Source organism: Ascidia mentula, chromosome 3 (genome assembly GCF_947561715.1).
Source record: "Ascidia mentula chromosome 3, kaAscMent1.1, whole genome shotgun sequence".
NCBI lineage: Eukaryota > Metazoa > Chordata > Ascidiacea > Phlebobranchia > Ascidiidae > Ascidia > Ascidia mentula.
Window position 1 is genome coordinate 781,462 of NC_138568.1, and position 276,095 is coordinate 1,057,556.

The 276,095-nt window shown below is 38.2% G+C and overlaps 33 protein-coding genes, 3 long non-coding RNA genes and 1 other non-coding gene across 49 annotated transcripts; 18 read left to right on the forward strand and 19 right to left on the reverse strand.

Moving 5' to 3' along the window:
* Nucleotides 1-735: 735 nt before the first annotated feature.
* LOC145894990 (uncharacterized) lies at nt 736-13,924 on the reverse strand. 4 transcript variants are annotated; one of them, XM_082983731.1, is made up of 16 exons: nt 13,775-13,924; nt 13,656-13,690; nt 13,294-13,359; nt 12,886-12,918; nt 12,667-12,738; nt 4,111-4,143; nt 3,702-3,773; nt 3,337-3,390; nt 3,065-3,097; nt 2,658-2,732; nt 2,314-2,367; nt 2,041-2,073; nt 1,705-1,758; nt 1,382-1,465; nt 1,120-1,206; nt 736-870 (listed from the first exon to the last, which is right to left on the reverse strand). In XM_082983731.1, exons 1-16 carry the CDS (start codon nt 13,825-13,827, stop codon nt 857-859), a joined length of 852 nt encoding a protein of 283 aa, XP_082839857.1. In that variant the 5' UTR covers nt 13,828-13,924; the 3' UTR covers nt 736-856. The 4 variants fall into 4 exon arrangements, with proteins under 4 accessions (XP_082839857.1, XP_082839856.1, XP_082839855.1 ...); XM_082983730.1 differs by lacking the exon at nt 4,111-4,143 and adding an exon at nt 12,475-12,548 and having other exon boundaries at nt 1,120-1,203; nt 3,702-3,807; XM_082983729.1 differs by lacking the exon at nt 4,111-4,143 and adding an exon at nt 12,475-12,548 and having other exon boundaries at nt 3,702-3,807.
* Nucleotides 13,925-15,423: 1,499 nt separating this feature from the next.
* LOC145894992 (uncharacterized) lies at nt 15,424-18,116 on the reverse strand. The gene is made up of 8 exons (XM_082983734.1): nt 18,031-18,116; nt 17,930-17,964; nt 17,758-17,802; nt 17,579-17,599; nt 17,183-17,260; nt 16,995-17,015; nt 16,088-16,162; nt 15,424-15,491 (listed from the first exon to the last, which is right to left on the reverse strand). The coding sequence occupies exons 1-8, from the start codon at nt 18,081-18,083 to the stop codon at nt 15,466-15,468; spliced, it is 354 nt and encodes a 117-aa protein (XP_082839860.1). The 5' UTR covers nt 18,084-18,116; the 3' UTR covers nt 15,424-15,465.
* Nucleotides 18,117-19,493: 1,377 nt separating this feature from the next.
* LOC145894621 (uncharacterized) lies at nt 19,494-21,899 on the reverse strand. The gene is made up of 8 exons (XM_082983244.1): nt 21,823-21,899; nt 21,245-21,334; nt 21,129-21,163; nt 20,768-20,839; nt 20,394-20,450; nt 20,230-20,253; nt 19,918-19,995; nt 19,494-19,558 (listed from the first exon to the last, which is right to left on the reverse strand). The coding sequence occupies exons 1-8, from the start codon at nt 21,897-21,899 to the stop codon at nt 19,494-19,496; spliced, it is 498 nt and encodes a 165-aa protein (XP_082839370.1).
* Nucleotides 21,900-61,921: 40,022 nt separating this feature from the next.
* LOC145894960 (wings apart-like protein homolog) lies at nt 61,922-72,015 on the reverse strand. The gene is made up of 17 exons (XM_082983684.1): nt 70,989-72,015; nt 70,809-70,910; nt 70,644-70,721; nt 70,279-70,431; nt 69,935-70,062; nt 69,405-69,525; nt 68,999-69,149; nt 68,582-68,745; nt 67,909-68,020; nt 67,426-67,603; nt 66,960-67,120; nt 66,583-66,698; nt 66,058-66,207; nt 65,695-65,801; nt 63,206-63,384; nt 62,754-62,941; nt 61,922-62,411 (listed from the first exon to the last, which is right to left on the reverse strand). Exons 1-17 carry the CDS (start codon nt 71,931-71,933, stop codon nt 62,334-62,336), a joined length of 3,111 nt encoding a protein of 1,036 aa, XP_082839810.1. The 5' UTR covers nt 71,934-72,015; the 3' UTR covers nt 61,922-62,333.
* A 1,576-nt stretch (nt 72,016-73,591) lies between these two features.
* On the forward strand, nt 73,592-76,996 carry LOC145894995 (uncharacterized). Its single transcript, XR_014401590.1, has 4 exons — nt 73,592-73,724; nt 74,403-74,437; nt 74,566-74,630; nt 76,522-76,996. It is a non-coding gene; the product is annotated as an uncharacterized LOC145894995 (long non-coding RNA).
* A 5,533-nt stretch (nt 76,997-82,529) lies between these two features.
* On the reverse strand, nt 82,530-85,436 carry LOC145894987 (D-aspartate oxidase-like). The gene is made up of 5 exons (XM_082983725.1): nt 85,198-85,436; nt 84,910-85,100; nt 84,506-84,719; nt 84,073-84,215; nt 82,530-83,385 (listed from the first exon to the last, which is right to left on the reverse strand). Exons 1-5 carry the CDS (start codon nt 85,392-85,394, stop codon nt 82,949-82,951), a joined length of 1,182 nt encoding a protein of 393 aa, XP_082839851.1. The 5' UTR covers nt 85,395-85,436; the 3' UTR covers nt 82,530-82,948.
* Nucleotides 85,437-86,037: 601 nt separating this feature from the next.
* On the reverse strand, nt 86,038-91,380 carry LOC145894969 (kelch-like protein 31). Its single transcript, XM_082983698.1, has 13 exons — nt 91,277-91,380; nt 90,725-90,886; nt 90,563-90,667; nt 90,169-90,421; nt 89,778-89,931; nt 89,121-89,213; nt 88,840-88,969; nt 88,253-88,410; nt 87,627-87,841; nt 87,376-87,483; nt 86,982-87,101; nt 86,627-86,837; nt 86,038-86,319 (listed from the first exon to the last, which is right to left on the reverse strand). Exons 1-13 carry the CDS (start codon nt 91,278-91,280, stop codon nt 86,134-86,136), a joined length of 1,899 nt encoding a protein of 632 aa, XP_082839824.1. The 5' UTR covers nt 91,281-91,380; the 3' UTR covers nt 86,038-86,133.
* LOC145896498 (small nucleolar RNA U3) lies at nt 89,409-89,610 on the reverse strand. The gene has a single exon (XR_014401942.1). It is a non-coding gene; the product is annotated as a small nucleolar RNA U3 (small nucleolar RNA).
* An 8,124-nt stretch (nt 91,381-99,504) lies between the features above and the next one.
* Nucleotides 99,505-102,002, reverse strand: LOC145894983 (protein FAM76A-like). Its single transcript, XM_082983721.1, has 8 exons — nt 101,836-102,002; nt 101,560-101,721; nt 101,251-101,397; nt 101,079-101,189; nt 100,662-101,026; nt 100,460-100,569; nt 100,283-100,401; nt 99,505-100,158 (listed from the first exon to the last, which is right to left on the reverse strand). The coding sequence occupies exons 1-8, from the start codon at nt 101,911-101,913 to the stop codon at nt 100,000-100,002; spliced, it is 1,251 nt and encodes a 416-aa protein (XP_082839847.1). The 5' UTR covers nt 101,914-102,002; the 3' UTR covers nt 99,505-99,999.
* A 321-nt stretch (nt 102,003-102,323) lies between these two features.
* On the reverse strand, nt 102,324-105,471 carry LOC145894981 (uncharacterized). The gene is made up of 11 exons (XM_082983718.1): nt 105,248-105,471; nt 104,928-105,049; nt 104,787-104,870; nt 104,481-104,593; nt 104,360-104,423; nt 104,005-104,093; nt 103,631-103,732; nt 102,989-103,424; nt 102,836-102,912; nt 102,625-102,687; nt 102,324-102,518 (listed from the first exon to the last, which is right to left on the reverse strand). The coding sequence occupies exons 1-11, from the start codon at nt 105,423-105,425 to the stop codon at nt 102,446-102,448; spliced, it is 1,401 nt and encodes a 466-aa protein (XP_082839844.1). The 5' UTR covers nt 105,426-105,471; the 3' UTR covers nt 102,324-102,445.
* Nucleotides 105,472-106,089: 618 nt separating this feature from the next.
* On the forward strand, nt 106,090-108,734 carry LOC145894982 (uncharacterized). 2 transcript variants are annotated; one of them, XM_082983719.1, is made up of 10 exons: nt 106,090-106,254; nt 106,486-106,607; nt 106,828-106,911; nt 106,981-107,090; nt 107,161-107,224; nt 107,465-107,562; nt 107,634-108,087; nt 108,153-108,229; nt 108,354-108,455; nt 108,596-108,734. In XM_082983719.1, the coding sequence occupies exons 1-10, from the start codon at nt 106,104-106,106 to the stop codon at nt 108,642-108,644; spliced, it is 1,311 nt and encodes a 436-aa protein (XP_082839845.1). In that variant the 5' UTR covers nt 106,090-106,103; the 3' UTR covers nt 108,645-108,734. The 2 variants fall into 2 exon arrangements, with proteins under 2 accessions (XP_082839845.1, XP_082839846.1); XM_082983720.1 differs by having other exon boundaries at nt 107,661-108,087.
* On the reverse strand, nt 108,567-110,345 carry LOC145894984 (short-chain specific acyl-CoA dehydrogenase, mitochondrial-like). Its single transcript, XM_082983722.1, has one exon. The coding sequence runs from the start codon at nt 110,336-110,338 to the stop codon at nt 109,097-109,099; it is 1,242 nt and encodes a 413-aa protein (XP_082839848.1). The 5' UTR covers nt 110,339-110,345; the 3' UTR covers nt 108,567-109,096.
* A 669-nt stretch (nt 110,346-111,014) lies between these two features.
* Nucleotides 111,015-114,717, forward strand: LOC145894970 (ATP-dependent RNA helicase DDX51-like). Its single transcript, XM_082983699.1, has 13 exons — nt 111,015-111,151; nt 111,345-111,693; nt 111,840-112,005; nt 112,083-112,222; nt 112,378-112,559; nt 112,653-112,754; nt 112,806-112,931; nt 113,190-113,211; nt 113,278-113,457; nt 113,697-113,844; nt 113,907-114,006; nt 114,153-114,318; nt 114,568-114,717. Exons 1-13 carry the CDS (start codon nt 111,129-111,131, stop codon nt 114,715-114,717), a joined length of 1,854 nt encoding a protein of 617 aa, XP_082839825.1. The 5' UTR covers nt 111,015-111,128.
* Nucleotides 114,718-115,726: 1,009 nt separating this feature from the next.
* On the forward strand, nt 115,727-120,076 carry LOC145894971 (CTP synthase 2-like). The gene is made up of 15 exons (XM_082983700.1): nt 115,727-115,885; nt 115,967-116,083; nt 116,312-116,416; nt 116,521-116,586; nt 116,653-116,753; nt 116,824-116,940; nt 117,086-117,250; nt 117,424-117,572; nt 117,631-117,763; nt 117,823-117,911; nt 118,157-118,314; nt 118,487-118,627; nt 118,979-119,131; nt 119,397-119,541; nt 119,774-120,076. Exons 1-15 carry the CDS (start codon nt 115,810-115,812, stop codon nt 119,856-119,858), a joined length of 1,800 nt encoding a protein of 599 aa, XP_082839826.1. The 5' UTR covers nt 115,727-115,809; the 3' UTR covers nt 119,859-120,076.
* A 353-nt stretch (nt 120,077-120,429) lies between these two features.
* Nucleotides 120,430-123,528, reverse strand: LOC145894988 (pyruvate dehydrogenase E1 component subunit alpha, mitochondrial-like). The gene is made up of 11 exons (XM_082983727.1): nt 123,393-123,528; nt 123,086-123,222; nt 122,877-122,970; nt 122,675-122,801; nt 122,515-122,606; nt 122,208-122,300; nt 121,852-121,925; nt 121,496-121,646; nt 121,242-121,309; nt 120,872-120,980; nt 120,430-120,705 (listed from the first exon to the last, which is right to left on the reverse strand). The coding sequence occupies exons 1-11, from the start codon at nt 123,447-123,449 to the stop codon at nt 120,535-120,537; spliced, it is 1,173 nt and encodes a 390-aa protein (XP_082839853.1). The 5' UTR covers nt 123,450-123,528; the 3' UTR covers nt 120,430-120,534.
* Nucleotides 123,514-124,297, reverse strand: LOC145894999 (small ribosomal subunit protein uS13). The gene has a single exon (XM_082983736.1). It carries the CDS (start codon nt 124,266-124,268, stop codon nt 123,810-123,812), a length of 459 nt encoding a protein of 152 aa, XP_082839862.1. The 5' UTR covers nt 124,269-124,297; the 3' UTR covers nt 123,514-123,809.
* A 313-nt stretch (nt 124,298-124,610) lies between these two features.
* Nucleotides 124,611-126,879, forward strand: LOC145894974 (ribosomal oxygenase 2-like). Of its 2 annotated transcripts, none has more exons than XM_082983705.1 (8): nt 124,611-125,014; nt 125,074-125,219; nt 125,337-125,529; nt 125,641-125,836; nt 125,894-126,045; nt 126,102-126,261; nt 126,341-126,564; nt 126,695-126,879. In XM_082983705.1, the coding sequence occupies exons 1-8, from the start codon at nt 124,655-124,657 to the stop codon at nt 126,866-126,868; spliced, it is 1,605 nt and encodes a 534-aa protein (XP_082839831.1). In that variant the 5' UTR covers nt 124,611-124,654; the 3' UTR covers nt 126,869-126,879. The 2 variants fall into 2 exon arrangements, with proteins under 2 accessions (XP_082839831.1, XP_082839830.1); XM_082983704.1 differs by having other exon boundaries at nt 124,611-124,984; nt 125,053-125,219.
* A 50-nt stretch (nt 126,880-126,929) lies between these two features.
* LOC145894991 (signal recognition particle 19 kDa protein-like) lies at nt 126,930-127,649 on the reverse strand. The gene has a single exon (XM_082983733.1). The coding sequence runs from the start codon at nt 127,519-127,521 to the stop codon at nt 127,093-127,095; it is 429 nt and encodes a 142-aa protein (XP_082839859.1). The 5' UTR covers nt 127,522-127,649; the 3' UTR covers nt 126,930-127,092.
* A 561-nt stretch (nt 127,650-128,210) lies between these two features.
* On the forward strand, nt 128,211-132,606 carry LOC145894966 (uncharacterized). The gene is made up of 11 exons (XM_082983693.1): nt 128,211-128,358; nt 128,477-128,647; nt 128,888-129,062; nt 129,251-129,361; nt 129,417-129,475; nt 129,655-130,516; nt 130,708-130,770; nt 130,879-130,926; nt 131,010-131,084; nt 131,146-131,337; nt 131,708-132,606. Exons 2-11 carry the CDS (start codon nt 128,480-128,482, stop codon nt 132,148-132,150), a joined length of 2,196 nt encoding a protein of 731 aa, XP_082839819.1. The 5' UTR covers nt 128,211-128,358; nt 128,477-128,479; the 3' UTR covers nt 132,151-132,606.
* On the forward strand, nt 132,605-137,576 carry LOC145894963 (uncharacterized). The gene is made up of 13 exons (XM_082983687.1): nt 132,605-132,682; nt 132,886-133,162; nt 133,465-133,560; nt 133,614-133,690; nt 133,795-134,059; nt 134,138-134,248; nt 134,304-134,362; nt 134,539-135,505; nt 135,696-135,758; nt 135,866-135,913; nt 135,988-136,068; nt 136,126-136,317; nt 136,682-137,576. Exons 2-13 carry the CDS (start codon nt 132,886-132,888, stop codon nt 137,122-137,124), a joined length of 2,679 nt encoding a protein of 892 aa, XP_082839813.1. The 5' UTR covers nt 132,605-132,682; the 3' UTR covers nt 137,125-137,576.
* LOC145894976 (uncharacterized) lies at nt 137,530-140,623 on the forward strand. Of its 2 annotated transcripts, none has more exons than XM_082983707.1 (9): nt 137,530-137,656; nt 137,860-138,027; nt 138,246-138,429; nt 138,752-138,847; nt 138,901-138,977; nt 139,082-139,340; nt 139,495-139,566; nt 139,627-139,818; nt 140,164-140,623. In XM_082983707.1, exons 2-9 carry the CDS (start codon nt 137,860-137,862, stop codon nt 140,613-140,615), a joined length of 1,500 nt encoding a protein of 499 aa, XP_082839833.1. In that variant the 5' UTR covers nt 137,530-137,656; the 3' UTR covers nt 140,616-140,623. The 2 variants fall into 2 exon arrangements, with proteins under 2 accessions (XP_082839833.1, XP_082839834.1); XM_082983708.1 differs by having other exon boundaries at nt 137,579-137,656; nt 137,914-138,027.
* A 498-nt stretch (nt 140,624-141,121) lies between these two features.
* LOC145894980 (interferon regulatory factor 4-like) lies at nt 141,122-144,301 on the forward strand. Of its 2 annotated transcripts, none has more exons than XM_082983716.1 (9): nt 141,122-141,261; nt 141,421-141,585; nt 141,824-142,007; nt 142,211-142,312; nt 142,365-142,432; nt 142,612-142,771; nt 142,931-143,002; nt 143,130-143,336; nt 143,436-144,301. In XM_082983716.1, the coding sequence occupies exons 2-9, from the start codon at nt 141,421-141,423 to the stop codon at nt 143,897-143,899; spliced, it is 1,422 nt and encodes a 473-aa protein (XP_082839842.1). In that variant the 5' UTR covers nt 141,122-141,261; the 3' UTR covers nt 143,900-144,301. The 2 variants fall into 2 exon arrangements, with proteins under 2 accessions (XP_082839842.1, XP_082839843.1); XM_082983717.1 differs by having other exon boundaries at nt 142,368-142,432.
* Nucleotides 144,302-144,444: 143 nt separating this feature from the next.
* On the reverse strand, nt 144,445-148,725 carry LOC145894973 (arylsulfatase G-like). Its single transcript, XM_082983703.1, has 9 exons — nt 148,587-148,725; nt 148,384-148,520; nt 147,949-148,136; nt 147,426-147,605; nt 146,941-147,139; nt 146,285-146,452; nt 145,679-145,958; nt 144,873-145,097; nt 144,445-144,711 (listed from the first exon to the last, which is right to left on the reverse strand). The coding sequence occupies exons 1-9, from the start codon at nt 148,662-148,664 to the stop codon at nt 144,544-144,546; spliced, it is 1,623 nt and encodes a 540-aa protein (XP_082839829.1). The 5' UTR covers nt 148,665-148,725; the 3' UTR covers nt 144,445-144,543.
* Nucleotides 148,695-152,937, reverse strand: LOC145894972 (arylsulfatase G-like). Its single transcript, XM_082983702.1, has 9 exons — nt 152,801-152,937; nt 152,305-152,441; nt 152,051-152,238; nt 151,684-151,863; nt 151,147-151,345; nt 150,676-150,843; nt 150,045-150,324; nt 149,586-149,810; nt 148,695-149,410 (listed from the first exon to the last, which is right to left on the reverse strand). Exons 1-9 carry the CDS (start codon nt 152,876-152,878, stop codon nt 149,240-149,242), a joined length of 1,626 nt encoding a protein of 541 aa, XP_082839828.1. The 5' UTR covers nt 152,879-152,937; the 3' UTR covers nt 148,695-149,239.
* A 1,143-nt stretch (nt 152,938-154,080) lies between these two features.
* On the reverse strand, nt 154,081-160,490 carry LOC145894964 (uncharacterized). Its single transcript, XM_082983689.1, has 15 exons — nt 160,243-160,490; nt 159,818-159,990; nt 159,590-159,700; nt 158,771-159,346; nt 158,279-158,468; nt 157,786-157,866; nt 157,472-157,618; nt 157,133-157,270; nt 156,915-156,978; nt 156,548-156,728; nt 156,221-156,377; nt 155,746-155,819; nt 155,470-155,663; nt 154,872-155,018; nt 154,081-154,548 (listed from the first exon to the last, which is right to left on the reverse strand). The coding sequence occupies exons 1-15, from the start codon at nt 160,451-160,453 to the stop codon at nt 154,350-154,352; spliced, it is 2,643 nt and encodes an 880-aa protein (XP_082839815.1). The 5' UTR covers nt 160,454-160,490; the 3' UTR covers nt 154,081-154,349.
* Nucleotides 160,491-163,399: 2,909 nt separating this feature from the next.
* Nucleotides 163,400-175,086, reverse strand: LOC145894967 (SH3 domain-containing kinase-binding protein 1-like). 3 transcript variants are annotated; one of them, XM_082983694.1, is made up of 18 exons: nt 174,939-175,086; nt 174,527-174,678; nt 174,249-174,281; nt 174,124-174,151; nt 173,064-173,164; nt 172,385-172,549; nt 171,553-171,666; nt 171,017-171,243; nt 170,107-170,173; nt 169,416-169,518; nt 169,203-169,276; nt 168,646-168,700; nt 168,194-168,306; nt 167,248-167,769; nt 166,499-166,603; nt 166,129-166,307; nt 165,587-165,650; nt 163,400-165,250 (listed from the first exon to the last, which is right to left on the reverse strand). In XM_082983694.1, exons 1-18 carry the CDS (start codon nt 174,949-174,951, stop codon nt 165,224-165,226), a joined length of 2,142 nt encoding a protein of 713 aa, XP_082839820.1. In that variant the 5' UTR covers nt 174,952-175,086; the 3' UTR covers nt 163,400-165,223. The 3 variants fall into 3 exon arrangements, with proteins under 3 accessions (XP_082839820.1, XP_082839821.1, XP_082839822.1); XM_082983695.1 differs by lacking the exon at nt 174,249-174,281; XM_082983696.1 differs by lacking the exon at nt 167,248-167,769.
* Nucleotides 175,087-175,839: 753 nt separating this feature from the next.
* Nucleotides 175,840-177,667, forward strand: LOC145894654 (TIP41-like protein). The gene is made up of 6 exons (XM_082983286.1): nt 175,840-176,137; nt 176,201-176,380; nt 176,441-176,540; nt 176,649-176,780; nt 176,835-176,993; nt 177,175-177,667. The coding sequence occupies exons 1-6, from the start codon at nt 176,025-176,027 to the stop codon at nt 177,385-177,387; spliced, it is 897 nt and encodes a 298-aa protein (XP_082839412.1). The 5' UTR covers nt 175,840-176,024; the 3' UTR covers nt 177,388-177,667.
* A 42,566-nt stretch (nt 177,668-220,233) lies between these two features.
* LOC145894629 (uncharacterized) lies at nt 220,234-220,980 on the forward strand. The gene has a single exon (XM_082983256.1). The coding sequence runs from the start codon at nt 220,234-220,236 to the stop codon at nt 220,978-220,980; it is 747 nt and encodes a 248-aa protein (XP_082839382.1).
* A 20,189-nt stretch (nt 220,981-241,169) lies between these two features.
* Nucleotides 241,170-244,821, forward strand: LOC145894192 (uncharacterized). Of its 2 annotated transcripts, XM_082982686.1 has the most exons (7): nt 241,170-241,354; nt 241,606-241,747; nt 242,241-242,298; nt 242,429-242,578; nt 242,728-242,886; nt 242,992-243,598; nt 244,376-244,821. In XM_082982686.1, exons 3-6 carry the CDS (start codon nt 242,265-242,267, stop codon nt 243,156-243,158), a joined length of 510 nt encoding a protein of 169 aa, XP_082838812.1. In that variant the 5' UTR covers nt 241,170-241,354; nt 241,606-241,747; nt 242,241-242,264; the 3' UTR covers nt 243,159-243,598; nt 244,376-244,821. The 2 variants fall into 2 exon arrangements, with proteins under 2 accessions (XP_082838812.1, XP_082838813.1); XM_082982687.1 differs by lacking the exons at nt 241,170-241,354; nt 241,606-241,747 and adding an exon at nt 241,816-242,168.
* A 568-nt stretch (nt 244,822-245,389) lies between these two features.
* LOC145894193 (uncharacterized) lies at nt 245,390-246,495 on the forward strand. Its single transcript, XR_014401546.1, has 2 exons — nt 245,390-245,911; nt 245,968-246,495. It is a non-coding gene; the product is annotated as an uncharacterized LOC145894193 (long non-coding RNA).
* Nucleotides 246,496-247,985: 1,490 nt separating this feature from the next.
* On the forward strand, nt 247,986-249,062 carry LOC145894899 (uncharacterized). The gene is made up of 4 exons (XM_082983568.1): nt 247,986-248,086; nt 248,156-248,217; nt 248,329-248,484; nt 248,678-249,062. Exons 2-4 carry the CDS (start codon nt 248,184-248,186, stop codon nt 248,842-248,844), a joined length of 357 nt encoding a protein of 118 aa, XP_082839694.1. The 5' UTR covers nt 247,986-248,086; nt 248,156-248,183; the 3' UTR covers nt 248,845-249,062.
* An 808-nt stretch (nt 249,063-249,870) lies between these two features.
* On the forward strand, nt 249,871-251,772 carry LOC145894900 (uncharacterized). 2 transcript variants are annotated; one of them, XR_014401581.1, is made up of 3 exons: nt 249,871-250,542; nt 250,873-251,435; nt 251,493-251,772. It is a non-coding gene; the product is annotated as an uncharacterized LOC145894900 (long non-coding RNA). Both variants share the same exon structure in this region.
* Nucleotides 251,773-252,032: 260 nt separating this feature from the next.
* LOC145894247 (uncharacterized) lies at nt 252,033-259,160 on the forward strand. 2 transcript variants are annotated; one of them, XM_082982774.1, is made up of 21 exons: nt 252,034-252,250; nt 252,432-252,627; nt 252,731-252,887; nt 253,030-253,115; nt 253,182-253,363; nt 253,627-253,737; nt 254,142-254,316; nt 254,447-254,568; nt 254,624-254,722; nt 254,781-254,905; nt 255,101-255,256; nt 255,450-255,650; nt 255,753-255,947; nt 256,224-256,340; nt 256,570-256,725; nt 256,897-257,006; nt 257,272-257,524; nt 257,722-257,860; nt 258,039-258,184; nt 258,465-258,635; nt 258,902-259,160. In XM_082982774.1, the coding sequence occupies exons 1-21, from the start codon at nt 252,178-252,180 to the stop codon at nt 259,019-259,021; spliced, it is 3,090 nt and encodes a 1,029-aa protein (XP_082838900.1). In that variant the 5' UTR covers nt 252,034-252,177; the 3' UTR covers nt 259,022-259,160. The 2 variants fall into 2 exon arrangements, with proteins under 2 accessions (XP_082838901.1, XP_082838900.1); XM_082982775.1 differs by lacking the exon at nt 255,101-255,256 and having other exon boundaries at nt 252,033-252,250.
* A 1,361-nt stretch (nt 259,161-260,521) lies between these two features.
* LOC145894633 (uncharacterized) lies at nt 260,522-261,511 on the reverse strand. Its single transcript, XM_082983265.1, has one exon. The coding sequence runs from the start codon at nt 261,509-261,511 to the stop codon at nt 260,522-260,524; it is 990 nt and encodes a 329-aa protein (XP_082839391.1).
* A 1,902-nt stretch (nt 261,512-263,413) lies between these two features.
* On the forward strand, nt 263,414-264,403 carry LOC145894636 (uncharacterized). Its single transcript, XM_082983267.1, has one exon. The coding sequence runs from the start codon at nt 263,414-263,416 to the stop codon at nt 264,401-264,403; it is 990 nt and encodes a 329-aa protein (XP_082839393.1).
* Nucleotides 264,404-265,559: 1,156 nt separating this feature from the next.
* Nucleotides 265,560-267,488, forward strand: LOC145895031 (uncharacterized). The gene is made up of 7 exons (XM_082983775.1): nt 265,560-265,705; nt 265,781-265,903; nt 266,234-266,426; nt 266,542-266,606; nt 266,732-266,849; nt 267,007-267,117; nt 267,276-267,488. The coding sequence occupies exons 1-7, from the start codon at nt 265,560-265,562 to the stop codon at nt 267,486-267,488; spliced, it is 969 nt and encodes a 322-aa protein (XP_082839901.1).
* A 2,365-nt stretch (nt 267,489-269,853) lies between these two features.
* On the reverse strand, nt 269,854-272,181 carry LOC145895101 (retinol dehydrogenase 12-like). Its single transcript, XM_082983853.1, has 6 exons — nt 271,951-272,181; nt 271,442-271,652; nt 271,034-271,158; nt 270,432-270,648; nt 270,135-270,258; nt 269,854-270,069 (listed from the first exon to the last, which is right to left on the reverse strand). Exons 1-6 carry the CDS (start codon nt 272,090-272,092, stop codon nt 269,881-269,883), a joined length of 1,008 nt encoding a protein of 335 aa, XP_082839979.1. The 5' UTR covers nt 272,093-272,181; the 3' UTR covers nt 269,854-269,880.
* Between the last annotated feature and the right edge of the window lie 3,914 nt (nt 272,182-276,095).

Below are 276,095 nucleotides of genomic sequence, written 5' to 3' on the forward strand. Positions count from 1 at the left end.
TTTCCAAACCAGCAGTTTGAAACTAAGTTTTAGACGAAATAAACTTGTCAGACGACATATGATCAACCACTGAGTGAGTTCCTCTTTAAAATGGAGGTAATTTACGATCATGCAGCAGGAATACAATTTGCCAACATGGGATTCCCCTTAGTTGAGATTGATGGTTGGTGCAACGTCAAAATGAATAATTTAACAGTGAAATTGTTCATATCCATAAACATCATATACAATCGACGTTCATATCCCAATGGCTTCCATCATTTTCACTAAATAGCGATATCTGCCTAACTACTTCCATCTGTTTTTAATTATTTCCAAACACTACATGAATTAATGGGCATTTTCCATAAACACCCAATGCAGGATGTTGATTGTAAAAACTAAATTACTCAAGTCTAAACGCTCTTTCAACAGCAACCAAACATGTTTATCATAACATGGGTGATTATAACACTGTTGCCTGATATAAATCTAATCTGCAGTGTGCGCTTTATTTAACAAAACTTACAATTAAGCGCTTTGTTTATAACCATGTTGTAGTTTTTCAATCCTTCCCATTAATGTGTGCAAAGGTTAAAACCAATTTTCTTTCACTACAGTTATGGTGGAGGATGTTTTGTGGTCAGTTGAATATTATCATGGTGAACCGTGGGCGAGACTCTAAGGCTTGGGGCCTTGCTGCAAGAAGGCAATATGCGATTTTAATATGGCTGGAAAACTGCTTTAAAATTACTTTTATTTTCATGCATAATATTTATTTCCAAATACACAGAGGGTAAACATATTTCCGCTTATACAAAAAAAATTGTCAGAATAGTTTCGCTTATATCGTTTCACTCAAGTAGAAAAGTGTTCCTTAATCTTCTAGATCTAAAAAAAATAACATTGTTCAGTGGCAAATAAAATCATTGGCAACGAAACGGAAATTATAATTATTTTGCAACTGTTGTAAGGTAACATACATACATCATCATCAACTGATTTTTATCCAAAATTAAACACAACAAACGCATTAAAAGGGTTGGGGCGGATGGAGTACAAATGTTGGCTGGAAGGTTGGTTTATTGTTTATTGCTGCTATGGTAAACAACTCCTTTAACAACAAGTATCAGAAATCACCTTCATCATTGACTTCGTAACGGCTAATCCAAGTTTTGTCATCCAGTAAGTTTTCATGTTCCAAGTCCGTATCCCGAGGGTCTACTTCTATACAAAATGTAAAAATGCACAAATCATTGTTTAAACAGCCACAAATGGCTCAATTACTTTCGGAAAAGTAATTCGTCACCGTATTTCCCAAAATATTTTTATTCCATTGCGTAATTAAATATGTCCACTTTAATCCTTTTGGATATAACAATGTATCATATGTGCATCTTACCTAGATCGCCCGCCCCGTCGCGACCAAAACTTTCCTCATCTAGTAAAGTTTCCTGATCAAAGATCGAATCTCCACTCTCCATTTCTATACAAGTTGTAAAATGCACAAATTATTGTTTAAACAGCAACAATTGCTTCATACCAGAGTAAATTTGATAATTAGGAATTTCCCCATAAGTTCATGCAAAAAATCTTGAAAAAATATTTCTGTTGAATCTGGATTTTCAATTCTAGAAATAATTTTAGCCTTTTTTCCTTTCGTTAACCACAAAGTGTACAAAAAAGGTATTTTAATGTCAATATTTATATATAGGACAATCTTACTACGAGCATCCCTCAGCACTGCTGCATATTCATTTGACACCTCCCCCAACTCATCTGTAACATTATAACGTGTTTAGCGCAAAGTACGGGCTGTGTTGCTTTGTCATTTCAGCATGGTATGGGACCTCTGGTTTATTTGTAACCACGGCCGTTTCTTGGCCAAATTCAGTACTTTATACGGGGTTGGCCGCGATGATAAAAAAAATAACATCCGTGAATTTTGCTTTCACAAATTGTGGTGACCTTGTTTTGGTACAAGTTTATACCAAGCCCCGACACAACACGTCACATTTATTACTTTACAGTATAACAATGTATCGTATGCACATCTTATACCTTCATCGCCAGTCGCGTCTCCACTCTCCATTTCTATACAAGTTGTAAAAATGCACAAATTATTGTTTAAACAGCAACAATTGCTCCATACCAGAGTAAATTTGATAATTTAGAATTTCCCCATAACTTCATGCAAAAAATCTTGAAAAAATATTTCCGTTGAATCTGGATTTTCAATTCTAGAAATAATTTTAGCCTTTTTTCCTTTCGTTAACCACAAAGTGTACAAAAAAGGTATTTTAATGTCAATATTTATATATTGGACAATCTTACTACGAGCATCCCTCAGCACTGCTGCATATTCATTTGACACCTCCCCCAACTCATCTGTAACATTATAACGTGTTTAGCGCAAAGTACGGGCTGTGTTGCTTTGTCATTTCAGCATGGTATGGGACCTCTGGTTTATTTGTAACCACGGCCGTTTCTTGGCCAAATTCCGTACTTTATACGGGGTTGGCCGCGATGATAAAAAAAATTACATCCGTGAATTTTGCTTTCACAAATTGTGGTGACCTTGTTTTGGTACAAGTTTATACCAAGCCCCGACCCTGATGTTGACTCATTAACTTTCACAAAATTTAAAAGGAACACTTTTTGCCACAAACTACACTAACCGTCAAAGTCATTTACTTTTTCTCCGTAAGAATCCCGGTTTTCAAGTTGGTCTTGTCGCCAAATCTGATCGAGCGCTGAAATATTAATTAAATTTTAAATAAATTGATTTTACCAATATAAATTCATCCCCATGCATTTCATTAGCGCTGTTTTTGTTGTTTCAGGTAAACAAAAAATCAAACCTTAATTTGCGATTAAAAACCTGTTCGTTAAGTTACTGTTTAGTATTCGTGTAAAAATGCGTTTGATTTGCCAAATATCGCTATAATATTTTCCCTGGCGGTTTATTAATTAAAATCAAAACTTTTACAACCACTGTGAAATTAACATTTTCGAAAATTAACAACACAACACGTCACATTTAGTACTTTACAATATAACAATGTATCGTATGCACATCTTATACCTTCATCGCCAGTCGCGTCTCCACACTCCATTTCTATACAAGTTGTAAAAATGCACAAATTATTGTTTAAACAGCAACAATTGCTCCATACCAGAGTAAATTTGATAATTTAGAATTTCCCCATAAGTTCATGCAAAAAATCTTGAAAAAATATTTCTGTTGAATCTGGATTTTCAATTCTAGAAATAATTTTAGCCTTTTTTCTTTCGTTAACCACAAAGTGTACAAAAAAGGTATTTTAATGTCAAAATTTATATATTGGACAATCTTACTACGAGCATCCTTCAGCACTGATAACAATTTCTTTTTCACCTCCCCCGACTCATCTGTAACATTATAACGTGTTTAGCGCAAAGTACGGGCTGTGTTGCTTTGTCATTCCAGCATGGTATGGGACCCTCTGGTTTATTTGTAACCACGGCCGTTTCTTGGCCAAATTCCGTACTTTATACGGGGTTGGCCGCGATCATAAAAAAAATTACATCCGTGAATTTTGCTTTCACAAATTGTGGTGACCTTGTTTTGGTACAAGTTTATACCAAGCCCCGACCCTGATGTTGACTCATTAACATCAACACGAAATTTTGCCGCACCAAAATCGGAAGAAACGCTTTTTGCCACAAACAACCCCACTAACCTCCAAATGCAAATCCTTCATCTCCGTCTGTTTCCCGTCTTTCAAGCTCGTCTTGCCCCCTCTGGTCGGGCGCTAAAATATTTAATTGAACTTTGAATAAATTGATCTTACCAATATAAATTCATCCCCATGCATTTCATTAGCGGCGCTCATTGTTGTAGTTTCAGGTAAACAAAAAATCAAACCTTAATTTGCGATTAAAAACCTGTTCGTTAAGTTACTGTTTAGTATTCGTGTAAAAATGCGTTTGATTTGCCAAATATCGCTATAATATTTTTCCTGGCGGTTTATTAATTAAAATCAAAACTTTTACAACCACTGTGAAATTAACATTTTCGAAAATTAACAACACAACACGTCACATTTAGTACTTTACAATATAACAATGTATCGTATGCACATCTTATACCTTCATCGCCAGTCGCGTCTCCACTCTCCATTTCTATACAAGTTGTAAAAAAGCACAAATTATTGTTTAAACAGCAACAATTGCTCCATACCAGAGTAAATTTGATAATTTAGAATTTCCCCATAACTTCATGCAAAAAATCTTGAAAAAATATTTCTGTTGAATCTGGATTTTCAATTCTAGAAATAATTTTAGCCCTTTTTCTTTCGTTAACCACAAAGTGTACAAAAAAGGTATTTTAATGTCAAAATTTATATATTGGACAATCTTACTACGAGCATCCCACAGCATTGATGGCAATTTCTTTTTCACCTCCCCCGACTCATCTGTAACATTATAACGTGTTTAGCGCAAAGTACGCCCTGTGTTGCTTTGTCATTTCAGCATGGTATGGGACCTCTGGTTTATTTGTAACCACGTCCGTTTCTTGGCCAAATTCCGTACTTTATACGGGGTTGGCCGCGATGATAAAAAATTAAATCCGTGAATTTTGCTTTCACAAATTGTGGTGACCTTGTTTTGGTACAAGTTTATACCAAGCCCCGACCTTGGTGTTGACTCATCAACGTCACCATCAAATTTTGCCACACCAAAATCGGAGGAAACGCTTTTGCCACAAACAACACCACTAAACACCAAATGCAATTCCTTCATCTCCGTATGTTTCCCGTTCATCAACTTCATGTGGCCACCGTGAATTGGCGTCATTCGGTGCTCGAATATTTAGTTAAATTTGACGAAAGCAAATATTTAAACTTATTTTTGTCCTCCTACATAACGAAAATTTTAAAATAGAAAACAATCGACCCGGAGGCAGACATTGTTGCGTTTTTCTTTTCAAATATCGCAATAATAGTTTTTTATGGTGGTTCAAACAATTAATATCAAATGTTTAACATCCATTGTGAATGTAGCATTTCCCCTTTTTGAAACGTAGTCGAACATTTGTGCACAGCGAAGTAGCAGAGTGTAAATTTGTGCACGAATCCTGTCTGATTATTTGCAAGCTTAACTCCCGAAAATCAAAACTTTTCCACCCATTGCGAATTTACATTTTCTATTTGAAACTCGACAGAGTGACGTCACATCAGGTATTTCTATAACTTACCGTCAAAATTCTTGAAACAAAGACACCAATTATTAAAACTGGAATTAATGTTCATTTAAAACTATACAGAACATTAATGCTACAAGAAATCTACCAATTAAAATCGCCCAGAAATCTGCTTAAAATTCATCAACGTTATTCCTAAACATTTTAACCAGTTGTGAAATCAACTATGTTCCCTTTAATACTTTAGAATATAACAATGTATCAGATGTGCATCCTACCTAGATCGCCCGTCTCATCTTTAAAAAAACAGAGGTAGTCAAGTTAGGAATGCTCTGTTATTACTCATTATCACTAACACTTCAATTCGATCTTACCAGACAAGACGTCCCCCAGTAGATCAATCTTCACAAATCTGCAAAAGGAAAACACTGCTTTGTACAAGGTTTGCCTAAATCGAGAATGCAAGTATATCAAAATGGATTGTTACGTCACTTACCGTCCTGTGACGCAATAGGCAAACAGCAGAACAACAACAATCGACTTATTCATGATCTCTCTTTTACTTTTAATCTGATTTTCTACACGTCTGAATACAACAATATGTTTAGGAGAAACTTAATTTGATACGAAGCTGAAAGTCGATGAACTGACGATGGAATCAACACCAAGTATAACAACTGTGAGTAGTTTCGTGCGTCTGTTTTTAAACGTGGCAAAGTGGATGTGGATGATTTAACACAAAACTATTTTCACTGGAAGTTTGTGATTGGTCGACAGGCAACAGTTCATCAAGTTTACAACCAACAGTTTATGGATTGGAATGTTGGAATGATGTGACAGCGTGATTTGCAACAGTTCGTCAAATTAGCGATGAAAGTGAAGTTGTTAATATGTGATGGCAATCACAACAGAAACCATCGTGTATGTTCGGATGAATCGATTAATCTCAAATACCGATGAAAAACCAATAAACAACACCGGATCGGTGAACCAAGCCACCCTGGTAGGCTGTCGATCGATACCGTATCTGTAGTAGCTGAGTAAAACTTTTAAGTCAATCTTTCAGACAGCTCTTTTGAAGATGTTTTTTCTCAAATATGTTTATTTTCAATGCAAAAAATTACTCAAATACTAAAAAACTTGGTTTCATTTTATCACGTTGATGACCAACAGTTTATGGATTGGATTGATGAGATAATGTGACAGCGTTGGTTGATTGGTGTTGAGTCGTTGGGATGTGATTGCAATTAATTACAGAGTTAAAACGTCGTTGCCCGGCAACCATCTTATGCGGCAACCTTGTGTGATATCAACTATGAAACTGTATGAGTAATATTGGTGTTTGTTTACATGTGACCTGTTTCCCACGTATGCCTTTGACCAGAGGCACTATATATACGAATTGTATTTGCTTGTGTTGTTTGTGGAGGACGTGAAAGTGAATCCACCATTCTGTGGTGATACCAGGTAGTAACATACGATGGTGGGTAGGAGCTTTCCACGACAAATTGGCATTGATTAATGCAACGGAATATAAAAAACAATAACCAATACTAGAAAATGTAAAAAAAAACTGACCAGTGCTACGAAATATAAAAAAAACGCAAAATAAAGTGCTTCCTTTCTTTAATCATCTGAATGGTATTCTAGCGTGCCCTAGGTACACTGTAATAAACGTTTGTTGCATGTTATGACGTTTGTTAAACGTTCAGCCATTTGCTACGTAACTATGGAAGTCAAAAATTACATATACGCATTAGTAAGGTATCCCTCTGGTTCTATAATTTTTAAAAGTTAAAACTAACAGAAAAAAATTATCTACACACAACCAATGCTTATTTACGAGATTTTTTATTGAATATTGTTATTACTTCTTAAAAAATCTTCGATAGACAGCGAATTTTCATCAAAAGAATCAAGCTCTTCCAATTCACTTTCCTCATTGCTCTCCGCTCTGTAACGTAGTAATATAAGTAAAGCATTGTCGTGTCAACTATCGGATTACAAAAGTTGTTCATTGTGGTTGGTTTAAAATCAGCATTACGTTGTTAGAATGCGGTCACTACCAAAGTTATTAATATTTCTTAAAATTGCCAGAAGATTGTAGCATATCGCTTACTCTTGTCCGTTGCAGTTATCCGTGAATACCATCCAGGACACAAGAAATATTATCACTAACTTGTTCATATTCTTGACTCTTTTCACACAGATTTCAAACCAATCCTGACCAACTAACTAACAGCGGTTTACTCACAACAATTGCTTATATTGCATACTACTTATTATCATTTACTTGCAGCTCTATGGAAGATTTTTGTGAATGACCAGATTCTAAAAATATCCCGAACCGTCTAAGGTTTTGCGTATCAATAATTTCAAATCAAATAATGCAAACCTTAACCGTAAAATAATTGTTTGGTTTCTGGATGTGGTTTGTTGAAGAAGTGACCAATATAGTGAACGATGACAGCGGGCAGGGCAGAATAGAGATAACCATATGCTGTTTTTCTGTCAAACACTGAAAATCCAACCAAGATGTTATTAGTACCGACATTTGCGCCTTCAAATTGGAGTTTATCAGGTTTATAGCGCAGATAAACCACGTACTAAACCTACTTGTGTTGCAAACTGAAATCGTGCGCTTTTCAACCTGTCACGTAATGCATTGGAACGAAAATACTGTTTCATACCTGAAGTTAATCACGTGATAAGAGTAACGAGAAAGTTTTTTGCCTGCTTAGTTCGATGAAAACATATGTCGGTGTAAAAACGACACGTTCTATTTTGTATCGGAAAGCTCGGAACTTGGTTATTTGAATTCAACCGCTTCGTCCCAAAGTTTCATTACTCAGCAAAATGCTATGTTTTGGTGTCAAAAACTGCATCTGTTGTGTTTTGATTATAATTCCTTACTTTTGGGGGCGTAGCTGGAGCCGAATCCTGTTTTTCAAACAAACCAAGCTTTCCCATCAGCACAAAACAAGCAAATGTTTTTTGAGACGTTCCAAACCCACAAAAACAGCGGATGTGTTAAAAATAAAGAACAATGTGTATATTTTCTGGCAATTTACAATAACTTTTTGTAACTGCTGCACCTCCCGCCGTATGTTTTTTTTGCCTCCAGCACGCGAACAGTGTTGTCGTGTCCCTTTTTTCCTTTTTTGCTTTTAAATGTTGTTTTGTGATTAACCTGTTAAACCCTGATTAAGTGTTGCTGTATGGCAGACACAAGTAAAATGTTTTTCGAAGTATTTTATTATATTTTCACATTGGCGTTAATCAATTTTCCACTTTCAATCCACAAGATTGCCGGGGAAGCTGTCTTCCATGTGCTTGTAATCTGCGGGCAAACGATCCCTAATAAAGTCCTGACAGAAAACCTCTACAGTTGCTGTTGCTTCACCGCCAACGGTTGTTCTCAAAACTTTACTTTTGTGAAATTAATTAAACATCTGTTGACGATTAAAACTGATTTAATGTAACTTCATCGTAAACTGACGTTACAAATATTGTATCTTACAATCAGCATCATCCATAGAATCTTGTTGATGCTTCCTTTCGTCCTCAGTATCAACACGCCTTTCCTCTCTGCAGAATAAAATTTTAGTGTAAATTAAACAAAGTTTCTTAATTTGCAATTCAGCAAACTATTTGAGTGTCTCAGTTCTACCAGATCAGTGTTGTGTGATGCATACCTGGGGTGGCAGCTGTCTGTAACGACCATCCAACACAACAGTATTATAATAAGTGGTTTGTTCATGTCGTGCGTTTCCTCAGATAGATTGCAAACTAAACTTAATGCCTACTAACTAAAAGTAGAACTATTACGTCACTCTTCATACGTAAGTCACGTGACATTGGTAAACAAGTAAAAATACCACAAAACCTTAAAGATTTTACGTTTCACAGATTGATTTTCTTTTTGGGAGGTTTTCCGTTTCGGCCTCTGTTTAAACACAGCAGGTAGTCACGTGATAACAGGATGCGTCATTTCCTGAAAACTTCTCTGGCTTCAGGGTTTTGTTAAAGGCGAGTGCGCAAAAGAACACCCAGAACCCGATATCTCTAATGCATTTCGTTATGAAATTCAAACTTTTAACCCATCATTTGGTTTTGTGTCGTCAAAATTTATAATCATGTTTTACCGTGATTGGAATTTGGTCATAAAGGCTCTGCGGATTCACTAACTTAAGAAAGTAAATGAATTCCATATTACCGAGGTCTAAAACAGATAATCGTCGGCCTGAGGTTCGGCATGTGAAGGATTGAAAACTGAAAATAGGAAGAGAATGTGTTGAAATGTGAGACTTCGCTACAAAACAATCCAAGAAGATGCATTAAGGGGTCCATGAAACGAAATACAATTATTCCGAAAATCCACGTATTTTCCTCTGTTCATAAGGTTTCGCTGTCCACGTTTCCACTTCATCAGGTCACAACGGCAGTCAAACCTGCACCTCGCATTGTTTGCAATTGCGAAACCGCCTTTGTGATGCAATAATACATAATGGCTACTCTACTATTGCAAGTCTTGGCATTGTAGTATATGTGCTTTCTGCTGCAAAAGGCTACCTTTGTACGTGCGTGCTAGTGTTTCGACCATCACCATGTTGATTAAAACCTAATTTCGACATTTGCAATATGTTTCTTGCAAAGGGGTCCACAGCTTTTCAAAGAATGTTTTAGGGGTTCGTGATCCAAAAAAGGTTAAGAAACACTGGTTTAAGCGAAGCGCATTTGTTGAAACTTCCGTTATGAAACATTTGTTTAGGATCAACTGGTAAAAAAACAGCATGGTACAAGTGATCACATTGTTGATGGTTTGAAAGGCTGTCGCGGATGGCTGATATTTCAAATGATCACGTGGTTGTCACGCATGGATTGTGTTTAGCAAGAGTCACGTGATCAAAAAGCCACGTCGCAAAAATTTAAATAGTTCAAACTTTTAACCATGCAGGGTCTCAAGGAAAATTTCACATATGTTAATTTCTTTAATGCGCCGTGTCAGTCTCTGGTCTATGCCAACAGTACTTGCTGGTGCACTGTTTTCATGAGAGACTGACTGTTAAACAACTTTATCCGCACGAGCTTTCGCGAGCTTGATCTCGCTTTATCCGGTGCTACAAAGACACGTGACATTGGTATTTGAACCTGAAGACACGAGGTTATCAAAACAGTACCCCAGCAGAAAGTACTGTAATTATATGTCGCATAGTTTGTGACAAAAGCGGGATTTTAAACCAGTATTTTGCCTTTAACTTTAACACGAATTCCGTGCCACTGCGATGCGTATTGTATGATTCTGTTGTATTTTAACAGGCTCAGACAATTTTGATTGATTTTTAGAATGACTAATGAATAGAAAAATCGGTTTGACCATCCTGAATGTGATGACAGTGAACATTAGGGTTATTGTTTAAGCGGACATGCTGTTGGCAATACACAAATTGTGTCAATTAATTTTAACATCAATAAAATTATAATAAAAACGATACTTAAACCTATCTAATACACTTAAATATTGTGGACACTCCATATTCTGAACATGTTAGAAACAGTTTCTTTTCGAAACAGAGGTAATTTACAACCATGCAACAGGAATGCAATCTACTAACTGGTCGTGATACGGATATAATCAACATGGGATTCCCCTTAGTTGAGATTGATGGTTGGTGCAACGTCAAAATGAATAGTTTAACAGTGAAATTATTCATATCCATAAACATCATATACAATCGACGTTCATATCCCAATGTCTTCTATCATTTTCACTAATTAGCGTTATCTGCCTGATTACTTTCATCTGTTTTTAATTATTTCCAAACACTACGTGAATTAAAGGGCATTTTCCATAAACACCCAATGCAGGATGTTGATTGTAAAAACTAAATTACTCAAGTCTAAACGCTCTTTCAACAGCAACCAAACATGTTTATCATAACATTAGTGTTTATAACACTTTTGCCTAATATTAATATTTTTTTATCACAGGTGTTTAAACAGCTATGGTACAGGGGTTGCAAAATGCCAATTGACCAGTTGGGGACGAATAGTTGCAAATGAATTGCGATGTCACAACAGAAAAAGAGCATTTGTTTGTTGCTGGTACATAAACAGTTTGTCCGGGACAAATTGATTTCATAATAATATTACACTGTGTTCGCTACAACCTTTGCCTAACTGCTGAATAATCTCTTGGCGGCAGTAGTTTGGGACGTGAGGCCTTACAGTAGCTGAAAGGGAATTTAATCTGCAGTGTGCGCTTTATTTTACAAAACTTTCAATTAAGCGCCCTGTTTATAACCATGTTGTGGCTTTTCAATGCTTCCTACTAATGTGTGCAAAGGTTAAAACCAATTTTCTTCCACTACAGTTATGGTGGAGGATGTTTGTGGTCAGTTGAATATTATCATGGTGAACCGTGGACGAGACGCTAAGGCTTGAGGCCTTGCTGCAAGAAGGTAATATGCGAGTATTAACGGATACCGATTTTGATATACCTGGAATTTAATTTAAAGGTTCACTGATTTGCATAAGATTTATTTCCAAATACACAGAGGTTTAATATATTTCCGCTTATAATATAGAATTTTGTAATATATTTATAACATAGAATTCAGCACAGTCCGTCCTTATCGCTTCACTCAATTAGAAAAGATGTTCCTTAATCTTCCAGATCTAAACAAATAACAGTGTTCAGTATCAAATAAAAGCAATTACAATCAAATGGGCATTGTATAGTTATTTTACAAATATGGTAAGATAACATACTACATTATCATCAAATGATTTTAATCTGATAAAATTCACAAAAGGAGACCACATCAGGTATTTGCAACTTACCATCAAAATGTGAAGAATCTCTCACTAGAAACAAAAAAAAAACAGCAAAAATTAAACAGAAAAAAGTAAAAACTGTTCGACACATTAAAAATATAAATAAAATCATGGGGTATTTAAAAGTCAAATTTTTTACAGGGGAAAATCTGACTACGAGCTTCTTCCTCACCCGAAAGATCTTTCTTTATAGGTATCCACTTATCTGTAACGTTATGAACTGTTTTTTTTAAAATCTTTGCCAAAAACAATATTTTTTTAAATTAAAAGGAACACTTTTGCCACTAATAACACCACTAACCGTCAAAGTCATTTATTTCATGTCCGAAAGTATCCCGTCTTTCAAGTTCGTCTCGCCTCCTCTGATCAGGCGCTGAAATATTTAATTGAATTTTACGGAAATTGTTTTTCCAATATTAATTTATTTTAATTTTTTTGAAACGACAACAAAACTCACCTTCTTCATGGACGACCCAACTTTCCTCATCTGGGAAGTTTTCCTGACCAAAGTTCGAATCCAAAATCAAACCAGATTCCATGTCCATTTCTAAACAAATCTTTAATTCACAATCGCTTCATTTATTTTTGGAAAAGTTTGTGAAAAACACATTTATTTTTTTCTAATAAAAAGAAACACTTTTGCCACCAATAACACCCGCACTAACCGTCAAAGTCATTTATTTCATGCCCGAAAGTATCCTGTCTTTCAAGTTCGTCTCGCAGCTTCGGATCGAGCGCTAATATATTTAATTAAATTTTGAAGTGATTGACATTACCAATATTATTTTATTCTATATTCTTAAAGATTTTTACCCATTGTGAAATTAGCTATGCCTCTTTTATTACTTTAGAATATAACAATGTATCGTATGCACATCTTATACCTTCATCGCCAGTCGCGTCTCCACTCTCCATTTCTATACAAGTTGTAAAAATGCACAAATTATTGTTTAAACAGCAACAATTGCTTCAAACCAGGGTAAATTTGATAATTAAGAATTTCCCCATAAGTTTATGCAAAAAATCTTGAAAAAATAATTCTGTTGAATCTGGGTTTTCAATTCTAGAAATAATTTTAGCATTTTTTTCTTTCATTAACCACAAAGTGTACAAAAAAGGTATTTTAAGATCAAACTTTCGAATCCCAAATCAAACCAGACTCTATGTCCATTTTTAAACAAATCTTTAATTCACAATCGCTTCATTTATTTTTGGAAAAGTTTGTGAAAAACACATTTATTTTTTCCATAATTAAAAGAAACACTTTTGCCACCAATAACACCAGCACTAACCGTCAAAGCCATTTATTTCATGTCCGTAAGTATCCTGTCTTTCAAGTTCGTCTTTCTGTTGGGCAGCTGAAATATTTAATTGAAATTTAAAGAGATTGATCTTACCAATATTATTTTATTCTTATTCCATTTTAACGTTTTAACGCATTGTAAAATTTGCCTCCTTTATTACTTTAGAATGTAACAATGTATCGTATGTAAACCTGAACTTGATCGCCCGTCGCGTCTTTAAAGACATCATCTGGGACGACGCAATTTTAAACAAAACAGAGGTATTAAATTAAGAATGCTATGTTATCCCAGCATAGAATAAAACCCCAAGCTTATTACACACTAACTTGAGAACAAAAAAGCGATCTTACCCAATGGGGCACCCCCTGGAGGACCAGTCACATATCTGCAACAGGAAAAGAAAATTTTATACAATATGCGCCTCAATCGAGATCGCAAGTAAATCGAAATGGATTGTTACGTCACTTACCGTCCTGTGACGCAATAGGCAAACAGCAGAACAACAGCAATCGACTTCTTCATGATCTCTCTTTTAGTTTTAATCTGATTTTCTACACGTCTGAATACAACAATATGTTTAGGAGAAACTTAATCTGATACGAAGCTGAAAGTCGATGAACTGACGATGGAGTCAACACCAAGTAAAACAACTGTGAGTAGTTTCGCGCGTCTGTTTTTAAACGTGGCAAAGTGGATGTGGATGATTTAACAGAAATTTTCACTGGAAGTTTGTGATTGGTCGACAGACAACAGTTCATCAAGTTGTGGGATGATGTGACAGCGTTAGTTGATTGATGTTAGGTCGTTGGGATGTGATTGAAATTAAACACAGAGTTTAAATGTCATGTGTGGTCGGATGTATCGGTTTAATCTCGAATGCGTTCCTTTTTTATTTCCACGTTTATTCTCCACGTCCAGGGTTCGAACGGAAAAACAATCGTTTTGTTGCGGAATTGTCACCTTATTTTGTAATTTTTAAGTAATGAAGAAAGACATACGGAAAATAAAACTGATGTATTTTATTACCTCTGATGTGCTGCAGAAGTTTCACCAAAAAATTTTGACAAATATATGACGTATTGTGAAAAATATGAGGAGCTTTTCTGTGTGTTGGACATTGATGGTGTGTTTGCATTGAAAAGTGTAAAAGTGGTGATTCTTGTGGGCACAACACTGTGATTGACTGGTGCTGATGGAATGTAGTGGGAAGTGATTAAATAATTAATGTTGAATCTTCTAAATGATTTGATACAAGAGGAAAAAGGTTAGGACACACACTGTACGAATTAGTTTCTGTTATGATTTATACCATTTAGATTTGTTTGGCGTTGTTATAATTGTGAATTTCCTGTAGAGTTTTGACGTGTGAAAGTGATGAGTGAATATCTGAATGTTGGCACAACACTGTGGAGCTGATGGAATGTTGTGGGAAGTGATTATTCTCGACCCATCCGCAGGTTGATGTATGACAATGTGTGTTGTGAGCGTTCATTGGTTCTTGTTTCAGTTGCTGAGGAAGTTTTGAAAAGCGATAAAAACGATTAGTTTTTGGCATGTTAATTTTAATCGAAAGCCAAATTTTTCCAAAGTACGCGGTAGGCGACCATTATATTTCAAACCAACTTCAAATGAAGTATTTTTTCAACATTTTATTGAAACTAACAACGTGGTTCCAGTTGAGTCTTACTTGTTTGTCAAAGTTTGAAAATGCTGCATGAAGCCAAGCTCAGTGACCGTTCAGTCAGTTTATTTTACGCAAAACAAATCGTCCACTCATAGTGAAGTAATTTTTTAGCATTTTTCCACACGAAAGGATTTTCATTGCGGGTTCGAGTCCCACCATCTGTTGCAACCCAAAGAATTGTTTTCTCTTCGAAACGTAAAAATCGAATAAAAAAGTTTAAAATTTGGTTCTGCTTGTCGTAAACCACAAAATGTGAATTATTTTTGGACTGTCATGACCCCGTACTTTAAGTTTCTGTATATTCATACAACTACGCTCTTCATTCGTGCATTGAAAAGTCTAATCCAGCTACAATCATCTTTTCTAACTGATAGAATCGACGATATTGTTTTCAAGCATATTTATTTGCGGCTAAATACAAGTAAAAATAGATCCGTTAATCAAGATAACATGATTCCACATAGAGATCGTATCAATCATTTGGGGAAATCGTCTCTTCGTTCTAGAATGGATTTTTTTTATTTTTTATGAGGTTTAGTTTTAAAAGCAACGCACGTATAGAGTTCTAAATTGATTTCGCAACTCCGTAAATATGGCATGTTTGGGTAAAAAAATACGTTATTATATCCGACATTTTTCTTTTTAAATGTAAGAAATCAAAACTTGCACAATATTATTGGGCAAAACCTTGTCAAATACTTACAGGACTATTAGGTTTACAGGCTTCGCAGCCTAGGCATTGCAGCCTAGCTGGATCAGCCACTCTCTCATGACAAATAGAAGCGAGATAGGAAATATCTTGTTCCATTGTGTACCTTGGCAACAATATACCGAAGAACTGTCGGTAGAGTGTTTGATCTTGTTGATTTTTCAGATCTCGCTCCGACTTGTCGGGAAAATGTTCCTGATCCAGCTATACTGCAATGCCTTGGCTGCGAACCTTTTGATCTCGATACGAAACCGTGGTGGCCAAGTAAGGGCATGCACAGTGGGGCGATTTATAGTGCGAAAGCATGCAACATTACCACGTTGTGTATGAGTATACATGCATACAAGACTCAAATATTTAATGTTTTTTGCAACAACATCGAAACTCACCTTCTTCATGGACGACCGAACTTTCCTCATCTGGGAAGTTTTTCTGATCAAAGTTCGAATCCCAAACCTCAATTTCTGTACAAATTGTAAAAATGCACGAAAGATTCTCAATTCAGAAACAATTTGAGCGACAAAAAGTTCAAGAACAAATTCCTAAAAAACCCGATTGTAAGGATGGAGTGTTCTCCCTATGAATCTGGAGTAACATATCAAATGTACATCTGACTTGCATCGCTCAGTAAGTGACAAATAACGTTTGCTTAAATAGTCCCGAATTTTTCTTTTCGGGATTCTTCTTTGTTTAAAATTTCTATCGTGATATTTTCACTTAAAAATCCGCCGCCTTAATTCTCTTAACCACAAAATACATGAGAACAACACACTTCCAACAACGTTACTTTTTGCCATCGGAAATTCCCTAAAGCAGGACCTCAAACACCCAGGAACTCCTGTGCTTTTTGTGCAGCCCGTAAACCATTGTGAAATATCACATAGTGTATAGTTTTAAAGTATGTGGCCAACCCGAAAACTTGCTACGTTTATTCCAAAACCAAGATGGCTACACAATAGATACAAGGTTTTAAGGTAGTACGCAGATATATATGTTTCTTTTAAGTTTCAACCGCTGCCCGACCTCCAAGATATCGACAGAACACATGATTCAATGACTTTGCTATATTTGCAGCCAATATGGAAGCACGAATGAATGTCAACAACTTGTCATTTCCATTGAGGCCGTTTTTAGATTAATTAAGACTGAATACGTGAGAGGAAATGTGTGTGTTCCTATTATGTATTATGTGTGTTGTCATTTACTATGCGACCCTCGAGATACTTTTAAAGTTTTCATTTGTCTTCAGGGGAAATTTGAGACCCCAACCCCCAAGTTACACTGCATAACACATACCTCCATCTCCCATCGAGTCAACTTAAAAAAAAACAATATGTAAAAACTGGAATTAGTTGCAATTGAAATTTGTTCAGCACATTACCACAACTGAAATAAGTTAGGTGTACTACAGTAACGAGCAAATCAATCTTATTCCACTTTGACACACGATGAACTAAATCACGTTACGAAACGTCATCACTTACGTCCAAGGCCAAATCCTTTATTCCCGGCAGTTTCCCAAGCGTCAAAATGATCACGTAACGAGTCCCTCAACCCCAGATCTAGAATGTTTAAATACATTTAATAAAAACTTTCTTCATGATTTTTCTCTAAATTCCATTCGTGATCACTCGTTGTTGCGGTTGGATTTTAGTAATAAATACAAATCATTCTTTAACGACGAAACAAATGTATTTGTTTGTTCAGTTATTTAACTCAGGAAATTTGATGCTTTTGTTCTTGGAAAACGTCTTTTTGTGATTTAGTATTAATTTTTTATGATGGTCAACATTTATAATTCGATTGCGAAAAACAACTTTTATTCCCTTAAAAAAACATTAATATGATTTTACAATCGTTTGTCTAACGCTGTGTCATACCTCGAAACCTCCTTTCTCTTCCTAGAAATGAATGAAGAGAACATTAAATCAAGAATATTCAATCAACATCATTGAGATATCATTAAGACATGAATAAAGATATGTAAAAAAAATAAACAATTTATAAACGAGAAAATAAAACTATGACGGATTTGCGAAACATCTTGCGTCAAGCATACCAAGAGGCTGTGGTTTCAAATCCAACTGTTGTGTTTCCCTTTCACCTGTAAGATTATCAGTTGTTTGTCACACACTGCATACTGTTTTTTTTTTTCTGTTGTAACACCACGTGGTGAAACCAAAGCTTATTAAACACTAAATCGTCACCTTTTTCACAATATGCAATCTTACCATTTGAGGTGCCCCGTCGATAGGCAGAAAGAACTCTGTAACATAGAGAGGCAGTTTTGTGCAAATTGTCATGGTCGCAAAACAAAAGAAAAATCAATTACCGTCCTGTGACGCAATAAACAAACAGCAGAACAACAAAAATCGACTTATTCATGATATCTCTTTTAGTTTTAATCTGATTTTCTACACGTCTGAATACAACAATATGTTTAGGAGAAACTTAATCTGATACGAAGCTGAAAGTCGATGAACTGACGATGGAGTCAACACCAAGTATAACAACTGTGAGTAGTTTCGTGCGTCTGTTTTTAAACGTGGCAAAGTGGATGTGGATGATTTAACACAAAACTATTTTCACTGGAAGTTTGTGATTGGTCGATAGACAACAGTTCATCAAGTTGTGGGATGATGCGACAGCGTTAGTTGATTGATGTTAGGTCGTTGGGATGTGATTGAAATTAAACACAAGAGTTTAAACGTAGGCTTATCATATGTTTTACAAACCAGGACCTTTCAAACAAGCAGCCAAGTTAATTCGGTATCAATGTAATAATTTTGTTTGTGAACTTCCTTCATCTAAACTAACAATGTACACAGACTTACGAGTTTTCATTTACCAAGTCCAGAAATCTGGTTGAACGAATCAAAGCTTACACAAAACCAAGACCAAGTGAAAATGTGGATCGTTTTGGTTACCAGTAAACAACGATATGATGTTCGCCACAGGATGTTGATTATAAAGCTAATCTACACATGCATAATAACATATACCTAACATGACAACTGCTTTATAAGCATGGATTATACTTGACTGTAATTGTGCGTCCTCTTTGATAGAGATCGACACTTTGTACATTCTTTCCACTGGTATATTCAAAATCAAGCAGAAATTATATTTCTTTAAAGTTTTGGAGTATGATGACGTCAGTTGAATAATATATTCATCAATAATATCGGGGTGTGGCTGATCCAGCGTGACTGTGATGTCAGTAACATTAGGGTTGTGGAATATGCCTTAATTTGGTGATAAATGAGTCTCTGTTAGTTTAAACAACTACTCTCTGCATTCCTGCTGTACTAATGAGTCCAATTCAGATGCATTCACCTCTTCTAATTAATCCAATCAACGAAACTGTTTTATTTATTTACGACACAATGCAAGATGTTTGTTGTTCCGTTTATCAATGTAACAAGATGCAACGTAGGTCTCCTCTCACTATTAATAACGGAATTGATCGTCTCGGTCTAGAAACAAATTGATATCGTTCTCGAGGTTTAATTATTTATGCAACAGACGTAAATAATTTTTATACTGATGTTACAACTTAGTTGACTATACATAGTACAACAAACTACATTATTATTAGTTTTCACCTAATTTAACCAAAAATCCTCTGTCAAGTTACAATTTTCGGTATTAATTTTTCCAAACAGAGCACAGATAACCTTGGAAAAATTATTCTGTAAAATCTCCGTTATTTATTCTAGAAATAAGACTTGGATATTTTTTCACTCGTCAAGAAAATGGTAAACACAAAGAACATTACAAACCTCCATCGGGAAATTATTCATCTCCAAATCTTTCACTTCCTTCAAGTTCTTCCAGCCACCAATGTCGTATATAGGGCGCTATCAAATTTAATTTCACAAAGATTGTAATTTCAAATTTTTCTGAATTTATTTATTTCGGAACACTGATTGTTGTGTTTGGATTCAGGTAAATTGCAAATAATTCTCAGGTGACGAGTTAAACCTATTTGTTTACACCATTACAGAATTCTTGACTTTTGCATATGTTCTTGTAAAGTTATTTGCAAAACGATTCCTTAAAGTAAAAATTTTAACCTCATCAAAATACCTGAGTCAAAATCCATTACCAAATTTTGGGAATCGCGGAGTTAGGGCAAAATGTTAAATATCTACAAGACTCCTATATTTAATTATTATTTTACTTACATATTCCTTGATCAACAAACATAAGAACTTACGTGCTTCGTCATGGGTGGGAATATTACCCCCAACTGTGAAGTCTTCCAAATCAAAATTCAAATCCCGAGTCTCCATGTCTATAATTGTAAAACAGCACAAGTAGTTGTTTAAACAGCCACAATCGCCTCATTTACTTTCAGAAAGTTTGGAGTAAATTGAATTAAAAGTTTTCTGATACAGAAAAAAATTTTGGCTTTAGAAATCTTGACTTTTGCCTTTGTTCTTTTGAAGTTATCGCACAACCTTACGGTTTATATTTGAAAAGTGCCTCAGTAACGTCAGAGTACGACTGTATCATATATACTACATACCTTCATCGGCAGACGAGGGTCTCGCTTGTAAAAAAAAGAAACAAAATTGAGATATAAAAGCCACGAGATACGAAGAACAAAAGTTTACAAACACAAAAGACACTCTTGGTATCACCAATAAATCCATGATTTATTTTAAGGTCAAACTTTTTACACAATCTTACCAGGGTATAATTCACTCTCATCAAACAGATTTTTCTTCAACAAGTACCCCAACTCATCTGTAACATTATAACGTGTTTAGCGTATGGTACGGACTGTGTTGCTTTGTCATTCTAGCATAGAATAGAACCAGTAGTTTATCAGTAACCACGGCTGCCAAATCGTGCTCTGTACTTCATATATGGGTATAGCCTAGGGAGGCGGAGATCCAAAATGCTCACATCTCTAAATTTTGCTTTTACAAAAATTGTGGTGGCCTTGTTTTGGTACAAGTTAATACCAGCCCCGACCCTAGTGTTGACTCATTAACATCAACATCAAATTTTGCCACACCAAAATCGGAACGAACACTTTTGCCACCAATAACACCACTAACCGTCAAGGTCATTTACTTTATCTCCGAAAGTATCAGGGCTTTCAAGTTCATCTCGCTGCTTCGGATCGACCACTGAAATATTTAATTAAATTTTGAGGAAATTGATCTTACCAATATTATTTTATTCCAAATCCTATAACATTTTAACGCATTGTCAAATTTGCCTCCTTCAGTACTTTAGAACATAATAATGTATCGCATGTAAACCTGAATTTGATCGCCCGCCGCGTCTTTAGAGATTATTTCTTCACCTGGGACGACGCGATTTTAAACAAAACATTAAGAATGCTCTGTTATCCCAGCATAGAATAAAACCCCAAGCTTATTACACACTAACTTGAGAACAAAAAAGCGACCTTACCAAAAAAAGAATCCTCTGGAGGTGCCGCCACATATCTGCAACAGGAAAGTATTTTGTACAAAGTGCGCCTAAATCGAGAACGCAAGTAAATCGAAATGGATTGTTACGTCACTTACCGTCCTGTGACGCAATAGGCAAACAGCAGAACAACAGCAATCGACTTCTTCATTATCTCTCTTTTACTTTTAATCTGATTTTCTACACGTCTGAATACAACAATATGTTTAGGAGAAACTTAATCTGATACGAAGCTGAAAGTCGATGAACTGACGATGGAATCAACACCAAGTATAACAACTGTGAGTAGTTTCGTGCGTCTGTTTTTAAACGTGGCAAAGTGGATGTGGATGATTTAACACAAAACTATTTTCACTGGAAGTTTGTGATTGGTCGACAGGCAACAGTTCATCAAGTTGTGGGGATGGTATGACAGCGTTAGTTGATTGATGTTGACTCGTTGGGATGTGATGGAAATTAAACACAGAGTTTAACCGTCATGTGTGGTCGGATGTATCTGTTTAATCTCGAATGCAGTCCTTTTTTTTATTTTCACGTTTATTCTCCACGTCCAGGGTTCGAACGGAAAAACAACTGTTTTGGTGCGAAATTGTAATTTGTTTTTGTAATTTTTAAGTAATGAAGAAAAACAAACGGGAAATAAAACTAATGTGAAAAAAACTATGTACTTTATTACCTCTTAAACCTCTGTGTGCTGTGGTACACGTAGAGATTTGCCGCAAAAGTTTCACCAAACAATGTTGACAAAGACATGACGTATTGTGAAAAATATAAGGAGCTTTTTTGTGTGTTGGACATTGAGGGTGTGCTTGCAGTGGAAATGTAAACGTGTAAATTCTTGTGGGCACAACACTGTGATTGACTGGTGCTGATGGAATGTTGTGGGAAATAAATGAAAAATTAATGTTGGATCTTCAAAATGATTTGATTTCAGAGAAAAGAGGCGCACACTGTACGAATTAGTTTCTGTTATGATTTACACCTTTTAGATTTGTTTGGCGTTGTTATTATTGTGAATTTCCTGTAGAGTTTTGACGTTTGAAAGTTATGAGTGAATATCAGAATGTTGGCACAACACTGTGGAGCTGATGGAATGTTGTGGGAAGTGATTGTTTTCGAACCATCCGCAGGTTGATGTATGACAATGTGTGTTGTGAGTCGTATTCATATGAAGCTATAAGGCATATTTTGATCTTTAAGTGTCCTTACCACCATGCAAATATAACCCTCAAACTAATAAAGTCCAACAAAACATAAACGAACCACGATCACTTCCAGTAGCAGTTATGACTTTTCGGCAGTTTTGGGGAAAACAATTTTTAATAGTTTTTTCTGTAACACTGCTTGTGCTCTTGGTATTGCCCTGATGAGACTTTCTTGCTGCTCTCTCACGTTTGGAAATGCTTTTCTCGAATCGTGAGTTTATGTTCGTTTGCATTGCAGAACAACACACTTCGTTACTGTATTGACGATTGTGCAAAATGAGTCTAAGATACGATCGACAAAAAGTTTAAAATACGATCATCACTAAAATGTTTGGAAACGATAATATTTTTAAGCAGATTTATTCCCTAACATGACATGACAGATCATGCTTGTAGTAAAGTAGTTTTTAGTTAATTTTTCACTGAACTTTTCTCTCCGTCGGGTTCTTTACCAACAAACAACAGGACCATCCCTGCGTCGTTCGTCGTCTCGGAGGACCAGCTTTCGCCCGTATTCCTCATCAGGAATAATTTCTCCGGTGCCCAAATCTAAATAAATGGCTTAAATTGTACAAACTAACATAAACACATCACAATTATAGCCTGTAGTTTTATTCGCAACACATTGTGCAAAATCTCCAGCAAAATTATTGTTCTAAATCAATTAAGTTACAAACACCGTACAAGCAACACAACCCAGAAATGTTTTATGCAAACACATGACAAGCCATGATCGCCCCATCGCGAAAACTTACTTAGTTAGCTATCTTTAGATCATAAGATTCACTGGCGTCAGATAGAGCAGCCCAGCTGGTTTAAAACTAAAAAAACAGGCTTGATCCATCTTGGCTGCGATGTCAGTATAAACACAAATGACTACACAACCCATTGTGAAGTTTAAAATGACCCCCGGGAAGGTAAGTGTAACAACATACCATGTATATACAACATGCCTTCATTATCACTTGAATCTCTTCCTTCAGGGAGCATGAAAGATAGAGGAATTTGTTCCTCTTCCCACTGGTATATATCCAACGAATCTTCCTTCCCATCTGTAATATCATTAGTTGCTCAACGCACTCAGTGAACCGTGTAACTCTCTTGTAGTGGGCATTTTACACAGTAACACGTCACACGTACCATCTAGTAACAAACCATGTGAAGCAAATAGTTTTTGATTTTCTGCCACCTGGTCGCCTTGCTTTTCATCCGATACCACAAATCTGCAACGTATTTAAGATATTTGTAAAAAGTAAATAAAACTTTTTGACTTCCTCATGTTTCATAAATTCAGACTGGTTCGGAACTTTTGAAGGTCAATGAATGTGACCCAATGAAGCAGAGCAACCGGGAACAAAAAGCTTCACTCACCGTCCTGTGACGTAACAAGCAACTAGAAAAACAAGAACAATCGACTTATTCATGATATTTCTGAAATGAAAATTACGTCACCACCAAACCACTGAGAATGTTTTGCGTCGCTTAAAACTCCTCAATGTAGATTCAGCAAACAGCTAGTTTCCACTTTTTACACTGGAAGTCTGTGGCTTGTTGACACCCAACAATTCGTCAAATCGAGAGTTTATGAATGGGATTAACGGTGGAATGTTTGGATGTGACAGCAATTAAACCAGCTTAAAAACGTGATATTGGGATGTGTAAGTTGAATCCGGAAAATAGGAACTCCACGTGTCTTCATATCAACGTCCCAAGTATCAACAATATTGCAAGTTTGCCAGATGAAACCTTGAGGTTGCAAACGAATCATATGGAAAATTCCATAAAACCGCACCTACTTTTTTCTTGCAAATCGGGGTCATTACATGCGTAATTTGTTATCCCGGCAGAAGCATTAAAAAATAGCGCAAAACAGAGTACACTTTAAAATTAACGGGATTGGTCAGTTTTGAACCAAAAATGTGTTTTGAGAAGCTGACCCCAGGAAGTTACAAGTACTCTAAAATTTAGGTAACCATGAGCAAATTTTACAAGAAATTATTAACAGCAAACAATTCAATAAACCAACTAAATTGGGCATGAGTGGTTTTCCCACTCACACATACAAAACCTGAATATCTATGTCTGCTGCTGATCAACAAAACAATTCGTTAAACTTTTGTTGATGTAGCACAGGAAGCTTTGACATGCGACAAGAAATTATTACTTTGGTTATAAAAACAACAAAACGGTTCCATGGAACCACAGAAAAATAAAACAGAGAACAGTAACACGACCGGAAGTGCGTCGTCACGCATGAGTGGCATAGGTTAAATTAGGGCCACAAATAATCGGCATCGAACCTCGTTAGCAAATATTTTTCAATCTGTGTTTGTCATCGAGAGATTCAGCTTTGTGTAAAGACTTGTTGACCAAACTGTGTGATTTGTTTAAATACACGTGATAATGTTTTCGTTATTTACCTTTGCTTATCTATCCGGCAGAGGGAGCTACCGGACGGTCAACTTCAACACCCTTACACTGGCCGAAAAATTCCCTTTTACAAAAACAAATTCAAACCAGGGTTTCTCAAAACACTTTTGGATCTGTTCTTCTGGCACAAAATAAACGTACATTTTATTACCGATGTTTCGTCTACTATTAGGCTAGGCTTCCTCAGGGTTAGGGCATAAAGTGTACGTTCAATTGTGCCAGAAGAACAGAATAATTTAATTAACAATGAAGCATACAATTTTACCCTTGGCTGGGGATTAGCCCACCACACAAGAAAATCACAAACTTAAAAAAAACACGACTGAAACAGAGCTATATACAAATTTGATACTCCTTGTAAGACGAAGCAAAATTTTGAAACGCCGTGTCAGTCCGAAGGCGTGTTTAGTGACATTTTGGCCTCCAGCACCAATCAAGGTTCCCGCTTTTCGGCGTGGAGAGGCAACTTTGCGTTGTTTTCCACTCTCGAACAGATTGTAGTTGTTTTTGGTTGATGTGGACGTATGTAAGGTTGAGGAGTTTCTTAGAAAAGTTTGGTTGATTTTTCGGTGTGTTTTGGAACATTGAAGTTAGTTTCATGGTTTCAACAGTTGAGACAATGTTTGTAGGAAAGTTTGCCGTTATTCATCCGGGGTTCATGGTCATGTCGCTCCCTGGCAGTTCCGCTGTCGATCGCCTTCGGCGTGAGATATGAGCGCTCGCCATAGTGTTTCGGCAAGAACCCTTGGTTGAAGGCGTCTCCGCGCTTAGTGGTTGTTTGTTTGCCAAATTTCGGTTAATTTGTTAAGTTTAGCTGTTGTTGTTTTGCTGTTGGCGTTGTCTCGCCGTTATTCATCCGGGGTTCATGGTCATGTCGCTCCCTGACAGTTCCGCTGTCGATCGCCTTCAGCGTGAGATATGAACGCTCGCCATAGCGATGTGGCAAGTTCCCTTGGTTGAAGGCGTCTCCGCGCTTAGTGGTTGTTTGTTTGTTAAATTCCGGTTAATTTGCTAAGTTTAGATGTTGTTGTTTCGCTGTTGGCGTTGTCTCGCCGTTATTCATCCTGGGTTCATGGTCATGTCGCTCCCTGACAGTTCCGCTGTCGATCGCCTTCAGCGTGAGATATGAACGCTCGCCATAGCGATGTGGCAAGTTCCCTTGGTTGAAGGCGTCTCCGCGCTTAGTGGTTGTTTGTTTGTTAAATTCCGGTTAATTTGCTAAGTTTAGATGTTGTTGTTTCGCTGTTGGCGTTGTCTCGCCGTTATTCATCCGGGGTTCATGGTCATGTCGCTCCCTGACAGTTCCGCTGTCGATCGCCTTCAGCGTGAGATATGAACGCTCGCCATAGTGATGTGGCAAGTTCCCTTGGATGAAGGCGTCTCCGCGCTTAGTGGTTGTTTGTTTGTTAAATTCCGGGTAATTTGTTAAGTTTAGCTGTTGTTGTTTCGCTGTTGGCGTTGTCTCGCCGTTATTCATCCTGGGTTCATGGTCATGTCGCTCCCTGGCAGTTCCGCTGTCGATCGCCTTCGGCGTGAGATATGAGCGCTCGCCATAGTGTTTCGGCAAGTACCTTTGGTTGAACGCGTCTCCGCGCTTAGTGGTTGTTTGTTTGTTAAATTCCGGGTAATTTGTTAAGTTTAGCTGTTGTTGTTTCGCTGTTGTCGTTGTCTCGCCGTTATTCATCCGGGGTTCATGGCCATGTCGCTCCCTGACAGTTCCGCTGTCGATCGCCTTCAGCGTGAGATATGAACGCTCGCCATAGTGATGTGGCAAGTTCCCTTGGTTGAACGCGTCTCCGCGCTTAGTGGTTGTTTGTTTGTTAAATTCCGGGTAATTTGTTAAGTTTAGCTGTTGTTGTTTCGCTGTTGTCGTTGTCTCGCCGTTATTCATCCGGGGTTCATGGCCATGTCGCTCCCTGACAGTTCCGCTGTCGATCGCCTTCAGCGTGAGATATGAACGCTCGCCATAGTGATGTGGCAAGTTCCCTTGGTTGAACGCGTCTCCGCGCTTAGTGGTTGTTTGTTTGTTAAATTCCGGGTAATTTGTTAAGTTTAGCTGTTGTTGTTTCGCTGTTGTCGTTGTCTCGCCGTTATTCATCCGGGGTTCATGGCCATGTCGCTCCCTGACAGTTCCGCTGTCGATCGCCTTCAGCGTGAGATATGAACGCTCGCCATAGTGATGTGGCAAGTTCCCTTGGTTGAACGCGTCTCCGCGCTTAGTGGTTGTTTGTTTGTTAAATTCCGGTTAATTTGTTTAGTTTAGCTGTTGTTGTTTCGCTGTTGGCGTTGTCTCGCCGTTATTCATCCGGGGTTCATGGTCATGTCGCTCCCTGACAGTTCCGCTGTCGATCGCCTTCAGCGTGAGATATGAACGCTCGCCATAGTGATGTGGCAAGTTCCCTTGGTTGAAGGCGTCTCCGCGCTTAGTGGTTGTTTGTTTGTCAAATTCCGGTTAATTTGTTAAGTTTAGCTGTTGTTGTTTCGCTGTTGGCGTTGTCTCGCCGTTATTCATCCGGGGTTCATGGTCATGTCGCTCCCTGGCAGTTCCGCTGTCGATCGCCTTAAGCGTGAGATATGAACGCTCGCCATAGTGATGTGGCAAGTTCCCTTGGTTGAAGGCGTCTCCGCGCTTAGTGGTTGTTTGTTTGTTAAATTCCGGGTAATTTGTTAAGTTTAGCTGTTGTTGTTTCGCTGTTGGCGTTGTCTCGCCGTTATTCATCCGGGGTTCATGGTCATGTCGCTCCCTGGCAGTTCCGCTGTCGATCGCCTTCGGCGTGAGATATGAGCGCTCGCCATAGTGTTTCGGCAAGTACCTTTGGTTGAAGGCGTCTCCGCGCTTAGTGTTTGTTTGTTTGTCAAATTCCGGTTAATTTGTTGAGTTTAGCTGGTGTTGTTTTGCTGTTGTCGTTGTCTCGCCGTTATTCATCCGGGGTTCATGGCCATGTCGCTCCCTGACAGTTCCGCTGTCGATCGCCTTCAGCGTGAGATATGAACTCTCGCCATAGTGATGTGGCAAGTTCCTTTGGTTGAACGCGTCTCCGCGCTTAGTGGTTGTTTGTTTGTTAAATTCCGGTTAATTTGTTAAGTTTAGCTGTTGTCGTTTCGCTGTTGGCGTTGTCTCGCCGTTATTCATCCGGGGTTCATGGTCATGTCGCTCCCTGGCAGTTCCGCTGTCGATCGCCTTAAGCGTGAGATATGAACGCTCGCCATAGTGTTTCGGCAAGTACCTTTGGTTGAAGGCGTCTCCGCGCTTAGTGGTTGTTTGTTTGTTAAATTCCGGTTAATTTGTTAAGTTTAGCTGTTGCTGTTTCGCTGTTGGCGTTGTCTCGCCGTTATTCATCCTGGGTTCATGGTCATGTCGCTCCCTGACAGTTCCGCTGTCGATCGCCTTCAGCGTGAGATATGAACGCTCGTCATAGTGATGTGGCAAGTTCCCTTGGTTGAACGCGTCTCCGCGCTTAGTGGTTGTTTGTTTGTTAAATTCCGGGTAATTTGTTAAGTTTAGCTGTTGTTGTTTTGCTGTTGGCGTTGTCTCGCCGTTATTCATCCGGGGTTCATGGTCATGTCGCTCCCTGACAGTTCCGCTGTCGATCGCCTTCAGCGTGAGATATGAACGCTCGTCATAGTGATGTGGCAAGTTCCCTTGGTTGAACGCGTCTCCGCGCTTAGTGGTTGTTTGTTTGTTAAATTCCGGGTAATTTGTTAAGTTTAGCTGTTGTTGTTTTGCTGTTGGCGTTGTCTCGCCGTTATTCATCCGGGGTTCATGGTCATGTCGCTCCCTGACAGTTCCGCTGTCGATCGCCTTCAGCGTGAGATATGAACGCTCGTCATAGTGATGTGGCAAGTTCCCTTGGTTGAACGCGTCTCCGCGCTTAGTGGTTGTTTGTTTGTTAAATTCCGGGTAATTTGTTAAGTTTAGCTGTTGTTGTTTCGCTGTTGGCGTTGTCTCGCCGTTATTCATCCGGGGTTCATGGTCATGTCGCTCCCTGACAGTTCCGCTGTCGATCGCCTTCAGCGCGAGATATGAACGCTCGCCATAGTGATGTGGCAAGTTCCCTTGATTGAAAGCGTCTCCGCGCTTAGTGGTTGTTTGTTTGTTAAATTCCGGTTAATTTGTTAAGTTTAGCTGTTGCTGTTTCGCTGTTGGCGTTGTCTCGCCGTTATTCATCCTGGGTTCATGGTCATGTCGCTCCCTGACAGTTCCGCTGTCGATCGCCTTCAGCGTGAGATATGAACTCTCGCCATAGTGATGTGGCAAGTTCCCTTGGTTGAAGGCGTCTCCGCGCTTAGTGGTTGTTTGTTTGTTAAATTCCGGGTAATTTGTTAAGTTTAGCTGTTGTTGTTTCGCTGTTGGCGTTGTCTCGCCGTTATTCATCCGGGGTTCATGGTCATGTCGCTCCCTGGCAGTTCCGCTGTCGATCGCCTTCGGCGTGAGATATGAGCGCTCGCCATAGTGTTTCGGCAAGTACCTTTGGTTGAAGGCGTCTCCGCGCTTAGTGTTTGTTTGTTTGTCAAATTCCGGTTAATGTGTTGAGTTTAGCTGGTGTTGTTTTGCTGTTGTCGTTGTCTCGCCGTTATTCATCCGGGGTTCATGGCCATGTCGCTCCCTGACAGTTCCGCTGTCGATCGCCTTCAGCGTGAGATATGAACTCTCGCCATAGCGATGTGGCAAGTTCCCTTGGTTGAACGCGTCTCCGCGCTTAGTGGTTGTTTGTTTGTTAAATTCCGGTTAATTTGTTAAGTTTAGCTGTTGTTGTTTCGCTGTTGGCGTTGTCTCGCCGTTATTCATCCGGGGTTCATGGTCATGTCGCTCCCTGGCAGTTCCGCTGTCGATCGCCTTAAGCGTGAGATATGAGCGCTCGCCATAGTGTTTCGGCAAGTACCTTTGGTTGAAGGCGTCTCCGCGCTTAGTGGTTGTTTGTTTGTTAAATTCCGGTTAATTTGTTAAGTTTAGCTGTTGTTGTTTCGCTGTTGGCGTTGTCTCGCCGTTATTCATCCGGGGTTCATGGTCATGTCGCTCCCTGACAGTTCCGCTGTCGATCGCCTTCAGCGTGAGATATGAACGCTCGCCATAGTGATGTGGCAAGTTCCCTTGGTTGAACGCGTCTCCGCGCTTAGTGGTTGTTTGTTTGTTAAATTCCGGTTAATTTGTTAAGTTTAGCTGTTGCTGTTTCGCTGTTGGCGTTGTCTCGCCGTTATTCATCCTGGGTTCATGGTCATGTCGCTCCCTGGCAGTTCCGCTGTCGATCGCCTTCGGCGTGAGATATGAGCGCTCGCCATAGTGTTTCGGCAAGTACCTTTGGTTGAACGCGTCTCCGCGCTTAGTGGTTGTTTGTTTGTTAAATTCCGGGTAATTTGTTAAGTTTAGCTGTTGTTGTTTCGCTGTTGTCGTTGTCTCGCCGTTATTCATCCGGGGTTCATGGCCATGTCGCTCCCGGACAGTTCCGCTGTCGATCGCCTTCAGCGTGAGATATGAACGCTCGCCATAGTGATATGGCAAGTTCCCTTGGTTGAACGCGTCTCCGCGCTTAGTGGTTGTTTGTTTGTTAAATTCCGGTTAATTTGTTTAGTTTAGCTGTTGTTGTTTCGCTGTTGGCGTTGTCTCGCCGTTATTCATCCGGGGTTCATGGTCATGTCGCTCCCTGACAGTTCCGCTGTCGATCGCCTTCAGCGTGAGATATGAACGCTCGCCATAGTGATGTGGCAAGTTCCCTTGGTTGAAGGCGTCTCCGCGCTTAGTGGTTGTTTGTTTGTCAAATTCCGGTTAATTTGTTAAGTTTAGCTGTTGTTGTTTCGCTGTTGGCGTTGTCTCGCCGTTATTCATCCGGGGTTCATGGTCATGTCGCTCCCTGGCAGTTCCGCTGTCGATCGCCTTAAGCGTGAGATATGAACGCTCGCCATAGTGATGTGGCAAGTTCCCTTGGATGAAGGCGTCTGCGCGCTTAGTGGTTGTTTGTTTGTTAAATTCCAGTTAATTTGTTTAGTTTAGCTGTTGTTGTTTCGCTGTTGGCGTTGTCTCGCCGTTATTCATCCGGGGATCATGGTCATGTCGCTCCCTGGCAGTTCCGCTGTCGATCGCCTTCAGCGTGAGATATGAACGCTCGTCATAGTGATGTGGCAAGTTCCCTTGGTTGAACGCGTCTCCGCGCTTAGTGGTTGTTTGTTTGTTAAATTCCGGTTAATTTGTTAAGTTTAGCTGTTGCTGTTTCGCTGTTGGCGTTGTCTCGCCGTTATTCATCCTGGGTTCATGGTCAGGTCGCTCCCTGACAGTTCCGCTGTCGATCGCCTTCAGCGTGAGATATGAACGCTCGCCATAGTGATGTGGCAAGTTCCCTTGGTTGAAGGCGTCTCCGCGCTTAGTGGTTGTTTGTTTGTTAAATTCCGGTTAATTTGTTAAGTTTAGCTGTTGTTGTTTCGCTGTTGGCGTTGTCTCGCCGTTATTCATCCGGGGTTCATGGTCATGTCGCTCCCTGGCAGTTCCGCTGTCGATCGCCTTCGGCGTGAGATATGAGCGCTCGCCATAGTGTTTCGGCAAGTACCTTTGGTTGAAGGCGTCTCCGCGCTTAGTGTTTGTTTGTTTGTCAAATTCCGGTTAATTTGTTGAGTTTAGCTGGTGTTGTTTTGCTGTTTTCGTTGTCTCGCCGTTATTCATCCGGGGTTCATGGCCATGTCGCTCCCTGACAGTTCCGCTGTCGATCGCCTTCAGCGTGAGATATGAACTCTCGCCATAGTGATGTGGCAAGTTCCCTTGGTTGAACGCGTCTCCGCGCTTAGTGGTTGTTTGTTTGTTAAATTCCGGTTAATTTGTTAAGTTTAGCTGTTGTCGTTTCGCTGTTGGCGTTGTCTCGCCGTTATTCATCCGGGGTTCATGGTCATGTCGCTCCCTGGCAGTTCCGCTGTCGATCGCCTTAAGCGTGAGATATGAACGCTCGCCATAGTGTTTCGGCAAGTACCTTTGGTTGAAGGCGTCTCCGCGCTTAGTGGTTGTTTGTTTGTTAAATTCCGGTTAATTTGTTAAGTTTAGCTGTTGCTGTTTCGCTGTTGGCGTTGTCTCGCCGTTATTCATCCTGGGTTCATGGTCATGTCGCTCCCTGACAGTTCCGCTGTCGATCGCCTTCAGCGTGAGATATGAACTCTCGTCATAGTGATGTGGCAAGTTCCCTTGGTTGAACGCGTCTCCGCGCTTAGTGGTTGTTTGTTTGTTAAATTCCGGGTAATTTGTTAAGTTTAGCTGTTGTTGTTTCGCTGTTGGCGTTGTCTCGCCGTTATTCATCCTGGGTTCATGGTCATGTCGCTCCCTGGCAGTTCCGCTGTCGATCGCCTTCAGCGTGAGATATGAACGCTCGCCATAGTGATATGGCAAGTTCCCTTGGTTGAACGCGTCTCCGCGCTTAGTGGTTGTTTGTTTGTTAAATTCCGGTTAATTTGTTTAGTTTAGCTGTTGTTGTTTCGCTGTTGGCGTTGTCTCGCCGTTATTCATCCGGGGTTCATGGTCATGTCGCTCCCTGACAGTTCCGCTGTCGATCGCCTTCAGCGTGAGATATGAACGCTCGCCATAGTGATGTGGCAAGTTCCCTTGGTTGAAGGCGTCTCCGCGCTTAGTGGTTGTTTGTTTGTCAAATTCCGGTTAATTTGTTAAGTTTAGCTGTTGTTGTTTCGCTGTTGGCGTTGTCTCGCCGTTATTCATCCGGGGTTCATGGTCATGTCGCTCCCTGGCAGTTCCGCTGTCGATCGCCTTAAGCGTGAGATATGAACGCTCGCCATAGTGATGTGGCAAGTTCCCTTGGATGAAGGCGTCTCCGCGCTTAGTGGTTGTTTGTTTGTTAAATTCCAGTTAATTTGTTAAGTTTAGCTGTTGTTGTTTCGCTGTTGGCGTTGTCTCGCCGTTATTCATCCGGGGTTCATGGTCATGTCGCTCCCTGGCAGTTCCGCTGTCGATCGCCTTAAGCGTGAGATATGAACGCTCGCCATAGTGATGTGGCAAGTTCCCTTGGATGAAGGCGTCTGCGCGCTTAGTGGTTGTTTGTTTGTTAAATTCCAGTTAATTTGTTTAGTTTAGCTGTTGTTGTTTCGCTGTTGGCGTTGTCTCGCCGTTATTCATCCGGGGATCATGGTCATGTCGCTCCCTGGCAGTTCCGCTGTCGATCGCCTTCAGCGTGAGATATGAACGCTCGTCATAGTGATGTGGCAAGTTCCCTTGGTTGAACGCGTCTCCGCGCTTAGTGGTTGTTTGTTTGTTAAATTCCGGTTAATTTGTTAAGTTTAGCTGTTGCTGTTTCGCTGTTGGCGTTGTCTCGCCGTTATTCATCCTGGGTTCATGGTCAGGTCGCTCCCTGACAGTTCCGCTGTCGATCGCCTTCAGCGTGAGATATGAACGCTCGCCATAGTGATGTGGCAAGTTCCCTTGGTTGAAGGCGTCTCCGCGCTTAGTGGTTGTTTGTTTGTTAAATTCCGGTTAATTTGTTAAGTTTAGCTGTTGTTGTTTCGCTGTTGGCGTTGTCTCGCCGTTATTCATCCGGGGTTCATGGTCATGTCGCTCCCTGGCAGTTCCGCTGTCGATCGCCTTCGGCGTGAGATATGAGCGCTCGCCATAGTGTTTCGGCAAGTACCTTTGGTTGAAGGCGTCTCCGCGCTTAGTGTTTGTTTGTTTGTCAAATTCCGGTTAATTTGTTGAGTTTAGCTGGTGTTGTTTTGCTGTTGTCGTTGTCTCGCCGTTATTCATCCGGGGTTCATGGCCATGTCGCTCCCTGACAGTTCCGCTGTCGATCGCCTTCAGCGTGAGATATGAACTCTCGCCATAGTGATGTGGCAAGTTCCCTTGGTTGAACGCGTCTCCGCGCTTAGTGGTTGTTTGTTTGTTAAATTCCGGTTAATTTGTTAAGTTTAGCTGTTGTCGTTTCGCTGTTGGCGTTGTCTCGCCGTTATTCATCCGGGGTTCATGGTCATGTCGCTCCCTGGCAGTTCCGCTGTCGATCGCCTTAAGCGTGAGATATGAACGCTCGCCATAGTGTTTCGGCAAGTACCTTTGGTTGAAGGCGTCTCCGCGCTTAGTGGTTGTTTGTTTGTTAAATTCCGGTTAATTTGTTAAGTTTAGCTGTTGCTGTTTCGCTGTTGGCGTTGTCTCGCCGTTATTCATCCTGGGTTCATGGTCATGTCGCTCCCTGACAGTTCCGCTGTCGATCGCCTTCAGCGTGAGATATGAACGCTCGTCATAGTGATGTGGCAAGTTCCCTTGGTTGAACGCGTCTCCGCGCTTAGTGGTTGTTTGTTTGTTAAATTCCGGTTAATTTGTTAAGTTTAGCTGTTGTTGTTTTGCTGTTGGCGTTGTCTCGCCGTTATTCATCCGGGGTTCATGGTCATGTCGCTCCCTGACAGTTCCGCTGTCGATCGCCTTCAGCGTGAGATATGAACGCTCGTCATAGTGATGTGGCAAGTTCCCTTGGTTGAACGCGTCTCCGCGCTTAGTGGTTGTTTGTTTGTTAAATTCCGGTTAATTTGTTAAGTTTAGCTGTTGTTGTTTTGCTGTTCGCGTTGTCTCGCCGTTATTCATCCGGGGTTCATGGTCATGTCGCTCCCTGACAGTTCCGCTGTCGATCGCCTTCAGCGTGAGATATGAACGCTCGCCATAGTGATGTGGCAAGTTCCCTTGGATGAAGGCGTCTCCGCGCTTAGTGGTTGTTTGTTTGTTAAATTCCGGGTAATTTGTTAAGTTTAGCTGTTGTTGTTTCGCTGTTGGCGTTGTCTCGCCGTTATTCATCCTGGGTTCATGGTCATGTCGCTCCCTGGCAGTTCCGCTGTCGATCGCCTTCGGCGTGAGATATGAGCGCTCGCCATAGTGTTTCGGCAAGTACCTTTGGTTGAACGCGTCTCCGCGCTTAGTGGTTGTTTGTTTGTTAAATTCCGGGTAATTTGTTAAGTTTAGCTGTTGTTGTTTCGCTGTTGTCGTTGTCTCGCCGTTATTCATCCGGGGTTCATGGCCATGTCGCTCCCTGACAGTTCCGCTGTCGATCGCCTTCAGCGTGAGATATGAACGCTCGCCATAGTGATGTGGCAAGTTCCCTTGGTTGAACGCGTCTCCGCGCTTAGTGGTTGTTTGTTTGTTAAATTCCGGTTAATTTGTTTAGTTTAGCTGTTGTTGTTTCGCTGTTGGCGTTGTCTCGCCGTTATTCATCCGGGGTTCATGGTCATGTCGCTCCCTGACAGTTCCGCTGTCGATCGCCTTCAGCGTGAGATATGAACGCTCGCCATAGTGATGTGGCAAGTTCCCTTGGTTGAAGGCGTCTCCGCGCTTAGTGGTTGTTTGTTTGTCAAATTCCGGTTAATTTGTTAAGTTTAGCTGTTGTTGTTTCGCTGTTGGCGTTGTCTCGCCGTTATTCATCCGGGGTTCATGGTCATGTCGCTCCCTGGCAGTTCCGCTGTCGATCGCCTTAAGCGTGAGATATGAACGCTCGCCATAGTGATGTGGCAAGTTCCCTTGGTTGAAGGCGTCTCCGCGCTTAGTGGTTGTTTGTTTGTTAAATTCCGGGTAATTTGTTAAGTTTAGCTGTTGTTGTTTCGCTGTTGGCGTTGTCTCGCCGTTATTCATCCGGGGTTCATGGTCATGTCGCTCCCTGGCAGTTCCGCTGTCGATCGCCTTCGGCGTGAGATATGAGCGCTCGCCATAGTGTTTCGGCAAGTACCTTTGGTTGAAGGCGTCTCCGCGCTTAGTGTTTGTTTGTTTGTCAAATTCCGGTTAATTTGTTGAGTTTAGCTGGTGTTGTTTTGCTGTTGTCGTTGTCTCGCCGTTATTCATCCGGGGTTCATGGCCATGTCGCTCCCTGACAGTTCCGCTGTCGATCGCCTTCAGCGTGAGATATGAACTCTCGCCATAGTGATGTGGCAAGTTCCTTTGGTTGAACGCGTCTCCGCGCTTAGTGGTTGTTTGTTTGTTAAATTCCGGTTAATTTGTTAAGTTTAGCTGTTGTCGTTTCGCTGTTGGCGTTGTCTCGCCGTTATTCATCCGGGGTTCATGGTCATGTCGCTCCCTGGCAGTTCCGCTGTCGATCGCCTTAAGCGTGAGATATGAACGCTCGCCATAGTGTTTCGGCAAGTACCTTTGGTTGAAGGCGTCTCCGCGCTTAGTGGTTGTTTGTTTGTTAAATTCCGGTTAATTTGTTAAGTTTAGCTGTTGCTGTTTCGCTGTTGGCGTTGTCTCGCCGTTATTCATCCTGGGTTCATGGTCATGTCGCTCCCTGACAGTTCCGCTGTCGATCGCCTTCAGCGTGAGATATGAACGCTCGTCATAGTGATGTGGCAAGTTCCCTTGGTTGAACGCGTCTCCGCGCTTAGTGGTTGTTTGTTTGTTAAATTCCGGGTAATTTGTTAAGTTTAGCTGTTGTTGTTTTGCTGTTGGCGTTGTCTCGCCGTTATTCATCCGGGGTTCATGGTCATGTCGCTCCCTGACAGTTCCGCTGTCGATCGCCTTCAGCGTGAGATATGAACGCTCGTCATAGTGATGTGGCAAGTTCCCTTGGTTGAACGCGTCTCCGCGCTTAGTGGTTGTTTGTTTGTTAAATTCCGGGTAATTTGTTAAGTTTAGCTGTTGTTGTTTTGCTGTTGGCGTTGTCTCGCCGTTATTCATCCGGGGTTCATGGTCATGTCGCTCCCTGACAGTTCCGCTGTCGATCGCCTTCAGCGTGAGATATGAACGCTCGTCATAGTGATGTGGCAAGTTCCCTTGGTTGAACGCGTCTCCGCGCTTAGTGGTTGTTTGTTTGTTAAATTCCGGGTAATTTGTTAAGTTTAGCTGTTGTTGTTTCGCTGTTGGCGTTGTCTCGCCGTTATTCATCCGGGGTTCATGGTCATGTCGCTCCCTGACAGTTCCGCTGTCGATCGCCTTCAGCGCGAGATATGAACGCTCGCCATAGTGATGTGGCAAGTTCCCTTGATTGAAGGCGTCTCCGCGCTTAGTGGTTGTTTGTTTGTTAAATTCCGGTTAATTTGTTAAGTTTAGCTGTTGCTGTTTCGCTGTTGGCGTTGTCTCGCCGTTATTCATCCTGGGTTCATGGTCATGTCGCTCCCTGACAGTTCCGCTGTCGATCGCCTTCAGCGTGAGATATGAACTCTCGCCATAGTGATGTGGCAAGTTCCCTTGGTTGAAGGCGTCTCCGCGCTTAGTGGTTGTTTGTTTGTTAAATTCCGGGTAATTTGTTAAGTTTAGCTGTTGTTGTTTCGCTGTTGGCGTTGTCTCGCCGTTATTCATCCGGGGTTCATGGTCATGTCGCTCCCTGGCAGTTCCGCTGTCGATCGCCTTCGGCGTGAGATATGAGCGCTCGCCATAGTGTTTCGGCAAGTACCTTTGGTTGAAGGCGTCTCCGCGCTTAGTGTTTGTTTGTTTGTCAAATTCCGGTTAATGTGTTGAGTTTAGCTGGTGTTGTTTTGCTGTTGTCGTTGTCTCGCCGTTATTCATCCGGGGTTCATGGCCATGTCGCTCCCTGACAGTTCCGCTGTCGATCGCCTTCAGCGTGAGATATGAACTCTCGCCATAGCGATGTGGCAAGTTCCCTTGGTTGAACGCGTCTCCGCGCTTAGTGGTTGTTTGTTTGTTAAATTCCGGTTAATTTGTTAAGTTTAGCTGTTGTTGTTTCGCTGTTGGCGTTGTCTCGCCGTTATTCATCCGGGGTTCATGGTCATGTCGCTCCCTGGCAGTTCCGCTGTCGATCGCCTTAAGCGTGAGATATGAACGCTCGCCATAGTGTTTCGGCAAGTACCTTTGGTTGAAGGCGTCTCCGCGCTTAGTGGTTGTTTGTTTGTTAAATTCCGGTTAATTTGTTAAGTTTAGCTGTTGTTGTTTCGCTGTTGGCGTTGTCTCGCCGTTATTCATCCGGGGTTCATGGTCATGTCGCTCCCTGACAGTTCCGCTGTCGATCGCCTTCAGCGTGAGATATGAACGCTCGCCATAGTGATGTGGCAAGTTCCCTTGGTTGAACGCGTCTCCGCGCTTAGTGGTTGTTTGTTTGTTAAATTCCGGTTAATTTGTTAAGTTTAGCTGTTGCTGTTTCGCTGTTGGCGTTGTCTCGCCGTTATTCATCCTGGGTTCATGGTCATGTCGCTCCCTGGCAGTTCCGCTGTCGATCGCCTTCGGCGTGAGATATGAGCGCTCGCCATAGTGTTTCGGCAAGTACCTTTGGTTGAACGCGTCTCCGCGCTTAGTGGTTGTTTGTTTGTTAAATTCCGGGTAATTTGTTAAGTTTAGCTGTTGTTGTTTCGCTGTTGTCGTTGTCTCGCCGTTATTCATCCGGGGTTCATGGCCATGTCGCTCCCGGACAGTTCCGCTGTCGATCGCCTTCAGCGTGAGATATGAACGCTCGCCATAGTGATATGGCAAGTTCCCTTGGTTGAACGCGTCTCCGCGCTTAGTGGTTGTTTGTTTGTTAAATTCCGGTTAATTTGTTTAGTTTAGCTGTTGTTGTTTCGCTGTTGGCGTTGTCTCGCCGTTATTCATCCGGGGTTCATGGTCATGTCGCTCCCTGACAGTTCCGCTGTCGATCGCCTTCAGCGTGAGATATGAACGCTCGCCATAGTGATGTGGCAAGTTCCCTTGGTTGAAGGCGTCTCCGCGCTTAGTGGTTGTTTGTTTGTCAAATTCCGGTTAATTTGTTAAGTTTAGCTGTTGTTGTTTCGCTGTTGGCGTTGTCTCGCCGTTATTCATCCGGGGTTCATGGTCATGTCGCTCCCTGGCAGTTCCGCTGTCGATCGCCTTAAGCGTGAGATATGAACGCTTGCCATAGTGATGTGGCAAGTTCCCTTGGATGAAGGCGTCTCCGCGCTTAGTGGTTGTTTGTTTGTTAAATTCCAGTTAATTTGTTAAGTTTAGCTGTTGTTGTTTCGCTGTTGGCGTTGTCTCGCCGTTATTCATCCGGGGTTCATGGTCATGTCGCTCCCTGGCAGTTCCGCTGTCGATCGCCTTAAGCGTGAGATATGAACGCTCGCCATAGTGATGTGGCAAGTTCCCTTGGATGAAGGCGTCTGCGCGCTTAGTGGTTGTTTGTTTGTTAAATTCCAGTTAATTTGTTTAGTTTAGCTGTTGTTGTTTCGCTGTTGGCGTTGTCTCGCCGTTATTCATCCGGGGATCATGGTCATGTCGCTCCCTGGCAGTTCCGCTGTCGATCGCCTTCAGCGTGAGATATGAACGCTCGTCATAGTGATGTGGCAAGTTCCCTTGGTTGAACGCGTCTCCGCGCTTAGTGGTTGTTTGTTTGTTAAATTCCGGTTAATTTGTTAAGTTTAGCTGTTGCTGTTTCGCTGTTGGCGTTGTCTCGCCGTTATTCATCCTGGGTTCATGGTCAGGTCGCTCCCTGACAGTTCCGCTGTCGATCGCCTTCAGCGTGAGATATGAACGCTCGCCATAGTGATGTGGCAAGTTCCCTTGGTTGAAGGCGTCTCCGCGCTTAGTGGTTGTTTGTTTGTCAAATTCCGGTTAATTTGTTAAGTTTAGCTGTTGTTGTTTCGCTGTTGGCGTTGTCTCGCCGTTATTCATCCGGGGTTCATGGTCATGTCGCTCCCTGGCAGTTCCGCTGTCGATCGCCTTAAGCGTGAGATATGAACGCTCGCCATAGTGATGTGGCAAGTTCCCTTGGTTGAAGGCGTCTCCGCGCTTAGTGGTTGTTTGTTTGTTAAATTCCGGGTAATTTGTTAAGTTTAGCTGTTGTTGTTTCGCTGTTGGCGTTGTCTCGCCGTTATTCATCCGGGGTTCATGGTCATGTCGCTCCCTGGCAGTTCCGCTGTCGATCGCCTTCGGCGTGAGATATGAGCGCTCGCCATAGTGTTTCGGCAAGTACCTTTGGTTGAAGGCGTCTCCGCGCTTAGTGTTTGTTTGTTTGTCAAATTCCGGTTAATTTGTTGAGTTTAGCTGGTGTTGTTTTGCTGTTGTCGTTGTCTCGCCGTTATTCATCCGGGGTTCATGGCCATGTCGCTCCCTGACAGTTCCGCTGTCGATCGCCTTCAGCGTGAGATATGAACTCTCGCCATAGTGATGTGGCAAGTTCCTTTGGTTGAACGCGTCTCCGCGCTTAGTGGTTGTTTGTTTGTTAAATTCCGGTTAATTTGTTAAGTTTAGCTGTTGTCGTTTCGCTGTTGGCGTTGTCTCGCCGTTATTCATCCGGGGTTCATGGTCATGTCGCTCCCTGGCAGTTCCGCTGTCGATCGCCTTAAGCGTGAGATATGAACGCTCGCCATAGTGTTTCGGCAAGTACCTTTGGTTGAAGGCGTCTCCGCGCTTAGTGGTTGTTTGTTTGTTAAATTCCGGTTAATTTGTTAAGTTTAGCTGTTGCTGTTTCGCTGTTGGCGTTGTCTCGCCGTTATTCATCCTGGGTTCATGGTCATGTCGCTCCCTGACAGTTCCGCTGTCGATCGCCTTCAGCGTGAGATATGAACGCTCGTCATAGTGATGTGGCAAGTTCCCTTGGTTGAACGCGTCTCCGCGCTTAGTGGTTGTTTGTTTGTTAAATTCCGGGTAATTTGTTAAGTTTAGCTGTTGTTGTTTTGCTGTTGGCGTTGTCTCGCCGTTATTCATCCGGGGTTCATGGTCATGTCGCTCCCTGACAGTTCCGCTGTCGATCGCCTTCAGCGTGAGATATGAACGCTCGTCATAGTGATGTGGCAAGTTCCCTTGGTTGAACGCGTCTCCGCGCTTAGTGGTTGTTTGTTTGTTAAATTCCGGGTAATTTGTTAAGTTTAGCTGTTGTTGTTTTGCTGTTGGCGTTGTCTCGCCGTTATTCATCCGGGGTTCATGGTCATGTCGCTCCCTGACAGTTCCGCTGTCGATCGCCTTCAGCGTGAGATATGAACGCTCGTCATAGTGATGTGGCAAGTTCCCTTGGTTGAACGCGTCTCCGCGCTTAGTGGTTGTTTGTTTGTTAAATTCCGGGTAATTTGTTAAGTTTAGCTGTTGTTGTTTCGCTGTTGGCGTTGTCTCGCCGTTATTCATCCGGGGTTCATGGTCATGTCGCTCCCTGACAGTTCCGCTGTCGATCGCCTTCAGCGCGAGATATGAACGCTCGCCATAGTGATGTGGCAAGTTCCCTTGATTGAAGGCGTCTCCGCGCTTAGTGGTTGTTTGTTTGTTAAATTCCGGTTAATTTGTTAAGTTTAGCTGTTGCTGTTTCGCTGTTGGCGTTGTCTCGCCGTTATTCATCCTGGGTTCATGGTCATGTCGCTCCCTGACAGTTCCGCTGTCGATCGCCTTCAGCGTGAGATATGAACTCTCGCCATAGTGATGTGGCAAGTTCCCTTGGTTGAAGGCGTCTCCGCGCTTAGTGGTTGTTTGTTTGTTAAATTCCGGGTAATTTGTTAAGTTTAGCTGTTGTTGTTTCGCTGTTGGCGTTGTCTCGCCGTTATTCATCCGGGGTTCATGGTCATGTCGCTCCCTGGCAGTTCCGCTGTCGATCGCCTTCGGCGTGAGATATGAGCGCTCGCCATAGTGTTTCGGCAAGTACCTTTGGTTGAAGGCGTCTCCGCGCTTAGTGTTTGTTTGTTTGTCAAATTCCGGTTAATGTGTTGAGTTTAGCTGGTGTTGTTTTGCTGTTGTCGTTGTCTCGCCGTTATTCATCCGGGGTTCATGGCCATGTCGCTCCCTGACAGTTCCGCTGTCGATCGCCTTCAGCGTGAGATATGAACTCTCGCCATAGCGATGTGGCAAGTTCCCTTGGTTGAACGCGTCTCCGCGCTTAGTGGTTGTTTGTTTGTTAAATTCCGGTTAATTTGTTAAGTTTAGCTGTTGTTGTTTCGCTGTTGGCGTTGTCTCGCCGTTATTCATCCGGGGTTCATGGTCATGTCGCTCCCTGGCAGTTCCGCTGTCGATCGCCTTAAGCGTGAGATATGAACGCTCGCCATAGTGTTTCGGCAAGTACCTTTGGTTGAAGGCGTCTCCGCGCTTAGTGGTTGTTTGTTTGTTAAATTCCGGTTAATTTGTTAAGTTTAGCTGTTGTTGTTTCGCTGTTGGCGTTGTCTCGCCGTTATTCATCCGGGGTTCATGGTCATGTCGCTCCCTGACAGTTCCGCTGTCGATCGCCTTCAGCGTGAGATATGAACGCTCGCCATAGTGATGTGGCAAGTTCCCTTGGTTGAACGCGTCTCCGCGCTTAGTGGTTGTTTGTTTGTTAAATTCCGGTTAATTTGTTAAGTTTAGCTGTTGCTGTTTCGCTGTTGGCGTTGTCTCGCCGTTATTCATCCTGGGTTCATGGTCATGTCGCTCCCTGGCAGTTCCGCTGTCGATCGCCTTCGGCGTGAGATATGAGCGCTCGCCATAGTGTTTCGGCAAGTACCTTTGGTTGAACGCGTCTCCGCGCTTAGTGGTTGTTTGTTTGTTAAATTCCGGGTAATTTGTTAAGTTTAGCTGTTGTTGTTTCGCTGTTGTCGTTGTCTCGCCGTTATTCATCCGGGGTTCATGGCCATGTCGCTCCCGGACAGTTCCGCTGTCGATCGCCTTCAGCGTGAGATATGAACGCTCGCCATAGTGATATGGCAAGTTCCCTTGGTTGAACGCGTCTCCGCGCTTAGTGGTTGTTTGTTTGTTAAATTCCGGTTAATTTGTTTAGTTTAGCTGTTGTTGTTTCGCTGTTGGCGTTGTCTCGCCGTTATTCATCCGGGGTTCATGGTCATGTCGCTCCCTGACAGTTCCGCTGTCGATCGCCTTCAGCGTGAGATATGAACGCTCGCCATAGTGATGTGGCAAGTTCCCTTGGTTGAAGGCGTCTCCGCGCTTAGTGGTTGTTTGTTTGTCAAATTCCGGTTAATTTGTTAAGTTTAGCTGTTGTTGTTTCGCTGTTGGCGTTGTCTCGCCGTTATTCATCCGGGGTTCATGGTCATGTCGCTCCCTGGCAGTTCCGCTGTCGATCGCCTTAAGCGTGAGATATGAACGCTTGCCATAGTGATGTGGCAAGTTCCCTTGGATGAAGGCGTCTCCGCGCTTAGTGGTTGTTTGTTTGTTAAATTCCAGTTAATTTGTTAAGTTTAGCTGTTGTTGTTTCGCTGTTGGCGTTGTCTCGCCGTTATTCATCCGGGGTTCATGGTCATGTCGCTCCCTGGCAGTTCCGCTGTCGATCGCCTTAAGCGTGAGATATGAACGCTCGCCATAGTGATGTGGCAAGTTCCCTTGGATGAAGGCGTCTGCGCGCTTAGTGGTTGTTTGTTTGTTAAATTCCAGTTAATTTGTTTAGTTTAGCTGTTGTTGTTTCGCTGTTGGCGTTGTCTCGCCGTTATTCATCCGGGGATCATGGTCATGTCGCTCCCTGGCAGTTCCGCTGTCGATCGCCTTCAGCGTGAGATATGAACGCTCGTCATAGTGATGTGGCAAGTTCCCTTGGTTGAACGCGTCTCCGCGCTTAGTGGTTGTTTGTTTGTTAAATTCCGGTTAATTTGTTAAGTTTAGCTGTTGCTGTTTCGCTGTTGGCGTTGTCTCGCCGTTATTCATCCTGGGTTCATGGTCAGGTCGCTCCCTGACAGTTCCGCTGTCGATCGCCTTCAGCGTGAGATATGAACGCTCGCCATAGTGATGTGGCAAGTTCCCTTGGTTGAAGGCGTCTCCGCGCTTAGTGGTTGTTTGTTTGTTAAATTCCGGTTAATTTGTTAAGTTTAGCTGTTGTTGTTTCGCTGTTGGCGTTGTCTCGCCGTTATTCATCCGGGGTTCATGGTCATGTCGCTCCCTGGCAGTTCCGCTGTCGATCGCCTTCGGCGTGAGATATGAGCGCTCGCCATAGTGTTTCGGCAAGTACCTTTGGTTGAAGGCGTCTCCGCGCTTAGTGTTTGTTTGTTTGTCAAATTCCGGTTAATTTGTTGAGTTTAGCTGGTGTTGTTTTGCTGTTTTCGTTGTCTCGCCGTTATTCATCCGGGGTTCATGGCCATGTCGCTCCCTGACAGTTCCGCTGTCGATCGCCTTCAGCGTGAGATATGAACTCTCGCCATAGTGATGTGGCAAGTTCCCTTGGTTGAACGCGTCTCCGCGCTTAGTGGTTGTTTGTTTGTTAAATTCCGGTTAATTTGTTAAGTTTAGCTGTTGTCGTTTCGCTGTTGGCGTTGTCTCGCCGTTATTCATCCGGGGTTCATGGTCATGTCGCTCCCTGGCAGTTCCGCTGTCGATCGCCTTAAGCGTGAGATATGAACGCTCGCCATAGTGTTTCGGCAAGTACCTTTGGTTGAAGGCGTCTCCGCGCTTAGTGGTTGTTTGTTTGTTAAATTCCGGTTAATTTGTTAAGTTTAGCTGTTGCTGTTTCGCTGTTGGCGTTGTCTCGCCGTTATTCATCCTGGGTTCATGGTCATGTCGCTCCCTGACAGTTCCGCTGTCGATCGCCTTCAGCGTGAGATATGAACTCTCGTCATAGTGATGTGGCAAGTTCCCTTGGTTGAACGCGTCTCCGCGCTTAGTGGTTGTTTGTTTGTTAAATTCCGGGTAATTTGTTAAGTTTAGCTGTTGTTGTTTCGCTGTTGGCGTTGTCTCGCCGTTATTCATCCTGGGTTCATGGTCATGTCGCTCCCTGGCAGTTCCGCTGTCGATCGCCTTCAGCGTGAGATATGAACGCTCGCCATAGTGATATGGCAAGTTCCCTTGGTTGAACGCGTCTCCGCGCTTAGTGGTTGTTTGTTTGTTAAATTCCGGTTAATTTGTTTAGTTTAGCTGTTGTTGTTTCGCTGTTGGCGTTGTCTCGCCGTTATTCATCCGGGGTTCATGGTCATGTCGCTCCCTGACAGTTCCGCTGTCGATCGCCTTCAGCGTGAGATATGAACGCTCGCCATAGTGATGTGGCAAGTTCCCTTGGTTGAAGGCGTCTCCGCGCTTAGTGGTTGTTTGTTTGTCAAATTCCGGTTAATTTGTTAAGTTTAGCTGTTGTTGTTTCGCTGTTGGCGTTGTCTCGCCGTTATTCATCCGGGGTTCATGGTCATGTCGCTCCCTGGCAGTTCCGCTGTCGATCGCCTTAAGCGTGAGATATGAACGCTCGCCATAGTGATGTGGCAAGTTCCCTTGGATGAAGGCGTCTCCGCGCTTAGTGGTTGTTTGTTTGTTAAATTCCAGTTAATTTGTTAAGTTTAGCTGTTGTTGTTTCGCTGTTGGCGTTGTCTCGCCGTTATTCATCCGGGGTTCATGGTCATGTCGCTCCCTGGCAGTTCCGCTGTCGATCGCCTTAAGCGTGAGATATGAACGCTCGCCATAGTGATGTGGCAAGTTCCCTTGGATGAAGGCGTCTGCGCGCTTAGTGGTTGTTTGTTTGTTAAATTCCAGTTAATTTGTTTAGTTTAGCTGTTGTTGTTTCGCTGTTGGCGTTGTCTCGCCGTTATTCATCCGGGGATCATGGTCATGTCGCTCCCTGGCAGTTCCGCTGTCGATCGCCTTCAGCGTGAGATATGAACGCTCGTCATAGTGATGTGGCAAGTTCCCTTGGTTGAACGCGTCTCCGCGCTTAGTGGTTGTTTGTTTGTTAAATTCCGGTTAATTTGTTTAGTTTAGCTGTTGTTGTTTCGCTGTTGGCGTTGTCTCGCCGTTATTCATCCGGGGATCATGGTCATGTCGCTCCCTGGCAGTTCCGCTGTCGATCGCCTTCAGCGTGAGATATGAACGCTCGTCATAGTGATGTGGCAAGTTCCCTTGGTTGAACGCGTCTCCGCGCTTAGTGGTTGTTTGTTTGTTAAATTCCGGTTAATTTGTTAAGTTTAGCTGTTGCTGTTTCGCTGTTGGCGTTGTCTCGCCGTTATTCATCCTGGGTTCATGGTCAGGTCGCTCCCTGACAGTTCCGCTGTCGATCGCCTTCAGCGTGAGATATGAACGCTCGCCATAGTGATGTGGCAAGTTCCCTTGGTTGAAGGCGTCTCCGCGCTTAGTGGTTGTTTGTTTGTTAAATTCCGGTTAATTTGTTAAGTTTAGCTGTTGTTGTTTCGCTGTTGGCGTTGTCTCGCCGTTATTCATCCGGGGTTCATGGTCATGTCGCTCCCTGGCAGTTCCGCTGTCGATCGCCTTCGGCGTGAGATATGAGCGCTCGCCATAGTGTTTCGGCAAGTACCTTTGGTTGAAGGCGTCTCCGCGCTTAGTGTTTGTTTGTTTGTCAAATTCCGGTTAATTTGTTGAGTTTAGCTGGTGTTGTTTTGCTGTTGTCGTTGTCTCGCCGTTATTCATCCGGGGTTCATGGCCATGTCGCTCCCTGACAGTTCCGCTGTCGATCGCCTTCAGCGTGAGATATGAACTCTCGCCATAGTGATGTGGCAAGTTCCCTTGGTTGAACGCGTCTCCGCGCTTAGTGGTTGTTTGTTTGTTAAATTCCGGTTAATTTGTTAAGTTTAGCTGTTGTCGTTTCGCTGTTGGCGTTGTCTCGCCGTTATTCATCCGGGGTTCATGGTCATGTCGCTCCCTGGCAGTTCCGCTGTCGATCGCCTTAAGCGTGAGATATGAACGCTCGCCATAGTGTTTCGGCAAGTACCTTTGGTTGAAGGCGTCTCCGCGCTTAGTGGTTGTTTGTTTGTTAAATTCCGGTTAATTTGTTAAGTTTAGCTGTTGCTGTTTCGCTGTTGGCGTTGTCTCGCCGTTATTCATCCTGGGTTCATGGTCATGTCGCTCCCTGACAGTTCCGCTGTCGATCGCCTTCAGCGTGAGATATGAACGCTCGTCATAGTGATGTGGCAAGTTCCCTTGGTTGAACGCGTCTCCGCGCTTAGTGGTTGTTTGTTTGTTAAATTCCGGTTAATTTGTTAAGTTTAGCTGTTGTTGTTTTGCTGTTGGCGTTGTCTCGCCGTTATTCATCCGGGGTTCATGGTCATGTCGCTCCCTGACAGTTCCGCTGTCGATCGCCTTCAGCGTGAGATATGAACGCTCGTCATAGTGATGTGGCAAGTTCCCTTGGTTGAACGCGTCTCCGCGCTTAGTGGTTGTTTGTTTGTTAAATTCCGGGTAATTTGTTAAGTTTAGCTGTTGTTGTTTCGCTGTTGGCGTTGTCTCGCCGTTATTCATCCGGGGTTCATGGTCATGTCGCTCCCTGACAGTTCCGCTGTCGATCGCCTTCAGCGTGAGATATGAACTCTCGCCATAGTGATGTGGCAAGTTCCCTTGGTTGAAGGCGTCTCCGCGCTTAGTGGTTGTTTGTTTGTTAAATTCCGGGTAATTTGTTAAGTTTAGCTGTTGTTGTTTCGCTGTTGGCGTTGTCTCGCCGTTATTCATCCGGGGTTCATGGTCATGTCGCTCCCTGGCAGTTCCGCTGTCGATCGCCTTCGGCGTGAGATATGAGCGCTCGCCATAGTGTTTCGGCAAGTACCTTTGGTTGAAGGCGTCTCCGCGCTTAGTGTTTGTTTGTTTGTCAAATTCCGGTTAATTTGTTGAGTTTAGCTGGTGTTGTTTTGCTGTTGTCGTTGTCTCGCCGTTATTCATCCGGGGTTCATGGCCATGTCGCTCCCTGACAGTTCCGCTGTCGATCGCCTTCAGCGTGAGATATGAACTCTCGCCATAGCGATGTGGCAAGTTCCCTTGGTTGAACGCGTCTCCGCGCTTAGTGGTTGTTTGTTTGTTAAATTCCGGTTAATTTGTTAAGTTTAGCTGTTGTTGTTTCGCTGTTGGCGTTGTCTCGCCGTTATTCATCCGGGGTTCATGGTCATGTCGCTCCCTGGCAGTTCCGCTGTCGATCGCCTTAAGCGTGAGATATGAACGCTCGCCATAGTGTTTCGGCAAGTACCTTTGGTTGAAGGCGTCTCCGCGCTTAGTGGTTGTTTGTTTGTTAAATTCCGGGTAATTTGTTAAGTTTAGCTGTTGTTGTTTCGCTGTTGGCGTTGTCTCGCCGTTATTCATCCGGGGTTCATGGTCATGTCGCTCCCTGACAGTTCCGCTGTCGATCGCCTTCAGCGTGAGATATGAACGCTCGCCATAGTGATGTGGCAAGTTCCCTTGGTTGAACGCGTCTCCGCGCTTAGTGGTTGTTTGTTTGTTAAATTCCGGTTAATTTGTTAAGTTTAGCTGTTGCTGTTTCGCTGTTGGCGTTGTCTCGCCGTTATTCATCCTGGGTTCATGGTCATGTCGCTCCCTGGCAGTTCCGCTGTCGATCGCCTTCGGCGTGAGATATGAGCGCTCGCCATAGTGTTTCGGCAAGTACCTTTGGTTGAAGGCGTCTCCGCGCTTAGTGTTTGTTTGTTTGTCAAATTCCGGTTAATTTGTTGAGTTTAGCTGGTGTTGTTTTGCTGTTGTCGTTGTCTCGCCGTTATTCATCCGGGGTTCATGGTCATGTCGCTCCCTGACAGTTCCGCTGTCGATCGCCTTCAGCGTGAGATATGAACGCTCGCCATAGTGATTTGGCAAGTTCCCTTGGTTGAACGCGTCTCCGCGCTTAGTGGTTGTTTGTTTGTTGAATTCCGGGTAATTTGTTAAGTTTAGCTGTTGTTGTTTCGCTGTTGGCGTTGTCTCGCCGTTATTCATCCGGGGTTCATGGTCATGTCGCTCCCTGGCAGTTCCGCTGTCGATCGCCTTCGGCGTGAGATATGAGCGCTCGCCATAGTGTTTCGGCAAGTACCTTTGGTTGAAGGCGTCTCCGCGCTTAGTGTTTGTTTGTTTGTCAAATTCCGGTTAATTTGTTGAGTTTAGCTGGTGTTGTTTTGCTGTTGTCGTTGTCTCGCCGTTATTCATCCGGGGTTCATGGCCATGTCGCTCCCTGACAGTTCCGCTGTCGATCGCCTTCAGCGTGAGATATGAACGCTCGCCATAGTGATGTGGCAAGTTCCCTTGGTTGAAGGCGTCTCCGCGCTTAGTGGTTGTTTGTTTGTTAAATTCCGGGTAATTTGTTAAGTTTAGCTGTTGCTGTTTCGCTGTTGGCGTTGTCTCGCCGTTATTCATCCTGGGTTCATGGTCATGTCGCTCCCTGACAGTTCCGCTGTCGATCGCCTTCGGCGTGAGATATGAACGCTCGCCATAGTGATGTGGCAAGTTCCTTTGGTTGAAGGCGTCTCCGCGCTTAGTGGTTGTTTGTTTGTTAAATTCCGGTTAATTTGTTAAGTTTAGCTGTTGCTGTTTCGCTGTTGGCGTTGTCTCGCCGTTATTCATCCGGGGTTCATGGTCAGGTCGCTCCCTGACAGTTCCGCTGTCGATCGCCTTCAGCGTGAGATATGAACGCTCGCCATAGTGATGTGGCAAGTTCCCTTGGTTGAAGGCGTCTCCGCGCTTAGTGGTTGTTTGTTTGTTAAATTCCGGGTAATTTTTTATGTTTAGCTGTTGTTGTTTCGCTGTTGGCGTTGTCTCGCCGTTATTCATCCGGGGTTCATGGTCATGTCGCTCCCTGGCAGTTCCGCTGTCGATCACTTTCGGCGTGAGATATGAGCGCTCGCCATAGTGTTTCGGCAAGTACCTTTGGTTGAAGGCGTCTCCGCGCTTAGTGGTTGTTTGTTTGTCAAATTCCGGGTAATTTGTTGAGTTTAGCTGGTGTTGTTTTGCTGTTGTCGTTGTCTCGCCGTTATTCATCCGGGGTTCATGGCCATGTCGCTCCCTGACAGTTCCGCTGTCGATCGCCTTCAGCGTGAGATATGAACGCTCGCCATAGTGATGTGGCAAGTTCCTTTGGTTGAAGGCGTCTCCGCGCTTAGTGGTTGTTTGTTTGTTAAATTCCGGTTAATTTGTTAAGTTTAGCTGTTGTTGTTTCGCTGTTGGCGTTGTCTCGCCGTTATTCATCCGGGGTTCATGGTCATGTCGCTCCCTGGCAGTTCCGCTGTCGATCGCCTTCGGCGTGAGATATGAACGCTCGCCATAGCTTCTCAAGTTTAGAAGATATTCATCTTTTCGTGGTAAGGACACTGAAACCTACTTTGATTTCTTAGCTCTTTTTGTGTCTTTGATGGCGACGTTGTGTTATTGAATTTTTAAAGGCAAATATTTATTTTTTCGATATTTAAGATTCATCCAATCACCACCAGAAGACGACATGATGAAGATTTGTAAAATAAAATATTTCGTTTTGTGTTGTTTGGGGGGAGGGAAGGGATGGGGTTAAAGGTCAACTCGTCGGAGGTGAAAGGTGTCAGATTGTAGTTTAGTTTAGAGATTGGAAAGGAAGTGATAGGTTTCGATTATCGCGGGATTAATAAGACATACTCATTATGCATTTATCTAATAGAGTACTTAACTAGAATATCCCCTAACTAACAATATATACCACCCTATCTATTTAGGCATCTATCTAATAGAGTACTTAACTGGAATAACCCCTAACTAACAATATATACCACCCTATCTATTTAGGCATCTATCTAATAGAGTACTTAACTGGAATAACCCCTAACTAACAATATATACCACCCTATCTATTTATGCATCTATCTAATAGAGTACTTAACTAGAATATCCCCTAACTAACAATATATACCACCCTATCTATTTATGCATCTATCTAATAGAGTACTTGACTAGAATATCCCCTAACTAACAATATATACCACCCTATCTATTTAGGCATCTATCTTATGGAGTACTTAACTGGAATAACCCCTAACTAACAATATATACCACCCTATCTATTTATGCATCTATCTAATAGAGTACTTAACTGGAATAACCCCTAACTAACAATATATACCACCCTATCTATTTAGGCATCTATCTAGTAGAGTACTTAACTGGAATAACCCCTAACTAACAATATATACCACCCTATCTATTTATGCATCTATCTAATAGAGTAGAGTACTTAACTAGAATAACCCCTAACTAACAATATATACCACCCTATCTATTTATGCATCTATCTAATAGAGTAGAGTACTTAACTAGAATAACCCCTAACTAACAATATATACCACCCTATCTATTTATGCATCTATCTAATAGAGTAGAGTACTTAACTAGAATAACCCCTAACTAACAATATATACCACCCTATCTATTTATGCAACTATCTAATAGAGTACTTAACTAGAATAACCCCTAACTAACAATATATACCACCCTATCTATTTATGCAACTATCTAATAGAGTACTTAACTAGAATAGCCCCTAACTAACAATATATACCACCATATCTATTTATGCAACTATCTAATAGAGTACTTAACTAGAATAACCCCTAACTAACAATATATACCACCCTATCTATTTATGCAACTATCTAATAGAGTACTTAACTAGAATAACCCCTAACTAACAATATATACCACCATATCTATTTGTGCATCTATCTAATAGAGTACTTAACTAGAATAGCCCCCAACTAACAATATATACCACCCTATCTATTTATGCAACTATCTAATAGAGTACTTAACTAGAATAACCCCTAACTAACAATATATACCACCCTATCTATTTATGCAACTATCTAATAGAGTACTTAACTAGAATAGCCCCTAACTAACAATATATACCACCCTATCTATTTATGCAACTATCTAATAGAGTACTTAACTAGAATAACCCCTAACTAACAATATATACCACCCTATCTATTTATGCAACTATCTAATAGAGTACTTAACTAGAATAGCCCCCAACTAACAATATATACCACCCTATCTATTTATGCAACTATCTAATAGAGTACTTAACTAGAATAACCCCTAACTAACAATATATACCACCCTATCTATTTATGCAACTATCTAATAGAGTACTTAACTAGAATAGCCCCTAACTAACAATATATACCACCCTATCTATTTATGCAACTATCTAATAGAGTACTTAACTAGAATAGCCCCCAACTAACAATATATACCACCCTATCTATTTATGCAACTATCTAATAGAGTACTTAACTAGAATAGCCCCTAACTAACAATATATACCACCCTATCTATTTATGCAACTATCTAATAGAGTACTTTACTGGAACAACCCCTAACTAACAATATATACCACCATATCTATTTATGCAACTATCTAATAGAGTACTTAACTAGAATAACCCCTAACTAACAATATATACCACCCTATCTATTTATGTATCTATCCAATAGAGTACTTAACTAGAATAGCCCCTAACTAACAATATATACCACCCTATCTATTTATGTATCTATCCAATAGATTACGTATCTAGAATAGCCCCTAACTAACAATATGTGCCACCATATCTATTTATGCATCTATCTAATAGAGTACTTAACTAGAATAGCCCCTAACTAACAATATATGCTACCAAAGGTAGCTATTGAAAGAGTACTTAACTAGAATAGCCCCTAACTAACAATATATGCTACCAAAGGTAGCTATTGAAAGAGTACTTAACTAGAATAGCCCCTAACTAACAATATATGCTACCAAAGGTAGCTATTGAAGGAGTACGTAACTAAAATGACCCTAACTAACAATATATGCTATCAAAGGTAGCTATTGAAAGAGTACGTAACTAAAATAGCCCCTAACTTACAATATATGCACACAAAGGTATCTATTTATAGAGTACGTTAACTAGAATAGCCCCTAACTAACAATATATGCTACCAAAATCTATCTATTTATAAAGTACGTAACTAAAATAGCCCCTAACTAACAATATGTGCTACCAAAGGTATCTATTTGTGTATCTATTTAATAGAGTACGTATCTAGAACAGCCCCCAACTAACAATATATACCACCAAAGGTATATATTTATGCATCTATCTAATTGAGTACGTAACTAAAATAACCCCTAACTAACAATATATCCTAATAAGAGTACTTCACTAGAATAGCCCCAAACTAACAATATATGCTACGAAAAGTATCTATTTATGCAACTATTTAATAGATTACGTAACTAGTATAGTACCCAACTAACACTGTATCCTACCATACGTATCTATTTACGTATCTGTCTAATAGATTACATAACTAGAATAGATCCTCTATTTGTGCAACTATCTAATAGAGTACATAACTAGAATAATTCTTCTATTTGTGCAACTATCTAATAGAGTACATAACTAGAATAGATCTTCTATTTGTGCAACTATCTAATAGAGTACATAACTAGAATAGATCCTCTATTTGTGCAACTATCTAATAGAGAACATAACTAGAATAGATCCTCTATTTGTGCAACTATCTAATAGAGAACATAACTAGAATAGATCCTCTATTTGTGCAACTATCTAATAGAGTACATAACTAGAATAGATATCCTATTTGTGCAACTATCTAATAGAGTACATAACTAGAATAATTCTTCTATTTGTGCAACTATCTAATAGAGTACATAACTAGAATAGATCCTCTATTTGTGCAACTATCTAATAGAGAACATAACTAGAATAGATCCTCTATTTGTGCAACTATCTAATAGAGTACATAACTAGAATAGATCCTCTATTTGTGCAACTATCTAATAGAGAACATAACTAGAATAGATCCTCTATTTGTGCAACTATCTAATAGAGTACATAACTAGAATAGATCTTCTATTTGTGCAACTATCTAATAGAGTACATAACTAGAATAGATCCTCTATTTGTGCAACTATCTAATAGAGTACATAACTAGAATAATTCTTCTATTTGTGCAACTATCTAATAGAGTACATAACTAGAATAGATATTCTATTTGTGCAACTATCTAATAGAGTACATAACTAGAATAGATATTCTATTTGTGCAACTATCTAATAGAGTACATAACTAGAATAGATATTCTATTTGTGCAACTATCTAATAGAGTACATAACTAGAATAATTCTTCTATTTGTGCAACTATCTAATAGAGTACATAACCAGAATAGATCTTCTATTTGTGCAACTATCTAATAGAGTACATAACCAGAATAGATCCTCTATTTGTGCAACTATCTAATAGAGTACATAACCAGAATAGATCCTCTATTTGTGCAACTATCTAATAGAGTACATAACTAGAATAGATCTTCTATTTGTGCAACTATCTAATAGAGTACATAACTAGAATAGATCTTCTATTTGTGCAACTATCTAATAGAGTACATAACCAGAATCGATCCTCTATTTGTGCAACTATCTGATAGAGTACATAACCAGAATAGATCCTCTATTTGTGCAACTATCTAATAGAGTACATAACTAGAATAGATCCTCTATTTGTGCAACTATCTAATAGAGTACATAACTAGAATAGATCTTCTATTTGTGCAACTATCTAATAGAGTACATAACCAGAATAGATCCTCTATTTGTGCAACTATCTGATAGAGTACATAACTAGAATAGATCCTCTATTTGTGCAACTATCTAATAGAGTACATAACTAGAATAGATCCTCTATTTGTGCAACTATCTAATAGAGTACATAACTAGAATAGATCTTCTATTTGTGCAACTATCTAATAGAGAACATAGAGTACATAACTAGAATAATTCTTCTATTTGTGCAACTATCTAATAAAGTACATAACTAGAATAGATTTGCTATTTTTGCAACTATTAAATAAAATACACAACTAGAATAATATTTATGCAACCTTATAATAGAGTGCATAATTAGAATGTATAACGTACAATATGTACTATCATACAAACCGATTTATGCAACTATTTTATGCCGTACTTGATTGGAATAGATCTAACTAGCGCAATATACTACGATACGAATCGTTGTATTTAACTATCTTATACAGTACACAACTACAAAAAAACTAACTAACATAACATCCTACCATACGAATCTATTTAAGCAACTATCCACTACAATCCACAACTAGAAAGTTCCAATCAACAAACATGCGAAAAGGATTCGTGCAACTGTGTAATGGGTATATTGAATAGTCAAATAAAATAGCTCTTACAATACATAACACCGCAAAACATATTTACCCAACCTTCTATTCTAGCATACCCCCAAATTTAAAGTTTTCTTATTGTACGAATTTATTGTGCATCCAACCAATATAATAGAATACCATTTTTTTTTCTTTTATCGGAAATGTCAACTGCCCTCGTTTCTTTCGGATGCGCTTTCATCAATGGTGTCAAACATATGTTGCGTCTATGTAAATAAAAATGTCAAAGAAAATATATGTGATTGGTTTAACTTTATTGAAATGCTTTATTTTCGAAACCATCGAGTTTGTCTTTGAATCGCCGTGTTTCAAAATTGAACTCTGAACCCAGTTTAGTTCATTTAAAAATCTTCAGCACCAACTGGAGTCAACGAGTTCATTGTTAAATCGACTTGTTTCAAAAATGAACCCATTGACCTCGGTTGAGTTCATTCAAATGTCTTCGGCAATATTTTGGGGGTTAACTAACACTTTTTCTGCCCTTTTTGCCAAATTCCACTACTCACACTAATGTCAAACTATAATTAAATTACAAAAAAGATTAGGTGCACACTGTACATCAGGATCGGATTTGCTTCCATTATCTGATGCACCATGTACATCAGAATTGCTCGCTTCAATCATCTGATGTACATCATGTTGATCGGGATCGGTTGGTTTCTTTATCTGGTGCTCCATGTACATCAGTACCGCTCGTTTCCATCATCTGGTGCACCATGTTGATCGGGATCGGTTGGCTTCGTCATCTGGTGCACCATGTTGATCAGGATCGGTTGGTTTCCATCGTCTGGTGCGTCGTGTTGATCGGGATCGGTTGGCTTCGTCATCTGGTGCACCATGTTGATCGGGATCTGTTGGCTTCGTCATCTGGTGCACCATGTTGATCGGGACCGGTTGGCTTTGTCATCTGGTGCACCATGTTGATCGGGATCTGTTGGTTTCTCTATCTGGTGCACCATGTTGATCGGGATCTTCGTCATCTGGTGCACCATGTTGATCGGGATCTGTTGGCTTCGTCATCTGGTGCACCATGTTGATCGGGATCTGTTGGCTTCGTCATCTGGTGCACCATGTTGATCGGGACCGGTTGGCTTTGTCATCTGGTGCACCATGTTGATCGGGATCTGTTGGTTTCTTTATCTGGTGCACCATGTTGATCGGGATCTTCGTCATCTGGTGCACCATGTTGATCGGGATCGGTTGGCTTCGTCATCTGGTGCTCCATGTACATCAATACCGCTCGTTTCCATCGTCTGGTGCGTCGTGTTGATCGGGATCGGTTGGCTTCGTCATCTGGTGCACCATGTTGATCGGGATCTGTTGGCTTCGTCATCTGGTGCACCATGTTGATCGGGATCGGTTGGCTTCGTCATCTGGTGCACCATGTTGATCGGGATCGGTTGGCTTCGTCATCTGGTGCACCATGTTGATCGGGATCGGTTGGCTTCGTCATCTGGTGCACCATGTTGATCGGGATCTGTTGGCTTCTTCATCTGGTGCACCATGTTGATCGGGATCTGTTGGCTTCGTCATCTGGTGCACCATGTTGATCGGGATCTGTTGGTTTCTCTATCTGGTGCACCATGTTGATCGGGATCGGTTGGCTTCGTCATCTGGTACACCATGTTGATCGGGATCGGTTGGCTTCGTTATCTGGTGCACCATGTTGATCGGGATCGGTTGGTTTCTCTATCTGGTGCACCATGTTGATCGGGATCGGTTGGTTTCTCTATCTGGTGCATCTAATCCTTCATCTAAAGTACTCAACCCTTTAGAGCCCAAGGGTATACTGAGCAATAACAAAAATAATGTTCAGCGTTTTGTTGCGTTAATGGGTCCAATAAACACATTTCATGAAAAAAATTTGAGATGTTTGACCGTTAACCCCCATTTTTTTGGAGCCAAAAATAACCTTAATTAGGTCCTTGTTGTTGCTACACAAGTTGTAACAGCTATATTTGAAAAGTTTTATAGGTCAATGATTATTTATACCTATAAACTTTGAAACAACCTACGCAAATAGCTAGCCTATATTACCATGCATAAAATAAAAACCTGACCCGAAATCGCAACAATAGATGATGCACGTATTATTTCTAGTATCATGTGATGCTGCTATGTAATAGTATTCATTGAAAAGCTTAAAAACATGATTCATAAAAATTCAACGTACCTGTCACAAATGCCCTGTGTCCGATGCAGGTTTATCACTAAATAAAAATAAATACATTTGAATAAAAAAAAAAAACTTAGTTGCAAAATTCTTGAAGTGCATGAAGGCCGACATTAAAGCGGTGTGTAATGTTACAAGCCTTTCTATGATTATTAGTTTGTTCTATTTTGACAATTCACGTGGAATCCAATATTTATTCAAGTTATAATGATGATAAGTAACTTTTGCGCCGACCAGCTTGACAATTATTATTTAGAGCCAAGACACGTGGAATGTTTTTCAATTTAACCTCACTACAAAAACTTTCAGGGTCAGATTAAAAGCATCGCTTGGGTGCAGCTTCCTGAAATGCGCGGACAGGCCTCAATACTACGCAGGGTGCAGCTTCCTGCAATGCGTGCGTAGACCTCAATACAACGCAGGGTGCAGCTTCCTGAAATGTGTGCGTGGACCTCAATACTACGCAGGGTGCAGCTTCCTGAAATGTGTGCGTGGACCCCCATATCGCAGCAAACAATGTTTGTGACAAAAAGCTAAAAATAAAAGCGGAAAATACATGGGTCGAATTGGAAGCAATTGAAAAATAAAATTAGACTGGCGAGTTTGCGTGGGCTGAACACATGAGCCTGAAAACTACACTGGATCGCCATATTGACTTGAAAGCGCTATTTTTGTGATCATGGGTTCCGGAATGTGTTGTGACGTTTTCGTGTTTTCGCTTTTTAAACCTGAAGCTTGGCAGGAGACAATTCGAAACTCGAAAAATCAATTGTTTAAAAAACAAAATATTTAACTATACCGCTATTTTTGTTGCCAGGCATACTAATTTATCAGAATTGCTCTTCTGGCACTTAGTTTCAAGTGCCAGAAGAGCAATTCTGATCAAACTATTTAATTTCACGCGTTTCCTGAAATGGGACCCTTTGGCCCCCACAAACCTCTTTAACAATTTCACTTCTTACGTGTGAATGCTTATCCGCTAAGCCGCAAGCGATAACCGTCTTAACGTGCCTACTCAACCGTGCAACTATGTACACCAGGTAAATGGTATTCCCCTATGTTTAACTGCGTGGGAATGTTTCGGTTCATTGCGAGACAACGAGGTCAGTTTATGAGATTTTGATAGTGGTTTCCATGCGGCTCCACCCATACTTTTGTATTTACACCGGTAAAAATTTGATCTTTACCTCGCAGAGGTTTTGAAATGGAGTCACGGGAAAATTCATTCGGCGATGATTAAACTTTTTAACATTTACGCATCCTTGCCTGAGTGACGTTTAACCTGAGAAGTGGGGAGAAAAGTTGTGGATACGAACATAAGTAACTTAATGGCCAAAGGTTAAACTAAATATCATATTAATACCTCTGAGGTTCAACCTCCAACACGCCCCCCTTGTGTAAATGCCACTTGTATCTGATACGTCACGGGAATCCAAAATCTCTTTTTTAGGTTATCAAAATAGAGCGCGGGAAAAAATGAAATATTTGGAATATGAAGTTGTTCGTTTGTTGTTGAGTTTTTCCTATGCTCTGTAAGCAGCTTTTCTTCGTGGCAGATATTAATTCTAAAAATGCAGAAAGAGTTTAAAGGCACCGAGCGACCAGAGAAGTTTCATTTGAGCATTTTCAAAATACACTCTAGGATTAACCTGCGAGTCTGAAGTCTGTTCAACAACCTCTAAAAATGAAAATAATGATTTTGGTGTTTCTGCTTCTGGTGTCGTCCACGATATCGGCAACAGCGCGTCGCTGCACAGGTGAAATTCATACGTTTTGTTGTTAAAAAATATACTCACTGTTTCTTTGTTGTTTCAGATCCGCGTTTAATGAAAAAGGTGAGTTTCATCAACAAGAACCAGAAAATAAAATCAAGTTAATCAATAACAGTTTGTGTCAACATATTCTCCCGATAGCTTTATTGATAACAAAGACTGAGTAACAGATTTGACAACTTCTGTGATTATATCTTAATCGGTTTTCAATTGATGTATTCCATCGGTATCGCTGAAAAAACGTGATACAAGTGCACTGCTTCCTAAACTGAACATGCTTTTACTGTATTCTAAATTTAAACTAAATTTTTTATCAAAAATCATGGACACTGCATAAACCACTACTTAAATGTTACTTCTAGACGACTTTAAATATGGACAGGAAATCATGCGAATTTGAAGTTGGCCAATGTTTAAGGTGAGTAAAAGTGGCAAAGAATCAGGAAAAAATGTGTATGTGGTTTAGTTGAATTACAAAGATTTAATAAATTCATTAAAGCTGGAAAAAGTACAGATTTTGGTCGAAAATGTTTAGAAAATCTGCTGGCAATTTTTTGTTCAACTTAGGAACACTACTAACGGATTTGGTCATAATTCTGAGAATAAAAAGAAACTGATGATGGGATAAGTTCTTGCCGAAACTTTTTTTCGTGTGAAACATGACAATGTTAACAACAGTATGGACCAGTCGTTTTACACTCAGAATTATTTAATTTGTTTTTGCAAAATCGTAGAAGTCAAAAAAGCAACACGTTGAGTAAAGCCATTAAGTAGAAACCAAAACGAAAGAAGCGTCCAAATCTTTGTTATGTTCGATTCTTGTTTATAAAAAAAACAGAGATCTTTGCGAAACTAACATCGCCATTATATTCCCAGCTGTCAACAGCTCCAAGGAAGAAGACTGAAATGCGAGCCGGCGCCTCATTGTAGCTAAACACAAACAAAGGAGCTTCACGGATGAACTATTTACACTGTTGATGCTTTGTTGTATCGTTGTCGTACATTTTGTTGCACATACATGTGTTTTTAACACATACATCTATTAGAAACAAATTTTCGTTGTGTTCATTGCTAAGGGGTATTTTGCCAGAAAATTAGTGTGATCGCGACCGTATGCATGTGGGTGCATATTGCATATCCTCCTTGCGTACAGATCTGAAGCCCATAGCAAAATACCTCTAAATTTAGTCGAAGTTATTAAACAAATGTTTCAACAATGCTATAAAAAATTGTGAAATTCAAAATCTCGATTAAAAGCAGTAACGAGTATGAAACGTTTGGTTTGAAGTAAAAAAAGTCGTCTTCTGATTCAGTAACTCCAGAAAAGCGTCCCAAAAGTGGAGAAAAAACAGATCACTTTACTTTCAACTGTGAAATTTGAAGCCGCAGGTTAACAAGTTCTCAGTTCGCCACAAAACCTTTACTCTGCCAACAAATTATCTTTGATTCAAGGGAGTTTGTAGAAACCGGTAAAGGGTCAGACCAGAAGCGTAAACAAAGGGCGTGGCAAATTTGGCTTGGCGTTGGTTTAAAAACGGCACGGGGACTAATTTTCACCCAAAGGAATGTTGGAAAAAGTGTCGCCGCTATTTGTTTTGAACACGTAATTCAACTTAAAACTTCTTTGCCGACATGTTTAGGAATTTAACCCTCAAAACGTCATACCAATGATAGAAAGCGTATACAGCAAACATGAGTTCTGCAGCACCTCCTGATTGGTCCATGCGACAAGGGTTTTTGATCTGAGGACCGCGACCCCCACGGAGCCCCTAGCTACTTTCCTGTGGTCGCAAATAGCTGAATTTTGCTTTTTCAAAAGAACTACAGACCGTTGAAAACATTAGGATTCGACAACGTAACACTGACGTGATGACTTTTACGAATAACCGATCAAATCCAGAGTAAATATGTAACAGATATTTAATATGAATTCCTGTTCATTGTGTGTAGAATGCTGTGGCATCACGTATGGGCGCGGATTAGATAGACTTGCTTTCATGAGCGATTGTCCGAAAACGATTGAAGCCACACCTTGTACCACACTTATCACTTTCTGCTCTGATTGTTCGCGATGTGAAACGAGCCGTTCTTCTTACCTCGCGAGCGAATTCCACGATTACATTCCCATAAATACTCCAAATGCACGGAGGCCGTTATTTGTTTTGGAAACTCACTCCCTTCGGAACAAATGACGCGACATCAACACGTGCGTTCACGTTTACCTCGGTTCTTTCCACAAAATATCAAATTCATTATTCACCGTAACTGATCTTTTGTTCGCTTCTTCAACGTCTCTCCTGGTGACGCACAGAATTATTTACATGGTGACCACAAAATAAACCAGTTGGTTTGCCGATTGTGAAATGCTCTATTAGAATCGAATAAAAAGGCAGATTGCGGTATTTGTAGTGGTTTATAAAATCTTGAGCGCGATTGCCTGTGTATCGCCGCAAAAATAATTATATCTGGTTGTGACGTGGACAAAGACCTGACAGGAAACAAAAATAGTTCCAAATCCTTCACAGCAACGCGACGCACGCCACAGAAACAAAGTTTACTTTGCTATTTTTTTTACCGCACTGTGACTTGAACCCAGGTCATCCTGTCAACGAATACCGAAAGGGTTTTCTTCTTACCAATATGTGGGACGCGGGGTTGACCTTTCACAAGTTGGTCATTCTTGGTTTGATATTTAAGCCCCTTCGGGTGGGGTAATAAGCTTTATCTTAACCGAACTTTCTGCGGCATTTCTTCATCTTATGTGTGCTATCACAGCCCATTAACCTCCTCGATTTAGGAAGGACGTAATCAAATGCCGCAAGTCGCTACTGGTAAAACACGACTTGATAAGCATAGAATGGCAACTGGGTGGGGTTCAAAAACAATGTTTCGCTTCAATGCAGATACTATGCCGTCAGGAGTATAATTGGCATTTCCTATGGGTCAAGTCTATCAATCAAGTTTCGCCAATGAGAAGATCCACTGCCAGCCCATTTCAACGGTTACTTTTTGCACAGTGACAAATTGCCGAACAAACCTCAACCACAGTGGAAAGTGCGGTATCGTGATGCTGGTGACGTTCAGGTCATTGACAGGAAATCAGTTCGTGGAAAGTCACTTCTGTATGTTTGGGTGGGGAACTAAAGGTTACACCCAAGCACAGTGTAGAACAAGTCACAGTGTAACAATCAATCTGACCTTGGAGTGACAATTGGTGTGACCTCATCGCCAGCGGTAGATAAGAAAATTCCTGAATTAAACCCTGATGGTTTAATTGGTGCGATTTTTATGCATCACGTTGTTCATGTGCGTGGTGACATCGTGTGCAAAATCAGTTTAAAACGTTTGTAAAGGAACAAAATTTAAACCCATTCATTTCGCATTTGCATGACACAAACCATGTATTCTTTTCTCTCAACCTGAGATTCTGTCTGTTAAAACTTGGAATTCAAAAATTGCATCGATTCCAATTTATTAACAATATTTACAAACGAATTCTCCCAACAAGCAAGAAAACAAAATTATGTTTGGGCGAAAAAACCTTTTTCACACACGATAAAGAGGAAAAAAAGAAAAAAAAAACACAAAAAAAACAACGAAAATTCTACTCCAAATTATCACGTGGTCAAGAGAAGCGCAAAACGGGAAAGTACCGTGTGGGGAATTCAGAGTTAAAATATCATGAATGGATATGTTTAAACATTTACGATCTGTTGAATTCTAAGCGAAATGTTTTTTGCAAAATGTGTGGAAAGATGATGTTGTGGGCTCGTGTGTTATGACTCGCGGGCGGATGAATTTCAACAACGTCACCTTTCGCGACCGACTCGCTTTCACGTCGTGACGCAATCACGCGTTTAATCATGAATTCACGAACGTGATCCACCCGCGATTCGTGACTACGTGGAAATATTCACTTCCTCCAAATCCTCGATAATTTGAATCAACTTTTTCTCTCCCTTCTGGGACATCCCCGCCTGAAGAAGTCAAAAAATAAAGTCATTGTGACGTAACAGTGTTGTTATAAGAATTAATCTTTATGTGGTAACAATGTTGCTCGGGTTTAAATCAATTTAAACCAGAATTTGTCTCAATCGCTAAATTTTGAACGGAAAAGTACATTAGGCGCCCGACTCGATAACCCTTGCGGTTTGTATTGCTGGCATTTTATGTTTTACGGTTTTTGTTCACTTGCGTGGCAGCTTTGCGAGCAAAAGCAAAATGATGAAATTTGATATTTTTATGATTCGGTCAACGGCCATCTTTACGTTCTCTAATATAAAAAGCAGAATGTCGCCACATGGTGTCGCCCCACTCACCGTCATACTCATAAAACTAAGAAACTTCTTCAACATAGAAATCATAGGCGTGAAGTCGGAGGTGCCTCTGAGATGAGCACGAATCGATGTGAGGTTTGCGCGGTTACCATGGATGAGACAACCGAGAACAAGGGCCGCGTGTGACGCCATAATCGAGTGTTCCATGTGTTCGTTCGCTTTGCTGAGGGCTGGAAAAGTAATTGTTACATCACAATGTTGGGAATATTTATTTAATCAATTATTTTAAGTGAAACGATTCAAAAATATTTTATAAAATAAATTTCCAACAAAATATGAGAAATCCACATGAAATATAGATATTTCTGTCTATTAGAAACCAACTTTTACGGCTGTTCAGCAATTGTTGCATCACAAACAAACTGTACGATCAAAAGTCAAGCGTACTTCGAACTCAAACACCAAACCACGATTATACAAAAGCTTCGACTTACTATCCTGCATCTGGGCTTTCTCCTCAACAGTCAGACCAGCTTCCGGGTTCCTAGAACGCACCGAATCTTGACTGCCACCTAGTGACTGTTCGTCGTCGGCCGGAACCCATTCCATGCCGTCCTCTGACTCCACCCAGCGGCCATCTTTTGGGTTCGATTTAAGTTCCAATTTCTGGGATCTGCAGAAATCAGAAGCCTCCTGGGATTACAAAGTGGTTGGGCAGAGGATTATGTCGCACCCCACACAAGTACCGCCTGGGAATGTTTTAACTTCACTAAAACCTGACCAGGAACACTTCTTAGGCGTGACACGAGTGAAACTTCAATGTCAATTTCAAATATTACTACAATAACTTTGTGTCAACGCTTCAAAACATGTTTCGCTTTATTGAGCATCATCAGTTCTTATTCAAATAGATTTGAATAGTTGTCATGGTAATATTTAAAGTACTGCCTGGATCGAACTTAAAACCTAAAGACAAATGACAGCCAAAATATTACGTTTCGTGATAAATCGTCACGGACAACAAGATAGACGTGCAATGGATTGTGTTCACGTGTCAGTATATGTTGTGGTGAGTTATAAATATTTATGTTACGGTTGTCAGTGAGATCACTGTGTGATTTTTAACATACATTATTATAGTTGATTCGTATAATCCAAAATTACTGATGGAATTTATCAAAATTATATTCGAATTAGGCAAGCATTCGTGTTCTGGCCTCTATTCAGCTATTCAGCAATATTTTCGAGTCAATCAAAAGCAGTGATTTATACAGTTTTCAAGCTTTCGTCTTAGATTTCTGTTTTATGATCTGTTGTGACAAACTTATTGAGGTCACTGCGCAAAGCCAGCCCAGCCCTTTTAAGGGCTGCGTTTGTTTTGAAACGAGAGGTGAGCTGCCAGTGGCCACCCCGTGCGTTATTTGTGGAGACGCACAACACGAAGCAAAAATGTTAAACCACGCGCAAATGTAGTTTCACGGCCTGTTTTTTCGGCCCGAAATGCGCCAACGGTCGATACCTTTGAAATCGACCCAAATTTCGGTGTTGAAGCCCGTTTTAATCCTGGGCTTGCCAGAGCTTTACAAGCTATTGAAACAGCTCAAAGAGAGCATTCCGGCTTTGGAGGGCGAATGGTTCTGTTGAACTGCGCATCCGCAGAAAAAGTCAAGGAGCTTGCTGCCACTATCTGAGCTAGTGACAAGACAGCTTACGACAATGCCCACTGTGACGACGAAATCGGGGTGTTTTTGTCGCAGGTACAACAGCGCATTGAAATGTCGGCATTGTTAAACTTTATGCCAAAGTTCGCCCCAGTCAAGAAAGGGTGGAAAGTTTATGGCGATGAAAGCGTCTATGGGTGACAATCGTGTCGTAATTATGAAGAGTTCAGTCTTGGCCCAAAACCATATTCCCGGGCGCCTGCGTCTGGGCAAAAAAAACTATCGAAGTAACTTATGAAGATCAGACCAAGTAATGTGGATTTTGTCACGAGATGTGCCATGTCAAATTGCCCAAGATTCGCTAACCATGCACAAGAGCAGCGGCTGCAGCTGCAGTAAAAGACCCAGGTGCTTAAGAGCAGCAAATCGAAGATAAGGGCAAGTCGACAGAGTCGGGTGCAGGTGCACTCGTCACAACGCAAGGTGTGAAGGCGTCAGAGGCGGCAGATAAGGTCGTCACAACTCCAGGTGTGACATCTGAAGTCACACCTGGGAACAAACAGGGAGTGACAGATGTTGCCACTGAATGTGCGCAGTCAACCGTGACAGATTTCGTCACAAGAAGCGGAGCGAAGTCTACAGAGGCGCAAACACCCTCTAGCGCCGCAACGTCCAATGTTGACAACAACAAGAAGACACCAGAGGGGGTACGTCGCGGTATCCAGCAGCCCGTGTTGGCTGATATCACCACAACAACAATGGTTTCCATGGATGCACCCGCTTACCCACATCATTTCCTCTTCCCGCAGGTGCAAAGCTCCTGAAAGAATAATATATCCACCCTCCTTGACCTTGACTTCCAACAAGATGTTTCCCAACACCCAATCCCATGGTCTTCTGGCTTAAGATTAAATTTAAATCCCTCATCCAGACCCGATCCAAACGACTAGCTCAACACCACCACTGAGACACGCTCTTCCTACACCAACAGTTTGAAACATCACGACAAATAGTAAACGACTATCCAACCCCACAAAACCTACTTCCAAGACCTCAAAAAGTTGCTGAACAAAACCTATATCTCTAAAACTGTGCCAAAATCTTACGTTTCCTGGTAAATCGTTACGGACAACAAGATAGACGTGCAATGGATTGTGTTGGCTTGTCAGTATATGGTGTGGTGTTATAGATATTTATGTTCCACTTATCAGTGAGCTAACCGTGTGATTTTCAACATACATTATTATTGTTGATTCGTACAATGGTGAATTACTGATCATACAACAGACAGACTGGTTCGGATTATGAGGAATTCATCAAACCTTGTTGCTTCGGAATTTTGGTTCCGTTTCGCTTCAACAGCCTTTTTCACTCCCTCCTCACCGAGTACTTCGTTGTCACGTGCCGCTGATTCGTGTTTGTAAAATAGCTGAAAAAATACAGGAATTCTACGTCACAATGTATTCTAAACATAACAATCACAAACTGTTCGCTGACATTCGCTCGTCAAAACACTAAAAATATAAAAAAGAAATAAAGTTTCGAAATTGTTTCACGATTTTAAAGAAAAAAAGGTTTATGTATGGAAGGGATTGAGCGCAGAACATATCGTGATACACAAGTGTGATGATGAAAACATCCAACAGCTGACGGTTAAAAAACACGTGTTCTGGGGTCAAGTTTACCTCAACCAGAGATGCCACTACATTAACCACGTTAGGGGCATCCCCTCCGCCGTGTCGGGGGAATTTCCCCGTTGATTTGATCTCCATTTTCATCAATGACATTCGGTTTTTGGCGCTGCTTTCAACCAGATTTACCAGCAATCCCAGACCCTGAGAAAAACATTAATTACCAGTGTAATTGGGAGAGTTTCAGGAATTGTACTTTGTTTATTAATAGGTTTACAGGCTTTGCAGTCCAAACATTACTACAATATTTAATATTAAACATTTTTTCCAACACTCCTCTAATATTGACAAAACGTAGGCGAGTTATACAAAAAATATCAAAATTCGGATGCCAATATTTGCTGCACTGCACATTATATTATTTTGTGATGCTATAGTAATAAAACATGTTTTCAGTAAATAATAAGGGGAACCAAGTGCTATATAACCAGGTTTGTGTGGAACTGGTATTTTGTCGCAACTTTACAAACAGTTCATAACCACTGTGCATGGCATTGTACAAAGGTTAAGGTTGCACACCAGAAGACTGGTTTCATATCTGTGGCTCTCCTTGAGATTAAGAGGAGTTGTTAGGATGCATTTAGTGATGCAAGGGATCATTTCCTCCTGGTCTCCCACCTTGTTGCTCACCCACTCTGTAGGGGGAAAATAAAGTAATTGAAAAATCTAAAAAAAACTGGAGAGACAATTTAAACAGGAGTGCTCCTCTGGCATAAATTAACAGAAAAATAAAGTCTGTTAATTTATGCCGAAAGAGCACTTCTGTTTTAATTGTAGTTTGTTTGGCAGCAAAAGTAGCACCATACTGAAGAAACAAATTCAACGAACAAGTGAAGGCAGAATGCCAAAATAATATAAAACAATTTGTTCAATAAAGCCTAATGGTGAACGGTTACCATTATCGTTGCTGATATTAACTAGAAGTCTGACAATCTGGGTGATGCAATTGTACAAGACAAGGTATGTTTGGTTGGGTTTTGTTGCATTTTCATCGTCATCAGCATCAAGCGATGAACCGGGGTGGAGAACCAACCACTCCTGACACAACTTCAACAACCTGAAGAATTACCAAGTAATTGAGTATGTAATGCATATCTTCATATGCTGATTATGTTGACATATGTACCTATGCAGTGACATGTACCTTATATGTTCATTTATCTTTAGTTATTTGGAACATCTCAACACAAAATGTTATTAAATGAGGAATATTTTTGTAAGATGAAACATACAGTACATAAATACATATAAATTATTAGTAGTATTTATTACTTTAAATAGAGATTACATTTTCCTACCTCCACAATATATTCTACATGGCACAATTTGGAGCGAACAAAACACAACAGATAATGTACTTACGTTGCCATCTTCTTGAGCAACAGTGCCCTCTGGTGAGTAACAAGGTACATGCTATTTCTGGGTGAGTTGACGATAGCGTTTTCAAGGACTTTCAGAATTCGTTCAAGGAGTCCCAAAGTTTGTTCGTACTTCTCACTCACAACAGTGGAAGGGACCAACACATCAACATTGCTTTTCACTGAAAAATTTAAATTAAACAAAATTATGACCAAATAATTTGAAAATGACAAGATATGACTCTCACCAACAAACAAAACAGATAAAACCATGAATAAAGTTAAAAAAACAACAGCAAAAATCGTAAAAACATAAAATCAAGTAAAATTTTAATTATAAACTTTCTTTTAAAACTTCAAATGAACTATCAATATCAGAAAAATCTATATCAGAAAAGCACAGTTTAGTTTTTTACCAATGAAAGGTAGATTTAAAAATGCTTATTTATGATATTGTGATTGCAGAGCGACACCAAATCACACCAACCTAGTAAGATGATGTGATCAAGACCTCCTTTTATCCTAATCTCCTCACGAAACCACTCCGTTGTTCTCCGGGCTGTAAATCTCAACAACGCTTCACTTGCAAGTCGTTTCATCTACAATATCAAGATAAGAAAAGTATTCTTACTAACATTGACGGTTTGTTACAAAACAATTAGTTTTGTGTTTGAATTGGCTTTGATCAATGCTGAGGTTTGGAATGTAAGTAAAGAATAAAGTTGTTTTGTATAAGAGGATGTTGCCTGTGACACAAACCATTTATAACAGTGGTTTTCAAACCATATTTCATTATGTGCTGATGCATTGTTTGTGTTTCAATAGAACCATGTAACAATAAACATTTGGAGTTCTAAAATCACAAGCAGCAAGTTAAGTCAGCCTTCTGCAACTGACAATGCCAACTCTTCATTTAATTGCGCTGATTTAAAGACAAAAAAATGTCTGTGAATGTTGTAAAGTGGCTACTTGCAAAAAAATTTTGGAAAAACTGATTTTAATATTTTAGATGCTCTTAATGTTTGTAAATTGAACTCTCATCACTATTTGAGCATTCTCATTAAAAATTTTAACGAGGACAACTTTTCTTTTTTACTACGGCCGCTAAGTGAAAAAAGTATTAATAAGTGAACTAGAATAAAACACAAGATTAAACCTACATCAGCGTCCTTCCTAGACAGGAGGGCGTCACCCGATGCTTCCACCAACTCCTCAACTTTACTTCGGACTGAGAGAAAATTCTTCTCGTCGTCTGCGTTCCCATTTCCTGATTTGCTTTTGAAGAACTTGTACTTGGTCGGGTTCGCTTTCTTATTTTTTGCAACTGTAAATAATTATTCAAGGTTTCAAACTTCTTGGAATTATTTACACGTTTACATACTAATTCACAGTAAAAAGTTAAGTTGTTTACATGTAAATGCTGGTAAAAGATTTATAAATCAACACACAGCACACATTTCAGTGAATTTTTAAGCTGATATTAAACTTAATAATTCTGTAGTGCGGATGAGCGTAACTTTTGAGCTTTGCGGGGTTTGTGGTGATAATTTCACAGTTTTACACATTTGTTTACAAACCGTCAGTCGAACTGGAATCGTTCCTGTTGGTCGAATCCCGCTCAAGCGGATCAAGTAGTTTGAGAAGAAGTTGGAGAGTGATTTTGTCAATCTCCATCCTCCTATCCCGACTCAACATAAATAGGAGCGCAGAGGTTGCCAGAGCAAGAGCCTGTAATGGTCAACACCATGCTGATACAAGTGGATGTAACAAACTGGTCCAACTAAAAATCTATTGTTGATAAATTATAATCGTCAACATTAAATTGGGCTTTATATTTCTAATAAAAAACTAACGCTGCAAAGGTAGGTTAGTAAAAATTCAATTGTAGTTAGTAAGGACTGATTGCAGGCACATAACTGCAGATATTTGCATGCTTAAACTGGTCATGTCAACACTTTATCTTGCATAAATATTGACAAAAACCTTGTTCTCCGCTGCATCTTGCAGGTGTGAGAAGACTTTCATAGAAATATTATGTGCCCGGAGATAGAGACGGAAGTTGTGTTGTTGACACTTGGTTGCAAGGTTGGTCGCGGAAAGACACCTGAACACAAACATTACCAGCTCAGAAGATTTTATTTTATGGAACTTCAACATCTGAAGTTCAGCGATTAATTGATTGTTGATGACTGCATTGCAAAAGAGACAACAAAAATATCTGGCTGGGTGTTCATGAAACATTTATAATTATAGTGATATTTTATTACTATTACATTCAATGTCTTGTCCATTCACATTTTCATTGATTGTGGACAACCACAAGACAAAACACACCCCCAAAATATAGAGCAATGTTGCTTGATATGGTTTTGTTGGCACAAATGTTGATTTATGTTTAATGCTTATCGTTTATGTGCGTAGTAACTTTGCATGCAAAAGAAGGTTTGGTGACAAATAACAACAAAACAACAGAGAGAATAATAGCAAGAAGTTACAAAAGTAGTTGTGTTTACCTTGTTGAAATTGTCTGTGAAGGCTGCAATCCCTCCAGTAAATACTCAACCTCATCCTCAAACTCTTGGGCTTCACCTTCTTCAAGACAGCTCTGGTAGTTCTTCACGTGTTTCACTACGGTGAAGTACTAAATATACAATGTATGCACTTTTATGGAAATCTTGAACAACCAGTCCAGACCTAACCACAATTTGGTAACAATGGTGTAAGTTATCTGACAAGATTTTATTCAAATTTTTTTGAAAGTTCAGCAGATAGCAGAACATAAACATGACAAACCTCAAGGGCCAAGTGGTTCTGCAAAACTGCTTTTATTACCACAAAATACTTTTTACAAACTTACAGCTTTGGCATTTTTGTTGCACTTTATTGATGTCACAATGCTTTCTCCAACATTTTCAGGCCAAGTAGTTGAACGTGTTAGTTTTGGAACGACTTCTGAAGGTCCTTCACTTTTTAATTCAGGTTGCGATAGCGATTGTAAAGCAATGTCATCCTGCAAAAACACCACTGTAACAATTAACCATTAATCATATTTATCAACACAACAAGGATTAAAATACCCTCATGCTATAATTCAACTTCAAAAAAACCTTTTACAATTTATTATTCACTAGTGTGTTTACAACACAGCAATGTATTTGAAACAAGCACATGGCTATCTTGGACAATTTTTACATGCAACAGTCAAGAGCTCTATGTACTCACATTTAGCTTCGATCTGGTTGATTCTTCAGAATCTGTCATCCAAGGACGTGACTTATAAGATGGTTTAGCTGTTGAAACCTAAGTGTCAAAGAAAGTTATATAAAACACTTGCAACATTTTGTCTGTAATTTCATAAAATAACTTGTTACTCAATTAATAACTCACTGTCTTGTTGTCGGAATTTGCATTCAATTTTGAAAACTTGCGAAATGTTTTTTTCTTAACTGTTGAATTCGTACTTGAAGTTGAACTTTTATTGGGATCGGTCTAAATAAGATGGTTATATTAATTGTGTAAGCACTAATGCATCATCTTGCAATGTCTACAAACAAAATTCAACTTTACCTCAGTCCCAATAAGTGAAACAGGTGCATCTGTAAAGAGTGAGTTCTTTTTATCAGCAGATCCAGCGATTAAATGTTTGGTTTTTTGTTTTGTTTGGTCAATGCTTTCCACATCATATGGGTTTTTTGAGCAGTTTGAATTGTCATCACTACCTTTTCTGCTCTGCGAGTCCAACTTGTTTTTTTGCAGATCACAATTGTTTGCCTTTGCAGATTTAGTTGGGCTGGAATTTTTTCTGCCCCCACGTTGGATATTTAAAACCACTTTACCATCCACAGTTTTCATAGTGGCAGCTGTAATGTTTGGAAGAGGTTTTGACCCCTTTGTTGGAGATTGGTTTCCATGTTTAACAGCTTGTTGTGACTGCATTTCAACGTCTATATCACTGCTGCTGAACCCGAAGCAATTATCAAAGTCAGGACTTTGACTTTTGGTCTCCTTGCATCCAATTTCATTCATAGTTGGCAGATCTTCACCAAACAGAGCGTCAAACTTGGCTGAAGCAGACTTTTCGTTTTTCTTGAACATAACATCGTACTTGGTTTCGTTGCTCCTCCCTGTGTATTCCTTTCTGGTAATCTCAATACTTTCATCATCACTATCCACAACTGCTGTGCTACTACTTGATGTAGGAGGGGCCTTTATGGGTGATGTTGAACCAAAAAGTGCATCAAACTTTTCAGCTGCACTATTTCTTGTCTGTTTCGGGTTCTGAACTTTGGTGGGGGAAAGATTTGCGCCATTTACAGCGTACTCGATTTTAATCAATCTATTTGGCAAGGTTGACATAACAGCGTTTTCCACTGCAGGCTTTAAACGCTTTTTCTTCACTTCATCAACTTCAACCATAATTTTTTGCTGCCCTGGAGCAAATATGGCATCGAACTTGGCCTCTGCGGCCTCCTTGCGCTTGCGACTGTAAGTCCTTGGATTGGAAGACTTCATTGTTCATTGTAGATAAAGCAAAACTCAAATTATTTTAAAGGACTTTGACGTTCTGTGCACAAGTTTGTAAACCTGGCGTACAAAAACTGAAAAAAAATATTTCGTTTGGGAAACTGTTTTTTCCAGTGCGCTTGCAAAACAAATAAATTTCGTTGGTGTTAAAAGCGAAATTAAAAACGCTCAAAGCTCTTACAGCATTTCCTATTATATGATAAACCACACAATTCTGACAATAAATATTCTCTTTATAAAACACAGAGTTGATTAAACTTAACAGAACAATAAGTTGGAAATACCTACAAGTTCCCTTTCAAAGTCTTGATATAAAAAACGTAACCGATTGAAAGACATGTTTTTCTTATTGCGTTTATTTCATTTTAGGTATGTCATTTTCTAGACATTGTATGTTTGAAAAATAGCAACTTAATCACGAAAATGAAATCGGGTAGGAAAAAAAACAATTTCGTAAACTGGATATTTGACAAGATCAAAATACAAATCCTGTTGTAATGAGTAAAATAACATTCATTTTGGGCAATATATTTGACACAATCGCACAGTCTTGATTAGATTAGACACATGAGTGCATATTTTTCTCTGCGTCATTCTTGTTATTTTGTTTCCTTGGGGAAGGTGAATTATGGTAGTTTCTTGAAAACTTTTAGAAATTCAATTGATTGATTTCCGCCCGCACACGTTTGTAAAAATACTCGTGGCAGGATTCACAACTAAAGATAGGAGAATCCTTAAGGGAGGCCTTACGTGTCTCTGCCCGGTCCCTCTAAAAAAACCTTCGTAGGCATCGTAGGCATGGGCGTATCGTATCAAGGGGGGGATCCGAGGTGTTTTTTTTGGCAAAATCCCTGTGAGACCAGAAATTTTCTTTAACGTTGACCTAAAAACCGTCTCGAGCTTGCATTCGTGATTGTTTCTAAACAGAGAGCATTGTTACCGAACACTTTGGCATTGTTACCAAACATGTAGCATTGTTATGAAACAAGTGTCATTTTTCGTCAGTCTAAGAATGAAACGTCGTTTTTAGTGGTCACGTTGTTGTAATGGCAAGCGGTTTTCTTGTGTGTAAAGACAATTAGTTTAGTTGTCAAACACGTTGCCAATATTACGCATGTTGAAAACAACTGTTAGCGCTCGCAAATGTGCAGAGGAATATAAGGCCACTGCTTGGAAAATAGTTTTTATTTGCACTTTTCTAGATAACGTAATCACGCATTTGATCCCTTTTGGTTACAAATATATTCAAGCCTTTCTTTCAAAGTAGTAGTAATAAAACTACGGCGCAAGCATTACCGCAAAAACTCGCATCGAGTGTTCAATAGCGTTACACAATTGCGCAAGCCAGGAAGCCACCGTTTATGTGACGATTTGCGCCAACACTTGCGTTCGTATTGTGCAATGCTCGACCACAATTAACCTTAGTTTGCGGTAGACACTTAAACCAATTCACGGACGGGCGAAACATGAAGCGGAACCGTTTCATGCGTGTTGAAAGAATGGCGATACCTTCCCGTGTAAGTTCTTCAATTTGACAAACAATGTTGCTACCAAACCGGGCTTTTCGAAAACAACAGCATTTAAGGGAGTCCCCAGGGGCTGTATCGAGGGGAAGGAAGCAAAATAGGGTATAAAAAGGATTGGAATTTGTGTCATAAGATGTCATAAGGGAAAAGATGGATGCGAAGAAAGTCGAAGCGGTTTGCCTTGTTGTTGTTCTACTGTTATTCCACCACGCTGCAGCGACCCGCAGAGAAGGGAAATGTTGTCGTAGTGCCAGTAAGTCTTTATGATGTGTTTTTGCTGTCAATGGCTTCCTGCTTAATTCGCTATGCAGGGCGCTTCACGGAAAGAAGGGGTCCCGATGCAACAACGATATCACATAAAAATATTAAGTTGAACTCGGTCTTTACGATGAGAATACTTCAGTTTAAAAGCAATCAATGGTCTTCGTGGGCCCCGAATTGCTATTCGCGGGAACCCTAGACTTATATGAACCCTGGTGTGCCGCACCAATAACAGTCTCTGAACCAATAGGCGAAACTCCAGTGGCAACGCTAAAGGTTTGCAGATGGTAGGCGAGAACGTTTCAATAAAATTTAGGTGCAAATAAATGAAACAACGAATTACACGAATAACAAAATTGAATTGGAAAGCATGCACTCATATACGGAACGGTCCTAAAACGTTCGATCAAAATAGGGTTTAATTTCACATCCATTCGTGCCAAAATTGTTTTCCAAAACGTATAGGTGGTTTATGTCAGCTGGACGGGACTTGGTGGCAATCCATGTACATTTAAATGACTGCTGTATATTGAGCAAAGTTATGTCATATGAAGATATAACGCAGAAATAACGGCACAGAAAAGTCGATGTTTACATAAGCTTGGTTCAAACAAGCACAAAGCTTCACGAAAACCTAATTTTCTGAATCCAATTATGTTTGGTGTTACAGAGCCTACGTTTGCGGCAGGGAAACAAGACCAATCGGTATGTATTTATATATTTACTCGTATATCGTTTTAACGAAATTTGTAGTTTGGAAATTTGTGTTTGGTTAACATTTTCCGCACCACATTGCAGGAAGGAATTCAACCAAAGCACTTTTTGTTTTTTAGTTCACTGTTCGAAACGTGTGTTGGGGAAACAAAGAAGGTATTTTACAGAAGAATTACACTTGGAGGTAAGGGAAGTTTAGGCAAATTTTTGCTTCAAAACTTGACAAGGTGGCTTTTCCTTGACAAAATATATACCAATTTCTTCAATGCGCCGGGTCAGTCTCTGGTTTATGCTTGCTGGTGCACTGTTTTTGTATGAGACGAACTTGTAAATAACTTTATTAGCACGAGCTTTCGCGAGCTTTATCCCGCTTCTTCAGGTGCATCGAAATATGTGCCAAATTTATAAGTGCAAATAAGTCATATTGTTACGCCACTGGCACCGAGCCGACCGCTGTGTTGCAATTTTCGGTGCCCAACTGCGACGTACACTCTTAAAAAAACTTCGCTCATTTCTTCTCTCCGGCGGGAGGCAGCGAGCGAAATTCCCGCCACTCGCTTCAGGACAAGCGAAGCTTTCGCTCAACCCTTTTTTCTCGCATCGAAATAGGAGAACCTTTGTCTCTTTTTTAAAATCGCGCGCTCCGCAGCCGGCAACGTGATTGGCTGGCGCAAAAGAGGAGATCGAAATTGAATTTCGCCATTCACATATTTATTGCGCGAAAACTGCGGGATATGATTTTTGAAGGCCCGAGCATTATCACGAAGTTGGACGTTGATAGCGTAGGCTAGTCCATTTGAAACGTCGAAGGCAGAGATTTTGCGATTTAGTATTGAAGAGCTGCTACCGTTTTGAAGGATAAACAGTAAATTGACGATACTATGAAGAAGTAATTGAGAAGTAAGTTAATGTGTTATTTTGTATTAATAAATTATAATTAATCAGTTCAATAAAGATGGTCATCATTTATTATTTGCTGTAATATTTTGTTTGCAGCTATCCTTCCAAACTACTTAAAATTGAACCTGCAAAGTCAATGGCAAGAAGTTTTACAGCTTTGATGGGCAAAGTCAAGAATACAAAGGGCTATGTAAGTGTACTATAAATGCTGAACTTATTCTTTATCTTATATATATTTTAACATACATGCAGGAACATTATTGTGACGACAACATTCCACTTATGTACCGTGCCATAAGTGCTACATTTGATTACATAAGAATGGATATCTAACAGGATCACCCTTTCATATCATCTGTTGTGCTCAAATACCCAGGATTTGTTGATGTTGATCAAGGTGAATTGGTGTATATGTCTTGTTTATCAAGCTACTAACCATGCATTTTTTATGTTCAACCAGATCTTGAAAGAGTATCATTGGTAAAAGCCACATGCGAACAGAATTAAGAATGTTGGTCCAACAATCCTGCCAAAGTATGGGGATGAGGAAAAAGGCAGGCTTCAACATGGCCAAATATGCTTTGAACAAGTCCAAAGAGCTGTATGAATGGACCATACACCAGTGGGAGTTGGATGTGACATTCTCTTGGCGTTTGAAACACTTTTAGCCCTATTTTGTTTTTTTAATGTTGAATACTAACCACATTTTGCAACATTTTTGAGGTTAATTGCCTTGATATGAAAGCTAAGGGTGCAGTCCACTCTTTCAGTGTTATAATGTGATGTGTAATAACTGTATGTTCATTTATATTTACGAAAAATAAAACAGGATGTGAAAAAATGTGCATGTTGGGTGCAAAGTGAATCATTCAATAGCTTAAACGAATGAGTGAAGCAATCGCCGAAAACGCAGCAATTTAGTCATTCAATCACTCAAAACAGTGAGCGAAGTTGTTCGCTCATTTCAAACGAGCTTTTGTTTCACTCGCAGAATTTTTCGCTCATTTTTTTTTAGTGTGTATGCTGTCACCTCGGACCATTGTTCGCTTTACAAGCACATGTGTGATTGGTTTCAAAATAATCACAAAATTACCGTTTTGTGTTGCAGAATATGATCAGTATTTTTGGCGCTAATTTCCATAAACATGTATTTAATTTAAACTCGTGTTTTTCAGGTGCGAAAAAAAAGAATGCGAAACACTAGGAAAACTGCACTGCGAACTGCACTGCGTGAGAGCATAGACGACCAATTCCTTCCGCAATGAAGATGGAAAAGTTGTTTCTACATATAAACTTTGCACCATCCTACTATATATACAGCAGTGATTTGTATTCTCAATTTTCTGTGTACTCTCCCCCGCTAGATTAATTAACGCATCTAACACATCACACCAGGGTTGCTCAACACAGGCCACGCGAGTCACATTTGTCGTGCCATTGGTTTGAAAATTTTACGAGGGCTCATCTTTATCCAGAGAATGTTGAAAATGTGTCGACCTTATTTGAATGCTGTTTCAGAACCAAGAACGTTAAATCAAAGTTCTCTGCCAAAGGTTTTTTTTTGAGACATTAATATCTAAATAACACCACATAAATGTTGGGACACATGTGCGCTATAAAAATGCCACCCATTGCCGTTAGAATTCTGCACTCTGCGTTTTACCAATATGCTTTGCGGAATAAACAGAAAATAAACTTAAATTGTTTGAAACAAGATTGGAGTCGACTAGTTTATTTCTGTAGACTTTTTTTATAGATTCAACCAAAATTAAGCAAGCACTTTTTTATCGTGTTTGTTCAGATTTACGGCTGCTTGGGCTACACCAAAAAATATATTCACGTCTTCTTTCCCAGCAGCAGAAAAAAATTAACCAGCAAGGGCCGCAAACGATTGGGGTTTAACGATGTTTATTGGGAGGTTCTGCAGAGTTGGAATTGGTTTAAAAGCCACCGCACCACGTCAAGGTACCAACCCTCGCGGTGGGTCTCCTCTAAGTCAGTAGAGAGACCCTCGTTCGGCGCAGAACCACGACCGAAACGAGGAAAACAGACTGGCCCAGACTGGGCGTCATTTAAGATTTGTTCCGTGTGGACAATCATATGTTTCCAAATGCAAACGAACATGGATTGTTTGGAAATTATCAACATTGAACATAGATTCATAGATTCCAAGTGAAACGGAACGGTCTGTAAAATATAGAATGGTTAGAAAAAAAATATGGACATAGAATTCAGAAAAAAAGCAAAGCATCAACTCCTCGACAGCCTGAAAACCTGATTTAAATCTTTTTTTCTCGGTATAATACTACTAAAACTGACGGTGGCGATCCACGAAAGTTACGCAACTCAATCCGCCGAACGCCACAAACAGCATTGATAAATTGAACACCCTGGCAGCTGAACTAGTAAGGCACAACACCCCCCGAGAACTGGTCTAACTGGAAAAAAGGATAGAAAAGGTAGGGAGGATTAGGTTCGTTTTGAAAAAAAAAAAAAAACGAGACACAATGTTGGAAGTCCAGCCTCATCTCGAACTGTGATTGGTGGAAAACTCGTACACGATTCGAGCGCTGATTGGTGGCGTCACGGACTCGTACACGAACGTCGATTGCCGATTGGTGAAGAACGGACCGAACGTTGATTGGTGGAAAAACACATTTAAATTCTGCAAAAAAGTGGAACCGCCACCGTCCCTGTGCGTGCGACGTTTATGTACGTCGATTTAAACTAACCTTGCTTCAACTCTCTGATCTGACTTGAACCGCCGCAAGTTAAGCCTAGGAAATATGTAAAAAGTGAGTCGGTGTGTTTTTAACCACAGAATACTTGGACAAACGGAGATCTTACGGAACACCGCCCGCCCAGTTGTTCAGTGGTGATTCCCCCAAGGCGACAAAACCAAAAATCGAAGATTAGTTAAAGCTACTTAAATTATAAGTAAGCATAAATTAGTATCTGTTGAGTGAGAAGTGTGGATGTGGATGTGGATTATTTAAAAAACGGTAATGACCAGACGTCAGAAGTGGCCAAATTATTAACATTTAATGTTCCAAGCAAATTGCATTCAATATCAAAAATTCCATGTTCATGGATAAAATTTTGTTTTAGAAAAATCTCAAAGAGGTAAAACGTCTGGTCAAAAACCGTGTGACGCCGATCCCTATAGTTTTACTTTTAGAATAGGCGCACGCGCGTTTTTAAAAGGGACAATGACTTTAAGAGCGTATAACTGAACAACAACCGAGTCACTGCCCCTTGCCCATGGCCCCCCTCCCGACTCGAACGTTTGAGCGCATGTGGAGGAAAAAAATCTTTAACACTGGAAATTGCGCCCTAAAATGGTGGCTCGCCAACCGTTCGGGAGCAATGCTATGCCGGCCCCTTCTACACTACGTGCCAAAACTGGACGCCGTTGCAATAACGTTAATGGCATTTCATGCAGTCGGAGTAGCGGGTGTCCCTACTTAGTCAGCCTGCACCGCGGCCAGTGCAATGCGGTGGAAAAGCCGTGCCAAGTGGTTCTAAGCGCCACCTACATTTAAAACTAAGGCCATTTAACAACGCGCCACCCTTAACTACAGAGATCGAAATAAACTAAGGTCCCTAGTGGCGCGCGCACCCAAAAATATAACTACTTTATCTACGCTACTCTTAATTAAAGAGTGCCACCGTAGTTGTAAACCTAGGGCAATAACTGAATGGTGGCACTCCTAGCGACTTGGACCCGCTCCGCCGCCCAATTATTGTGTGAAGGCCGGTGTGGAGGAAGAAAAGTTTTTTGAGACCCGGGGGAATTGGGGGAGAGCAGGTCACTCACCCTGTGCGAGTTAGCCTAAGTTAAGCCTAGATTTTGCCACCCCGGGTAAATCACACGACCGACTCCTAGTAACAGACTGTTAAGTTATTTGAAGTTGAGAAGATTTGGCTGATGGAGGATGGGGGGAGGGTCGCAGTGGACTAAGGGTTCGATCGTTTCCGGTGTAGAAAATCTGCGGGCACACAAAAGTAGTCATAACACACATGGAATCTATAAAAATTAGTCACGTGTAACCCATTGACAACATGTGTTAAACTTCGCCATCAAAAGATAACAACAATGACTTACCGTTCAAGATCCGTGGTTGCTGCCTCGACGATGATTTTACTTGCCGCAAGATGTCGCTTTCGCTTCCTGCTTGGTCACACTTTTTCTTTGGTATGACGTCAACTTGGTACAGTTCTTTTTTTGATGACATCATGCTCTCTAGTTCATATTTGCATCCTTCCACGACGTCACGAGGTTGAGTTCATATCCCATTTGTGACGTCATATGGCGTACGTGCGTACAAGGTAACGTGCACAAATTGTCCAGGAAACTTCGCCGTTGCCGTTTTGATGTATGTGACGTACCAGCGTTACAATGTATGGCATGTAATGTATGTGACGTACACGCGTTACAATATATGGCATGTAATGTATGTGACGTACACGCGTTACAATGTATGGCATGTAATGTATGTGACGTACACGCGTTACTATGTATGGCATGTAATGTATGTGACGTACCAGCGTTACTATGTATGGCATGTAATGTATGTGACGTACCAGCGTTACTATGTATGGCATGTTATGTATGTGACCCGATGAAAACGTATGAGAAAAAATGACAGCAGACTTCGGCTTGCTAAGTGAAAATACGTTGGATTTTCCTTTTTTGTTCAGTTTAACCTGATGCTGTCTTTAATGTGCTTTTTCCTGCAGTTTTTTTATAACTTCGCGTTACAATGTATCACAAAAACTTACAGATTTCGGCTTGATAAATGAAAATACGCTAAATTTTCCTTTTTTTGTTCAGTTTAACCCGATGCTGTCTTTAATGTGCTTTTTCCTGTAGTTTTTTTATAACTTCGCGTTGCAATGTATGACTAAAATTTACTGACTTCGGCTTGCTAATGAAAATGCGCTAAATTTTCCTTTTTTGTTGAGTTTAACCTGATGCTGTCTGTAATTTGCTTTTTCATGTAAATTTCCTCTAACTTCGCGTTACAATGTATGACAAAAATTACAGATTTCGGCTTGCTAAGTGAAAATCCGCTAAATTTTCCTTTTTTGTTCAGTTTAACCTTATGCTGTCTGTAATTTGGCTTTTCCTGAAAGTTTTCGACAAACACGCGACACAATTATGTGACGTAACCGCGATACAATGTATGACATGCAAAGTATATGTGACGTAACCGCGATACAATGTATGACATGCAAAGTATGTGACGTAACCGCGATACAATGTATGAAGGAATTGATAAAACACCAGCTGAAAACTGAAAACACTAAACTTATGTTTTGCTACCCATCCTACATATTAACCTTTCCACGCAATTTCCTTTTTCTCGCCTCTTTTTCTCGTTTTAAATTCCTTCACAAAAGTAGCAACAAAATATGTTTAAAAACCCGTGCACTGATTTTTAAACACGTTTCGTGCTGTCAGTTTCTCGAGTTAACTAAGTTCTAGAATTTCACTTAAAACTTCCCGAGGTCCTTTCAACCAACGTAAACCTGCCTTATACGGGCAATCCTTTACATTTCAACTCAAAATCTTATTCTTTCAACTCAGTTCCTGTTTTGCAAAAATCTCTCGATCTTAAAGTTACTAAGCTTTCTCTGCGACTGGTTACCTTATAAATAATCTGCAGTAAAGCTTGATGGTAATAACCAAGTGTGGGGGTGGTGCGTGGTTACAAAGAACGTCAACATAACAAGTGTCCAATTATTGTTCGTAATTTCCGCATATTTTTCTTCAGGATTTCGAACCACATTTTGCTGCTCTAAAAAAATAAATAAATAAATAATTTTTCTTTTCTGGCATAGTTTTGAACACAGATATTAATTGCATAACATTCTTATATTCGTAATATTTGAACAATATTTGAATATTCCCACATTATTTTACAGTGACGCAACTTGTGACAAAATAATGCAGCGGTGAGTTTTCAGAAGCAACCACGTGGTTACAAGGTCATCAGACCGCGTGCTGTTAACTTATCGAACACGTGACATTTCTGTTGTTCTGGAATTCAGCGCAGTGGCAAAAGCGCAAATTCCATTCCAATCACAATCAAGCGCTGATTCTTAACGTCACCAAAAACGCGCGAGCAAAACGTGTTGCAAGACCCCGCGCAAATTCACATCGTTGTTCTATAATAATGCGGTTTGTGGCACTGCGAAAACCACGTGTTCTAAACCGCCTATCACAGGTCGCGAAAGGTGCATTTATTAAGCCAAAATTTTGCAACACATTTTTAAACATTTTGTTTTATCACGACATCTTCAATTTTAACATATTTTTTCGTTTCTCTAAAATAACATAAGTACAACAACAACAGTTAACAACAACAACAAATAATTGCCAACACCTTTTCTTTTTTATCTAGTAAAAAATCGCGCTTTTCAAACCAATGGGTTAAATACAAATAACGCCGGGCAGACCAACTTACTTCCATCAGTCGGTGGCCTCCAATCTTGTTTCAGGTGCAGTTGCTCGTTTGCAGGAAACCGATAAACGAAACACGAATAACTTTCATACGAGTTCTAAAACAATGTTGTTTTGTTAATTTAATTGTTTTTATACTTACATAGTTTTGTGTTTTCACAATTGTATTGCATGTGATACATTCAACGCAAAAATCTGGTGTTAAATTATCAAAATTGTACAAAATGTAAAACCTAGTTAATTGTTTTTAATGTAGCCTTACAAACCTCTAAGCATTGCTATAAGCATAACATTATGAATGAAATATTCTCTCTTACCTTAACATGAAACACCTCCTTCTCAGTTTGACTGCAGCCACGACTAAACGCATTCCAGAATATATCAAAACTCATTGTTTCGTCAACTCACTCAAGCGTGACAAATTATGACGCATTGTGTCTTGCAAAAAAGGTGGGGAATGCTATCAGGAAAAAAAGGTCAGGATTTCCTTTGGAACTTGTCCTGATAGAATTGATTTTGGTTGATTACCAACCACTATACCCATGGTATACACATCATGCTGGCTTAATATCGGAAGTAATATCATATATTACCGCTTAATATCACACAGATACTGCGATCATACGTTGAGTTAGTTGGTCCACACGAAAAACATTGTTTCAGGGGGTTTTACAAACGTATTTTTACTTTACAATTTAAAAACAGTGAGCATAAAAACGTTTCAAAACTCGACTGGAGTAAATCCCATAACGCACAGGTCTTAAAACATCAGAAATAGTCACTATTCTTCGTTTATTTATCAGATGTTGGCAGATAAGCTACAGAATATTTACGCCATTGATAAAACACCAACGAATTAAATAAAACTAAAAATGTATTCAAATGGATAAAACGTCCCAGCAAGTGCTGGCGCAGAACATTTTCGAATGATTCCCCAGAAACCCGAACGTATATTGCACAACCAACACGGAATACGAGCAAATCATATTTAAAAAATTGAGACTTCACACTTGAATAGACCTGGGGCATAACCAGCATAGCAAAGTTATATTTTCCCTTGCTCCAAAAATGCTGGTAATCAGATTAAAAATTCGACACAGTTCCATAAATTTGTTTTTTAACACTGTTTGATTTCGTCAAAGCTTAGATTTTTCGGAAAGTGCTTCAATCGCCAGTTTTGCAACATCTTGAGCGCAACCCCAGTGAACAGCAAACCCGTCCCCTCCATGTCCGTAATTGTGAATTACCGGGCAGGTGTTCGGAGATTTTCGGAAATCCGATTTGTTTCTCGGGTCACGTGGCCACCATTCCAGCTCAAGTCTTGCGCCTCCGTACCTTGCCGGCCTTATGCCGACGTCGATCCTCAGGACTTTCGCACCCTTGACGGCGGGAACGAGGGTCTCGCATCGCCGCATGATGCTTTCTGTATCGTCGGGGTCGACTTCAGTATCGCTGCGGCCTTTCTGGTAAACTCCTCCCAGTACGATGTCGTTTACACGGGGAAATACAACCGTCTCTCTGCCAGCTATCGCTTTATTGACCGAAGATACTTTCTCTATGCTGATGTATTGACCTAAAATACAGAGGTTTATTCAAGACAAGCTCTTTTTCCAATAGAATTAAACCCTGGACTTTTCACCGTCCTGATATTGCAGATGTCAATTTATTGTAAATGGAATGATATAGTTAATGTCATAGCAATATGTCAGTTATATATGCCAAGACATAGGCGCCTAGTTTTCATTTTTCCAGGGGGGGCGGGTATGTTATAACGTCATAATTTGTTACTATGACGTCATCAAGGATCGAAAAACTGTGTTTGAATTTCAATGCATGAGGCGTATTAACCAAAAGGGAGGCGTTAACGATGAACACAGGAGATCGGTCTACGACACAACCATTAAGTACCTGTACCTGTTGGCATATCATACTGCGAGACTGACGTTGCAACAACCGATGTCAGTTACGCAAGCGAAACTAGGTCAACATATTTTGTGTGCGTCGCGTAAGAAACACATTGTTTTTAGGTCTTTTTTCTTCGAACGTTGCAAATGCGACGAGTTACAAAGAGCGGACAGACGCGCGTAATATAGCCACTCGTTTTTTTTAGAAAAACCTGGGGGGGCCCCGCCCCCCCTGTCCCCCCGGACTAGGCGCCTATGTGCCAAGATATTTATCAGTTTCTTATTCAAATATAATTAATAGGATTTTGGTTGTTGATCTTAAGGCAGCATTTTAAAATAATAAAACAGTATTATACCTCTGATTGGAAATACAGTTGAATCGTTTGAAATCAGGCCACCATTTATACCAGCACAGTTTACAACAATATCAAAGTCATCAGATATTTCATCCAGGGCAGTAATTTTCCTTGTTTGAAAAGTCACTCTTTGTTCACCTGAGCTAAAAGACAGAAAACACTTATTATCATGTTTGCTTGCATAGAAATTACCTCTAAACTGATGGATGACCAAAACTCTACTTATACATAGAAAAAGAAAACCGACAGGTGTACACACTGTTACAAACTATAAGGTTTCATCAGTGCAGCTTGTGACTGTAGAACTGGACCAGCTATTAAACTATAGCAGGAAGAACATTTTCCATTTCGTGGTTTTAAGAACAAAATTGTGCAAAACAACAATGATAAAAGTTTGAGTATGAATGTAGTTTCAATACCACAGTTAACCAACCTGTTTTGCAAGCTGATTAGTTGGTTTCTCAACCATGGGAGATACAGAGAACTATCAATATTGTACGTTGGCATGCCGAAAATACTGAGCTCACTTCTAGGATTCAAAGGTGGAAACAATGTTTTCAGTGCTTCATTATTTGAGAGATGTTCCACATTTGCTTGTTGCTTGGTAACAGGGACTAACTTCTGAAGATTCCTTGCTCTTTCACTTACTACAGAATAAGCAAGGTTGAAATTGACAAAGTTTACCAATAAGAAACACCAAAGATTGTGTGAATGGTCACAAAGAACAACTTACAAACTTTATTTACAACAGAATTTATCTTTAAATTCTTGTATTAGCAACATACAAACTGCATTTACAACAGAATTTATCTTTAAATTCTTGTACTAGCAACATACAAACTGCATTTAAACCCTCTTTTCCTTCTTCGTGATAAAGAAGCAATAAATCAACTGGTCTAATTCCAGCTGATTCTGCTTTGGTCGGGTGCATTTTGCTGCAATAGTTGTGAGTAATCTGAAGCCACTCAACACTCTTTGGATGGTTTGATTCATCACGACGAAGACCAACATTTCCAAATCCATGCACACTGCAATAGATATCATATTTTTTGATGATTTTTGATATGAATGTTTGTTTTTACTATTTGAAAAAATTATAAGTTTTCGAGAAATAATAAGTTTGACCTCGTTATTCCTTTCCTTGTGGGAAAGTAATCTTCTGCAATCACTGTCAAATGACAGTTGGAAATGTTTTTGGCCAAACACAAAGCTGATGAAAGGCCAATGACCCCTCCCCCAATGACAGCAATACTTATAGTCATGCTGAACACACACTGTTCAAAATGTAAAATAGGTAAAATCATTTTCAGATATAAAGACATCAGTTATACAAACACAACTAGTGCAAAAACTGTGTTTAACCAAATCAATGTGTATTCTGCATCTTAAAAAATATCAGCAAAACCACTGATTAACAGTTGCATCGACAAGTAGGCGACATGTACGAATTTTTTAAACATCACGTAGCAAATGTTTAAAATGCTAAAGATTTATGAATCTGCGTTCCGTTGAGATTTTATTCAATATTAAACTTTTTTCTTTGACAAGCATTTACGCTGCACCTTTGCCAACGGCCTCCAGATACACAGTGCCAACTAAAAGATATGGGAGTTTGACGTAAGAGTTTCCGCTCGCGCGTTTTGTTTTTATTTAGCTAAAACCCGGTTAACAGGGATGAAACCAAATACAAACATAAACACAATACATACACAGCGCGTTTCGTGTATTGTATCAATACGGACATAGCCTGTGGTAAAAGATTGTAGCAATATATCAGACCTAAAATTGAATGGTTTCGCTTCTTCCTCTGTTGCAACTTGCTTATTATTGTTACGTTTACGGTCCATTGGTTTTTGATTTTGTTTTTCCAAAAGTCCCCTGTGTGAGTTTTTCTTTCTAAGGGTTTGTATTTCTTTTGTACTTTTACAACACATTTTGTCACAGGTTTATGTCAATGCGGTCGTATAATTTTAAATTGGCCGGAATTTATTCTGCGTGTCACAAACTGATAACAAGGTTACGTACAAAACAAACTGTTTATTAAAATGTAAGAAAAAAATATTAAAGCATCAAAACACAACTTGCAGAACCCCGTAAACGATTTGGTAACTTTGATAAACTCTTCCATTCGTCCTTCTCTGCGTCATAACTTGCTACGTCATTGCGGTGGTCAATAACCTTTGACCCGCAACCTCCCACAAGGTAGACAAGACCGTCGAGTTCAGCGCATGCGCACTCCTTGTCTCCCTGACAACAAAACAGGGTTTGAATAAAGTGTTCTATGAACCAGTGGTGGCATTCTAAAAACCGCTTATTTCACATGGCGTCGTGACCTACAGTCCATAAGACTAAGCAGTACAGAGAGTGAGCGTTGCTTCCATAAATTGCAGCAACACCTTGCAGCAACTCTATTTGACAATATGTTATCCATGCTGGGATTCGAACTCACGACCTAGTGTACAGAAATCCCAACCAGGATTTAACTACTTTGTTCAGGGAGTAAGGTTTGGCCAATCCAACAGCTACACTTTTCAACCATCAATCTATATCTTACCTGAAAGGATATCTTTTGCGCCACCTTATGCCACTGATCCTCCTGTGGCATATAACACTCAAGGGCGATAGAGACCGGCTCATATACTCCTTGATTTGCATATTCACCACCAAAGACAAGAATTTGATCTCTTACTGCTGCCATTGCATGACTGCTTCTCTGGGATCTCATTGGTGAAAGTGCCGTCCAGTGATTTGATGAAGAGTCGTACCTGAATAATAATTCAATATTCATCTTAATTATGTAACAACTGTGTAGCATGCTACAATCATTGCGTTGTGTCAACATGTACAAGTTCTACAACAGACTAAAATATGATGTACAGAGCAAACCACATTTATACACATTTACTCACTTCAAAAGATCTGTGGTTGATGATTTCCTGACAATACCTCCACTGGTGTAAACGCATTGTTTGTAGATGCAACCAGTGTGAGAATAACGAGGAAGTTTTAACGCTGCAACGAATTCCCACCTTGAAATCGTAAATGACCACAACTTAGTATTTGCAAAATATACTTAGTTTAATCACTGAAAGGCTGTAGTGCCCTACAACCCATAAGGCCTCATGCAGCTCAATTATAGCTCTTTCTATATTTAGTTTAGTTATTCAACATATTGATGTTTTTATTCCACAAGTTCATGCAGTGGAAAGACACCAATAATGTGATGAGGAAGAATGGATTCATTCCACTTTTACACCACTTCCAACACACAAGTTATTAAACATACAGTTTATAACAGCCTACTTTTTTGATGTGATGTTGTACTTTTCCACCGAAGTTCGAATTAAATTGTGACTCCGTCCACCAACTGCAAACAAACTCTGATCCACAGAACCAAGATAAAAATATGCCCTGAACAGAAAAAACAAAATCATCAAAACCCAAACCATTACAATTACTACGAGGTTACTATTTTCAAAAATATTCTCTCTTCTATACAAAATACTTTCTTATTATTTTCACACATTTACCACAGCCACCAAATCAGTCACTACCTTTCCTGCAACAAATCCTGCAGTGTTTCCCACTCATTTTTCATAGGGTCGAATCTCCAAGTGGACGAGGAACCTCTCACGGCACCCCTGGATGACTCCTCACCTCCAACAACATACAACAGGTTGTCCACTGCTACCACCTGGTGGTAGGACAGTGTGCCCGGCATTCGGGCAACTTCCTTCCAAGTATCTTCTTTAATGTTAAGTTCCCGGATCTGGAAATTGTCAATTTAAATTATTTTTCACGCTTACTCTGGACTTCTAAATTAAAAAAAATAACATGAAACATAAACTAAAAAACTATTTTTGCAACATGTAAAGTTTTTAGTGGCAACTCAGACACCAAGGATTTGCATGGAAACCAGTCTGGTATGATTTTTATTTAACTGTTTACTTAAATCCACTATATTTACAATGCAAGTGCTGACCTACAGTGCATATCTGGCCCTAAAAATCCAGCATAAAGAAAAATAAATGTGTGTTTTGTTACAGAAAACGTCAAAAATCCAAATCCAAATAACTGCAATATCATGTGAAACCCGGGGAATGATGAGTTTAACTTTGTCACAAAAGTTTAATTTTAATCGAAAGCTTAGACACTTTGTGCAGCAACCAAATTGTCCTACCTTTGCAGTAAACTGGTCAAACATGCGCCCTCCAGTGACAATAATAGCGTGCCGAGTTGGCATTATGACATCACCACCACCAGCGTGGATAGAACTTTTTTGTTTCAAACGGTTGAGAATTTTCTTTTTGTCAGCTCCCAGTATATCTTCCACCATTCCTGGTGAACAAAACAAATTGTATGCGACAACAAAGAGTAAAGCTCAGAATAGGAACATTACTCCATTTTGTTTATTGTAATATATACATGTGATGCCATGATGTTTAATGTTTAATAGTAGTATTACATTGCCTGGGCTGCCAAGCCTGAAAGCATCATGATCATGATATGTTAGCTGTGATCGCCAAGCAAGGACCTGCGCAGTGGGGCGACCCTGCTTTTTATGCCTTTGTGTGTAATTACTGTAGTATTACATGGACAGTACTACATTACCAACAACTTCAGGAACTATGAAAAAGCTCAATATTCAATGTTTTATTAGTGCTATTTTATGTTTCACAATCATTGTTCATAGTAACTTTCCATGCAAAATAATAATCATTTGACTATTTAAAATGTTGCATAATTTGGTATTGTAGTATTACGTACCAAATAATTCCTTGTTATCAATGACAATTGATTGAGTGATAACATATCCAGATAATGTAGATTGAGGGATCTTTGCATAGTTCAGGCTCTTCAATAATTTTACTGCAGATGCTATTCTTTCCTTCGAGTTCTATCAAAGGTCATTGGTTTTAACCTAACAAGTACAGCTGGTAAAGTGACAATGATTTGCATAAATGCACTGGGGCATGCCAAAATTTATGCTTTTTTATTTACATGACAATTAGGTTCACACAAAAGCAAGTTTTAAAAAACAAACCTACATATTTCTGCCACTTGACAATTGCATTGAACATTTGCAGCTCTGGAATGACACAGTAGTTCGATAATGTGCCATTGCGACTGTTTATGATGTCCTGGTAGTTAAAGAAATAAATATCTGTTTATGCAACACTATATTCATGGCAAAATAAGTCCTCTTACCAAAAACCATGGTAAGCATATATCTAGCAAAATGTGTAGGTCAAATACTCCGCCATGAAGCAATACAAACTATACATGGCGTTAAATGCACACCAAGAAACTGCTGCATAAACATTAATAAAACATCAACCACTCGGAACGAGTCGACCTCCTCCACTACCACACAAAGTGGGAGCAGAACAATCGTCAAATTCGACAACTATTGTTGACGAACAAGTTTCATGCTCAGAGGCCGACCCTGCAACTCATCATCGTGGTTGGAGGTCCGTCACATTAAAATGACGTTTTCAAGATACATACTATAGAAATGATCCCTAAAAGTATGATCTTAACTAAACCACGGCACAACCACAACCACTTTACAGCAAAATACTTTAAGTTTGTGGTGCGCTGACTCTAGCTGTCAAACTGGATGACCACAGAGTATTGAGTACATCGGATCATTTTTAAACCTTAAATAGATTTTCTAAGGTTTTAGTCTTGGGTGACAATTGTACCTGAAGTTGTTCCACAGTCAATCGCTGAAAGCAGTTGGTATCTATGAAGTTCACGAATTCCTTAGCGATCGTTGACAACAGAAAATCCTTGAAAATCGGCAGTTCCAATTTGTTGGAAAGATCAAGGAATGTTTGAAAAGAATCGAGCTCAAAACTGAAAAGTTCAAACGTTGATTAATTGTAATTTTTGGATAATAATTGGTTTGAATATTCTTTCATATTATCAGCATCTTGTTTTGCATGCGTGTAATGCACAGGCATAGAAATAACTTTTAAACACACAGTGTATAACTCATACTTATTCCATGGGGCATGTTCGATCAAGCAGTTACTTTTTATAATATGCACTGAATATTTATCCACGCATAATCTTATGACGTCACGTCAGTACCTGCTCATAATTTCGTTGAGACATCTACGCTTCAACGACGTCATATCTAATCTCACAGCAGCCTCTAGTACATCGGGGAGTTGTTGTCTTTTGGCGTCGAACACGGCGGTGTAGAGAAACTGCAGAACAGCCTCCATACTGGATTTGCTGATGGAAAAATCCAGTGTCACATCGGTGTGTTTGGGTGCCGGCGATTCGCGGTCGAATGACGCGTCTACATCTACTGTTACGTCATTGTTCTCCGTGAGATTTTCTGTAGAGGTTCGAAGCCAAGTGTCGTTTGAAGTAAGTTATTTTGCCAAAGAAAAATAAGGAATACCAAGAGACGCCATTTGCATAGTATACACAACAGAAGAAACACATTATAAGTGCACCAAAGTTTCAACTATCTTACCAAAGCCTTGTGACGAAACACCCAACCTGTCTCGAAAGTAGCCACTGGATGCCGCTAGAACGCACTTGTGGGAAGGGAATTTTAGTGGGGGCCCTTTCTCCGTTTCTGCACATTATGGAATCGGTTAAGATCCTTAACAAAGCATCAAGCACCTTTACCCACCGTTAATACAGATAGTGACGTCACACAGTGCTGAGTTGTTACGTAACAAGGAGAGTCCCTTTACTAGAAGGTTGATGTGTTCGTTCGAATGCTGATGAGGGAGGGAAATGATCCGGTTGTTACTAACTGACTTACTAGGTTTTGCTTTGGATGCTCCTGAACCTGTTAACGTAAGTTAAGGTAGAATCAATAACACAGCCTGGCTCTAAACTCATTTACGGTAAGAATAAGATAATTAGAACAATGTTTGCAAAAACTTCTAATTATGTCACTTCATGCCATTTTATAGAGAAGATGAAAATGAAACTGGGAAAATTACAATCCAAAAGGAACATTTCTTAGGTCAATTTTATACAATCACAGTAGATGACACAACAACATTAATAGCAAGAGACAAAGCTTTTGGGCCTTTCTCTAACAAAGGCCTGCAGACTTACAGTAAAGAAAAATCAAGTTTATGTGAAAGTAGGTTATTCAAGTCCCTATTTTCACGTATATTGGTGTTTCCAACACAAGTCATTACCAAGTCAAAAAACACAACAAAGTACTTACCCATTACAAAACCAATTAAAACAAGTTCCTGCCCAAATTCAAAAGCACACGAAGCAAAAAACACCAATAATTGCAAATAATTTCCAGACACTTTTTCATTCCGACAATTGTTCTGTGACGTAACAAGCAAAGCAGCAAGTGACGCAAATATTAAAAATAACTTTTGGGGAGCAATTAGTTTTAAGAGTAGAATACACACTTGTAGACCACTTTAACCCTCCAACGAGCTCGCCATGAGTCGACTTCAAACGGCGCACAATGCACGACTGTGCTCAACTCATGGAATGTGCTGTGCCAAAAGTTTTTTATTTCTTAGTCTGTCAGGAAAACCAAACTTTAGTTTCAATGCAAATGCTGAACATTTCTTGGTCCTTTGGAATTATAATTTCATTTCGTGGGATGAAATCATAATAGGGATTTAGTAAATTGTCAGCAGGGGATTACATACACCGTGAAATTGCTCCTACATACTCACAAAACACAGTTAAATTATATTGGGCGTGGTCTACGATAAATTGCACCTTGGGGCAATCATGATATTAGGGACAAACCCTTTGTATGACAAACGTTGTCATTAGACTGAGTTTTGCGATGTTGAGACCGTTTGGATTTTAAACTGGGCAACATTTTATTCTAGCCCTATGCCGAGCTACACAAACATGAATGCTCCATCATATATTGCCACCAAATAATATACTTTATCTGCTATTGCGGTATTTGGTTATTGTGGCGCAATGTCAATACCGTATTTCTACAAACTTTGTGGTGAAGTTGATTTTTGAGAATGATTCAAGGAAGCAAAAATCAAAATTGTTACTGCAAAAATGACCTTCAAAAGTTCTCTACTTGTCAATATTATCACACATGACGGAAAAGTAGAGAGTTTTATCAGGGAAATAGTCAATCATTAAACTTGACAGAGTTTGCGTGTATGATTACCAATGTACGCAACGACATGCAGCAATTTGGCAGCCATGCGCCAGACAACATCGCCAAGGCAACAAGCAAACCAGTACGATGAGCGATTCTATTTTGAAAGGTAAAGATTTTCAGAGTTTTTGTTAAAGTTTGTATTCCGTGGTTTAGCTCGAAAGGGTATGGGGAGCTGCAGATTTGGTTTGGATATTTATTCACCAACAAGATTTCAATAAATAAAAGTATAATTTTAAAGGGTTATATGTGGTTAAGGGTTTGATTAGAAGGTATCTTCACTTAGAATCATATCGACAAGTAGAGCGATGTTTGGTCCAATGTTGGTAAGCTACCATTGGTCAGGCCACAGTGTTCGATAAATAAGGTAACATTATTTGTGACGTATTTCTCGTCCTTCAGATCACAATCTGTTGGCTCAGATGAAGGAGCTGATTCCGGACAGAGCTGACAAGGCAAGAACGAAATAAAGCAACTAATATTTTAACCTAATTCCTCAGTTAATTTTGTGGTTGGAAAATACACTTGGATTAATTGTTCTTGCGGCAAAAACGACGATTTTGGGGCTCAAACATTTACGCTTGTTTTACACAGGGGTTCTGGGACCTGACGAAAACCTGGCCCTAACCAAGTATAAATACTGTCCTGTTGTTGCAGTGGCCTGACTTAAAATCAGCTCTGAGTGACGCCAGTGAGAAGATAATGACTTTGCCGGAGGGCGCACTAAAAGAGAAATTGTTGGACATCGCATTGGAAGTGGGCCAAGATTCAAGATACACAGTAAATATATTCCCCCAGATTCCAACCAGAATCTGGTTGTTATTAGGATTTGTTATTAATGTGTTTTTCTAAGGATTACGGAATCACTGCTCAGAGCTTTAAGGTCGTTATCAACTCTGGCTCCACGCTTGAAATCAGTTTACTTCTGAATCATACTGGAATGATTGAACGATTATCAAAAGTAAGGACTTTGCGTGACTTATGAAATACGCATTTCGTTAACGCCTGTTTAGAACTGTCATAATTCATTGCTAATGCTGCCAGGCAAATTTAGTACTGCAAGACAGCTCTTCTGGCGAAAATAGTTGTAAGTGTCAACGTTTTCGGTTGCTATGCAGCAGCCTTCATCAGGATGTGACGAAATGTATCTGTCTGCAGCTTTTACACAATTCATATTATTGGCTCCACATTTCTTTTAACTTAATGTTATCAGCACCTTCAATTTACGGAAGACGAACAGTCCAAAATTGATTTGTTGAACGCTCTGAAGCAAATCGTCACTGATGACGCAATTTGTCTCGTCATCGCCAAGTCTCCTCTGTTGGACAGTTTACTGGAAATAGGAGAAAGTACGTGAGAAAGTTAATTAAGGATTTTTCCAATCATTCCACCCACATAATATTAACTGTTTTTTACCACGATCAGAAACTCGATACGTAAACTTTTTGTTTGATAAGCGAGTCTATAGCGCCATCATTGATTTTGCCATTCGCTTCAAAGGGCAGTTTTAAATCTATTAACTGTTAAAACTTCTGGTTGTTCAAACCAGCAGTAGCCATAGGCAGGTCGGACCAGTTAAGTTTTGCACCCCTCAAGGCTGTGCTTCCTGGGCGGTTGTCCAGTTCACATAACTGACGCGCCCGCTTTGTCGGTAGCAATGTTAACAAATGTATACCTCAGGTGCGAATGTGGGTGAAGAGTTACAGAAAAACACTCAGGAAGTTCTACTGGCTCTGGCCATGTCCGAGAAGACAAAGGACATCAATAAGTTGCAAAGCAAGTACGCAAAACAAATGAACCGACAGGGGTAAGAGAAGATACAATGTGGCAACTTATTATGACGAAAAACAAATAACGTTAAGTGATATTTGTGAAAAGCGGTTAAATTTCCTCAGATTGAAGGAAATAGTGATGGCGAGACGTTACGGGAAAGCTTGGAGGGGGAAACTCCTCGCGAATTTACTGAAGCAACGAAAACAGCAGCGGGAACAGGAGGAAAAAGAGAAGAGGCAAAATGAGAAGGAAGAGGAGGAAGAAAGAAGACAAGAAGAGGAGGTGAGACGGAGGAAAGAGGAATCGACAGAAGACGTGACTCCGAAGCACATCATGATCAGCTACAGTCGGAAAGATTATGATTTCGCTGCCGCTGTAAGATTTCTATGCTCTGAGTAATTTGTAAGCATCATATCATGTTACCATTTACTTCAGCTAGACAAGGTCTTGAAGAACGCAGGTCTCCCGACGTGGATCAATCCGCAGGATGACTCAACGGACGTGTTGGAGATGCTGGCGGATGCGGTGGAAAACGCGTCGTGTCTCCTCATCGTTGTCTCTTCCCATTACGAGAAGGATTTCAGCTGTAAGATGGAAGCGAGATACGCTTACGAAATGGGGATTCCCCTGTTTCCTGTGAGAGTGGAAAAAGATTATCTTGTTAATGGATGGCTGGGTGAGTCTTGTATGAAAAGATGGATATTACGGCGCGGAAATAAAAGGACATGTGCGTTTTTTCAAACAAACTGAATATTTGAAACGAGCGAAATATATTTCAGATTCCATCACTACTGGGATGAGCTTTCATGAGTTTCTGAGACCCGAACAAATCACTCCGCAAAAATGTCGAGTTCTTACCTTGATCATCAAAAACTCTCTGCCACGAGACCGTTAACTCATCACTGTGCAAATTCCTTGTGGCATTCAGATTTGCTGCATGCAATGGCTGTTTGTGTGCAATTTCATTGTATAACTGTTGTTTAGTCGAGTGCTTCTTGTGATGTAAAGGTCAACACTTTGATGAATCTCGAGCGTTAAATTAGCATCGTTTGTATCGCGATTATGTCTTCAAATGATTGCACAACGAGAATAAAGCAATAATCCGAGCGAAGCAAGAAATTGATGCATGTTTGTTATGTGCATGTTTTTGACAGAAATTGATACATGAAAAAGTTGCAAGCTGCATAACGTCCTTGGCAATGAACTTATATTTGCCAGTTTAAAGCATGTAACCGTTGAACTTTGTCCACGTGAATTTGCTCGTTTGGCAAGGTCAAATGTTGTCTTCACAAACACTTAAACCGGGAGCTCGAAATTTAACAATTAACTTCAGGTTCAGACTGATTAAATATTACTACATGTCTGTGAATTGCACCCTGTCATTTATGCAAAGTCTGCAATGCATTAACTTAACATAAACGGTTTATCAGGTTTTTATATTCAGTTCACACGTGGTTTAATGCAGTTGTTCTGGGGTAACGGTAAGCAGATACTAAAAAAAGCGAAACTTAAGTTTGAACATTTACCGACTTTCAAAACAATGAAGCGCAACAGCGGAACATGACGTCAGATATCAGGTAGTAATTTTTCACTCACACATCCACAACAACAATATATTAAAGATAAAATTCCAACAAAACACGGGCTGAAGATCTTGGCACCTTGACGTCATCTGATCAAAAATTTGAACTATAGCAGAGAATTTTTTTTACCCAACCACAAAGGCTATATATTAGTCGGCCAAACATCACATTACTTAATGCATACATGCCGCCAACAATAACACTTTGCTGCAGCGTGAATTTGTGCGGTTCGAGGTAATGATTAACGATTACATTCCCGAAAGTTTAGTGAAACAAAGTGCAACAGCGAATCTCACTATGGTTTGGTCGCAGCAAACAAGCAAGCACCGGCAAAATGAGCAACTCAGCAATCAAAGGTAATTGCAGGTTTCTTTCTTTGTCAATTAATATAGGTTTCCCGTATATATGTGGGAAAGGTAATGTCTGTGTTTGTGGACAAAAATCTTCAAATATTGGACGTGTTGTTTGTCATTTCTGTCGTGTTGTTGCCTCGTTCATCGCATTGATGTTGTCCTAATAAAATGCAAGCTAAATGTTTTAATGTGTTTTAATTTTGACACAAGCTATTCTGGGGTCGATACGAACAAAAGTTTGAGAAACACCAATTCTGAAGTAATTGTTTATTTTTTAGGGCAAATGTTTCACAGTGAAATTGTACAACTTTTCCCGGAACGTGCAAAACAAGTATGAAAATAAATACTTTAACAATACAAGTGTGTTTCTTTGTGTTATTGTATGCATGAATAACTTGCGATAATGAACCTTTCTAGGCCCAAATCGTGTGGTTAATGTCACACAGATATGTTCAAATACAAATGCACTGTGAGTTCTTCACAATTTACAATCTGCATTTTATGACAGTGGACATCGTTGAAAACAGCCTTACTGGGTGTCAACAAACTTATTGCCGGAATGCCGGAAGACGATCGGAAACGTAATCTGTTGAAAGTCGCGGTTTACATTGGACAGGACAAGGCATTTCCTGTAAGAAAAATAAACATAACAGAAAAACATAGATGAAGGCACGTTCATTAAAGTGTGTGTAAAGTTTCAAATTTAAATTACTAACTCAGCTATTCCGAAGTTGTGTTGCTGTTTACTCGGGTTTTACACGGATAATGTTTGTACACAGTTTGAATCCATGAACTACATCATTGTGTTTATAATCCGCAAGTTACAAGTGTAAATTTTGCCTAAACACTAATCAGATGTCGGTTGGTTGCTGTCCCAAATTAGAACGTTCTTACTTTTAAGGACTTGGAGCTTACGGCCATTTGTTTCATTATCGTGGCCAAATCGAAGTCAGAAAATGAAACAAAAACATTGGTTGGCAACAAAGAAACTCAACACAGACTGCTTAAAGTAAGTGGGCACGAAATATATACGAATTTGTAGAAAAAAATTGGGCGTTCAAAAACATAAGTGTTTTGCAGTGCTTGAAATCTAAGGAAGGTCAAGTGGCCAAAGTTGAAATATTGGATGCAGTAAACATAGCGGTTGTCGATGATAACAACAGTTACGTCATCACCCAATCCTGTCTGTTGGATTGGTTGGTTGAATGCATGGAATCAGGTACCATGCAAAGTTGTTGATTGTTTATGTGACTTTTCGAACACATCATTTGTTGCAGAACAAAAAGAAAATGTTCGAAACAAAGCTCAAGAAGTGATTATGACGTTATCAACGGTGGACAAAAACAAGGACATCTTGAATGCGAACAAAAAGTTGCAAAACATATTGCCAAAAGTTCCGACCGGTAATCCATCGCAGCAAACTAGGTATGAAGGAAGGCGTTTTATGCCGTTTATTGTGTATTTTGGGCGAGCCTATTTATACTCAGAAGGCTTCATACGTATACAACTTTTTGTTTTTTATTTCTATCATAAAGTATTTAAATATTATTACAAATATTTTAGCCAATCGAAATGTTGGGGTAGCCCTGCCATAGAAGATTCAACTGCAAATAAATCGATAGTGCGTTTCTTACATACTTATGCAACTGTGCGTTTTTGCACCAATTGTTTTGTGTCAGTTTTCAGCAAGTGGCAATTGCGAAGAGGCTCGGGAAACAATGGCGACAAAAAATGATTGCAAATATGTTGAAGAAATCCAATGAGCAGAGGGCGATAGAAGAGGAAAAGAAAAAAAGGGAAGAACCCAAAACTGAACAAACAAAAACGACATCAGAAAGTAAACACATAATGATCAGTTACAGCTGGGAAAACCAAGAAATTGCGACTGCTGTAAGTTATGAGGTTTGCAGGCTTTGCAGCCCAGGCATTGCAGCCTATCCTGTCAATCATGCCATTGCATGTAATATTACTGCTGTAAGTTATTGCTTAGTCTATTTGTTCTCTGTAGTTTGTCGAGCGAAAAATTATACATCTGTAGTCACCACATGATAACCAGGAAAAATGAGAAAGAATCTTATTTATTGATGATACATTTGCACAAAACAAACATGTTTAAACGCAAGTGTTTTACGTTAAAGTTTTTTTCCGTCTTATTCTTCTGTATGACTGAAATTTTAACTTTGTCAGCTGAATGAAGTTCTCACCAAATCTGGTGTTCCGACGTGGATTGATCGGCAGAACGACGGCATGGATTTGATGCAAATGCTCGCCGAAGCTGTTGAGAATGCCTCATGCTTGCTGGTACTCGTTTCGTCCCATTACAAATGCAGTGCCAACTGCAAGAGGGAGGCAAACTACGCTCACCAGATGCAGAAACCTCTCTATCCCGTACGTGTGGAGCGGGGGTATTCTCCGACCGGATGGCTTGGTAATAAAAATCATATCTTGAATAGAATAAAAAAAATAACACAAGAGATAATAGGAATTATGCCGCACACTTTGCCGTGTCACCTCTTGGCGGTCTGCATAGATATTGGGTCTACACAGAAGGAGCGAATTTTACGAATTTTAATTTTTTTGATTGCCTCAGGTATGATAATCAGCGGAATCAGATACTATGATTTCTATGCACCAGAAGATGTTACACCGCAAGCATGCAGACAACTCATCCAGGTTTTAAAAAACACTATCCATTCTGCGTGAATCTTTTAAAAGCATTTCTTTTTTCTGTTCAGAAATGCAAAAATGACTTACCGCCCTACTACCGAAACATGTACTTTTTTACTTATTTTTATGCAAAGCTGACTTTTATCACTATAAAAATGTGAAGTTTGCCTACAACAGATATTACCAAACCAGTACTTGCTATTTCTGTGTGATTTTCGTACATGTGTCTTGTACGCTATTTATCGTCGTCAGTGCAATAAATTGTGAAAAATGTCTTGATTGATTTGCGAAAAGGTGATATCAAAAGCTTTTTAGCAACTTTGACGTATGTTAATAATTGGAAAACGGTAAGATTTCTATCCCGACAGGTCAATTTTACTGCTCATCCGATTTAACAAGTATGCAGTGACAAAATCTCTTGAATCTTCGCGAGAATTTTCGCAATGTCCAAGCATTTAAAATGGATGAATCGAACGGTGATGGTGGTAAAGAGCGGTTCATCAGATATGGAGAAACCATGGGAGATTGCGTACAGCAAGCTCAATCGGCGTCTTCACAAAGAAAACATTTTACAAACCACCAAACGCAATCGCTACTACGAAAAGAATTGGATGCGGCGAAGAAGGCTTGCATATGAAGAATGCAGGTCGATTTATAACGAAGAAATGCACAGAAAAATGAAATTTTTAGGCATGGTTAACCATAGCCAGCCATGGCGAAGATAAGTGACGCACAAGATTTTAATTTTCTGAACTCTTTTGTACCATCACCAACTGATAGTTGTGTTTGTTCATGTGTCATGAATAAAATTTAACATGTCTTGAATTAAATATATCTGGTGGTTAACGGCAAAGTATGTATTCACAAAAACTTTATCATGTAAGCTAAGCATTTAAGTACAGCCACAGAAAGTGGAGTCCTGTTCAAATACTGCCATCATATTTATTGAGAAGTTCAACCATGTTGTAAAACAGCAGCATACAAAAATTTCCTATTGAAAGACACAATTTGAGATTGCTATAGATGAGCTTTCCTTTATCAGATCAAGTTTATCTGATGCAAAAAAAAACAAGCAACGGGAGTGAAAGAAAAACGAACAAAGAGTAACACTGATTCGATCAGAAGCAATGTACAAACAAGTTTTTTGTGAAACTCTCAAAATCCTGTTTGTTTAAAAACACTGCATGAACTTGCAACTGCCCTCATCATTTTTCATGGTTGATTTTTAGTAAAAGGCAGCAAACACAAAAGCAAAAGTGCAATCGGCAAAAATCTTCCATCTTCAAAAGATAAAAACAGTAAAAACGAGTGTTGCAAAAATTGCAACTGGGCAGTACACGATATATTCCAGGATTGAGGAAAACTGCTTCATAAAACAAACAGCTAAGAACATCATTATTACATTTATAATGCATCATTATGCTTTTCCTTTCGACAACTGAGAAATCTTCTTTAACAATTCATGATTTTTGGCCATAGCAGCCTCTTTGCTTTTGAGGAATTCATCTTCTTGACTTCGAAGTTTTGCTTGCAAGCTCCGTTCCTCTTGTAAATGATCAACTTTTAATCTGGAAATCTGTAAAAAAGAACAACATGATAAAACAACATTACATATTTGGATAAGGAAGGAGTTGAAACACAAACTAAAGACCAGGCATTTCCAAAATGTAAGGAAAGTTTACAAAATTTAACAATTTTACCTGCTTATCTTTTTCCAGGAGCAGTTGGTCTTTCTTGGTCAATTGTTTTTTGAGTGAACTTATTTCATCGCGTAGCTTGGTCACCATAACTATGTTGTTGTCACTGACAGGTGGCACACCTGAAATGGAAAACCCAACACTAATTAACAAAGTTAATGATGTTTCAACTGAATATACCAAATTCCAATGATGAACCATTACGCATTCTTTCAGCAGTTTTAAATAACATTGAGGGGGTGGGGGATGACTCATTATCCGATTTGCTGTCACCAGCTGATGCTGTCAACCTGTTGAAGAATGTTTTTGAGATCAGAGAAACAACAAGAATATTCCTGCAGGAAAACAAAAACTTTCAGGGTAATTTGCGCGCAGTAAATACCTGGGTGTACTCCGTTCATTATCCGACTTGGCTGTTTCAGGCGTTACCCGTTTCTCTGATGGTTGTGATGATTCTATTTTCATTTCAAACTTCTCCAACTTAGAATCTAAAGAACTTTTATTATGCTTGGATCCTTTTCCCCTGTCTTTATGCCTTTGTTCAGTGGCTTGTCTGCTGTTGTGTTGAGCTTTTTTTCGAAGTTCATCCCTGGAACTGCTTCTGTTTGACGTGGTCGGTCTCTCCTCCGATCTTGCACGCTCTGGTTTGTTTGTCTTTCTGTAATCCTTGTCTTCACCAAACAGTTCCTTCCATACCTGGTCACAGCTATTTGGGCTCGTTCCCTTTCCTGTTTTGTGTTTCTTAGCCTGAGAATGTAAAACTGGTTACAAACACAAAATAACAAACAATAATTCTTACCTCATTTTGAAGTGTGTGCTGATCATTTGAGTTTGCATGTTTGCGCTTACCTTTTCTTAAGTCCTTCTGCATTGTGACATAACAAAGCCAACACAATATCAGATCATTGATCTGAAAATCACGCAACCGAATAATCCCAATAGTTAAAAAATACATAAATGTTAATAAATACCCTTGCTTTGGAATGGTCAAATGCAGCTTTCAGATTGCATTTATGGCAATTAATTGGGGGGCCATATTTTTTTAAGCTACTGGAACATCTTTGACATTTATCTCCAATAAATGCTGATTGAAGTTTGCAATATGAACATTTTCCCGGCTGAATAACAAATTAGTGTAGTACTGAAATACAATTACAATGAAAATGCAACAGATAGCATGTGTTTGCCAATTTTCTGCAAGTTTCCACATACTGATGCAGTTTTGATACACATTCTGAGAACTGAAAATAAGATTTAAAAATAAAAGGTTGGAAACAAACCTCTCCTCTCTCTTGAAAGTTCTTTTCACACCGATCACAAATATCCTTATCTACAATATTTTTGTTCTTTAGGTCCGTTTGGCAAAATTTGCAGTTGGTCGCTGTATCCGTCTTTCCTCTTCTTTTTTTATCATCTTTTTTGGATACCTTAGTAAGGCATTCCTATAAACACAACCACAAACTCATGACATCTTCAAAAACGAAAAAAAAATTGTAACCAATTGGGCTTTATAAAAGTAAAGAAACCGAAACAAAAAATAATTGGTCTGGACTCACGCTGCAAATTTGCTGGTCTTCTGAAAGTTCGTCAAATCGAAACCATTGCAAGCACTTAGTACATGCGTACTTTGCCATAGCAGATTCTTCCTAATAAAACTTTAGCATTATTGTGCTTAATTGAAAATAAATTATTCCCGTTTAGTTTACAAACAAAAGATGGAATCTCGAATTCCGTCAAAACAAAATTCTCTGTCTCGCATCCGTGTAGCGAACGTTATTGTTACGACTCACCTTAAAGACACGGAACTTGTTTTTTATGCGAAGATTGTGTGACTTTTGTCATTTTTTCATTTATGTTGGCCATACTTTTAATGTTTTGCCCCCAAACTGAAGTAGGACTATTTCAAATGCCCCGTACACAGCAATACGACTTTTCGTACACACGTAATCCAGAACAAAACAACAAAAATTGTCTTTTGGATATTTTGTAATTAAAAAGTGCAATGCACTGGAACTAAACATAGACAATTTTAACTCTTAAAATGTAAGCACAACACAGTTCAGGTAATGCCGTACAAAACATACGACAACAAAGCACACAGCTAAAAGGCAATTAACTAAAACAACGAATATCAAGCACTGTATTGAGCCATAATAATATCCTCTTTCAACTATTAGATTTTGGTGACTTTCCAGAATACAAAGTCCCATCAGATATTTTGTCTCCACGTCTCAATTTACTGGAATGAAAACACCTTGGTAATGTTTCCACACAATTAGTCATAAGTGTCATACAGTATGGGGTAAATTGTCACTGCGTTGAAATTACAGACATTAACCAGGCACCTGTTTAAACTTGGCTCTTTATAACACACTGGTGCACTTCTTCTTGATGGCTTCGAAAAACACCTAAAACATAAAAATAATTTGATATTCAGATACAAAATTTAATTAAAATATTTACTATAACATAAGCAATAACATAAGGGCCTAATTTGTGATACTTTGCAACACAAAAAAGTTTTGTGGTCACGCACATTTAAATAAAACAAATTACCGATTATTAACATCAGAAAGTTGAAGGGATGACCTTTGTTTGTTGCCACCAATAACATTGGAGATTTTGTCTCCTAACTGTAAAGTAAATCGTAATTATAGGTAGTTTAAAGATACCTAAAATTACTACTGTATGTCTGTATTAATTAATTACCACAATCCTTTTCTCTGGGTTTGTCACAAAACTGTCATCACTGCAATTGAAGAAATCATCTAAATCTTGAGAAACTCTTTTGCACTTCTTCGCTTTTTGCTTTGTTTTGGGATTTACTTTATTCTCTGATATTTCTTTGACAGAAGATTTCACGGCCTTTTTGGCTTTTGCTCTTGGCTTTGTTTGTTTGCTTTGTTTTGACCCACGGACGTTTAGGTCATCACATTGTTTTGATCCAACTTCTATCACAGTTTCTCCAGGATTTGTCAAATCCATTGACTTCTGGCTTAGATTGGATTCAAAGGCAAAATTTTGCTGGATTTCCTTTGTACTGATTTCATCGACAGTAGTTTGTTCTTTTAAAGCAGAATTAGCGTCAGTCTCCATTTCAAATTCTCGACTGGTGAATAATGTTGACTGTCTGCGACTCTTTCTTCTGCAAAACGTGTAAGATGGACAGATTTTGTTAATTTTTTTTCCAATTCTACAGGATTTTATTGATTGGTTGTGGATACCACATTATATTCATTATAGAGTGAACTCTGCCATTACTCTGCCTTCTCACAAAATATTAACTGCAATACCTAAGATCTTAACCCAAGGTAAGTTATATCGAACTGTCTCTGGTTAATCTGAACTTACTTGTGTCGAATGTTGAACTCGGGACTTACAGTAATTTCATCGCAAACCTCATTTTCCTCCTCATCACAAAAATTCTCTCTGACTGCAGAAGATCCCGGGGAACTTGAAAAGAAAGAGTATTGGAAATGGTTTCAGTAGTTGAAAATGCGAAAAAAGCCATAATATTCTTCATGCTGTACTGATGAGACCTTACAGGTCGAAACAGAGTGTACACCGCAGATCTTAATGAATATTATGGTTTTTTTATGCTTTAGTAGTTTGCTTTGTGTATGACGAAACTACAGTTTTGGTGCCAGCACAAGGGGAGCAATGTGCAAAGTTATTCAAGCAATCTTAGAAGTTTGCAAACAAAATTAGAAAACAATAAATATTACCTTGGCAGAGTGCGTTCTTCTTTGTCTCCCCAAATAACAGTTTTCTCTGCAAATGATTTTTCTTGAATCATGGTCAGGTCAGGATTCCACTGCATTTACATAGAAATAATTGCAATTCTACGATATTTGAATTTTGATTAAAATACCAGAGCTAGTGACACTATAATGTTTCAAATTTATTAAACACATAATATGTTTACATTCAGTGTACCTAAATAACTGATTGACTTCAACTGGATGGCAAGCCAATGAGCACACAAGGGCACCAAGTCAGGAAAACCATAATATCATTTAGCATTTTTGTAGCAACAGCACTTCACAATCAACAACACTTCGTACAAATTTTTATGCAAACCTTATCTGGCTTTGCTCCTTGCAAACTTGACACAGAGTTGGATTTTACTTTTCTGGGTTGGGCACTGGGATGCAAATTCACTGATAAAAGTTTATTGTTCAGAAAGGGAAAGCATTCTTACCTAAATGCAAATTCTTCAATAACCTCCGTATTGTTGTCATGGGAACAGATGTTGGCCCCAGCAAAAAGGTCTTGAGCAGCGTGAATCAATGTTAGCAACCTGTCTTTCTCCACCTCAACACAAATATGTTATGAAACATGTTAAAAAATAAATACATATATATTAAACATATATATTTTGATCAGTGAAAAAGAAGACCTTGTTACTAAGAAACCTAGGTTTTTTTACATAAAATATGCTGTTGACCAAAATCATATATTTCTATGAGATAGATTAAAGATTCCATAGCATTCAATGATAACATACCTCAGTATTTTTGCATTGCTCACTAAGATTTTTCAAATCTACTTCTCGTGAATTTAACTTGATCCTCAATGCCATTTGAGTGCTCTGATTTTGAAAACAGCAATTTGCTTAAAACGAACGCAAGCTGCAGAAATATCATACCTGTAATGATCTGAGAGCATTTTCGAATTGATGTATTTGTTGTTTGCTTATTAATAATGCATTAACAAGTTGTTTGTTCTTCCTGGAAAGAGCAGATGCCTGCCGCATAACAAATGATTCCGCTTCAAAATAAGATGCTTATATTGTTATAAAAATTAGTTATAACAAAAAAAACTACAAGATCCATATCAAACATTTTGACCTAAAATATTAAATATACATATAAATTTTTAAACTTTGGTATGGAAATACATGACAACAAATAAACAATATGTAAAAAAGTTTCAAATCTGCATTGATCAAATAAGTTTAACACTTACACAATCCATGTCGTTTTTTGTGACGTTTGACGCCCAAAACACTGGTGCTTCTGTCGTGCGATTCATTAAGGAGACGTTCTCGTGTATTTCTTGCTTCTCTGGCTTTTTGAACAATTCCTCTGAATCTTTCACCAACTGGAGTATCGCTCTCAACGTCATCTTGTACCTCATCGGACATTTTTTGCTTCTTTTTATCAAAATATTCTTAGCGAAATCAAGGGAAAAATCAAAACAAAATCCATGACTCCACCAAGATTCAAGAGTTCATGTTATTATAATTTTAAACATGACACTACTTCCCATTAAACAAAGCACAATAACAAAATATTACTATTATGTGCAATACATATTATCATTAGTTTTAACAAGTAGCCTACATAAATAAAACAGAAAAAGTTATTTCAAGTTAAAATGCATGAAACATATGCAGTGTGCATGTAATACAAAAATTGCTTGCAGTTTCTTTTAGGCTATTTGTCTTTGTAGCTGTTATGTTGTCCCGTAAATGTACCAACAGTATTTCTTGTTTTTGGTTGAATTAAATTTCCCGCCTATTTTTTTAGTGTTTATTGTTAGATTTTTACATCTATAATTTCTACATTTGCTAACAAAGTACTGCATACATGTAGCTTTAAAGTTATAAACATTGCTATTTTTATCAAAATAACAATTTCTTTTGTACGTCTATTTGATATTTTGTTGGTTTGTTGCCACAAATTGTAACTGCTTTTATTGAAATTAATATTGTGAAACACTGAACTTGGGAAAATCCCCTTGGATTGCAAGCGGTGAACGTTTTGACAACAAACGTATTTGCTTGTAACCTTTACGTGCAAAAACAACACGTTAAATTGAAATGGAGAAAGAAAACTATCTAGGCCAACGTCGGTCTACCTACAAGGAAATAGTTAAAAAGGCCCGGGAAGCAAAGAACTCCAGAGAAAAGTCTGCACCACCGGCGAAGCAATTCGTCGCTTTTAGTCGTTCAAAAAGAATCAATTCTGCAGGTGATTTGCTCGTAAACATTAACTAGTTTACACTTTACTGATGTTCATCCCAATATCCTAAAAAATGTGACCGCAATTATTGCTCATCAGTTACTGATATACATATTTGTTATTAGCAGTAGCCTATATTTGTTATTGTCAGACTTGCTGTTAAGAGTATAACTTTAAATAACTCTGAAACATTATTTTATATATGAATCATTATAGCAAACTACCATTTGTACTCGGCAGGTACTTCATTTTTGATGAAACAATTGACTGCATTGTCTGATAAGAATAAACAATTGATGACGACATTGGTTCAATCTAAGCAACTTAACAATGGATTAGAACAATCCCTCCAAGATTTTCAGGTACATTTTGTTTATTATGAAGCAGTGACTTTTCTGGTTTAGTTGGTCAATTCAAAAGGTAAACAGATTTCCGTGTCTGTCATTGCAATAAACAAATTGAAAGCACTTTTGTTCAGAATTAAAATATTTAACAGTATCAATCAGAATACCCATGTCATGAAAATTGTTCCCAATTAAATGTCCTCACAAATGTTTTGTATTTTTATTTCTCAATTTATAGCATACACACATGGCAATGTTGATGAAGCTAAATTCAAGACAAGTCCAAGTTGAAAATCTAGAAGAGAAACTTTCCAAAACTCAGGTTAACTTTGCGTTCTCACTACAATAATTTGTAAATATTTGTATGATTTATTTACAATCATGATTGCAGAGTGAAAACAAGAAGCTGAAAACCATGTTGATAAATATAAAACAAATGCTGAATGAGGAAATATCAAGTGACATTGAAGAAGAAAACGCTAACACCAGTGCCTCCAACTGGTGAGTTTCATCAAGATTTTGCATTACTTTAGGTTATCTTACCAAACAATTCCGACATTTTTGATTGCAGCCCAAGAAAACCTGGTAGAATTCAAGTTATTTTTGGAAATGAGACTGAGAACAAGACAGAAGAGGTGAGAAATGATCTCTTCTTATAAATTTTCATGGGTTTAGTTCTGTGATATTTGGTTTACAAGTAAATAAATTATTTCCCTGTTTTACAATTATAGAATTGCGGCAATGAAAATAGTATATTTATAGTTCACGAATGCAACCTTGTTACCAAAAAACTTTAAATAAAATTTGATAAACTTGCAAAATATCAAAAGATTTAAACTTTGATTTGTTTTTCTACCAAAGTTTTTGTTTTGTAGTTTTCTATTCAAGAAGAAATTATGACACTTGATCAAAATATTTCCATTCATAAATCGTCATTTGATGAGGATGATCAATCCAATTTAACTTTAGAAAGGTTTGCTTTTTGTTTTTAAATGTAATTTTTGTAAAGAACAACAACAGCGACACCTTGTTTACTTTCAATAGACGCTCTCCAATTATTTCTGATTCCAGTTTTGATCCAGACAAGTTCATGTTTAACTTCGATGAGAACATTTGCGGGGATAAAGTGTCAGAATCCCCAGATTCAATTTCTTCCAACTGTCACAATCGACGTATTAATGATACTGCAGTTTCAAATGTTGGGAAAAAAAGAAAACAAAGTGGGGATTCCCCTTCCAATGAGTCAAGTTGTGAAGCCATGTTCCAAACAAACGATTCCAAAGATAAGGAGGACATGCAAACCCCTTTGGCACCAAGGATTTCTGCTGTAATGAGTTCTCGGACTACATCAGAACAAAATGACTGCGACGAACTGAATAATACAGAGAAAAAGATTCCAAAATCCAAAAAAAGTCGGCAGTCCAAAAGAGGCGCAAGAAAATCGCAGAAAGAAAATTTAGCAAATGGTGAAATCCAAAATCCAGAAAAACGTGTCAGGGTATGTATGCTTTAAATTTTCTGTAACATTTAAACCTATTTATGTGGAAAAAATATTGATTACAGTTGGACATTGGAGGAGAAGATAAAGAAAATAAATCATCAAGAAAAACTCTGCCCCTTCCTGAGAAGGAAAATAACAGGTGTGTTATGTTTACTGAATTTTGTTTTGTTATATGTTGGGTGTGGTTTAACCTTTTAACTTTTACCTGATCTTTAATATTTGTAAAACAATAAATAAATAAAAGGTTTGACATTTTCTTTTAGCATTCCCAACAGATACTCAGGGTCCGACATTGATTCTTGTCCAAATGGAAGAAGTCGAAGAACAAAAAATCGTGTCAACTATCTCGAACCTTCACTCACGAAGTAAGATTAAGATTATTTTGGAGACAGCAACACTTAAACTAGTCTTTTATAATGTAAAACACAGGATGTGATTCACTAAATATAATTCCTTACTTGGTTGTAACTTAAAAAAAAACTGCAAAGTTGTATTTTTTATCAAGGAAACTGCGACAGGGAGACAAGATGGGGGATGGTTGGCTTGCGAAGTGAAAACACTGCTGATATTTCTCATTGATTTCATGCATATGTATTTGTTTGCAAGAAGAGACAAAGAAGATGTTACTGTCCAATGTGGTGTAAAAACGCAACTCATTTCATTTTTACGTCAATATTTTCTTGATAATAAAGTGGTTCTCTTAACTTTCGAGTTATGTTGCAAAGGCAGAAATTTTTGGAACCAAAAACAAAGTTTTGGCAGGAACTTTTTTTTAACAAAGTTTTCTATATTTTAGTTGTATATACATAACAAACAGCTACTTTTAATACAAGGTCGAGGGCCCTTATTGCAAATCCCAACCACAGTAAACAGTCAATAAAAAATACACAAAATCAAAAAACAAATTATTTGAAACCTACAATATTAGGTAATTGAATTCCACCACAACAAAATATATCTGCTTCAGCAAATTAAACACCAACAAAATTTAACAACAGAAAAAACATCAGTCATATTCTTTTAAAAGCCTTCCAGCAATAACAAGTCTTTGAATTTCACTTGTTCCTTCATAAATCTCAGTGATTCTTGCATCTCTGTAATGTCTTTCAGCAGGCATGTCACTCACATAGCCCATGCCACCGAGTACTTGCATAGCTTGGTGAGCTGCATAGGTTGCTGTTTCAGAAGCAAACAACTTTGCCATAGCTGCTTCCTTAATGTAGTTCTGACCGGCATCCTTCAACCTCGCTGCTCTCCACACAAGAAGTCTGGCAGCTTCAATGCGCATTGCCATGTCTGAGAGCTTAAATTGCACAGCTTGCAATTTGCTGATTGGTGCACCAAATGCTTGCCGATCTTTGGCATAAGCAATAGCACAATCAAGTGAGGCTTGTGCAATTCCAAGACCTTGTGCTCCGATACCAATGCGACCAGCATCAAGTGTTGTCATGGCAATTTTGAATCCAAACCCTGGTTGACCGAGCAGATTCTCTTTGGGAATTCTGCAATCCTCAAATATCAGATTTGCTGTTGATGAAGCTTTTATTCCAAGCTTGTCCTCTTTCTTGCCAAGACTAAGACCTGGGGTTGGCATGGGAACAATAAAAGCACTGATACCTTTATGTTTTAAAGATTTATCAGTTGTGGCAAACACAACAGTAGCAGAGGCCTCATAACTGTTGGTAATCCAAGCTTTGGTTCCATTGAGAATCCAAGAATCTCCATCTAGAGTAGCATTGGTGGAAGCAGCTCCTGCATCTGAACCATTCCCAGGTTCACTCAAAGCAAAACACCCAATATTTGATCCGTCAGTGAAGGGTTGAACATATTGTTCGAGCTGGGCTTCATTGCCCCAAGCTTTTATAGGACCAAGGTACAGGGAGTTGTGGGCACTCATAATCACTCCAGCAGAAGCACAACCACGACTAACCTCTTCCATTGCAACAGCATATGCAAGGTAGTCCATTCCAGCACCTCCGAATTTTTCTGGTATGTCCATCCCCATCAAACCAAGTTCCCCCATCTTTTTTACCTGATCAGTAGGAAATCTTTTTTCCTTGTCAATTTCGTGAGCAATTGGTTTCAATTCGTTGCTGGCAAATTCTGCACATGTTTTTCGAAGCATTTGGTGAGTATCAGGTAGCTCATCGTTGTCAGCCAGGACAGATGCAGATCGAATTTGTGACGCACTTCGAAAAACTCTGGCAGACTTTTTAAGAGCACGAGACAAGTTTATCATTGAATGCATTTTGGCGAATTCTGAAAAAAATTAATTTCTGGAAATATAAGTTTTTCGCCAAACTTGATCCACATAAAGTCAGTGTAAAGTAGAAATCTGTGCAAATTTGAAGTTAGGTGAGAACAAAAGCAAACACACCTGTTATAACTTTGAATCAAAATACTACACCAATACATAACGTAAATATTTGCATAGATTCCTATGTTATATAGGCTTATATGTGGATCAAGTTTGGCAAAAACTTTGTGACCCGTTTTAATAGGATCTTCCACTGGTTTGGTGCCTTTGGTGCGGGGTGCGGTGGTAGCAAATATATGAGTGCCATGACACCTATTATGTATACATACATAGCTTTTACGTGCATAGTTATATGCTTTGAAGGTCATGACAGCTACATGGTCGCTGATTAAAAGTTACGTAACAAACGGACACGGGTAACAATGTTTTATCAACTGAAAGAGCAACTCTAGATAACTGCAAAAAACCTTTGACCCTTCGTCAGCAATTCTGAACGGCACTCAAGCGTAACTAATCGTCGAATTACCAAATGCAAAATCATGCCAATGCAACCAAATAATGTTTAATGAATAACGTATCTGACACTTATAATTAACAGACACTGATTACTAATTTCTTAATTTACTCTTTTTTTCCCGAACAGCTAACGTAAACGATGCATCAAACTGTGGGGAAAGCCCCATTGAGGGAATAACCACGTGAGAGTTTGCAATGATTGAAGATTAATGTTTGTTGACATCAAAAAAACAACCAAATACGAATACGAAGGAAATAGTTCAACATGTCACTCTTCAGCATACAAAGGTACAGTGCTATGTTATTTACGTTTCGTTATTTGGCAAGTAATTTTAGGAAGTTTTATTTTGTATCTCTTTTGTTCAATTCCCAAACTTTTCATGTACAGTTATTTTTCTTTAAATTTAATCTACGTTAATGCTATTATGATTATGGCCGACCAAATGTGTTAACCATTTACATATTTTTTCACTTGCCGCAGGTATACTGGAGACGTCGAGGAATCCAATGAAAAAGATCTCAAAAGGCGAGCATCAAAAAACCTGAAGCAAATTCGAAAAAAAGCCAAACGCCAAAAACTTCAATCAGTCAAAGTGAGTGAGGATGTTAAAGAAGATGGATTGGAGAAAGAGCTTGAACCTCAGGAAGAGATCGTGTCTCAAGAGGAGATTGTAGAAAATGAAGAAAAATCAGAAACTGAAGTTCCAGATGGAATTATATTGGATGACATGGTGGAAGTATCAAATCAGCAAAATCCTGTCCAAAAAGGAATCCATCAAGTTGGAGGTTTTACAGTGCTTGGGGAGCAGGAAATTGGGATTACACAAAAGGTTTGTCTTCAATACAGCGTAGCAATGTAAAAAATGAGACACGAAAAAAGCAAGAGATTGTGTATTGTACCAAATCAGTTGCATGAAGAAAATGCTATAAATTCCAAATAAGTTACTTTAAATTATAATCACATTTTGTATCTCAGGTTGCAAGAAAACTTCCTGACTGGCTTCTCCACCCTCATATAATTGATGATGTCACTATTGATGATGTCACTACTGCTAAAGATGAAACAAGGGAAGAACTTTCAACTCTAGATTCCCATTTGGTTAAAAATCTAAATGAAATGGGAATTCAAAGTCTTTTTCCAGGTAATATCTGTGACAGTTACACGAAAATATGAAGGATGTCCCAGGGTAAAGCTGATGAAACACACTTTTAATTTTAGTTCAGAAAGCAGTGATCCCGATGATCCTGAGAGACACCCACTATGGATGTGGGCCATGCATTTACCCTCCAAGTGACATATGTGTGAGTGCTCCCACAGGTAGCGGAAAAACTCTAGCGTTTGCCATTCCCATTGTTCAGGTAAGGATTTAAAGTAATAATGTCATTGACAAATGCTAGAAGTGTGGATTTCCAACAAAGTTATGTTTACAATAATTACATGTCATTTCATGCTAACAGACCTATTTTGGCAACAATTGCAAGTTTTTATCGATTTTTTCATATTGCTTTTCTAGTCTTTGCTCAATCGAGTTATGCCTGTCACTAGAGCCTTGGCAGTCCTCCCCACAAAAGAGCTTGCAGCACAGATTTATGAAAACTTTGCTGCTTTATGTCGAGGCACCCCTCTTAGATGTGTTCTTCTTGCTGGGACGAAGGGAAGCATTGGACCGGAACAAAAGGCACTTCTTAAACAAGGGTATTAACTTTAGTGTCAGAGCATTACAAGTTGTCTATGGCAATCAACTCCCATCAGCAGTAAAAATATGTTAAAATTTCGCTTTTATTTCAGGGTAAATGGAAAAATTTCATCAGCAGATATAGTCATTGCAACACCTGGCAGACTAAGTGATCATTTGAATCAAACTGAGAATTTCACATTACAGCACTTGAGGTAATCAAAAAAGTTTTAATTATGAAAGGATTAAGTAATTTATTTGCATAGATTTCTTGTGATTGATGAGGCCGATCGCATGATGGATCAGATCAAACAACAGTGGCTCCCTCTTGTGGAGGAATCTGTTTATCAGAATGGAAAAAGACAACCATTGTCTGTAGTTAATGTGAAAAGGTAAAGATATTTTGTCAATAAAGCATTTTGTTTGATGCCAATGAACTCACAATTGTAAAGGTTGTTTACACATTATTGCATGCATCTTGCTCATAAAACTGTGATCAGTTTATATTAAAATCAGCTATTGACTTCTATATATTGTAGATAGCAACCAAAAAGACTTGAGTTTAAATCAAAGCAGGGTATTGTATATTTAACTCCTAAAAAGAAAGTTTGATTCCTTTTATATAAAATTGCTTTTGTGTTTTTTTGCAGTTTAAAGCAGCCAAGGATTCCTGTGAGTATTTTCAGAAATGTATTTTTTCATACTCTTGACTTCAAACTCCTGATCTATTTATTTTAGTTACAAAAACTTCTGTTCTCCGCAACATTAAGTGCAGACCCAGAGAAGTTGGAACAACTCAACCTGTTTCAACCTAGACTCTTTACAGCAAGAATAAAGCCAAAATCCGTGGACAAAAAAAGTCAAATGGAAAATGAAAAGGATTTTGTTGGAAAATACACAACTCCAGTTGGATTGAAAGTAAGTTCAACTTGTGACTTTATTGCTGGATAGTGTAGGGAATTGCTTTAAAGATACATGCCATTATTGGTATTGTTTGACCTTCAATCATTCATGCTGTTGGGTTGTATGCCAACAAAAGTTTCATGAAGAATATTTTTTGTATTTTGGTTTGTAAAACCCCAAAAAAGTATATCATATATGCCAACATATTAAGTATCATTACCTTGTCTTTTTCATGAAAAACAATTGTATTTTAGGAGCACATGGTAGTTTGTACAGCAGGGGAGAAACCATTGGTTGTTATTCATCTTGCACTTAACTCTAATAGAGTTTTGTGTTTTGCTGGATCCAAGGAGACAGCAAGAAGATTGTCTGTTTTATTGCAGTTGTATGCCGAGGCTTCTGGTAAGTTGTTTGGAAGAGCAGAAAAGTTGAGGTAAAAAGATAAAAACACAAGTTTTCTACAGACAAGTCGGACTGTTTCACTTGTGCTGAATTTTCTTCTTATCTGAATGCTGCAAAGAGGACAAAAGTTTTGAAAGATTTTAGAGCTGGAAAAATAAACATGTAAGACTTCTGTTTCTATATGAAATGTATTTTTCAAATAATTGAGGTTTGTTTTTAATATTTCCTAAAAATGTTGGATTGTTTTCAACTAAGTTATGCTTATTTTTTGTGCAAGATATATGATAAACAAATTCCACATTAAACAGCTTGGTGTGTTCTGACTCGATGGCTCGTGGAATGGACATTCGTGGAGTTTCAAATGTTATTCTCTATGACTCACCGCCCCTCATCAAAACATACATACATAGGATTGGGAGAACTGCAAGGGCAGGAGAACCAGGAACTGCATATACCTTACTCCGCAAGGGAGAGGTTCGAGCTCTTTTGTTTAATCAAGTTTCAGTAAATAGAATTGCATGTTTCCGTGAATTGATGTTTTCATTCTCTTCAATGCAAAATAATCAACAATTTTGATAGTATGTTTGTTTTTATTTACTGTGAAAGAAACACATTGGTTTGAATTTAAAATCATCATGTATTTTTTGGTATTTATTGTTGGAAATAATTGTTACCTGACGTAACTCTTATTTTGTCTTCAAAAACAAAAGACTGTTTTTATAGGTTTTCCATTTCAAGAAAATGTTAAAAGAAGCTGGAAAATATGAAGTGAACGAATTGAAATTAACTCAATGTAATTTGCAAGAACTTGCTCCCGTTTATGAAAAAGTGTTACCCCTTGTTGCCGACAAACTAAAAGAAAACAAAAGATAGCAAAAAATTATTGTGGTTTTGTGCAAGATATGTAATGGATTCCAGCTACTGTTCTGGACAGTTCAGTTTCTGTTTTCTGTACACTTTAAAGTAAGATGGACATTATTACAAAACAGTAGTAAGAAGAGAAAGAGTTGATAGGGCATTTTTTGTGCGTTTCGCTAAATTGCCGAAGGTGTTTCGACGATCTGGTGGTATGAGAGTGCTCAAATTACAAGTTGGTTGCGTAAAACAGTGGAGCTTACGACCAAGCTGAAATTTTAAAACAATACATGATATCCAGTGACACTTTTTGTAATGAGAAGTGCGACTCCAGGTTCGAGAAACCGCGATTTCCAGCAGCGCCACGGCTCAAAGTTAGTGTGCCAGACTGACTGACTGATGAACCCACATGGCACGGTGTTGAATCGATTCCAACTGCGTGGTGTCACGCCTCACTAGACCAACCACGAGAAGAAGGCTGTGCGGTTTCCACTTTAAAACACGTGTTGTCGGCGTGTTTCAGATTAGATTTAGTGCGACTTCGAACGGAGCAATGCTCTCCTCTTAGAAGAAAAAGTACTGGTTTGTTTTGGTTTATTATGTCCTATCGTAACATTAGTGATATGTCAAGTTTCAACAATCGATTGGTAGCATTTTTAGAGGCAAAATCGGTAGTTTTCGGTTACTGGTTTGCTTCAAAACGTGTTTGTCTGTAATGAAAATTGTACACTACTACGACTTGAGTTGTAAGTGACTTAGGTCCCTGCATAAGCAATCGTATGAACGATTTACAATTGATGTCGCAAACACTTGTGCGGCCTACGGACGCTTGATATGTTACACGATATTAAACCATAGGAGAACTTTACAAGCAGTTGTTACCTTATGCTTTGAGCGTACATACGCTGGCTTGTGGTTCGTCGCTGTCAATCATCGGCTTCCGCGTCATAAGTTGCGTGTGTTGAACACAACAATGGTATTACGCATCGCACTCGCACATATATCAAGTAGCCGTTTGCAGAGATGACACAATGTTGGTGATAACAATGTCATACTCATGGTTTTTCATATTTCTTTTGTCAGGGTTTTTTTTTATTGCTGTCTAGTGGTATGAGTGCTAGAAGATCTACAACAACCATGAAATACATTTTAGTGTCTGGTGGAGTCATAAGTGGCATTGGAAAAGGTGCGCTGATGGCCTGTTTGTAGTTTTGGCAAAAAAGCAAACATTTTTAATAGTAATAATAAACAAATTTAATGTTTTAAGGTGTAATTTCAAGCAGCATTGGAACCATTCTTAAATCTTGTGGATTGCGAGTAACAGCAATAAAAATTGATCCCTACCTAAACATTGATGCTGGGACGTTTTCTCCGTACGAGCATGGTAGGTCGAACAGTCTGTATTTACTTTGCGAACCATGTTGTGCAAACAATGTGATGAAAGTAACTTATTATGTATCAAGGGTCAATTGGTTTTTGCTGACAGGTTTGATCCAACAATCAATCAAGGTTAAGCCCCATGCAAACTATTTTTAAACTGAATCCATTGTATGATTTAAATAGATTTGAGATACTTACGTTGTGTGACAATTTAAATTATTTTTATGTTCAGGTGAAGTGTTCGTGTTGGATGATGGGGGTGAGGTGGATTTGGACCTCGGAAATTATGAACGATTCCTTAACGTCAAACTCCACAAAGACAACAATATCACAACAGGTAAAAATTTCTTTCAAAAAGTCAATCTTGAAAAAACATCAATTGTTTTGTTGAATTGTTTCATATTATTGATATCAACCATTCAGGTTGTTAATGTTTTCCAGGCAAAATTTACCAACATGTTATCAGCAAAGAAAGGAAAGGAGACTACTTAGGAAAGACTGTACAGGGTAAATAATCTTCACATGATTTTTTTGTGTGCAACTATGTTGCATAAACCTATGCCTTATCTATAGTAATTCCACATGTAACCGATGCCATCATGGAATGGGTGGAAAGAGTGGTGAAAATCCCTGTTAATGGTGACCAGGAACCACCAGAAGTTTGCATTATTGAGGTAAAAATTGTTGTTGAGTGAAAACAATATGTTGATTGTGGTATTACAATATGTGTATTTTTTGTTGCAGCTTGGTGGAACAATTGGTGACATTGAAGGAATGCCGTTTGTTGAAGCTTTCAGACAATTTCAGTTTCGTGTGAAAGCTGAAAACTTCTGCAACATCCATGTCAGTTTGGTGCCACAGGTAAAAAAATAGTTATTGTGGGACAACCACCCATGCATATCAAGCTGGTGTAATTAGTTGTTGGAAAAATAAAGAAATAGTAACACATGATAAAATATGTGAATTATTGTATAGAAGGTTCAATGTAAGTGAATGTGTTTTACAGCCAAGTTCAACCGGTGAACAGAAAACTAAACCAACGCAACACAGTGTTCGTGCTTTGAGAGGTCTTGGACTTTCACCTGACCTCATTGTCTGTAGAAGTGTTTCCCCAATTGAAATGTCTGTCAAAGACAAAATCTCCAATTTTTGCCATGTTGCACCAGATCAGGTAAATAAGTGTTTCATAAAATAGTTTTTGCGACTCCTTACTGCAATGAAAAGTATTAGGATGAAGAAAACTTCTGTAAAAAGAGAAACACTAATTTCTAGTTTATCCCAAATTACTAAGTTGCCCTTCTATTAACCTCTGTAAAAGAACAATCTGTCAAATTTTGCATGCAGGTTATTAACGTTCATGATGTTTCATCAATTTATCACGTCCCGTCAGTGTTGGAACAACAAAATCTTTCCGCCTATCTTAAGAAAAGACTAAGTCTGCCGACATATCCAGCTAAATTTCTTCTTACCAAATGGAAAAACCTTGCTGAAAAGTATGATAAGATCAAAAACATGTAAACCAAAAATACGACAAAAACTTTGGTTTCTTAGGTACGACAGAATACAGAAGAAATGCACCATAGCCCTTGTTGGTAAATACACAAGGTTGGAAGATTCATACGCTTCAGTGATCAAATCTCTACGCCATGCAGCATTGGCTGTAAACAGAAAATTGGATTTATCTGTGAGTCCAGTGGTCTTGAATATTTATGTGGAAGATTTCAACCCTTGTGTTTTTCACAGATAATTGACGCAACTGATTTGGAGGGAAAAACCGAAAAGTCAGATCCAGTTTCTTACCATGAAGCATGGAGAAAGCTGTGCATTGCAGAGTAATTATAACATTGCCACATATTTAGTTCTGTGTGTAAAGCATTGAAAACTTTACTTTTTTGAAGATGAGCTGATAACAAAAGTCTCAATAGAAATATATAAACAGCATGTCACGTCGTACAACGCTGGTGTTATTAATAATGTGACAATCATGCTTTAAATATAATTAATAATTAAAAAAATGTCCAAACTAGACTAAAATTGATTGCAAGACGTAAATATCTCAATAAAAAACTCATTACAGTGGAATCCTTGTTCCCGGAGGTTTCGGTACAAGAGGAGTTGAAGGGAAGATAGCAGCAGCCAACTGGGCAAGGACCAATGAGAAACCGTACTTGGGTGTTTGTCTCGGACTTCAGGTTGCGACAATTGAATTCGCGAGGAATGTTCTTAATATGGTTGGTGAGTATTTGGTTCAAAATTGCAGATAAAAGTATCAAATTTTGCATCAGTTTCTTCAAAAATCTTCCCCAACAGAGTGTTTGTATACATGTCCTGCTAAATTGCTGCACTCTGACGTAGAATTTGTATAATTGAAAGGTTTTTAGTGACAGCAAAATATATATTTGTTTAGATGCTAACTCGACAGAGATGAACCCAGACACCCAACACCCTGTTGTAATCGACATGCCCGAACATAATCCTGGTGATATGGGGGGAACTATGAGACTTGGGAAGAGAAGAACAGTCTTTAAATCAGAGCATTCTGTACTGCGTAAGTGGAAGAAGTAAAATTGTTGTTGATGAAAAACTTGGTAATGTGATAAAATTTGAATTTGATTTAAGGTCAAGTTGTAATTGGTTTTAGATGCAATGCATAGTTATGCCAAATCTATAAAATAATATGCAACTTTAAAGCTCTTCTTGGTCATTGTCCTGACTCATGATGAACATCATTTGTGTGTTGACGAAAACATCAATCAAATAAATAGTTTTCTTCACAAGAAAAGTTTCAAAATTGACAAAATTGTGGAAAACAGAATCTTTCTAATAATATATTTTGTATTCAATGAGAGCAAACTGTTTACCATGCTGAAATACAACTCAAACAAACTTTGTTGTTTAGGAAAACTTTACAATGGATGTGATTTTGTTGACGAAAGACATCGCCACAGGTATGAGGTCAATCCCAGCTTTATTCATCTGTTCGAGGAAAAAGGTTTTAACTTCGTTGGTCACGATGAGGAAGGAATGAGAATGGAAATCATGGAACTTAAAGGTAATAAAGATTAAAAATATGTGATAAAGTTGAATGGGTTATAAATAAAAAGTAAAATTCCCAGAAGAATGCAAGTGATTGTGCAGTTATAGGTATTTATGTGGAACCTATATCGGTTTAACTGTGCTCCACATTTTCCTGAAAATTTAGTAAAATATAAATATCCCTATTTAAAATCATCTGCTCACCTACAAAATCCCATCTATCAACTGACTGGAACCTTCAACAAATTTAATGCTAATTTTTTTCAAAAATCCATTTGCAGATCATCCATATTATGTTGCGGTTCAATTTCACCCAGAGTTTCTGTCGAGACCTCTCCACCCTTCACCCCCTTATCTTGGTCTCCTTCTGGCGTCATGTGGAAAACTTCTCACTTACATCGACAAAGGAAACAGATTGTCGCCAAGGTAACATGTATGACAATTCTTATGGCAACAATGCATGTGCAACATTTGGGTTGATAGGATTGAAATTGGTGTAGTTCTGTTATTTTTGGAAATGTGTGATCACTTACCACAAACTGGAAAGTCTTTTTCTGGCTAGTTACCCTTTGTAGTTAGACACCAGCTGCACTGATTGGTTGAAATAGTGTGTGCACTGTCTATAGCTTACAAATCATTGTAGCTCATTACTTTACAGAGAAAGGCTGATAAGTGAAAATGACCCAGACACTTCGGACAACGAACTTGAAATGTTGAGATCGAACCTCTTGTTAAAATCCTAAAGCCAAATTGATTTGCATTTGAATACTTTCATCAATTCAAAATATTTAGCGTTGGATCACAGCTGTGCAATCCTAAATACTTCTCTTGCGCTTCACATTGCACAGTACATGTCGAAAGAGTGGTAACTTTGTACAGGTGTTACTTGTCGTGGGGAGTTTTGGGTGATGTCTTTTTTATTTCAGCTTTTTGTTGCAAATAAATTGTTTTTCTGATTGGACTTTGTATATCAGAAAAAATGCACCATTTAGTATTATTAGAAGGGATAGCCAAAAGGACATTGGGAGTAGTAAAATATTCAAGATTGCCATGCCATGAACTTCTTAGCTAGGAAAACTGGTCTTGTTTTGGTATATCAAAAGGTGTTCCTTCTCAACCCAACCACAACAGAAACCATTGTCTGCCTCTTCTAGACATAATATTTTTCAACAATGGCCAACTGTTACTCAATACTCTGCATACCTGTGACAAGAGGTCATTTGAACCTTCTTTTCAACTCCAAGGTAAAAGCTAAAAAAAGCTTCCTTTGATCAGGTAGGACAACAATGGCTCATTTACCCCAATAGTGAATTTCAAAGATTTATTTGAACTTCACTCATGCAATAAAAAGCATGGCCAACATTATAAATACTTTTGTGTAGCTACAAAAAAACAAACAAATGGAAAAACAAGTTTGATTTAAGCATTGGGTGCATGGTAAAGTTTGGAGTATACCGTGCAGTCACGCACATCAAATCCCTGCTCTGTTATGTAAATATTATTGGCAAGCTCGTTTATTTCTGGTTCAGTAGATGCAAGTGCTTTAGCAGTTTCCTCCTCAATATGTTGTTTGGCTTGGGTGTCAATGGCCTGGAAAAAGAATGTACATGGAGTCACTTATTTCATCCATGTTACGAAACTTCTTTTGGTTACATAAAGGTTTAAAATTTCTTCATGCTGATGTCCGGTACGGAACAGAACAAGCCAAATGGAAATAGGAGCCAATATATAATATTTGTCTTTTAAAAAATCAAACCTTGACTTCTTGTTTTGTCACAAATCCAGCTTGCATTATTTTTTCACGGAAACTTGAGATTGGATCAAGAATCTCTCTAACTTCCTTCACCTCATCACGAGTTCGGTAACTAGAAAACGGAAATTTAAAAATATAAACACAACACTAATAATGAAGAAATTTAGTTCTCTACATGTAATCACTCTGAAAATCTTCCTACTAGTATTATGCATCTTTACATTGCTTAGCGTCTGATGCTAGTGTTACAAAATAGTAATTACTTTTTAGTTGCTACCACCACTGCAATAACAACAACTTCCAATGCCGGAGAAACTTATTTAAGGTCTACATAACGTTTTCTACAATACAACTGTTTCTTCCTATGGCCCACCTGGTCCCAGGATCGCTCATGCTGTGTCCATGGTAACGGTATGTGACAAGCTCCATCAAAATTGGACCCTGACAAATATTTTTGGTGAGACAAGTTTATTATTGAGGGAAAGTTTAACTGTTTCATTTATTTTAAACAAACAGTCATATTGTTAAGTCAGCCTTTTACCAAGGAGAAAAACAGTGTTCAATTATCTGAATTAACAGAAAATGCCATTTTTGTATAAAGCGGGAGTTTATTTTAAAAATTAATACCTGGTTCACTGCATGATCCTTTGCAAACTTCGTAGCCTCCCTTACAGCCAATATATCCATTCCATCTGCCCTTATGCCTGGTATATAATCACCCCTGGTATAAAAATCAGTGCTTGCAGCTGCACGTGTTATGCTGGTACCCATCCCATATCTACAAAATATTAATACAGGTTTGTTTGTATCAGGAAAAATAATTTAATTTTACCCAAGAAATCAATTACGTTGAGTGGTTAGGAGAAACAATATGTTTCATACCCAGATGAGGTTAATCAACATTGCTATATTGAATGTTTGAGTGCCAATTTCGACTGTTATATATGACAACATTTTATGCAACAGATGAACAAAATATATACCTGTTGTTTTCACACACAAATATACAAGGTAGACTCCACAATTTTGCCATGTTGAAAGCTTCGTACAGTTGCCCCTGTTTAGATAAAAACACAATTAGTTGGGCCTGAACTGAAAGATCAAGTGCGTATGTAGTATTCTGATAAACGTAAGCAGTCATTGCTTTGCAGTCTGTAATGTAATGCGCCTTAAAGGTCACAAGCATTCATAGATACAACTTAACAATAGAAACACTTGGCAATAACATGCAAAGCAAGATTATAAAGTATTAAGTTGTATTAAATACTAAGCTACTTCAACACCACCTAACTAAAGAAAAGGAGTTTGAAGGAGTGGATAATATATAAAAAAAAACTACCTGGTTGGCTGCACCATCTCCATACAAAGTTACACAAACCGAATTTGTGTTTCTGTACTTGTGAGCGAAGGCCACACCAGCACCAAGTGGAACCTAATGTAAATATAGAAAAACACTTTGAATATTACTTTATATGTGTGATACCTCTGAAAACAAGTGATACACCCGTAGTCATAAATTTGCTACATATATATGTTGTGCATACAGAATCAGCACAAAAAGTGCAAAGCTAATGAAAGAATTGTCTGCACCACTGCACATCCAATGTATCATTAAAAATATGTATATATGTGTATATATATTATACCTGTGCCCCCACAATGCCATTTCCACCATAGAAATTGTCACTGTACATGTGCATGGAACCACCCTTGCCTTTGGCACAACCCAGCTTGCGACCTGAGAATAGAAATGTTAATAGAAAACAATCATAAACCATACGTGTAAATACAAAAATTAGACATTACCAAAAAGTTCTGCAAGCACTTTTGACACGGGTACTCCACGAATGTAAGCCCAGCCATGAGCTCGGTAAGCAGTGATTACATCATCTTTTGGAGTTAAACTTGCTTCAATTCCAACGCAACATGCTTCCTTAACAGCAAGCATAAAAGTTCAGAAAACCTGGTTGGTTTTAAAGTGAAAATTGACAAGTTGATTTATACACACCTGTCCATCATACAAGTGGCAAAAACCTCGAATAACTTTCTGTTTATAAAGTTGATCAGCTTTCAGTTCCATTCGACGAATTACCTGCATTTGTCTGTTCAAAATATGTCACTCATTAAGAAAACTTTCATGCAACAAACAAATTCAATTTCTGAATCAAAGATTTACATCAATACAAGAAATCCACTGCCTTACACTATCTAACATACGTATAATATTTGATGGCATCTTCTTTGGTGCAATTCAATGTAGTTTCTGGTCCTTGATCAAGTTTATGCAAATCAAACGGCTTGGCCGAAAACGAGGATTCAGTTGCATAGTTACGTTGAAGTGAGCAACTCAAAACCTGCAATCAACATTTTTAGATCTTTATCGCAAATAGAAAATTAATTTAACCAAAGGTGGTTTGAAAAAAAAGAAATCCAAGGGTATGCAACTAATTCAAGTTAATCTTTTATATACATAGTACATCTAATGCTCACAAGGATTAAAGGTTTACAAAACAAACCACCATACCTTTTGGTTTTGCTTTGCTGCCTGAAGCAGGCATGAGAGGGACTTTTGCAAAGCCATGTCTACAAGCAGTAATTAAAATTCCATTGCTAATATAACAATTACAAGGTCCAAGGTCCCAAGGTCTGCAAACATACAATGACAACTTCATGTAACATACTGAAGGGCGTGAAAACAGTTTACCAATAGTGAACAAAAACTTAATGTCAGTTTGCACCGTTCTAATACAGAGAAAAATTCCATTATTCCATGAAACACTAACAAACGACAGCAAATTATGCCACACAGTTAGGTGAACACAAACATTCACAATAAATGGTAAAACTATTCCAACAGATCAGTAAAGCACAATCAATTGTCAGTGTACGATGCAGAAACAGCCCCATAGATAACAAATTTTGGGACTTGGTAGACAAATGTTTACTTCTTCTTGGACACACCAACGGTACGACCACGTCTACCAGTGGTTTTAGTGTGTTGGCCGCGCACTCTGAGACCCCAGTAGTGTCGAAGACCTCTGTGGGCACGGATTTTCTTCATTCGTTCCAGATCCTCACGGAGCTTGTTATCGAGCTGGTTAGACAAGACCTGGCTGAACTTGCCATCGCGGGCATCCTTCTGTCGATTGAGAAACCAATCAGGAATCTTGTATTGGCGCGGGTTCTGCATGATGGTAACCACACGATCAATTTCATCTTCGGTGAGCTCGCCAGCCCGCTTCGAAAGATCGACATCCGCTTTCTTGCAGATTAAATTGCTAAAACGTCGACCCACACCTTTGATGGCGGTCATGGCGAACATAATGTTGCGCCTGCCATCAATGTTGGTGTTTTGGATACGCAAAATATGCTGGAATTTCTCAGGAATAACGAGAGCCATTTTTCTACTCACCGAACTTCACCAGCGCAAAGGCAAAAGAGGCCCCACAATGCACCGGTGCCGCACACATATCACGCTCTAGTGATTTATTGTGACGTAATAATATACCCCACGTGTTTACTCCTTGGCGTTAAGCACAAATTTTAAATGAATATTTGTAAAAATTGATGCTGCTCCAGTCACTTGAATGCGAAATAAACTTAAATCTTTCAAAACAAAGTTTGCATACCTCGAGTTAAATTTACCTCACTTCTACTTTGTTGAAAACAGAGCCCACCTCCAAAACATAAATAAAAACGCCTCATGTAAAATTGTAAATGCTCGGTGTTTAGTCAAGTGAAAACACATGCAAAATGCTTCGCTAAAATCAGTTTTTTTAGACGAGAATGCCTTCTAACAAAAGCAAAAGAGTCCAGGCTAAAGCCGGTCTTTGCGAAAAAACGACAAAATGTGACAAAAAGGTTGAAGAAAGAAAGACATCAAAACGACCGAAAGGAGCCAACTCAAATGGTGGATCGAAGAAAAAGATCAAAAAAGAAGAAAAATGTTCTTTACTAAAGGAAATATCTTCCAGTGAAAGTGTGTTTAATTTCTCCAGTCCTAAAGACTTTTTAAAGTCTCTGTTAGGCCTCGAATGTTCCCTAGAAACGTTTTTCACTGAATACTGGGAACAAAAACCACTGCATATTCCTGTGAACAAACGGATTGGCGACTTGGTAAGAGCAAAATACTATATAACTTCAAGTGTAATGGGATAACTATTTTTAACTGCTTTGCTGTTTAGGATACAACACAGAATGAAAAGGTGGAAAACTATGTGAAGCAAATATTCAGCCCCAAGATTCTTGAATCAATTGTTGAAACAAATGATGTGGAATATACTGTGGATGTCAATGCTTGTAAATTTGTTGGAGGAACAAGAGAAAATTATCAGGGGGATGGAAAAGTCCAGTAAGTCTGTTGTAATTGATATGTGTAATGTAGCCTATTTTATAAGATCTTTATTCCTTTTTTGTAAAGTTCTGGATTATGCTTTGCAACAGTTATAGTATATTTGTTTTCATGAAGAATTGGCGACATCAAAGATATTTTCGGTGATCAAAAGATGACGGTACAATTTCATCAGCCCCAGCGATTTCATGATGAAATTTGGAAGATTCAAGAATCTATGGAATCCTACTTTGGGTGCTTGGTTGGATCCAACATTTACATGACACCTGATGGAACACAGGGATTGGCCCCTCATTATGATGATGTGGAGGTATTTTACAAAACCCCCACCATTGTGCTTAGGCTATACATGGACAGTTACCATACTTGTATTGAAAGCAATTTTACTTATAACTGTGATGAATTTGCTTTGCATTCCCAGGTTTTTATTTTGCAACTTGGTGGAACAAAAGATTGGAAACTTTATTCACCAGTGCAAGAATTAACGAGAGATTGTAGTCCTGATCTTGATGAGGATGTTATGGACAAACTAGAACTCCTCATGGAGGTGACCATGAAACCTGGAGATCTTCTATACTTTCCTAGAGGAACAGTCCACCAGGCAAAAGTCAAGGATGGTAAAATCCCCCACAATCACATGGGTGCACTCAAGAATAATTGCTTTTGTTTGTTAGGCTGTGGTATGTCAACACACATTACAATCAGTACCTTCCAAAATCATTGCTGGGGTGATTATCTGGTGACAACTTTGCCACATCTTATTGATCGATGCACAGATAAGCATAGAGGATTTAGAAAAGGGCTTCCTGTCAATTACCAAGAGAAAGTAATGGAGGTTTTTCATTTAAATTATTATTTTTTATTTACCAAAAACTTTTCCAGGTTGCCAGCAAAGAGTTTGCGAGTCAGTTTCTAAAAATGTTGGATCAACTCAAATCTGCAGTTAGTGATGTCAGCATGGAATTTCAGAGAATTAACGTGATGACGTTAGATTTCTATGCAAACAGACTTCCACCACTGCATGCAAGCACAGACCCAGTCGGTAACAAACTACTTGTGTTGTTGATCAATTGATTGTGTAAAGATGACTTTTATTATGTTGGAACTACTTCATTATTTAGGAAAAATTCCCAATCTGAAGTCATCAGTGAAGTTTGTCCATCCTGGTCACGTTGTTATTTCAAGGGGGAAAGGTCTTGATGATGGGAATATATCAGATGAGGAGGAAGATGAACTTTTAGACAATGACTTCAATAATAATATAATTGATGAAGAAAATGAAGTATTTGTCTACTATTCAAACAACAATAAAAGAAAGCTACACATGCAGAAAAATTCGAACAAGGTAAAGTTCTATTTGTTTTACGTAATACATACAAAAATGCCAAAAAAATTCTTTAGTCTTCAAACTAGCTGTAAAATTTTGTCTGGCACAGAAATCAAAGAAAACAATTTAAACTTTTGTTTGTTTTCAGCCAAGTGGGCTTCGATTCGACATTAGCTGCATGGAACCGTTACAAAAGTTGAAAGCAAGTGGACTGGAATATGTCGACGTCCAAAATTTAAATTTACCTATTCACCTTGGACTTGATATGTTAATCGGTCTTTGGGCAGAAGGACTGATTGAATGCAAACCAGACACTGATTAGTTTCAACTTCTGTTCCTTTTATTTTCACTTCCAATAAAAAACAAACAGGTGATGGTAAATATTTGACATTAAAAGCTCATGGCAGATACAGATGCAATACAGTTGCTTTTTAGCAAAACCTTTAGATTGCAAAAAATGTTTCCCGTCTGCAAAAAAATCTTTGAAAACATCTCGGTCTGCAACAACCACATCACCACAAACACGACATTATTCAAAAAAGATTGCTATCTTCTTTTCTTTTGGCCTTTCTTGGATTTTCCCTGGCCTGATGCAGAGCTGGAAACCTCGCTTGCCCCTTTCTGTGTTCTGGTTTTTAACTTGGGTATCATGGAGCCAAGGAAAAGTAGCAGTGCCTTTTTGTTGGGAAATTGTTCATTCACCAACGTTCCATCTGGTTGTCTGAGCTGCACCCGTATTCGGCCTTTGTACAGCGCGTCACCTTTGTAAAGCTCTCTTGGGTGGATTTTGTTTGTCTCTACAACTGGTTTGAGTCCAGCAGATGTACAGACATCCCTAATTTCGTTGCACGTTGGATTTTCACATCCCTTCTCCTTGGGTACTCGTCTGCCATCTGCAATAGTTTTTTTGCTATTCAAGTAAGCAGGATAAATGCACAATTGTCCATCCAGACTGACTTGCGATGTTGAAGCCATGACTGCGAAAACTATTACACCACCTGAACAACAATAGTAACCTCTATTAAATATACATTACCACAATTATGTCAACTTACAACTAAAAGGGAAAAGATGTCTAATTTCTATTCCGTATTGTTGCAAAAAAGCGAAGCAGTGACGTGTGTACTCGAAAAGTCCGTGTAAAATTTTGTGTACTTCTTTGGGAATTTAAAAGTCAAAACCATTTTAAAATAATTTTGCAAAACTCGCTTATGAATTTTTCTTTTCGTACAATTATTAAAATATGTTTAATTCAATATTTCGCTGTATCGGCGCTTTACAATCACACTTTAATGATAAGTGCAAAATTAAGGAGTCAACAGCGCTGGTCGTTGCATTTTCACACAGAACCACTGTTTTAGTATATTTGAATTGTTTTTCGAAGTTATAAAGTAAACGTTCAGAGTAAAACAATTGTCTCCTCTTGTCTTTATTAAGGTTCAAAAAATATTTCAGCGCAATGTTCCACATGACTGCTCATCACAACATTACCTCATTTTAGCAACAAAACCTGGGGATTACCCGCCGAGGGGAACAAACTCTTCACCGAGGTTCAACAAAATGCAGTAAATTTTTGGATTTGTTTCCCTTCGGTGCGTGGGTGTCGAGGGTTTTTTTGAGGAAGTAGTCTGTCTGTCCTTTTTTCACCCATGTCGAAAGCTTTGGGAATTTAATTCACTTCTATTTTTACATGTCTTGCCTAATATAAGAGCAGTGTGTATGTGTATGTGTGTGTGGAAATTGGTTTAAAGCAAAGAGAATCAGTGACCACGTAGAAGTTTGGTTTTGTTGCAAAGTTGCACAAGTATCAAGGTATGTTCACTAGAAGCTTTTATAATCAACTTTTACAAATAATAGCATAAAAACTATAAGGAATGTATAACTTTGCATAATTTTAACTGTACTTTTAGTACAACGTTGGGCATTGCAGATCATGGCAGAAGAAGATTTCAAGACTTCTCTACGCCATTGGCTCAGTAGGAGGTTGGACCGCAGAGATATTTTCAACTTGAGATGGGAAGACCAGGATAAAGGAACATTTAGAATTCCCTGGAACAAACAGGGCGACCCCAACTGGGAAAAAGAATATGAATTGTTCAAGGTATCATGGTTTTCGAAAAACAATTCTAATAAAAAAAATTCATAAACGAAAACTAATCAGTTTTTTTTTCCAACTAAAGATACAAACATTTTTAGGAAATATACATATGTATATTTGTATATGGCTTTATCATACAAGAAACTTTTGCAACCTTGCTCATGTTGATTTTAATGCTTAAATCACATTAAATACACTGTGATTTCATGCCATTAAGCATAACATTGACATAAAAATTCACAGGATTGGGCAGTTCATCGTGGAACATACACAGATGATTTGACTTGGACAAAACTGAAAAGTAACTTCAGGAGTGTTCTCAGTAAATCAAATGATTTTGAACTGGTGAAAAAGATGGATTCCCACCAAGTTGGAAATTATTGCTTGTACAGGAGACTCACACACCAGGAGGCAAAAGGTCGAGTTTAGGAGCCTGAATTTATAGTAGTCAAATTGTAGCCTGTAAGTTCACGTTTTTTTAGTTTCTTGCGTTTATAATCATTTCACACTCCTTTCTAAGAAATCGAGGTTAAAATTAAATTACATGTAGCATTTTTTATCTTATCTTTATGGATTTTTGTTTTGAAGGAAAGTTTTATTTAACAGAAAAGACAAAAAAGAATAAAAAGGTCAAAAAGCAGTCTTCTCCACCACCTAAGGCACAAAGAGCCTCCACTGGCACCCCTAGCTCTTGTAGTTCCAGCCAACATACACCAGGTATATAGTGGATATACCTTATGTATATTAATGTTGACATTTAAAACTATTGCAGGTTCAAGTGGAATCGGGTCTCACCCTTCTAACTATAGCAACAATTCATCTCCAACTCAGGTAGCCAACATTCTTACAGAAAAATGCACATATCAATAAAATGTGATTTTTGGTACTGCAAAAAGCTTAGTCAAATTCTGACTTTTTTTTGGACAGGATAGGTTATATAAAATAATAAACAACTAATATTTTTAAGTGTCTGCGGGCTTAGAAGCAAATAACTTTTTTATTTCTTTCAGATCGAAGCGAATTGTCCTTTCCCAACATTCCGAGGTCCCGACAAAACCTCAAACAAACAATCACAACAATGCAATGAAACCCCGTATGTTGAATACAACACCTTGAATCAACAAGGACACGATTCTTTGTTCAATCAAGATGAAAATCTTCAACCACCACAACAAAAATGTGTTGTGCAGCATGGTCAGCAGCATATCCTTGAACAACAGTGTCAGATTCTAACACAGCAGAAAAAGCAACAAGAACAACTACTGCAACAGCAACATCAACAGCCTATGGTACAAGCACAGCAACCACCACATGCCATGGTACAACCACATCTAATGCAACAGGCCATGGTGCAACCACAGCTACTGCAACAGGCCATGATACAGCCACATCTACCACAACAGACCATGATACAGCCACAGCTACCACAACAGGCCATGTTACAACCACAGCTACCACAACAGGCCATGATACAACCACAGCTACCACAACAGGCCATGATACAACCACAGCTACCACAACAGGCCATGATACAACCACAGCTACCACAACAGGCCATGATACAACAACAGCTACCACTACAGGCCATGATACAACAACAGCTACCACAACAGCCCATGGTAAAAACACAGCAAAATATCTGCTTTCCTCCACAACGGGTTTCTCAACAGATTCCACAGCTTAATCTGCACCACAATAATGTACATTTCTATACTGGACAACCTGGGCAAGCTTCCCAACACTCAAATTATTCTGATCTACAATATAGTGATGTGTCACATCAAATTGATGAATCATTTCATGACACTGATGATATTTATGTGACTGCTGATTGCAAAATGAGGGAGGGTACATTCAGTCCTGTACCATTTGGTAAGTCAAACTATCTATCAACTTAAAATCTACTGTGCCATGATTCTGGAAAGCAGTACAGTAATTTGATCATTGCAGCCAATCTTTGTAGATTGCATTTCAGCATTGCGAACTCAGTACTCCTGTTGATACATTTTATAAAATTTCTTTTTAATTTCACTCTTACTGTTTAAATCTTGCATTTTTAATAGATGTTGAAGACTTTGCAAGTTTGTTCTCAGAAATGAGTGGAAATGTTCAACCCAACCACAATGGTAATATTATTGTTTTCCTATATTTATTTTTATTCTCAAACAAATTTCACCGATTATCCAGACAATCATAAACTTGTTTCCATATATGCTTTCTTCTGTTTGTTGCAGGTGTCAGTGACGCTACGATTACTTCTGTTACTCAAACTCCCAATACAAGTAATGTGTTTTTATTGAATTAAATGCCTGCATTGCTTGACTTTGTGCTTAACATGGATAAACTTAATAAACCCCATTTACAGTGGGTGATGATGATGAAACAATGACTTCAATCAATGCCACTCTACAAAATGCGATGAAAGACCTCAATCTGAATAGTGAGTTTGTATTGGATGATTGAATACTTAGTAATTAAAAAAAACACTTGTTTTCATGAAGATGAGAGTCTCAGTCAATTCGAGTTCACAGTAAGATACAGAACCAGACAGGTAATGAATGGACTCCTAAATCCTGAAGAGGAATGCAGACTTCATTATGGTGAAGGGTTCTTTCAAAAACTCAGCATTCTGACCACAAAGCAAGAGGTTCCACCAGATTTTAAGATACCATCAACTACACTTCCTAATGCAGGTTAAAAACCATTATTTTGCATTTTTACTATTTTAAGCCTTTACAAAATTAAACATGTGGTGATGTACCTCAGTCTGAAGTTGCCATGTATGGCCTTGTTTAACTATATTGGCAAAGGAGCCAAGGAAGTGTTTGTTTATCTTCCCCCTTATTTCGTGAATAAATCTAGTTCTCACTCAGACCAGTTGGGAAAAAATGGCTTTGATTCATTTTGACTGTGATGCCAGTAAACTTAATAATCTTGATTCAATAGCTAGGATTGTCAAGTAAACTGTTTTCACAGTATCTTATACTGTCATGTGACATCATGAAATTAATCTACACTGTTCTGGCTCTGAATGATTTATGCAAGCAACATAATCTTTTTCAGGACCAGATCGAAAAGTCCAAAATGTACTGAACATATTTGATCAAGGGATTGTATTTTCTGTTGAAGATAAAACGTTGTTCGCTAGAAGACTTTGCCAAGCCCATGTTTACTACTTTCCACAGGATTCAAGCAATGAAAAACCACTGAAACTTACACGAAATGAAAAAACTGTCATATTTTCCTTCAAGCATTTCATTCATGACCTTTGGCAGCATAAGAATAACCCCCTGAAACATGCACCGTTAACTACTGTAAGATTGTTCGTTGGCATTGTCCCTAAAAATGTTGAATCATTTACATTGGCCAGCATCACTTTCAAGCCCACAGTAGTTGACAAAATAAAGCAATTTGTGCTGGAGAGTGATTTCAGAAGTTTGGGGTTGAGTTCACAAAACTCTATTGATTATATACTTCGACAAACAGAACTTTTAAGCATGGGTTAAAAAAGTCAACTTAAACATTATGCTTGAAAACAAGTCATTAGTAAAGCGAAAAGTGTAACACGCCAATGGCAGTCCCAAAAACTGGTCTTTTGTGCATAAATGTACATTGCATAACAAAAAGTATATGTATATATGAGTGTGTATGTTGTATCCCATTTAGTAGTTTGTAAACGTTTTCATGCACTTTGATTTGTGTTTTTTATCGAAAAAACTTTCCTTTGCTCTTTGTTGATTTAATTTCCATGTATGATATAATATTGTTCTGCAAGTGAAGGACTTGATTTAATTGTGACATATATTTGTAGTGACAAACAGTGACGGATGAGTGCAATGTTGAATCATGTTTGAAATATTTGTACATCTGGAATTGATTGTGTAGAAAGGCTCTTTACGTGACTGTTGTAGTTTTTCTGATTGATCATTTTAAGTTTTTCTCAATCGATTGTTGTTTTGCAGGGATTAGGTTTATTTACACTGTACTACTGTCTGTTTTCTTCAAACCAATTTTTATTTCTGGACAACAAGATTGAAGGTATGCCCAGTTTTTCATTTTGAAGTACCTACATTAGTGATATTGCATGTATATCACAAGGTAAATAATGCCTAAAAGTTTGTCAATTTGGTTGAAACAGCATTAATTGCTATTGTTTTTATAATACATTTTTACCACCTGACTAAATTTCCTTTTCATGTTCAACTTATTATATGACTTAAACACATGAGATCACTCTACAGATGGCTTGCTCAAATGAACATACACTAAATCTGGTGCCATGGTTACTGGTACAGATTGAAAAGAAGATGATTCCAGGACTCCAATTTCACAAAGAAGATAAAAGTTTGATTCAAATCCCATGGAACCATCAAAATTCAGGGTCAGATTTAGAGGGAATTCTACACAGTGCCCTAAACCAATCTAAACACTTAAGAGAAAGGAAAGACCTGCATCAGCTTAATAAACAAATGAACAACTACAGGGTGTACCAAATTTTGACACTGGATGAAAGCTGTGGTATGTTTTTTTTTCAAATACTTTTGCTTTACTTACTGACTGTACATTGCATTATTGTATTATGTCAAATTTACTATTTTAGTATTGCCTGCATAAGTGCACCACCCAATACAAAACATGTCAGATATATTACTTAATCAAGTATTATTGTCAGCCCTGCATGCACTATGCTAAAGAAATCCAGCTGCAAAACAACTACAACTGATTCAAAACTAACCAGCAATACATTATGTAGCGTCCGATTCGTTTGTCTGATTAATAATTTTGAAATATAGTAGCAAATACTTAGATGTATTTGACAGAAATTAGGAAGAACACAGTCAATAGACACAGTAATGATGGTTCAAACAGCAGTCAACAAAGCCCAGCAAGCTGTGTTAGCTCTTCTGTTTCAACCGGTAAGCAAACACAATGTGCTAAAACCAACACCAAAATATCCACAATTTTACAGAAATTTCTCTGACTCCTCAACAAGCACAAATCAGTGAAGAAAATACTAATTTTGATGGAAATTTTTCCATGGATGTGGTTAGTTTTATGTCTGACACACTTTTGTTTGTAACAAACTGAAGAACTTTCATTTTACTGAAGTTAAGCTTTTTCATTAAAGTACATATGGACTTGTTTTGCAGGACTTACATGACGAGCTTGATCTAGATTCTATTACACCAATTCTGACTTACACAACAAACCCAGTGGAAAACATTCAGGATTCTGTTAATGTAAATAACCAACTGCAAGATGATCCCAGTCAATGTTTTGCTGATAGTAAAGCAGGAAAGCCCAGTGTCCTATATGTTGGTGCAAACTTGGATGATCAGCAAATTAGTAATGTACAGACATCTGATTGTGGTTTGGGTGATGTTGGTTATGTACAAACTGCACCAAGAAATCGAGGTTAAAATTAAATTACATGTAGCATTTTTTATCTTATCTTCATGGATTTGTATTTTGAAGGAAAGTTTTATTTAACAGAAAAGACAAAAAAGAATAAAAAGGTCAAAAAGCAGTCTTCTCCACCACCTAAGGCACAAAGAGCCTCCAGTGGCACCCCTAGCTCTTGTAGTTCCAGCCAACATACACCAGGTATATAGTGGATATACCTTGTGTATATTACTGTTGACATTTAAAACTATTGCAGGGTCAAGTGGAATTGGGTCTCTCCCTTCTAACTATAGCAACAATTCATCTCCAACTCAGGTAGCCAACAGAAAAATGCATATATTAACAAACTGTAATTTTTGTATTGCAAAAAGCTTTGTCGGATTGTGATTTGGGTAAATTTTTGGACAGGATAGGTTACATAAAATAATAAACAACTAATATGTTTAAATGTCTGCGGGCTTAGAAGCAAATAACTTTTCTATTTATTTTAGATCGAAGCGAATTGTCCTTTCCCAACATTCCGAGGTCCCGACAAAACTTCAAACAAACAATCACGACAATGCAATGAAACCCCATATATTGAATACAACACCTTGAATCAACAAGGACACGATTCTTTGTTTAATCAAAATGAAAATCTTCAACCACCACAACAAAAATGTGTTGTGCAGCATGGTCAACAGCATATCCTTGAACAACAGTGTCAGATTCTAACACAGCAGCAAAAGCAACAAGAGCAACTAACGCAACATCAACAGCCTATGGTACAAGCACAGCAACCACCACAGGCCATGGTACAACCACAGCTACCACAACAGGCTATGATACAACCACAGCTACCACAACAGGACATGGTAGCAGCACAGCCACCAAAACAGTCCATGATACAACCACAGCTACCACAACAGGCCATGATACAACCACAGCTACCACAACAGGCCATGGTAGCAGCACAGCTAGCAAAACAGTCCATGATACAACCACAGCTACCACAACAGGCCATGATACAACCACAGCTACCACAACAGGCCATGGTAGCAGCACAGCTAGCAAAACAGGACATGGTACCAGCACAGCAACCACAACAGGCCATGATACAACCACAACAGGCCATGATACAGCCACAGCTACCACAACAAGCCATGATACAACAACAGCTACCACAACAGGCCATGATACAACCACAGCTACCACAACAGCCCATGGTAGCAGCACAGCAAAATATCTGCTTTCCTCCACAACGGGTTTCTCAACAAATCCCACAGCTTAATCTGCACCACAATAATGTACATTTATATACTGGACAACCTGGGCAAGCTTCCCAACACTCAAATTATTCTGATCTACAATATAGTGATGTGTCACATCAAATTGATGAATCATTTCATGAAACTGATGATATTTATGTGACTGCTGATTGCAAAATGAGGGAGAGTACATTCAGTCCTGAACCATTTGGTAAGTCAAACTACCTATCAACTTAAAATCTACTGTACGATGATTCTGGAAAGCAGTACAGTAATTTGATCATTGTAGCCAATCTTTGAGAATTGCATTTCAGCGTCGGCGCTTGGTACTCCTGTTGATATATTTTACAAATTTTTTTTTTAATTTCACTCTTACTGTTTAAATCTTGCACTTTTAATAGATGTTGAAGACTTTGCAAGTTTGTTCTCAGAAATGAGTGGAAATGTTCAACCCAACCACAATGGTAATATTATTGTTTTTCTATAATTATTTTTATTCTCAAATAAATTTCACCAATTATCCAGACAATCATAAACTTGTTTCCATATATGCTTTCTTCGTTTGTTGCAGGTGTCAGTGAAGCTACGATGACTTCGGCCACTCAGACTCACAATACAAGTAATTTGTTTTTATTGAATTAAATGCCTTCATTGCTTGACTTTGTGCTTAACATGGATAAACCTCATTTACAGTGAGTGATGATGATGATGATGAAACAATGACTTCAGTCAATACCACCCTAGAAAATGCTATGAAAGACCTCAATCTGAATAGTGAGTTTGTATAGGATGATTGAATACTTAGTAAAAAAAACACTTGTTTTCATGAAGATGAAAGTCTCAGTGAATTTGAGTTCACAGTAAGATACAGAACCACACAGGTAATGAATGAACTCCTAAATCCTGAAGGGGAATGCAGACTTTATTATGGTGAAGGGTTCTTTCAAAAACTCAGCATTCTTACCAAAATGCGTGAGGTTCCACCAGATTTTGTGATACCATCAACTACACTTCCTAATGCAGGTTAAAAACCATTATTTTGCATTTTCACTATTTGCAGCCTATTATAAAATTAAACATACAGTGATCTGCCTGAGGCTGAAGTTGCCTGGCCCTGCTTAACTATATTGGCAAAGGAGCCAAGGAAGTGTTTGTTTATCTTTCCCCTATTTCGTGAATAAATCTAGTTCTCACTCAGACTAGTTGGGAAAAAATGGCTTTGATTCATTCGGACTGTGATGCCAGTAAACTTAATAATCTTGATTCAATAGCTGGATTGTCAAGTAAACTGTTTTCACAGTATCTTAAACTGTCATGTGACATCATGAAATTTTTCTACACTGTTCTGACTCTGAACGATTTATGCAAGCAACATAATCTTTTTCAGGATCAGATCGAAAAGTCCAAAATGTACTGAACATATTTGATCAAGGGATTGTATTTTCTGTTGAAGATAAAACGTTGTTCGCCAGAAGACTTTGCCAAGCCCATGTTTACTACTTTCCACAGGATTCAAGCAATGAAAAACCACTGAAACTTACACGAAATGAAAAAACTGCCATATTTTCCATCAAGGATTTCATTCATGACCTTTGGCAGCATAAGAATAACCCCCTGAATCATGCACCATTAACTACTGTAAGATTGTTCGTTGGCATTGTCCCTAAAAATGTTGAATCATTTACATTGGTCAGCATCACTTTCAAGCCCACAGTAGTTGACAAAATAAAGCAATTTGTGTTGGAGGGTGATTTCAGAAGTTTGAGGTTCAGTTCACAAAACTCTATTGATTATATACTTCGACAAACAGAACTTTTAAGCATGGGTTAAAAAAGTCAACTTAAACATTATGCTTGAAAACAAGTCATTAGTAAAGCGAAAAGTGTAACACGCCAATTGTAGTCCCAAAAACTGGTCTTTTGTGCATAAATCTACATAACATAACAAAAAGTATATGTATATATGAGTGTGTATGTTGTATCCCATTTAGTAGTTTGTAAACGTTTTCATGCACTTTGATTTGTGTTTTTTACCGAAAAAACTTTCCTTTGCTCTTTGTTGATTTAATTTCCATGTATGATATAATATTGTTCTGCAAGTGAAGGACTTGATTTAATTGTGACATATATTTGTAGTGACAAACAGTGACGGATGAGTGCAATGTTGAATCATGTTTGAAATATTTGTACATCTGGAATTGATTGTGTAGAAAGGCTCTTTACGTGACTGTTGTAGTTTTTCTGATTGATTATTTTAAGTTTTTCTCAATCGATTGTTGTTTTGCAGGGATTAGGTTTATTTACACTGTACTACTGTCTGATTTCTTCAAACCAATTTTGATTTCTGGACAACAAGATTGAAGGTATGCACAGTTTTTCATTTTGAAGTACCTACATTAGTGATATTGCATGTATATCACAAGGTAAATGATGCCTAAAAGTTTGTCAATTTGGTTCAAACAGCATTAATTGCTATTGTTTTTATAACACATTTTTACCACCTGACTAAATTTCCTTTTCATGTTCAACTTATTATATGACTTAAACACATGAGATCACTGTACAGATGGCTTGCTCAAATGAACATACACTAAATCTGGTGCCGTGGTTACTGGTACAGATTGAAAAGAAGATTATTCCAGGCCTCCAATTTCGCAACGAAGATAAAAGTTTGATTCAAATCCCATGGAACCACCAAAATTCAGGGTCAGATTATGAGGGAATTCTACACAGGGTTTGTGTTTGTTAAACGTTGATATGTTTGTAAAAGTTCATATGCATGTTAAATAAACTAAACTACAATAACTATGTTGTTAATTATGATTTCGGTAATACTAACAGGCCATGTTACCAATTCATCTACATGTTAGTGTTCAGTGTCTGCAAACAGAAGTGCTGTGTGGGTTTATATTTGTGGCATGAAATTTAATCTATTCACTGTCTTATTACCAGATGTGGGTTGAACGAAAAGGTGTGAAAATAAATCCCAACAGCAAACCAGCAGATGTCAAGGGATCGTTCAGGAGTGCCCTAAACAAATCTAAACACTTAAGAGAAAGGAAAGACTTACATCAGCTTAATAAACAAATGAACAATTACAGGGTGTACCAAATATTGACACTGGAGGAAAGCTGTGGTATGTTTTTTTTTCAAATATTTTTACTTTATTACTGACAGTACATTTTATTATTGCATTATGTCAAATTTACTATTTTAGTACTGCCTGCATAAGTGCACCACCCAATACAACACATGTCAGATATATTACTTAATCATGTATTATTGTCGGTGGTGGTGTACCTGCATGCACTATGCTAAAGAAATCCAGCTGCATAACAATGGAAACTGGAACTACAACTGATTCGAAACTAACCAGCAATACATTATGTATCGTCCGATTTGTTTCTCTGATTAATAATTTTGAAATATAGTAGCAAATACTTAGATGCATTCAACAGAAATTAAGAAGAAAGCAGTCAAGAGACACAGTAATGATGGTTCTAACAGCACTCAACAAAGCCCAGCAAGCTGTGTTAGCTTTTCAGCATCACCCGGTAAGCAGTCTCACTGTGCTAAAACCAACACAAAAATTGACTCAATTTTACAGAAATTCCTCCGACCCCTCAACAAGCACAAATCAGTGAAGAAAATACTAAGTTTGATGGAGATTTTCCTATGGATCTGGTTAGTTTTATATCTGACACACTTTTGTTTGTAATAAACTGAAGCAATTTTATTTTACTGAAGTTAAAGTCCTTCATTCAATTACATGTGAATTTGTTTTGTAGGACTTAGGTGACGAGCTTGATCTAGACTCCATTACACCAACTCTAACTTACTCAGCAAACCCGGTGGAAAACATTCAGGATTCAGTTAATGTAAATAACCAACTGCAAGATGACCCCAGTCAATATTTTGCTGATAGTAAAGCAGGAAAGCCCAGTGTCCTGTATGTTGGTGCAAACTTGGATGATCAGCAAATTAGTAATGTACAGACATCTGATTATGGTTTGGGTGATGTTGGTTATGTACAAACTGCACCACTAGGTGAGTGGGTTTACCAGTTATATTTCAACATTATCTAGAGAAAGTTAACACAAAGCTTGAAGAAAAGCAAAATAGGATGAAAAATTTGTTTGGCAGATTAAGAACTTTAATTACAATTCACGCAATTAGTTTAACAAAATTGTTATTTTAATAGATACTCAATGGGATAAGTCACGTTCTATTCTTTGGAATTACATGAATCACTGCACAATTTCAAATTTGTATGGTAAGTTTCAATTGTTATGAGTCTGAAGTCAATATATTGACACTTTATTATTTGCAACAGATCAGTTATCACTGTACACTATAACCTTACACTATGGTGACATCTGTGTTGGCAAAGGTCAATTTGATTTAGTTAATGAAATGCGACTTTTGTATGGAAGTCATGCAGAACAGGTTGGACTGCTACATGAGCATCATATTACAACTCCTGATCATTTTTTGAAGGATCCTTTGGAATTTCCTTTGTATGCAGGTAAAAGGTTTGAATTGAAAATATCCTTGCCTGCATGCCTGCCTACCTCTGTGCATGCCTTGCTGCAACTCAGTTTTCTCTAAGCATTAATGATGGACACAGTAGTATTTGTAACATCTGCTTCAGCATGATTAGCATATTAGCTTCTGCTTATCCATTCCGAAAATATCCTTCTTGTTGTATTTTACTCTAATTTGCCGGGCAAAAAACCTCAGGCTGTTATGCTACTTTTTACATGTGTGTTTGCCAAGATATGGAATTTATATGGTGTTATATGAAAAGCTACTAATATACAGAACAAATGACAAAAAACAACAGTGTAGCATGAATTGTTTTTTTGTGAAGGGTCAGATGAAAAAATCAAGAAGACCCTCTCCAAAATGGGCCAAGGGATGTTGCTTCAAAGCGACAATGATGGAAACCTGTATGGGACAAGGAACTGTGGAGCAGGAATTTTTCAGTATGATCAGAAAGATGAAAATGAACCAATTTACATGAAAAGAGGGGAGAAAGTCCTGCTTTTTTCACATCAAACATTCATTGACCAAGTTTTTGCACAAAATAAGACAGGGAAATTTCCAAAATCAATGAGGACCAAACGATTATTTTTTGGTTTTAAACCTCACACAATAGAATCAAAGGGTGTTGTGTCTATGACAATAATGCCAGAGTGTGTGGAAGAGATTAAGTCAACAATATTGGGCTCAGATTCGAGTAGTTTGGTTTTCAGTGAAAATTCCCTAGACAACATTATAGAGAAATTTCAACAAATGAAAGTTAAATCTGCCACAAATTGATGAAATACCCCCTGGATTCTGTCAAGTTGTAAGTTTACATTTTAAAAGTTAACGTTGTTAACAAGTGTTTTTAATATATGATACATTGTTAGTTTGTTGTGTAAATATTGGTGACTTTATTTACTGCATTACAAGAAAATGTATTTTAATTATTCCTGTTCTAGTTTTCTGTCAAGTTATTAGCAACCATTATACATGTCTTATTTTGCAGTCAATTAGCAACCATTCAACTTTTTGTGTATTTTATTCCTGTCCAGATTGTAGTGTATTTTGAATTATTGTGCTTCTTTTTCTGCCAAGGATACAACAATTTAAACAGGACTGCTCTTCTGGCATAAATTAACAGAATTTATTTTTCTGTAGTTTTGCTTACCATACAGCAAGACTTCATTGGCAAACGAAACAACGAAGAAAGTGCTGTTTAAATTCTAAATATGTGTAAATTTCTGTTATTGCTAATTAAATATGTGGTGTATTTAGTATTTTAAAGATTTGTGTATTGTCGAAAAAGTATTAATTAACGTGCAGAATGTTGTTTAAAGTGTTTATAACCACCTTTGTCTTCAATTTTATCAGGTTGCTATACTCGGTAGGCACTGAAAATTATTAAACGTTGAAAACTCACAAAGCAGGAAAACTGTTAAAGGTGTGAAGGTTGTTTTAAATTGAACAAAATGTTACAGGAAAAAAACTCCTCTTTTTATTTTGAGATTTTTTATCACAAAATAAAGTTCGAATTTTGTCGATGCTATGAACTGTGTGTTGCTTGAATTTATCAAACTCTGTTTGTGGGTTTATCTTTCAGATGGATTTGGAGAGTGAGCACGGCCTGACAATGAGACATTGGCTGATAAGACAAATAAGTAAGAAGGAGATTGAAAACCTCATTCGGGATCCACTCCATGAAAACATGATTCAAATTCCCTGGAACAAACAAGGGGAATCACCCAGTGAAGAGAAACTTTTTCGAGTAAACGAAATCGACCAGTAGTTTGTTTTGCAAGAAATGTATGCTTTTTGAACATTTACATGTAACTTGAAACACAGAAATATTTTTCATGCTAATACAATATAAGCTGATAGCAGAAGTGTTTCCTATATCCTTGTAATTTCACAAAAAATTGCAATTCGTGGAGGTCCAAAAATGAAGTAACACTTTCAGACTGGCAATCAAATTGGGTTTAAATTAACAAATGGTATTTTCACAGTTGTGGGCAGAGAGAAACGGCAAAGTTGTTCATCCTGATGCGAAACGCTCAAAGTTGAAAGACAACTTTAGGAATGCTCTTCACAAGTCAAATGATTTTGATGAGATGCCTGAGTTGCACGAGCTTAATAAACAATCTGGAAACTACAGAGTTTACACGTTGTTGTCAATGGAAGAAAGTAAAGGTACACTTGGCCCATATTTACTCCAATGATTTTTTGAATTTCTGAACTGTACTTTTGTGGTCTTGGCACTTAAAATTTCTAACATTATTTTAAGTTTTTCTTGCTAATTTAAACAATGTTTTCAATTGCTAAGTTTAACAAGCAAACATTATTTACTCCTACTTTTTGGTTACTAATAAATTATCTTCCTGAAACTTTTATAGCAAAGGCCCAAAGACAAAAAGAAGAAAAACGATTGAAAAAGTTGAGTTCATCTTCAAGCAAACATAGCCCCGCGTACTCAACAACGTCCTCTTCCACGCAAGGTACACAATATTACACTTGGTGTTTTATTTAACCTAAACTATGTGATACAAGCAGATACCCCAGGACTACCTGATGTACAACCATTTCAAGACAGCGAACACCAACCAATGGATTTCACTGTGAGTTATTGCTACAACGATGATATTCCTTGCTTGAAAATGTTTTTAAATTACATATTAATAGACAAACTAATTGCTCGTCATATGAAATCAAGCCAATTTTGTTGTAATATAAGTACTATTGTGCAGAAAAATAATTATATTTTTTTATTTTTATTTGTTTTTATTCATATTTGCAGGAATCTCCTGTTTTTGACCAACAACAACCTTCTCAGTACACAACTCTCCCTGCAAGTTACTTAGCTCCACATGCAAGTTTTACTGGAACTAACGATAGTCACCCAACAATGGCACAAGATGAAAGTAACAACTTTCAACAAGCCCATGCATCCAACACTTGTAAGTGCACAACCTGCACCACGTTTTGGGAAATAACGATACTTATTTAGTTTTTTTTACTTTTATGAAACAATATCTAGTTTTTTTTATTTGTAGTGGTAATAACATTGAACCTTTAGAAGTTATTTTTATTTGTAAAAGTAATGACTTTTTTTCTAGCATTGCAGGTCAATCCCACAGATTCAAAAGTTAAAATGCTGCTAAAGAAGTTAAACCTGGGAAATCATTGTGGTGAGAATGTTTCCTAAAAATATGTACATATTCTTCAAAAACTTTTCTGCTTTTTGACAAAAAATTTGGTGCAAAAATTGTGAAAAAAAATAACAAAAAAAGGTAGCATAACAATGGCATGTTTTAGATGATCTTGTGCTCTTCACTATCCAGTTGTATTATGACAGTACACCAGTTCAAACTTGGAGAATGGATTTAAGCAAACCAATTCGATTTCTTTATGGCGATGATGAAAACCAATTCGCTTACATTCTCTATCATAAGCAACTGGAAAAAGATGAGGAAATGCCAGAAGAATTTAAGTTTACACCCTATGAATTTCCCAAATATAATGGTTAGTTTCAAGTCAATATTTATAGTCTAAGTGTATGAAATAATCAAATAACTTTAAAACAAGCAACCCAACTCAACATTTTCCCAAATTTTCTTTTAGGTAAAAACCACCTTGTGGGTGATACTCTGAAAACAGCAGATCAAGGTGTTACTCTTCGAATTGATGACCACGGTAACCTCTATGGAAAAAGACTCTGTCAAGTGAGGGTTTATCATTTTGAACAAGGTCAGGAGTCAGAACGGAATCCAGTCAAGCTGGAAAGATACCAGGAAAAGAAACTTTTTTCATATGAAAATTACATAAAAGAACTTTGGGAATTTACTACTCATTCCAATTGCACGCCACGACCATCACCACAAGAGGTAAAAAAACTCTACTTTGGAATTGTCCCAACATCAACAGAGGCTAGTGGACTGATAACTTTGGTAATCACCCCTGAAGTTGTTTGTCCCATAAGAAACAAGCTTGTTTACAGAGACCAGTCAACACTTATAGCTATTAGTGACCCAAACAGCATCGACAATGCAATACGGGATGTTGTACAAGGCGTGTTTATGCAATAAGATTGTTTATATTGAACATAAATAATAATATTGAATGTTTTGTGACACCAATGTGAAGTTGTTTATATTCGCCAACATCATTGTCACATTCACATAAGGCTGGAATTAGTTGCTAGATGTTCATCAATATTATCATTCAAATAAAGTATTGCAGAAAGTTTAACCTGAATTTAAAGTGACTACCAATACGCACATATACAACTTAATTAAAACATAGCATGCTTAACTGTACCTGTCAAATAATGTAAATATGGTAGTTTTTTTTTCGTTTTTAATTTTTATACTCGGATTTGCTTCATTTTCTTTTAGCACTTGTATGGGTTTAAATTATGTGTGTGCCTTGTGGTGTAACAGCATGTTTTATTGATATGGTAAACTAACAATAAACAAGGATTGTGGGGGCAGGTTTGTTGCATCAGTGTTAATTCATTCCAATATTATCATGGTATACAACACAGATCACTTGTGTTGGAGATAAGAAAATCAGAGTAAAAGGACAGTACACAGTTTTGAAATTCCTGTTTCAAATATATGAACTGACATTGTTTATTTGTGTTTGGCAAAATCAATTCTAAAATTACAAAAGGTAAGAAAACAAAATATATTGCACTTTTTCATGAACTTCATCAGTAACTGAAGCAGGGTTAATTAAACTTGAGGAAGGTTGTATCTTTTTTACAGCGACAATAGAACTTTGTTGCATCACAACACGGCAGAGCTGAAGGTGATTTTGAATAATCGACAACAGTTGTGTTGTCAGTTTTTACATCATTGAGAAAATTGTCTCGAAGCTCGTTTGCATTTTTGATAATCTGTCAAAAAACAAGATGTTGCAACTTAACAAGATGTTGCAAGATGATGAATCATAAATTCCAGAAACAGAACCAATTAAAATAATCATGAGTCAGCGAATGCAGTTGAATAATTTTACTTCCAACACTTCTGAAAGCAACTGAATCACTGCATCATTCACCTCATCAATGTTTGGCGTGTTAGTTACATTTAATGCAACGCTTTCAGCTGGATCTTTTACAACATCAAACACAAGAGGTGGATCGTGCTCCACTACTGGGGCAAGTTTGTGATTGCAATCAAACTGGTACCCCCCAGTCTTCCAGAATACCTTATATTGACCCATTCTGAGTGTGTCAATTTCACCAGCGGGGGGAGTGTCACCACTGTTGGGGTGAAAAATTTCCTACAAAAATATATTTTCAGTTTGTTTTTCATATTTCCCCTCCCACACATACATTGATGCCTATTACACAATTTAATAACTGGAAGATGATCAGTGTTGCTAAATTACTGTACCTGTTGGACAGTCTTTAGTCCTTGACAGTATTTATAGAAAGCAGTCTTTAGCTCTTGGGAGTCATTACCCAATATTCCAGGAATTTAATATATGTCATATTCAAATATAACCTTATTCAAATAGAATCATAAAACAAGTATATAAATTAATGTTAACTATAAAGTAAAACAACTTGCTACAACCATGCACCTAACTCAATACAATCATACAATGCACTGAGCACCAACACTTTGACCATCACCAACCCACAATGTCATTCGGTCACAAGGTCACATGGTAAATCCATCCAAACCAGCAGGGTAGAATACAAGGTACAACAACAATTAAATTAACAATTAAATTAAGGTACAACAGCAACTAATATTAACAATCAGAATAATTACCTTAATATTAAATGTTTTTTTTAAAAAAATTTTGACAACATGTTTTTGTTAGCTAGCATCATCTGGTGGGACAACAAACTTTACCTTTCTTGCTGTGTCAGTTTTTCCCATTAAAAAGTCATTCAAATCGATTCCGTCAAATTTTCTCAAAGTTGGCATTTTCGCCCCTGCTGCGGCCACAAATGTTGGAAATATATCAAGAGTTGAAGCGAGTGCATCGCTCGTGGTGTTGGGCATTATTTTATTCGGCCACACGACAACTGTGGGCTCACGATGTCCTGCTTCCCATGTGCTGGTTTTAGCCGTGCTTCCACCCCCGTACGTGTCCTTGAGCCAACTACCAAGAAATGGTCCAGGACTTCCACTGCAAATATTGTGTAAAATGTAAAAAAAAAAAATCTAAAAACTTTCCGGATAGTGTCAGTACACAAGATCATAACACCCATGGATAAAGGCAGCAATAAATACTAATGCTTGATGTAATGCTTTATATATTATCTATGGATAACGAATCCCTTTTTAATCGAATTTCAGAATCATTCGCATTCTGTTGGAGCATAATTATAATTTATATCCAGTTTACCTTCATGAATAAGCTTGTATCCTTATTTCAAAATCAAGTGAGTGTCTGATATTCATAAACTTCTGGTCGGATACTTTACTTAAAATAATTTTACTGTGATGTCCAACCTGTATGGGCATTTCACCACCCACGGACCATTATCTCCAGTAAACCAAGTAAGTGTGTTTTCATAAACTCCACTTTGCTTCAAGGAACCGATAACTCGACCGATGACATCATCAAGTTCATGAAGCGTGTCCGCATAAACTGTGTCTACATTTGTCGAGTTCGAAAACCTGAACAGAGGAATGGATTTATTGCAGTCGAAATGTCCAGTGTTTACCATGTGCAGCAGGCATGGATATGTATGCAACACTATGAAACATGCAATAATAGTGACATACATGTAATGACTTCACGAGCTACTTTGCAGGCTTGGCAGCCCAGGCATTGCAGCCCAACTGGATCAGCCACTTTTTCCTGACAAGTCAAAGCAAGATTTCAAAAATCAAGCTCCCGGTGAGGTTTGAACTCACGACCCTGGGCTAACCATGCCCAACGCTCTACCAACTGAGCTACATGAGTTGTCCAATACAACATGAAACTTTTTCTTGAATAGCAATAAAAAAAATTCATGAAACAGTAAGAAACTGGTCAGATGTGTTATGTAATGACCCAACCAAGCTCATTGTACATATTTTATGCCGAAACAGTGGCCATCTGTACATATTTTAACTTGACACAACATACTTTTTACATTATTTACAACAACAGACATCCTAACCTGTCACTGTGTGCAAGTGGGACATGCATATGGGCAAAAGCCATGTAGAGTAAAAACGGTTTCCCAGACTTGGAAGCGGAATCAATAAACTTCTGAGCTTTTTCTGCATAATGATCACCTAGTGTTGTGAGGTTGGCTGGTTGCTCCACGATGTCGTAGTCCTCATATAACGGCAATGCAGTGTAGTAACTTGGACAAGCTACATGGGGTAAAAAGGTTTCATATTACAAATAACAATACATTGTCAACTACAAGGGAAACATTAAATATATCATTGCCATTACCATGGAGAGTAGTTTAACAACACAGACACGTACACGTTCCGACAAACTAAAGTTAAGTTTTAAAGCAAAAATTAACAAGAACAAAGCAAATATATTCGTTAAAATTAATAATTAGTGTATTTTACTTCAATTCACTGCATATTATAAATTAACCATTTTCACACAATAAGTTCAACACACATATTTAAAAATAATACCTACGTATTGCACCGTCGTTAAATTGCAGATCATATTTTGATTTTGGGCATTCTTCACATTCTGGGCTGTTGTAGGCCTTCACATCAACACACCCCATATCATTACTGTAAGGCAGACCATAGTAATAATCAAAACCTCTTGAACGTGGATGAAATTTGTGAGTCATTCCCAGGTGCCATTTACCTGAAAAATGTTGTCTCCTAAATTAAGATTTTTATGCAAAACAAATGTTTCTCTATATTTTATCAAACAACACAAAGTCGCCAAATTACTTCAAACTTGAAAAATGGTGTTGCTTATAATCGAAGATGGCTCACGTTTTTTAATGTTGAGATCATATTTTTCTGCCACTTTTCACATTCAATACCCATAACCTCAACAGGTGTTTATTGTGCAAGATAATTTATCTGACAATTGTGGATGATAGATTTGTTGGCAATACTATTACTTCAACTTGTGAACCAAACATTAGTTTTAAAATTAATGTGCGACATATAATTGAGTAAATGCGATAGATGTAATTTACCAATCATTCCAGTGTAATATCCACTTTCCTTTAAAACCTCTGCTAGTGTGGTTTCATTGAGGGGGAGTCCCCCTACAGACTCCTGTGCAAAGTTTTTGACGACTCCAGTTCGGAGTCCGATTCTTCCCGTGAGAAGTGCAGCGCGAGATGGGGTGCAAACGGATGCTCCAGCATGGAAGTCTGTTAGTCTTAGGGGTTTGAAAGTGGGTAACAATCATTAAAAAACTAATGGTAAAAGATTAAGATGCAGGCAGTAGTGCACACTGTTATGACCTACATGGTCTCATCAGTGCAATTGGTAACTGTAGCACTGCACTAAAAAAGAAGTTTTGAACACCTCAAAAAATGAACACAAACAGTATTGAAATAATGTAGGATGAATAAAGTGGCATATAGTATGAAACTATTTAAGACAATATGAAATACTCAAGGAACCTTAGTCCTTCCTCTGCCATTTTGTTGAGGTTTGGGGTCACATCCTTGTTGGGATTCCAGTTTGCTCCGAAATCTCCCCAACCGATGTCATCAGCAAACAATATCACAAAGTTTGGTCTTGCTTGGGAGCCAACATTCTGAAAGATGCAAAATATACAACAATCTTAGAATTATTTAAATATTTAGCGTCCAAACAGACCCACCTTTTCAAAAGTGATTGTGCATTCACAAATAGCAATCAACAAAAAGCTGATCACAATTTTGAGACAGTGAGTAGCCATGTTTAAATAAGGTGATACTTAACAACGGACCTGCATAGATGGAAATGACACTTAATGAATAAAACACAATAAAAATTTTCAAAATAATAACAAATTAAGTAAAAAACAATCAAACCAATACATTGAAGAATTATATAAAGCAAAACAAAGAATGTTTGAACTGCATCAGCTGACAGACACACAAAATGGTGGCATGATACACTAAAAAAACACAATGTTTACAAAGCATGTTTGAAAATACAGTGATTAAGAAAACTATAACATATAAAGAATATTGTTTTGTGACAACATGACAAGTCACAAAATCTTCAAACAAATAACTTGCATGCTTTCCACAGGTTGTCTGTATTTAAAGTGTGAATTTACCACTTCCTTTTCAAAACACAACTCAAAAATAAAATATTCAGTGAACATATCATCTATAAAACATCAAATGATTAATCCTGCATCAAACTACTACTGAACAATGATAATCAAACCAGGCAAGTTTTTCATGATGTTGCAAATTACAAATCACAGTAAGTGATGACAAGATTTAATTCCTCCAAAATATCGATTTCTAAACTGACGTTCATTTAAGGCAAAGTTGACCAGGTTATTTGATCTCTCTTGCATCTGCAATAAAACTGGGTTGGATCGCAACATGCGAGGGCGGAAGGAGAAGTTGAGTAATTTGCAACTGTCGTGTTGTCGGACTTGACATCCTCGAGGAAGTTGGAACGTAGAGTGATTGCATTTGCAACAATCTGTCACAGAACGTGGTTTAAAAACACAGACTCTCTGTGTTGTGCAGTGGAGTTGTCAAACTAACAACAAAGTTTGCAAGAAAATTTTACCACCTTCAAAAATTTACATAGAAATAAATCTCAAGTTCTAGTACATATTAATTAATAACTTATATTGTACCCCAGCACCACAAACCTCCTTCAAGTCAGGAGTTGATTCTTCCGTCAACTTGAAACTTTCACCTGGATCTTTCTCCACATCAAAAACAATGGGAGGATCGTGGACTACAAGAGGAGCAAGTTTTCCTGCACAGTCAGGCCAAGTCCCTCCTGTCTTCCAGTAAACTTTATACGGTCCCATTCTCACAGTGTCAATTTGACCATCCACCCCCGTGTCAAAACTGTTTGGATGATAAAGTTCCTGGAAAATAAACAGTTATGTTACGTTCACATCTTTGTCCCAACAAATTTTTTTTTCTTAAGATCTTGACCAAAATATGAAAAATATTTAAAAATTTACTTTGCTTGAAGTCACACATAGTTTTATTGGCACTATTTGCCTTTTTGTGCTATTTTCTCTCATAAACTTTAGGTGAATAAGATACAGTGGTATATGCGCAATTGTGATATTAGATATTGTCAGATGATTTCTCACATAATGGGCGGTATGAGTTTTTCCACTTAGTAAATCATAAAGATCGATTCCATCATATTTTCTATGGTGTGGCAGTTCAGCTCCTGCAGCTGACAATATAGTTGGAAATACGTCGAGGGCTGATGTTAGAGCTCCACTTGTTGTGTTTGGTGTCACAACATTTGGCCATGTGAGAACAGTTGGCTCCCGATGTCCTGCCTCCCAGGTCGAACATTTTCCAGTCGTTCCACCACCGTAAGTTGCATTTAACCAGGATCCAAGGAAGGGGCCTTGACTTCCACTGTAAAATATTGCTGGGATTGAAAACTCCACAGATGATTACAATATTTCCAAAAATAAACAGCAAGGAAACTTAACAGCCAACATTAAGAGAAACAAGATCACAAAGCACATTTTAGTACAGCAGTTTACAGCGAACTACTTATAAGTTGTAACATATGTTGTGGTGTTTTATGTTGACCTGGAGTCTGACATGTGCTGGTATTACAGGCAGCTTAGTTTAAATCGACAGCCAACATGTTACAACAAACTTAAGGGAACATGTGTGCTTTCAATGTTTGCAAAATGACAGTTTTAATACACGTCCAAACAATATTTTTCTCTTGTTTTTCAACACCAAACAAAACTGTACCTTAGTGGACATTTGGAACTCCATGGGCCATTATCCCCTGTGAACCATGTTAAAGTGTTGTCATAAACACCGTTCAGCTTGAGTGATTTTATGACACGCCCGATCACATCGTCCATTTCATGTAATGTATCAGCGTATACTGTCTTCACACTGGTTGAGTTTGTGAATCTGCAAAGATAGTTTCACTGAGGATTAAATGTGACTCCACGCGATCCAACATTGTTTGTGAAAATTTCTAAAACAATTTATATTAATGGAAAACAATAAATGATCATAATCTGTGCAATTTAGTCTAAAGCGACTTTAATCTTTCATCACCACAATCCCCCATCACTGCAAACTCCTCAGAAATTTAAGTTTAAGGACCAGCATTTATAATGCAGAAGGCAAAAGTTTTGGGTTGATTGAAACAGTACAGCTGGAGCCCTAGTTTGTACCACAATAATCATCAACAAAGCAAATTATTCCAACCTCTCAGCATGGGCTTGTGGGCAGTGCATATGGGCAAATGCGACGTACAGAAGGAATGGCTTCTCAGACTTCACAGCTGAGTCAATAAAACTTTGAGCTTTTTCAGCGTAATGGTCACCCAGGTTAATTAAGTCAGCTGGTTGTTCAACAATTTCATAATTCTCGTATAAAGGCAATGCTGAGTTGTAATTACGGCATTCTGAAATTTTATTTGGATTAACTGGGTAAAAGACTTATCAACTTTATGTTATTTGACGGAGTTCTATTAAACATGTAGCATAAAAATATAAGAATGAGCAGCACAGCTAAGTATTGCTGAGGAATCTGCCTTTGTGTCCAAACACCAGCAAAACCCCAAAATTAATAGCAGGCAGAAAGCACCAGGAAAATGTTGATTGTTTTACAGCAGAAATAACAATTGTCATCATATCAAAAAAAAGATTTACAAATGTTACTCATTGTACTTCTAATTACAAGTAATATTCTATCTTCACTATAGAACTAAGCTTATTAAGGCCCTGACGACCTTCGACTCACCAACTGCTTCACTGCTTCCATTAAAGTTTGAAGGCTCTTTTGGGCATTCTTTACATTCTGGTTTGTTATAAGTGGGAACATCAACACACCCCATATCATTACTGTAAGGCAGACCATAGTAATAATCAAAACCTCTTGAACGTGGATGAAATTTGTGAGTCATTCCCAGATGCCATTTACCTGGAATTTGTCCGTAGAAAAACAATCATGAATTCAATGAATACTTAAAAAGGTTTACACAGCTTGCAAAAGCGTTTAATAATTGTTAAATGAGATAGTTGTGAATTGTAATAAATATATTATAATACATCAATTGCAAAGGATGTATTCATATTGTAGCTTTCATGAAAAGTAACTTTTGCCACACCTATCATTCCAGTTTTGTAATCATATTTCTTCAAAACCTCAGCAACAGTTGTCTCATTAAGGGGGAGTCCCCCAACAGAGTTTGGTTCAAAGTTATGGACGATTCCAGTTCTGAGTCCGATTCTTCCAGTTAGCAGAGAGGAACGCGATGGTGTACAAACAGATGCTCCAGCATGGAAGTCTGTTAACCTGTTAATCAACATAAACAACATTCCATTACCTGTATTCACCTGGACAAATTGTACATTTACTGACCTCAATCCTTCCTCTGCCATTTTGTTGAGGTTTGGGGTCACATCCTTGTTGGGATTCCAGTTTGCTCCGAAATCTCCCCAACCGATGTCGTCAGCAAACAATATCACAAAGTTTGGTCGTGCTTGGGAGCCGAAATTCTAAAAGTTGCCCATGTATATTTTGATTAAAACTAGCTACGTTCACTTGAAGTTGAATCACACTCATAAGAAATGTTATAGGATTGTAAGTGTAAATTACTACTACCTATAATGCATGCAGTAAATAGATGCTACAGGAGGTATTGCACTTAAAATTTTTTGATCACCAAATCTAATAAAAATGCTTATCAGAAAAACTGAATGTTGAGGACATATCCACATCGTGAATATTTTATCGTCAATCTACACAAACTCCTTCCTTAAATTCAATCTGGTGTGTAAGTAATGCGCATAATTGACACCAATGTTAACTAAAATTATTATTTGAAACAGAACATTTCGAAAGTTTGCAGACCCACCTTTTCAAAAGTGACGGCGCATTCACAAATATCCAGTAACAACAAGCTGATCACAAACTTGATAAAGTGGTTAGCCATGCCTGAAAACAATTTGTGGACGCAAATGCACTTTGCACGGCTCCACTTTGCTTATATCTACAAATGCAATAATAACATTTCTGCCAAGTTAAAATGGGTAATTATAAAAAGAATTGTCCCAACAAAATTATACACATAAAGTGAAAAAAATTTTATCATTAAAGCCTGTAAAAACGTCAGTTTGTCCACGAAATAACGTTCGCCGAAAAAAATTCTTCGCACAAATTACTTTCCAATCTGGCATTTCAGAAGCACATAACCAAGCAAATACCACACATAACTAGGAAGACTTCAACACTCTACATAAACACCCATGTAACATCGGCAAGCTGTAACATCTTTATATTTATGGATGGAGGCCACAACCCTCGAAGGAAAGCAAACACGAATCTCGTGAGTTTTGTTTATCTTTTGGCAAAGTTGCACATGGGTCACGTGACTAGATGGTCAACGCGCATAGAAAACATATAAACAAAACTATCGCTTCCACTAAAAAATCTGCAAATTCCAGCCGATCCCAATTATATTTTCTACAAACTATTACAGCATATGAACATTATATTTACGTACAGCGCTGCCAGAGCATCGTAACCAAGCTGGATGAAAATCTGAATAAACAAGCTCCCGGTGAGGTTTGAACTTTCGACCCTGGGCTCACCAGGCCCAGTGGTTGGATTCAAATATTTTAGCTTACGGTTCCCTCACTAGCAGCATTTCATAGTAACTTCGGAATACAGTGCTCGAAGTGAAAAGTAGGTCTAAAGTTCGCTTAGGTCTCTAAATTACAACGATAAAATTGAGTTTGGCGAGTGGTCGGAGATCCTCGTTAGTCAGCGAGGAAATTCGAGAACACGACTCGTCATACCAAAAGTTGCGAGAACACGGCTCGTCATACCAAAAGTTGGCATAGCGAGGTGTGCTCGCCATGCCGACCCAGGTTCGCACTAACCGGTTGCATCCCACCACTGAACCAGGCCCAATAACATATCTACTATAGACATCAGCAGTTAAACAACGCATATTGTAGTTAAGTACACGGTTACGCACAACTTGCCGAGAGACCTGTGCAGTGGGGCGATCCTGCCTAAAGCCATACGATAGCATGCAACATTTCTACACAGCGTCAAATACATCAAGAAATAAATGCTTTCGATTTAGACATCAATATCTCGGCTATATAAGATCAACGTAGAAAAAAGGTAACACTTTATTTTCAAATCGACAGTGCTATATAATATCAACACGATTAACCGTATAGGTAGTGGATGTAGTTGGCATTCTGCAAGTACAAAAGAAATACAAAAACACATCTACTAAAAAGTGACACGTCGATTTTGACAATAAAACTAACAAATAACACAATTTGTTTCATAAAAGAAAATTTGTCGTCATTAGATTAGGGGTACAACATAATTATTAAATTACGGGTAGCAATAAGACCCATACATTATTGTTAGCTTATAAAATGACTTTATGAGGCTTGGCTTATGCTCGGCCCAATATCTTGAGACATCGGGGAAATACTCTGCTTTCCTCCAAGGTGTTGCTGAACCCCAAGAATGGAGTTGGTCCTTCTTGAGTTTCGGGTCATTCTCGACGAATGAGTCGACCTTCCATGTAACTGAGACATGTCGTCGTGAATTGTGGCCAGAAGCTGGGAGGCCCTTGAACTTGGAATGAACAAACAATGGAATATTTTACGCAAGGTGGCATAGTGGGGCGCAAAAAAAGGTGCAGAAATTTTTTTATGCGGCTTTTGTGTTTTTCGCACTGGTAAGTATGTTTTAGAGGAGTTGGAGCTTTTCCCCCTCCTCCGGACGCACATACAAGATGACAATAAACTCGCTATAGCCTATAATTACGAAACGGCTACTTCAAGGAATCCAAGCTGCACACATATTTAATCTTTAAACATGATGCAGGTATGCTGTCTAAATGGTATTTTGCAGACAGTAGTAACGTCTTATTTCTCTGACCATAAAACAAGCAATACCTGTGTGGATGACTTTGAGACCTTGACCCACTTGCATCTTCAGTCAGTGTGAGTAAGGACGAAGAAAGGTCTTTCGGTTGTTTCATGAAAGCTTGTGAAAGGCTTTGAGTTAGGGCGTGAAGAAACTCGGATTTGCTTTCTTTGTTTCTGAGATAAACAGCCGTAAGAATGAACATTATTGAAGAATAAACCCCAAAAGTTATACCCGGAGGAGACGATTTAGCGATGCTTTGGCCACGCCCAATTAATATGAAAACACCCCATTTTGAAACCTCTGACATACAGGAGTTAATATACCACAGTCGATGGTATCCAAAAAACGAATGGATGAATATTAGTGCGTTTTAGATAAAACAAGCCACGATAGTAAAATATAAGATTAATTTCAAATATAGGCACTGGTGTACACACTATTTCGACCTACAAGGTCTCATCAGTGTAGCAGGCTATATAGCCAGGTGTCACACAAATCACATTGAAGTTCTTAATTCTGTCTGCAGCTCGCTAATCGCTATGGCTAATTTGCTTCTACAGTACCACATCCTCTTTAGCTGCTTATTTTAAACTTTCCACATTACAGCCCCAGCTTCCAACTTACGGTCCTCCAGGAAGGCCGACTTTAATGCAGTGTTTCCAACCCTCGAGGAAGTCAGGAGAGAGCTTGTAGTTTTTCGTGTAATATTTGAGGACGTGAATTAATGATGGTTCGTTCCGACAGATGTGAAGCATTTGTCTCTCGGCAGTGTGGTCAAAACTCAAGTAACCCAAAGCTACTGCAGCAGAGCCTCGTACCTGGAAAGCCACAAGTAAATACTCAGGCTTCATTGGAAATAATCGTAATGAAGTAAAAATAACCTCGGCAAGTCTGACATACCTGGTCATTTGTTAACTGCAGAAGTTTACATAACTCCTCTACCGCATTGATCGACACCATGGCGGACGGAACACCTTCATTAAATAAATTATCGTGCAAGTGAGAAAAAAATACATGTAAAAAACAAATTGCTGAAAAACTAGTTGCAGGCATTGCAGCCTAGCTGTAAGTTCCCGGTGAGGTTTGAACTAACGACCCTGGGCTAACCAGGCATAACGCTCTACCAACTGAGCTACAGGAGATCAGTGGTTTCACGGGGTATATTGTGACCAAGGTACACTGGTGGGCAAGCGCACAACTTGCCAGGTAACCTTCACATATACGTAGGGCATCTCTACCACCGTATTAGAAAACGCAGATACGATAGCTGTGATCGCCAAGCAAGGACCTGCGCAGTGGGGCGATCCTGCCAATCATGCCATTGCATGAAATATTACTGCTGAAGAACTAGAGTGAGCCTAAATGTTGATCAGACCTGCCCTCGTGTGAGCAAGTCTAGCGATGCAATCGGATGCAAGCGCTCGGACATCATCATCATTCGTCTTTGACAGACGATCAATGATCGTTTTAATTCCTTCAGCTGAAGAGAAGGCAGGTTCTTCATCAGGTATTATTCGAGACAACACAACAACCTGAAAAAATTATTTATAATCATGGTCCTTTGAAAACAAACATAGCATTAAAACTATCTGGATATATTCTTCCTTCTAACCAGGGACTTATAGTATTTTTTTTACAAGATAGTTTCTCTCATGCAAATATTAATAGTTACAATTGCTATGCTTTAATGTTTGCACATTACCTGAAAAGCTGCATTAATTGCCGCCAGGTCATCATTTGATTTAAGAAAAGATGTGAAGTTGTTCCACCTGACTCCACCGCACTCCGCGATATCCTTCTGTTGTGGAACGGAGTTGAATGAGAATGTGGCCAGGGCATTTCCAGCCAGAATCTTTACTTTATCATTGCTTGAATAAAGCAACCTGGAAATGTGTTTTGAATTAACAACAACACTTAACTTCACATTTGAAATCAAAACCACATGTAAAGAAAATTATGCCTTGTCTTAAATATTGCCTAAACAAGTAAAAGCAATGACCAGTGATCTATTGGGTGTTCACTGGTTCAACCTATCAAGTGTAACGCGATTTTCACGTTTGTCAACAAACCTAATCATGTGGAGGAAGCTGAAATCAGGGTTTTCTCTGAGACTTGAAATATTTTCAGCGTTACCTGATAAAAACATGGATTTATCATCTTTTCTTCATTTCAAAGTAACAGTTGTATTATAACTTTACAACTAAAAAACATCTTTTGATTTGAACATAGGTTGAACTTTCAAAACCCAGCACCAGAAATCACATGTTAAGATAAATTTTAAACTAACCTAATGCGATAGTTCCAAGAGTGATGGCCGATTCAACTTGAATGATTTCAGCTCTTGAGTGTGCCATAAGAGCCACAAGAAATTTCAGCCCTCGAGACTGAGCAATTGTGTTTTGATTTTCTGTATTTGTTACATAACCTGGAAACAGAAAAAAACAAACATTCAACTCAAAAATAATATTCAAAAACACACAATATTGGTTAACTTTTACAATATAATCAACAAAACCAAATTTATGGTTAGACACATTATTTCCGGGTCTCTTTTGTATAGTGACTCCATAACAGCTATGTAAATATGTAAGTTTACTTATTATTGCGTTTATTAGTTATTACTGACCAATTCCAATACACAAGTGTCGAAGTGTTCGTATAACAGACGTCACCACATTGGAGTTTGACGATCGAAGTTGTCGAACAAGAGGTTGGATTCCATTTGCTTCAGCTATCGCCATTTGTTTGTTATGAGCCCCCTGCGCCAAAACACCTGCAAAAAGTAATGACGTGTTAATTTTATTTGGAACTTATCAGCAATATTTCGTATTTTGTTATCGTTGTAAAGAACTTGTTTTTATAATATGACTAACTGGTTAATTTCTGATAATGAATGTTTGGGTATCTTATGTATTTCAAATTTAACTATTAGCAACATACCCAAACCCTCAGCCCCGATGTAATTAAGGTTGTCTGCATGGGGTCCCGCAGCAGCCAGGAACTCAATTAAAAGGTTTACACCTGAAACAAAACATTCAATATTTAAGGTTAAAAATGTCCTGTATTACTTGCAAAAAAAAGTTAGTGAGCTTTGGACAGGGCAACTGATTCACCCTAATAGGACTCATCAGTGCAGCATTGGTGCAGATTTTGATGGCTCTATTAGTCTTAACACTTGCTTGCCATAAAATTTCCACCTTGATTTCCCCTCAGCGGGTTGTACTTGGTTTGGTATCTAGCAGTGAACAGAGACTGCATAGTCACCACAAAGTGGAAGTCTTGGCTATTCAGCTGGCAAGCTCTTTGTAAGTCACAGCAATGCTGCAATAATGAGCCGTAATATATCAAAACAATGGTCCTGCCTGTAGCTCACTACAAACATTATTAACAATATCGCTTCAAACAAATCATGTTATTTCAAAACCAAACCAACCCATCATAGATGCCATAGATCGCTTTTCATTTATATCTAGACCAGCAAGAGACCACAGAGTCAAAGCAATCGCCTCCTGCAGTGACAACGCTCTACTTTTCTTTAAAATTTGCATCAATGGCATCACAGCCCCCTCCTCGAGGATGTTTTTGGCAGCGTAAGGATTGTGGAGTGATAAACGATAAATGCTCTGCAGCAAAACAACACAAATTTGAATTAAAAAAAATCTGTGTCACTTCAATTAACACTTTTCATTTCTAACATTACAGAAGTATTGAAACAATTTAAAGTAAACTATGAAATGTTATAAATTTGAAAGTGTAGTTGATGTTTAAAGCACATATGTTACATGCTACATGAATTCACACCCATAAATGGAACCATTTTTTTGTCTTTCACACAAGAATTGCAATTTTTCAATAATTTTATTCCATTAAAGAAATCCATGTATATTTTGTAGTATGCTTTGTGGCACCAATAATGTTCACTTACATTAATAGCATTGGTTTGGAGATCGCGATACTTGTTAGCTCTGGAAACCATAATCAACGGAGAAGCACCCCCTGCATCGATGCACATGTTCTGGTTTTCTGTATTGTCAGCCACAATCTTGCCGAGTGTTTTTGTGAGCGCCATCAGAAGTTCAACACACGTCTGATATTCGTGATGTTCAAACAAACCATGAAGAACATCAAATATTCCTTTAGTGGCTCCAACAGCTTTCTGAAGAGCATCTGAAACCTCAGCTATGCAACCAATTGCGAGCACAGCATTGGAAAGTGCATTTACTGGCAGTCGGTCCGGATTGCCGAGAAGTTTAACAGCAACTTGTACAAGACCCGCGTCATGTACTTGCGTAGCAAGGTCATGTGCAGTTGCTGCTGTTACTTGTAGAATGCTGAGTGCAGGTGCACATGCTTCTCTATTCCCACGACTTATTATTGAAATCAAGGTCTTTATCCCTCCAGCTTTCGCAAGTAATTGTGGAACTACGGAATTGCGGACCATGTGGTTGAGAGCCATAATGTTTATTGCTTTCACATGATCTGAGGCAGAAGATTTGCAAACCTAAAACAAAATCAAATTATTTTACAATAATTTGAAAATTGTAATATCTAAAAATTTGTCAAATAAAATGGCAAGGGCAGCAATAAAACCCTAAAATATCAATTTATTCAAAGTCAAAATTTTTCAAACACTTTTTTGGTTAAGTTTCTTTTAACTTTTGTTGAGCATCTTGACAAAAGAGTTAAGCCTTCTTAAAGCCGACAATTCCACACTAAGAACACTTTGGTAAAGTGCTTCAGTCACCTTAACAATAGCTGGGATCCCTCCAGCCTGAACAAAAGGTTCCCAGTGAGGATTATCACATTCTCCTTCCCCGTGACCGTCTTTCATCAATCTCTCAAGGATCAATGCAGCCTACAAATTAAATAAACTCACATCAATAAAATGCTTTATGAACACTTAGTTTCTCACAGCCCCATTATATCAAAAAACAAGCACTAAAAATTATGAAACTCGAAACTTATTCTTAACCTTTTCTGATTCTTCATCAGTATTTGCAGATAAAAACTTTACAAGCTTTTTCCAAACATTAAGATCTGGAATATCGAGTTCAATGAAGTGATGAAGCAACTCCAGGTTTTCTGTCATCGCACAAATTTCCACAGCTCCATGGTTTTGAGCATCAATGGCATTCACTCGAGAACCTGGGGTTGAAAATTCAGAGAAAATCTATTCAGTTCAATTTATTTAATTATTGGAAATGAATTTGTTCCAGTTTCAAAACCTTTTTGTTCAGACTTAAGCTTTTAGCTGTAGGGCATCAATGGTTTTTGGAACAAAACACAAGATAAAAAAGTTGTTTTTTCAAGAATGTGTAGCATTAATGTACAAGCAAAACATTACACAAGAATAAAATGTGGCCACTAAACAGCACACCTCAGTAACAAAATACTCACCCAGTTCAATGAGCTTTTCAATACTTTTTGTTTTATTTCTTTCCACAGCGAGTAAGAATGGAGTTCGTTGCAAAGAATCTTTTGTTTCAACTTCTAAATATTCCTCATTCATCGTCACAAACTTTTCAATCGACATCAACAACTCCTTCTCTGCTGCCACACAGTGGTGAATCGCAGTCCATCCATCCTCATCAAATTCAATGTCCGACATATTTATTAAATTTTGTTCCAATGTTAACTTCAATTTTTTAATCTGTTTCAGAAATATTTTTTGCAAGTGACAAAATCCAGTGAAAAAGGACAAGCTATACTAAGGATAATTGCATCAAACTTGTGTGGGTGTTGAGTCATGAGTTAATGCAAGCAAATAAAAAACTAGTATTTCTTTTGAAAAATCACAACACAGAACTCATGACAAATCATAACTTTAAATCATTTCAATCAAAAAAGTCCAAATAATTAAAGAAAGTTGCTCAATACCGTTTACCATTAAACAACAGCTGGAGAAAAAGCTGACTTTCACGCAACAATCATTCAGGAATCTATTTAAAGTGAGCATCCATTGTAATACGATATCAGGAACACGCGTAAGACAACCATCGAAACAATAGAAGCTAACATATGACAAGACAGTGACGTCGGACACAAGAACAAAGACACAAAAGAACCAGATCATTGAGTTTGAGGGTTGACAAAACATGCACGGACAAGTCAATTATGATATTAAATACAACGCAGAATTTCCAAAAAAATGATTTAGAATTTGATTGGCAAGAACTCAATGATGAAATTCAGTTTCTGGTTGTCCAAAAATCCACCTATTTAATCTGACGTTCATGGTACAAATGATTTGTAATCTCTTAACAAATGGCCAGATCTTCACCTATTTCGGAGAAAATTTACCCCTTTTGCACATACTGGATTTGGGTGAGTTAGATCTCCTGCTTCAACCTTAAATTTCTTCGCTGTTTCTTTTACACGTTTGCTCATAACAAACTACGTACAGTTAGATTGCATAATTACATTGCTCTGTAGAATATTGTAACATTGATAGACTACAGCCACTATTTCTTTACCAACATCGCACCTCGTCTAGACAAACTTGGAGAACAATTTGAATCTTTCAGACGGGTGTACACACTGTTTCGATCTGTAAGGTCTCATCAGTGCAGCTTGTTACTGTGGCACAGGGCTAGCTGGTGGACTAATAGGCACACAATTTGGCTATAGTGCGTTCCACATGGTTCGTCTGTGTTGATTGGTACCTAGTTTGGTACAAAACGGATCGACGACGGACCTAATGGTACCACAAGGTAGAAATCTGTGTGCCTGCTAGTCTACCAGCTAGCACAGTGCCACAGTAACCAGCTGCACTGATGAGACCTTACAGGTTAAAACAGTGTGTACACCTGTCTGCAGCTCTCATTTAATTTAATAAGCTCTACTGTATACGTTAACAACTTCAGTCATTTATTGGTTTAGTCAACGCGCTTTCCAAGCACCAGATTGGAAAGTTTGCAGTTTGTGCAAGAACATAACTCATATAAGCCTAAGGTATAAGTTTTTTCTGCTTGGGATAATCTTTTTTTCTATCCAGTCCATACAAACCAACTTCTTGACATAAAAATTTCAAAAGTCGATCGAAATCATGAACTTATGGAAGTGGGTTTTCAAGACAATACTTGATGTTTTGCCGCAACACAGCTGAAATTAAATAAACCAAATCTTAAGGACACATTTTATCTGTTATCTTTAACCTTGATAAAGTGATTTCACGATAGACATTAAAAGCAATAAACCTTTAATGTGGCCTAAATATTTTTCTTGCAGCATTGCATGAAGCAACAACACACACAGCAAATGTTTGAAGCTTTTGATTGACAGCTCAACGCGTTGTCACCAACAACAAAATTCCCCAACTAGAGAATAATTTGATTTCTATAAAAAAATAATACTTTTGATCAACAAAAATAAAAATATTCGGAAATTTTTCAAAACATATAATTGCCCAAATATTTTTCACAACTTTTTATACGTAATCTGTTTACAGTATTATGCATTTATCTGCTATCAAATAAAATTGTTTTTTCTTGCAGCAAAAGCTGTGTAAAACCTTACATGCAAGTGAGTCCTGGGAGAACCATCACGTCCAGAGGAAGTGAAGACAATATCAATCGTGACCTCATGTTTGCGCAGTTTGATTAGAAAAAAAACATACAAATGATGGTCTCGTTACATTTTACTCGCTTAGGCATGCAAGTGCAGAAAATGTGTTTCAAATGTACTGAATATGCATTTGCAAACCGTTGGAATATCATTGACCAAGTGTGTGGTAGTACGATATGAGGACTTAAAACATTAAACCTATTGAATAGATTAGATAAGCCAAGATAAAATTGGCTGTGGCACAACCGTTTCCTATCAAACAACTATTACATCATGAATACGACTTGCATTAAAATCACCTTCACAAGTCAGGCGCCCTTGTGAAGGTGATTTGAATGCAAGTCGCAACAACAAACCTTTCGTTTCGTAACTTTTACTTTAATTTCGTTCCATGTTTTTAATCGCAGCCAATTAGTTACTCCAAATATATATACTACCCGCTTTTATCATGGATATTCCTGAGTTACTTCTGCCACAAATTCATAATGGACAATCATGTTCACTTAAACCCAATGTCGAGTCATAGACCAACACCAGCGGTTCAGTGGACCAAACATTTTTGACTGTTCGTGACACAGTTTGGGTGTCGCGAGCTCTTCTGGCCAACTTCCCCTCCTTCTTAAAGATATTGTGAAATTAAAGATTCACAAAATCATTGCCAACTCCACAATTCCCCGAATATAAGTATGACGCCGAGTGACAAAACAGGGCTACATATATTCGCCTTGGAATCACTAGCACAATTTAACAATCACTTGGGTTTTTCTCGGCAAAAAATATCTTTTCTCTTGCTATAGCGGTATTTTAAAAACTACACTTTATATAACAACGTATTTCGTAATAGAGGGGACTCTTCTGTCATCATCGTGTTTGTTACGGTTATAAACTACAATGCCAGTCGTCGGGTATAACTAATTCCATACCATTTGAATCTCAGTTTCCCAGATTTCAACTTCACTAATCTTTCTGACCAATTCAACAACACAACAAGTCAATATGAAAGCTTTTGTATCGGTAATACCAAGAATAATAACGTCACGTAACCACACGTAAGCCTCAACACAAAACAATAACGAATTGAAAATATACAAAGGCTTTGTTCGGATTAATGTCGGGCGATCAATCACATCTGATTATGACGTCACACAGAAAGTGTCGAAATTTTTGAAACTTGCCATATTTTTTCGACAGTGGAAATGTTGCGGATGGAAATGTGGGGAATACGGGCGTGCCGAGCTGGTGGGGTAAAATTATTTATCGGAAAATAAAAAGGTTCATACTTAGGAGGCGTAAAAGTACAAACTGCTGCATGTAACGATGTGAAAATACGCAAAAACCACCAGGGTTAGAAGATCGGATGAGGTTAACACTATATCTACGGTTACATCTATCACTAAGCAGCAACATCCAACCAATCCGCGAAAATTACGTCACGGTAAATATCGCATAGCGTCATTGCAACGTCATGGCTGAACAACATGGCCGTGACGTCATGATTAAAAAATCTTCCTGCAGTCCAGAGTCACAATTTTAGGGATATGTGCAAAAAACACGATTCGCTCGATGGCTCACGTCATCAACAGTGACGTCAGGATGCACTTGAGAAAGACCTTATGTGGCGGCGTATGGTGGGGTAATTTTGGTTGCTACGCAACGGCACAATGTCAGAGGTGGCAAAGATTGTCGGATGCCATGAATGCAACAAGCGTGTGTGATTTCTATGTACAAGGAAAACATCTTTTCGGCGAATCAGTGTGAAAACTGGGGAGAAATAATAAGCGACGAACCGATGTTGGTTCAGGAAGGCGTACTATGAGATTGCGGTGAGATGAAAGTCCGCATGACACGAACTTTATGCCGTGTTTGGCACAAAACACTAGCGACTAAGCATTGAGTGTTGACAAACCTTCAGATTTACTACGTGGAAACAGCAGACCGTGTCATGCAAACGATGGAATTAGTGAATGAATCACGTCATAGAGATGTTAAGTGCATTTAATATCTTCTCACAAATTACCGGGCGATTATCGCTAAAAACACACAACTTGGTGGCGCTATACACGACGTCGCTACTATGATTTCTATTTTTGCATAGCGACGTATGATGAAGTCGCCCATGCGTAAACGTCACGTACCACCGCCTGTGACGACACAGAGGTAAATGACGTCATGACGTGCGTTAAATTGACACAATATTTTAGTTGTTGTAGTCGGTTTGATGGTGTTGAATATTACGTAATCATGGACGTGCAGGCAACAGTTCAAAAATTACAATTTGCTTTTTGATGCGCGCCAGTGATACATTGGCCCAGATAGAATTGTTTACATGTTAAGTAGTGATAAAAGTCCTTGCTATTTGGTTCATTAGTGAATTTGCATAGATCGAAATGGTCACAAGTCAGTGGTTGTGGTTTACACAAGAGTGGAATGGGTTCAATTCTCAACACGTTCAGTGGGGTTAAAAGATTAAAATCAGTAGTTTTCAAATTCACACAAGCCATCACCAAACCGTATTAATGGCTGGATCTCCGAGTTTAGGCTTCGTTGCTATTTCGGTTAAAACAATGGCAAGCTTTTTTACTGGAAATATAAAAGTGTTGACGCTGGCACACATTTTGGTTATATAATATGTGGATCGGGTTGGGAATGGTTGAACCAGCACGCTGCTAATTCCTAAATCTTTGTGAATAATGTTTTTTACACTCAAAGGGGGATAAAATATAAAAGCAAAAAGTATAAACTTGTTTTTCCACTCGAGCAGTTGGGGAGGATGCAGCATGAAAAGTCTTTTCCTGATCCGACAGAAGTTCCAATTTCAACCAGAAAGCCTTTTAACTTCAGCCTGGCATGAAATATTTGTACATGACAGTGAATATTTCCATTTACGGAAAGTTTATGTTAACATGAGAGTTTTACAGGAAAGTTTATAAGTTTTGTCTAAGGTTTTTGCTGCATGAATTTGCCAGAACTGTTTTTTCAACCTACTTTGTAATCTTAACATAACATTGTGGACCGTGTTTAAAGATAAATAACCAAAAAATACTTCTTTTTTTTTAATCCAGTCAAGACCTGATTTTATAGAAAAACAATGAACAAATTTCCATTCAACCCCAAAACTTGAATAATTTGGTCTGAACATCTGTGGGAAATACTGCAGTTCCAAAGAGTAAAATTTTACCTGCAAAATCATCCTCTGGCTTCTTTCGTCTTCCAAGTCAGCATTGAGCTTTGCAAACTCCCTCCTATAAACAAAACAGAGAAATTTATACCGGGTCAACAGCAGGATGGTGAAAGTACCCAAGCAAACATTTCTCTTAATGCAGGTTATTTTTTTACTGTTACACACAGAAGTGGCAAAATGACCAACATCATACATAATATTTCTGAACCTAATCTTCAATTATCTCAAAAAAATAGTTGGTGGCTGCCACGGCAACTGTGCTTGTTGTAATGGTTTTATTCAATAAAGATTTTCGGTTTCAAATGGTTAGAAGTCTACAAAAACCAATAAATATGTCCTATTTCTTGGAACTCATAAGCATTCCTATGCGGAACCCCATTGTTGCGCCTCTGTTATGTACGTTACACCCATACAAGGAAATGGGAGTTGTATCGACACTGGGACGTGCAGACCTTGTTGTACGTGCAGAAAGTTGACAGTGGAAGAGATTGTAAAATATTATATCATTACACAGGCCCATGTTGATTAATACACCACACCTGTACTCTGCTTGCATCGCGTTCATCGCGTCCTTCAACAATCTCATTTCTTCCTTCATTTCTTCCATGTTTACAACTGATGGTTTTGCACCAGGCAACATCGGTTTAGCCTTCGGTGGTGGAGGTTTGGGTTTACTAGCAGCTGACGGCATCGGTTTCTTATCTAGTTGCTTGGGAGGCTGAAGGAAAAACAAAGGCTTAGAATGTACAGTGACATAAAAGCGTCTGGAACCATTTAAACAATACCTATTATGAAAATATAACAAATAATAAATCTCCCCTGGGTTTCTAACAGAAAAATCGAAATTCAGAATTTACACGATTAACATACAACAGAAGAACAAATATATTTAAATTCACTCCCCAGTACCTGCATGGCAACTTGTTTAACTGGAGGTTTCATTGCTTCTTTGCCAGTTTTGGTCCCGATCCTTCCTTCCAACTCAGCTTTTATATCAGATTGCTCTGAGTTGGCCTAAATTCAAATATACAACTTTAAATATATGTAGAGGGTTTGTATGTTGGTTGGATACGTTGCTCATGCGATGTTATGTTGTGGGGTTGAATGAATTTGTGTTAATTTAATTGAATTTAGAAAAAAATAATTTATGGGTGAAAAGGTTTAGGTGAAAAGATCAAGTTTTGTTTTAGTTTGTCATGAAAATGTTACAAACAGCTCCAATCACAAGTGACAATATTGTCAAATCTTAGTTCAGAAAATCAGAAATAAAAATTAAAGAAAATAAAAGGCTTAACATCATGCTGCAAACATTCCAACAAATATAAAACAAAAAGCATAAAAAGTTAGAACAGGTTAATTGCACTGAAAAATCGCAGACATTTGCCTAAAACAGAAAAAGATATTTTCAAGTTAAACTTAAATCAAATTTCCACAAAGATGTTTTATAATTGCAGCTTGCTGTAAAGCATACGGAAATATAAAAAACAGTGAAATTCATTTTCAGAATATTTATTTCAGAAGGTAAAATTTCCATAAGAAATTTTCAAACTTGAACAAACTACTTTTTTGGAAAGAGAAAAACAATGTTAGGAAGGTAAGATGTGATCATTACAATGTTAAATTGCTGAAAAAAACAATCATTTCATAATGTTAAATACCTTGTTACTTTCAACCTCTTTCTCCTGGGTCTTCATAGGAAGAAGTTTATCTGTGGATGGAGTTTTTTCTGGTGAAGGTGGACGAACTGGGGGGGTGTGGTTGGTAGTGGGAGATGTGACAGGTTTGGTTGGACCCGGTTTAGGTGACGTAGCTGGCATAGATGGCCGTCCTGGACCAATCTGGCCGCCAGACTTGGTTTTCTTTAACTGAGACAACCAGGCTGGGCCCGTTGTGGTCGCCGGTTCCGACGGAGTCTCTTCTTCTTTGCTGGGAGATACTGACATGGGACCCACAGGTTTTTTCTGGGATGAGCGGTTCCGTAGGTTTTTTAGCCACGAGGGGGCGTCACCACCTGCTTCCGTCCCCCCGGATGCCGGCATGACCTGGATTCCTCGCTTTGTGTCACGTTTTGGTGTGGTTTGGGGCTCTGCTGGTTTTTCATTGACTTCCATTGGTTCAGTTTCAGGTTCTGGTTCCGGCTCAGGTTCCTGCTTCATTACCTCCTCCTCTGCCTCTCGAGCCTGGACGTTTATTATGGTTCATGGGAAAAAGTTACGCAACAAAAAGATCTTTTGTAAAACCACGTCAAGTTTTATTTAACTGTCATTTGTGGGTCTTTGCTAACATTCAAAAGTCTCCCTGAAATTCTCTTATAATGGAATAATAATTATGTCCAATTCAAACAGGACAATTGATGTTTATTACGTAATAAACATCAATCATTGTTTTGCTAAAATAATCTCAGCTTAGTTGGATTGGGAGCTTAAACATATATAATTTTCCAATCCTTGTATGACAAAATGATAGAATATATAATGACACGCACAAGTCACACTAAACCAGCATGCAGACAATGAACAACAACATGACATAAAATTGAACTTAATAAAAGCGAATGTGGAACGTAAGATACTTTCATGCACCGACAACAACACCATGACATACCCGTTCTCTGCGACCCGCTGTGTCTGGTTTTCGCCGGTTTTTGGGGCCACCAGGACGTTTGTAGTGGGTTAACTTCTGGTCGTCTTTGGTCGAACTTACAACTGCTGCCACATCTGAAAAACAAACGGCTTTAATGAATTCATTTAAGACTAAAAATTTCCACTCTGGCCGATCACAAGTCACATTTTTGTGGAAATATCAAAAGCCATGGTTGGAAACAATCAAATTTGCTGCACTGTATTACAGGTAAATTGTTTTCAGTCACGATGTCATTGTTAACACCATGTTTATGCCAATATAAAGTTGAATTAGTGAAAGTCATCAGAAAATTTTATTCCAATTCTGCCACAAACTGGACATTCCACACAATACAATAATACACCAAACCCCTCTACCATATGTGAGAGTGAATGTAAACTGTTTATAGAATGAAAATTTCTAGCTGTTTTTACCATTTGTTTCATCACTCTGGGATTCATGAGCTGGTTTACTGCTAGCTGGGGGAGCCTAAACACATGTTAAAGTTAAACTTGTTGTCGATACCGTGCTAAAATGCTAAAATAAGCTAAGTACTGCATATAATTGTTTGTTTATTATCACTTAACCTAAACCATATGTTGGAAAGTGAACATTCTTTCACATCATCAATGGTATGAACAGAAATTTCAAAAACACACAATATATTAAATTGTTTGTAACCTAACGTTAAACTGAAGTGAACACATTGGATAAATGTTTTTTTCTATGGATGCACAGACACAAAAAGATATAGGTTTTCATAGGTAAGCATGCTTGTGTGGGAGTCAGTCATTAAAATAAACATATTCCACCCACAAAGTACGTGTTAATCATGTGCTATATCTGGTTGGAGAAGTTTTATAAGTATGGAACCACTTATGGCAACCTCACTTAACTTTTATGCCAGTTTTCGCATATATTTGCAGCCAAAATCAAAAACTAGTCTTCAAAATTATTTTTACATTTTCTACATATGAGGTGTTACACATACCAGTGGAGCCGGTCTCTTCAAGGAGTTTGTAAGTTGTCTAACTTTCGATTTTGTTGCAACTGGAACTTTATCTTCTGTCGACGTAAAAAATTAAAGTTCATCGTGTTACTCATTGGCGTTTTATGTTTTTTTTTTTAACACTTCAAAACATTTTGAGTCAGACTATTGATAATGTATTTGGTTTTACAACGTGGAAGAAAGTTTAAAAATTACCAGGTGGAAGCAGTGCTGACCCCCTCTTGTTTTCTGTTTTTGATTTTGGAGTTTTCGAATCAGCTGGCTTGCTTTCTTTGACAGTTTCCTTTGGAGAAGATTTCTGTCAAGGAAATTGTATTTCCTTGTATTACTTTCTGTTGGTGAAAATCATTCCAACATTCGTGATAGATATTTACTAAGCAAGAATTGTTATAACTGCAAACTATAGACTGAGGGTTAACAATGTAACAAAGATTGCTAACAAATTTTTCTAAAATCTGATCTGCTGAAATGGGACTGAACCCATGGATTGTTAACAGAAACACTTCTGTTTAGTGCAGTGGTAACATTGAAAACCTGTCGTGCTCACTATAATGGAGCCACTCACAAAATACAAATGAGTGCACTTCAAGTCTCATGACCACTTAAAACTTTTTACTTGGTTAAAGCCCTACTTTATTATGTGACTACACAAGTAAGCAAGGTAGACATCTATATTGAAGAAATTACTTAAACGTCTGCTTGTTACCTTGATTTAATTTAGCTACTGTCGAGTATGGACTGCAATGTGTTACCATGCTTTGACACAATTCACTTGTGAGCCAAAGTGACGGGAAGTTACAACAACATTAAATCGTAAAAATGTAAAAGGCCCCGTTATGACATCACAATGCAAACAGGTTTAATACCAAGTGAGTAAATATAATACCTCGGACTCTTCCTCAGCAACAGGTAACGGACTGACGAAATTATCAGGAAACACCCCCCGCCTTCTCCTTAAACAACATCAAATGTGTTCAAATGTGGTAATATATAACATGTTGTGAGTACATCAAGCTTAAGCTAATAAAGAGATGAATTTATGAAACTGATGATGGCTTCTCTTGGGGAGTAAATTTTGTAGGTAAGAAATTTGCTTTTAAATTTGAGAAAAAAGTTGGAAACCCATGGTATAATAGGTCTTTACATAAGGTTTAACAAATTTGTCATTACATTACTAAATGGTTGAAAGTAAAAAGAATAACAGCAAGGCTTCCGGGCAAGTCGAATTTTTTACACGTATAGAAGTATAGCATGGTTTAAGAGCCCCCAAACCAAAAGCAAAGAAATAGACCGCATGATATCCAACGCTTGACGTATATACTACACATGCGTCAATTTGACTCAATGAGTGTTTTCCTGTCTTGCTCCAAACACGTTTGTGATGACGAGCAAGCATGTTTGCGAACAAAGTTTCAGCCAACTGTCGGCATATTTTTGAGAAATGGATGAGACAATCCATACCACCCCATACACGGGGTATGAAATCATTGAAATTATTTGAAAATCTTTAAGGTCATTTACAGTGTTGATTGACATTACCAAGCATGTAGAATAAATTTACAAACTGGCAGCCACTTTAAGCGAGTCTTGGCAGAATACATAGACTTATTATCAGTAACAAACTAAAACAGGTTATTGGTTTGGCAATGCATTGAAGTCAGGGCACAAAAGTTTACCTAATTTTTAATGCAACATTGCTGGTATTAATGCTTTTGTTTCTTCTTAACTACAGATGGCCATGAAGCACAGGAATGTAATGTGGAATAGAGATACAACTTAATAGTGGATAAACTTACTTTCCATTTTCATCGACGATCTCACCAAGCCACCATCCAGCGTCCTGACTAGTTTTATCCAAAATTATCACAATATCATCTTTAACCAGAGTAAGCTCGTCCTCATGATCTGCTTCGTAATCAAAGGAAACTCGACATTTCTCCACTGGCTTTGATTTCTTGACACTTTGTATCGGAGGGTCAACTGGTTTTACTGGAGTGACAGGCGATGTTTTTTCCACAGTTTCCTGGAACATTATGTAAATGGAAACAGAACTACAAAGACATGGAGTTCACTCTTGATAACAGAATTAAATTACTTGAGTAACATAAATGACATTCAACAGCATGGGACAAATATTGTGCGACTCTAGCATTTTACACTAATGACCTGTTTTCCTAATTCCATGCCTATATATTATTTATCAATTAGTTTATTGTAAAACATGTGTAGTGGACAGTTGTTCAAATAGACAAACATTGGCTGTGCTTAAGACTCCATACTTAATTCAAGTGAGTAAATACTGATTTTAAAGTAAAATGACTTTAATCCATACCTTGGCAGCTTTCTCGTGATTCATCTTTTTTTCAGCGTCCGCTTCCCCGTATGAAGATTGTCGTAGTTTGATTGGACCCTCCCCAAAAATGTTCCCAAAACCAATTCCTTTCACCTGTTACAGAGTTAATTCGTCATACACTAAATCCCAACCTGGCAGAATCCATTCCACATAGTATAAGTCACAAGTTCCTATTATCCATAGCAGTGGACAAATAGGGATCCACAAATCTCAAAATCATTTAAATCGAGTTATTTCCATCACGAGCACAGCAGGTAGAAAAAGGTTTTCAATGAAACTCATTTAAATACGAATACATAGAGCGGAGATTAACATATTTTCTTGATCATGAATGGGAATATTGAAATTACCAGCTTCCAACAGCCGATAGCAAGTATTGAGTTTACGCAACCAGACCATCACACTGTTTCAGTAAACTGTTTAAAAGGCGGAAAAATATTTTTCTTACGACCCACATTCAATACCTAGAGACAAGCCATGTGATTTATCTCTTATATGTGACTGTTACAACTCCATGCTAACACACAAATGATGTCATGTTGTCACAAATATTGCACCACAGAAAGTTAAATGGTAATGTTTGTTAATATCAACAGTGTTGACATCACTTGTTTGTCCAACTAAAAACATCTAGTATTTGCCGATCTGGCCCACACACAATCAACCAATCATGTTTAATCTTACCACCAAATACACTTTTTACAGAGATTGCTAATCACCAAATATACAAAAAACCAACTGTTTCCTGGACTACTAATTTCATATTACAAGGGCTCATTTCACTCAACAATTATACATGCATTGGTTTTACCTTTTTTGATGGAACCTGTGTTGGTTCCTCTGGTTTAACGTCCTCTTGTGGTTGAGGTTCCGGGGTTGCCATGGCAGCAGCGGGCTCCACATGAACCACAGCAAAGTTAGTTGGGAAAACTCCTTCCTTTCCTTTACATTGGCCTCGGGCCCAGCCTTCCTCTTCCTGTATAGGAAAAGTTGATATTCGAAAACAAAACTAATTTGTACAACCCGAGTCAAAAGCCCATACAAAAAAATCTTGTTTGCAAATGCATACAAAAAAACACGACATTAAGATAATAAGGCATAGAAACATAAAGTATTTGAACATACAGATGTATGGGTATTTCCAAAAATCACCCACTTAAAACTAGTAGTTTTTGTGATAATCTCACATGTTTCTCACAACAATCACCAACACAAACAGAATTTTAAAATCAATTACTTCGATCTACTTCTGCACTATACATATACCTGTACTGTAACCATACAATAGTAAAACAGGATGCTCATATTAAAAAAAAATGTGTCATATGATGCAAATGTACACAATGATCACGAACTTCAATAATAGCTGAACAACTTCTGCATATAATTTACAGGTAGATGTTCACAGTGAAACTTGCTAATTATGTTAATCATTTACAAGCAAGCATATTTACAAAGTCTTTAACACCAATAATCGTTGACAAACTTACATCACACAAAACATCAACGATATCACCAACTTCCAGACTTAATTCATCATCATTGGTCGGTTCATATGTAAACGTTACTTTCATTCTCCGAAGCACTTCAGCTAATATGAAAATACAAAATTTTTATTTTAGGGCATGCAGTTTCAAATTATCGTGGCAGTTTCAAAATACGATGACAATATGTTCAATTTTATTTAAGTTAATGATTTACAGCTGAGTGCTAATTACACAGGTTCAAGTGCCAACAGTTTAAACAAACAAAGTAATGCATTGTCGCTATTAAGATTTGGTTTTAGTAAAAACTCTATTACAGCACACAGCAGTAGACACAAAGATCATTTTGAAAGCACTTATTTAAAGATTACATTAACAACCTTCTAACTAGCCGCGCCAACTCTGAGTGCAAGGTAATGACATGACTCAGTACAACGTACGGAAGATCATTTTAAGAAAAACTTAAAAGTCAAATATTAAAATGGCTTACTTTGTTAAACCGTGTTAACACTAAATAATTTCAATGGACATAATACTGTAAGTGTGACAAACGTATTTTGAAAGAATTGAACTCGTGTGTTTTTTTCAGGTTCTAAACCGATGATGGTGAATCCTTGTAACCAAAGGTTAATAAGAAAGTGATTTTAACAAATAATATAGCAGCAAAAATATTGCCGTTATACAAAAAAGATAGGTAAAAATGGTTGACAATAAAATGAAAGTGATTTTTGAAAGACAGCGTCAATATACAAGTGGACATAGTGACAGAAAAGATTTCATACAAATATTAAACAGTGCTGATTCGAACTACTTACTGAGTTAAAAACATTGTACATTTTCTCTGCAGAACAATACTGCAGTTAAACACAGGTTTCTTACAATATAATTATCACTAATGTTTCCCTCAACTCAGATGTGCAAGCATTGTTTTACACTTTAATGAATACATGTTATTAATCAGTTCTATTAGAAACTTAGGAAATGTTTAAAAAACACCATGTTACAATAGAATGTATTAATGAAAAAGCGAACTGTTTAATCATACTTAAATATCCACAAGAATTACCTTTCTTTTTTGTCTTGACAGTTTCCATCTACAAAAAATATAGAATGTCACCCAAGAATTTACATAGATTTATAGAAATAGTGATTGGCGAAGAACGGCTACAACATCAAATTAAGTTAACTTACTGTGCGTGATGTTTGTGAAGGAAGTTTTTCCTTCTATGACAACATAATAAAAAACATTCTAAACAACAGTCAGAAACTTTTTTACAAATTTCACATGATCAAAATATCCTGGATCAAAATAGAAAAATAAAGCATTTTTTTGTCGATACAATGTATACCGTATGCAGAAAAAAGTTTACATTAATACAAAATGTATATATGTTATTGTCAGTGATTGAACATCACTTAAATTGCATCGCATTTGCTAAAAATCAGATGCAAAAATTTGGCAATGATACCTTGACAAAGTTGTCAGGAAACATTCCTTTTCTTCCCTTCAAAAAGCCTTCGCACCACCCATCTTCAACCTGCTTTATGTTTGTGATTACATCACCCACTGATAAGGACAGTTCATCAGGAGCTTCTGCCTTGTAGTCAAACTGTACAATGCCTGCAGAAAGATTTGGTGCAAATTAATTTTCTGCCGATGATTTTTAATAAAGAATCGTCATGTTTACATTTTCTCTAAAAGTATTTCAATACACTTTAACCCTCAAACCTATGTAAATGTACAGGGGCAAACAACTAAAAATAAAAGCTAAAGCAATATTTTGCAGGTGCAAAAAACAGCATTTTAAAGTTGAGTGTAACAAACCCAAAACATGAACATTACTGCTCAACGCAAACTGTGTCTCTAAAAACAAAGCACACCTTTGAGAGCCATAGCAAGTGGTGAGCTCCTGAAAATTCATTCAGCAGCAAAGCATCAGCTTTAAACCAGATCTGTCAGTTAACGTTACAGAACATTTACTTAAACAATGCAAAAATACCTCAATAAACAAGAAACAAAAACGAGCATCTCTTAGCATTTAAAGGACACCCTACTTACAATGTACCAGATAATTAATCCGGTTAAGCATTTCAGGGCATCATAGCGGTGAAGGTAAAACGTAATACCGTATTAAAAGTATTGTTTAATTAGAGAGGTGTGCCTTTCAACCAAAACCAGTTCATCTTCATTGGTTAAAAATCAATCAACCGTTAACTTCAAAGCAAAAACATTATTTTTTAATAAACTACATCCGCTTTTACATAAATGCGTCTAAAACAAGTTCCTGTTTGCAACAATATTTAAAAAAATATTTATTTTTGTTCAGATACAATTTTGGTTGCATAAACGAAATCAAAAGCGTCTAACACTTAAAACATTAAATATGTTGCAGAACAGATTCCAACTAGATAGTACTACACTTTTAAAGTGCTGCGTTAATTGAAACTAAAATTTTAAAATGGTTGCATGAGTTGTTAAAACGAAAAAAAAACGAAATCGATAGAAATGTTTGAGTTATCTTAATTACTCCGTAAATATTACTACCATCAGTGGAATATGTTATCACGCATACAATTCCAGGTAATTGCCACAAACAAAAATAAACATTTTCCTGCAGTGTTTACTAATACTCATCATCGTATATATCACCTGAAAAATGGTTTGATTAACTGATAATCAAAAAGCTACCATAGACTTTATTTAGCGCTGATCGTTGCAACACCCACTTTTACTGGCATCTGATGGGACGTAATGTGATTTGAACAATTTGTTTACCTTCGTGCACCGCTGCTTATCCATGAAAAAGCGTTTTTTGCTGCATCGATATAAGATAAGTGTAAATCAAGCAGTTTACAGATTATTTGAAACCTTATCACAGTCAAACGTCAAATGGCCCTTGTGTGGCGTGTCTAACTAAATGATTGAAGGAAAATAAGGTTGTGTGTGTAAAGGTTGTGAGTGTTACGATGGCTAATCGTGTGGCAACCCCGTTTGGTGAGAAAAAAGAACCGTTTAATTATGGACCATGGACATTTGTTTCAAGCAAGAGTCACATTCTAAATTCTGAAGAAATTGAAAGGTTGGTTGTGAATACAAATGCACCAAACACTTATATAAACGCTGTATTTCAATCTGTTTACAGGTTGTGCAAGGATTTGGATATTCCACAGCTACCAGAGATGACTTTTGGCCACAACAAGTTTTTGATCAAAAACTCTGCTGGTTTTTCATTTGATTTTAACACAGTTGATGCTTTGCGACTTGTTGATAATAAACATGATGTTATGAAAGTTGCTGGAGCCAAAGAATGGATTGAAAGCAGGTGTGGTGTGTCACATTTTTGCCTCATAAATATAAATCTTTAATTTGTATTTTTCCCCAGAAAAAACAGTGAAATATCAGCTGAAACTGTGAAACCATTTGATTGGACTTTTACTACGAAGTACACTGGAACAATACATGATGACCAGCACAAAGTACAGGTGATGCATTCAAAACTTACCTAGGTTATGAATTTAAAACCAGCCTTAATTTTTATATGGTTTAAGTTTGTGATTGGCATTTTTACTGGAGGTGAATTGTTATTTTAGGTTTCCGAAACCTCCGACAGGATTGACATTGAACGGTTAAAGACAAGAGAAAAGATACTTTTCTTCGAGGAAATGATGTTATTTGAAGATGAATTGGCAGATAACGGAAGTGCACAGTTAACAGTGAAAATTGTGTGTCCCTGTTCGTCACATTTAACCCTGTACTAAATTGAACATCCATTATAGCGAGTCATGCCATCATGCTTCTTCCTACTGCTGAGGTTTTTTCTGAGAGTAGATGGAGTTTTGTCGAGAATTCTGGACACTAGATGGTATCATGAGTTTGGCACAGATCACATCATCCGTGAGTGCACGGAGAAGGAAAAGAGCTTTGAAGAAATGAGGGTGGGTGATATTATATGAATGTCAATAAATGTGGATCACATTCTGGTTATGTTGTCTCGGAGTCTAAATGTACTTAATTCAGAGTATGTGTTTACCTCTGGTAAAAACTTTTGAAATTTTAGGTGTAAAATGCATTAAAAAGCACCATCCAATAACAACCCGAAATATTGTTTGATTCCAGGGTATTTCTCCAGCAATGCTCACAGATGTTAACTACATGGACAGGATCCTGAAACCCATCAAGCAAGTTGTTGAAAAGCTTGAATTTCCTGGTGAAAAACACTGGAAAAATGAAACAAACAATATGGGTTCATCTTGCACTCTGCCGACATCAAGTGGTGGCACCGATAACACAAACTTGTCTACCAGAGGGAGCTGTAGTACCGTTTCATGATTGCCCTTTTTTCCTTCTTGTTTTTCTGTTCCATTCTGTTTTGTGCTAACATGCTTATTGTTTGGTAGACGTTGCGTTGGAAGGGTCTGACCACTTTAGGCAGATTGCAAATGTGTCCTGGTTATTCATTGGTACGAACTTCGCTGTGATTATGAACAACATCAAGTTTTTTGCTGTAACAAGCGCTAAAGTCGCATCAGCGTCTTGTTTTTGGATGAAATAAATTGTTGATTTTGCAAGAAACCTGATCGTCCTATTTTGCCGCGCTACCGGAAATTATGTAGTTCTGTACTTGACGGCTTCAAGCGTAAATTAAAGTGTAGACATTTGCAATGCGGTAAACGTCTATAGAAATAGCTATGTTACAGTTCTGCAAGGGTGGGACATTTTCTGCTTCCAGATAATTGAATTTTAAGTCGTTACTTTGTTTGGCGCAATCGGCTTTCTTGTACACAAGGGAACATGACCAGGGCTGCAAATAGCTGTGCCAGCGAAAGTTTCTGTGCCCCCAGATGAGGAGTTAGTGTATGCCTTCATAACAGCTTATCACTTGCGCACAGCAATAGGACTTCATTTGCGAAAACAAATGCTTTTCACCGTTGCTCACTTTGTGTTTCAGTGTGGGTTCAACATAAATATATGTAAAAAATGGATCGTTCTTCTTTCGAACCAGTGGTTGCCTATGTTTTCGCCTTTTTCCGGTTTTGCAAAACATGGTTTGTCACCCTGTGTTGTTGTTGTTGTCAGCGATGCACGCAGACCTCATCCATTCCAGGTAGGTGGCCGGTCATATAAACTTCAAAGTCAAATCAACAAAATCAAACTTAATGACTTTTTTTCATTTGTTTTTGAAAACTCGGTTTAAAAACTTTGGCACAGAAAGCAATGGATTTTGGCTCGTTCAAATTAAAAAAAAACACGAAACATTTGAACTATGATTTTAGAGGTTGTGGATGTTGGCGAAAAAAAATTCTTGGAAAAGTTTTAGTTTAGTTAAGCGTGCCATGAAAGATTGGCAGAATCAAAACAATCGTATTTTATGTACTTCAGGAAAGCAGGACGATGTGGATGAGAGCAGCAATAACACATCAGCGGACCACGGCGACGAAGGCGACAAATCAACCACCACAGGTTGCCCGACTGATTCTTTATGTAAAGATGTACACGAAAATTATGGAAGCGGTAATTATAATGTTAAAAAATTAGCGGAAATTTTCGTTTGTTTTAAATAAACCGTTATATTACCTGCACCATGTCTTGCGAAGTACGTTTTTGATGTGTATTTTTTTTTAAAAAGCATTGGACAGAGACGAAATCTACAATAGAAAATTAAAAGAAATCAACGGAAAAATTCAGGACTCGAAAAACAAAATTCCCGCTGACGGTAAAGTTGATTCGTAGTGAAAATTATTCTGTAACGTACTTTTACTTTAGTAAAACTTCTTTCTTATGTAGACACGTTTTACATAAAACAAGTTGGACCTATGATACACAGAGATGGAACAGTCACTGGGAGCTGGTCGAATAGTGCCCTTGTTCCGGATGAGCGGGTGGAAGAATATCGGGCACGTCTTCCGTCAAACTTTAGAGTAATCGGAAAAAATCAAGTTGGGGACAGTCTCACCGAATAAACACTGCTTTGCAATGTGAAATTTTTATTGCTGGTAGAAAAGCCAGTTTGGGACGATAATGAACTTATCTTCACGTTGACTTCCGTCCTGGAAATTTTTTAAACTTTGCATATTATTTCCGTCGCCCGAGTAGCCAGAAGTCTTACATTTACACCTATTATGCGCCATGACGATGTTGCTTGCTGTTAATTCTACAAATTCACACTCTTAATTCAGCATAAAACAAATGCAGAGCCGACCGATGCTTTTGGAACTTACACCGAAAATCTACAACATGGTCATTGTGTTGTCGGATGCTTTCTTCTCTAAAAAAATTCATGTTGTCGTTTGCTTCGTTCGTAAACCATCGTGTTGCCAGGTTATGTTTCACTACTACCTATTTTCACTCTGTTTCGTTTCAGTAGACAGAGTAGGCAGACTTGTGAATAAAATGAACAACATTGTCGAACAAAGCATCAGAGATCTGCAGAAAGAAACCATTCGGATCAAAGAACGATGTCACCAATTTCAACTAAAGATAAATGAAAAAAGGGCCGGTTTGTAACAAAACGGTTCATCTTTTGTCGTCTCTGGTTTTGAGGGATGTTTTTGTTTCAAATCTGGCTAAACTGGATGAGAGCGGACCGGAGTACTTTGAGGATGGATCGGAAAAAGGACAATGGTCACAGGTGATCTTAGCGCCATCATCCTTGTTAAAAGAAGAGGCAGCAAGCATTAAAAGCTAAACTTTGATTTCTACCCACGGAACAACTTTTATAAAATTGCCCAAACGAAAGATTTTCTTTTCTGTTCAAAGTTGCCGTTTTTTTTATAAACACCCTTGTTCTGTTTTTGTTTTTAAAATTTTGACATTTCACTCCAATATTTATTTATTCCAAGGATTCTCTGACAAAATCAGAACTTTACTTTCCTCACAGATTTTAAAAAACCATTCTTACTTTGATACATTTGGAAGAAATAGCAACAAATTGTTTACACGCTGTCCTGAAAATTGACATGAGATATGTCGCATTTGTTGTAGATATGTCGCATTTGTTGTAGATATGTCGCATTTGTTGTAGATATGTCGCATTTGTTGTAGATATGTCGCTTTTGTTGTAGATATGTCGCATTTGTTGTAGATATGTCGCATTTGTTGTAGATATGTCGCATTTTGTTGTAGATATGTCGCATTTGTTGTAGATATGTCGCATTTGTTGTAGATATGTCGCTTTTGTTGTAGATATGTCGCATTTGTTGCAGATATGTCGCATTTGTTGCAGATATGTCGCATTTGTTGTAGATATGTCGCATTTGTTGCAGATATGTCCCTTTTGTTGTAGATATGTCGCATTTGTTGTAGATATGTCGCTTTTGTTGTAGATATGTCCCTTTTGTTGTAGATATGTCGCTTTTGTTGTAGATATGTCCCTTTTGTTGTAGATATGTCGCATTTGTTGCAGATATGTCGCATTTGTTGCAGATATGTCGCATTTGTTGTGGATATGTCGCATTTGTTGTGGATATGTCGCATTTGTTGTAGATATGTCGCATTTGTTGTAGATATGTCGCATTTGTTATATATATGTCGCATTTGTTGCAGATATGTCGCTTCTTGCAATTTGATATCTCGCTAGTCAGCCAACCGTTTTCTTTTCATTTCAGATTTTATTTTTACGTGGCAATATTAGGCTCAAAGATGGGCGGCATTAATGAGAGTAAACTAAAGCAGGAAACACTTGAACAAGAGAGACGAACGCAGGAGCGATATGACAAAACCTTGCAGGATCGTGATGACGCGATTGCAGAGGAGAGGAAATTGGAGCTGGAGCTTCAGGAGCTGACCTTGAAAATGGGTAAACTCGAATGTCGTAGTCAACATATGGTTCAGGTCATGTCAATTGTCCTTTTTAAAAGTCCGTCTACGCTTCCGAAACATTTCGTTTTAATTTTAAACAACACCAAAATACCCTAATTGCGCAATAATATATTCATCGCGCGTCTTCGCTGCAAATAAAGAAACTAATATTAAAAAACGGATCAGTGGTTTGTGAAACATTCTTTTTGAGAAAGAAATATAATTTTATTCTAGTGGTTTTGCTCTTTGGCGCTGCAACGAACTTATAATTACCAGGCTACTCATCACATGAAGGCGGTCGTGCATTGTGTTCTTTGCATATGTGTGCAAGCGGGTCATGTTTCCCATTTGAGCTGATAAATTCTGGTTCATATTGCAGAGTGGATTGATTCCTTTGTTCTGGGTTGCCTGCGTTGCTGTTTAACGTTTGGTCATTCTAATAACGATTCTATTTCTATTGAGTGTAAGGGCATAGGATCATAAAAGGTAAATTAAGGAAATCTACGCGTAACCTATTGCGGCATACGTTACAGCGCCGCAGTTTCAGTTTAGTAAATTTAATTCTGGAACCTTCGTTTTTTGTGGCTCCCTATAGGTTTTCTGCACCGCTCAACATTGACTTAAACCTGTTGCGTTAATTTTGCCCCGTCCACTTTGGCTAACGGCCGAATTCCAGAAAACGCACGGTTGTTGTGATTCTGAGCACTAGTTGCATTCCACGACAGATAAATCCAATATACACGGGCCTGGATTGCGTTTCGGAAACCGTCAAGAAAAACTAATTGTTAATTTTTAAGTGTTGCATTATCGTGCAAATCACTCCAACAACGAAAATTATTAGCCGACTTGTTTGTAGATGCGGTGGAAGTGAAAATAAAAACGCCAAGAGTGACAGAGAAAGGGAAGCTGGTTGGAAAACTCAGTATGAGCTACAAAGGACCAACAGCGGGTGCAAACGTAGCCAAAATAATATGGAATTTTGCGAAAGAATCGACGTTGGGTAAATACGTCCTTACGGCTCTTTTGGAAGTCTGTAAGCTCATTTTTGCGAAAATGAAACTTGTTCCTGGAACAGCTTAAAAATTGCATCTAAACTCCATATGTCTCTCGCTTAATCAGGACTGTATTGGCTTCTGCAGGGTAAAAGCAAATGTGCACAAATACATGCACGTGCAATACACAACAAAAACCTGTAGTCACAATCAGCAATGTGACAAAAGAAAACTTTAGCAAACAATCAAAATGCACCTGTACTTACTTGGTTGCATAAAATGTTCATATTGTCGGAAAAGGTAAAAAAAAACGTGTTTCAACGAACTAGAAACCGATTCCTCGAACGGGATATCTCCGTTAGCCCAGCAACTAACTCCTCTCTCATGAATCTGGCGTCTCCCATCCAATCTGAACAGTCTATCTGACAACATTTTGTATCGTGTATGTTGAATATTGAAATCGCCAAGCAAACAAACAGACACACATAATTGTCAAATGCATTTTTCATACAACCGCATGATTAGCAAGTTTTTACTTGGCGATCAAAGCAAGCATTAGGTTCACAGGCTTCACAGCCCAGGTATTATTGCAGCCAAGCTGGATCAACCAAATCGGAAGCGGTTTCTTTCATCATGAATATTGTTATTTGCAGATCAACGAAATGTGTACAGACTTGATGGTCCCGAATAACTGCTGGACTCCTGCGGCATTTAGAAAGACACTATTGACGTCATACCATTGTCTTGTTCGAACAAAACAATCGAATTTTGAGCATGTTCACACCGACCCATGTTAAAAATGTTTATTTTGCTTTGACTGAAGGCAATTGCATCCATCACATTTTATGAATGTCAAATCGACACCGTCCCACTTTTCGTTTTCTGACTACGCTTGGATAAACACCTTGCTTGTTTCCTCGTGCACCCTCTTGACGCTGGTTCAAATAAGGACATACCTACGAAATAAAGTTTCTGAGTAAAGTGGCATTAGCCGTTGTCATCTTGTGATTTAGACATGTGCGAGGCAAAGTGACTTAATTTCACCGGTGTCACTATTAACATCCAACAAAATTATCTTACCCAGAGTGCGTTAATCGTTTCAAGATTTTCTAATGTTTCCATGTTTTTGTGTGCGTGGTTTTGATGTATTTTTATGCAGTTCGCCTTATTAGCGCGATCCTTATTAACACGCGTTCGATTGCTTCCTTCCAACTGTGCAGGAATTTCTTTTGCCCTCCCATGCACTGCTTGCAACACAGTGTAGTGCCTACTGGTCACAGTACTATTGCAACAGGTTGAAGTTGATTTTTATCCTTTGTCCATTCTGTGTAAGTTGCAAAGCTTCTAACGTTCTCTGTATTTTACCCTTTGCAATATACGCATTCTGTTTGGTTTCCGACTGATGGTGTGATTTGTTCCATTGAACTACCAGGCTTACACAACTAAAAACAGCTATGAGCCACAGCCGGGCATTTTTTCCGTGGGCCGTATGCTTAAGTTAATACGATTTACAGGTCGAACAACAAAGAAACCTTTACCATCGCCTTGAAAGGGTTTGAATAGTGCATTACGCCACTGTTGCACCAACGCACGAAATTTGATCTCGCAGCCGTTTCCTCAATTGGTTTTTTATGTATTGTGTGTAGAGAAAACATAGCACGCTTGTAATCTGCAAAACTTGAATCTAAAAAACTTTTCAAAAACCTAAGGCCGGGTCCACACTCACGCTTTGCGCCGGCGGATTCTTTGTTTGTTTCATTATACGCCGGCGTGCGGGCGTACGCTCGGGACAATGAAACAAGCGTGAGTGTGGACCCGGCCTAAAGGGTGCAAGACTACTCTGACGGCATCAAAGGGGTCGGGCAGTACAAAAAGATTGAAAATTTGGAGATGATCTCGGAGTTTGCAACCCACAGATAAACGATGAAATCTCTTCCTAGATGAAAACAATTTGCGTGTCATTTTCAAACTAATCGAGTTTAACACGAGTGTGGTTGTGCAACCCTGACTTAATAAATAAATTTGGACTGGATCTTTCACGTGGCTTTTACATTCCGAAAAGTTCCATCAGAAATTTCAGGAAACCGTCGCTGGGGAATAACAAGTATAATGTTACCAATAACTAGCTGCCAGGAAAAGGGGGAAGTGCAGCGTGCAAAGGTTGAGCTGGCCAGGAACGGTTTTCCACGAAACTGAACTGAAAAACAACGTTGGCGGGAACGGTCAAGTCCACGTGATGTTTTCAACACGGGTTTAACTTCGACATATGGCGACACCTAGCGGACCGGGCGTTTTCTTGAAAAGGTTGATAAACAGTGTTCGGTTAAAAACCATTTACTTGGCAACTAATTAAACAAGTCCTCAAGCGAATTTAAAACACACACTAAACAGTGACTGTTTAGATTAAATCACAAACACAAACGGTAACTATTCCAGAATAAAAAAACGACACTAACTTTTTGCTTTGACTCATTATTACAATGAGAATGTGGAGCCATCTTTACATATAACAGTGATGCTGACGTATCAGAACTGTCCACATCTACTTTAAAGTTATTTGTGTGTTGGCAAACATTCGAATGATCCTGCTGTCAAATGTAAAATGAAACAAATATTGTTTAAAAGTAACCTGTAAACTCGCAAGCCGCATGTTCGCGACAAATAGTGGACCTAGATATTTTACATTGTGTGGTGCAATCTCTGACATATCGTGTTTTAATTTGTGGCATTACCAAGGGGCGGTAATATCAAAATAAAAGGCCCACCGGGTGGAGCAAATGAGCCATGTTGATTTGAAATACAAAAAGGCGACCAAGGGGCCCGACCTTTATAACAAGTTTCGGAGCTTAAGGAGATTACCCTGGGGTATGGAAAAATTTACTAGAAAATACGGCCAACAGCTCATGTCAGGCCGAGGACGTAAGATTTCGTTTTCGTGCGCTACAATTCAATGCTTTAAAAAAGTTGCCATGGTTTGCTGTGTGTAAAGCACTCACATTGGATTGGTCGAAATAGTTGCGAGACACAAAATGCGTGCATATAAATGATAAACTTTACCAGTATTTGTACACATTAGCACATGGGTCATAATAAAGATGAAAAAAAAGATAGAGCGAAGTCACGTTGGCTATGTTTGTATGACCTATTCGAGAAAAAGAATGTGGGATTCTGTAAAACCGAAGGAACCGTCTCCAGGAAATATTTACAATTGTCAAAACCGGCTAATGTTTTGACACATTTTAAAAGCATTTCGAAAGTTGTGTTGTAAGTCTTCATGTTGTAGTGCATTATTTCCATAGGTTTGTCGTGCTAGTGTTTACTACTGGAATTAAATATGTATCAAGATACAGAAAAGCTTGTAACTTGAGGACCTAAGTTGCATTTTGGAGGCCTCAGACAAATGCATTGCAGTGTTGGTGAAACTTGCTTGTAAGAAAAATGATGTATCCGAAAATTATGAGACTGTTATCCCTAAGCAAGAACACTTTTCAGCAACGATTTGCTTTTTGCGTTTCAAAGGTCTTGGTTTTTGTTGTACGAAACGTTTTCGTTAAATTGCATAATTTTGAACGGAGTGAACAATTTTGGTCATTTTTAAAGCTCTTCTGATAAATTAAACGTTGCTATATTTGCCATGTTGTTTGCACTCACGCACTTTGCCCTGATAAACGTTCATTGTATGACGACCGAAACGTAGATCAAATAAATACTTCGCTTTACCAGAAGATCACTGAAACGGACTAATTATTATACCTGGTAGCATCAGCAGAAAGTTATGTAAACCTTTCTATTTTGCTGGGTTGTTTTATTGTAATGTTTATATGGTATATAACGTTTACATGATAGGTCGCAAACACATTTACCACTTGATGGCAATGCTGAGACACCCAGACATGCCCAAACGGCTTTTTTATCTACCAAAAGTTTTTTATCTAATTTGAATGTTTTGAATAATTTTTATAGCAAAACTAAACACCCGATGATTCAAACTTGCTCCCTCGTTTCCATTTGCAAACAGACTTTTTCCGACAATAGTTAGGAAGGGTATAAATACAAATGAAGCAGACTGGGCGACCTGTAAGGTCTCATCAGTGCAGCTGGTGACTGTGGCACAGATTAGCTGGTAGACTAGCTAGCACACATATTTCCACTTTGAGGTACCTTTTGGTGAACATCGATCCGTTGGGTGCCCTATGCTAAGTACCAAACAACAGAGACGAACCACAGGAAGCACACTGTAGCCAGTCTGTGTGCCTGCTAGCCTACCAACTAGTCTGTGCCACAGTCAACAGCTGCATTGGATACCTTACAGATCGAAACAGTGTGTACACTCTGTCTGCAGCTCTCATTTATTATGTTTTTTTCACAGAAATGAAGCAAGTTTTCTTATGGCATGGCACAAAACGTATACGGTCATGCGGTCACTGGCGTGTTTAATTTGTTAAGTATCATTGCGAACACAACTGGATGATGTAATTTGTAAACATCTATGTTGCGGTAAAACAATAATTATGTCCGTTGTTGTTTAAAGGTTCGTCTGGAGAACCAGACGGTTTGGTGAAACTTGTGTTTCAACCCAAGTTGTTGACAAAGCACTTAAACGTCCCTTTGGCTTTCACAGAGTTTAATCCATGACCACCCGACCCAACAACATTATATGACCTGCTTAAATAACGTTATCCTGGTATACATGCCCATGCGTGGGTCGTTCATTTCCGCGTTTCTCTATTAACGTGTTTTTGCAGTGTTTGTCCAAAACAAATCAATTTGCAGCAATTTTTTGGGGGGTAGGTTTACGAAACAAAATCCTTTTGGTCTATCATTTTACAGTTGTGGCGTATAGGGCGAACTGTGGCAATATTAGAAACATGTTTGCACCCGGTTAACATAATGACAGTAGAGATAAGGCTGCTTTCAAACAGGCTATCGGCATTTCTGCTGTGTGTACTCTTCTGCAAGGAGGTTAGCAAACATTTGTGACGTGGATACCCCCGATCACCAAGCAAAATGCAATTGTGGTGGTTATATTCCAGCTCTGCGCATAAATGCTGTTGTCGAAAATCCTTAAGTCATGGGCGGATCTATCTGCATCGATGGGTCACAGAAACACTTCTGCATTGTCATCGCCGGTGGAGGCTATTGGTATGTGGGTGCAGTCAACAGCTCGTTGTGATGCAATTAAACAAGTAATTCGCTTTACAACACGACACACAGTGGTTTGGTGCTATTTAACCAAATCTCCATCTCTAATTCAAAACTAAAACTACTGGGTAATCAGTATCTGAATCATATGTTATGGTATGCAGACGCTGTGTTATACCAGGTTGTAATTTAGCATCGGAACCCACAACCAAGTTCTTTTGTAAATCGGAATAATGATCTAAATTCTTCATTAGTTTAACGCTCCAAGGGATCTTGCCAGTCGTGGAGAGTGCAGCGTGGAATTGATATTGTTTCTTCCTTATGCTGTGAATCACCATCAAGTGATGATAAAAAGTCCAGTGGTTCCATTTTAGCAGAGTAGCTGACTGTATTTTATCAATTTGTTGAGAATTATGTCAACTTTTTTAAAAGAATGCATGAATTTAATTAATTTTTCAAACGAAGTAAAAACTGCTGTATTTGGGTCTACTTGCAAAACGTTTGGTTTGGTTAATTTCACCTACATTATAACATGCTATTGTAATACCCTGTTGATGACGAGAGTCAATCAAATGCGTTAATGATTTACCAATACCTAGTAATGGCCTTCGCGTGTGTTACGTTTGTTTTGTCCGATAAGAAACGTTTTCGTGCCATGCATGACGGTATAGTTAAATGATTTACGGGCAATTAACAATTACAAATGGAATTTTTTACACTGTTCAGATCTTGTGACTCAGTTGGTTTTTGTGCCAGATTCGAATTCTCGCGTTCGCCGCAGGGGAGTAGAATTACTATTTCTTAAACGTGGATTTTGTGAGAAAACTATTAAAGCGCATGTGACACGGAAAAATAAAACATGTTAATTATTAAACTCAGAGATGTTCATAACTTTAAAACATTTTTGGCGAAAAAAGTGCTTGATACGACAACTGGTTTCTGAGATACAGCTGATCAAAGTCGCATTTTTACCGCTGCGAACGAAATCGTGCGAAAGCGAGATTATTGTTGCGTGAGGTCATAGAAGGTGCTTCGGTCGAGCGCGAGTGCTGGCAGCAAGCCTTATGCGTAGGAATGGAAAACATTGTAAAACTGCTTTTAGCATAATATTGCATTAAACAGGGGACAAAAAGTGAACAAGTGCAATAAACGAATTTTGATGTAAGCAGTTTTCTACATTTTTTGGTTGACGTAGAACCGTGAAACTTTGGATATATGTTTGTTGTAGATGTACCATTAGTTTTACGCAAAGTTGTAATATGCAAAGTTGTCATATGCACGTCATACAAAGTTGTCATATGCACACGCCGTGTCATATGCACTTCAAGTTCTTCTTGCTAAAAAATATGTATTTCGCCAAGGTTTCGGTCGTTATTCGTCTGATCTTCATGTTTGTAAGTTTTTTGGAAACTTAGTATAATGATGTAAAGTTTTAATACAACGCAAACGATACGTTTGTAAAATGTAAAATGATGCAGGGCTTTTTAATACAATGCAATACTTATTGGGGTTTGTAGGGGTTGTGTGCGTTTTATTGGTTTGTGCAAAAAAATATTGACAAAAACTAAACCATTTTTGTGACAGAAGTGTTGCAACGCATGGCATGCAGGATCGTTCCACAGTGCAGGTCCTTTCTTGGCGATCACAGCTATCGTATCGAGCTCATTATGTTTACTGGCATCGCATCAAGGCAATACAGCAACACGAGCTTGATTTTTCTAATCTCGCTCCGGCTGGCCTGGAAAAGTGGCTGATCCAGCTTGGCTGCAATGCCTTGGCTGCGAAACTTTGTGACCACTTAAATGATTTAGGAATTTGCCCGAAAAATTTATTACTTTAACACGCATGTGATTATTGTTTCTTAAGAAATTAGAAATGGTTGTGGATTGCTGCTTTGGTGATATGAGCGGTAAGTATAAATAAATTACCTGGCAAAGTATAGTTTAATTAAGAGTCAATACACAATTGCTTTAGTATAAACGACATAGGATTCATGACACTGTGAATATTGCGAACATTCAACAACTTTTAAAATCATATGATAAGCAAAGTGGTCTGAAAGTCACACCAGCTGCACTGATGAGACCTTTTTGGTCGAAACAGTGGCCATCTGTCTGCAGCTTATACACAAATTTTAAAATGTTTTTTATCGTTTCAGTTTTGTGGTTTTTAACTTTGCAATACAAATATGAATGCAATTTTAACATTGGGGTTCTCTGGTATTTGCACTGTATGTTGGTGGTGCAAAGATTGCTTGAGAAACTTTTACTGGATGTGTGTTGAACGGTGGTTGCCCAACCGCACACATCCATGTAAGCAATTGTTTATGTATTGAAGAAAAATGTTCAAAGATTTTTAGAAGGCTGCTTACGAATTGTTTAGAAGTCAAGCTTCATAAGTAAATACCATAATTCTTAGACGATGGAAGGGAAAGACAACTTTCGGATTCCTCAGATGATGAAATGAAGAAGGAACCGATACGAGTACAACCCAAAAACAACACGCCTGAAGGTAAATCTAACGTATTATTGTGAAATTAGTAATGTTTCATATTTCTATCAACACGTTTAAAAGTTGCCAGCGTAGGGATGTTAAGAATAAAATCTTTTGCGTTGTAAGTTGCGTTGTAAGTTGCCAAACAGCTCTTTCTCAAGCGCGAGTATGTCACGAAACCAAACCAATTTTTTGTTGCAGCCCCCTGGTATTTAAGTGTAATATATAACATAATATATGCATGCACTTTGGGGCTTGGGGTTCTGTTATACTTGAACTGTATGTTGGCACAAAGATTACTTAAGAAAGTGTTGGATGGGTGTTAAACGGTGGTTAGGCAACCACACAAATCAAGTCTTTCATCAAGTCAAGCACATTTAGTAAATATCAAAATGTTTAGGGAATAAAGAAAAAGAACGTTCGGCTTCTTTGGATGATCGAAAGAAACAAGGGACGAAACAACCACTTGGAGGTAAACCCAATGTTTTATTTTAAATTTGTAGGCTTGGCAGCCCAGGCATTGCAGCCTAGCTGGATCAGCCACTTTCCACGACAAGTCGGAGCAAGATTTGAAAAATCAAGCTCCCGGTGAGGTTTGAACTCACGACCCTGGGCTAACCGGACCCGTTGGGCTACAGGAACTCAGTGGTTTCACGGGGTATTTTGAGATTGGTAATGTTTTACATTTCCATCGATATAATCACGGGTGTCTGTGGTCGCAAAAAAAGCACAGTCTATTCAGAAAATGTTGCAATTCCGTACTCCTGATCGAAACCGTTCATTTGGATTCGGTCGAACATATTCCAAACTAATTACAAACCTGACGAAATGATGTAAATCTCTGCGAAACAGTAAAAACCAGCTTTTTTATCTTGCTTCAAAACGATTAATATATGTGATTTCCTTTGCTATTTGTTTCAAAGCAATGGACACGGATGAAACCTACGAAAGAAAACTACGGGAAATCAACAGCAAAATACAGGAATCAAAAAAACAACCCCGCAATGACGGTAAGTGTTTGCAATCACTTACCGTTCAGGTGTTTTAAAATTTTTCTTCTAATAAAGTACAGCGTTTTCATGTTATAGACACAGTCCACATAACACAAGTTGGGCCCATGGTACACAGAGATGGAACCGTTACTGGAAACTCGACCATAACAGCTGTTGTTCCTGATGATCTGGTTGAGGAATATCGGGCCCGTCTTCCAGCAAACTCTACAGTGACCGGACAGAATTCAAAAAAATATCCCGGGGACAGAAAAACTGATTACAATCGCATATAGACTGAAAAACTATGTATCTACATATATGTATCTACATATGTGTGTGTGTGTGTGTGTGTGTGTGTGTGTGTGTGTATGGTCAGTTTTGAAAGTTGACGTTCCGGCAAGAATTTAAGGGAAAGCACAGTGGTTTATTTTTTCATGTAAATTCGAACGGTCCTATTATTTTTTTACCTTTTACTACGGTTTGTTATTTGAACCTATTGACAACAAATTTTTTTCTTTCAAAAACTTTGTGCGGATTCAAAGTATATCTTTTCTATTATTCGAGGTTTTAGTTTGCCAGAAAATTCACCCGTTTCCAAAGGCTGCGTGGCCTCCTAGAAATCGCCTCAACAAGAAATACGATCCAGAGAGATCAATTCCAAGCCCTTGGGTTTCCATGCTTACGTCAACAATAATTTTCTTACTGTTTGTTATTATTTAAATTTTGAATGCTAATGTATTGTTTTCACATTGAAGAATTATAACACACAAAAAAACAATTAACAAAACTACATAACTAAAAAGCGATACACTTCGTTTACAAGAATTTCTGTTTTCCGTTTTGGCACAATAATTGAAATCTCGCTTAACATTATTTTTTTTTGTATCTGTAGGTTAATTAGGCCAACTTGTTACAGTAGGTGACAAAAATGAGCAAGAATATTGTTGAGGACAAAATCAGAGATCTACAAGAGGAAACCCTTAAGATCAAAGAGCAATCGCACCAACTTCAACTACAGATAAATGAAAAGAAGGAAGGTTTGTAGCAAAGCCACTACAGAGTCTTATGGATATGTAAGACGTGTTTTTATTTCAGATGTAGCCAAATTGGAGGAGAGCGGACCGGAGTACTTTGAGGATGGGAGTAGAAAGGGACAATGGATAAAGGAAATCGATGCATCAAAGTCTGTACTAAAGGAAGAGGCCAAACAAACAAATTACTCTACAGCTGTAATTCAAAAATAAAAAAATTCTTGTTAAACAACTTAAATGGTTGACCGTTTGTTTATATTTGATACTTTGTTGCGTTAATCACTTATTTTAAAGTTAACTGCTTTATATTAACGGATCATTTGGTGCAAACTATTTATGTTTACTGAAAACAAAACAGAAATCTTTTCTATTTTGGTTGAAATGTATCATTGAATTCTTTGTTATTTTTCCCTTTCCATCCTGCTTTTTATCGTCTAATATCTTTTCAAACGTAAACTTTTAAACCTTCGTTTAGATTTTTTTTTAGCGAAGTAGTGTTAAGTTTAAAAATGGGCGGCAGTGAAAGTAAACTTCTCCAAGAGAGGTATGATAAAGTCCTTCAGGATCGGGACGACGCCCTTGAAGAGAAGAGGAAATTGGAACTTGAGCTTCAGGAGCTGACCTTAAAAATGGGTAAGCATCCGCAGTTTCTCTTTAATACCTAGGTTCCAATTGAAATACTAAACGTTAAATATCTCCAAACCATCTGATCACATTGGTCACAATATTCACGAGATACAAAATTTGCATGTATAAAGGAATAATGATAGATATATAACAATATGGTAATTCGTGGTTTATACTCATGTAGGTCCAAGTTTATATTAGGTGATACACATGAGAATGATAAAAGCCAATGTTGCCTTTTTTGTGGCTTAACCGATTGAGAACGTTACGGCCATTTATCAAGCGCACTTTAATTTCAAAACAACGATTCTTACTGGAAAAAAATACCACCCATTTTCAAACTTGTTTGCATGTTTGATAACCTGTACTTTTCTAATGCTGTAAGATTCCTCACAATCAAATCGTTTCCAACTTCCAGTACATGTTCGCAGATAAAGCTGTTCTTGTCATTAAAAGGCCAACCGTGTTAAACGATGGGAGATTGGTCGGAAAACCATCTATGAGTTACGATGGACCTGAAGAGGGAGTAAAACATGCGAGAAAAATGTGGGATTCAGTGAAGCCCGAAGAACCTTCTTCAGGTAATTCTTATATTTATAAATGTCCGCGTGGAAATCAATCATTAATTTTACTTGCAGTTCACACATCAGCGCGCAAACTTCTTGCTGGTCCCGACTAAAATCACTCAAACGAAGCTCTTGCACTTCTACAAACCATAGCATTAAGAAAATTCTTTATTCATACACTTAGTGCTTTTTATGTGCTACCCATCCAGCAACTACAAAAGTTACCACCACACCCCTGTCCTGTAGTGTTTCGAAAGACACCTTGGACGTTATTATAACCAGACTCGATATAAACAATAACTGAAATTTATTCACGTTTTTATACACAAACCAATTACACGTCGAATTTTTACAAACTGTAGTACTGAAAGTCATATCCATTGTCTGTGCTTTACATGGGCGCCTGACTCGATAACCTTTATGGTTTTATCGGTACCCATGCCATTTCATTTCCTTGTTTTTTGTTCGTCGCGTAGTTGCTTTTCTCGCAAAAATAAACATGATGATTTTTTTATTTTGTGCTGGTATTCTTAAAAAAGAAACCATGTACAACATCTTATAAGTTTTGCAGCCTTTAATGCTTCTGTTTTGTGCATCAACAGCTTTTTTGTCGTGTAGACTCCCTTTCGGTTTGTGTTCAATTTATTATGATGTTCCATGAAGTATATATTTCTATTTTTAATTTTCTACCAAAATTTTCTATTTTGTTACATAACGTATTATATCTGTTAACCCATAGAATACTAAAACATGGAATGGAAACTCTTTTCGTCACGCATGAGTAACACTTTACGCAAAATGAAAAATGCATTGGGTTAAATGCGATTTTGGCGTTTTTCGGCGGCGAAAAAGTCTAAGTTAATGTAACCACAAGAATTTATTTAAATGTAATTCAAGTAGTTTCATCCTTAATCTTTTGAAATATGTGGATGATTTTAATTATGACGCGCTATAATGCACTTTTTGACCGTGTGTTACAAGTCACCTTACAGACTAAAAAATTGTTAATACGTCTTCGCGTCAACCTCAAATATGACGTAAGACATGTAATTACGTCATACAAGTGATGACGTAATGTTTTAGATTTGCATATTTGCCTAAAAAGCAATCCTGGGATTCAGAAACCTAATATATGAACAAAACAGTCTGACCCAGAGGTCACATATTTGCAGTCATTATTGGGTATGTATCAAAATGTTTCATAACTCCGCTTTCTGTAAAGATATATGTTGGACAGATAGTACAGTACTACATGAAGTAGTTTTTGGCCCAAAATGTCAGATTGTAGCCTTTGTAAACCAGATAAAATGGGGTCAAATTTTGCTGCTTAATTTTAAAGATTGTATTCACTTGGTTAACCATACTTAAATCTGGCCGTTTTCATCTTTTGTGCAAATAATATTAAATAATAAATAAATAGTGGTAACTTGTAACTATCTAAAAAATATTGACATAATTAAATAAATTATTGTGCCATTTTTTATATTCCATTGGTTTTGAGCAATTCATGCCACATATGAGCCGATGCTCTGTGAATATTAATGAACTTGCTTTTGTTGTACTAGTAATCTACTTTATACATTTTTCCCACACATCACTGAGTTTTCTATTTGATTTCATTGTAAATATATGGTTGTATATTGGCATTTTTGTCCAAAAGTTCGACTTTTAAGTGTTGATTAGTCTAATATCCCTGAGAAGAAAACAAATCAAATTGGATGGAAATCATTTTTGTCAAACTATTGCACACATAACAGAAGTATATTTTTTTACTCTTATCATAACAGTTGGTTGAATGCTTATGACACAGTTGAAAATATGTAATGTTTTGTTGAACTAAACATAATTGACTTTTGTTTCAGCCAAATAGGACCTTTATATATTAAAAATACCCTTTTTCACTAGTCATTTTTTTTCTTCGCAGATTAGTTTTAAGTAAAACACAACAGAATTTGATTTAGATATGTATTAAAAAGCTTCTGAGAGAAACATGTCATGTTGAAGAAAAAGATGAAAGTTTTCAGAATTTGCTCGTATGCAAACACTTATATACAAGTTATAGTTGGTTTACATTGGAAGTATTCCCACTGTCCTTGAGTATTTGCAAGCAATCAACATATATTATGTCAAGGCGTTACTTTTTTAAACCCATATTATGCACAAAAATGTTGTTTTGTGTTGGACTTTACTGGCAACATTTGCACTCAGCAGTATGAACATGGTGTTGGCTAGGTATTTCCTGATTTTAATAATTTGGTTCATTATAATATCTTCCTCTCCATCTTCATCAAGATACAGGAATCGCAGAAAAAAGCAGCCATACTATCGTTTGTCAACTGTTTGTCAAATGCCCTGTTTTTGCAAAATAAATATTCCCAAACAACCGCATTACTGTGTGCAGAGATACTGTCCGAGAAAAAAACATAATTAGCAAGTAGTTGATTTTACATAACAAGCATAGTAGTTGACAATATTACTCGATTTAGCCTCCCAATGCTTGCAAACAGCAAAAGCGCGCAATTATTTGTTCATATTTTGACCCAAAAGGTAGTAGACAGCAAATCGCCGTAAAAAATGATGTGACCCGATTTATTCAAAATCATCCACATATTTCAAAAGACGAGGGACCAAACTTATTGTTTTTTAAAAAAAGTTTTAAATTTTGTTCTATTTAATGGGTTTCTAAGCCCCTTAAAAAACACCAAAATCGCATTTAACCCAATGCATTTTTAATTTCGCGTAAAGTGTTACTCATGCGTGACGGCGCACTTTCAGCGGAGTTTCCATTCCATGTTTTAGTATTCTATGGTTAACCCGACCTAATTTCCCAAAAGGCTTCTCAGACGTTGATGACAAAACCGCCTTGTTTGCTTTCTAATGGGTATTCCCTTGGTGGTTTTGTGCGTAGACATTCCTGTGCCTTCTTTTGGAAGGAGCTTTTCTCCCTTTTTCTTTGAATACTTTCTGAACGTCATTCAATTAATAAAGAGTTTTCAAAAAACAATGTCCTACTCGAAATTTCTCCCAAGACGTTTTGCTTCTGATAATAACCAGACTACTGAATTGCCACCCTGCGTAGATGATTGCTTTCAACTATGCGCTGTTTGTGGCCGGTCGAAGGAGTGTGCGATCAAAGTCAATAGACGACAAAACTCGGCACATGTAATTCATCTTTTAAATTGTAGTGCGTTAAATTGTATTGCTTTGATATCCATAACGTACAACAGGAATGCTATCCAATAGTTACAATTAAACAGGTGAGAGAGAGTCGATTCTACTGTACAATTAAAGCAAGCAGAAATGCACAAATGCTATTCTGTGTTCGCACCTGACAGAGTTTTCAATTAATAGAAAGTGAAGTTACTGTACTTGCTCTGTATTGCCCACTAGCGGGAGCCCCCACAGTTATCTACAACGTTTACGTCGCCAGGCCTGCAGTTTACCTTCATTAAAGGACTAGAGGTTACATCTAACCGTGACAAAACCCAAATGCAAACTAAATAAAATGTGCAAGATATGAAAATTACTATTTTCTTGTGCCAGAGGAGCACCACCATAAGTATCTTGCAACCAACTTTATCAAATGTAAGCAACGCTAATCTGTTGTGGTTGCGTAATATTCCGCTATCTTGTGTTTATCACTGCAAAATCTTAGAAGTCAACTTCACACAAACTGTTGTGGTGTTGTAAGTGGAGTTGCAAAATTAAGTTTGGAGATACCCGATATATATGAGAACAAATTTATTTTAATCCAAAACTACAAAACAAAAAACATCTGGTACCTGGTTTGCAGATTAACTTTAAACTATGTAAACATCTACGGTTGCAAGACAATTAAAAGTAACCACACCAAAGAAAAAAATTCGGATTCTCGAATATCTAGTCAATAAAGAAATATTTTCTGTTTTAATCCATTTTTGGTGATAGACTTATGAATTGTGGTAATTGTAGATTATGTTTGTGGCATTGTTTTCAGATAGACAATGGACAGACGTTTTAAACGTGTATACAAATGTCTCAGAAACTTTAGTTGCTGGTTTCCTGAAAAACTTCACATTTATTTGAGACAAATTGATCGTAACATATAATTACATCATAGTGTCTTGACAGAAAAAGTGCGGTGGAAGTTTTGCGCATGCTAGTTTAAAGCTAGAACAGCGCTACAGTCACCTTCTGCACTGGTAACATGCACAAGTAGTTTAATTTTCGTGGTCTATATTCTAATTTCCGGTAATGCGATATAGAACAAAATACATTTCACGTAATTGTGTAAGTACTGCGATCGTGGCCCGACAAACTTTCTAGGACAACACACGGTGCAACAAAACCAAGGCGTTTTGACGCACTTTCGAGCCAGCATTGGGGTTTAGTACCGAAGTATTTCGAAGGTTTCTGGACAGAAATCTTGAATAAACAAAACCTTAAGTGGGCCTCCATTAAAATTGTTCCCAGGTAAATTGGTTTTTAAATGTCAACACTAGGACCGGACCTAATGCAATTGGAATACAATATGTGACATTCAGTAAAGAGTGTAAATTAACTGCAAAACAGTCAAACCAATTTTAATTGTGTTTGAAGAGTGAAAGTGTACAACCCGCTTATTTAAACCAAATACCCAACACGTAAGTATAAATAAATTACCTGGCAAAGTAATAAAGAGTCAATGCACAATTGCTTTAGTATAAACGACATAGGATTCATGTCATTGTAAATATTGCAAACATTCAACAAATTTTGTTTTTTTATCGTTTCGGTTTTGTGGTTTTTAACTTTGCAATACAAATATGAGTGCAATTTTAACATTAGGGTTGTCTGGTATTTGCACTGTTTGTTGGTGGTACAAAGATTACTTGAGAAAATGTTGGATGTGTGTTGAACTGTGGTTGCGCAACCACACACATCCATGTAAGCAATTGTTTATGCACCAAAGAAAATGTTCAAAGATTTTTAGAAGGCAGCTTGCGAATTGTTTAGAAGTCAACCTTCGTAATTAAATACCATAATTCTTAGGCAATAGAAGGGAAAGACAACTTTCGGATTCCTCAGATGATGTAATAAAGAAGGAACCGATTCAAGTACAACCCAAAAACAACACGCCTGAAGGTAAACCTAACGTATTATTGTGAAATCAGTAATGTTTCATATTTCTATCAACATGTTTAAAAGTTGCCAGCGAAGGGATGTCAAGAATAAAATCTTTTGCGTTGTAGTTGCGTTGTAACGCGATGGTCGCGCAACTGTGAACTTCTAGGGTTTTAAGCCGATCAACAGAAATTGTTGCATGTCGGCCGCCAAAATCCAAAACAAACGTTTTTTTAGAAGTATCAACAATCTTGTAGGGACCCTTGTAAGGTGGGTTAGTGGTGGTCGATGAGTATCCTTCCATACGAATACGTACTTCGCAGTTAACGGCTTCCTCGGAAGTGCTCCTTTTTTAGCACCATGGCGAGACATTAATATCGGAATTTGGGTTCTCACTGACTGTCGGAGTTGTGAAAGCAAATGAGAGCGGTTTGTGATCAGTGAAAACCGTAAACGTACGACCTAAAAGGAAGTATCTGAAATGACGTACCGCTAAATTCAAAGCCAACAACTCTCGATCGAATGCACTGTACTTTGTTTCGCTGAGCGAAGCTGTGTGCTGAAAAAGGCCAAAGGTTTCCATTCGTCTTCAATAAATTGCTCAAGTACAGCCCCAACAGCTGTTTGTGACGCATCTACTGACAAAGCAGTGTCAGCCATTGCCTGAGGGTGGCTGAGAAGCGTGGCGTTCGCAAGCGCCTGTTTGGCTTCGAGAAACACGCGGTTGAGTTCATCAGTCCACACTACTTCTTATTTCTTTACCGCTATCGCTTTGTAAATGGGTGACATAATTTATGCCGCAGATGGTATAAAGCGATGGTAAAAGTTTATCATCCCATTGAACTGTTGTAGGTCCGCTAGGGTTGTGGGTCGCAAAATATGCTTACTTTTGATTGCAAAGACTTAGCTCCAGTTTTGTCGACTCGGTGTCCGGGAAACTCTTTTTCCGTTCGACCGAAATTAGACCGTTTGTGTATAAACAAGCATTCGGATGATCCTTCTGTCAAATCCCTACACGTTGAAAGACATATTGTTTAAAGCAACCTGCAACCTTAGAAGTAACGTGTTTGCAACAAAAGGCGGACCTGGACATTGTGCGTTGTTGTTTTTTTGATCACACGGGGATTTTAACCTGGGCACGAATCCCGATCAGGCTTTCATCTTTATATATGCGTCGGGCTCTTTTGACCAATGCTGTGGTGCTTTAACACACTGCGTTCGTTCTAAGATGTGGCAACACCAAGTGGCGGCAATATCAAAATAAAATGCCCACCGGGTGGAGCAAATAAAACATGCGCAAACGAACACATAGCTTTGATCAGGACAGTAGGTGGCGCGTTTGTTACATTCTGCGATGGCTGTTTTTTCTCCCTCTAAAGCACGCCTTGAATTATCGAAGCTCGTGTCTTGTTGTCATTTTGAGCTTCGGACAACTTTATTGTTGTGCTCATATGGTTTGTTCAGTGGGGTTGTATAAGTGTTGTTTTTTATTGTCTCGAAAGACGAAATTGTATAGATTCGGATTTTGGCGACCTGCTTAGTGTGGCTCACGTTGGAAGATTGGGTTTTGCTTCTCAATTACTTGTACAAAAAGTCTCGGATTAGAAAAAACCCGGATGCCATGCATGGTTTGGTTTTAAACCGAAAGTGATTTTGGCCGGTAATAAAATGACGTCCTTACGAAGCGTTTGGTTTATTACAAAACTTACCCTTTAACCCGGTTTACCTTGAAAAGAAAATGTAATTTGTTAAATTTGTATTCCGAACTACAATATTTAATACGTACAGGAATGGTCATATATTTCTTTGGTCACATTTAGGGTTATGTGATAAATAGGATGACGTGTCGACGATATTTGTTGAACGGTAGGTTTAATATTTGTTTGCTTTGGTGTCCATTAACTCGGGAACGTACCGCGATAAAATGCTCGGCTGCCTTTTCGAGAAAAGCAAGTCGTCTTACCGTAGCAGTTTTGTCAGCTTGCGATTAATTTGTTGGTGGAACATTAATCTTATTTACGCACAGACGAAGATTTGAATATATATAGCAATAAAGTCAACGTAAACACGTTTTGAAAAGCAACTATTAGTTTTTTACATCTTAACAACCAATCTGTTTATTCAATACTAACACTTTTGGGTTAGTAGCAAAATCATGCGAGTACTTCACAGTGTATTCTCACCTGTAGGCGTAAATAATACTTAACGAAATGTCAGACCTGACAGTACGCGAAATTTCAAGCAAAACAAAGGAGTCAAACAAAAGAAGCGAGGAAATACTGCAGCAGATGAAAAAATTGGAAAATGGTAAAACTTAACAAATTCATCTAAACTTAATATTGCTTCACCTTTTAATGACAGAAATACAGGAAACCGGTTTTGATGATGGCAGTGGCCAGAAAGAGGAAGAAATGTCAGGTAAAATTAACATTCTCTCCTAAAACTTGACATATTGGACGTAAAAAGTATACGCAAAGAAACAGCATCCACCAAGTAAACCAACAACCTACAGTATTTTGAGGATTATGTTTTTCAGGTTCATCGCATCACTCACGAAATCAGTTTGTCATGTTTGACGTGATTGAAAGCAAAGTAGTACGTACGACTTTTGCATGTAAAAAAACAAGTATTTTTAAGTGAAATGTTGTCATTGTTGGGATTAAATGTTTTCGTAATTCATGTTCTGTTCAGCACCTTACGTTAACCCACCATTTAGAGGGTCGGTAAAGATGGAGTTACACTGTTTGTTGGAGATTGCAAAGTTAAAATACCAGAGGGAGCTTGCACTGATGACGTAGATATCGTTCTCACCGCTTTCCACGGCGGGGAAACACAGCAAGTTAGATTAATGAAAACAACCCTAAATTATCACTTTGCCACTTTGTGAATTGATGCAGGATGGAATTTACCGGGTCAGTTCAATTCTTAGATGTGAACCTCATGGAATGAGATTTAAGAAACCGGTTGAAATAACACTTCCAACATGTTACCGAAACAACGATGATCTTCCAATCACAGCATATGTGAGAATACTACCCAGTATTGCCTATCCCAAATAGACAAACAATCTAATAAAAACATAGGTGAGAACAAGAACTGAACATGGAGATTGGAAAAATGTCATGAAATTATCAATGGACAGAACAACGCGATATTTTACTTTCAAAACAAGTCATTTTTCATTGTAAGGTTTTTGAATTTAAGCTTTATCTTTGATTTCATGCTGCTTTCTTATTGGTTTAAAGCTTTGACGTCATTCTTACCAACACCCAATGGTATCTTGGCTTGCTGAAGGAGAAGGCAATCCTTGTTGCCGTTCCTTCGTATGACAATGAAGGTGTACTGGAGATTGTTGCATCTGTTTATATTTGTGACAATGTTGGGGCAACAAAACAAATGGAAAACCTAAACTTTGTGTTTGACATGACTTTCTTGATGAGGTATCAGTGAATCAAATAACACTGTAGAACCAGCTGAAAAGTTTAATTGTAATGTTATTGTTTAGTTCAAACAACCAACAACTCAGAATTTCATTGAGTGGAAACGAAGTGAATGTGGAACCCAACGAGTATTTAATTGAGGGAGCTTGGAAGAATGCGAAGGACTTGACACAATTCCGGTTGACAAGTATTGAAAACTGGAAGATTGGAAGTAAACAACTTCAACTTACTCTGAGTTCTCTTAATTCGGATCATCCGAATATTAACAAACATCTCTTCATCGAAGGACGCAGTCTCAGTAAGCAGATTAGAATAGAAATAGTTGGATATATAATTTCACCTGTCATAACTTTTCATATTTTTGGAACCACGTCCTGGGAACACTACAAACATAACGACCACCGAAGTTGTGATTCATTCCTAAGTTAATATTTGTCATTCTTACTCAGCACGTACAAAACTTTGTAAATAGTGTGAGAAGACTTAATAATTATTTACCTGCATTACTTTGTGCGGTGTTTTAGACGAACAAATGAAGCAGCAGATTCAAAGCAAGGGTTTAATCATGGCAGCAAAGTTAATCTCCCTGCTGTTCAATTGCCACTGTCTGTACTCATATGCACACTTTCCCACTTTCTTATTGAATTGGACGGTCAAGTTTCGTAAACGTAGGGTTTTCTTGAAACAAATGCATGCGGTAAACACCATATTGACAAAATTAGCCACACTTACCGACAGTAGGGCCTTAACGCAGCAACATAAAGCGTTCGCTTTGTAACGTGTACTATTTACAAGGCGCAGACAATTTAAGCCACGCGAGCAATCAAGCTTCCAAGCGGCAGTGATTTGGTTGCGTTCAAGATGCAAACTTTGACGATAACATTTATATATTTATTATACCCTATTGTTAGTGCTTTAATTACAATAATTACTTACATAAAAAATTGCTTCTGGTGTCGTGTGGCTTAGGTGATTGGTTGGAATGACACTTTACCAGACAATCGTATGTAGTAAATTTCGTTGGTAAAAAGATGTTGATATGGCCACACAACAAGTTTTATAATTATATAAATTGTAAGCAAGGATATTGTAAAATTAGCAAGAATATTGTGATATTTGTGTGTGTTGTTGTAGACAAGACAGCATGCAGCGCTACCAATGTCGTCAGACAAGGTTCTTGTGCTTTTTGTAGGTGGTTTTATTGCCGCGTTACCTTCTATAAAATACCGCGTGAAAGGACCAAATGAAGTTTTATTGACTTTTTGTCAGGGAATTTGTATCGCAGAAAGAAGAGTTGTAAAGTGCTCCAGCCATTTGATGTAGGTAGCAACCTGGTGTTTCTCTGGTAAATGAGGAAAAGTCAGCCATAGTTTTGTCATAAGTTGTTTTTGTCAGTCCGTAAACACCGCAGTTTTGTTTTCGTCTTTGTTCCAAATATATTTTTAGACGTAATATCCCAAGAAACCTCAGTTGGTGAATGATTATGGGAAACTTTTTGAAAAGAAGAAAGGTAACTGGCTTTAATACATGGCAGATTTGATAAATTTAAAATTACGATTGGTTCCACTAGTTTGTTTTAAAGCGTGGTACAAGTTTTTACGCAGTGTAGATGTGTAAAATATATTAGTCTACTCTCCTTCATGGCCGCAATCATTTTGCGATGCGTCATCGATGCTTGCACGCATGAATATGGCGTTAATAACACTTACTTTGAATAGGGAAAGTCGTCGGCAACTAATCAGAAAGGACCAAGTTCAAGTGAAATATCCATATTATCAGTTACAAAATATAAGTTTTGTCCAGCCAACAATATATCGTTGGGTTTTTACCAAAGTTATAACACTTGATGGACATTACCAGGTAATTGTGCCCAACCTTTATTGAGCAATTATTGCCAACATCGGTCTCACGTCCGACCGTACACCGGATACCCAGGGTTCAAATCCCGGCGTGGCCCTAACAAAAATCAAACACAACTATTGTTTAATCTAGATTCAGAAACGCAATGTTGCGGCAGTTACCTGGTAATGCTGACTTCAAATTTAGGTTCTTCAACAAAACAAACCATGGGGAAGTTGTCGTCCGATGATCAGACACGACCACATGATAAATTGACTTTTGGTAAAATAAATTCATTACTAGTAAATTTATCCAATAAAGGGCACTGCAAATTGTTTGTTTAGGAAACTTTGTTCCATAATTCGGGTAATGCCGGGCACTGATGCACAAACTTGTTCATCTGTGCATGTTTAACTTTGCATTTTCACCAAATGGGGAATAATATTTTTCAGAAACGGTGGACCTGGTAGTGGAAGGAGAAATAAACAAAAAGAAGGAAGCTAACAAAAAAGGGAAGATATATTGGAAAAACAGATCAGAAAATAGTAAAACTCAACAAATCAATGTAAACTTAATATTGCTTTAACCGTTATATTTAATTGGCAGAAATGAAGGAAACCAGGGGTGATGATGGCGGTGGACAGAAAGAGGAAGAAATATCCGGTAAAAATCAACCATTTTTTCCAAAACCTTGCCATGTCAAACGAAAAAGAATCAGCTTCCATTGAACATTTGACAACAAAAATGATGTTTTTCAGGTTTTAGTTCATCGCAGCATTTGCAACATCGGCTTGCCGGCTTTGATGTGAAGAATAACAAGACAGTAAGTTGCTTACACTTTTTTGAGAAAGCATGGGAAATACTTTCTAAAACCGAAGGGTTACTCACCTTTCATACGTGACAGCTTTACCCACTTTTAAATTATTATAATATATTCACTTTACGGGCTATTTTGTTTATATTAAGTAAAAAATAATAGACAGCTATCCTTTATGGGTTCACCCAGACTTATTTGCTACAAGACGTCAACGCATGCATAACATTTACTTTGCATAGGGAAAGTCCTTGGATGATGAGAAAGAATCACATGAGCAATCAAGTTCTGGTCAAATAAACTCACTTGTATTTTTTTCCTATTAATTGTCATGAAATAAATTTTTGTCCATCGAAGGATATTGATTAGTTTATACACACAGTTTGGCATGCCACAAATTGTTTTTTTCTAAATACGTTTTTCTTCTAGCCACGGGAACCTATTATCTATAGTGTATGATTATATGAAAGGAAGTTATGGCAACAAACTCCCTAAAAAACTTGCTCCTGTCTGATAAACCAACAGCACGTATTTCGTCTTGTACAGAAGTCCCTGCTGTATACATATGCCACCATGAGAGACCAAGATCATATTCGATGATGGAACAAAATTTATCGATGCTCCCAACTTGTGGTATGGCGCTCAACATACAAAACAAAAGACCAACATCACATATTTGATGAAACTTTTGCCTTGTATAGGCTTGCGAGTTACAAGCATACCAAGATTCGTTCCTAACGAACGTCGGGAAAGAAGAGCAAGAATTGAACTTAACGATGCACTAGAAATGGAGGAGAGACTTGCAATGAGACTGGCTGAGTTGGAAAGTAAAACTCTTTTATGGAACTCTAAAATTTAAACTTTAAACATTTATTTTATTGAAACAAATACATTGAATTTCATACTCAAAATCATTCATTGTAACTGTGAAATGTACTAACTTACAAAATAAGGCAAAATCCTCGTTCATTAATTCAGTAACCAGCAATGTTACCAGGACAACGAAGGGAACAGATGGTTATTAGACCAGTGGAACAACAACCATTGCAAAGAAATCAAGAACGTCCTGAGAATGAATTAAGAAGAGATTAAGCAGAAACCTGACCAAACGGAATGAACACTTATTTTTTCATCTTTCTGAAGTTTCATGTAACTTTCTTAGAAAAAAATGTAATTATTGAAAGCTTTTTGTTCACCAATGCTTGTTGTTACTGTGCATTTACTTAATAATCCTTAATGACATTTTTCCATACGATAAATGTCAGAAATAGATGCTGAAATTGTCAAAAACAAACAAGAAAGAAATGTTCCAGATGATTCTTTTAGTATTTAGTTGATATACAGCAAACGCGAGACAGGAAGTTACTCACGGCACTTATTTTACTTGATGTGCCAGATTACTAGAAATCATGATTTTCAGATGACGTTGAAATCTGTGACGTCATTCTTACCAACACCAATCGTATCTTGGCTTGCTGAAAGAGAAGGCAATCCTTGTTGCTGTTCCATCGTATAAGAGTAAAGTTGTATTGGAGGTTATTGCATTTGTTTGTATTTGTTGCAATGTTAAGGCGACAAAACAAATGAAAAACCTCAACATTTCTCACTGAACGCTTACAAACTTAGGTAAGCAGCGAGACATTAGGTAGATGTATTGTATATGTGTACGGCCTTCAGCGATGTTCCCAATCGGTCCATTCACACAGTGATGATATTAGCACTCCACGCGACGACCTAAAAATTAAAATTTGGCCACTAAGTGGAACGAAAGCTGCGTTTTTCGTGGTGTAAAAGAACCGGATAATTCCGGTTGTTTCCCACATACGTTTCCAGATTTCCATCATTGTATGTCGAACACTGTGTTTGAACCTGACATGATGTCTCCTTCCTTTTCATTGAATTTTGAGGCGGATGCTTAGTGCCTCTAAAGCAATTGATAGAGTATTTTCCAAATTAACAAAACTCAGAACCACGTTTCCTGTGCAAGCCATTTCCGCACTATTGTGTTATGTTACAAATATCCTAAGCGCGTATTATAAGTAGATATGCTGGTATGACGAAATTAGTCTGTGTGTTAACCCTCAGAGTCATTTTCCTGTGACTTAACGTCTGAGTGACAGTGTGCAAGAGGTATGGTGGCCGAGGTCGTATCGTGCGTATATGTGTTGTTAATTTAAAGCAAGTGTTTGTACTCAATAAAGATGAGATACTTGCCAACAAGGTACAACGACAACCAGATGTCCATCACAAGTTAAAATGTCCATATTAGGATAGGGCGTTAACGGAAGTCACATGAGTGATGCTTGCTCTGGCATGTGACAAATATTCACAACCAATGCAGTAGCAAGCAAACTGCAGAGGAAGGTTTCATGAAGGCTGAACCACATATTGACGCGGGAATTTCTCTTCCTACTTCCTCGTGTATGATGATGTCACTGTTTATGATATTACAAGCTACATACACTCGCAATACTCGTAAATATATTACATTCATTGTTGTTTTAACACCATAGGGAAAAGCTGTTGAAATATTCGAGGTTTTGTGAACTTAAACCGGCAAATTTCTATCCCTTATGTTAGGGTATAAACCAGTGTTTCCCAACAAGTGGCACGCGAGCACCTTTCTGTGATTTGCGGATCTAGCTGGAATTTACAAAATCGCAAGTGATCTCAAAATGTGTGTTACTGTATCCCCAAGGTTACTTCGTAACACTCAACTAGGTGTTACGCGTCTGCGAGTCCCTGGGCAGCATTTATGTGGCAAAACGGCATGACAAGAGCTTCTTCGTTGCTTAAGACTGCAAAATTTGTGTGTCGTGAAAGCAAAGATTTTACAACCACTGTAACTGCTGTTAGCAGTCAAGCAAGCTAACAACGCTAAATGTGTGGAAACACTTTGTCCCACCAAGCTTGAATCTACCAGCCTTAGTTAAAGTCACGTGACAAAAAATGTCCATATTAGGATAAGGCCGTTAACGGTAGTCACATGAGTGATGCTTGCTCTCACATGAGACAAATATTTACAACCCATGCAGTATAGCAAGCAAACTGCAGAGGAAGGTTTCATGAAGGCTGAACCACACATTGAAGTGGGAATTTCTCTTCCAACTTCCTCGTGTGTGATGAAGTCACTGTTTATGATATTACAAGCTACATACATTCGCAATACTCGTAAATATATTACATTCATTGTTGTTTTAACACCATTGGGAAAAGCTGTTAAACAGTCGAGGTTTTTGTACTTAAACCGGCAAATTTCTATCCCCTATGTTAGGGTCTAATGCAGTGTTTCCCAATCAGTGGTACGCGAGCACCTTTCTGTGATTTGTGGATCTAGTTCGAATTCAAAAAATCGTAAGTGATCTCAAAATGCGTATTACTTCATCCTCAAGGTTACTTCGTAACATTCATCTGGGTGGTACGCGTCTGCGAATCCCTGGGCAGCATTTATGTGGCGAAAGGCATGAAAGAACGACTCCTCCGTTGCTTAAGACTGCATAATATGCGTGCCGTTGAAGCATAGATTTTACAATCACTGTAACTGCTGTTAACGGTCAAGCAAGCTAACAACGCTAAATGTGTGGACACACTTTGTCCCACCACGCTTGAATCTTCCAGCCTTAGTTAAAGTTACGTGACAAACCGGGATTGTGGCAACTATAGGTGGCACGCGTTTAAATTATTTTACCTCCAAATGGTACGCAACCACAAAAAGGTTGGGAATCATAGGTGTAAGGTATATTTTTTTATCAAATTATTGTGCTGAGATTAAACCACTGATCACATTCAATACGGCAATCTTTGCCAAACATCTTAAAGTATCGAAGTTGTTGGGAAGTTAAAAGGACATGCTGTACCGTTGAAAATATCTTTGACGTGTTAAATGATGCACAATGGTGAATGTTTCAAGTCATCAGATGACACTATGTGCATTATAGATGTGTTTTGTACAGGTCTGACTCTTCCTACACTTTCCACCATCCCACTCTTCCTACTGACAGACGTCGCAATAACGATTCGTCATCTGTTGTTCAACCAGAGCTGGTCGTGTCCGCAAAATACCTTGTAGTGTTTTTCTTCCGGGCTAATTGTCGTCGTGTTAAGCCTGGCTAAGTTTTTAGTTAATGTCCCGGAGGTGAGATATCGTAAGATACGTTGTTCAACACTTTGTTCACTCAACCACATCTTTTGCACTTCACCACATCTTGTTTGTTAATATGGAAGTTGCGTTTGCATAATTAAAAGTAAACCTCACATTGTCCTTGTTGTGGTGCTTCGTGTGACAAATATTGCATTTTATCGCAGGGCAAAATGTATCTATTTTTATTAATGTGGTTGGGTTTGATAACCTCTAGACAAATTACCCCCGCTTTTAATTTTGAAGCAAGTTGTTGTACTCGATAAAGATGGGATATTTAGTGAATTCTACACTGGCCAAAATGATACAACGACAACCAGGCCCATCACAAGTTAAAATGTCCATATTAGGATAGGGGCGTTAACGGTAGTCACATGAGTGATGCTTGCTCTGGCATGTGACAAATATTTACAACCCATGCAGTAGCAAACAACCTACAGTGGAAGGTGTCGTGTAGGCTGAACCACATATTGACGCGGGAATTTCTCTTTTTACTTCCTCGTGTGTGATGAAAGCGCTGTTTGTGATATTACAAGCTACATACAATATTCAAGGTTTTTGTACTTAAACCGGCAAATTTCTATCCCCTATGTTAGGGTCTAATGCAGTGTTTCCCAACCAGTGGTACGTAAGTACTTTTCCGTGATTTGCGGGTATATTTCGAATTCAAAAAATCGTAAGTGATCTCAAAATGTTTGTTACTTCATCCCCAAGGTTACTTCGTAACACTCAACTAGGTGGTACGCATCTGCGAGCTTCTGGACAGCATTCATGTGGCAAAACGCCATAAAAAACGAATTCTCCGTTGCTTAAGACTGCATAATATGCGTGCCGTTGAAGCAAAGATTTTTCAATCACTGTAACTGCTGTTAACGGTCAAGCAAGCTAACAACGCTAAATGTGTGGACGCGCTTTGTCCCACCACGCTTGAATCTACCAACCTTAGTTAAATCACGTGACAAACCGGGATTGTGGCAACTAGGTTGTACAAATTGTTTTACCTCCGAATGGTACGCAACCACAAAAAGGTTGGGAATCACAGGTGTATAGGGATATTTTTTTGTCCAATTATCGTGCTGAGATAAAACCACTGATCACTTTTAATACGGAAATCTTTGCCAAACATCTTGAAGTATAGAAGTTGTTGGGAAGTTAAAAGGACATGCTGTACCGTTGAAAATATCTTTGACGTGTTAAATGATGCACAATGGTGAATGTTTTAAGTCATCAGATGATACTATGTGCATTATAGATGTGTTTTGTACAGGTTTCACTCTTCCTACACTTTCCACCATCCCACTCTTCCTACTGACAGACGTCGCAATAACGATTCGTCATCTGTTGTTCAACCAGAGCTGGTCGTGTCCGCAAAATACCTTGTAGTGTTTTTTTTTCGGGCTAATTGTCGTCGTGTTAAGCCTGGCTAAGTTTTTAGTTAATGTCCCGTAGGTGAGATATCGTAAGATACGTTGTTCAACACTTTGTTCACTCAACCACATCTTTTTCACTTCACCACATCTTGTTTGTTAATATGGAAGTTGCGTTTGCATAATTAAAAGTAAACCTCACATTGTCCTTGTTGTGGTGCTTCGCGTGACAAATATTGCATTTTATCGCAGGGCAAAATGTATCTATTTTTATTAATGTGGTTGGGTTTGATAACCTCTAGACAATTTACCCCCGCTTTTAATTTTGAAGTTAGGGAAGCAAGTTGTTGTACTCGATAAAGATGGGATATTTAGTGAATTCTACACTGGCCAAAATGGTACAACGACAACCAGGCCCATCACAAGTTAAAATGTCCATATTAGGATAGGGGCGTTAACGGTAGTCACATGAGTGATGCTTGCTCTGGCATGTGACAAATATTTACAACCCATGCAGTATAGCAAGCAAACTGCAGAGGAAGGTTTCATGAAGGCTGAACCACACATTGAAGTGGGAATTTCTCTTCCAACTTCCTCGGGTGTGATGAAGTCACTGTTTATGATATTACAAGCTACATACATTCGCAATACTCGTAAATATATTACATTCATTGTTGTTTTAACACCATTGGGAAAAGCTGTTAAATATTCGAGGTTTTGTGAACTTAAACCGGCAAATTTCTATCCCCTATGTTAGGGCCTAATGCAGTGTTTCCCAATCAGTGGTACGCGAGCACCTTTCTGTGATTTGTGGGTATATTTCGAATTCAAAAAATCGTAAGTGATCTCAAAATGCGTATTACTTCATCCCCAAGGTTACTTCGTAACATTCATCTGGGTGGTACGCGTCTGCGAATCCCTGGGCAGCATTTATGTGGCGAAAGGCATGAAAGAACGACTCCTCCGTTGCTTAAGACTGCATAATATGCGTGCCGTTGAAGCATAGATTTTGCAATCACTGTAACTGCTGTTAACGGTCAAGCAAGCTAACAACGCTAAATGTGTGGACACACTTTGTCCCACCACGCTTAAATCTTCCAGCCTTAGTTAAAGTTACGTGACAAACCGGGATTGTGGCAACTATAGGTGGCACGCGTTTAAATTATTTTACCTCCAAATGGTACGCAACCACAAAAAGGTTGGGAATCATAGGTGTATAGGGATATTTTTTTGTCCAATTATCGTGCTGAGATAAAACCACTGATCACTTTTAATACGGAAATCTTTGCCAAACATCTTGAAGTATAGAAGTTGTTGGGAAGTTAAAAGGACATGCTGTACCGTTGAAAATATCTTTGACGTGTTAAATGATGCACAATGGTGAATGTTTTAAGTCATCAGATGATACTATGTGCATTATAGATGTGTTTTGTACAGGTTTCACTCTTCCTACACTTTCCACCATCCCACTCTTCCTACTGACAGACGTCGCAATAACGATTCGTCATCTGTTGTTCAACCAGAGCTGGTCGTGTCCGCAAAATACCTTGTAGTGTTTTTCTTCCGGGCTAATTGTCGTCGTGTTAAGCCTGGCTAAGTTTTTAGTTAATGTCCCGGAGGTGAGATATGGTAAGATACGTTGTTCAACACTTTGTTCACTCAACCACATCTTTTGCACTTCACCACATCTTGTTTGTTAATATGGAAGTTGCGTTTGCATAATTAAAAGTAAACCTCACATTATCCTTGTTGTGGTGCTTCGTGTGACAAATATTGCATTTTATCGCAGGGCAAAATGTATCTATTTTTATTAATGTGGTTGGGTTTGATAACCTCTAGACAATTTACCCCCGCTATTAATTTTGAAGCAAGTTGTTGTACTCGATAAAGATGGGATATTTAGTGAATTCTACACTGGCCAAAATGATACAACGACAACCAGGCCCATCACAAGTTAAAATGTCCATATTAGGATAGGGGCGTTAACGGTAGTCACATGAGTGATGCTTGCTTTGGCATGTGACAAATATTTACAACCCATGCAGTAGCAAACAACCTACAGTGGAAGGTGTCGTGTAGGCTGAACCACATATTGACGCGGGAATTTCTCTTTTTACTTCCTCGTGTGTGATGAAAGCGCTGTTTGTGATATTACAAGCTACATACAATATTCAAGGTTTTTGTACTTAAACCGGCAAATTTCTATCCCCTATGTTAGGGTCTAATGCAGTGTTTCCCAACCAGTGGTACGTAAGTACTTTTCCGTGATTTGCGGGTATATTTCGAATTCAAAAAATCGTAAGTGATCTCAAAATGTTTGTTACTTCATCCCCAAGGTTACTTCGTAACACTCAACTAGGTGGTACGCATCTGCGAGCTTCTGGACAGCATTCATGTGGCAAAACGCCATAAAAAACGGCCAAAAATGGTACAACGACAACCAGGCCCATCACAAGTTAAAATGTCCATATTAGGATAGGGGCGTTAACGGTAGTCACATGAGTGATGCTTGCTCTGGCATGTGACAAATATTTACAACCCATGCAGTATAGCAAGCAAACTGCAGAGGAAGGTTTCATGAAGGCTGAACCACACATTGAAGTGGGAATTTCTCTTCCAACTTCCTCGGGTGTGATGAAGTCACTGTTTATGATATTACAAGCTACATACATTCGCAATACTCGTAAATATATTACATTCATTGTTGTTTTAACACCATTGGGAAAAGCTGTTAAATATTCGAGGTTTTGTGAACTTAAACCGGCAAATTTCTATCCCCTATGTTAGGGCCTAATGCAGTGTTTCCCAATCAGTGGTACGCGAGCACCTTTCTGTGATTTGTGGGTATATTTCGAATTCAAAAAATCGTAAGTGATCTCAAAATGTTTGTTACTTCATCCCCAAGGTTACTTCGTAACATTCATCTGGGTGGTACGCGTCTGCGAATCCCTGGGCAGCATTTATGTGGCGAAAGGCATGAAAGAACGACTCCTCCGTTGCTTAAGACTGCATAATATGCGTGCCGTTGAAGCATAGATTTTGCAATCACTGTAACTGCTGTTAACGGTCAAGCAAGCTAACAACGCTAAATGTGTGGACACACTTTGTCCCACCACGCTTAAATCTTCCAGCCTTAGTTAAAGTTACGTGACAAACCGGGATTGTGGCAACTATAGGTGGCACGCGTTAAAATTATTTTACCTCCAAATGGTACGCGACCACAAAAAGGTTGGGAATCATAGGTGTAAGGTATATTTTTTTATCAAATTATTGTGCTGAGATTAAACCACTGATCACATTCAATACGGCAATCTTTGCCAAACATCTTAAAGTATCGAAGTTGTTGGGAAGTTAAAAGGACATGCTGTACCGTTGAAAATATCTTTGACGTGTTAAATGATGCACAATGGTGAATGTTCTAAGTCATCAGATGACACTATGTGCATTATAGATGTGTTTTGTACAGGTCTGACTCTTCCTACACTTTCCACCATCCCACTCTTCCTACTGACAGACGTCGCAATAACGATTCGTCATCTGTTGTTCAACCAGAGCTGGTCGTGTCCGCAAAATACCTTGTAGTGTTTTTCTTCCGGGCTAATTGTCGTCGTGTTAAGCCTGGCTAAGTTTTTAGTTAATGTCCCGGAGGTGAGATATGGTAAGATACGTTGTTCAACACTTTGTTCACTCAACCACATCTTTTTCACTTCACCACATCTTGTTTGTTAATATGGAAGTTGCGTTTGCATAATTAAAAGTAAACCTCACATTGTCCTTGTTGTGGTGCTTCGCGTGACAAATATTGTATTTTATCGCAGGGCAAAATGTATCTATTTTTATTAATGTGGTTGGGTTTGATAACCTCTAGACAATTTACCCCCGCTATTAATTTTGAAGCAAGTTGTTGTACTCGATAAAGATGGGATATTTAGTGAATTCTACACTGGCCAAAATGATACAACGACAACCAGGCCCATCACAAGTTAAAATGTCCATATTAGGATAGGGGCGTTAACGGTAGTCACATGAGTGATGCTTGCTTTGGCATGTGACAAATATTTACAACCCATGCAGTAGCAAACAACCTACAGTGGAAGGTGTCGTGTAGGCTGAACCACATATTGACGCGGGAATTTCTCTTTTTACTTCCTCGTGTGTGATGAAAGCGCTGTTTGTGATATTACAAGCTACATACAATATTCAAGGTTTTTGTACTTAAACCGGCAAATTTCTATCCCCTATGTTAGGGTCTAATGCAGTGTTTCCCAACCAGTGGTACGTAAGTACTTTTCCGTGATTTGCGGGTATATTTCGAATTCAAAAAATCGTAAGTGATCTCAAAATGTTTGTTACTTCATCCCCTAGGTTACTTCGTAACACTCAACTAGGTGGTACGCATCTGCGAGCTTCTGGACAGCATTTATGTGGCAAAACGCCATAAAAAACGAATTCTCCGTTGCTTAAGACTGCATAATATGCGTGCCGTTGAAGCAAAGATTTTTCAATCACTGTAACTGCTGTTAACGGTCAAGCAAGCTAACAACGCTAAATGTGTGGACGCGCTTTGTCCCACCACGCTTGAATCTACCAACCTTAGTTAAATCACGTGACAAACCGGGATTGTGGCAACTAGCTTGTACAAATTGATTTACCTCCGAATGGTACGCAACCACAAAAAGGTTGGGAATCACAGGTGTATAGGGATATTTTTTTGTCCAATTATCGTGCTGAGATTAAACCACTGATCACTTTTAATACGGAAATCTTTGCCAAACATCTTAAAGTATAGAAGTTGTTGGGAAGTTAAAAGGACATGCTGTACCGTTGAAAATATCTTTGACGTGTTAAATGATGCACAATGGTGAATGTTTTAAGTCATCAGATGACACTATGTGCATTATAGATGTGTTTTTTACAGGTCTCACTCTTCCTACACTTTCCACCATCCCACTCTTCCTACTGACAGACGTCGCAATAACGATTCGTCATCTGTTGTTCAACCAGAGCTGGTCGTGTCCGCAAAATACCTTGTAGTGTTTTTTTTTCGGGCTAATTGTCGTCGTGTTAAGCCTGGCTAAGTTTTTAGTTAATGTCCCGTAGGTGAGATATCGTAAGATACGTTGTTCAACACTTTGTTCACTCAACCACATCTTTTTCACTTCACCACATCTTGTTTGTTAATATGGAAGTTGCGTTTGCATAATTAAAAGTAAACCTCACATTATCCTTGTTGTGGTGCTTCGTGTGACAAATATTGCATTTTATCGCAGGGCAAAATGTATCTATTTTTATTAATGTGGTTGGGTTTGATAACCTCTAGACAATTTACCCCCGCTTTTAATTTTGAAGTTAGGGAAGCAAGTTGTTGTACTCGATAAAGATGGGATATTTAGTGAATTCTACACTGGCCAAAATGGTACAACGACAACCAGGCCCATCACAAGTTAAAATGTCCATATTAGGATAGAGGCGTTAACGGTAGTCACATGAGTGATGCTTGCTCTGGCATGTGACAAATATTTACAACCCATGCAGTATAGCAAGCAAACTGCAGAGGAAGGTTTCATGAAGGCTGAACCACACATTGAAGTGGGAATTTCTCTTCCAACTTCCTCGGGTGTGATGAAGTCACTGTTTATGATATTACAAGCTACATACATTCGCAATACTCGTAAATATATTACATTCATTGTTGTTTTAACACCATTAGGAAAAGCTGTTAAATATTCGAGGTTTTTGTGTACTTTGTACTTAAACCGGCAAATTTCTATCCCCTATGTTAGGGTCTAATGCAGTGTTTCCCAATCAGTGGTACGCGAGCACCTTTCTGTGATTTGTGGATCTAGTTCGAATTCAAAAAATCGTAAGTGATCTCAAAATGCGTATTACTTCATCCTCAAGGTTACTTCGTAACATTCATCTGGGTGGTACGCGTCTGCGAATCCCTGGGCAGCATTTATGTGGCGAAAGGCATGAAAGAACGACTCCTCCGTTGCTTAAGACTGCATAATATGCGTGCCGTTGAAGCATAGATTTTACAATCACTGTAACTGCTGTTAACGGTCAAGCAAGCTAACAACGCTAAATGTGTGGACACACTTTGTCCCACCACGCTTGAATCTTCCAGCCTTAGTTAAAGTTACGTGACAAACCGGGATTGTGGCAACTATAGGTGGCACGCGTTTAAATTATTTTACCTCCAAATGGTACGCAACCACAAAAAGGTTGGGAATCATAGGTGTAAGGTATATTTTTTTATCAAATTATTGTGCTGAGATTAAACCACTGATCACATTCAATACGGCAATCTTTGCCAAACATCTTAAAGTATCGAAGTTGTTGGGAAGTTAAAAGGACATGCTGTACCGTTGAAAATATCTTTGACGTGTTAAATGATGCACAATGGTGAATGTTTCAAGTCATCAGATGACACTATGTGCATTATAGATGTGTTTTGTACAGGTCTGACTCTTCCTACACTTTCCACCATCCCACTCTTCCTACTGACAGACGTCGCAATAACGATTCGTCATCTGTTGTTCAACCAGAGCTGGTCGTGTCCGCAAAATACCTTGTAGTGTTTTTCTTCCGGGCTAATTGTCGTCGTGTTAAGCCTGGCTAAGTTTTTAGTTAATGTCCCGGAGGTGAGATATGGTAAGATACGTTGTTCAACACTTTGTTCACTCAACCACATCTTTTTCACTTCACCACATCTTGTTTGTTAATATGGAAGTTGCGTATTTGCATAATTAAAAGTAAACCTCACATTATCCTTGTTGTGGTGCTTGGTGTGACACATATTGCATTTTATCGCAGGGCAAAATGTATCTATTTTTATTAATGTGGTTGGGTTTGATAACCTCTAGACAATTTACCCCCGCTTTTAATTTTGAAGTTAGGGAAGCAAGTTGTTGTACTCGATAAAGATGGGATATTTAGTGAATTCTACACTGGCCAAAATGGTACAACGACAACCAGGCCCATCACAAGTTAAAATGTCCATATTAGGATAGAGGCGTTAACGGTAGTCACATGAGTGATGCTTGCTCTGGCATGTGACAAATATTTACAACCCATGCAGTATAGCAAGCAAACTGCAGAGGAAGGTTTCATGAAGGCTGAACCACACATTGAAGTTGGAATTTCTCTTCCAACTTCCTCGGGTGTGATGAAGTCACTGTTTATGATATTACAAGCTACATACATTCGCAATACTCGTAAATATATTACATTCATTGTTGTTTTAACACCATTGGGAAAAGCTGTTAAACAGTCGAGGTTTTTGTGTACTTAAACCGGCAAATTTCTATCCCCTATGTTAGGGTCTAATGCAGTGTTTCCCAATCAGTGGTACGCGAGCACCTTTCTGTGATTTGTGGGTATATTTCGAATTCAAAAAATCGTAAGTGATCTCAAAATGCGTATTACTTCATCCTCAAGGTTACTTCGTAACATTCATCTGGGTGGTACGCGTCTGCGAATCCCTGGGCAGCATTTATGTGGCGAAAGGCATGAAAGAACGACTCCTCCGTTGCTTAAGACTGCATAATATGCGTGCCGTTGAAGCATAGATTTTACAATCACTGTAACTGCTGTTAACGGTCAAGCAAGCTAACAACGCTAAATGTGTGGACACACTTTGTCCCACCACGCTTGAATCTTCCAGCCTTAGTTAAAGTTACGTGACAAACCGGGATTGTGGCAACTATAGGTGGCACGCGTTTAAATTATTTTACCTCCAAATGGTACGCAACCACAAAAAGGTTGGGAATCATAGGTGTAAGGTATATTTTTTTATCAAATTATTGTGCTGAGATTAAACCACTGATCACATTCAATACGGCAATCTTTGCCAAACATCTTAAAGTATAGAAGTTGTTGGGAAGTTAAAAGGACATGCTGTACCGTTGAAAATATCTTTGACGTGTTAAATGATGCACAATAGTGAGTGTTTTAAGTAATCAGATGATACTGTGTGCAACATATACGTGTTTTGTACAGGTCTGACTCTTCCTACACTTTCCACCATCCCACTCTTTCTACTGACAGACGTCGCAATAACGATTCGTCATCTGTTGTTCAACCAGAGCTGGTCGTGTCCGCAAAATACCTTGTACTGCTTTGTTTTTCATTTTTCCGGGCTAAATGTTGTCGTGTTAAGCCTGACTAAGTTTTTTAGTTAACATCCCGGAGGTTAGATATCACGTGGTGCAAACACTTTGTTCAAATGTCGTGTTTACTGCACAGGGCAACAATGTCAAAATTACATCGCCATTATAACATATGCAACACCGGTAAACAGACTTATGTTTATGAAATTCGATACCAAAAAGGCGCAGGATTGATTGTTTGCGTGCTGTTGGTTTGGTGTGACAAACACTTACTTGAATGTGACAAACATTTTAACTGACGAAGCAACTGACGAACCATAGGTTTCCTGTGGGCTAACCCACAGTTTGACGTGGAATTCCTGTTTATCGCCAAATTGTATGTGCTCAAAAAGTTGCGTGTAGTTCTGCAACCTCTGTAGATATTCACTGGCAAACTATCGACATTTCACCAATGTTGAAAAAACTTGTAGAAGCAGAGACCTTACCACCGAGTCTAATGATATAAAATATTGTTGTTGTGTCAGAAACAGTTACCCGGGACTTGTCTGAATATTCGCAAAGATGTTTCATAATGCGTGAATAAATAAATTGACAAAAATCTAGTGGCTTAGGAGTCGACGAGGATGCATATGAGTTTCTTTCTTCTTTGCCCACATGAGTTTCTTCCCACTCTTCCCACCTCTTGACGTCATAATCCCTGTTTGTCACTGGAGTTCAACTGATGCTGGTAGAGTCAGGCTTGTTAGTATAAAGTCATGTTGAAATATCGATAAAAGATATATTCACTGCAAGCGAATCCCATTCCTTTTCGTTTGACTTATTTGTCCGCTTCACATCGATAACAGCACTGCATAGAAAATGTTGCCAAGCAAGTGCATTCTTGCTGTCGTCGGTAAAGAATGTTCAGTAAATACGAAAGCAAAGAAATATTGTCAACCGCTTGTTGGTGGTAACTTTGATTTACAATAACTTTTTTCGTTTGCTATAAAAATAAATCAGTATTCTCAAAACAACAAACATAAAACAAAAAGATTGCAAAACAAGAAATTTAACTTTTTTTGTTTCAGTCCACTAGTATTTAGGTGTAATATAACATTTTATATGAATGCACTTTGGTGCTTGGGGTTCTGTTGTACTTGCACTGTATGTTGGCACAAAGGTTACTTTAGAAGTGTTGCATGGGTATCGTACAAATCTATCTGCTATAATGTTGGTTCTTGCACCAAGTCAAGCGTTGGTAATGTTTTGCATTTCCCCACGAGTGTCTGTGGTCGCAAAAAAGCACAGCGTATTCAGAAACATGTTGCGATTCCGTACTCCTGACCGAAACCGTTCATTGAGATTCGGACGGACATATTCCAAACTAATTACAAACCTGACGAAATAATGTAAATCTCTGCGAAACAGTGAAAACCAGCTTTTTTATCTTGCTCCAAAACGATTAATATTTGTGATTTCGTTTGCTATTTGTTTTAAAGCAACGGACATGGATGAAATTTTCGAAAGAAAACTACGGGAAATCAACAGCAAAATTCAGGAATCCAAAAACCAACCTGGCAATTACGGTATGTGTTTGTTTCCAATATAGTTTGGGATTTGTTTTGTTTCATCAAGTACAGCGTTTTCATGTTATAGACACAGTCCACATAACACAAGTTGGACCCATGATACACAGAGATGGAACCGTTACTGGGGGCTCGACAATAACAGCTGAGGTCCCAGATGATCTGGTTGAGGAATTTCAAGCCCGTCTTCCACCAAACTCTAACGTAATCGGGCGGAATTCGAAAAAATATCTTGGGAACAGAAAAACTGATTAAAATCGCACGTAGACTGAAAAACTATGTATCTACGAATGTTTTTCTTTTCGTTTGTTAATATTTTGGAATGCTCGTGTATTGTTTTCACATTGAACCGATAATTATTCACTGCGTTTACAAAAATTTATGTGTTGAACAATAATTGAAATCATTAATTTTTTTGTATCTGTAGATGAAGTAGGCAAACTTGTTACAGTAGGTGACTAAAATGAACAAGAATATTGTTGAGGACAAAATCAGAGATCTAAAAGAGGAAACCCTTAAGATCAAAGACCAATCTTTCGAGCTTCAACTACAGATAAATAAAAAAAAGGCCGGTATGTAGCAAAGCGACTACATGGTCTTATGGAGATGTAAGACATGTGTTTTCATTTTAGATCTAGCCAAACTGGAGGAGAGCGGACCACAGTACTTTGAGGATGGGAGGATAGAAGGACTATGGATAAAGAAAATCGATGCACCAAACTCTGTGCTAAAGGAAGATGCCAATCAGACAAATTGCTCTACAGCTGTATTGTCAATAAAAAAAAAATTCTCATGAAACAACTTAAATGGTGGATCGTTTGTTAATATTTGATACTTTGTTGCGTTAATCAAGTAGTTTAAGGTTAACTATTTTATATCAACGGATCATTTATTACAAACTATTTTTGCATTTTATTCGTTCGTTTATTAATTTTCCAGAACAAGATGTCATAGAACAGGTTATTCCGTAAGTGCTTGTGAAAGAAATAACAAACTGTTTACTTCAAAGTTTACTGCAAATATAGATAATTTTGTTTTTCTATTTTGTTTGAAATGTATCATTGAATTCTTTGTTATTTTTCCCTTTCTATTTTGCGTTTTATCATCTAATATCTTTTTATACGTAAACTTTTAAACTTTCATTATAGATTTTATAATGGAGTATTATTAAGTTTAAAAATGGGCGGCAATGAAAGTAAACTTCATCAAGAAAAACTTGAACGGGAGAAACTTGAACGGGAGAGACTTGAACGGGAGAGACTTGAACGGGAGAAACTTGAACGGGAGAGACTTGAACGGGAGAGACTTGAACGGGAGAAACTTGAACGGGAGAGACTTGAACGGGAGAGACTTGAACGGGAGAGACTTGAACGGGAGAAACTTGAACGGGAGAAACTTGAACGGGAGAGACTTGAACGGGAGAGACTTGAACGGGAGAGACTTGAACGGGAGAGACTTGAACGGGAGAAACTTGAACGGGAGAGACTTGAACGGGAGAAACTTGAACGGGAGAGACTTGAACGGGAGAGACTTGAACGGGAGAAACTTGAACGGGAGAGACTTGAACGGGAGAGACTTGAACGGGAGAGACTTGAACGGGAGAGACTTGAACGGGAGAGACTTGAACGGGAGAGACTTGAACGGGAGAAACTTGAACGGGAGAGACTTGAACGGGAGAGACTTGAACGGGAGAAACTTGAACGGGAGAGACTTGAACGGGAGAAACTTGAACGGGAGAGACTTGAACGGGAGAGACTTGAACGGGAGAGACTTGAACGGGAGAGACGAACCCAGGAGAGATATGATAAAGCCTTGCAGGATCGTGATGACGCGATTGCAGAGAAGAGGAAATTTGAATTAGAGCTTCAGGAATTGACCTTGAAACTGGGTAAACAGGAAATCCACAGTTCTCTTTTATTACCTTAGGTTCCAAATGAAATACTAAAAGTTAGCTATCTCCAAACTATCTGATCACATTGGTCACAATATTCACGAGATACAAAATGGCTATGTATAAAGGAATTATGATAGATATATAACAATATGTTAATTCTTGGTTTAAATTCATGTAGTTCCAAGTTTATATTAGGTGATACATATTAGAATAAAAAACGGCCATGTTGCCTTTTTTCCGGTTAAGCCATAGGTGCACAACCTTTTTACTATTGCCGGCCGCAACACACACACTACTGTGTGCTAACGGCCGCCACTGAATATACTGCTTTTCCAACGATATACTCCTGATAATTACGACAAGTTGACGTGAGCATTATAAGAAAGGAATGGAAATGATTCCATACCTGAAAAATGTGCACTATTTATTATTTACATTTGCCAAATTATGTATATTACAATGTAATGAAATGTCGAATTATTCAATGACTGCCTTGTTCTTGCACGCTAGGTTCACGTCTCCATCATAAAATAATCCACTTCCCATTTGGGATTAAACGCCCTTTTCTCTTGTTTTAACAGCCTTTTACGTTTCAGCGACATGACTGAGCGATTCCACTGTTTAGCTTTTCGACAACTGTACATGCGTACATAACAATTCACCGATATACTATTGATGTTTTATGACGTCACCATATATATTGTTGCGCTTTGTCTCGTTTGCTGTGGCTGCACCAGTTACTACTCGCTACAGCGAACGAATGTGTATGACGCGGAAATGGAAATGGGCCTAACTAAAAGCTTAACTCTTGAGACCGCTAGAAAAACAAGTTTCAGAAGCAACGACGGCCGCCAATGCATACATTTTGATATAAATGTGCACGGCCGCAAAAAATAGCGTCCGCGGCCGCATGCGGCCGTACGGCCGCAGGTTGTGCACCGCTGGGTTAAGCCAATTGAGAACGTTACGACTATTTATCAAGCGCACTTTAGTTTCAAAGCAATGATTCTTACTGGAAGCACTCTTTCAACTTTATTTGTTAAATAAAACTTTACCAATCGGACAGCAGAAAAATACCACCCATTTTTGAAATTGTTTGCATGTTTTCATAACATGGGTTTTCGATTGCTGTAAAGTTCCTCACAATCAAATCGTTTCCAACTTCCTGTACATGTTCGCAGATAAAGCTGTTCTTGTCATTGAAAGGCCAGCCGTGTCAAAAAAAGGGACATTGGTTGGAAAACCATACATGAGTTACCAAGGATCTGCAAATGGAGCGCAACATGCGAGAAAATTGTGGGACTCCGTGAAGCCCGAAGAACCTTCTTTAGGTAATTTATACGGTCATAAATACCCGTAAACAATCATCATTCATATTTAACTTGCAGTTCACACATCAGCGCACAAACAACTTACTAGTCCCGACTAAAATCACTTCAACGAAGCTCTGGCACTTTTACAACTCATTACCTACAAGAAAAATTAAGAAGATTCTTTGTTCGTACAACTTGTGTTTTTTGTGTCGTACCGCTCCGGTCCGTACAAAATTAACACTCCACCCATGTTCAACAATGTTTTGAAAGCCACCGTAGATGTTATCATAACCAAATCTCCACTTAATATAAACAGTAAAATTTGAAAAATATTCATGTTTCAATACACGAACCAATTACACGCCGAATTTTTACAAATTCAATTCAATATCTGTTTTGGTTTTCATAAAAAAGCAACCGCGTACAACGGCGTAAATTATTATCTTGTGCCTAAGCTTTGCAGCCTTCAATGCTTCTGTTTTCTTCACTAACTGCGTTCTGTCTGTAAATTTTCTTTCGGTTTGTGTAAAATTTATTATGATATTTATAAAATTGAATGTTTTTTAAATGTTAAACCGTCCCAATTTCCAAAAAGGCTTCTCAGACGATGATGAAACAAAACCGTCTTGTTTGCTTTCCATGGGTAACCCTGGTGGTTTTGTGCGTAGACATTCCTGTGCCTTCTTTTGAAGGAGCGTTTCTCCCTTTTTCTTTGAATACTTTCTGAACGTCATTCAATTAATAAAGAGTTTTCAAAAAACAATGTCCTGCTCGAAATTTCTCCCAAAAGAAGTTTTGCTTTTGATAAAAACCAGACTACTGGATTGCCACCCTTATGCGTAAATTATTGGTTTCAGCTATGCGTACAACAGGAATGCAGGATCTAATAGTTACATTAAACAGATGACAGGTGAGAGGGAGTCGATTCTATTGTATATTTAAAGCAAGCAGAAATGCACAAATGCTATTCTGTGTTCGCACCTGACAGAGTTTTCAATTAATAGAAAGTGAAGTTACTGTACTTGCTCCGTATTGCCCACTAGCGGGATCCCCCACAGTTATCTACAACGTTTACGTCGCCAGGCCTGCAGTTGACCTTCATTAAAGGACTAGAGGTTACATCTAACCGTAACCGTGACAAAACCCAAATGCAAACTAAATAAAATGTGCAAGATATGAAAATTACTATTTTCTTGTGCCAGAGGAGCACCACCATAAGTATCTTGCAACCAACTTTATCAAATGTAAGCAACGCTAATCTGTTGTGGTTGCGTAATATTCCGCTATCTTGTGTTTATCACTGCAAAATCTTAGAAGTCAACTTCACACAAACTGGTGTGGTGTTGTAAGTGGAGTTGCAAAATTAAGTTTGGAGATACCCGATATATATGAGAACAAATTTATTTTAATCCAAAACTACAAAACAAAAAACATCTGGTACCTGGTTTGCAGATTAACTTTAAACTATGTAAACATCTACGGTTGCAAGACAATTAAAAGTAACCACACCAAAGAAAAAAATTCGGATTCTCGAATATCTAGTCAATAAAGAAATATTTTCTGTTTTAATCCATTTTTGGTGATAGGCTTATGAATTGTGGTAATTGTAGATTATGTTTGTGGCATTGTTTTCAGTTAACGGCCACCACTAAATATATGCTGCTTTTCCAACGACATACTCCTGATAATTTGATGTGAGCAATATCAGAAAGGAATGGAAATGATTCCATGCCTGCAGTTTCACCTAAGATGACCAGAGGCAACTATCTAATAGTTACGTGAGAGGGATGGAGTCAAATCAGTCAAATCTATTGTATATTTAAAGCAAGCAGAAAGGCAAAAGTACTATTCCGTGTTCGCACTTAGCAAAGGTTTCGCTTGATAAAATGTTGAGTTGCTGTAGTTACTCTGTATTGCCCACTAGCGGGAGCCCTGTAGTTATCTACAACGTCTACGTGGCCACTAAGTCTGCAGTTGACCTTCATGAAAGGACTAGCGGTTACATATAACCGTGATGAAATCCAAATGCAAACTAAATAAAATTCGCAAGATATAAACATTAATATTTTCTTGTGCCAGAGGAACACCACTACAAATATCTTGCAACAAACTTGTACTTGTAAGGAACTTTAATATGTTCTGGTTGAGTAATTTTCCGCTATCTTGTGTTTATCACTGCAAAAGCTTAAAACGCCAGCTACAAATGAGCTGTTCTGGTTTTGCAAATGGAATAACAAAATTAAATCAAAAAATACTTTTGATGAAGTTTGGGATTACCCGATACAATAAGAAATGAATTTTCCAACGGCTTCGAACCTTCAATCCAACAACTTCAGCACAAAAAACGTCGGATGCCTGGTTTACGGATTAACTTTAAAACTATACAAACAGCTACGGTTGGCAGACAATTAAAAGTAATCACACCAAAGACAAAAATTGGAATTCACGATTACCTAGCGAATAAAAGTATTCAGGAATCCAAATCTTTTCTGTTTTAGTCCATCTTTAGTTATGAGCTTATTAATTGTGGTTTTTGTAGGTTTTATTTGTCGCATTGTTTTCAGACAAACAATGGACAGACGTGTAGAACGTATAGAGAAACATCTCAGAAACTTTAGTTACTTCCAAGAAAAAAAAAAGTATTGTGTCTTGATAAGTGTATTAGAAATTTTGTGCCTGCTAGTTTCAAAAGCTAGACCAGCGCTAGTCACCTTTTGCACTGGTGACATACACAAGTACACCAAAAAGCATTTCCGGTAATGCAATGTAAAACAAAATACATTCCACATTTTATGCGTATATGTAACTTAAAAGTAAATTGCATTTACTGCAACGGCAACCCGCAAAAAAACAGTGGCACACCATCGTACACCTGTTGCTTGAACACCAGGCATTTGTGGAATTACTGCGATCGTGGCCCGATTGACCTTCGAGGGCAACACATCGTGCAACAAAACAAAGGCACATTGTGCGACAATAAGAGAAATTACTTGGACACCAAAAAGTAAATAGCACATGCATGGATTTACAACTTAATGGGTAACAGATTAAAAACATGTTTTTCTGCAGCAATTGATAAAAAGGACGTGAAATTTACATACAAGTTACTTCCAGCACATCGGCGTGGGATAACCAAACTTTTAAAGCAATAAACACGTGGCCTCGCCTCTTTTGTAAACAAAAAACGTACCTTGAAAAATCGTTCAGAGCCTGGTTTTGTGAAACTTCGTTGTAGCGTGGGCAATAAAAACGCCATGAAGGTAAATGTTTTCCACAACCTGGAGACTCATTTAATGTGTGTCTTGTGCCAAAGAAAGATTTATCGATTTACGTGACATTTACGATACCAACACGAAGGCATAGCCAAGCAATAAGAAAACTTTCTATGTTGGCGTGCCTATTCCTACATGTTCAGACGTACATCAAGCCATTAAATTTTGTTGGATGTTGCAATGCGCTTTGTTGCAACATTACGATAACATTCCTGTTATGGCCGATAAGTGCTTGTTTTCTCTGCCATCTTTCATCTGTTCCCAAGAAGTAATCTTTCAGATAATCATAATGTAACCGCAGCTTTTTCACTGGAAGCTGTGGTGTGCAGCTCATTTGCCGCTGTCTGCACTCATACTTTCCACTTGTTGATTTGATTGATGTGGTTTGTAGGCATAACCGCAAGGTTTTTGTACAAAAGTAACATAACTCCTCATCAACATTTGTAACAACCTTCAACACAGCACAAACGCACTTATCTGCAGTACGGCCTTAAAGCAGCTTCTAAACCAGCGCCTTCTAAAAAGTCGGCATTTAAAGCAAGAAAACCAATTAGTGTCACGTGACTAAAACACGCCGCAAAGCGTCAGTTACGTGGTTGTGTTCGAAACTAAACTTTCTTATTTGGGTGGCGATTGCACATAATATTGGATAAAAAACATCTGTTTAGAAATCGGATTGGAGAACGAAAGAAGGTTGCAGACAATAGTAGTCAGAGAGATTCCCCGCTTGCCTTTGGCCAATGCTTTGTTGACAAGAAGTTTATCAGCTTATGAAATCACTCATTTGTCAAGCAAACGTAAAAATCATCGTTTCTTTTTAGAATACATTGTGCGTTTTTGCAATGGAAGTTTTAATGCATTTCAGACTTTTATTCTTACATGTGTCCCAAACTCTAGACTATTTGTGACTATTCCCCAAAAGCAACTTAATGGGTGAAAGGTTGTTCTTTCCGCAGCAATTGCCGAAATATTTGCTAAAATTTACATGCAAGTTACTTCCAGCAGATCGGCGTTGGTTGAGCAAACATACTTCCCAAACTTTTAAGCAATAAATTCGCAACCTCGCCTCTTTTGTAAACGAAGCGAAAGGTTTTAATGGCGTACCTTTAAAAATCGCTCAGTGCCTAGGTTTTTGTGTAGCGTCGTTGTCGTTTGGGCAATAAAACCTTCTTGAGGTAAATATTTTCGACAATTCGGAGACTCATGTTATGTGTGACCTGTGCCAAAGACGTTTTTATAGATTTTCGCAACATTTATATTACTATACCAACACGAAGACGCATGCAAGCAATAAAAAATCTTCCTGTGTGGACGAATAACCTCCTGCTCTGCATATTCAGACGTTTTACAAAGCTATTGAATTTTGTTGAATGTTTAAATACGTTTCAGTGCAACATTACAATTCATGGTATGTTCGTTGGGGTATATTTGTTCTTTATATTTTTACAGATGGCTTATACTCAATATTATGATTATGTGAAAGTTGACTTTTACATAATCATAATATTGAGTATAAGCCATCTGTTTAGAAACCGTATCTGACATACAAAATACGGAGGACGTTTGCATTGCGTTTACCAACACGAAGACGTAAATAAGCATTGACAAAATTTTCTATGCTTACAAAGCGCTTCATATGTGTATTGATTAAATACAGATTTTAAAGTCTTTTTTGACAAGCATCGCCGTAGAGTAGATTTAACTTTTACTTAGCACCAAATAAGCGTAGTCTCCGCGTATTCCATGATTAACACTGTTTGTTGGCTCGTGAAACAAAATTGCTGAACCCAAGGTTTATCAACGTTTGGTGGCTTCTTGTACGAGACATCATATTATTGGGTGACCAGAAAGGTTATATAAGGTAGCAGCATTTATCAACTAAATATTTGTTTGACAATTCGATTGTGTGAAATGCATTCGCTGTGATAAACCCTTTCTTCGTCGTGTCAATATATCTTCATAACTAACAGTGGAGGTGGCAGCCAGCAGAAGCAAGAGAGATTTTCGACCCAATCATTGGTTACTTTTCGCCAAAATTATGTTGTCAACAAGTTTAAAATCTTATAAGACCTCTTGGCCTTTTAAGAAATTTATTCGTTTGTTGTCAAGCAAGTGCCAAAAACGTCGTGTCCAACTGCAAGGTGTGTGCTTTTGTATCAAAGGATGTTTTTGTGCACTTGAGATTTTTGCTCTTTATTGTCTCTCGAATAACTCCAGTACCATCCGTGACTATTTCCTGAAAGCGACTCATTGGGTAAAGGGTCGGTAAATTAGCATGTAAGTACTTCGGCGTTGGTTGAGCAAACATTCTACCAAAAGTTTAAGGCATTAAACCTGTGACCTCCCCTCTTTTGTAAACAAAGCGAAAGGTTAATGGCGTATCTTCAAAAATCGTCCAGAGCCTAGGTTTTGTGTAATTTCGTTGTCGTTTGCGCAATAAACCTTCATGAAGGTAAATGTTTTCCAAAACCCGGAGACTCCATTAATGTGTGTTATGTGCTAAGAAGTTTTTATTGAATATTCGTAACATTCACGTCGTGTTACCAACACGTTGGCGTACTGAAGCAATACGATAACTTTCAATGCCATGCTAATATTCAGACGTAAACCAAGCCATTGTTGACGGATGTTCTATTAAGCTTTAGTGCAACGTCACAATAATATTCATGTTATGTCTGATGAGTTTTTTTGTTCTTAACGTCTAGGAAGTCAACATTATACTGAACCCAAGGTTTACCAACGTTTGGTGGCTTGTTGTACGAGACATCATTTTATTGGGTGACCAGAAAGGTTATATTAGGTAGCAGCATTTATCAACTCAATATGTGTTTGACAATTCGATTGTGTGAAATGCATTTTTTGAAATAAAACTTAGTTTTCACGTCGTATGCCTTATACAGATACGTTCATAGTATGTCTACAAACCTATTGACGTTTGTGCAGTTTTGCATCGTCAAAATATAGTCATGCCTATTAGTGGCAGGCAATATTAGTCTGAGAGATTCAAAGCTTCAATGATTCGAACTTCTTGCCTTTGGCCACTGTTTGGTTTACAAAAAGTTTAACGGCTTTTGAAAACCACAGATTAGGCTTTCTCGATATATGTTCATTTGTTGTCAAGAAATCGTAATTAACGGTCGCGAGAAAGTCGTAGATCTACCCTTTTTCGTCTTGCTGCGCTTCAACGCTCTTAACTGGGTGAACGGAGCAAACCCAGCTCAGTTTCATAGCTTCGTTCATTTCCAGCTTGTGTAATCGTGCAGTCATTGTGGGATATTTTATTTCTTCGTCTTTAAGAATATTTTCTAAAGTTGTTTTTATTTTAAGTTTTTGCGGAAGATGAAAGTGTATTACTGACAAAGTATTATTTAATCAAAATCCAGTTTAAAATTTTCCTTCTGGATTACTTGTTTGGATTGGAAAGATTTATAAAGCCAGTAAATAAAAAGAAAGTTGTTGAAAGTTTCCAATTTGAGTAGGTTCAATAACTTGCGTATATACAAACATTTAAGCTCGTTTTTGCCAAACAGTTTTGTTAAATATGTTTTTGTTGTACCATTTTAAATTAAAGAAACAAAGCATAAAACCTACGAGCTTGTGTTCGTAGCGAGGGAAAGAAATAACATTTTCCTGTTGATAACGATGCTTGTGATGTGTTATATTAATTTCCCACTTCGACAGTGGCAGTCCTTGTAGTATAAAGCACGACATCTCATATGGCCATGTACGCGTTGACTTTATAATGTTTTGCAATTTGGCAAATCGTTATTAATGCTTAAAATCTCCAAGTTTTGTAAAATTACGTTATTGTGGGCAAAAATTAATGCACAAAAGTCATTTGACTAGAAGTTTGTTTATGTTGATTATGAGTCGTAAGATGCAGCGTTGTTAATAGTTGGTAACATGCAACAGTAAAATTATTTTTTTTTTTCATCAAGTTGCATTTAATTTGTGGAGGTGCTTCGAAATGACGAAAGAAATGTTAATGTTTGATTTTGTTGGTTTTAAAAAAACATGTTTATAGTTTTAAACCACCAGTACGCCAGATAATTTATTGTTTCATTTCGTGCATGTTAATTTCTCTTTTTGAACGGATTGTGAAATGGATATCTTGCTCAACTGTTGTCGTTGTTGCGGTAAGTAAAAGTGAATTACCAGGCAAAGAATTGTTCAAATAGGATTTACTACAAATTTTTCTTCAGGATAAGTGACAAAAAACTCTTTTCATCTAACGTTGAAAAGTTTGTAAAATTTAACTACAAATTAAGTACTTTTGTTTCAGCCCAATGGTATAAATTAATTTTAATAAAATATAATATATGGAGACCATTTGGAGGTACAAAGATTGTTTGGAAAACTTTTGCAGGATGTGTGTTGAAAGGTGCTCACAAAACCACACACATCCATGTAAGCAGTTGTCGATGTATTTAAGAAAAGTGATTGTGTTTTTGTTGGTGCTACAAAGTCCTATTTTTATTTGGCAATGTTGGGTCTTTCATCAAGTCAAACTTTCACATTTAGCATCAAAATTTTTAGCTAATGCAGGGGAAAGAAAACCTTTGGCTTCCTCAGTTGACCAAAAGAAGAATGGGTCAATACAAACGGAACCCCAAAGCAATAAGACGCTAGAAGGTAAGCATACACATGTAATCCAAATGATGGGGAGATCCTGCCTTGTCTTCAGCGAACCTCATGAGTCATGACAATATCACATTACCATATTTATATATGATTGTTGACATGCGCTAAACGAAGCGTTATTTGAAAACATTTTTCAATCCCGTACCATTGGCAAATCAGTATTATTAGGGTCACTTTTCTTACTTAAAAGCAATTAATACAGACGAAAGCCGCAAAAGAGAACTGCAGAAAGTTAACCGAGAACTTGAAGAAGCAAAAAACCAACCTCGCAAAGACGGTAAGCGTTTGCAATAATTTAGGAATTTGTTTTCAGTTTAAGTACTTTGAAATCAATGAGTTTTTCGTTGTAGACAAAGTCCACATAACAGAAGTTGGACCCATGATACACAGAGATGGAACCGTTACAGGAAGCTCTACTATAACAGCTGTTGTTCCTGATGATATGGCCGAGCATTATCAAATCCGTCTTCCATCAAACTTTACAGTGATCGGACAGACTTCAAAAAAATATCTCGGGGACGAAAATAGTGATTAAAATCGCACATAGACCAAGCAACTATATGTGTGTGCGTGTGTATATATGTATGTGTGTTATGTGTAACATTTGCATTATTGAATAATATGTTTCTCAATCGCTGTCAACCATAACCGTTTGTGGTTAGTGGTGAAAGTAAGCCGACTGGTCAAAAATTTCCCAAATATTTAGGAGAACCTTATAATCTTACACCGAGCAGATAACTTGCTCTCCATTCTTGTGTTTGTTGACTTTGTTCTACCGTTGGTTAATATTTTGTATTTGAATGCTCGTTTAATGTTTTCACGTACAGAAACAATAATTTTTCAGTTTTTTTACAAGGATTTGTGAGTTCCATTGTGGCACAATAATTAAAATCTGGCCTCACATTTATTTTATTTTGTATCTGTAGGTTAAATAGTGAAACTTGTTCCAGTAGGTGACTAAAATGAGCAACAATATTGAGGAAAAAATCAGAAATTTAGATAAAGAAACTCTTAAGATTAAAAAGCGATCTCACCAACTTCAACTACAGATAAATGAAAAGAGGGAAGGTTTGTAACAAAGCAATTGAAGAGACTTTTCGTTATGTAAGATATGTTATTATTTCAGATGTAGCCGAACTGGAGGCGAGAGGACCGGAGTACATGAAGAATGGAAAAATAGAAGGACAATGGAGAAGGGAAATTACTGCATCACTGTCTGTGTTAAAAGAAGAGGCCAATCAGATAACCTACTCCACAGCCTTAATCAAAAAATGATTTTTTTTATGAAACAACTTAAGTGCTAAAGTGCTATGTTTAATTTGTGTTTATAATCTGATCATACTTGAGATTTCAATCAATCGTTTCTTGATTCTGAAACAAGAGATTTTAGAATAGACTCTTTTGTGTCAGTCATGTGTGAAAGAAGTAACAAATTATAATTCACGGAAAATGCAGAGAACCTTTTGTATTTTGTTGTTTACGTTAAATATGTTGTTGGATTCTTAGATTTGTTTTTTTTCTTTCCATCTTATATTTCAACGTCTAATATATTTTTCTTCGTTTAAGATTAAAGTTTAACCTACCAGTATTAAGTTTAAAGATGGGTAGCAATGAGAGTAAACTTCAGCAAGAAAAACTTGAACGAGAGAGACTTCAACAAGAGAAACTAACGCAGGAGAGATATAATAAAGCCCTGCAGGATCGGGATGACGCCCTTAAAGAGGAGAGGAAATTGGAACTGGAGCTTCAGAAGCTGACCTTGAAAATGGGTAAACAGGAAATCCACAGTTTCTCTTTAATTACCTGAAGTAAAAAAAAAATTACAATACGGTAACTCGTTATTCATGCTTGTGTAGGTAAGTGTTCATATTTGGTAAAAACATAAAAGACAACTTGGAATAACAATATGGTAAAACCACAACGAGGTTGCGTTGTCGTTTTCGTGGAAAAGCCCATTACGAGCATTTATTTAACGAAGCGTACATTGGTTCTACCGACAGCTGGTGCTACCCAACTACGGTTATTTTTTTGTTTGCATAACTTGCTTTCAGTGTGTTCCTAGGTGTTTTTTAGTTATATTTTGTTTAAGTGTACATGTACTTTGCAGTAAGGTTCCTGATGTAGCCTTAGTATTAAAAAAGTTTTATAATCATAAGAAACACGTGGTTTAGTTTGTCTGCGAAATTCCCCTCATAATGAAATCATTTCAAACATCCAGTACATATTGGCAGGTAAAGCTTCTATAGTCATTGAAACGCCAGCCGTGTCAAAAGAAGGGACATTGGTTGGAAAACCTTTTATGCGTTACGAAGGACCTGCAGATGGAATGAAATATGCGAAAAAAATGTGGGATTCTGTGAAGCCCGAAGAAAGAAGACCAGGTAATTTTCACATTAGTAAAGATCCGCACAAAAATAATCCTTCAAGTTAAACTTGCAGTTCAACAAGGAGTGCTGAAAGAACTTGAAGGTCCCGATTGAAATCGACTCTATGCAGTGATTCTAACGATGCCATGGATGTCATAACGACCAGTCCATGAAAACAATAGTGTCCATTGCGACACATTTTAATATTTTGCATCCACATATTTAAGCATCTTCTTTTTTAAGGTGACATTAAAAGTGAAAATATCTGAAAACATGTTTTAGTGGCTTTACACTGCAGTTGAACGTTTTCATATGCTGTTGTGCTTTTTGTGCTATTCGTAAAATTTTAAAGGCTGGTCAGAAAGCTATGCTTGACTTGCATTTCGAAGGCTATTCCGCTCGTGGTGTTAAACGTAAACATTCCATGAAACTTTTTCTTAATTGTAAAACCTAAAGATTGCATGACACTGATACGTTCATAACTTGTATTTCTGCATAATGATGCGTTATAGTTCAATGAAATCCAAGTAAAATCACAAAAACACAAAACTTTTTGCTGTCTCCGCAATGATTAAAATAGTAAATAAATAAATAAACAAAACATGTTACATATTTCTAGGACAAGGATCTCAGACAAATACTTCATAAAATGTGATATAGGTCCTATATGTAATGGTTTCTATTTGTAAAAATGGTGCTAGAAATAAAGATTGGACAAACACTGTGTTGACAAAACGAGGGGAATCATAACTTAGTGTCAACCAATGTACTTTACTTTTGTCATGGGTGATTCCCCTACGTCGGCATTGCAGCGCTGTGCGAGGTTTCTCTTGTGGTTACGAGAAGAAAAAGAAGGCGATGTTGTTGTGTAAAACCATGTTGCTTCTTGCTATGCTGTGCTCGGTTAAGTGCAGCGTTTTAACGTTGGAACATATTTCTTGTAAGTTGTAAAAATAAACTACATCACAAAAAAGAAATCTTATTATGGCAGAAACGTTCAATTATAACCTATACGTTTGCCTTTAGTGTGCGGGTTTTTGTGTTTTACTAAATAAATTTTCCATCAAGAAGATACAACTTTGCAGCGTACAACTTTGGTTTGCCATCTTGGCTGCAATGCAATAACACAAAAACTTCGCCAAATAACATAAAAGGGTTTGTCTACTGACGTCTTGCAATCTCTTTTGTCATCTTTTCTGTAAAAATCATGACAAAACAAAAATCCTGGATCGGTAACAAATAATTTACATGACTGCATTACAAACGGTCGCCGTTCCAAGTTTATTCCTTGACCTCAATAAACTGGAGATAAAACTGGATCGAAGTCAGAAAAGGCAAATTTTGATTGCAAAATAATAGCTGTAATCGCCAAGTAACCCAGGCAGTGCGGCGACCCTGCCTTATAGTGTGAAAGCATGTGACATTACTCTGTTGTCATAAATGAAGGATCAAAAAGGAAAGCGGCAATTCCTTTAAAAGCATAAAAGTAAGCGAACAAAAGGTGCCTGGCTTACGGGTTAGAGACGTAAATTTCATACCGGGAATATTCAGCAACAGTCCTTTTATCCATCAAAACTAAAGTTGTATTTGTGCCGCTACTGCGAAAATAACGACCGCTATAAGCAGTAAAGGTTTTATACGAAAAATTGCAAAATTATGATATCTTAAGGTATTCGGATCCGGTTCGAATTTGAACAGATAGCGAATATAGATACTCGTCGGAGTCGGATTTGGACGTTCTTCGTTTTGGCACATCTGTAGTAATAAACTTTTAAGTTGTTGTAATTATAGTATTCCAAGGAAATTTGTAAAGAATTTGAGACAAATGTATGAAGACCAAATTAATTTTGTTATATACAGTTACATCATAGTGTCTTGGTAAGAAAAGTGAAGAAGAAATTTTGTGCATGCTAGTTTAAAAGCTAGATCACCGCTACAGTCAGCTTCTGCACTGGTAACATGCACAAGTAGACAGTGTTGGTATTTGTTGTTACCGAAAAAGCATCTGTTTCATGTTTAATTTTTGTGTTTTCTATTCTAATTTCCGGTAATGCAATATGAAACAAAATGCATTCTACATAATTGTTTGTAAGTACAAATAAAAGTAAATTACATTTTAATTTTACTGCAGGGACAACAGTGAACCACATCATCCAGATTATTTTTCAATTTTTTTGCAAACGTATCCGCTTAAAACGCACAACAAAACACAGGGACCAATGTTTACCTGGGGTTGTTGCCGCGCAAGCGCAGCTAATTACACGCTTTAAAGAATTGTGTACCTGTTAAGTACGTGATTTGCGGAGCCTTTAATGTTCCGTAATGCTTTTGTACGGTACTTTTGATTAAATAGGAAATAAACGATATTTGCGTTATAAATAGCAATTCACTCAATCGCCAGAAACAGTGCAAGTGTTTAACCTATAGTTAGTTACATAATTAACACCAACAAAAGCGTACACCTGTTGCTTGAAAACCTGGTGTTTGTGTAAGTACTGCGATCGTGGTCCCGATTAACCTTCAAGGTCAACACACCATGCAACAAAACAAAGATTTTGTGACGTTGGTGGTTTAGCGAGTCTCAATAAATGAATGGAACCTTGATCAAAGGCTCCATTTTGAGTTGGTTTCTGACGTATATGGACAAACATTTAAGCTCGTATTTCATATTCTTAAGAGTTTTGTTAAAGACTTGGTATGTGCATGATGCTTGATTGTGATGTTTTCATGAAACCGTTTAAAATTTGTGTAAAAGGGAGGAAGAAAATAAAGTTTGAAATGTCAACAGAGTATAAATTACTGCAAAACATCCAAACCAATTTTAATTGTGATTAAAGGGTGAAGGTGTACAACCCGCTTATTTAAACCAAATACCCAGCACGTAGGAACAAAGCGTATAACTGAACAGCCCGATATGGCGTTAATAGGAGGCGGTGATTGGAGTGAATGGTTACTTCACGTGTATGTGCTACAGTAAAAGAATTACCACAGATAAGTAATGACTTTTAGTTCATCATCTGATATATGAAAACTCCCAAATTGGACAATCCGACAGTGACTTGCTGCTGACTTGCAGCTGAATTTATCTTTTGCAGTGATCTTGGGCGAGAAGGAGCGAAAAAGACAAATATATGTTGCCTTTTGATTCTCTAACGGTGTACTAAATGACGTATTGGATGCTACAATACCATATATGACAAAATACAGTCTCTGACCAATTTATCTCAGTCCCGTTAAAGCATTTTTAATACCCAATTTTTGAAATGATGAACTCTTTTTAGGCAAATTTCTGCCGTCACAACTGTGCAGAATTAAGACGTATAATTTTTCAAACCGCTGACAGTTATTTTGCCATCGATATGTGTCTGAACCGTTGTCGTTGTTACAGTAAGTAAGAGTGAATTACCAGACAAAGTAAAAACCCAGTATAATTTATGACGTTAATGGGATTGTAAAACAATAAGGAGAAAAAGCTTTAAAGTATTTTTTTTTGAGTGAGTTTATCATGGCATGAAATATGGACACTATTTTACAATTTGGGTTATCAGGATTTTGCATTGCATGCCGGTGGTACAGAGATTGCCTGGGAATCTTTTGCAGGATGTGTGTTGAAAGTGGGTCGCGCAACCACACACATCCATGTAAGCAATTGTCAATGTATGTAAATAATCCTTTTCAAAATGTTAATATGAAAAATTGTAGTGAATGGAACGGAAAACGAACGTCTGGCTTTCACAGGTGATCAAACAAAGGAAGAGCCTGCTGTAGAACCCAGAAACAATCAGACACTTGAGGGTAAACCCAGCGTTTAATTTTATAGATGGTAATATTTTATATCTCCATCCATGTTCCATCGCCGGGTATGGATGGGCGTAAAACAAAACACACTGTTATTTGGACACAAATCTCAACTCCGTACTATTTGGTTGAAACCGTTCATTGGGATCCGGCGCATCCCTACTAATTTTTTCACTATTTGTTCAAATACAATAAACACAGACGAAGAGTACGAAAGACAACTACAGGAAATTGACAGAAATATTCAAGAATCAAAAAACCAACCCCACAAAGACGGTAAGTGTAAAATTTTTAGGATTTGTTTCATTTTTTTGAAAATAAAGTACTGAGGTTCCCACCATAGACACAGTCTACATAACACAAGTTGGAGCCATGATACACAGAGATGGAACTTTACTGGGAGCTCGATTATAACAGCTGTTGTTCCTGATGATCTGGTCGACGAATTTCAAACCCGTCTTCCACCAAACTCCACAGTGATTGGACAAAATTCCACAAAATATTTCGGTCGGAATAACTGATTAAAATCTCAATAACTATATATGTGTTGTACATAACATTTTCATTGATTGACAAATTTTTTCTCTAACCTTGTTCGCCAAACCCGGTTGTATTGCGCACGTATTGGCAACAAATGGTCTTTGAAAAACTTTCTGCAAATGGAAACTGGAAATATTTCATTTCCATTATCAGCGTTTTTAGTTTGCCGAAGAACTCATACAACGGTTGCGCGGTTTGCTGGAAGACTTTTGCAGAAAATGACTCCACAGGAATGACAATCTCTTTCCTATTTTAATATAACGTACGTACCATGGGCAGATTACTGTCATGTCCACGCTTATCCCAGGAACACCTGATTTTTCTACCGTTTCTTAATATTTATTGTTTAAACGCTCTCGTATTGTTTTTACATTGAAGATTCAAAAATCGTTGCGTCTGGGACAATTCTTTAATTTCTTTTGCATAAATTTGTGAATCCGATTTCGGGAAAATAATTGAAACCCGGTTAAGTTTAATGTTTTGTAGGTAAAGTAGGCAAACTTGTTCCTGTAGATAGCTAAAATGGACCAAATTATTGAGGACAATATCAGAGATCTGCGAAAAGAAACCCTTGAATTAAAAAGCCGATCTCACGAACTTCAACTGAAGATAAATGAAAAGAGGGCCGGTTTGTAACAAAACGATTCATCTTTTGTCTTCTCCAGTTTTAAAACTTATTTTAATTTCAGATCTGGCCAAACTGAAGGAAAGCGGACCGGAGTATAAAGAGGATGGATCAAAAAAAGGTCAATGGAAACGGGAAATCAAGGCACCAATGTTTGTGTTAAAAGAAGAGTCAGAAAAGACAAAAGCTCTGAAGCAGTAATCAAAATGTGATCTTCAATCTTTTTGCAGTGGAATAACTTATGAAAAACTAAATTGGTTTTAGTTATTGCGTTTTTACTGTTTACCTGAAAGTTGATTCGTATTAAGGGATCATTTGGTAAAACCTGTTCATGAAATTTTGATAATTCTCTTCAATCATTTTGACATAATTTGCAAAACAAAATGTTCTGGAATGGTCTTTCTGTAAGTAACTTGACGCGTGTGAAAGACGTAACAGACTGTGGTCATGTGAAAACTGTTTTGTTGATTTATTTAATTACGTTATTGTTGCATTTCTTCCTTCGAAATCTTGCTTTTCAACGCCCAATGATTTTACATTTTTCTTTTTTTTTATTTAAGTTTTACGTAGCGATATTAGGTTTAAAGATGGGCGGAAATAAAAGTAAACTTAAACGAGAAAAACTAAAACGAGAAGCACTTGAACGTGAAAAACGTGACCACGAGAGACGTGAGCAAAGGAGAATTGGAAACGAGAAACGAAACCAGCAGGAGAGATATAATAAAGCCCTGCAGGATCATAATAACGCTCTTGAAGAGAAGAGGAAATTTGAACTGGAGCTTCAGGAGCTAACTTTGGAAATGGGTAAATATACGGAGAAGATCAACAGTTTCTCTTTCGAAAGCTAGTGATTCTTAACAGCAGCCCTCTTCCAACCTTTGTCTGACTATCATCAAATAAAAATAAACCTATTTACAATTTTGCCGATAGGACAGCCGCACATTCCTACGTAGGCACTGGCAATGAATATAAAAATATTCTCGTGGTTTGTTTTTTCTGTATTGTTCAAATTAGCTGTGTTGCTTTTATGCTGCTTTCCTAAACTTTATAGGTTTCGCAAAAGTCTATACATTAAAAAGGTTTAGAGCGTGTTTTTGCGGAATTCCCCTTGCAATCTTCAAGTACATGTTCGCAGATAAAGCTGTTCTTACCATTGAAATTCCAAGAGTCTCAAAAGAAGGGAGATTTGTTGGAAAATTTACTATGAATTATGAAGGACCTGCAGAGGGAGTGCAATACGCGAATAAAATCTCGGATTCAATGAAGCCAAAGGGATCAAGTTCAGGTATTTTTGACATGTTTACTGAGGTAACACATTCATCATTCAAATTAAACTTGCAGTTCAACGGCAAAACCAACTTGATGATCCCGACTAAAATCCAGCAGTATTTTGAAAGATACCTCGGACGTCACTACACCCAGGCCTCGTAGTACTGGTAGTCATTTTAATTCTTTGCCCATTTTTGTTTTCATAGAAAAAGTAAAACAGTGCAATAATAAGTTGTTATATTGTACCTTTTTTGCAAGTTACACAGTCTTCGATGCTTTTGTATTATATTATTTTTTTCGTATAATTTTTTTCGATTTGCGTAAATTTTATTATGATGTTTGATAAAGTGTATATATTCGAAGGTGCGCAGACAATTTATTAATCTGAATAAAAAAAATCCAAAGCTGATGTGTTGATTATTGCTAAGCAAAGGTTTAGAACACTAATGTGTGTTTGCTTGGCAATGATCAACATATTAGTTGTAGCTTTTCTATTTAGAGTATATATTCTAATTGCTGTTTTTAAATTCCATATTCTAATCGTTAAACCGACCTTACTTGCTCTCCCAGGGGCATTCCCCTTGTTTTTTTAAATGTAGACATTCGGTGCAGCTTCTCATGTGAGAATAATTTCCGCCTTTCTCTTTTCTGCTTATAGTATAGTATCGGATAACGCCATTTAATTAATAAACAACGTTTATACCACAATTTCACCGAAACGTCTTGGTGTAAATAGAAGGTTTTGTAGGGTTGGCAATTGACGTGATGCTGGTGAACAATTTGCAACATACATTTTTGCTAAGCTGATAGTTTTCCAGTGGATGCATTCCTACACGCGCATTAACCGGAAACTTTCACTGAAAATCTTTTTTATATATTAGACAAAATCATATTGTAATAAGACTGCCTGGTACTAATACGTTCATAACTGGTATTTCTACATACTGACGGTTGGCATATTCCAATGGAATCCATCACAGGGCGCAAAACTTCACAACACTTTTTGCTGTCTCTATTGATCAGAAGAGTATTTTTCTAGGACAAGGGTTTCAGCTAAAAGTTAAGTTACACATATTTCCAGTATTAGTGGCGAAGTGCATATACAACGCTCCACAAAATGTATAGGTCCTATATAGGGGGAAAAAACACTGTTTTGACAAAACGAGGGGAAACATAACTTATTGCTAACTACCGTACTTTACTTTTGCCATGGGTGATTTCCCTACGTTGACATTGTAGCGCTGTACGAAGTTCCTCTTGCGGTTACGACGAGAAAAAGGAGGCGATGTTGTACCTTCCAACGTTGTTGTGTAAAACCATGTTGTTTTTTGATACTGTGGTCGGATGAGTGCAACAATTGTCCGATTTGTTTAATCTTACAGCCAGACATGTCGAAAAATTTTATGTGTTTGCAAACCAAAAATCCTCTTGCGTATCTTGTGGCACTGTGTTCGTCTACATACAAGAGTTGCTCACCAGGCTGTTGAAACCAACATTTGCATGTTTTGCAAACAATCTCAAACAAAGAACATATTTCAAGGTGATTGCAAACCAACTAATCCAGACAACGCTGTACGAATATCAGGCGGTATTTACTGAGTCATTCTGTCATCTTTTCAAAGTAAAATCTAATTCTAGATATACGGGATGTTAAAGATAAATGTTGGAAAAGATATTAGGTGACAAAAAAGGACTATTCGTACCCAGCCCAGATGTACATGCACTGGATGAACTGCAGGGGAACCTGGTGTTCAAACCAACCAGACCAAACTGCAACGTATAACACGCTGTGCTTGGTGGCGGTACTCTCCAGTATACTTTACCAGAGGGTAAAATCTAATTGCAGATGTACAGAATGTTTCGTTTTTTGCGTACAATAAGCATAGCTGTCTCGGGTACCGCAACAAAACAACACAGCAAGAGTTAATTTGCTATGATTATGTTACATAAGAAAGACTTTAAAGATATAACGTTTGTGACAGAAGGTTAACATAATGTTGTTTACAACTTGTATCAATAAATCTGCAAATATGCAATTAAGTGTCCTTCCATATTCATTTTGTCCCATTTTGGTAGAAGTTCCAAAAACAAGATCAGCAATTGAAATCCAGTGCTGAATAAATACGACACACAACAACTGACTTTACAACAATTTGGGTTTTTTAACAAGTTGGATATAATGCTGCACGTACGTGACGAAAAAGGAACCAAAACCTTTTCCTCGTCGCCATACTTTACTTTTGACATGGGTGATTCCCCGTCACGTGATTATTGCAGCGCTGCACGAAGTTCCTCTTGCGGTTGCGACGAAAAGAAGTAGAGGCGAAGGATTCGATGCCTTGCAACGTTGGTTGTGTTAACCCTGTTGCTTCGTTGTCACACTGTGTTTGGTTACGAACAACAAATTGCTGACGTAACTGGTGTATGTATTGCGCGCAATACGGGACTATGCATGTATGTTTCAGGTGTTTGCAAAACCAATCTCACCAAATATCACTGCAACAATCGCTAGAGTGGAACTTGTTCGACCATTAGCCTGATTTTTTACAGCAGAGCAAAAACCAGTTCTAGAGATATAACGAGTTCAGTGGTAGATGTGACGTAATTAGCTGTATTGTATTCAAAAAACATTGTGTAGTGAAACACATCCATTTATATTGCTATAAGTTTTGCCCATCTTATTTCTAAAACCAAATTCTTAAAGTGTTATTTGGTGCAGATAGTTAGGCTGTGTTGTATAGTTGCAAAAATTTGTGAAAACGTAATGTTTGGGCATTTTTTATTGGCTACAGGCTTTCATGCCCTAAAAATATCATTCTTCATTACTTTGCAGAGTAGAAAAAGGCATCTGACGTTACAAAAACCGCAGACGGGAACCGAAACCTATCAGATTTCTTGATTACCGGGATCAATAATCGAGAGAGAGGTTCCTCTTGTTGTTGCAACGATATAAAGTTAGCGGCGCCATTGAACAAGTAGGAGGAACAAATAATGGTGGCTGGTAGTCGTTCATAACTGAGCTATAGCTTCAACTTACATGTTAATGCCTAAACGGTCTGATGATTGAAGCAATTGCTTGTAGACATTTGGCATGTTTTTATTTTCTTTAAGTGCAAGAATTGTAATTGAAATAAGAAAGGGATTTGCTTTTCTTTAAGAAATAAGTTTTGTTTCTACGCAATGTCTTGTAAGGTTTGTAGATTATTATGTTGAGGAGATTTTTCGTGAAAAAAATGCAGTTAGTGAAGTTGCTAATTGGTCACTGCGTACGTTGCGATTTACACCATTTACTGACACAACACACAGTCACACAGCTTCATTGCTATGTTATTTTGCTTTTTGAGTTAGTTGGTTTGTGACACTTCACCAGTTTGTGTGTCGTGGGTTCTTGACAAGGTAGGGAAGGTTAAAGTTGTAAAGTTCAATACGTTTTGAAAATTAGCACAACTTTACTCATTTTGTTGGCAGATTAGTAGACGGTAGTTGAAACCAATGTGTTTTGACATGTTCACTGTTCCTGATCAAGGTAAGTTGAGTGAATTACTGAAAAACTTGATCTAGTTCCGTATGACTTGATAAAACCCTAAAAACACTTCGTGGATTCTGAATATTTGACAATTTTGTTTCTTAATCTAATGCAAAATGCCGTTGCACAGATGACGGTAGTCATGGAAACAGGCCGACGACTCAACGACCTGAAGGCTCTTCTATCGACCGCGGCGTTCCAGGTACCAACGGTTACCATGGAAACAAGAGTGGTCGAGCCCCAGGTTTCGTCGATGACGCGAGAAACCAACGCCCTCACGGTAATCGATTTCCTCAATGGAATTTAGAACAAAACGCCCATTAGCCGACGTCACTGTTTTAAGCCCTACAGATGCCGACCAAAGACAGACTTTTACTTTGACGCAATTTGGGCATTTAACAAACTAACCAACGTAATTTGTTGCAACAGATGCTGACCGGAGACCGCTACAGCCGACCTACAGTTGGCGGCAGAGAATCTCGAATTTCATGTCGCAAAAATCAGAGGAGGATCTGAAATACGAAGCGGAAATAAGAAGACTTGACAGAGAAAGAGAAGAAAGATTAAGAAAAGCTTCGCAGGCTGATGGTGGGAAAAACGTCTTTCTCGGGGACAAATAGCATTTTTTTAACTTTGCACAAATATTAGCCGTAAATTGCATCACGTTTTTAAAATTATATCTGATTTCTTTAGATCGCATCCACGTAAAACAAACAGGACCGATGAAGCACAAAGACGGAACCACCACGGGACAATGGACAACATCCGCTGTCGTTCCGGATGAAAGAATCGGCGAAACTAAGAAGAGATTGCCGCGTGACGCTGAAGTATTCGGAAAAAGTCAAATTGGAAAGAACTAAAAACTGAACGCCTGTAACAAAAAATATTGACTTTGTGTTTCACGAAATACTTTTTGTTTAAAACGAATGCTTTACTTTGTAAAAGTGCAACCAATATTATCCTACTTGTAGGGTGTTAATTAAGTGACTATTATACCTACAATGAATTTTGGTCATCGCAGTGTTCAAATCAGAGTCAAACTATCGTTTTCAGCAAGCTTTAAAAATGTGTTTATGTTCGATCAATGAGGACGTGGTTATATACACATAATTCCCTGTGCTATAATACAATGTTGCCACTTCTTCCCAGCGTAGGTTACTCTGTTAAATTGTTCTGTGAAACTATCTGTGCAAAATGGGCAACGGTGAAGCAAAGCAGGTCGCTGAAGTCCGGAAAGATGTCATAAAAACAAAGAAGGAAACGATGGATCTGGAAGAGGAAACGGTGAAAATTGAACAACGTGAGTTTTTTGTGAGTTGTTGACCATAGGTAGAGTCCATTCTGTCCTGATCGGCTCATATTCAAATAACTAATGACGTAGATTCTTTTCAAAATTTTAAAAGATTACTCAATTTAGTCGCACACTTCAGAGGCATAATGCGAAACTCAACAGTGATGGTGTTACATTCCAGAGCACGTATAACAGAAAACTTTTTGAAGAATATTGTTTTGTTTGAGTTTGCAAACAAGGCTATCACCGCAATATAGGTCTTCGTGCAGCTCCGTGCAAGTCATTACTTAATTAATGTTTGAGAAAGACATATTTCATAAATGGTCCGACACGGTAAACATGTGCCCCAAGCGGAACCAAAACTAATCTGCATACAAGTTTCGTTGAACTTGTTTAGCGTGGGATGAATATGTCTGGGGCTTCGACAAAAGGGCACTTAACCTCCTCTTGAGAGCGGTCGTAAGCGGAACCAAAACTAATCTGCATACAAGTTTCGTTGAACTTGCTTGGTGTGGCATAAAAATTCCAACCTGTCGTGTTAACAATTTAAAGGCCTCTGTCGTTCGCAGACAGACTGGTGACTGCGTTTAAACTTTGTACTAAGACCCTGATGTTTCTGATGTCATATGAAGTGCTTCTCAAACAGTGGCGTTATGCTACAGGTCTTTGAGTTGTGTTGGTTGTCGGTCCATTGTAATTCGTCACACCCCAACGGTTCTTTTTGTACGTTATCATTTTGTCGAATTGTATCTCTTTAAACGATCATGAATTGTTGCTTTTTTGCAGAAAGAACAAAGATTTCTATGAAAGGTCCCGTGTATCATGAAGACGGGACTGAAAGCGGGCAATGGGAAGTTGACGCAAAAGTTAAGGGGAAGAACATGGAAGAGTTTGCAAACAACTTTGCTGAACAAAAAGCCATTAATAACAGTTAACCGCGTGCTTTAAAACTAAATGCTGCTTTAAAACTGTACTGCATCTTGGGTAATTTTTATGTGTGCAAGTGGATCTGTATATAGTTACTTTGACGTCACTATACAAACTTTGTTCCTAATTTCAATTTCTGTGTTAAGAAACTTCATTTTTGTTTTGGTTTACGACGTATATTATTGTGAGTGGTTTGTTTAACTACTTGTGTGCATGTTTGAAAATTGCTAATTAAATGGTGATTATAACGATGCCAAGCACAATAACTTACGTGACTATACCCTGTCACTATAAGTGCATTGCAGGTATAGGAAATACTTGATCTGATTAAAATTTAACAATGGGTGGTGGCCCATCTAAACTTGACCTTCAGGAAGCAGAACAAGATCGTGTGATGGAAGAGAAAAGAAAAGCGAAGTTACAAAAAGCTCACGCGGATTCAAGTAAAGGTTGGATGCAATTTAATTCCATCTATCTCCATTTCCAAAACAAGCTGGTCGCCACTTTAAGCAAACAATTGAATTATTATGTGGTAATGACCTTTTTTTGGTGTGAAGAGGAATACTTCTCCCTAATAAGGCGAATAGTCTGTCTAACCACGCAATATCACTAAACCGTATTTAATAAACCGAACTAAGCACGGTATAATATCCCTGTCTATAAAACAGCAATGTGTATGCACAGACATGGTCCACCTTAAGATCACTGAACCAAGGATAGAGAGGGATGGTAGAAGAGTTGGACAATCTTCAGCTGAATATGATGGGCCTGAGGACGGAGTAAAGGACGCTCTAAGAATTCAAACCACCCAGAAGCAAGCTATTGAATATGAGGCTAAGCAACGGGCAATATGCGACTCATAAAACCTTCGAAAACTCTGTTTGTTTGTTTGTTTGTGTGTGTGTTTTTGCTGTTGGCATATTCTTGTAGACCAATGGTGGGCAAAATGCAAATCTTCTAAATGTTTTTGTGTTTGACTGAATAGTAATGTCACTAATAATGGAGTTTCTTTCTTATTTTAAAGCTTGTTCCTTTTGACAATGTGTTGTTACAAATCGTGTTACTTTTGCACTTGTTTAATGCATTTGTGCAACACTTAATCTATACTTCAACTTTCTGTTGTTAATTGTTAACTTTTTAAATGGCCTTTATACTAATCAAAATTGCCCTGGTGGTATGGATTAATACATTATCACATTTTTCCCACTTGTACCCTAATCGTGTTTTGCCGACAGGTCTGTCTATAGTTGCTTAATCGTTAGAACTAATGACGTACTGCCGACGTCACAATGGGTAATGGCTACAGCGAAGAAGTGGAAGAGGAGCGCAGAAAAACAGCGAAACTGAGGGAAGAAAATCGCAAATTAGAAATTAAGTTGGAACAAGCTAAAAAAGGTAAAATGACGTAAGTATCTTCTCGAAGCTGTTTAAATAAAAATTGTTGTTTGCAGAACGCCAAACAAAGGTCACCAAATCACAACCAGTCAAGCGTGAAGACGGTTCGTACAGCGGACAATGGACGTTAGAAATCAAAGCGCAAGCTCCAAATTTAAAAGAAATCGCCGATGACTATGAAAAACAATTGAAGGCAATAAAAAACAAATGAAAAACTGTGACTGTGTTCATTTACGGAACATTAATATTGAAATTGCTCTCTATCGCCCTCTTGCTGTAACAATTTTTTTTTCTTTTAATCGATTAGTGGCATTTCTTTGCATTGTAATTTCATGTTCATTTAAATTTGGTTGATTCTGAACAAATTTTGGTAATTCTAAGCCACATTGCAGCATCAGTTAGTAGTGGCCAGAATAACCAGTGTTCGAATCCCAGTGCGGTAAAAATGTTGCAAAAAAATCAAAAATAGGGGCAAGTGAAACTCGTTCTTTAGCTGTTATGTTCGTCATGGTGAAATACTTCTTTAACTATTCCCCAAAAAATATCAACGAATCAGTGAAGTCAACATTTTAACATTTAAAATAAATAAGTCGTTTTCAAGCTTTGTGGATATCGACAGCAGGATGTTGGAGAGTTTGCATGGGGACAACATAAGCATTATAACCTACACGAACCAGAAGCGGATAGTTAATTCTCCAGAATTATCCAAGAAGTTTACCAGTTGCACTCAAATGCTAGATCACTTATAGCAGGTTGATTTAAATCTGTAGAACTTACAAAAGTTGAACTCATCATCCCGTTATGTACAGTGTAAGTCGCTTGGTATGTATCTTCCCGAAGCTGTTTAAATAAAAATTGTTGTTTGCAGAACGCCAAACAAAAGTCACCAAATCACAACCAGTCAAGCGTGAAGACGGTTCGTACAGAGGACAATGGACTCTCGAAATCAAAGCGCAAGCTTCAAATTTGAAAGAAATCGCCGATGACTATGAAAAACAATTGAAGGCAATAAAAAACAAATGACGAACTGTATGCTTGTCAGAAGACTGTGTTCATTTACGGAAAATTAATATTTAAATTGCTCTCTACCGTCCTCTTGCTGTAGCAATTTAATTTTTTTTGCTTCAATCGATTGGTGGCGGTTCTTTGCATTGTAATTCCATGTTTATTTAAATTTGGTTGATTCTGAACAAATTTTGGTAGTTCTGAGCTACATTGCAACATCAGTTAGTAGTGGCAAGGATAGCCAGTGTTCGAATCCTAGTGCGGTTAAAAAGTTGCAAAAAAATCAATGGAGCTAACAATAAGGAAAGTGAAACTCACCTCAAAGCTGTTAGGTTCGTCATGGTGAAATATTTCTTTAACTATTCCCTAAAAAGTATCTACGAATCAGTGAAGTCAACATTTTAACATTTAAAACAAATAAATCGTTTTTCAACTTTGTGGATATCGGCAGCAGGATCTTGGAGAGTTTGCACAGGGACAACATAAGCATTATAACCTACACGAACCAGAAGCGGATAGTTAATTCTCCAGAATTATCCGAGAAATTTACCAGTTGCACTCAAATGCTAGATCACTTATTGCAGGTTGATTCAAAACTGTAGAACTTACAAAAGTTGAACTCATCATCCCGTTGTGTACAGTGTAAGTCGCTTGGTATTTTATAAATATTGTGCTCCCGCTACACAAAAAGGCCAAACATGTGACTTGCGCCGACTCATACAGGTATCGTATTACACAACACGACAACTCTTGCTACGTCGGTCTACCGAAAACTCCAGAGTAATCCATACCGACAGCAATATATATATATAACCTCATTAAAAGTCCCGTGTAACAATGGAATGGAAAGTCAGTACACTGACCAAGCGGAGAAATAAACATTTTCACTCGCTCAAGGTTTGTTGATGTGAAATGGCATTTCAGTACCACAGTCTGTAGACGCTGGCGACGCTTACGTTGAAATGATGTTTGTAGTGATTTGCGAATAGTAAAAGTTTCTTTGTAACGAATTGGTTTATAATGTGTCTGTTGCTGCCAGGCATATTGTAATTTAATAGTCTATTATTCTGGTACATAAACGTAACTTTTATTCACCAACGTTTCGCCTGGTACAGCACACAACCAACCATTACCCTGAGAAAACCTTGTCGGATAGCAGGCGAAACGTCGGTGAATAAAAGTTACGTTTTAATGTGCCGGAAGAAAAGACTATTAAATTGCATTGGTTTATGTTTGAAGGTTTGTGAACAAATCACTTTAATTGAAAATGTGTCCGAAGCTTCTCGATCCTCGATATTGGTGTAAGTGTTATTTTAGTGGTGAAATAGGTTAGCGAACTATCCGTAACATATCTTGTATCCGGGTGCTTGTAAACGATACGCACCACATACGTAATCTGGCATTGATGTTAGGTGGAGGTGGAATAGAAAAGAAGTCAGAAAAACGGCCAGGAAGCTCTAGGTCGTATTTCACGCAAAAATCTTCGGCTGATCTCAAATTCGAGGCCGAAATTAAACGACTTGAAAAGGAGAGAGAGGAAAGAATCAGAAGTGCAAAGTTGACAGATGGTGAGATGGACTGGCTCTGAAATAGCGGACAATTGAACTTTTTCTATAAGCGAAGCGAGTATATTTGGAAACTGTACACACAAATAATTTGTATCACTCCGTTTTAAGTCTCTGGCGAGATCAGTAACAGAGGAAAAAAAAATTTAATAGCATTTTTTTGTGCTCACAAATTCACAAAATTTTTTTGTTTCAGAACGAATTCATGTTCGACAAACGGGCCCGGTTTTACAAAAAGACGGAACCAGTACGGGACAATGGACCACAAGCGCTGTCGCTCCAGATGACAGAGTTGATGAAGTAAGGAACCGATTACCGTCCGACGCAACAGTGATCGGGAAGACACAAGTTTCGAAGATTTAAAAATCAACAACATTTTCCTGAACTTTTGCTTTTCCTGATGCGTTTAGTTCTGAGAACAATTGCAATTTAATCCAAACTTTGTTTTTGATTAAACAGGTTTAAGCAGCCGAAGCTTTTTGTCAGCAAACCGTATTATTTTTGATTTTTAAATGCTTGTGTATTTTTGCATTTCCAGCAGACTTTTAGAAGTTTTAGTGTAGGTTTTGTCAGCGTTTGTAGTGATTGCGCAACATGGGCAACAACGAAACAACAGAAAGGAAAGTACAAGAAGTTCGCGACGACGTTCTGAGAACGAAAAGAGAAACAATGGATTTGGAAGTGGAAAGAATAAGAATACAAAAGAGTAAGTTAACAATGTCTTTCTATTCATTTCCAATTTAAATTTTCGCTCTGCTTTTATATTGCCACAATTGTAAACCCCTTGCAATGCAACCAACTATTTCCAAACCACAAAACAAAACCGAAACCGAAGGTGCATTTTCCCATCGTCGCGAGTCCCCTCCATTTGTGAGACTGGTGTAAACAATATATTTTGAAGCTCGAGTTACAAGTGAGTTAGTCATATCGGCGGTTTTCTGTTTAATAAAATGCCGCACGCGAGTAAGAAGCTTTTGTCCAGTTTCTGATGAAGATGAAACATGACACGCAAAAAACTACCTTAAGCTTTGTCTGCAAGGTATATTTATCACGGTTTGTCCTTCCCAACCTGACATGAATTCACAATTCCCTCAACGTACGCAAAACACATTTGTGCCTCTTCTACGTATTCTCCATGTTTCGAAATGTGTAAAATGTTTATAATACTGATTGAATAGTACGTCACAAATAAGTACCTTATTTGTTTAAACTTTAAAGGAAGAACAAGAATAGTGGTGTCTGGACCACAATATCACGAAGACGGAAGCCGAAGTGGTCAATACGTAATAGATGCAAAGACAAAGGGGCAAAGCATGGCTAATTTTGCTGATCATTTTTCTGATACGCAGCATCCTTCCATTAAGAATTGTTAAAAGCTCGGCCCGATGACACAGTTTTATCGGATCAACTTGAATATTTCGAAACCAATATTTGTCTTTAGTTTGAACTTAGAGATGTTTTAAATTTTCGTTTGTGTTGTGAAAATGTACTCTCCACTGCGGGGTTCAAACCCATGCTGTCCTGCTCATGAATTTCGATACAATTTGTGGATTGTTTTGACCAATATACCTTGTTGTATTTTTTCCCTATATTGTTTACCACACCGGAATTTAAAACTAGATTATCCTGACCACGAATCCTCATTCTACTTTGCATATGGGTCGGGCGCTTGACCGATGTTGCCATTCGTCCTAGAATAATCCAAAACTTTGTATCACTTGTATCGCCTCACGGTGGTCAATTAACTACAATAAATATTCCGCGTGATGGCGTTATAATCGTAAATTAACATTTTGTTCATGTTTTTCTGTGCGGGAAAAAACTTGGGCTTAATTTTTGTGGTGTTTCTGCCGAGTGCTGTTTTTCTGCTTTATTCAACTTAACAACATGCTTTATCTTGTGTGTATTGTAGGGCAGGATAATTATTTTAACGAACTGCTTTTCTCTGCGTCATGGGTAGCGGCGCGACAAAATTTGATTTACATCAAGCCCAACAAGACAGAGTGCACCAGGAGAGGAGACAAGCAAGACTTTACTTGGAACACGCAAGAGCTGACCAAGGTATGCGACTATAAGTAATGTAAAGCGCGCAAAAACAGAAATCTAAGTTAATTGTGAATAGATAGACCTTTTTTATAAGGCATCGAAATCACCAAACCGTCTTATGGGCAACAAACACTTGGTACCTGATTTAGCTTAAATTAAAAGAAAATAATTAAAAAAAACTTATAAGATATTTGTCATTATGTATTTTGTGATATAGATATATATATTTTCGCATATAGTTCGTCAGAATAAATAAAAACGACAAGCTTTTGATTGTAACAACAATTTTATAAAATTAATGTAATATGAAACTCAAATCAAAGTTACACTTTCAATGTTACTCAGAAATGGTGCACATGCGAATCACAGAACCAAGAAGAGGGAGAAACGGGCAACTTGTAGGGCAGCCCTCCTTCCAATATGAAGGACCCGAAGAATACCTACCACATGCCATGAAAATTAGAGACCTAAATCAACAAGCAATAACATACGCATACGGGACAGGAAACAAGACCATACGACGTTTTTGAAGCCAATAAGAAACAAATTTTGTGTGTGTGCTTTTTGACTACGGTTGTTACTGTTTCATACACTGTAATCTGTCATTGTATTATAGGCAATTAACAGGATAGACTTTGTGTTGCTATACCAAGAAATGTTTCACTTTCTTTTCAAAATTTGTAACTGTTTGTTACAGTATTACTTATTTTGTATTTTGCTCCTCAGATTTGACCTTTTTGGTGTTACTGTAGCTTTGTCTGCTTGAAGATAAACATTTAGGTGACGTCAGTTCGAAGTAATAATGGGAAACGGATACAATAAACAAGTAATAGAAGAGCGCAGAAGAGAAGAAAGACTCTACGAAGAGAACTTCGAACTGGAAATAGAACTTGAAGAAGCAAAGAGAAGTAGAACCTTGCCGTTTGCCTTATCAGCTATTTTATTAACTCATATTTTATTTTAAGGACAGCAAACTGAAATACGACAAACCCGACCAATCCGTTGTAGGGATGGAAGTTATAAAGGAGAATGGATGCTCGATGTTAAGACACAAGCGCCTAAATTACCACATATCGCTAATGACTATGAAAAGCAATTGCGGGCTCTTAGATACAAATAAGCAATGGAGATTATCACTGTTTTGCCTCCAACAACAACGGTAATCTGACTTACACCACACAACATCCTCAAAAATTGGGCAAAGTGTCGTCATTACAATACAACGTGCTTATTTTTCGGTCCTGACCGATGGTGATTCTGGTTATTGGGCTACTTGTAGCTACACAGTGTCAAGGTTAAACAAGTTATCCGAACGCAAACAAGGTTTATACGATAAAGTTTAAACAGACAAAATGAGTGCAACCTATTCGAAATTTATCTTTTGAAATACGTTATTATGGCGCAGAACAGAAAAACATGCTTGATCACTAGGAATTGATGAAAGGCCACGAACTCGGAGAGTGACAAAGACAAATTACTTCAGCCAAAAACTGAGTCAGTTGCGCACGTGCTGAAGTTGTAAATTACCCATGACGTCACTTTCGCGAGTGCCTTTTTCTCCCCGCTCAACAGCGTAAACAGCCACGAAAGCCGGCCTGGCGCGGAATGCCATACATTTAGCTGTTACAGACCTGATAGAGCACAAGCGACATGTGTAAGCTTAGGAGAATATTGGCTTACTTCTTTGTGTTGTTATGGTCAATTACAAGTTCGGTACTATCAGGTATGTGAATACCTCAACATTAAATTTTATATTGTTCGATGTCTGTGATTCATAATGTATTTCGCTACCCGTTTGTGGCAGTTGTTTACAATGTAGATAATTAACAATATAGTTTCCAATTTAGTCATTTCTTGTTGGATTGAGCACATTCATATACGTATAAATCCACGTTATGTTACAGCACCTGCAGATTCCTGTTTTCTTCATGATGATTTGATATTCTTGGTGGACACTTGTTGTGTAAACAATACACAGTATGAAAGTCTCAAAAATGAGTTAGCAGAATCTATGAATGTGTTTTCAAGACCTCTACCAAACGCCTATCAAGCAGTTAAAGTTGGTGTTTACTTGTATAGTAGTGGAAGCACCACTCCGAGGTTAGTTGTATATAGTAAAACAAATCTACTCACTAGAGCCAGATGTTTAGGAGAAATGCCTTTCACTACACTGGGTATTTTCAACTTATCTTTGTTTTAAAAGCCCAGAACTTCCGATAACGATACGTACCTACCCCATCGTCACTGTACACACGTGCAATGACGTCAGCTGTTTGCGTCGTACTGTGCAAAATAATATGATTCGCCCTGTGTTTCTGACGTCAACGACCAGTGTCGACGCCATAAAATTAACTGTTAAGGTAAGTTAGATTTCATTAGTTTAATTATTAATAGGGTAGTAAATAGAATTTTATACAATAGAGCGAAAATGGAGTATTTTAACATCATACATTTGCAAATATTCTTTTGTAGTGTAAGCCACAATCGCGTCTTGTGTTTCAGAATTTTCCGAGTTTAATATCAACGGAAACTAGAAGACGGACAATTGTTCTGATAACTTCAGGTTCAACTAACACCTTACAGCAAAGGTATTTTTCGTCTATTCCCAAGGAAGCAACTTCTGCCAAATTTACATGTGTATTATATTGTTTCAGTTATGCGTTTGCCAATTCTAAAAACATCAAACTATTCGTTGTCGTCGTTGGAACCAACATATCCACTCAGTTTGCTGCGTCGAATGACAGCGCTTATGTTTCAGAAAGTTTCAATTGTTCCACTTGTCAGTTGACGGCCGATCTACGATCATATCTCAACTCAAGTGATCATTGCCCTCCAGGTCAATTGTAGTTTAAAAAAGATTTATGTTTAATTCTGCGTGAATGAAATATCATCAAAAAAAGTCATCAAAATATTTTCTGGAAACGGAAATGAATTTGGCGGGAAGTTGCAACACGATGTGACGTAGTATAGGAGGAAGTCGTTACGTCGTCGGCGCCACATGACCTTACCTCTAAACAAGTGTTTAAAACATAATTTAATTCCACAAACACATATGATGGCTTCTATATTGGGTCATGTAACTTCTGTATTTTATTGCAGAACAACATTGGTGTGAAGTGCACGGTTGTCATGCCGACGCCCGGTGCCAGTGGAGATATCCTTTCTGCAACTGCGGGAATGGCTTTGTTGGAGATGGAAAATCTTGCGAAGGTTTGTTTTGTAAAAATCCAGTGGTAGACTATCATTAAAACTTCCAAAGTAGAAGTAATTCTTAGATTAGAACAACATATCCTATACGCAAAACATGGATTTAGTTAGGTTACCTGTCCTGCTTTGCTGTCAGAAGATTTCTATTCAATCATGACAAACTATGTGTTAAAAACCAGAGCAGGGTAAGAAAAGAGAGTTAAATAGTATTGAAAAATGAAACACAATACACAAACACACTTGTTCTTTGGGGGATAGATAAGGCTAACTTTTCAAGAGGCTTTTTTGACATAGATTTGCAAAACAGTTAAAAAAAGTTTCCCGGTCTGCAAAAGTATTGACCCCAACAATCTGAAAGAAATTGTTTTGATTTTTTTGGACGGTTTATGTATTCCTCTTTTTTACAGGATTGTATTTGCATGAGTTTTGGCAAGGTTTGACTCGTGACCAAACTGTGTACAAGAAACGAATTAAAAGTTTGGAGTGGGAATTAGAAACTGACTTTAAGCCACCCTATTCATTGGACAGAGGAAGCAGATACAAGGGTGTGAAAATTATTTCAGTGGAAGATTATGTTGCGAGGTTGGATTTTGTTTTGTATTCAAGGTTTTATGGTTGTTATCCAATCTGTTTGTGGCATGTGCACAACAAAAGTGTATTGCCACTTCCTTTTGCCTCCGGTATCGGCTAGTACATTTGTCTATTGTTTTAGGTACTATGTGCAATATGCGGGCATTTATGAAACTGTTGACACATTACTGCAACGATATGCAACAAGATTACGAAAATGGGAAAAGTATGGTAGCACTGTATTAGTTGGAATGCCACAACCAAGTATAATAGTTCATTTTAACATTTGTTTCAGTTCCTTTAACCACTTTGTTTGCAGTTCCATGCTTCCACAGTTATCCCAATCATATTTCTTCCTATTACTTTCCCAATGCTTTGGTCAACACAAGATCTTTATCATGGGCCAAGTGTCCACAAGGTATAGTTTAATTTAAATAGTTATATTATCTACACTGACTTGTATGTTTACCTTTTAGGATTTTCAGCTGCATCAATACAATGTGTGACACAATTCAAACCAACTAACTCAGGGGTTTTACTTGGAGCTACATTTGACCCAAACACATTAAATACAGTTTTTTGCAATGCTACTTTGTCCAAGGTAACTTTTTACACAATATTTTCCTTTACATTATCACACTGTTGATTTTGATTAACTTAATGATATTTTATGCCAATAAAGATTTCTTAGTCATGGCCTGGGATTTTATTTGAGAATTTTGTTATTAAATGAAGGCCAAACATGGCAGAAATCTTTCAGCTCCTGGTTTTAGTCTGTTATAAGCTTTTTTCTTAGATAAACATCAACAACTTCAACCTGTCTGAACTGGCAGTTACAACAGAAAAACTGCAGTTGTTAACAAGTGCAGATAGTTTAAGTGTTGAAGAACTAAATGCTGCCATAAACATTTTCAACTCAGTTAAAACGATTCTGCAGAATTCTGCATCCACGGTAAAATTCCCTAGTATAAATTACATGACACTCCTTGTCACTAATTATAAAAAAATGAATTTTCTATAAATGTTTGTCATAGTTTTAGCTAGAAGGGTGTTTTTGAATTACAAATATGCATTGCAACTTCAGTAAAACTATGCAGTAATCAATGTAACAATATTCAGTGTTAGAAATTACCATTTATGTGTAGGTGGATGCACATGTGTTGGCAAACTTGGTTAGTGCTACATCCAACCTTATCACAGGGTTGGAAATGAATCCTACTTACCATGCAGACCTCAAAATGAGGTATTCCCTTGTTGAAACGTTAAGTTTTTTTGCCCATGCTTTAAACAAGAGCGGAATGGTTGACAACATGTGGGAATTCAAATCTTCTCACATTGCTGTAAAAGTGAGTAAACCTTGCTGGAAGGGTACAAAAATGTGCATGAAGCAAAATATGATTTCAGACATGTACTGCCAGAATGGTGTGTAAGATTATGTGTTTAAACAGGTCCATGACATAGGTTATTCACAAAACCCAGAAGTATATTTTGCCCCTCGAAAACCAATCAATGATTACAACAACTCTTTGTACCCGCTTAATGCAACACTTGCTATAAAAAACTCACCTGCAGAAAGTATTCGAACATTGTTCATTTATCTCAACTCGACAACCACCAACAAACCTGATCTCTATAAACAAGGGGTAAGTGTGTTTCGTTTTTACTTACTGTAAACACGATTTGTATTAAAATTTAGTAAATATTTTTCCTGCTTATGTTGAAAAAAGACAGTCATTGTGTTTTTTTTAAATGGAATATTATCAGAGTGCTGGGAATAGGACTTTTATATACTTGATAATAATCATGGACAGAATCTTATAATTGTCAATGAAAATGAGAAAAAAAGCATTTCGAAAAAAACAGCTTATATTGCATGATTTTTTCAAACATGGTTTACTGATATCCAACTTGTTTCTTAGTTGGTTTATCTGTCACCTGGAGGAGCCCTCAACTATGCAGGGTCCAAGGCTGAGGTTACTGTGGAAATGCTTGATAACAATGAAACCTATGGAAGAAACCGAAACATTTATGCTCAGGTATGTCATGATGTTTTTAATGATCTTTCATGCTGCTATTACTACTACAGCATGTAACTGCAGCATTTTCACCTCAATAAATTACCCCCAAAAAATTAACTATAAAACAGTTGAATTGCTAATCGTTTTCAGCTCATGTCTAAAAAAATGTAGGAAGCTTAATTGTTTTAAAATACATATTTACATTACATTGGTATTTCTTCACTTTTATTCTTTTAATTAATCTTAGAATGCTCTTGTACGACTACAATGTGTTACTTGGGATAACGAAAAATCTGATTGGTCGACAGAAGGTTGTTGTCTTGACAGCAGTTTTTGGACACCTTATGAGTCAAGAACAGTTTGCAAATGTTCTGGAAGTAAAAAAATTGTTTCCATGCAATCAGTAAGTTTTTATAATGAGTTGTGAGTCTACATGAAAAAAAAAACAGATAAAGGAGATTTTAATAAAAAAAATAAAATAAAATAAAAAAAAAAAGAACTTCCCCAGAAAAGCTGATTATTGTCCAATTATGTTGAAAGTGTCTGTAATATTAATTTGTTTTTGTTTTGACAGACATCAACTGTTGTGGCTCCTATTGTAGAGCATTCACTTGTTACGATCATAGTTGGATCATTTTTTTGTTTTGTTGTCCTCGTTGTTTTCACATTCATGTTTCTTAACAGGTATGAATACATTTGAGAAAGTATAAAAAAAACTAGAAGTTGAAATATTTTGTAGCTACGTTTCTGTGCCAATTTAAAATCAAAGTTTTCTGTGTCAGTTTTTAAATAAAAATATTTATTACTTTCAGAGACCTGTTTTTATGCTTGTGGTCCTGTCCAATAATAAATTGCGAAAAAATGTATATAATACATACATATATGATTTCTTATTCATATTTTGTCCATATCACAACTGGTGTCATCTATGCATCATTCTTGTTCGCAGAAATACACGGAATTATGATGTTTTCTTCTTGAACCGAATGCTTTGCATCGCGATGGTTTTTGTTTATTTGGTGTTTATGTTCGGCGTTCCGTGTCGGGATCGGTTTGACCTCCATGGAAGTTGGACTGAGAATCACAGAAAGGAAAACTGGTCTGAGGGAGTCAGAAATACAATCCTCCTCCACCTAGGTCTTCTTTCCACTTGGCTGTTGTTGTCTGTGAACTCTTATTACACCTACAGGCTGACTTTTATTGTAAGTGAACGGTGTTATTTATTTTGGTTAGTACATTTTATTCCTTTGTTTATTTCATAAATTAAGGTATAAAGTTCAAGGTTTGGTGAGATTTGGCAAGCAGTGTCCATGTGTACTCAAAACATGCACAATTTATCCTGCCTCGTAACAGCAGCCCAACAATTCATTACTTACAGTTGTTGTTGATCTTTTTGCAGAAAAACCGTCCAACAGACAGCCAACTTTTATTCCCATTGTTACTTTTCGTGGTTGTGGGAATCGCAGTGGCAATTGACGCCTCCGTCTCCCTCGCATATTATGATTCGAGACTGGAAAATCACGACCTATGTGACACAAGTAAGTTGTACAAGGATTAAAAAACCATGTAGCTTTATCATCGTTTTAGTGGCTTTAGTAACTTTCCACTTAATGTAATCTTATAGAAAAATGTGGTTGTTTAGTAAATTGCACGCCACAAAAGCACCAAATATTCTCATAAAATATTTGATACATTCGCTTTAATTTCTTTCGGCAGAGGACATTCGTTTCCTCTCATCCACTTATCTATCAGACGACATGTGCTGGATCAGCGGTGGTTCTTTCTACGTGATGTCATTTCTGTGCTTGGTTGTGGCAGTTGGTGGTTGCCTGGCAGCCGCTATTCTCACATTTCGCAGTAAAGTAAGTTTCGTGGAAAAAAAACAGAACATTTTTGTCACGGAATGTGTGCGTTTATAAGAACGACAAGAGTTGCCTGATAAACTCATTTGATAAAAGTATGATGTTTTTGCGAGAAAAGCAAAAGTAAAATACGAAATATTTGCCAAACAAATATCACTCCAAAACACAACATCTGACGCCATGTTCCGAAATAAAAAAGAAGTACGAATAGGAGTTTACGAGACATCGAGATTTGCAAATCGAATGTGGCCTTATCTTATGTTTGTTTCAATACTTGTAGGTGGGAACAGAGAACGGCGGTCATGCCACGAAATTTAACGTTGTCTCCGCATTAATTCTGTCTCTGTTGTTTGGATTTTGTTGCGTGTTCGGACAACTCATGTTGGTTGCTGTAGATAATGAGAGCCGGAATACAATGGAGATCGTATTTGCAATCTTCACCTGTTTACTGGTAAGAATAAATTCGTCGTGGTTGATACTTACATTAGAGCTTGTATGTAAAGTAACTTAAGTGTTTTTTTAGGTTTTATTTAATATCATTTTGCTATTAAGCAAGTCTTGTCGTGAAGTTGTATGCCTGATGCAACATTGCAGCTAATTAAATGCATTTTAAACCTATGAAATACTTAGTCGGGATGGTAACTGTAAAACATTGTAAATAATGGGTTGTGGATAATTTAACTGAAATTTACGCAATTCTAAATTTATGATTACCAGGCTGTGTTCATTGTATGGTCGATGTGTGTTCAACCATGCAGAACGCCATGGACAGCGTTGCCCCCTCGCCAGTCTGCTACTCCACAAACCTATCCCATGAGGAACCGAAGAACTTACTGAGTTTCGTCAAATAAGTGTTGCAATCACTAAGTGTTGTTTGTTTTTATTACTTTAACATTTTATTGCAAGTTCTTTTTATGAATTTTGCTAATACACAATGTATATCGCTTTTTTGCCAATACACAATGTATATCGCTTGCTCATGTGTGTTTGTAACACACAACTTCTATCGAACATTGCGAGAACTGAAAGAAACAGTGCAGTTAGGCGTATGTGTGTTTAACTAGTAACACCCCTACCTCCCCCCTTACACAAACGCGCGCTGGACCAAAAGCCTTTTTTCTCATAACGCACGTTCCCAATATGCTGTTCAACTAGCAGTGGACGCATTGTATTAATATTTACTATTCCAAACTAATAATTAGTAAGTCATTTACTATTAAGGCCGCATCTCTCAATTAAATCCTAAAAATTGAGTTTTAGAAGTCATTTGTTATTGTGCACCTGGTTACAGTTTCTCTTGTTTGCCAAAAACAATTGCCGGGTCTGATGACTCATGAAGGGGGACTACTATTGCTGAACAGAAAAAAAATTGATTGCAGCTGCATTAAGACAGCACATTGGGGGGGTTTGCAAAGGCTAACTGCTAAATTGTCAGTCCAAGGGAGTGTACAAACAGCCCCGGTGGGGCCCCAAGACAATTACAAGACATCTAATTCTTCATGAATTGTTTAGAGGAGGGTTGGTGGCTTCACTTAAACGCAAATGGAGGTAACTTTCTGTGATTCATTTTTTTACAAAACAAACCTACACTTTTTTCTGCTTTTTTGGCCAAAATAATGGCCAACAGAGGGTCAAAATGCCCCCGGGGGAGCAGTTTAAGTAGTTATTTCCATTATAAATTTGGCCACAATTCCTTGCCAAGGGTCGGCACTAACAGAAAATCACAAATTGAACATACTTTCTGTGATTCATTTTTTCACAAAATCAACCTCAATATTTGGGTAGTTTTTCAGCTACATGTGCAACAGCACCCTCTACCAATTTACTGCCTGACTAATAACCCTGAAAACCAAAGTAAAACTGCCCCAAACACGCTGAAAATCGCCCTGGCAACAGCCTGTTCATCTGCGCTCATTCAACCAAAACACTGGCGCCCATGCATGACCCATTGCATTGTTACACACAATTTTACTCTGTTACGCAGGCCAGAGTTCGAGAAGGGCAATTCCCAACCGGGAAAGTCTTTTCCATAGAAATACAGAGATGCGGCCTTCAGTCGATTCTTTTCCGCTGAATTATGAATCTGACGCTCTTCTGGTGGAGAACAACAAATATACACCTTTTGTTTAAAAAAAGATTGTATTTTCTGACGTTTCGCCTGTACGTACGACTAGGCTTCTTCAGAGAATAAAACAAACACAGTAGCGAAGCGAACCAACAGGGCAAAGAAATTGAGCGACGAAAAAACAAAAGGGCGTAACAGCTAAAACACAGCGGGACATAATTCAATGGACAACATCGATCATGGGTCAAACCGCCAAACATGGGAAACAAAAGTCACGAATTGTTACGGGCGAAATTGCGGAACACGGGCGAAAGTACTTTTCCATCGTTCCGATTTAAAACATTCGGTAGCGAATTAATATAATAATTTTCCACAACCAACCGTTTTGCCAAAATTGTTTCATGTTTTAATACTTTTGCTTCCTTCCAATTGATACGGTGGTCGGTGTCAAGCATGTGGGCACATAGGGCAGATTTATTGGGTTCCATATTGCGTATGGCTGCCTTGTGTTCTTTAATACGGGACGTTAAATTGCGCTTAGTCTGGCCAATATACACAGTGTTACAATCAAGACAAGGGATTAAGTAAACTACACCGGTCATTTGAAGCATGGGAATACGGTCTTTAGGTTTGGGAAACATGTTTTCTAAAGTGCATACCGGTTTCATGGCAACTTTTACGCCAGTGGCGTTGAGTATTCTTGATATCCGCTCAGAAACTCCCTGTACATATGGTATGGAAGTGAATGCTGTATATGTTTGTGTGGGTTTGTTGTGTGTGTGGGGTGTGAGATTTAGGTTAGTGGGAAATTTGTTTAGTTTTAGAACGTTTCGAATGTGTTTGCGTTCAACCCTCCGAGTGTGTGGATCGGCAATATGTGTAATCGTTCTGTTATATAAGGTTCTGGCCACAGTGAGTTTTTGATGTTTCGGATGGTGTGAGGTGTATTGTAAGTAGCGGTTAGTGTGTGTAGGCTTGTAAAAAATGGAGGTGGTAAGTTTCCCGTCCGGGTTTGCAGTGACGTTTACGTCCAAAAATGACAGACTATGGTCATGTTGTGTTTCCCGGGTAAACTTAATGGAAGGTTCGATGCTGTTTATGTGGTTATGAAACCCTGCGACCTCGTCTTTTGCTATGATGACGTACGTGTCATCGACATAGCGGAGCCAAAGTCGCGGGGGTGTTTTGAAGGAAGCAAGAGCGGTTTGCTCAAGTTGTTCCATTATAATGTTGGCCAGAACCGGTGAAATGGGAGAGCCCATGGGGGTGCCAAAAATTTGTTGGTAAATGTCGTGTTTATATGTGAAAACAGTCGAGTCTAAGCACAACTGTAATGCCTCTTGGATGTGTGTTAACTTAAGATTGGTACGTTCATGTAGTGTTGTGTCTTGTTGTAGTTGGTCCAAGGATATTCTGAGCGCAACATCTGTCGGAATTGACGTAAACAGGCTAACGACATCAAACGATACTTGACACTCATGCGGAAGTAATTTATATTCAGAAATAATCTTTACAAACTCACTGGAATTTTTTACAGTAAAGTCAGTACTATTAACTAAAGGAAATAAAATTTGACTGATGAACTTAGATAGCTGGTAGGTTGGCGAGTTAACAAAAGAAACAATCGGTCTTAATGGAATACCTTCCTTATGGATTTTGGGTAACCCGTAGAACTTTGGGAGCACACCGTCGCTGCTGTGTAGTCTTCGATACTCCGGTTGGGATATGCAGTCTTCTGTCCGTAGTTTCCACACAAATTTGTTCAGTTTCGTCTCCAGTCTAGTACAAGGTGATTTGGCAAGTTTCTTGTAAGTTTCGTTGTCCGAGAGCATGGTAACAACTTTATTGTCATAATCTTGTCTGTCCATGACCACAGTGCAATTTCCTTTGTCAGCCTTGGATATGATGATGTTGGTGTCGTTCCTCAAACTCTTAGTTGCTTCCCATTCTTCTTTAGAAAAGTTTGAAGGTGGCAATTTGGCTTCTTTCAAAATCTTAGAAATTTTGCTACGGGCATGATCGGCTTCCGCTAGTTTATCTGTGCCCAGGCGTAGAAGAGCTGCTTCAGAGGCACTGATCAGATCAATGGTGGGTAATTTGTGTGGAGTGATGGCGAAATTTTGTCCCTTTTCTAACACTGTTGTTTCTGCTTTAGTTAAGACACGGGAAGAAATGTTTTTAATCCAAATTCCTTTTTGATCGGAACCTTGTTGTCTGTCTTTGTTTGAATTATCCAAAGATTTCATTTTGGTTTCATGTCTTGCTTCACATAAACTGGCTACTGCTTGTCGACGAAAATTTCCATACGAAACCAAGGATTCAAAAAGACTCGGGGAAAGATGTTCCTGGAGGTGTTTCTTCAGATTCTCCGAGGTCTTCTTAAGTTGCGAGATTTTTTGGTGAGAATTGGCAATGCGACATTTTAGCAATTGCCAACCGCAGTTTCTCACAAGTTTAAAAGCCTGTCTAGTCTTGTCCGGAGGAGTTAACCTTAAACTTTTTGGAAGAGTCCTGAGGTCTTTGCATCTATGATTGAACCGTAGGTGACTGTACTCCTTTTCAATCGTGCAAATTTCTTTGATGAACCTTCGAGCCGCTAAGAGCGTCGATTTACTGTTTTCTCTTCTGATAATACTGAAAACTGAAAATAGGCTTTGACCACCAGGTATCATAATGAATTATGAATCTGACGCTCTTCTGGTGGAGAACAACAAATATACACCTTTTGTTTAAAAAAAAGATTGTATTTTCTGACGTTTCGCCTGTACGTACGACTAGGCTTCTTCAGAGAATAAAACAAACACAGTAGCGAAGCGAACCAACAGGGCAAAGAAATTGAGCGACGAAAAAACAAAAGGGCGTAACAGCTAAAACACAGCGGGACATAATTCAATGGACAACATCGATCATGGGTCAAACCGCCAAACATGGGAAACAAAAGTCCGCATGAGTGTCAAGTATCGTTTGATGTCGTTAGCCTGTTTACGTCAATTCCGACAGATGTTGCGCTCAGAATATCCTTGGACCAACTACAACAAGACACAACACTACATGAACGTACCAATCTTAAGTTAACACACATCCAAGAGGCATTACAGTTGTGCTTAGACTCGACTGTTTTCACATATAAACACGACATTTACCAACAAATTTTTGGCACCCCCATGGGCTCTCCCATTTCACCGGTTCTGGCCAACATTATAATGGAACAACTTGAGCAAACCGCTCTTGCTTCCTTCAAAACACCCCCGCGACTTTGGCTCCGCTATGTCGATGACACGTACGTCATCATAGCAAAAGACGAGGTCGCAGGGTTTCATAACCACATAAACAGCATCGAACCTTCCATTAAGTTTACCCGGGAAACACAACATGACCATAGTCTGTCATTTTTGGACGTAAACGTCACTGCAAACCCGGACGGGAAACTTACCACCTCCATTTTTTACAAGCCTACACACACTAACCGCTACTTACAATACACCTCACACCATCCGAAACATCAAAAACTCACTGTGGCCAGAACCTTATATAACAGAACGATTACACATATTGCCGATCCACACACTCGGAGGGTTGAACGCAAACACATTCGAAACGTTCTAAAACTAAACAAATTTCCCACTAACCTAAATCTCACACCCCACACACACAACAAACCCACACAAACATATACAGCATTCACTTCCATACCATATGTACAGGGAGTTTCTGAGCGGATATCAAGAATACTCAACGCCACTGGCGTAAAAGTTGCCATGAAACCGGTATGCACTTTAGAAAACATGTTTCCCAAACCTAAAGACCGTATTCCCATGCTTCAAATGACCGGTGTAGTTTACTTAATCCCTTGTCTTGATTGTAACACTGTGTATATTGGCCAGACTAAGCGCAATTTAACGTCCCGTATTAAAGAACACAAGGCAGCCATACGCAATATGGAACCCAATAAATCTGCCCTATGTGCCCACATGCTTGACACCGACCACCGTATCAATTGGAAGGAAGCAAAAGTATTAAAACATGAAACAATTTTGGCAAAACGGTTGGTTGTGGAAAATTATTATATTAATTCGCTACCGAATGTTTTAAATCGGAACGATGGAAAAGTACTTTCGCCCGTGTTCCGCAATTTCGCCCGTAACAATTCGTGACTTTTGTTTCCCATGTTTGGCGGTTTGACCCATGATCGATGTTGTCCATTGAATTATGTCCCGCTGTGTTTTAGCTGTTACGCCCTTTTGTTTTTTCGTCGCTCAATTTCTTTGCCCTGTTGGTTCGCTTCGCTACTGTGTTTGTTTTATTCTCTGAAGAAGCCTAGTCGTACGTACAGGCGAAACGTCAGAAAATACAATCTTTTTTTAAACAAAAGGTGTATATTTGTTGTTCTCCACCAGAAGAGCGTCAGATTCATAATTCATTATGATACCTGGTGGTCAAAGCCTATTTTCAGTTTTCTTTTCCGCTGTTACTGACTTACAAGTTATGGCCAAACCTACAGGTTTCATATGTAGAATCAGTTTTAGTGAGGCAGTTCAAGTAAATCCGATGATGGGTATTTTTTTAACACACCGGGATTTGAACCCAGGATATCCTTGCTACGAATCTCGATCAGGTTTTCTTCTTGGTATATAACGGGTATTGACGGGTTAGGCTATCGAATTTACACAATACAACATCCTCTAACATTGGTTTCGCCATAAAATGCAACGTGCTAATTTTTTGGTCCTTTGGATTGCGTCAAGCAGAAGTTCTCCAAATCATCTATTCAGTGACATTTGAAAAAGACTGATGGTAGCTCGCCATTTTGGTTAAATCATAACAACACTTGCTTTTATTATCTAACTTTTTTTAGGGCTTTGTTTTTCTGTTGAATTGCTGTGGATTTTTATGATGCTTTGCTAAAATGCACATTGCAATATATTTCCTTCTTTGTAGTGACATTTACTGACACTATTTAAAAAAAGAAATTTACATTCTGTTTGGCGACAGAAGTCTGTATCAAACACGCAAGCTTGTGGTATTTTGTTTGTATACAAGTGTCTGCGACGACAATTTGCCCGCCAGGTGTCGACCTATTTCTGCTGACCGCATGTGTACACAAGATTTTGCGACATTTGCTCCTCATACGTGGTAACTCCGCCGCAAAAGTGAAAATTCTTGAAGTAGATTTGTACAAGCTGTGCAGGTTATTGCGTCGTACCAATTGTTTCCCAGTCGGCTGCTAATTGTTTGGGTTCACGTACATATACGAGCACCAGTTGAAAAACATACATAGACGTGTGGTTATAGTTTTGATCGTACTTTGTAATGGAGAGTGAGATTCCTGTGTTGGATTTTAAAAACTGTTTGTGCAAAAATCTTTCCAACGATGAAATAGAAGAAATTGGCAAAGAATTGACAGAAGCTTTTTCGGCTGTTGGATTCGCTTATTTAAGAAATACCGGAATTTCAAAGTGAGATTTAAGCGGCAGTGGTTCACTGCTTCTATTGAACTCCGCTTTGGTGACTGGCAAAGTATTTTTGTACAGGAAGTTTATTCAAGATGCAAGGGAAGCTTCAAAACAATTCTTTCTCAGCGATTCCGCCGCAAAATCAGAATTTAAACGGGACCCAAAAGAAAACTTTGGATATGTTGGTGTTGGAGGTGAAAGGTCGGTTTTTGTTTTTCATTAACACTCGCATAGGTAGCTGATGAGAAAATATTACTGTCACAACATAACCAAAAGTTGCCTTATATCAATACGTGTTATATGTACAACAACAGATCAAATAAAAGAAATGCTTTTATATAAAAGAATAAGTTTTTGCATTTGTAATGAATTATTTTTCTTGCAATGCAGCAAATTGAAATAATAACTATTACTACTCCTTGTATTAAATGACCCAAGATCTTAAAATCAGTTTTTTCGTGATTGTTCAATTATTTTTAAAAGAGGTTCTGGCAGATATTATTCTAATTGGCAGATATTATTTCTCTGTAGTGTAAATGCTGATAGACCAGGGGACTTAAAAGAGCTATTCAACATCTCTGGTTGGGCTTTAACCAGTTCCGATGTCAAATGGCCAAACAATTTATCTCCCAACCTTTTCACCTCATTTTCTTCACTCATGAAAGAATCCAAAAATCTGACCAACATTTTGTTGCATGTGTTAGCTGTTGGAATGGGTTTGGAGGTGGGAAACATTGAATTTGCAACTTCTCCAGTGGTTTAACAAAATTAAAACCTATTAGTAAACACAATATTAAAGACTTAAAAATGCAGACCAGCAAATTAAATGTGATTTACAGGATGAATTTTTCTTTCAAAAATGTCATCGGGAAATTCACACAAAGAGAAATCAGACAACATGCAGGTTGGTTTTCGTCAGTTTATCAATAAAATTGTTGCTGTGTTCCACAAGCACAACAAAAGTGCTTTTATAATAAACAAGCTAACAAACTTAATACTGAGAAAAAAATGCAAAGTACTTTATTGCAGAACTCTCTATTACCCTCCACTGACCATCCCTGTTAAACCAAATCAAATAAGGCTTGGTGAACATTCAGATTATGGATCTTTGACACTTTTGTACCAAGACGGCATTGGTGGATTGCAGGTATCTAAAATATATCAAAAACATTTCCTTGTTGAGACTTGTTATGGAAACGTACAATTCGTAGGTCATACTTTTCTAAATTATCAATTCCTTTTCCATGGTCGAGCCTTTATTTGCCAGCTTTGCAAAACCTAATCAAACATTTTCGCACATAAAGGTCAAAAATCTGGATGGTAAATATGTTGATGCAATCCCCATTGAAGACACAGTACTTGTAAATATTGGCGATCTACTGCAATCCTGGACAAGAGGCAAAATAAAATCAACGGTATTACATATGCTGCAAACAGTGATTGTTTTAAAATATATGAGTGTATTTTTCTGCAAACAATGAAATAGATTAAATATGTGACATTTTACAAACAACAAAGTATAATCACTGTTATAACAGAATGTTACGATATTGTTGATGATTAAATTCTCCAGAAACACAGAGTGCTAATACCTGAAGAAGAGATCAAAAAGAAAATGGTTCGACAATCTATTGTCTACTTTGTTCACCCTGACGACGATGTGTTGGTTAATATGCCATTGACCTACAAAGATAAGTCAAAAAATGTAACGGCAGATTCAGAAGAAGGAGAGGTAGCCATTACGGCACTTCAATACCTCATGCAAAAATTTTCTACATCATATTAATGTAAACTGCTATTACCTCAAAGTAAAAGTGTTGACAATGGTGGTCAGTTGCAAGTATAATTTGATGTTGTTGCACTTAAGTTTTAATTTTTAAGTATATATTTTATGTTGTCAAATTGCATCCTAAAAAATAAAAGAGTGGTTTTAAACATTTGAGGCACAGTGGGAATAAAAGGCAATAAACAAAAATGCTTTGCAGTAAAGGAACAGCATTTAAAAACAACATAAAATTTTGCTTCATCTAAGGTACAAAGCAACAAACATGTAATCATTATATAACTCCTTGCAATGACATGTTGGGCAAAGCGAGTGCTTATAAACAGGTCGTTATTTGACAGTTCATGTTACACTTCGCAAATACACATGGTGAGAACAACACAATTATATGCATGAACAAACACAAGTATATATCAGTAAATACTAGCAAATATAAGTGAACTGTCAAATACAATCTATCAGAATGATAAGAAAACAAATGGATTTGATTGCAGGTTGAGAAAACTGACAATGCATGGACACGAATATTTACACAAGAAAAGCAATATTTTTATAAACTTGGGTTCAGCAAAGTACACTTTTGTTACCATGTTGGGTTTTTTGTTGACAAGCAACACTGATTCCTTTGTGACGTGCTCCTTGACTTTATTATCTTTAAAATTTGTAATGTTCTAATATTACCATAAGATTATGTACAAATACGAATGGTGGTGATCCAAACAAAACTACTTAACTAATGCCTTAATGTAAAAAAACGGTTGCTAATCTGTGTAATCAATGGTTGGTAAAAAAAAATTACGAACTTTTCAATCTGCAACTGGATAAACATGCAAAAGATATATTCAGTTTGTCACTTATAATACATAGATTTGCTCCATACCCATGAATATCATGGTTTCGATTTCGCGTCTACAATAAGTCCGACGTCACCAAGCTGCAGGTAAAGATTGATTGAAGGGGTTTCTGAATACCAACTTGATCCAATCCTTGATCTCGGATCGGTTGATCCAGGATCGTGGATCAACCTTGATCGGGGATTGTGAATACCACCCTGACTGAAAATGCATTGGTTTAGATAGGAGTTATTTACTAAAACGCGTGTAGCGGTGCGGTCAATCAATTTGTGGTAATTTTTTGTTTGGGCGAAGCCAAAATTGTCGAAGATTACAAGTACCAAGCACCCAAAACGAAAAATTCATGTTTAGGCGGAGAAGCGTCTCGAATTAACGACAACTAGCGCGCCTGGTACGTAAATTGCATTGATGTGCGCGTTTACTGTCTCGTTAGTGGAAAAAATCGATAAACGTGTTCTACTAATTCTCTCTGTCACTTTTGAAAGTTCTGCAAAACATTTTAAAATTTACGAAATTTGACTGATTTAGTTGGACGCACTAACAAAAAACATAACATTAAGTGTCCGTCTGCTGTCAGTTTCGATATGATCAACACTCTTTCGCCGCACTTTAAACGCACAGCAGTCAAGTTCCTGCCAGACGCGCCAGTTGCCGTTTAATTCGAGACCCTTCTCGTATTTTCATCGTCTTGACATTTCCTTTCTGTACAGTTTTCGTGTTCATCTTTATGTTTTCGTTTTCATTTTTATCTTGTGTTGTTCAAGTAATCAGACCAAGGGTGACGCTTGGCACCGAAAACCTGAAGGTTCATCCAGCGCCCCCCTGCCCATACTCTCGCATTCCCCATCTTTCTATTGCTGAAATACTTTGGGCAAAAATAAACCAATGAATGAGAAAAAAGGTTAAATTGCTCCCAATAAATATATTGATGACATTTCTGCCTACAAATTTTCTTCATAGTATTGGATGGAACATAAAAACTCACCAAAATACCTTAAAATTATACCTGCTAAGTATAAAAAGACTGGCCCATACTGTTATTAACACTGTCATGTTAAAGACGTTTCGACAAAACTTATGTCATCATCAGTTTGACTGACGCGATTGGTGTAGCTCCATCATTATAAGGAGCTGACCTGACCGTCTAATTTTGTTAAAGCTGTTTGTGTCGGAGCAGTTAGCAGCCCACAAGCATTAATTTTTTTCGGAGTACCTGGAGGTTCCTTATGAATGAGTTCCTTATGAATCAAAAGGCTAAAAGAATCCAGAATCAAACTTTGGGATACACTGCGCGCTTCGTTAACCGCAATCTTTTTATTTGTTTGTTTACCTGACGTAATTTTGTTGAATCAGTCAAGAGAATCGGACAGTTGGGCTCAATGAACGATAAAAATTCTTCAAAATTCAGTGCTCAAAAGTAGTAATTTTGACTTGTGTTTTGTTGAAAAGAAGATTGCGGATTTATTTTGTCAAAGGAAATGCATTTCCACATCAAAATTTACATTTAAATTACATTTAAACATAAATTAATTTATATCCATTCAGGATTTGGAGGCTATTCCAGTTATTTCTTCACTTAATCGCCACAACTTCTGGCAGGACTCATTGTTTTGAACCAATTCATGAACATTCGGGTCTTCCTTGCATTCAGAAAAATACTTCCCGGACATGTTACACAGCGACCGCGAGAGGGAGCAATAGAGTGGTGTCTGGCAGCCTTCCTCGATGGTCTGTTGCATTGTAACAAATATAAATGCACCAAGTTGTACCAAACACAATGTTATGGTTTACCCACCTTGGAGTTGATCAGCATCAATAGCAACGCAAATAAAACAATCATTCTTCGATCGTCACTGAGTAGGTTTGTTCTTACAATTCCCGGATTTACAGAGTAAGCAGTTACTCCGCAGCCCTCCAATCTATTACGTCATGAAAAATTTCGTGTAAGACCTCAATCATAATTCAAACTGTTGTTGCGTTGCGAAAACGACTTACTTAAGTGTTGTCTATGTTCAAAGAAACGACATTTAAGCCTTCAATATGTTGTTTAAGGTTTCGAAGTTGCGCACAAGAATTCAGACGTCACATTCACCTTCGTGCAAGCTCAGCTGTAAACATCACATTCATAAGTTTGGAGTTGTTGTAGAGAAATCCCTGAGCTTTGGTTTGGAATGTACTCTTTTGACGCGTCTCCAGATACACCTTCACGTCATCAGGTTTCAAATAATCTAAATCCAAATCGGCATATTTGTGCATGAAGGAGCTGATGTTGATGATGCGAGCACAGGAGCCGGTTCTTTTCAATAAATCTGAGATGAAACATCGTTTATTGCCTTGTACATGTGTATTACTTAGCTTTTTCACATTATTAAGTACATTATGAACTCCTGGTCTATGATATAATAATAATTCAATTGCTTCAAAAAACGAAGCAAACGTTGTGGCGAAGTTTGAAACAAACTGTATGTACGGTTGTTTTTTAAATAGTCACATATATCCATACTTTCTGTTGCCGAGTGATGACCGATTTCGGCTGGTTTAAATTTAAACGAACAAACGATGTCCTTACAAATAAAATTTAATTGAACAATTTTGTGTTGTTCTTGGTGGATAAACACCCACTCTACAACACCATTGCACATAGTGTACCCAATAGATTAATACAAATGTTGATACAAAAAGCAGTAACCTTACCCAACAAAAGGTTTGTGAGAAGGAAATGGCCGAAGTGGTTTGTTTGGTATGTCAACTCGATTCCATCTTTAGTCTGAGTAACCGGTGATCCCATGACACCAGCGTTATTAACGAGAATATCCAACCTGGTTACCAACGAAAAAGGTATTTTGTTTGAACAGTCCCGACTAGTTTTGGTTTGCTGTAGGATAAGACTATTTAACTTTAATTCCCGTCTTGAGAACAGCCCTAATCAACTGGTCAAACTACGTGGATATTTTTGTTGTGATTACGTTAATATTAGTTTCATTTAAGTCCAAATTAAATTAGAAATAGATCGTTAGGAAGCGAAGAACTTGCTCCGGTGAGGTCAACGAGAAGGGTACATACGGAATCCGTGTAACTTTCAACTTCATAATAAATACGCACCGTTCTTCGCTGTTGACCACTTGGTTTGCGAATTTCCGAACCGAATCCAAAGAACTGAGGTCCAGAATTTTGAGCACCACGTTCGATTCGGCGCAATCAGCATCAGCCACTATATCCATACGCGCCCCCTCTCCTCTTAGTATAGAGCGACATGCCAAGATGACTCGAGCATTTCGCTTGGCAAACTCCACTGCAAGAGCTTTTCCAATACCTACGTTTTGGTCCAGTTCATGTAAATACTCAAGTCATTTCTATAGTTTACATAAAGTTGTTGAACCATTTGTCACCAATAACAAATCAATCAAATTATTGTTACATTGGAATACTTGTACTACGCTGAAACCCAGACACCAGGTGTATAGCAACGCTAATACAAACCTGTTAACACATATACTTTTGATTATAGGACAGAAAGGTCAAAACGTGTTTCATTGTTACAGTGTATGCCAAATGTTACGTAATAGTCAACTCATTGACCATCACAAAAACAAGGCAAAATAGGTTTTTACCCGAGTTAGCACCGGTGATTATCGCTGTTTTTCCGGTCATGTCGACATCTTCATCAAACCTTCCCCAAGTAGATTTAAAATACTGTCGTAGAATGAACATAAATGCAACAAAACCAAGAGCTAATGTTGTCAAGGTGTCCATGGCGGCTGCCTTAAAACTGTACTTCAAAGACACGATAAAACAGATTAGTTAAAGATCTCTGCAACTCGTCAAAACACTGCCTACATATCTATTGCTATCAACTGGCAACAGATTGAAAAGTTTACACAGTGGAATCCAAGTAATGCGTTGATTGAAAGCGTGGACACAAGCTTCCTGAAGCCATTTTGCGGGGCTTATTTAAACAATGAGCTTTTCCTGAAGGCTTATTTCTCTTCAAGCCAAGCGCATTTACTTTAAGACACATTTTGCCTTATGCGCTTCTATATTGCAAATGGCGTTTTGCAGCAGAAACAACTTTTGCAAGGTCAACTTTTTACTTTCTATACAAACTATGAGTACAGCATACAAATGACGAAAAAGTGCCGCCGTTATCATTTCATTGGCGACCGCAAAAACAGATTTTACCCGACTACTACTTTTCAACAGCAATTTTCGTTGCAATGTGATACACGAGTAAAAATGTCGCGATAATGTCACGTTCATCGTGCAAGCATTGGACAGCCTGAACCGCCCATTGCGTTATGGTTACGTATAACAGTTTCAAAATAGAAGTATTAAATGTGCCGTATCTGTCTAATGTCTACGACCTGAACTCTCTTGGTTTGGAACTCTTCAAGAAGATTGACATTTGTATTCTAAAGTACGCTAGCTTTTGCGAGTACCTCTCGCTTCATCAGATGTAAATAAACACAATGCGATACAAAAAAAACAAGCGCAAGACGGTAACCGTTATTTACAACTGATAAAGCGAGAGGTGCTCGCGAAAGCTAGTGTTCTTTAGAAAACAAAAGTTTAGAGTTCCAAACCAAGAGAGATCAATTCGCAAAACAAAAGTAACACGCTACTTTTTATGCTGTGAGATCGTCTGTTGTTCCATGCTAAGCCTGTCACACATTTAACTTTTACCTACAAACAGGTCCGCAGTTCTGAACTTTACCGCACATTTTCAATTAATGTTCCACACTTCCTGGAAAAGCTCATGTGTGCGGTAAAGCAGGTACTACTAATACCGCGTTGGCATTGTTTAATGTTTAACTAGTTCCAATAAATCAGGTTTAAAGATAGAACTTTGGTTGAGCCACAAGTCACCACAAAACATTATGACTTCCAATTCACGTATCAAGAAGCAAATTAACGCAACATATGCGTTTGTAAACGGACAGAGAGTTAATTTAAAATGTCAGCTTTAATCAAACATCAGTTTTTGACTACAAGTGACGGTAAACCGTTGGGTTCCAAACCTTTATGCACTGGCTACAGCCAAGAAGCGTTCAGGCCTCAACAAACTTCTGCGTGGGTTTCTGAACGTTGACTTGCTTTAGCTCATGTAATACATGACCTCTCCCAAATTTTAGCAAGCATTTACTACCAAGCATCAACACGTTTACTCATACATTTGTCGCATATTGACTGACTGTGAGTCGTGATCAGCGAATGCAATACACTTGTTTGCCCCTAAACCAAAGTATTAATAAATTATGATCAGAGGGCTCGGGCGCAGGCTATACATTTTATGTTGACTTTGTTCAAATACTATGAAATTGAATTGGAATACTTTAAAGTGTACGTATTAAAATAACTATACTTTTGTGCGAGATAAATGTGTATGGAGGTCAACGACACTGCGACAGCGTCACGTGATTCAATCACCAGGCCTACAATCGACCAAACATGTTATTCAAGTACATCCTGCTGATGAGGGCTGCTGCATAGCAACCGAAACGTCGATATTCACAAATGCGATTGCCTGAAGAGCTTTTTCGTATTGATGTTTTTTTCAGGATTCGAAATGTTTGCCAGATAAATGTTCCGAAAAATGCGGAATAAATACTTTGTGTTTTGCAGCATTGTAAAGCTTAGTCGCCTGCAAATGCCTATGTCCAACATAGCGGCTACGTATAATTGAAGTTTCGAAAACCTATTTGCCCACGGTGCCCTGCAAGTTTATTTAATTTGACAAACATCTCAAACTCGTCAAGTAAACGTTTCCCACCAAAATTGCCGGCCTGTCTTTATTTGACTTTGTTGTCATGAGTTTGTTGCTCAAAGACCTGGGGAAAAGGTTCACCAGCATTTGCATTAAACCAGATAGTAGCTCACAGAACCCTTAATAGTTGGTTATTGAACCCATATCGGTAATTGCTGGACACCTTAAAACTATGCACTTCTGCTGTTTGATACGTAAATTGAGGGAAACACCCAATCTGCGGGTTTTGACTGTGTGTAGCCACAATATGTTTTGTATGATCACTGCCATGGACTGTGCCGGTGCAAACACTTCGACATCGACCGAAAAGGTCCGTTCTAAAGCACGGCATAAGTGTTAATATCATTCCCCCGACATCGTCCCATCTGTTATTCGCGAAGGTATCGCGTCTCGTCGCGTCCCACATTTCAAATAGGTCACAAGCTTTCGCGCCTGGGCGCCACAAAGTCGTTTCGCAGGCGTTCGAATTACGCAGGGGCATCCGCTGGGAACAGGAGATTGTGTAATCCACGCGATGCCTTCCCTCGCCGAATTGATTAGAGTTAAAGTTTCAGACAAGGACAGAGGTTTAGAATCTAGTTACTCTAAGGTGTGTTTTCGTTTAACTTTTGATAGTTGAGTGCTTTGGATTGTAGGAAATACTGTGTATTTTTTGCCTAAATTGATGAAATATTTATCACAAATACTTCATTATAAGGCGCAGTTCCCAAAATTCGTCACAGTCTTCAGTTTGCAAACTGCTACAGCGGATTGCTTTCACGTAAAAACGAAAAAGTTTTTTTTCTGCCAAGAGGAAGGCAAAAGTGTATCAGAGAAATTAAATTATCTTCTCAAACCAGAAATAAGTTTTGATGCAAAATCGAATATCTCAAGTTCGAGTTTATTATTGGGAGTGTATGTTAATTTGTAAACTCTGCTCTTTTGGTTGAATAACATGTTGTTTTTCACTTACGTTCGCTTCCTTAACAATGCATAGCATAACTTTGCAATGCGACGGTGTTTCGAAAAATCAATAAGAAAGCTTAAGTATCCTGCTCAGATCAATAAACGTGGTTGAACTACATGAACAAGTGATGCCATTAGTGCTATACGCTTCCGTTGACCGAATATTCGCTTTAAGCTTCCCCAGTCTTCCACTTAAATCAACCAAAGAAGGCGCTGTGTGTGTCGTCATAGACATAAACCAACGTCATGATTACTCCTATAAGCGAGGCCAGCTACGAAGGTATACAGCCAGTCAGGGCCGGCACTATATTGACTTCCGCAGGTACCCCAATGGTAACATTTCCTGTTGTATTTTTAGTTTTCACTCTGTTTACGTCACATACCTTAGTATTTGAAGCGAAATGTACACAAATATCAGTGGCCTGTTCATCAACTTCACGGACTACTTTTCAATCAATCGGACTTCCGTATGTCATCATGGTACCTTCAACAACAGATGCTCTCATCCGGATGATATTCTACTTGAGGATCTCGTCGCCAGCATTCTCATACTCCTTATTGCTTACGTCACTCTGGCGTTTACGGCACAGCAATGCAGGAGAAGGCGACCCGGTTATCAACCACAGTCTCAATTTCTATGAGAAGTTGTAGTTTTTGTTCCTCGAAGCTTCATGTAACGGTGCCCCGTATCGACGAACTCTGAACGTCACCTTGGCAAAATTGGTGGAAGGAAGTGCATATTCACGTGGATACGAACTGTTATAAATGCAAAACAATGAAGAACACGTGACGACCACGTCCAAGGCGATGGCTTTGCATTGCAAAAATTTGACAAACGCGTATTGTGTAAACTAGTTTGTTACACACGTGGATTCCGAAAGTGCTTTCAGTATATGTGCAGTTACCTCCTTTACGTTGATGGCCCCAAACAAGAAAAGTTAAACAGATGTCTTTAAAATTTTACACAATTACGAAAGTTTCATGGTATCCATGTAGTTGGCATGTAAAGAAAATTGACTCCGAAATTTCGACGTGCAATTAACTGATGTT

Bases quoted from the DNA above. Each gene is read 5' to 3' on its own strand.
- LOC145894990 (XM_082983729.1), bottom strand. From the start codon at position 13,827: ATGAAGAAGTCGATTGCTGTTGTTCTGCTGTTTGCCTATTGCGTCACA. The intron at 3,391-3,701 runs GTTAGTGGGGTT...ATAATGTTACAG, and splicing joins TGAAGGATTTGCATTTGGAG to ATGAGTCGGGGGAGGTGAAA. The intron at 2,074-2,313 runs GTAAGATTGTCC...CAACTTGTATAG, and splicing joins AGTGCTGAGGGATGCTCGTA to AAATGGAGAGTGGAGACGCG.
- LOC145894992 (XM_082983734.1), bottom strand. From the start codon at position 18,083: ATGAATAAGTCGATTTTTGTTGTTCTGCTGTTTGTTTATTGCGTCACA. The intron at 17,803-17,929 runs GTAAGATTGCAT...ATAATCTTACAG, and splicing joins TCGACGGGGCACCTCAAATG to GTGAAAGGGAAACACAACAG. The intron at 17,016-17,182 runs GTAAGTGATGAC...TTTTTTTTTAAG, and splicing joins TAAAGGATTTGGCCTTGGAC to TTGACTCGATGGGAGATGGA.
- LOC145894621 (XM_082983244.1), bottom strand. From the start codon at position 21,899: ATGTCTTTGTCAACATTGTTTGGTGAAACTTTTGCGGCAAATCTCTAC. The intron at 21,164-21,244 runs GTAAGTGACGTA...TTCCTGTTGCAG, and splicing joins GCCTATTGCGTCACAGGACG to ATATGTGGCGGCACCTCCAG. The intron at 20,451-20,767 runs GTTAGTGGTGTT...ATAATGTTACAG, and splicing joins TAAAGTAAATGACCTTGACG to ATGAGTTGGGGTACTTGTTG.
- LOC145894960 (XM_082983684.1), bottom strand. From the start codon at position 71,933: ATGAAGTCTTCCAATCCAAGGACTTACAGTCGCAAGCGCAAGGAGGCC. The intron at 70,911-70,988 runs GTAAAGTTGAAT...CATCTTATTTAG, and splicing joins TTTCACTTATTGGGACTGAG to ACCGATCCCAATAAAAGTTC. The intron at 67,121-67,425 runs GTAAGTACATTA...GTAATTCTTCAG, and splicing joins TTGCTCAAGAAGATGGCAAC to GTTGTTGAAGTTGTGTCAGG.
- LOC145894987 (XM_082983725.1), bottom strand. From the start codon at position 85,394: ATGTCTTTATATCTGAAAATGATTTTACCTATTTTACATTTTGAACAG. The intron at 85,101-85,197 runs GTCAAACTTATT...TATCTATTGCAG, and splicing joins ACAAGGAAAGGAATAACGAG to TGTGCATGGATTTGGAAATG. The intron at 83,386-84,072 runs GTATAATACTGT...TCTGTATTTTAG, and splicing joins AACTGTATTTCCAATCAGAG to GTCAATACATCAGCATAGAG.
- LOC145894969 (XM_082983698.1), bottom strand. The intron at 89,214-89,777 runs GTACAATTGTCA...TTTAACTACCAG, and splicing joins TGACTGTGGAACAACTTCAG to GACATCATAAACAGTCGCAA. The intron at 87,484-87,626 runs GTAGTGACTGAT...TTTTCTGTTCAG, and splicing joins CAGGATTTGTTGCAGGAAAG to GGCATATTTTTATCTTGGTT.
- LOC145894983 (XM_082983721.1), bottom strand. From the start codon at position 101,913: ATGGCAAAGTACGCATGTACTAAGTGCTTGCAATGGTTTCGATTTGAC. The intron at 101,398-101,559 runs GTTTGTTTCCAA...TTTGTTATTCAG, and splicing joins ACTTTCAAGAGAGAGGAGAG to CCGGGAAAATGTTCATATTG. The intron at 100,159-100,282 runs GTAAAATTGTTA...TCTTTTTTACAG, and splicing joins TCCTGGAAAAAGATAAGCAG to ATTTCCAGATTAAAAGTTGA.
- LOC145894981 (XM_082983718.1), bottom strand. From the start codon at position 105,425: ATGTCCGATGAGGTACAAGATGACGTTGAGAGCGATACTCCAGTTGGT. The intron at 104,594-104,786 runs GTATGTTATCAT...ATTTGTGTTGAG, and splicing joins AGCAATGCAAAAATACTGAG to GTGGAGAAAGACAGGTTGCT. The intron at 102,913-102,988 runs GTAATTAATTAA...TTTACTTTACAG, and splicing joins ACCCAGAGAAAAGGATTGTG to TTAGGAGACAAAATCTCCAA.
- LOC145894982 (XM_082983719.1), top strand. From the start codon at position 106,104: ATGGAGAAAGAAAACTATCTAGGCCAACGTCGGTCTACCTACAAGGAA. The intron at 106,255-106,485 runs GTGATTTGCTCG...TGTACTCGGCAG, and splicing joins AAAAAGAATCAATTCTGCAG to GTACTTCATTTTTGATGAAA. The intron at 108,456-108,595 runs GTAAGATTAAGA...TTTTTTATCAAG, and splicing joins CTCGAACCTTCACTCACGAA to GAAACTGCGACAGGGAGACA.
- LOC145894984 (XM_082983722.1), bottom strand. From the start codon at position 110,338: ATGCATTCAATGATAAACTTGTCTCGTGCTCTTAAAAAGTCTGCCAGA.
- LOC145894970 (XM_082983699.1), top strand. From the start codon at position 111,129: ATGTCACTCTTCAGCATACAAAG. The intron at 112,006-112,082 runs GTAATATCTGTG...TTTTAATTTTAG, and splicing joins AATTCAAAGTCTTTTTCCAG to TTCAGAAAGCAGTGATCCCG. The intron at 112,755-112,805 runs GTAATCAAAAAA...TTATTTGCATAG, and splicing joins TTCACATTACAGCACTTGAG to ATTTCTTGTGATTGATGAGG.
- LOC145894971 (XM_082983700.1), top strand. From the start codon at position 115,810: ATGAGTGCTAGAAGATCTACAACAACCATGAAATACATTTTAGTGTCT. The intron at 116,417-116,520 runs GTAAAAATTTCT...AATGTTTTCCAG, and splicing joins AGACAACAATATCACAACAG to GCAAAATTTACCAACATGTT. The intron at 118,628-118,978 runs GTAAGTGGAAGA...TTTGTTGTTTAG, and splicing joins ATCAGAGCATTCTGTACTGC to GAAAACTTTACAATGGATGT.
- LOC145894988 (XM_082983727.1), bottom strand. From the start codon at position 123,449: ATGGCTTTGCAAAAGTCCCTCTCATGCCTGCTTCAGGCAGCAAAGCAA. The intron at 122,802-122,876 runs GTGTGTATAAAT...CTTGCTGTTAAG, and splicing joins GCCACTTGTATGATGGACAG to GAAGCATGTTGCGTTGGAAT. The intron at 121,647-121,851 runs GTATATATTTTG...AATATTTTGTAG, and splicing joins TTTGTGTGTGAAAACAACAG to ATATGGGATGGGTACCAGCA.
- LOC145894999 (XM_082983736.1), bottom strand. From the start codon at position 124,268: ATGGCTCTCGTTATTCCTGAGAAATTCCAGCATATTTTGCGTATCCAA.
- LOC145894974 (XM_082983705.1), top strand. From the start codon at position 124,655: ATGCCTTCTAACAAAAGCAAAAGAGTCCAGGCTAAAGCCGGTCTTTGC. The intron at 125,530-125,640 runs GTATTTTACAAA...TTGCATTCCCAG, and splicing joins CTCATTATGATGATGTGGAG to GTTTTTATTTTGCAACTTGG. The intron at 125,837-125,893 runs GTAAAATCCCCC...TTTGTTTGTTAG, and splicing joins CCAGGCAAAAGTCAAGGATG to GCTGTGGTATGTCAACACAC.
- LOC145894991 (XM_082983733.1), bottom strand. From the start codon at position 127,521: ATGGCTTCAACATCGCAAGTCAGTCTGGATGGACAATTGTGCATTTAT.
- LOC145894966 (XM_082983693.1), top strand. From the start codon at position 128,480: ATGGCAGAAGAAGATTTCAAGACTTCTCTACGCCATTGGCTCAGTAGG. The intron at 131,085-131,145 runs GTGAGTTTGTAT...GTTTTCATGAAG, and splicing joins GAAAGACCTCAATCTGAATA to ATGAGAGTCTCAGTCAATTC. The intron at 131,338-131,707 runs GTTAAAAACCAT...AATCTTTTTCAG, and splicing joins AACTACACTTCCTAATGCAG to GACCAGATCGAAAAGTCCAA.
- LOC145894963 (XM_082983687.1), top strand. From the start codon at position 132,886: ATGGCTTGCTCAAATGAACATACACTAAATCTGGTGCCATGGTTACTG. The intron at 134,363-134,538 runs GTAGCCAACAGA...TATTTATTTTAG, and splicing joins ACAATTCATCTCCAACTCAG to ATCGAAGCGAATTGTCCTTT. The intron at 136,069-136,125 runs GTGAGTTTGTAT...GTTTTCATGAAG, and splicing joins GAAAGACCTCAATCTGAATA to ATGAAAGTCTCAGTGAATTT.
- LOC145894976 (XM_082983707.1), top strand. From the start codon at position 137,860: ATGGCTTGCTCAAATGAACATACACTAAATCTGGTGCCGTGGTTACTG. The intron at 138,430-138,751 runs GTATGTTTTTTT...TGCATTCAACAG, and splicing joins GACACTGGAGGAAAGCTGTG to AAATTAAGAAGAAAGCAGTC. The intron at 138,978-139,081 runs GTTAGTTTTATA...TTTGTTTTGTAG, and splicing joins GAGATTTTCCTATGGATCTG to GACTTAGGTGACGAGCTTGA.
- LOC145894980 (XM_082983716.1), top strand. From the start codon at position 141,421: ATGGATTTGGAGAGTGAGCACGGCCTGACAATGAGACATTGGCTGATA. The intron at 142,313-142,364 runs GTACACAATATT...ATGTGATACAAG, and splicing joins AACGTCCTCTTCCACGCAAG to CAGATACCCCAGGACTACCT. The intron at 143,337-143,435 runs GTTAGTTTCAAG...ATTTTCTTTTAG, and splicing joins TGAATTTCCCAAATATAATG to GTAAAAACCACCTTGTGGGT.
- LOC145894973 (XM_082983703.1), bottom strand. From the start codon at position 148,664: ATGGCTACTCACTGTCTCAAAATTGTGATCAGCTTTTTGTTGATTGCT. The intron at 148,521-148,586 runs GTGGGTCTGTTT...TGCATCTTTCAG, and splicing joins GCACAATCACTTTTGAAAAG to AATGTTGGCTCCCAAGCAAG. The intron at 147,140-147,425 runs GTAGGTATTATT...TACCCCATGTAG, and splicing joins ATTTAACGACGGTGCAATAC to CTTGTCCAAGTTACTACACT.
- LOC145894972 (XM_082983702.1), bottom strand. From the start codon at position 152,878: ATGGCTAACCACTTTATCAAGTTTGTGATCAGCTTGTTGTTACTGGAT. The intron at 152,239-152,304 runs GTCAGTAAATGT...GTTGATTAACAG, and splicing joins ATGGCAGAGGAAGGATTGAG to GTTAACAGACTTCCATGCTG. The intron at 150,325-150,675 runs GTACAGTTTTGT...AATATTTTACAG, and splicing joins AGTTCCAAATGTCCACTAAG to TGGAAGTCAAGGCCCCTTCC.
- LOC145894964 (XM_082983689.1), bottom strand. From the start codon at position 160,453: ATGTCGGACATTGAATTTGATGAGGATGGATGGACTGCGATTCACCAC. The intron at 159,701-159,817 runs GTTAAGAATAAG...TTTAATTTGTAG, and splicing joins CTGATGAAGAATCAGAAAAG to GCTGCATTGATCCTTGAGAG. The intron at 157,271-157,471 runs GTCAGTAATAAC...TTCTGTTTCCAG, and splicing joins ACACTTGTGTATTGGAATTG to GTTATGTAACAAATACAGAA.
- LOC145894967 (XM_082983694.1), bottom strand. The intron at 174,152-174,248 runs GTAAGTTAACTT...TATTTTTTGTAG, and splicing joins CTTCACAAACATCACGCACA to ATGGAAACTGTCAAGACAAA. The intron at 173,165-174,123 runs GTAATTCTTGTG...TTTTCATATTAG, and splicing joins TGTCAAGACAAAAAAGAAAG to CTGAAGTGCTTCGGAGAATG.
- LOC145894654 (XM_082983286.1), top strand. From the start codon at position 176,025: ATGGCTAATCGTGTGGCAACCCCGTTTGGTGAGAAAAAAGAACCGTTT. The intron at 176,781-176,834 runs GTGTGTCCCTGT...CATCCATTATAG, and splicing joins CACAGTTAACAGTGAAAATT to CGAGTCATGCCATCATGCTT. The intron at 176,994-177,174 runs GTGGGTGATATT...GTTTGATTCCAG, and splicing joins AGAGCTTTGAAGAAATGAGG to GGTATTTCTCCAGCAATGCT.
- LOC145894629 (XM_082983256.1), top strand. From the start codon at position 220,234: ATGGGCGGCAATGAAAGTAAACTTCATCAAGAAAAACTTGAACGGGAG.
- LOC145894192 (XM_082982686.1), top strand. From the start codon at position 242,265: ATGTGTTTTGACATGTTCACTGTTCCTGATCAAG. The intron at 242,299-242,428 runs GTAAGTTGAGTG...GCCGTTGCACAG, and splicing joins GTTCACTGTTCCTGATCAAG to ATGACGGTAGTCATGGAAAC. The intron at 242,887-242,991 runs GTGGGAAAAACG...TGATTTCTTTAG, and splicing joins AAAAGCTTCGCAGGCTGATG to ATCGCATCCACGTAAAACAA.
- LOC145894899 (XM_082983568.1), top strand. From the start codon at position 248,184: ATGTGTCCGAAGCTTCTCGATCCTCGATATTGGT. The intron at 248,218-248,328 runs GTAAGTGTTATT...CATTGATGTTAG, and splicing joins TCTCGATCCTCGATATTGGT to GTGGAGGTGGAATAGAAAAG. The intron at 248,485-248,677 runs GTGAGATGGACT...TTTTTGTTTCAG, and splicing joins AAGTGCAAAGTTGACAGATG to AACGAATTCATGTTCGACAA.
- LOC145894247 (XM_082982774.1), top strand. From the start codon at position 252,178: ATGTGTAAGCTTAGGAGAATATTGGCTTACTTCTTTGTGTTGTTATGG. The intron at 256,726-256,896 runs GTAAGTTTTTAT...TTGTTTTGACAG, and splicing joins AAATTGTTTCCATGCAATCA to ACATCAACTGTTGTGGCTCC. The intron at 258,185-258,464 runs GTAAGTTTCGTG...CAATACTTGTAG, and splicing joins TTCTCACATTTCGCAGTAAA to GTGGGAACAGAGAACGGCGG.
- LOC145894633 (XM_082983265.1), bottom strand. From the start codon at position 261,511: ATGGGCTCTCCCATTTCACCGGTTCTGGCCAACATTATAATGGAACAA.
- LOC145894636 (XM_082983267.1), top strand. From the start codon at position 263,414: ATGGGCTCTCCCATTTCACCGGTTCTGGCCAACATTATAATGGAACAA.
- LOC145895031 (XM_082983775.1), top strand. From the start codon at position 265,560: ATGGAGAGTGAGATTCCTGTGTTGGATTTTAAAAACTGTTTGTGCAAA. The intron at 266,607-266,731 runs GTTGGTTTTCGT...ACTTTATTGCAG, and splicing joins AGAAATCAGACAACATGCAG to AACTCTCTATTACCCTCCAC. The intron at 267,118-267,275 runs GTATTACATATG...TAAATTCTCCAG, and splicing joins GAGGCAAAATAAAATCAACG to AAACACAGAGTGCTAATACC.
- LOC145895101 (XM_082983853.1), bottom strand. From the start codon at position 272,092: ATGGACACCTTGACAACATTAGCTCTTGGTTTTGTTGCATTTATGTTC. The intron at 270,649-271,033 runs GTAAGGTTACTG...GTTTCATCTCAG, and splicing joins TCTCACAAACCTTTTGTTGG to ATTTATTGAAAAGAACCGGC. The intron at 270,070-270,134 runs GTGGGTAAACCA...ACAATGCAACAG, and splicing joins TGATGCTGATCAACTCCAAG to ACCATCGAGGAAGGCTGCCA.